This window comes from Rhinatrema bivittatum, chromosome 19 (assembly GCF_901001135.1).
Source record: "Rhinatrema bivittatum chromosome 19, aRhiBiv1.1, whole genome shotgun sequence".
In the NCBI taxonomy this organism is placed as follows: domain Eukaryota; kingdom Metazoa; phylum Chordata; class Amphibia; order Gymnophiona; family Rhinatrematidae; genus Rhinatrema; species Rhinatrema bivittatum.
This window is the reverse complement of record NC_042633.1, coordinates 18,234,618-18,467,668: the sequence shown is the minus strand read 5'-3', so window position 1 is coordinate 18,467,668 and position 233,051 is coordinate 18,234,618. Positions and strand designations below refer to the sequence as shown.

General features: G+C 46.2%; 3 protein-coding genes and 1 long non-coding RNA gene across 10 annotated transcripts; all 4 read right to left on the bottom strand.

Moving 5' to 3' along the window:
- Window positions 1-12,307: 12,307 nt before the first annotated feature.
- LOC115080765 lies at window positions 12,308-145,943 on the bottom strand. Of its 6 annotated transcripts, none has more exons than XM_029585159.1 (24): window positions 145,529-145,943; window positions 142,190-142,320; window positions 131,089-131,315; window positions 126,840-127,926; window positions 117,608-117,700; window positions 116,320-116,540; window positions 104,658-105,747; window positions 90,644-90,861; window positions 77,175-78,261; window positions 65,960-66,186; window positions 63,744-64,830; window positions 57,742-57,810; window positions 57,129-57,349; window positions 55,460-56,552; window positions 53,249-53,466; window positions 51,072-52,158; window positions 50,471-50,563; window positions 38,764-38,993; window positions 36,807-37,899; window positions 25,638-25,721; window positions 23,860-23,952; window positions 23,387-23,482; window positions 16,100-16,347; window positions 12,308-14,096 (listed from the first exon to the last, which is right to left on the bottom strand). In XM_029585159.1, the coding sequence occupies exons 2-24, from the start codon at window positions 142,199-142,201 to the stop codon at window positions 12,764-12,766; spliced, it is 11,307 nt and encodes a 3,768-aa protein (XP_029441019.1). In that variant the 5' UTR covers window positions 142,202-142,320; window positions 145,529-145,943; the 3' UTR covers window positions 12,308-12,763. The 6 variants fall into 6 exon arrangements, with proteins under 6 accessions (XP_029441019.1, XP_029441020.1, XP_029441018.1 ...); XM_029585160.1 differs by having other exon boundaries at window positions 142,190-142,292; XM_029585158.1 differs by lacking the exon at window positions 145,529-145,943 and having other exon boundaries at window positions 142,190-143,197.
- Window positions 18,174-19,000, bottom strand: LOC115080768. The gene is made up of 3 exons (XR_003853649.1): window positions 18,953-19,000; window positions 18,732-18,854; window positions 18,174-18,651 (listed from the first exon to the last, which is right to left on the bottom strand). It is a non-coding gene; the product is annotated as an uncharacterized LOC115080768 (long non-coding RNA).
- Window positions 145,944-170,888: 24,945 nt separating the features above from the next.
- On the bottom strand, window positions 170,889-185,383 carry LOC115080766 (uncharacterized protein ZSWIM9-like). Of its 2 annotated transcripts, none has more exons than XM_029585164.1 (4): window positions 185,233-185,383; window positions 181,477-181,659; window positions 173,705-173,960; window positions 170,889-172,383 (listed from the first exon to the last, which is right to left on the bottom strand). In XM_029585164.1, exons 3-4 carry the CDS (start codon window positions 173,950-173,952, stop codon window positions 171,015-171,017), a joined length of 1,617 nt encoding a protein of 538 aa, XP_029441024.1. In that variant the 5' UTR covers window positions 173,953-173,960; window positions 181,477-181,659; window positions 185,233-185,383; the 3' UTR covers window positions 170,889-171,014. The 2 variants fall into 2 exon arrangements, with proteins under 2 accessions (XP_029441024.1, XP_029441025.1); XM_029585165.1 differs by lacking the exon at window positions 185,233-185,383 and adding an exon at window positions 185,164-185,222.
- A 12,596-nt stretch (window positions 185,384-197,979) lies between these two features.
- On the bottom strand, window positions 197,980-227,779 carry LOC115080281 (extracellular calcium-sensing receptor-like). Its single transcript, XM_029584432.1, has 6 exons — window positions 227,571-227,779; window positions 214,163-214,454; window positions 207,927-208,766; window positions 206,137-206,364; window positions 203,888-204,011; window positions 197,980-198,899 (listed from the first exon to the last, which is right to left on the bottom strand). The coding sequence occupies exons 1-6, from the start codon at window positions 227,777-227,779 to the stop codon at window positions 197,980-197,982; spliced, it is 2,613 nt and encodes an 870-aa protein (XP_029440292.1).
- Window positions 227,780-233,051: the final 5,272 nt, after the last annotated feature.

Sequence of the window (233,051 nt, the reverse complement as noted above, 5' to 3'; positions counted from 1 at the left end):
ATTCTATTTTATAATATGCGCACATATACGTGTGTTATAGAATAGCCACGTCCCTGGGTGCACCCACGACTGATAAAAAAAATTACCATCCCTGTGAGCACGAGTAGTAGGAGAAGCGTGTGCATGTGTGTTTGTCAGAAAAAGAGAAAGTGTGTGTGTGTCTGAGACAGAGATGTATGCCCAAGTATCCGAGAAAGCATGTGTGTCTGTGTGAATGCATCAGTTTCTGACGATGTCTAAAGAAGTGTGTGCGACAGAGAATGCAAATATGTCTGTCATTTTCTGAAAGAGAATGTGTGCGTGTGATCTACTCTTCTTTCCTCACTAATCTTAAGCTCACCAGCTATGCTGTGATGCCACTACACAACAACATGGTTTTAATTACTTTTGACCCAATCTGGATTTTTTTCACAGTAGGATCTATTGACTTTCTTCAGGAAGGAGTTGGCAACACTGTACTTAATATTGAAAATTAATATCATCCAGCCATATTACACTCATTCATTATAACACGTATCAGTGACTGGCAGATCCATGGTGGCACATCTGTACTTCTATATATTTTATTTATTTATTTATTTATTAACTTTTATTTACCGACATTCGTGAAACACATCATGCCGGTTTACATAGAACTCAATTGGGAAATACAGTATAACAATATAACAATATAACAGTATGACATTGAAACAATAGGATGTTACTAAAACGAGAAGCAACAAACAGAAAAACCAAAAGCAAAATACAACAAAATAAATAATGTTAAAGGAAAACGAGGAGTGTAGGTTTGTAAGAAGGGTAGGCCGGGGGGTAGGGCGAGGGGGGGGAGAGGGTAAGGGGTAGAAGGTAGGAAGGGTGGGAAAAGGGGGATAAGTAAGGGAAAAAAAAGGTATAGATTGAGGAAAACGGGGAGAGAAAGTGGGAAAAGGAAAGGAGGGGGAGAAAAGGCTTGTTTGAAGAAGTGAGGGGGGAGAAAGGCAGAAAAGAGGGATACCATGTATAGAAGGCTAATATACATGGACTCGCTTAACTAGGTAGGATTATGGAGAGTTGAAGTAAGTGGTATTCAATGGGGTAAAAGGTTTTCTTCAGAGGAAGGACCTGGGAAAGGGGGGGAGCAAGGGGTATAAGGTAGAGCAAGGGGGCTAAAGGGGATGTTAAATTTGATTTGTGTCGGGGTAGGCCTGTCGGAAAAGCCATGTCTTGACTCCTTTCTTAAATTTGTGAAAGGATGTCTCTTGGCGTAGGAGGGTGGGGAGGGAGTTCCAGAGGGTGGGGCCGGCGACAGAGAAGGCTCTCCCTCTGGTATGAGTTGAGTGTGCTGTTTTGAGGGATGGGATGTGGAGAGTACCTGTATGGGTTGTTCTTGTGGGGCGGTTGGAGGAGCGGTAATGAGGCATTTCATCGAGCCAGGTGTGGTTGTGTTTATGTAGGGTGTTGTGAAGGATGGTGAGGGTTTTGTATTGTGAGCGGAAGGAGATGGGCAACCAATGTAGGTCCTTTAGTATGGGGGTGATGTGGTCTCTTTTGCGCGTACCGGTTATGATTCTGGCCATGGAGTTTTGTAGAATCTGAAGGGGTTTGATGGTGGTGGCGGGGAGTCCTAGTAGCAGGGAGTTGCAATAATCTAATTTTGTGAGCATGGTGGTCTGTATGACTGTGCGGAAGTCATTGGTGTGGAGGAGGGGTTTGAGTTTTTTTAGGATGTTAAGTTTATAGAAACCCCCCTTAAGTAGAGTTTTGATGTGGGGTTTAAAACTTAGGTGCTGATCTATGAAAACGCCCAGGTCTCTTACAGACTGGGTCTGTGATAGGGTTGTGGTAGTATTTTGAGGAGTGTTCTGTTGCATGGGGAGAGTGAAACGTTCAGGTTGGTTGGAGATAAGTAATTCTGTTTTAGAAGTGTTTAAAGCTAGATGGAGTTCAGATAACAAGGCGCTTATGGTGGTGAGGCAGGATTCCCATCGTTGCAAGGATTCGCTTATGGATTCTTGAAACGGTATGAGAATCTGCACATCATCTGCATATAGGAAGAAATTCAGGCCTAGGTCGGAGAGGAGGTGGCATAGGGGTAGGAGGTAAATATTAAAGAGGGTGGAGGATAGGGATGAGCCTTGGGGTACACCTTGCGTGATAGGTATGCGTGAGGATTCGTGCTTGTCGATTTTTACTACGTATTCTCTGTTTGTAAGGTAGGAGGAGAGCCATGATAGAGCTGTACCTGCGATGCCTATTTCTGCTAGGCGGGCCATTAGTATTTGATGGTTGACTGTATCATAGGCAGCTGAGATGTCTAGTAGGGCGAGGAGGTACGAGTTTCCGTGATCCATACCTTTGAGTATGGTGTCTGTCATGGCCAGTAGTAGGGTTTCGGTGCTTCGGGCTTTACGAAAACCGAACTGTTTAGTGTGGAGGACATTGTGGTCTTCTAAAAAGTCCGTCAGTTGTTTGTTAATAACCCTCTCTAGGACTTTGGATAAGAAAGGAATATATATGTCATATATATGTCAATATATGTCATAAATGTATATTAAAATATGTATAACAAACACCTAGTAGCATACATTATAATATATGTGTATAGAGGTCAGTGCTTCACCACAGGTCAACCCAGACAAGCTGATCAAGCTTTTGGTTGTGCCCCTATTGCATGCTGGGACTTGTAGTTCCTGATCATCCCCCTAAAAAGACCAGGCCTGTAAGTTTCAGCATACAATAGGGACAAAAAAACCCCCGGCCTGGATCAGGCTTTTACGCTGACTTGGAAGATGGGGGTGCCATCGCTGGCTTCCAGCCTCGCCCAATGTTTCAGCCTCTGGCCCCCTTAATTTTTGAAGAGCTTCAGCAAAGTGCAAGCAGCCACCTTTGGGGTGAGAGGACTTGACAGCACATTCCTAGCACCCAGTCAGATTGGAAGGCTTCCAGTGCTATGAATTTTGCTTTTGTACAGGATTCAAGCCCATCACAGATCTCCCCTGCTTGCAGTATTGGTGCTGGTGGGGGGTGGTGGGGATCTTTCTCTGATTCCTTCGGTGCTGGTAACCCAAAGATCTTGCTCTCTTTCTCTCTCTCTGATTGCGGCATTTGATATTTTGCTGAAGGTGATGAGAGATACCCTGATCATGAAGACAAAAAAGTGGATGATGGAGAGAAACCAGGACCATCTAAGGACGCACAGACTTCATCAAGAAATTCCTCAAACCGGATTCTGGTGAGCAGCTGGTGGGTGACTGGTGGGGGTGGGGGTGGGGTTGGAGAGGGGATGTGGGAGAGTGAAGGGATGTTTAGTAGTAGGGCAGAGCTTGTGGGAAGGGTCTCGAAAATCCATATAATTGAAAGCTTAAGAGAAAAAGAATGTATGATGTGAAAAGCTGAGTTAAACACATTTTGGGGAATTTTTAAAAGTGATTTTCAATTATTTTTAACTTGCTGTAGTGAAAAAGGTGCTTTTTCTATCGATAAGCAGGGCTGAATTAGACATGATCTGTGGGTGACATCAAGCAGCACTAAATGGAGCTGTCTCTCCAAGCTGGTAGAGCTTTGAGCTCTACTGAGCATGTGCAGGAGTTCCCGCATGGCCGTTGCTTCTAGAATCTCCTCAATCTGTTTTTGTCCGCGTCTCCTCAGTTACAAAAATTATTATTCATTTTCTCCTCACTACTTAGAGTGAGCCCCAAACAGTACTTTTCAGTACTAATAATACAAAACAACAAAACAAAAAAAAACTTGCAGAGATGTCAAGGAGACCAACCAGTAGATTCAAGGCCTGCCCCTGTGGACCCTTCATGTCCAAGACGGACAGCCCCGATCATGACCAACCGAACTATGTGGCTTGAGGCTGCATGTTGCCTCATTCCCAGAGGGCAAGTGCAACGAAGATTGCTTCCCTGCACCCTTCAAAAAGCAGGTTTCGGTCACAAAGTCACAATTCCTCCTCCTCTTCCTGGAGCTCCTCAGGTATAGAGACCCATAGGTCAACGATGCATAAGACGGACAATCCATTGTGACCTCGGTTATTGGACACAAAAAAAAAAAAACACCTTCTAAAGTAAAGATCTAAAGATCCCTCGAAGCACTCAGTGCAAGTGGAGTCGAGGCTGACTAAGAAACAAAAGCACACGATGCAGCACCAAGAAAAAGCCGATAAAGCATCAAAGTCATCCAAACTCACTGACAAAACTGCACTGAAACACCATGCACTTACCGATGCATCCAAGAAGCATGAACCGATGGGCTAAGAAACACGACGCTTTGATGCATCACTCAACACAGGCCCCAGCAATGCTCCTGGCAACACCTGCGTTGACGTGCCCAGAGCCTCGATGCATGCGTTATTGCTCCCGGCCCGACAAAGTTATTTTGAACATTCTGCACTACACCTAAAGAGGCTGAGGCATTGGTGACAGAATGTAAAAATACGGGAACCTGCTGCTGACAGTACCTGAACTCTCTTCCTGGGACTGAGCTATGGCTCCTTTATTCAGTGTTACACAGCGTTTCTAGATCTGACCATTCCTGAGTGCTGGATATCACTTGTGTTTTTTGAAGGACTCTGCACTGTGGGAGGGCAAGCGGAACCATCTTTTTTCTCTTGTCTCCGTCTCCCACCCTCTCCCCAGCGCGGCCATGATGTCTGTTCAGCGAGTTAAGCGTTCTACTGCTCTGTGATATTTTTTGTTTTTGACGGTCCGGATCCTCTCATTTTTTTCCCCTGGTTTAATTTTCCTTTTTTTTTTTGTAATTGTTATTTTTGACGCGAGGCCTAGACTGAATCATGTGTTTTACGGTAACTAAGTGGATCTCAGACTCTAAGCACCCTTGGGCAGGCTATGCAGAACTCCCTTTTTTTCCTCTGATGCTCCAATTTTATAAAAGTGGTTTTATTTTTATTATTGCAGTTTTCTTTTGGTTTTAGCTCTTTAACGCTTCTTTATTTCCTGGTGCTTCGCGGCTCTGTCTTTGCCTTCTTGACTTGCCTATGCTGGGGAGGTCGGGGTAGACGTGGAGGTCCCTATCTTGTGGATAGAAGGGATAGTTCTAGGGTTGGGCTTACATTCCCACCGGGGGATATCCCAAGCTTGGGCAGGGGTATTTGGGGATGTTTGGGTTTTTTTTGGGGGGGAAGGGGATTTTTTACCTTTGCGGTTCGGCAAAGACCTGGTTCTCTCTTTTTTCTTGGTTTCAAGGTCCCCTTAAGTTGGGATAAGGTTTTTTTGGATGGGTTTTGGGGTTCTTTTTTACTGGTTTTTATAGGGATTGTTGCTCCCTTACTTGTTGTTTTGGACAACCTCTTTGTCACATGGATCCAGCTAATCAGTGCTTTGCGTGTACGAGCTCTAAACTGAATTCTGGTTCTCCTCCCTCATGTCTCCTCCATGTGCCCTTTTTTTTTTCTTCCTCCTTACTTGCAGGCCGATTCAAAAAATCCCGCGGGAGGGCCGGATGTAGTACGTTTTCTTCAGGGAGTGAAACATTTGTGGCCTCCGGTTCAGAATCCTTCTCCTTCCTGGATCCTTAATATTGTCCTGAAAGCTATATGTACGTCTCCGTTTGAGCCTTTGAAGCGGGCAACGTTGAAAGATCTTACTTTGAAGGCGATCTTCCTGGTGGTATCTTCTGCCGGATGGGTGTCGGAGCTTCAGGCCTTATCCTGTAGGGAGCCCTTTATGTGAATTACAGACTCGGGAGTGTCCTTGAGAACGGTCCCCTCCTTTCTGCCTAAGGTGATATCGTCTTTTCATTTAAATCAGTTGGTGGAACTGCCATCCTTTCTGGACTTGGTCCCTTCTACTCCTCAGTCCAAAGAGTTGCGGAAGTTGGATGTGAAGAGGGCTCTCGTGTGTCACTTAGAGGTAACGAACGGTTTCCGCTTGTCCGATTACCTTTTTGTTCTGTGGAGTGGCCCTAGACGGGGGCAGAAAGCCTCCAGGTTTCCTATTACGTGGTGGTTGAAGGAGGCCGACCAGTCTTCGGGCGCATTCTTCCCGTTCCCAAGCAGCCTCTTGGGCCAAATGTCAGCAAGTATCTCTGCAAGAAATCTGTAGAGCGGCTACTTGGAAGTCTTTACACACTTTTGCCAGGCATTACAGTTTGGATGTCCAGGTTCCAGAGCCTGGCAGTTTTGGCGAAAGTGTACTCCGAGTGGGACTCTCGTAGTCCCACCCACTGTAGGGAAGCTTTGGTACATCCACGCTGTCTGGACTGATCCGGGTACATACAGGGAAAGGAAAATTGGTTCTTACCTGCTAATTTTCGCTCCTGTAGTACCTTGGATCAGGCCAGAGTCCAGCCCAGTTCGGGAAGGGGGGTATTGGAGAGACCACTCGGTTGCCTGTTTTCTCTGCAGAGCCTGCTTGATCTCTTGTTTTGTTACTCCTATACAGCGTTTGGTGCAGGCAATGTTTGTTTCTTGAAAGATAGTTCAATTGGTTCTTAAAGGTTTTTGTATCTGGCTTGGGTACAGTTCAATACTGGCAGACTGCAGGTGGCACCTTGGGTTAAGTGGCAGAGTCAGTCAAAATGTCTCTTTCTTCATCTGCTGGAGGGGAGGCAAAACCCAGCTGGCTGGAGTGATCCGTGGTACCTCAGGAACGAAAATTAGCAGGTAAGAACCAATTTTCCTTTCTTGTTTGCTGTGGGGGGAGGATAAATTAGAGGGAGGGAGGTTGGGATCAAATATGTAGAGTTAGTGGAGTTTTTTTTTAGTTTTATTTTATTTTCTTACAAGCCGTTAAAGCCCGTAACAATGGGCTACATTAAAAAAAATGTCGGTCCGTTTTCGGACACTGCACCCATCTACACTTCTTTTCCCTCACTCTCCCTTCCCCTCGCTCATTCACTAACCCCCCCTTCCCTCACTCTTCCTCCCACTCCCTCTCCTCCCCCCTCATTCTCCCTCCCACTCCATCCCCCTCCCCTCTCCTCTCTCACCTCCCCCTCCCCTCATTCTCCCTCCCCTCACCTCCCCTTCCCTCAACTCTCACCCCCCTTTCTCCGTCCCCTTCCCTCAGTCACTCCCCCTCTCAATCCCCTCCCTCACTCTCATCCCCTCCCTCTCTCAATCCCCTCCCAGCTCATCCACACCCCCCTTCCCTCTCCCTCTTGTGCTCTTCAGCGTGGCCCCGCTCACGGAGACGGGATGTCTCCGGGGATCCCTCCCTGGCGCGCACCTCAGCTGCTCCTTCCTGCCGCCGCTCCTCCTCCCAGCGCCATCTTAGCTCCGCTCTGACCGACATGCTCTCCCGCCCGTGCACGCGCAGTAGAGCTGCTCTCCACGGCGCATTTGTGGCACGTTGGTCAAGCTTCATTGATCTAGATAGATTTTCATTTTATGATTGTTTTAAATATGTAAATCTTGGATTTGGTTTTGTGTTTAACTTTGCACACTCTGTAAAGCAATTGACAAATGCTGTTAAATAAGTAGTACAGACAAACTAGAACTGGACAGCAAGATGTACAAAAAGTCAGAGGAGGGTCAGACTAGACTCCCTCTCTCCAGCCTTCCCAGCACCTGCTTGCAGCTGAAGTCTCTTCAGGTCCGGTGACTCCATCTCCTGTGCACTGAGTTCCAGCACGGTCAATGCGGAAGGGAGCTGGAAGAAGCGAGTGCTTTCCTAGGCTGAGACTGGCCCACAAAAAGCCAGCAGCATATATGAGCCCCCTTCTCGGGTGCCATCTCAGCACATTGCACAGGATCGGGCCTTCTGCCTTATTCTTGGGTTTATCCAGCAGCAGATTCAGATCATTAGAGCAGAATTCTGGGCTCAGATCCCTGCAGAAGAGAGAAGAACAGCTGGAGAGAGGCCCCTAAGCAGGAGCTGCTGCTGACTCAGAGATGCTACCCCTCCAACAGCAGTGTTTATAGCCAAGGGTCCAAATCCCTCTTTAATTAAAACAATGTTGGATCATTTATTTTAGTAATTTCAATAAGTTGCAGTTTTGGACTGTAATAGCAAGTTTACGGACGTCTCCTCCAGGAACTTATCCAAACCTTTTTTAAACCCAACTGCCATACCCACATCCTCTGGCAATGAATTCCAGAGCTTAACTATGCACTGAGCAAAAAAGAATTTTGTTTGATTTGTTTTAAATCAGTCACTTGCTAACTTCGCGGAGTGCCCCCTGGTCCTATTACCCATTTACATTAACTTGTTCAAGTCCTTTCATATTTTGTAAAGCTCTATCATATTCCCCCCCCCCTCAGTCATCTCTTCTCCAAGCTGAATAGCCCTAACCTCTTCAGCCTTTCCTCATTGGGGAGCTGTTCCATGCCCCTTATCATTTTGGTCGCCCTTCTCTGCACTTTCTCCAGTGCAGCTATATCCTTTTTGAGATGCAATGACCAGAATTGTACACAGTATTCAAGGTGCGGTCTCACCATGGAGCGATACAGAGACATTATGACATCCTCCGTTTTATTTGCCATTCCCTTCTTAATACATTGTTTGCTTTTTTGATCGCTACAGCACACCAGGCCAGCATTTTCAATGTATTATCCGCTATGATGCCTAGATCTCTTTCCTGGGTGGTAGCTCCTAAGATAGAACCTAACATTGTGTAACTACAGCAAGGGTTATTTTTCCCTATATGCAACACCTTGCACTTGTCCACATTAAATTTCATCTGCCATTTGGATGCCCAATCTTCCAGTCTTGCAAAGTCCTCCTGTAATGTAACACAGTCTGCTTGAGATTTAACTATTCTACATAATGTTGTGTCATCTGCAAATTTGATCTCCTTACTCATTGTACCCCTTTCCAGATCATTTATAAATATATTAAAAAGCACAGGTCCAAGTACAGATCCCTGAGGCACTCCATGGTTTACCTTTTTTCACTTTGAAAACTAACCATTTAATCCTAATCTCTGTTTCCTGTCTTTTAACCAGTTTGTAATCCACAAAAGCACATCACCTCCTATCCCATGACTTTTTAGTTTTCTTAGAAACCTCTCATGTGGGACTTTGGATTTTCAAAAGGCATTCGACAAATACACTACATCTACCGGTTCACCTTTGTTCAAATTTGTATTCACCCCTTCATAAAAATGAAGGAAATTTGTGAGGCAAGACTTCTCTTGGGTAAATCCATGCTGGCTGTGTCCCATCAAACCATGTCCATCTAACTGTTTTGTGATTTTATTCTTTATAACGGTTTCCATGATTTTTCCCAGCACTGAAGTCAGGCTCACCCGTCTTTAGATTCCCGGATCACCCCTGGATCCCTTTTTAAATATAGGGGTTACATTGGCCATCTTCCAATCTTCAGGTGCAATGGATGATTTTAATGATAGGTTACAAATTAATTGAAATAGGTCTGAAATTTAATTTTTTAGTTCTTTCAGAACCCTGGGGTATATCCCATCTGGTCCAGGTGATTTTCTACTCTTCAGTTTGTCAATTAGGCCTACCACATCTTCCAAGTTCACCATGATTTGGTTCAGTTGATCTAAATCATCACCCATGAAAACCTTCTCCAGAATGGGTCTCTCTCCAACATCCTCTTCAGTGAACACTGAAGCAAAGAAATTGTTTAATCTTTCTATGATGGCCTTATCTTCTGTGTGTCCCTTTAACCCCTTAATAATCCAACGGTCCAACCGACTCCCTTGCAGGCTTTCTGCTTCAAATATATTTTAAAAAGTTTTTTATTGTGAGTTTTTGCCTCTATGGCCTACTTCTTTTCAAATTCTTTCTTAGCCTGTCTTATCAATGTCTTACATTTAACTTGCCAATGCTTATGCTTTATTCTATTTTCGTCTGATGGATCCTTCTTCCAATTTTTGAATGAAGATCTTTTGGCTAAAATAGCTCCTTTCACTTTGCCTTTTAACAATGCCGGTAATCAGTTTTTGCCTTCCTTCCACTTTTGTTAATGCATGGAATACATCTGGTCTGTGCTTCTAGGATGGGTTTTTTTTTTTTTAACAATGTCCACGCCTATTGCACACTTTTTATCGTTGTAGCTGCACCTTTAAGTTTTTTCTAAATATTTTTCTCATTTTATCAAAGTTTCCCTTTTGAAAGTTTAGCACTAGAACTGGGAATTTACTTAGTGTCCCCCTTCCCATCATTAATTCAAATTTGATCATATTATGATCGCTATTGTCAAGTGGCCCCATTACCCTTACCTCTCTCACCAAGTCCTGTTCTCTACTGAGAAATAGATCTAAAATTGCTCCCTCTTGCAACTGTTCCCGAACCAATTGCTCCATAAAACTTTCATTTATTCCATCCAGGAACTCTCTCTACTATGCCCTGATGTTTCACTTACCCAGTCAATATTGGGGTAATTGAAATCTCTTATTATTACTGCACTACCAATTTGGTTAGCTTCCCTAATTTCTCTTAGCATTTCATTATCAGTCTCATCATCTTGACCAGGTGGATGGTAGTATACCCCTATCACTATAGTCTTCCCCAACACACAAGGGATTTCTACCCATAAAGATTCAATTGTGCATTTAGTCTCATGCAGGATGTTTATCCTGTTGGACTCTATGCCATCCCGGACATAAAGCACCACCCCCACCAAGATGCTCCTGTTTATCATTGCTATATAATTTGTACCCTGATATAGCACTGTCCCATTGGTTATCCTCCTTCCACCATGTCTCTGAGATGCCAATTAAGTCAATGTCATCATTCACTTGTTTAGCATATGCTACTTATTAACTTCATGGAGTGTCCCCTAGTCTTTCTATTTCTGTTCTAGTCCTCCAATGATTTTATAGACCAAGCTGAACAGCTCTAACCTCTTTAGTATTTCCTCATAGGAGAGCCGTTCCATCCCCTTTAATCCATCCCCTTGACATTCTCTGTTTTATTCTCCATTGCTTTCTTAATAATTCCTAACATTGTTTGCTTTTTATGACCGCCACAGACAGGAGGTATTGCTGCCAGCCCACAAACCCCTGCACCTTTAAGGGGGCAAACTCAAATAAGTCACTACACTTTCACTACCACTGCATTGTCTATATCCTCATATAATGCCATATACTCTAAACACTCCAATCTTACTGTTCAGACTTCTGACATTTGTACAGATATTTTTGTATTTGTATTTTAATTTCAATTTGTATTTGCAAGCTTCTTATTAGTAGAAGATACAGGAAGCCTAGAGTCACATACATATAAGCTACCCTTAATCACAACTGCCCTACTGGGATATTCTAACATCTCCGTTTAGCAAGTATCTTTGGAAGGTATAGCCATCCAAACTACGTGCTTCTGAGCAATTATTGGCCTTCCGTCATAGTCTATTTTAAAAGCTGCTCTATCTCCTTTTTAAATGTTAGCACCAACAACTAGGTTCCCCCATGGACTACTCCCACAGAGAGCTCACGTCCCATCCATTCACATACTTGCACACAAAGCCCATGCCCCCATCCAGTCCGTTCCCGACACCCACGCTCTCAAACCTCCCAAACACACGCCCTGCATGCATGCAACCTCAACCCACAACCCATACACACAGACACCTGCCCAGGAGGCAAAGGCATGTATGTCCATCAAATTATACCTCAGCAGTTTTGAAAGGTTTTCCTAAGAGGGAGATATTTGCATACAGTTGAATCAATGCATACAAATCTATCCCAAACCAGTTTGCAGCCCTTGAGGATCAGACTCGCTCTTTGCGCACTATTGCGTTAGAACAACGGTAATGAATCCCTTCTGAGCACATATGGATTATACTCAGGTTCTTCCTCTGCATGCACAGATGGTTTTCACATATTTCACAGATGGGCATGGCTTGGCAGACTCTAGTCATATTGCTGCCCCCCACCGAAAACAGTTTGATTCAGGCCCACAGCTTGATTTAAACAATTTGTTTGCAAAATCTAACACTGTTCCAGTAGAAACACCCCTTTACTGTTATGTCCCCTTCAGCTCCACTCGGGTCCTTTCCCCAGTGCTTCCAATACAATCAACACTATACAGTAAACATATCCCAAATTACTGATGCCCTATTATCCAGCTCAGTGATGCTATCCCTGTTGCTGGCCAGGAAAGTTTAATCTCCAGAGAACCCTCAACTGGTTGGTTAGACCTGTTGGAAGTGGCCATTTTGTGGCAGCCCTAGCAGAGCAAGCTATGTCAGCATGCTCCCATGACTCATGGTAGGAGTAGGGCATATGGCCTCATGGGCTGCTGGTACAACAAACTGGATGATCCCAAGGAAAGTACTAGTCTCCCTTGTCAGGGAAAGGCCAACTCAAGACTCCCACTTGTTTAAGTCCTCTTGTTCAACCATGAGTGAAGGGAGCATAGAGAAAAGGAGAACTAAATAATATTTATACACACCATTTCTAGGTATTATATGCTCTTCATTTTTATCAAAGGCTTCCAAATATGGATGTGCAACAAAGAATCCAGCCACCCTACAACTAGACCTTTTGCTACAAATGGCTACAAGTCTAGCATTTCTTGGTCCTTTTCTATACCATGATCCACGTGTCCTATCAAACCTCCCATACCCTGCCGACTGCAAGGGCCACCCAATGGACAGGGTCCTTTTAACTGCGAACAGAAAGTCCAAGTCACTCTGGCTCAATCATTTCACAACTTACAGCAGACCTTCATCTCTTTGAGAAAATAAAGGTGCTACCTTGCTCTGAGACAAGCCATTTATGGCGGCTCTGCATACCTGATGGGCCTAGCTTCCATTTTGCAAAGCGCTTCTACATGGAGAGTCAAGGCCATGTCCCAACTTTTCTGAAGGTGGAGACAACACAACTGTAAGGAAGGACTCAACTTGCCTCTTAGCTACTGCCCTTGCATAAGTTTGAGGTCAAAGATGGCCTCACCAGCCCAGAGGCGGGTGGCAAAGAGGTGCCGGCAGGGCAGGAGGCTGGAGGTGTAGATGGAACAACTGCATTTGCTTATGGTTCGGTTGATGAAGAAATCTGAGATGCTGTCATTGAGGACAAAGCCTCTCTCCTGTTCTCTGATCTCATAGCTTCCCTGCTTAGTGAGACTGATCTCCTCTTGTACAAGTTTTAGGCTAGCTGATGAGCAGACAGACTGGTAGAGGCTGGAGATTTTTTCCTCTTCCAATGTTGCTGTCAGCATCTTTAGGGTTTGGAGGCGCACTAGTCCACCAACACATGCAGCCAATGTCGTAGATGGGCTGAGGACTGGTGCAAGCTTCTCTTGGTGGGACCTCATGTGGTTGGAGAACCTGGATCTCTCAGGTTGTGGAAGGCCCCAGCATGCTACCCATAGCTCCTTGCGATAATGCCAGTTCTCCAAGAAGTACTGGAGAAAATCCACCAGTGACACAGCTTCCAGCTCCCGCAGATTGCGTTGATAGACATCAGGGGCGCGGGCATAGGCCAGGTTATGGATGATGTTCCTCATAGTCTCCTGGACACTGGGGTCTTCTTGGGCCACTCTACTGTACAAAGTCTCCAGAGCATAGATCTGACTCATTACTACTATTCTTTTTGGGAGAAGGGTTCTGATCAGATTCAACTCCTTGAAGTCTGTGTCGAGTAAGATGCTCTGTATTTGAGGTTTGACGGTATCAGGCACACACTGCATGAGGGACACCACCATAAACCGGACAGGTGTCTGGCTGTCTATCCGGGCTATAAAGTAGGCACACTCCTGGGCCCTGCTATCTTCACCCTCGCAAAGCACTGTATACAGCTTGAAGTCTTCATTCACTGACATGGATCGGTGCAGGTACAGGACAGCAGGGAAGCGCTGGAACAAGCACCTCATTCGTGATGTCATGAGGAATACTCCATCCACTGCCACACTGTCAGGGCAGAAGATCAGCTTCACTTTGGCTCTGGAGTCCATGGCGAATAAAGCTGTCAGCTCCTTTAGGAGGTCTTGCAGGACTGGTTCTTCACCAGAACTGCGCTCCACCAGCTTTTGGAGATCCTGGGCCATCAGGAACTGCTTGGAGACACTGTTGGTCATCTCCGCAAGAAGATGTTGCTTGGACTTCAGCCTGAACTTCGGGAAGCAGCTGGTGAACTCTTTATCACTGAGCTGGTGGTTGTGTTCCAGCTCAGCCTCTGTGATCAATAGACGGTCACCACAAGGTCCAGCTCGAAGGATGATGTTGGCAGGGCAGGGTGGAGTCTCCCTGGAATTGAAGAGGATACTGAAGTTATGTTACTTAAATAAATTGGTCAACACTTGTAAATAAGAGGGGATACTTGGAGGTCCAAACTCAGCCCATGCTTGCCAGATAAAGTAAGATGGATGTTATTGAATATCTGGTCTAAAGTTACCTGTACAAAGCTGTCCAGATTATTTGTGGATATGAAAATTGGTTATCATCTGCTAATTTTTGTTCCTATACTACCGGGTACATACAGGGAAAGCTATTTATCTGGACAGAGTTACCCAGGTAACCGTTTGACCAGCACTTAATATTAGTGCTGGCCAAACAAAGCAAAACCACACCCACACCCCGGGAACACCCCCGTACCCAGGTAAACTGTGTCCTGACATCAATTTGCCTGCTTAAAATGTAACTCCCCCCCCACCCCCCACAAGTCCCTATGTCTTAGAAACCTGATGGCAAAAAAGATCGTATGGTTCATCCAGTCTGCCCATCCATCCAATTAATTTAGCATTATAATTCCCATCACTTAGAGATCCCCTGTATTTATCCCATACTAAACCCCTATCCCTGGTGGTCCTCGAGACCTTCCTCTCCCCGGAAAATCACTCTCTCCAGCAACTCTCCTCCTTGGCCAGGAACGTGCAAGGCCTCCTCTTCAAGAGAAAACCAGTTGGTTCATCTCAGCTTTGGGGGCTGGAGCAGACTGCTGTGCCCTGTCCACGGTGCTCAGTCTCCTTGGACAGGGATATGGGGCCTTGGGGAGTGGAAGGAAAGGGGCCACCCCACATGCTCTCCTCGCTCACTTTCTTCTTTTTCCCTCCTCTCACCCCACACCCAATCCCAATCTTCCCCCCTCCTTCACTCTTTCTCCTCGCCCTCCGATCACTACAGTCACAGGCTGATCCGTCTCACTCACATCTCATAGTCCCTTCGATCCCTCCCTCCCATCCCACAGCGCCTTTGATTCACTCACTTTTTCCTCTCATTCCCTCACACGACCTCCAGCCTCGCCGATCTCTTCACTCCCTCTTTGGCCTCCCACATCCCATCCCATCACTCCATCCCCAGTCTCCTCATTCACTCTCTTGGCCTTTCACCCTCACCAGTGCTGTCACCTGTAGCAGAGGTGGCAGGGCCTGGGGTGACGGCGCGATAAACCGGAAGCCAACACTTCCAGGAGGGGCAGAAACAGTAGGGTTGACAGGCATTCACCCTGTGTCTTATCACCTTAGCTGTTGTCCCTCACAGCCTCCTAAACTGTGCTGGGAATGTGCACAAAAATCAAAGCCCCCTTGTCTCCAACAACTCTCTGTTCTTCTCTGCTTCCTCCAAGGGCTGGGGGGCAAAAATGATCCATGCACCTGGCTCTGGGTCTGGTTCTGTAGGGGAGCCAGACCTGATTTACACTGCTGGCCTCTGCTCCGCTTTCTCAGGTCCCAGAAAAAAGGGCTGTTCTACCAGAAATTAAGCCCTTGGTAAGGGACGCAAAAGTGGGGGGGGTTGAATCAGCACAAGGCTGAAAGTTGAGAGCAGCAGTGCCATTCCATCAAGGCCACAGCTAAAGCTTTGACAATGGCCATTACTGCCCACAACTTTCAAACCTGTACTAATTCAAATCTCGCTTTGTGTCAGTTCTTTGCTCTGCGGAGCTTGCTTCAGTATCGCCCCTTCCCCTGCAAGACAGGAGGAGTGTAAATCGGGGAGGGGAGGAGGTGGATTAGGGAACCCAGTGGAAGTCCTCGTCCCGCCCTCCCCTTCTATCCCCCGCAGGCTGCCCCGTAGGGGAGGGGCTGGAGAAGAACACCCCCCCCCCTGATGCTCTGGCCTCTGCAAAGAGGTGCCAGAACTGCGTTCCCTGCTGCTCCTCTCCCCGCAGCCCACAACTCAATCAGAAGAGCACACCTCCAGGGCTCTTCTGAAGCTCAGCTCCCATAGTCAGCCAAGGGCCTGGCAAGAACAGTTCTCAAGCCACGAAGAGACCGCCAACGGTTCCCCCCTGTCGGCAGCTCAGAACATACCAGGGGGATTTCCTTAGCGAGGTCTGCATGGCAAAGGCATGCTTGCAGACCAGGCGCACAAAGCCGTACTTCAGGGTGGCCACCAGCTCGGCACTGGGGGACCGGGAGATCTTGACCTTGTCCAGGGGGGTGCAGCTCTTCATTTTATAGAGGACCTTGTTCTCCTGGCACCAGAGGTCAAAAAAGTGGCGGAAAGCCATCCAGCTGAAAAACTCCCTCCCCTTTAGGTCCGCAGGCTTGTCTCCCAACTGGGGAAAAGCAGAGGAAGAAATGCGCACACCTTACTTGCAATGTTTCTAACACAAATAAAGCTTCCGCTGGCTGATAATACAGGAGGGTGGCACGCTCAAAAGCTCAGTGAGGAAATCTGGAGACCTAACGGGGTGTCTTTATCGGGTTGATTTCACCCGGATTATTCGGCAGCATTTATCCGGGCAAAAATGCGGCTGAATGCCCCCAGATAAAGTTAAGCTTGCTAAGCAAACGGACCTGGCGAAACTCCAGCCGAAGAGCGCGGAGTGTCTGGCTAAAGGGTAGCCAGGGCTCCAGTTCTTCCTCACTGTGTGTGCTTTTCCCTTACGGCAGAAGCATAACGTTAACCCCAGAGATTTCTCCGGCTAAAGTTACATACAACAGAGAGTCTATATTACAACCCCCACCACGAGTAATAACTCAGAAATCCTTACAGGGGGGGGTAATAGCAATATTACATCAAATTATAAATACATTAATCCATTCAAACATGCATATAATAATTACATTTTATTATATTTATTATTACAAATTAGTATAGTCTTCAAGTATGCATACACATACATAAAATCATCTCCATATATCAGAAAATCACTTTTCATAATAGCTTTTTGTAAATCGATAACCCACATTTACCCATCATTCATACACACTCATTCAATTCAACAAGCCCATATTAAAATCACATAAGTATTCCCCAAAATACACAATACTATATCCCCCATACCTAAATCCCACCAATTATCCAAACCCCCACTGTATGCCAAAACCCCAACAAGGTCCCTCCCTCGTTTCACCCTCAATGGGCTTCCTCAGGGGCTGTCTTAAAAGGCTCTTGCACCAGCACTGATCTAATGGCGTTGACTGAGTAAAGGGATATTGGTATATTAAGTGTTGTTTGTATTTACAGATAAAGGATGTGACGGATGGAGCTCGGTTTGAAGAATGTATTGGCTCGTGTGAAGTGTGTATTATAGGTTGCGCTCACTGGTGTATTGGTAGTGTTTTGGTATTTATGGCTTGTTGATAGGTTGTTTGATGACTTTTTGATGTTTTATTTTTTATGTAATATTTTGCTATAGAATCTCTGAGAAGGATGTTTGAACAACACATAATCTGGAACAAGCAGGCGTTGGTGTGAATGTCAGTCAACGCCATTAGATCAGTGTTGGTGCAAGAGCCTTTTAAGACAGCCCCTGAGGAAGCCCGTGGAGGGTGAAACAAGGGAGGGACCTTGTTGGGGTTTTGGCATACAGTGGGGGTTTGGATGATTGGTGGGATTTAGATATGGGGGATATAGTATTGTGTATTATGGGGAATACTTACGTGATTTTAATATGGGCTTATTGAATGAATGAGTGTGTATGAATGATGGGTAAATGTGGGTTATTGATTTACAAACAGCTATTATGAAAACACTGATTTTATGATATATGGAGATAAACAAATTAAGACTATTCTAATTTGTAATAATAAATATAATAAAATGTAATTATTATATTCATGTTTGAATGGATTAATGTATTTATAATTTGGTGTAAAATGTAATATGTAATATTGCTATTACCCCCATGTAAGGATTTATGAGTCCAGCTAAAATTAGCCAGGCAAATCTTTAATACATGAATATACATTTAAATAAATAAGGAAACAGATGAGAGTGAGAGTGAAAGCACCCCTGCGGCTCCAATTCACAAAGAGCCGTGCCATGCCAGCATTAGCTGTTTTGGGGACCGGTCAAGAGACTGAAGCTCCTCGGCAGACCGGTGGTAGGCGATCTTGATGGGACCGTGGCCAACCCTATTCGGATGCCTGTGCTGAAGACCCTGTCGGTATACAATAACTGAGGGAAAATAATCAAATATTGGTTCCCCAATATACACAATTACCCAAATAAGGAGAACCTTATATCATATAACATGTATCATTTAAAACACACATTTATTTAAGAAAGACACAACTTAATATAAACCCACATATACAGTCATACATTTAAAATATCACAAACGTGAAAGTCATATAGGCAGGAAATATTCATAAACAAGATGTAAACATAAACAATATAACATTCAGATGAATCATCCCATATATTGTATTAAAGTGCTTCTAAGTGCAAGTTCTCGTAGCTTTCAGTTTCACAGCTCTCCTCCGTTAAATTCTCATGGCTTTGAGCTTCACAGTCCTCCTTCATTGATCACTGCCATAATGAAATTCACTCGAATACCACCCATCACTACTCCCGACGAAGATCTCCGTTTCACCTGACAAGCAGGCTTCCTCAGGGGAAACGTCTAATATCACTGCAACAATCAAACAACACCATTTAACTCATCCCACATAAAACAAATAACACCATATCGCTTTAACTATAAATCCTTACCATGCGAGTCCAACCAAGGGACACACAAAAATTGTATATCCAAGTCACGAATTTTTTCAAAAATCTTTAATTCACTTGAACTTCATCAAAACTTCATATCCATTCTTCAATATGGTCACAACACTGCAAACCACAAGCATTATTTTAAATCGTGAAAATTTATCAAAATTTAAAGAAATGAGAGACAGCATACAACCTGAACAAACACTACCACCACATACCTTCAAAAAGTGGAAGTGACATCATCACTTCCTTTCTGCAAGGATCTCCATTCTACACGCCTAGTGATTTGCCTACTCTATATATAGTCCTCTGCCACCTGAACTACCAATTAAAGAACTCTAATTAATTCACTCATCAACCCTAATCCGATACTACCAATACTAGAGGGAACCACACAATCAACCCGACGCAACAAATCTGCATCGGAGCACTCCAAATAGATCACCAATGAACTCCAACGAAAAATAAACTTCCATCCCTTTACTCATTTAATGAAAGCTCCCCATTCAATTGGGCCGTTGAGTCCATGTGGACTCACAGTATCCCAATTAAAAATATAACGTTGTTCAACCCGTCTTAAAATTGCTGATAAATCACCCCCAAACTGAAGTTTGATCTTTTTAATAATGAAGAATTTTAATTCTTCTATTGAGTGACTATTATCACTCCAGTGCTTGACTAATGGAGCATTTTCAACACCTAACCTAATCCTACTTCTATGTTCCCCGATACGTAATTTAATAGCTCTGGTAGTTTGCCCAATATAAATGAGCTGACATGGGCAGATGATTGCATAAATCACACCATTGGAGGTGCAAGTAAACCTTTCAGGGATCACATAGGGTTGACTCAAATTCGAATGATAAAACACTTTCAATGGTAACACATGCTCACAAACAGAACAAGATCCACACGCAAATTGACCCCATTCAGAATCTACTCCACTATCCAAACTCCCACCAAGCTTTAAATTGTCCCATAAGTTTTTCCGTTTTTTCAAAGAGAAAATAGGTTCATCAACAAAAATATTCAATGGAGATAATACATGCCAATATTTCTTAACAATGTCCTTAATTTGAGCAGCCTTAGTAGAATAAGGAATAGTACAAACTAATCGAGAAAGAGGCTCCTTCTGCGAATTAATCAACAAATTGTCCCTGTTGGAAAACAAGGCACGTTTGTATGCCCTTTTTAAAACAGAATTTGAGTAACCACGGTTCTTAAATCTGGTATTCAATTTTTCAGATTGTATTTTAAATTCATCGGTGGAGGTACATAAACGCCTGTATCTAAGGAACTGTCCCACTGGTATATTATTCTTCAATTGCAGCGGATGAAAGCTACGAGAATGCAAAAGTGTGTTTTTATCCGTGGGTTTCCTGTATACAGTGGTCATTATCTGAAAGTCCTGTAAAAATACCTTCATGTCTAAAAAAGAAACAACATTTTTGTCCATAGTTACTGAGAATTTCAAATTCGGATCACCACAATTAATAACATGAAAAAATTTTTTCAGATCCTCAACTTCCCCTCTCCAAACCATAAAAACGTCATCTATATATCTCCCCCACCAAAGAACCTGTGTGTACCAGTTGGAAGAATAAACTACTCGTTGTTCGAATGCTGCCACATAAAGACATGCTAAGGTCGGCGCAATCGGTGAACCCATAGGGATTCCTTTGATTTGCAGAAAAAATCGAGACTTATATGAAAAATAACTATTGAATAAAGTAATCTCTGCTATAGTCAACAAAAATTGTAATTTTTTCTCCGAAAAGTCCATAGACCCAAGTAGGTCTTTAATAATGTCAGGGGCAGCAGGCTGTGGAACGTTAGTATAAAGGGCAGTGATATCTGCTGTAACCAAAAGCCAATCTGATTCAACCTTAGGCAATAACTTTAATTGGTTAAGAAAATGAATGGAATCCTTTATATAAGAAGGAATAAGGAGTGCTAGAGGTTGTAAGATCTTATCTAAATATTTTGACAGTGGCTCAAAAATTGAACCTATGCCAGACACTATAGGCCGACCGGGGGGAGACTCAAGGGACTTATGAATTTTTGGCAAGATAAAAAAATGTGGAATACATGGACAAACTACTGTAAGATAGTTAAACTCTTTGCCAGAAATAATCTTATCCTTAAATGCTGCCTGTAAAATGTTATTAATCCGCATATGAATATCACGAGTAGGGTCAGTATCTAAAGCTGTATAATATTCAGTGTCTTCTAACTGTCTAAGCACCTCAATATCATAATTCACTTCATCTAGCACCACAATTCCTCCTCCCTTATCTGCTGAAACAATTTTAATGGAACTATCATTCTGTAATTCCTTCAAGGCTAACCATTCATTTTTAGACAAGTTGTATTCTGGAATTTCCCTAGTTTTATCCAAATTATCCAAATCAGTCATAACCAAAGTTTCAAAAGCCTGAATCAAAGTACTAGGGGGTGTTGGTGGAGACCATCCTGAAGGTTTAAACAAAACATTTTTATCAGGGGTATAATCACTTGGTCCAAAAAACTCTCTGATATGGAGTCTACGAAAAAATTTTTGAAGTTCAACACGAGTTTGAAAGGGATCATATCTAGAAAACGGTGCGAAAGAAAACCCTTTATCCAATACATTAATCATAGAGGTCGAAAGTTGTTTCGAAGATAAATTCACAACGGCCTCACAACCATAGTTGTGATTCACAACAATATCCCTCGTAACCCCATCTAATTTTAAGCTCAATGGCGGAGATTGTAATTCGTCTGCGTCCTTGTGCTTTTTTGTGTACGAAACGTTTTTGAATTTTTGTTGCCTTGGGACCGAACGCCTAAAAAAGACGAGGAAGAATGTTCATCTCTATTTTCAGAAGCAATGTCCTTAAAATGAACATGCCGAGAATCTAATTTGTTTTTCGCTGTGTTTTGACCACTATCATCCCCTGAATCATCAGAGGATGAAAAATCACCTCGTTTCTTAAAACCCTTCTTTCTATTCACATTCATCCACGGGTAGACATAGCCACCCGTGTAATCCCTTTCATCACGTCTAAATTTATTGATCTTAAATAATTTAATCTCTTTCCTCAAATTGTCTAATTGGACCTGTAAATCCCCCAACTGATTTTCCACTGTATCTTTGGGACAACATTCAAACACTTTGGTCAGTTCATCATCAATTTCAATCTTAAGTAACTCAATTTTAGTTTTGGTGGTTTCCACAAGTAAGAGCATCAAATCATGCGAGCACTTATTTAAAATGGAATTCCATTTTAAAATAAATGCTTCATCTTCATTAAACATAGAAGGTTCCTTATTAAGACGTAACCCACGGGGTATACGTTTTGAAGGTATGTGGTGGTAGTGTTTGTTCAGGTTGTATGCTGTCTCTCATTTCTTTAAATTTTGATAAATTTTCACGATTTAAAATAATGCTTGTGGTTTGCAGTGTTGTGACCATATTGAAGAATGGATATGAAGTTTTGATGAAGTTCAAGTGAATTAAAGATTTTTGAAAAAATTCGTGACTTGGATATACAATTTTTGTGTGTCCCTTGGTTGGACTCGCATGGTAAGGATTTATAGTTAAAGCGATATGGTGTTATTTGTTTTATGTGGGATGAGTTAAATGGTGTTGTTTGATTGTTGCAATGATATTAGACGTTTCCCCTGAGGAAGCCTGCTTGTCAGGTGAAACGGAGATCTTCGTCGGGAGTAGTGATGGGTGGTATTCGAGTGAATTTCATTATGGCAGTGATCAATGAAGGAGGACTGTGAAGCTCAAAGCCATGAGAATTTAACGGAGGAGAGCTGTGAAACTGAAAGCTACGAGAACTTGCACTTAGAAGCACTTTAATACAATATATGGGATGATTCATCTGAATGTTATATTGTTTATGTTTACATCTTGTTTATGAATATTTCCTGCCTATATGACTTTCACGTTTGTGATATTTTAAATGTATGACTGTATATGTGGGTTTATATTAAGTTGTGTCTTTCTTAAATAAATGTGTGTTTTAGAAGACCCTGTCGGGGCAATAGGTCACACCTTGCGCACAGGATACCTGCTCCACATGCCTCTAGTCAAATACGGACACCTCCAGGAGAGAGAGGGTAGCCGCAGTCTGCAGATACATGATGGGGAGTGGGGATTACCACGAGGGCCATGATCATTATTCTCCATCTCCACCGGGGGAAGAATAAGAAGTCGCTAGCTTAAACAGTAAAGGAGACAGAAGTGAGGCGTTGGAAAGCATTTCTAACCACAAGGGAAGGCAAGTGCCACAATGCCAATGGAATCCCCAGCACTGAAGCTTTAAGAGCAAGTTAGGTTCAGCAGACCCTGCCTGAAGGCAGGACATGACCACCTGAGCTCCTTCTGATCCAAATAGCATTGACAATTTCAGACTTTCAAATGAATGCCTCTGGGATGCACTGCCTAACACCATGAACAGATTTCAGAGTATAGCGAAGAGAGAGCCACCTTTTTATTACCCAGTTAGACTTGGGTAGACTCTATCACAGGAAAATATGGACCTGCTCGGCGAGACAGGCCAATTCAGTGACCGGGCTTGTGTGTGGGGATTTCCGGGAGTGCAGTAGGGCAGGCCTGAGGAGCATTGTCAAGCCGCGGTGCTGCTATAGAGGAACTCTACCTGGTCTTTCGTGCATTCTGTCGATTGCCATGAAGAAATGGAGGGAAGGCCCAGTGCCGTGCTCAGCAAGCTTCCCTCGGTGCAGCTGTCCAGTATCTGAAAACGAGCAGGAGAGCAGATGGGTGACGGACAGAGCCAAGACAGGGAAACAAGTCAGTCCGCGAAAGGTGCCGCCAGCCCTCCGCCTCTGTGGCCCGAGCCTGTCTTCAGACAGCTTTCCGAGGTCAGGAGGTCCTTCAGAAACACACCAAGCTTTTTGCTATGGTCACATATCAATTCTGTTGAACATGGAATAAGCAAACCCCATGAATGTGCGCACATTATTACTGCTGTGCTGGGAAGGGACAGAATTCACTAGGGAATGTCTTCCTAATCCAGTGAAGGGCAGCTGCTCCTTGAATTCCTAGGATCCAGGCTGGACGAGAATCCCTACTGTATTGCCTGCGCATACAGAGCCACCAGGAAGAACTTACCTCTGATTTCAGGTCTTTAGAGATGTGGGCATCCACGATGGCCATAGAGGCACTCTCGGCTGCACTTGTAACACTGATGGGCACGCTCGCTGCCTGCAGAACACAGAGTCAAACATAAACACTAGCCAGAGAAGCTAGTAAACAAAACGGGTACTGTATGTCAGGAAGTAAAGACAGTTCTAATGAGGCTAATACACTAGTTCTCTGGGCCAGAACCCACAAGCAGTCATTCTTCAGATGACATGATTCGAGGAATGGGTACAGGCCTACAAACTCTGTCTTCTCTAGGTCTGCAAGCCTCAAGAGACAGTCACATGGATTCAGAGCCTGTCATTGCTAGGACTGGAGGGCTCAGGGGATGGGAGCAGGGATACAGAGCCTGTCACCTCTAGGACTGGAGGGCTCAGGGGATGGGTGAAGGGATACAGAGCCTGTCACCTCTAGGACTGGAGGGATCAGGGGACGGGTGCAAAGATACAGAGCCTGTCACCTCTAGGATTGGAGGGATCAGGGGATGGGTGCAGGGATACAGAGCCTGTCACCTCTAGAACTGGAGGGATCAGGGGATGGGAGCAGGGATACAGAACCTGTCACCTCTAGGACTGGAGGGATCAGGGGATGGGTGCAGGGATACAGAGCCTGTCACCTCTAGGACTGGAGGGATCAGGGGATGGGTGCAGGGATACAGAGCCTGTCATCTCTAGTACTGGAGGGATCAGGGGACGGGCGCAGGGATACAGAGCCTGTCACATCTAGGACTGGAGGGCTCAGGGGATGGGTGAAGGGATACAGAGCCTGTCACCTCTAGGACTGGAGGGATCAGGGGACGGGTGCAAAGATACAGAGCCTGTCACCTCTAGGATTGGAGGGATCAGGGGATGGGTGCAGGGATACAGAGCCTGTCATCTCTAGGACTGGAGGGATCAGGGGATGGGCGCAGGGATACAGAGCCTGTCACCTCTAGGACTGGAGGGGTAAGGGGATGGGCGCAGGGATACAGAGCCTCTCACCTCTAGGACTGGAGGGGTCAGGGGATGGGTGCAGGGATACAGAGCCTGTCATCTCTAGGACTGGAGGGGTCAGGGGATGGGTGCAGGGATACAGAGCCTGTCATCTCTAGGACTGGAGGGATCAGGGGATGGGCGCAGGGATACAGAGCCTGTCACCTCTAGGACTGGAGGGATCAGGGGATGGTGCAGGGATACAGAGCCTGTCACCTCTAGGACTGGAGGGATCAGGGGATGGGCGCAGGGATACAGAGCCTGTCACCTCTAGGACTGGAGGGTCGGGGGACGGGTGCAGGGATACAGAGCCTGTCACCTCTAGGACTGGAGGGATCAGGGGATGGGTGCAGGGATACAGAGCCTGTCACCTCTAGGACTGGAGGGATCAGGGGATGGGCGCAGGGATACAGAGCCTGTCACCTCTAGGACTGGAGGGTCGGGGGACGGATACAGAGCCTGTCACCTCTAGGACTGGAGGGATCAGGGGATGGGTGCAGGGATACAGAGCCTGTCACCTCTAGGACTGGAGGGATCAGGGGATGGGTGCAGGGATACAGAGTTGTTTTCCTGGTTGAGTACACTGACTGTGCTATAGTATCACAGATCCATCAAGTTTATCGGTCAGGGATGAGACATGGGATTGTTGAACCAAGGTGTTCTCGTTATTAGCTGCTGTTCAAATTTTGCAAGTTTGGGAAGGACTGACATGGAGGGCAGTGGGAGGTGAATCTCCGGTACATACACTTGCTGCTGGACAGATGCTAAGCAGTTTACCTCCTGTTTGATCATCAGCAATGGTGTGGCAGCTGGAAAAGCAGGGCACTCGGGGGCAGCAGCTTCAAGAACAGCCTCCATGTGCTAGAGAAAGATAATAGTGAGAAAAACAAGCAGAACTGAATGGGGGGTGGTGAAGGCGGGCGTAAGAGGAGGAACTGGGAGAAAGAGAGAGAAGGGATGGAGAGAGGGAAGTGGGGATGGAGAAGGGCAGGAGCAGGGATTCGGAGCTAAGGGGAGGGAGAGGATGGGCAGGAGACAAAATGGAAGGGAAGCCAAAACAAGGTGGCAGGAGCCGGCGAGAGAGGGACAATGATTAACAGGCCGATTCAGTAAAGTCCGCGGGAGAGCGGACGAACGCCCGCTCTCCCGGCGTGCGCGATTCTGTATTTAAATTAGGTGGTGCGGTAGAAACGGGCAAAAGGAGGCGCCTCCTTTTGACCCGGAGCGGCAGCTGTCAGCGGGTTTGACAGCAGACGCTCAATTTTGCTGGCGTCTGTTCTCAAGCCCGCTGACAGCCTCGGGCTTGGAAACCGGACACCGGCAAAATTGAGCATCCGGTTTTTGGCCCGACAGCCGCCGGCCCATTTAAAATTTTTCTTTTCTTTTCTTTTTTAAATGTTCTTACCCTTCGGGACCTCAGACTTAATATTGCCATGATATTAAGTCGGAGGGTGCACAGAAAAGCAGTTTTTACTGCTTTTCTGTGCACTTTCCCAGTGCCGGCAGAAACTAGCGCCTACCTTTGGGTAGGCGCTAGTTTCTTAAAAGTAAAATGTGCGGCTTGGCTGCACATTTTACTTTCTGTATCACGCGCGCATACCTAATAGGGCCATCAACATGCATTTGAATGTTGAGGGCGCTATTAGGTGCCGCGGGTTGGACGCGCGTTTTCCGCCCCTTACTGAATAAGGGGTAAGGGAAAACGCACGTCCAAGGGCAGGTTAACTGTGCGCTCCATCGGATACATGAGCAAGGGCAATCTCAGGAACAAACCGACCCGATTGCCAAGGCAAGGAAGTGAGGCCAGGAGCTTCCTTTAAACATCCCTTCAATCAGGGTGCGCCGTGGAACTAGGACCTGCCCTCGAACCCATAGCGGGGTGGCTGGCCCGCGCACGCGTAGGGGAGTGGCTAGCTGTTGAGACACCGAGGCCCGGCGTGGGACCTGGCCTGCGAGTGAAGGCCTGGCGACCGCTGCCCCGGGACGCCGGGGCCTAGCCGGGCTTGTGAGGGCCGCAGGACCGGGACCAGATGGGTGACCCAGAAGGTGAGCGATCCCGCGGGCAGGGCGTGTAACAATAGCTTACTTCAACCACTGCGCTATGGTGGATTTTGAAGCTTTATGACCCTTTTTTGCACCACTCCATAGCACAAAAAGATGGTCCGACAACCGAAAGCTATTAGTGACCTTAAGATACCGCAATAATGCCTGCTTTACATCCCAGAGTCGCAAATCCCTCGTGTGAGGTGCTGTAGCATCCAAATTTGGAAAGGCTGGCAGCTCTATCGATTGACTTAATTGGAACGCAACACCACCTTCGGAAGGAAAGACTCACCTACAACGAGACTCCAGAATCCGTAATCCTCATAAAAGGATCCCTACATGACAAAGCCTGAAGCTCCAAAATCCTTCCAGCGGAACAAATTGCCACCAGGAACACAACCTTCAAGTAAGATCTTTCAGAGTTGCCCTTCTAAGAAGTTCAAACGGAGCCGCACACATCCCCTTAAGACCAAGTTAAGGCTCGAGGGGGGACACAACTTCTGCACTGGAGGACGCAAATGCTTTTCTCGGGGGAGGGGGTGGGGCAAACGCACCACATCTAGATGTGCAGCTACAGCCGCTCCCTGCACTTTGCCTCGAAGAAAGCCCAAAGATGCCACCTGAACTCTGAGGGAGTTAAAGGCTAGCCCCTTCACCAACCCTCTTTGCAAGAAAGTCAGAATATGTGCTACGGATGCTCCAAGTAGGTTCAACCCCCTGCTCCGTGCACCAAGCCTCAAAAACTCTCTAGACCCAGAGGTGGAAGTCTTTCTAGCTTGCAACAGAGCGCAAATGACAACCTTGGAATATCCTTTCTCCCTTAAGCGTTTTCTCTCAAAAACCAAGCCGTGAGACAGAAGCCAGCTGCCTGATCTGAAAATATGGGAGCATGGTGAAGAGGCTTTGGTAGATGAGTGAGTCGCAATGGTCCATCCATCGCTAGATTGATCAGATCTGCAAACCATGGCCACCAAGGCCACTCTGACGCCACTAGAATTACCTCTCCTGGATTCATCTCTACTCGCCACATTATTTTGCACAGCAGTAGCCATGGTGGGAACACGTACAGGAGAATTCCCCACGGCCAAGGAAGAACCAAGGCATCGACCCCTTCTGTTCCGCATTCCCTTTTGCTACCGAAGAAGCGCTGTGCCTTCGCATTTCGCTGAGTTGCCGTTAAGTCCATGTGGGGTCTGCCCCATCTGCAACAAATGAGACGCATTGCTTCCTCCGACAACTCCCATTCTCTGGGATCTAGCTGTTGTCGACTGAGAAAATCCACTTGTACATTGTCTATCCCGGCTATGTGAGAAGCAGCTAGTAATGCCAGATGCTGCTCTGCCCAGCAAATTAACCTCTGGACTTCCTGAGCCACTGCTTGACTTTTGGAACCACCCTGTTGGTTGATGTAAACCACCGTCTTTGCATTGTCTGACAAGATCCTTACCGGCTGCCTGCGCAAGAGGGGTGGAAAAGCACACAACGAGAACCGAACCGCTCTAGTCTCTAAGCGATTGATAGACCACAATGCTTCCTGCGCCAACTGAGCTTGGTATACAGCTCCCCATCTGGAGAGATTTGCAACGGTGGTAACAATTATCAACTCTGGAACCACCAAGTCCACCCTGCAACACAAACCACCATGAAAGACTGGACCTGGCTAGCTCCATAAGAGGAAGTGACAGATGAAACTGTTCTGACAACGGGTTCCAACAGGAGAGCAATGTCGACTGCAGAGGCCTCATATGAACAAACGCCCAAGGAACCAGCTCCAAAGTGGAAGCCATGGAACTGCGAACCTGCAAGAAATCCCAAACCCTGGGCACCGCTTTCTCTAAAACTGTGAACTTGCCTCTGAAATTTGCAAATGTGTTCCCTGATGAGAAACACCTTCCCACCTTGGTATTGAAACGTGATCCCAGAAACTCCAACACCTGAGAAGAGGAAAGATGACTCTGATAGATTTACTACCCAACCCAGGGATCTCAACCACTGCAGCACCAACTCCATTGCCTGCCTGCAAAGGCCCTCTGACTTTGCTCAATTAAGCCAATCGTCCTTCTTGAGGGCTGCCGCCGCCACCACAGCCATCACCTTTGGTGAAGTTCCTCTGAGCCATCGCCAATCCGAATGGAAGGGTGCAAAATTGAAAATGTGCCCCTAGGGTCATGAACAGCAGAAATCTCTGATGGTCCGGCTGGATTGCTATGTGCAAGTACGCCTCTGTCAAATCCAGGGAAGCCAAGAACTCTACCTTGTGTTCCGCTGCAATGACTGAGAGCAGAGTCGCCATCCGAAAACGAGGAACTTTGAGAGCCACATTTACTTTAAGTCCAAAATCGGGCCAAAAGTTCCCTCCTTTTTCGGAACCACGAAATAAATAGAATATCTTCCCGTCCCTCGCTCTTCTAGGGGGATGGGAACAATGGCCCCCAGCATCTGTAGGTGGCTGATGGTTTCCTGTACCACTCGCCTTTTGGTTACGGAAGCGAAAGGGGAGACCATGAATATCCTTTAATGGACAAGCAAATTCTAAAGCGTAAACTTGTCTTATCATGCTTAAGACCCACTGGTCCGATGTGATTTTGGCCCATTCCTCGTAAAAAAGTATCAACCAACCCCCTATAACTGGAACTGAGTGGACCGGCTTTGCTTCATTGGGCAGACTCGGCTCCATCAGCACTCTGGCCAGAGCCATCTCTCTGTTTGGTTTTCGACCTCGAAAGGACTGCTGCCTCTCCGAGGTTTGCCTCTGAGCTCCTCCTGAAGCTCTACTCTGCCGAAAACGCCTATTCCATCTGAATAGAGAACGCATAGGAAAAGATCCTACCCCCCCCCCCCCCCCCCCTTTTCGGCGTATCCTCAGGCAATTTATGCCCTTTATTTTCTCCCAGATGTTTTATCAGCTTCTCTAAGTCTTCTCCAAAAAGCAGCTTTCCTTTAAAAGGTAACGCTCCTAACTGAGACAGAACATCCGCGGACCAGTTTCGCAACCAAAGAAGTCGCCTGGCCGAGACTGCAGACATCATTGTTCTAGAAGAAGTCCTAATGGGGTCCTATAACACATTGACTCCATAGGTCACCATAGCCTCTAGCCTCCCCGCCTCTGATGCAGACATCGCTTTATCTGCCTGCAACTGCTGTGCCCATCGCAGTCCAGCCCGAAGCATAAAACTGCTGCACACCGCAGCATGTATGCCTAGGGCAGACACCTCAAAAATCTTCTTGAGATGGACTTCCAGCTTCCTATCCTGCAGATCCTTCAGCGCTGCAGACCCGGCCACCGGAATGGTTGTCTTTTTAGTACCCGCAGACAGAGGCATCTACCTTTGGAACCCTCAACAGTTCAAGCGTGTCTTCTGGCAAAGGATATAATTTATCCATTGCTCTACCAACCTTCAAGCCAGTCTCCGGAGTATCCCACACTCTGACCACTACATTCTTAACTGACTTATGGAAAGGAAAAGCCTTTGCTGGACCTCTTAAGCCATCCATGACCGGATCCTCCTCTTCTTGATCAGATTCCTCTTCCAGAACTTTTCTCCCTAACTTCTTAAGGACATAGGGGAACAGGAGTCCCAACTCTTCCCTGTGGAAAAGAACCACCTTCGGATCATCCCCCTCAGCGGCCAGGGCTTTTCCCAGCCCCTCATCTGGATCCTGTCCCGCTGAAGAAGGATCCACCTCAGAAGGGTCCTCTTCTGAACATAAAATAATAAGAAATTGCCATACTGGGTCAGACCAGTTTGCCCAGTATTTTCAGTCCAAACTGCTAAGCTGCCAGCCATACAAGCTCTACTGCTTGGAGGATCTCTCTCCGCTTGTTAAATATTTTTCATTTTTTTGCTAAGCAGCATAGGCTAAAATCTATTTAAACAAACCTGTCCTCATAGGTCTTTGTCAAAGCCGAAGGAGAGATTTCATACTCGGTGCTCATGCCAACGAGCTGTTCCATGCCCTGAGAGAGAGAGAGAGAGAGAGAGACAGAGGGAAAAGCGCTTATCCCAAACTCTGCCTTAAACAAAGCAAGGTCTCCTGCTCGTCTGAGGTAGATCACCGAAGGAGGAGGGGGCCTCTGCTTATTCACAGACCAGACCCAGCACAGGCAGGGCCCGTGCAAGCTTCCCTCCCTCCCTCCCTCCCTCACACACAGCTCCACCAGAGAGAGGTAACAGCATGGGCAGCGGCAGTGCAGGCTTCCTTCACTCGCTCACACATGCAACCCCAGACCTCTAACCATCAAACAAAATCTGATCTCAGCTGGAAGTTAGATAGAAGCCAGATATGGACAAAGTGCTCTCCTTTTTATACTGGGAACTTATCAAATAGGATCCTTTGCATCCAGGATGGGATAAAATGGAGGCAGGTAAATATGACGACTTGCCAGAGAGATCTGAGAGATGAGGAGCGTGACTGGAAGGAGAGCTGTCAGGTTTTACCTCCTGTTTAATGAAGGCAGAGACAGGCGGGGGAAGGGAGATGTCAGCTGGACTCGTTGCCTCAACCAGCAGCTTCACCTTCTGCAGAGGAAATGAGAGAACAAAAGATAAAGAGATTAAATCGAGAACTGACATGGAGCAGTCCCAGCACGAAACCACTTGGTAGCACAAGCAAGCATTTACGAAGGAAATATGCCATAGGATCCTGGAATTTCTATGAAGCCTGTGACCGAGAAAGCTTGGCATGTTCCCAAAAGCCAGTGATTGGAGCAGTGAGAGTTTGTATAATCTGAAAAAGTCAGTAAACATGCCTTCATCAATCCCATCAGAAATCACTGCCTTATATAAATGAGTTTAATAATTGACAGTAGAGGGGAGCAGTAGCCTACTGTTTAGATCAGTAGGTTGAGAACCAAGGAAGCCAGAATTTCTGTCTCCATCTGCTGGTAGGCGTGCATAACGCACTGGGGTCTGGCCTGGTCTGACTGAATAAAGAGGAATCACCTCCTTTACCTGAATTTAACTTGCCTCGAGCTATCTATGAAGAGGCGTGAGCTTAGTGGAAGTAAATAAACAGAGGTAGCCTTTTCCAATTAAAATTACAAAATACACATTGAAAATCAAAATAAACAAACATCACAAATGTACAATGAAATGAATAAAATTCAACAAATCCAGAACTTGACTGAGGTAAAGGTGGGAGGGCAACTAGAGTCTAATTATGAGGAAGACAAGTTAACTAATCAAATTCAAATAAAACAAGAAAGACAATAATATATTCAGTGAACCAGATAAACCTCATACAACCACCGAATAAAATGTAAGCGTTAAACAGCCAGGTTTTTAGGCCTTTCCTAAAAGTCATAATTAAGCTCCAACCAAAGCTTTCACGGAAGACTAAGCCACAGAATAGGAATTATGGAGAAGGAGCTTGCATGTTTGATCACTTGATGTAGTAAGAACATTAAAGGAAGCTTCCTGGCTGGATCTAGCTGTCCGAGTTGGCTCATACCATACCTTTCATGTACATAGGCCCATTAACCCTCAGGTCTTCGAAGGTTAAATGAGCATCTTAAACTTGACCTTTGTTCTTACTGAAAGTCAATGGAGTTCCCAGAGAACTGGGGGGAGGGCAGCGGCTCTGGAGCAGATGGTATAAGGATCAAGAGGGTGAGTGTGAGGAGACACCTACCTCCTGCTTGATGGCACCCTCAGGCATGAGTGATTGTGTTGGATCAGGTAGAGGGGAGCCCTCGGCCGCACCCTGCTTGACAGCACCCTCGGGCATGAGTAGAGGTGATGTTGGATCAGGTAGCGGGTAGCCCTCGGCCGCACCCTGCTTGACGGCATCCTCGGGCATGAGTGGAGGTGATGTTGGATCAGGTAGCGGGTAGCCCTCGGCCGCACCCTGCTTGACGGCATCCTCGGGCATGAGTGGAGGTGATGTTGGATCAGGTAGAGGAGAGCCCTCGGCCGCACCCATGGGATAGGAGGGCACCTGCAGTCCCTGCAGACCAAACCAAAAAGGGAAGTGAAGATGGGATTAAGGAGGTGCGTCGAGGAGCATGTGAAACCCTCGCATATGGCTGTAGTGCTGGGGGGGGGGGGGGGGGGGGGGAGGGACCCTCACGTTTGGTGGTAATATTGCAGGGAATGCAAGGCCTTCATATATGGGTATAGGACTGGGTAATATTGCAGGACTGGGTATAGGACTGGGTAATATTGCAGGAAATGCAAGGCCTTCACATATGGATAGAGGACTGGGAGAGCAATCAGGCTGCTCACCTCACTATCAGCAGCAGGCTGTGTGTGGCTCATCTTCTCTTGCCCTTCCTCCTCCGCTGTCTCACCCACCACCTTTAGTAGGGCCTGGATGCAGGCTGCCAGCGGGCTGGGAAAGCTCCCCGTTGAGCGCAGCTCTTCCGGCTTCCAGTTGGCGAACTCCAGAAAGTGGCCATTGCGCATGCGGTGGCCCCAGCACTCTGCCCAGTCCTCTTTGCACCTGTGCCAGCTCTCCAGAAAGTGGCGCAGGAAGCGAGGGGGCGCAGCAGTCTCCAGCTCTCTGAAGTAGAAATTGTAGAGGACAGGGGAGCGAGCATGGACCAAGTTGTAAACCAGTCTCTTCATCAAAGCCTGAGCAGATGGGTCTTCCATGGCTAGTATCTTATAAAGTGAATCCAGCGCATGGGTCTGGCTCATTCTCACACAGCAGGATGGGAGGAGCTCACGGATAAGGTCCAGCTCCTTCAGGTCAGCCCGCAGGATGAGTCCATCGGTAAGTGACCTTACCTCCGGTACACTCTGGATGAGGAAGGCCACCAGAAGGCGGACAGGTGCCAAGTTCTCCTTCTGTGTGATGAAATAGGCACACTCCCGGCTCTGGTTGGCTGCATCCTCACAGAGCACCGTATAAAGGTCAAAGCCATCATTCACTGCCAGTGAACGGCCCAGGAAAAGCATAGACGGGTAACATTGGAGCAGGCTCCGGCTGTAGGAGGTAACCAGGAAAAGGCTGTCCACCTCGACCACATCCGGCCGGAAGACCAACCTGACCTGACAGGTGGGGTCCAGCAGCAATAAGGCCTCCAGCTGCTGCAGGAGGTCCACCAGAGCCGGCTCCAGGGTCGCCTGCTGGGCAAGCAGCTGCTGGAGGTCCCAGGGTGTTAGCAAGCGCTGGGAAATGCCATTGGTGAGCTGAGCAGAGGACGACGACTTTTTGGTCAGGCAGAAGTATGAGGAAAGGGCCTGGAATTCCCAAGGGTACAACTCATGGTTGTGGTCCAGAAGGGCCTGGATGATGGAGAGCCGGGTGCGGTCCTGTGTCGCCTGTAGGGTGATGCTGGATGAGCATGGATTGACCAAGTCTCTAGGAGAGACAGAGATAAAGACAAGACACAGGGTTACTAATACCATATCTACCTTTCTATTGTTGTCTAAGAGTTATATTTTGGACTCATCAGCGTCTTTTATCCAAACTGTGTGCTAATTAGCTTTTTGAACCAGTTCTTCAGCAAAGTGCATGTGACAAGTAGTGAGGTCAATGGCCTAGTGCCAGCTGCACATTTCCCACAAAAGGCAACAAGGAAGCAACTTATTATTGCTGCTTGCCAATTAGAGCCGACTAAACTGAGGAACATCGCGAGACTGATTTAGGAACAGAAATTCAAGAAATCCAATAGGGTCTGCAGTATTGCAGCAGAAAGGAAGAACGGCAAGATGGTCCTCCCTACATCGCTTTGTAAGGACCTACCCTGGCAATGGTGCCCTGAGGTGAGGGACATCTGCGGAGGCCTTCTGGCACACCAGCTTAACGAATGCATACTTGAGATCCTCTGTCTGCACTGGGCCACCTGCCTCATCTGCCGGAGTGGCCAGCTCAATTTTATACAGGGCTTTTCTCTCCTCGCACCAGGAATCAAAGAATTTGCAGAACTCGCTCCAGCTCTGGAACTCCCTCCCTTTCAGGTCTTCAGATGAATCGTCTGTCTGGAGGAGACAGAGAAGGAGATAGTGGAAACCGAAGGTTATCTTTAACATGATCCAGCCAATGGAGTAAGGCAGTCGGGCCTACAGTCATGGTGTTCTTAGGACCCACGTACCCTATTACACACACCTAAATCTCTTCAAACAACATTTTGGGGCTCCCAAAACGACACTGTAGATGATGGCAGATAAAGACAAACCAGTTTGCCCAGTATTTTCAGTCCAAACTGCTAAGCTGCCAGCCATACAAGCTCTACTGCTTGGAGGATCTCTCTCCGCTTGTTAAATATTTTTCATTTTTTTGCTAAGCAGCATAGGCTAAAATCTATTTAAAGAAAACGTAAGCCACATGAAATGTCTTATAGTGCCACACAGCATGCACAGCTCAGACTATATATAAGTAAGTATAGGGATATAATGAATGTGTGACAGTAGCTACAGCGAGTACCGGAGGTGCTTCAACCAAAGAGCTTACTGTCCGAGTGGGAAGATTTGGGAAAATATGATTGTTCTTGACCCTCTTTTTCTGTTCTGGCCTGTGCTCCTTACCGGAGTGCGAGAGTCTCCCCGTTTCAGGGGTGTGAGAGTCCCCATTTGTCCCTTGTTTCGCCTCATCCATAGAAAGAATGCTGACTCCTACCTGAAAATAAAAAAACACAAGAAGGAAGCAGCAGTCTCAACCACTATCTTTCATCAAAGAGATTACAAAATACCTGCTGCTTTGAAGCCTCTCCCTGCCTATCATTGCCATACGAAATGTCGCCCACAGAACTGATTTTATGTTATAAACAGGTTGAGCTGCTGCCCTGTTATTGCTACCAGAGGTTTCCTCCTAAACCAAAAGCCCTATGAGAACATAAGAACTGCATGAAAATGCCTTATTTATTTATGTTTAACTATAAGCTGCCCCCCCATTGCACCTATGGATTGGTAATGTCCAATCTCTCCAAATAAATAAAGGAAGGAAGTTATGAGCTCGCAAATGCAATGACAACAGCACAGGACTGATCGGTTTGTACCCGAAGACCTCAACCTCACTCTTGCCCAATGTTAGGCATAAGAGAGGTCTTTGTAACCTCATGGAACAGAACAAGCTGGGCTTAGGAGATTGGGGGTGGGCGAGGCAGGGGCAGGCAGGAGAGGCTGGGCATGGCAGTGGGGATGCTTAGAAACAGACAAACTCAAGTACTAGACAGAAACCAGCATTCGTTTATTGAATCAGATACACTGTCTACAAAGCAAAAATCCCCCAAGGGTGCCTGGACTCGCCTACCAGAAAGGGTGGGAGTAACCAGAACCAGGACAGAATTCAAGCATGCTTGGGACAGAAACAGGTTGTGGTGGTGTTAAGGGAAGGGTCGGGGGTGAGGTGGGGGAAATCACCTGAAATCTAGTAGGATTTATGGTGACACAGTTGACAAAAGCAGACTGTGTTGGCCAAGTAGCTTGTATCTATTGGCAAAGACCATGTTCCCGTATTCAAATCCTATCTGAACATCAGACTGGATTTCTAAATGGAAAAGCTTGACAGATCCTGCAATAACTGATGGAGTAAAGGGTGGGGGCAATTAAGAGAGTTACCATCTTGAAAACTTAACTAAGCGCATCTAACCACAAGTTCACACCCCTACATGGCCCGTGTTCTAGAAATCTACATTTAGCAGCCTAACATTACTCAAGAAGGTTGATTCATTACTTTGGAAATTTATCAAGTGTCTATTGGCCCCCATTGCATATCCAGAGTATAATTTTTGACATTTAACTATGATACCATCCTTAGAGAATTTAGCCTCAATGAAGCTGATATTCAAGGGAGTTAAGGAGCTAGCTCCTCGAGCTGAAATACAGCCACGCAAAAATGGGTGTACTCTGGGGCAAAGTTAGGGTGGGGGATGCAAGTTAGTCGGCTAATGTTTGCAGCCCACGAATGATAAGACAAGCCTGAGCAAGAAGTCACAATACACACACTGTACAGATTTACCTGGTGGGATCCTGTTGGGTCAGTGCCAGTCACTGCACCAGCCTCTCGTGCATCGAATGTCTTTTTGGCCTCCAGTGCCAACCTGCTGTCACTAAGAATGACCTCAAGGCAGTGGTGCAAGGACGATGATGCGCCCATCTGATCTACGAGTGCCAGATGCCTGGCCTTCACACAGACACAGATACTGTTCTCTGCAGCCTGGTTCTTGCTTTGCCCTTTGACCCACAACTTCCTACATGGATGCCAGTTATCATAGTAGTACTGGAAAAAGTCTGCAGGACAGACAGCAATCAAGTCTGTTAGGGAGTGGCTGTAGATCTCAGGGGACAGAGAATGGGCCAGATCATGCAGGAGGTTCTTGATTTGAGTTTGCACTATTGCATCCAGGTAAGAAATTTTGCTGTACAGAAGCTTCAAAACCAATGGCATACAGTATCTCACTGAGGCATAAGGCACTAGAGCTTCTAGGTCTAGGGGATCATCAATCTCTGGGCTCACTGTTAAGTGCTTGACAGAGATGTTGAGCTTGAGGATGCTCTGCAATACAGAGACCATGAGAAACCTCAATGTATCTGATGTGCCTTTCCTTGCGAGGCAGTAGGCACACACCTTCCAGCCCATGCCCTCTTCTTCACAGAAGACAGTGTACAAAGCAAAGCCTGGACTGAAGCCAGCGAGAAGGTCCACATAGAGATGTCCAGCGAATCGATGGGCAAGGTCCTGCATGTGGGAAGTCATGAGGAAAATGTTCTTCACAAGTCCTTTGTCCTCCACAAACACCAACTTCACCTTGACTCCAGGATCAGAAATGAAGAGGGAACCCAGCTCTGTGAGCACCTGGGTCCGGTCCTCAAAGGCATCAGAGTGAAAACGCTGGAGCCTCTTTAAGTCGTTGCATTCCAGGAATTTCCTGGAGATATCATTTGCGATCCTGGTGGGCAGGTCTGTGGGAGCCATCAGTCGACATCGCTTCATCTCAGGAGGGAGGGCGGTCTCTGGCAAGTCATGGTTGTGATGGAGGATGGCCTTAGTGACAATGAGCTTGTCCTTCTGAGGACTAAGTCTCAGTTTAATGAATGCTGGACAGTCCTTCCTAGTCAGGAATGAAGACACTATTAAGTACTTTACATGTACCTCAGTCAATATCATTCTTTATTATTAATCTACAGTCCATATTGAGGGATCATCGCTTCCTTATCACTATAAATATCACTATTTAACTCAATCCATCATTATAAGAGGCTTAAAACAAGCATTAGCACAACTGCTCTAAATCTAATCATCATAGACCACGTCATATCTTCTCTGTATTTATGTCCACCAGGTACTCAACTCTAGTCACCATGAGGTCCATGTTCCAAGCCTAGCTGGCTAGCTAAGTTGGATAAACTTAAATGGCTAACTTGGCCATGCCACTGAATATCGCTGGATAACTTTAAAGTTAACCAGATAAGTATATCTGGCTAACTTTAGACTTGTTTAATAGCAAGTAAGACTGGATAAGTCTTATCTGGCTAACTTACATAACCAGATAAGTCTGAATATCTAACTCAATATATCACTACTTATCTGGCTACGTTAGCTGGGTAAGAGCTTCTCTCTGTTACGCCCCTAACCTGCTCACCATTTAGTCAGCTAACTACTGAGCCAGATACTGTAAATAGTTATCTGGCTAAGTGGCGGCCAATGAACGGGGCGGATAGTCAGAAGTCGCCACTTAGCTGTATAAACGTCGGAACTTATCTGGCTAAGCGGTGTTGAATATCGACCTCCTTAGAATTATCACCATCAATAGCAGCAGTATTTTTTTTACTAGCCACCTTGACTGACCTTACATCACTGCCTGCAGTCGTACCCACCCAACGTATCACCAAAGACTCCGCACCCATGCTGTCTTCTCCACTCTAAAAAGGATAAACTCTCAGTAACCAGTTCCATCACTTCTTTCTCAACATACCTTCTGGTGAAGACACTGCAGCCCAGGCGCACGGTGCTGTACCTCAAGGACTTTGCTGCCTCAGGTCCCCGGGGGTCCTGGCTTACGTCTTCCTCTGTGAGGGTCACCGAATGGCGAATGGCAAACATCAGCTTCCTCTCCTCGCACCAGTCGTCCAGGAAGGAGCAGAAGTCTTCCCAGCTGTGAAACTCGTTCCGCTCCAGCTGTTCCTCCACGGGGGCTTCGCCAACCTGTCCGAAGAGAAATCAGGAAGGGCTCAGAGGGAGGAAACACAGCAATCAAAACCTGACAAACAGCCAGGCTTCTCAAAATATTAACCTTACCTTTTTCTGGACCCTTCTTCTTCCTGTCTGAGTCTTATTTCAGTTCTCAGCTTTTTGGAGTAGAAGTCCTACACCTTTCATTGTGCCAACACACGCAACTCTTCCCGGATACATAAGGTAGGTCATTGCTGGGTCAGACCATCTAGTCCAGCGTCCTGTCTCCAACAGTAACCTATGCCAAAGAGTTCACCCATCTTTTATTGCTCACTGCCAGGGATAAGCGGTGGTTTCCCCAAATTGTTTCTGGGCTTATCTTCCAAGACCTTGTCTAAACTCCTTTCAAGACCTGCTATGCTAGATGCCTTGATCACATCCATCTGCCAACAACTTTCACAGCTTAACTCGAGTGAAAAACAAAATACTTTCTCCAATTTACCTGTTAGTAAACTATCTGAAAGAGTAAATAATCGTTCCTTGTGTTTCTCTTCCAACCTGCCCATTATTTTATAGGCCTCCATCATATCCCCCTTCAGCCCTAACCTCTTTAGACTTTCCTCATAGAGGAGCCGTTCCAATCCCTTTATCATTCTGGTTGCTGTCTTCTGCATCTTTTATAGCTCTGCTATATCTTTTTTGAGATGGGGTGACCAGAATTGAACACAATATTGAAGGGGCAGTCGCACCATAGAATTACACAAAGGCATGATGTTATTCTCAGTTTTATTCTCCATTCCTTTTCAGATCATTCATAACATTTATTTGCGCATGGGTGGCAACTCGCAATACAGAACCCAGCATCGTGTACCTGTAAACTGAGATTATTTTTCCCTGCATGCATCACTTTGCTCTTTTCCATATTAAATTTAATCAGCCAGTCGAATGCCCAGGTCCCCAATCTCAGCTATTGAATAATTCCAGGTCATCTGCAAATCTGATCACCTCACTCATTGCTCCCTTTTCCATATCATTAATGAATAACAAAGCATAGTAACATAGTAATGACGGCAGAAAAAGACCAAATGGTCTATCCAGGCTGCCCAGCAAGTTTCTTGTGGTAATAACTGCTGCTCCATGCAGGTTATCCCCAAGCCTGATGTTAAGGGTAGTAATATTAAAAATCAAAACCAAGGAACCGTCAAACCCATAACAAAATTACTGCTAAGCACCATTTTTGCAGGGTGAGCAGCCTTCCTGAGAATTCATGCCATGCTGCTGCTTGCACGGGCTTTGCTTAGGACTTGGCTGTAGAAGCAGTCCTGCACTTTTTCTGTAATGTCTGCTTATCAATACCTTGGACCGTAAAAATCAAGCCCCAATGTTGGTTGTCATTTGAATCCAAGTCCCCTCTCCCCCCACCCAAACCAGAGAGCAATGCTGCAAGTGTGCCAAAATCTTGTAAGCTAATTGGTTAAGGGTAGGAATCCTCATGCCTTCTGTTAGGGGTAGCAGCTGCCGCTCCATGCTGGTTACCCCCATGCACCCTTTTATTAAATTTCCAAATCTAGCCTTTAGGGATCCACTGTGTTCATCCCATGCCTTTTTACATCAGCAAAGGGCTCTGGTTTTGGAGCCACTAACCCTTTTTGTGGACAATTTATTTTAAGTCCTTTTTTATCTCAAGGGCAGGACTCCTCACATATGTTCAGCCCAAGGTCCACGATATTGGTACAGAAGCCATGCTGGTTACCTTAAGGACCCCGAGGCGCTCTACATGGGGACGGTAACTTTTAAACAGCCACGTGGGCGCACATGTACGGGTGTGTGCTGGCTCGCGCCAAAGGCTGCGGCCATTTTATGACATACATGCGTATATGCGTGCATGGTATAAAATAGGACGTACGTGCGCACATGCCGCCTCTACCGCGTAAGTGTGTGTGTGTGTGTGTGTGTGTGGGGGGGGGGGGGGGGGGGGGTTAAGAGACGTACACCGAAGCAATTACCAGTTTCCCCTGTTTGTTCCCAGTTTGCCCAGGTAAAGGATAGGACTTCTTAACTCTCCTAGTTAAATAGCCTCCCTTTTATATCCTGTTAGCCCCAACCCCTAAAATCTTGCTAACTAGCCTATTTTTTGTGTTTTTATAACTTACATGCCATCCGTAGCAGAAGTAAAGTGATGCGGTAAGGGGGGGGCCCCCCCCCATGCTTGTACACGTAAATACACACACACACTGGTTTCATTCAGAAATCCAGGAACTCTCATGCCCCGCTCAAACCACACCCACACCCCGTTTTTTGGCAACCCAAGGGATCAGTACATTGTAGAAGATGAAATTCTTCTAAGTATGAAACAAGAGCTGGATCTGTGGGCGACTATATCAGATGATTTAAAGTGGCCAAGGTGACAGCAAAAGCCAGATAAATGCTTGGGTGCATAGGGAGAGGAATAGTCAGCAGATAAAACAAGGTGATATTGCCCCTGTATAGGTCCCCACTGAGACCTCATCTGGGATACTGAGTACATTTCTGCAGCCTGCATCCGCAAAAGGATAAAAACCAGACAGAGTTGGTTCAGAAGGTGGCTACTAAAATGGTCAACGTCTTTATAATAAAGACCAAAGTATATGGGGACAGACATATATACCACAGAGGAATCGTGGGATGGGGAGATATGACAAAGACATTTAAATACCCTCAAGGTATCAATATACAGGAGGCAGGCCTCTTTCAACTGAAAGGAGGCTCTGGAATGAGACAGGAGTAATCTAAGGAAATATTTCTTTACTAAAGGGGTGGTGAATGCATGGAACAGGCTGCCAGTGGAGGTGATGGCTACAAGAACAGTATCTGCATTCAAGAAAGCATGGATCAAGCATAGGGGATCTCTGAGGGAGTGGATGAGCAGACGAGACAGAAACATGATAGCAGAAGACAAGCTTACAGCCCAAGTTTCTATGTTATCTAGCATCCATAATTTAACCTCCAACACACAGTGATGGATTTAGGTTTTTGTCACCCTTTGAGGGAGTCTACAAGAAACTTCCTCAGACCACCTTAAAAGACCATGCACAGTTGTCTTCCCCAGTCCTCCTTAAGATCCAGACCCACAGGGGAATCCAGGGTGAAGGGAGGAGTGCCGCTATGGAATATGAAAAATCGATGGTGGCAACTGCCCTAAAGGAGGTTTTTTTTCATGACTTGGGCTACCCAAGGAGATCCTGACGGATTGGGGAACCCAGTTACTCTTCAAGTTAATGAAACAATTTTGCACCTTGCTCAAGGTAAAAACTCTGCGTACCTCTGTGTATTACCTGCAGACCAATGGCCTGGTTGAGCGGGCCAATCAGACGCTCAAACAAATGTTGAGGACATTTGTGGATAAAGGCGACAAGAATTGGGATGAATTACTACCCTATGTGCTGTTCGCAGTCTGCAAAGTACCACAGAGCTCGATGGGAGTTTTTAAATTTACTATATGGCAGGAGTCCAAGAGGAATCTTGGACATCGCTCATGAGACTTGGGAGGATGAAGTAAACCCTGGCAGAACCTTGTTGACTACGTTCTCAGAGTGCAGGATTGCCTAAAAACGGCTGGGGAGGCGGCCAACCTATGTCTAGAAAAGGATCAGAGTTCCCAAGCCTGAGCTTACAATCGTCCCCATTGCCAAGCCAGGGAACATCCTTGTCCTCCTCCCACCTTCGGAAAACAAGCTGTTAGCCCATTAAGCAAGGGCCCTATGAAGTTCTGAAGAAAACAGGGCCAGTGGACTACAAAATAGCCCAGCCAAATAAATGGAAGAAAACACAAATCTACCATATAAAACTTTTGAAGAAGTGGGTGGAAAAGGAGTGCTTAGTGGTGCAAGAAGGAGAGTTTGGCCCAGAGGTCAGACTTGAAGTGGACCAAGCCCAGGTTCCTTTCGGAAAGAAACTATCTACTGCACAGACAGCTGACTTAAGGGAACTGGTAGAACAAAACAAGGAGATTTTCTCAAACCTGCCAGGTCATACACACCAGGTACAGTATTACATCATTATGCCTCCTCGTGTGGTGCTTCGGCAACAACCCTATCAGATTCCCAGGGCCAGGCCCCACGTCACTGAGTCTGACATGAAGGAGATGCTCGAGCTCAGGGTTATAGAGGATTGGTGATTGGTCTTCACCCATACGGGAGGTTCTGCATTGACTTTAAAAAGGTCAAACGAGGTCTCAAAGTTTGAGGCATACCTGATGCCATGAGTGGATGAACTGATTGAGCATCTGGGATCAGCCCAGTTCATCTCTACCCTGGATCTTACAAAAGGCTATTGGCAGGTTCCTCTCATGCCAGCAGTGAAGGAGAAGACTGCATTCTTGATGCCAGGGGGACTTTTCCAATTTACTGTCCTTCCATTTGGACTCCATGGCACCCCTGCAATGTTTCAACGCTTGATTGTCCACCTGTTCTGCCCACATAAAGAGTATGCAGCCTCCTACTTGGATGACATGATGGTGTACAGCCCAGATTGGATGACACATCTAAGCCAACCAGAAAAGGAAATCCCCGAAAAAACCTCTAAACATAAATATGTCTTACAATTGAGTAAGAGAAGCTGCATCAGTAAGCCTTACGGCATGCCCTCAGTGCAACGGGCCGCCCGGACAACTCAATCATTTGCAGCAAAGCAATTAGTTGTAAAAAAATTTTTTTTAGATGCATTAAAATATATAAAGTCCATCAATTTGGTGACCGTGGCTCTACAACGGCCAATGTTTCGCATAAACAGCGCTTCATCAGGAGCCGCATAGTCACTTAAAAAAATCCTTGTATCTCAATTTGGTTTCTAGAAAATCAAAATACAATCCATATCACTTTTCAACAAAACTTCAAAAAATACTTCTCATCGCTGACAATGATCGCTTCATGATCGGACATAACGCCTCATTTATCTTCGCAGAGGAACAGAAGATACTTGCATATCAGCCTTCTTTTTAAACGAACGCTGAGTTGCCCAGATCCAATCACAACCAACTTCTTACATGATGACATCAGTACCCACGACAATACTCATGTCGAGAACAACTCTGTAATCCATATGGTTCATTTATAAGTTGTCACTCACGATCTTCTCAATTCTGTTAAGCATTGACAAAAATAAATGTAGACCATTATCCATCCCAACGTTGATCTCATCCGTCACGAACAGGAAACTTAACATCTATTAAAGACAATAAAGTGAATTAAACAGAATCATAAACACACACTCAGTTCCAAACCTGAATTTAATCCATTTGACTGCATGGTGTTAAGCGGATGTATCCATCTTTGCTCTACTAGTAAAAGTTTTAAATTCAGATTGCCGCCCTGCCAATTTAATCTATTGTAGTACACATACTTCTAAATCATCAAAAAAGTGGGAAAAATCTGCATAGAAACATAGAAATGACGGCAGAAGAAGACCAAACGGCCCATCCAGTCTGCCCAGCAAGCCACGCAGTTCATCCATTTATTTATTTTTTTTTTCCCCACCCTTTTTCTCCCTCCCACCCATTACTATTGGCTTCCAGCACCCTCCGGCCCCAACTCCCTTCCACCCCTCCACCATGCAGAGAGCAGCGCCGTATCCGCATCCCAGCGAACATCCAGCTCAATCAGGGGTAGCAACCGCTGTAACAAGCAGGCCACACCCCTGCCCCATACTCTTACCCACCCCTGCTTTGTTTGTTTGTTTCTTGTTTTTGTTTTTTTTTTTGGAGATGGCAGGCCTCCATCCTTCCGCTCTGTGAAGGTGGAACACCAACCACTGGCATCCTGCTCCGTGAATGCCTCTGTGGCTACTGCCGCTCTGTGCAGTGTTTTGCTGCCTGAAGGTGGAACACCAACCACTGGCCACTGGCATCCCGCTCCGTGAATGCCTCTGTGGCTACTGCCGCTCTGTGCAGTGTTTTGCTGCCTGAAGGTGGAACACCAACTACTGGCCACTGGCATCCCGCTCCGTGAATGCCTCTGTGGCTACTGCCGCTCCGTGCAGTGTTTTGCTGCCTCCTCTTTATTTACGCACAATGTGAAACTAAAGGAGCATTTGCTCGATTGGTGTTAAAATTCGATCTGTGTTCAATAATTCTCATTTTCAAAGATCTCTGTATTTTACCAATGTAAAACTTGTCGCAAGGGCATCTTATCAAATATATTGCCCCAACCGATGAACATATCGTGTGTTGTCATAATTCAATGGTACACTGTGCTGAAGGAACATATACTGAAGATGTATTCATTGAAACATGGCAAACTGAACATGCTCCACATGGTTTATGGGAACCTTTCAACTCTTGAGATGGGACAAAAGATGAATCAGAATGTACCAGCTGGTCTCTCAAGCTGGATCCCCTTGTGAACGTCAAATGTGGTTGATTTGTAAATTCCTTATGCAATTGCAAAATGTGCCAATTGCGAAAAAGAACTCTTAACTACATGTGCAAACGGAGAAAAAGGGAGGACACACATTAATGTATCATCTTCAATATGTGAACGTGGTAAAAATAGCCAATCATGATGCGTGTATTTGGCTCTTAGGTATGCTCTACATATATTTTGTAAACCGTTATGATGGCGTTATTTTTTACGATTCCGAATGACGGTATATAAAACTCGTTAATTAAATAAATAAATAAATAAATAAAATATGCATCAACTAGGGTAACTTCACGCTAAAAATCTATTCTTAAGCTTTGATGCTTGCTGATAATAGTCTGTGAGGGAAGAACATAACCTCCGAATACGAAAAAACTGACTCATGGGTAGATTCTCTTTTAAAGCACGCAGATGTGCACTCAAGAAATGAAGTAATGTATTACTGCATACAGGCTTGTGAGAGAGAGATGTTGAAAAATCATTCACAGCCTTAGAGATTTGTATATCAAGGAACACGATGCAATGCTCCTGCATATTAGATGTAAATCATAGATGTAAACTATGTGAGTTTAACCAAACTAACAGGTCAAAAATCTCCTTAGTCCCCTGCCAAATGATAAAATTGTCATCAATGTATCATTTCCATGTAATAATACATTTCTCAAACTCATGTTTCTTATAAATCCATTGCTCTTCAAAATGGCCCATATACAAATTTGCTAAATTGGGGGCCACTGTGGTCCCCATTGCTGTACCACAAATTTGTTGAAAAAACATCTGTTCGAAGGCAAAACAAATGTTTTGTAAGAGCAATTTCTAGCAGGGACTGTAGGAACCCTGACAGAACTTGATATGGTCTAGGCAGTTGTTCAAAATAACTCATTGCTATATTAAAGGGATTCCACATCAAGCGTGTCAAGCAACAGCTCATTTGTGGTCAGATGATAGTTCTCCAAAAACAACCATTTGCTGCGAATCTTTAATGTATGATGGTAATAATGACACAAATGGGGCCAAAAAAGAATCAATAAATTTGGAAAGTGGTTCCAACAAAGAACCTTTGCTCGAAAAAAATCGGGCATCCAGGGGTATTTGTTAAATTTTTGTGTATCTTAGGCAAAATATAAAATATCGGTATTAAGGCATCTCGAGTCACTTGAAATGCAGCTTCCTTCACTGTTAAAAAACAAACAAACAAAAAAAAAACCCCAGCATGACAGCCTTTTTGGACTAACTGTTCAATCTCTTCAAGCAGATAAGGTGCTGGATCTTTGTCTAATGGAATATAGAACTCACAATTATCTAACTGCCGTTGTACTTCATGGATATATTGCACCCGATCAAGTATAACAATCTTACCCCCCTTATCAGTCGGCTTGATAATCATATCAGAATTGTGTCGTAATTCATTGATTGCTTCAATTTCATCTGATGACAAATTTGAATATCTGTTTTTCTGTAAACAGTTGTCGCATCTCTTGAAAGGTTAGCTGGTAAAAGGTATTGATAATCGGGTCACCTGGTCCTGATGGACACCATACTGAAGGATTTTTGTAAATTGAAGGATCAGTAGTACTAGGTTGGTCTGTAAAGAAGTGCTTAATGTGTAACTACCAAACAAATTTAAATAAAGCCACTTCTAACTTAAACAAATTGGCTTTAGGAGTTGGTATAAAAGATAGACCTCTGCTTAAAACTTGAATTTGAGTTCATGTCAACGAGTGACTCAAAAGATTTAATACTAGAGATTCCGATCGGTTTGGGACCTCGTTTGTCGAGAGGACAACTGTGTTTTGTCTTGCCAAGGATTTTGATGATCTGCGTTGGGATGATTGGAATAGGATTACAATCGCCCCTAAAAAATTATCTTGAAAAGTATTAAGTCTTTTGCCATGTTTCAATGAATACTTTTTCAGTATATGTTCCTTCAGCACAGTGTACCATTGAATTACAACAATATACGACATGCTCATCGGTTGGGGTGATATATTTGATAAGATGTCCTTGCGACAAGTTTTATATTGGTAAAACACAGAGATCTTTGAAAACAAGAATTATTGAACACAGATCGAATCTTAACACCAATCGAACGAATGCTCCTTTAGTTTCACATTGTGCAGATTTTTCCCACACTTTTGATGATTTAGAAGTATGTGTACTACAACAGATTAAATTAAACTGGCGGGGTAGCAATCTGAATTTAAAACTTTTACTAGTGGAGCAAAGATGGATACATGGGCTTAACACCATGCAGTCAAATAGATTAAATTCAGATTTGGAACTGTGTGTTTATGATTCTGTTTAATTCACTTTATTGTCTTCAATAGATGTTAAGTTTCCTGTTCGTGACAGATGAGATCAACGTTGGGATGGATAATGGTCTACATTATTTTTGTCAATGCTTAACAGAATTGAGAAGATCATGACTGACAGCTTGTAAATGAACCATATGGATTACAGAGGTGTTCTTGATGTGAGTGTTGACGTGGGTGTTTGGATCTGGGCAACTCAGCGTTCGTTTAAAAAGAAGGCTGATATGCAAGTATCTTCTGTTCCTCTGCGAAGATAGATGAGACGTTATGTCCGATGGTTAAGGGTATATTTGTCAGCGATGAGGTATCTATTAAGTGATACGGATTGTATTTTGATTTTCTAGAAACCAAATTGAGATACAAGTATTTTTTAAGTGACTATGCGGTTCCTGATGAAGCACTGTTTATGCGAAACATCGGCCGTTGTAGAGCCATGGTCACCAAGTTGATGGACTTTTATATATTTTAATGCATCTAAAAAATATATTGAAAAGTTAATTGCTCTGCCGCATTGAGGGCACACCGTCAGGCTTGCTAACGCGGCTTCGCTTACTCAATTGCAAGACATATTTATGTTTAGAGGTTTTTTCAGGGATTTCCTTTTCTGTTTGGTTATTGTGCCATTGGGAGTTTCTTAGCTCATTTCTTTTTGTTACATCTAAGCCAACACCAGGTCTTGCTAACCAGAACTAACAGCTAACCCAAAGAAGTACTTGCTGGGAGGGCAAGTCAAATATCTTGGCTACATCCTCGCTAGGGCAAGGTCCACCCAGAGACCCAGAAAATCAAGACAATCACCCGGGTGCCAGTCCTGCAAACAAAGGCGAAAGTCAGAGCGTTCCTAGGCCTCACAGGGTACTACCAAAGGTTTATCCCTAATTACTCGAAGAAGGCAGAACCTCTCACAAGGCTGTTGTTGAAGAAAGCACTAGAGAAGGTTCAGGGGGTCAGAGGAAGCAGATAAGGCCTTCCAAGCTTTGAAAGAGGCAATTTGCTCCAAACCGGTCCTGATAAGTCTGGCCTTCACAAAACCCTTCACTGTACAGACTGATGCCTCAGAGGTAGGCTTGAGAGCAGTCTTAGTCCAAGAGAATATCCTGTGGCATACATTAGCCAGAAGCTGTTGCCCCACGAGAAGTACTACTTAACAGTTGAGAAGGAGGCCTTGGTAGACAAGTGGGTCAGCAGTTCACGCTCAAAATGGACCATCAACCGCTCCTATGGATGAATAGGATCAAGGAGTCCAATGCGAGGGTGATGAGAAGGTTCCTGGCCCTACAGCTCTTCAACTATAAAATCCGACATAAGGCAGGAAAGGAAAATGCCAATGCTGATTTCCTGTCCAGAGAGGTATCCCTGGTATGGGCAAGTGCTCATCCCGACAGGGCTGAGCCGAGGGGGAGGGTATGTGAGAGAGTCTACAAGAAACTCCCTCAGACCACCTTAAGGGACTAGGCACAGCCATCTTCCCTGGTCCTCCTTAAGAGCCAGACTCACAAGGAATCCTGGGTGAAGGGAGGAACCATTCACCAGAGCATAACTCGAGGCCTAGAAGGGTTAAGGATGCCCTGGGAAGCACAAAGGAAGCCAGAGTATGCCAAGACCAATGACATTTGATTGGGTTGTTACCAGCACTGCAAGGTGAGCAGTTTTTTTTTTTTCTGTTTTGCTTTATCTCTGTAAATAAATTGTATATAGGGAAACTGCCAGTGTCTGCCTCCTTTATCAAACTGGCTGTTTCCTCAGCCATGGCCAGCCCAAGTTACCGCACACCCCTAGGCACTGCTGGGGCTTTGCACCCTCCCTTTCCCTGCACATGACAGGAGAGAGGCAGGTTACAGAGCGGAGCAGCTTTTCTTTGTTCTGCTGTCTAATCTAGCGTCATCCCCCTGCCCCCCTGTTATCTGCATGCTGCCTGGAAGCGGAGGGGATGGAGCAGGGAGCTCTGCTGCGATTCAGGCAGCTGGGAGGCAATAAATCTTTAGTTAATTTGCCTCCCCCAAATTTCTGCCACCCGAGGCACGGGCGTAGTGTGCCTATTGGCAAATCCATAGAAACAGAGAAATGACAGCAGAAAAGGACAAATGGTCCATCCAGTCTGCCCAGCAAGCTTCCCATAGTAGTATCTGCCACGCTGTGCAGGTTCCCCCCATGTATCAGTCAGTGCTGCTTGACGTGCTTTGCTTATGGACTTGGCCATAGAAGCAGTCCTGTGTTTTTTTTCTTAATATCTGAGCGTCAGTACCCCCAGACTGTATTATAAAAAAAAAAAAAAAAAAGTCATGGTTCGTGTTGGTTGCCCCGAATCCAAATTCCTTTTTCCCTCCACCCCTCACTCCCTCCTTCGAAGTAGAGCGCGATGTTGCAGTTGCATCAAAAGCCATCAAGGCTTATTGGTTAAGGGTAGTAATCCCATGTCTTCTGTTAAGGGCAGTAACTGCTGCTCTGTGCAGTTTCCCCCCATGCTCATCCGTTCCCCAGACCGTAAAAGTCAAGGTCCTCATTGGTTGCTGTCTGAATCCAATTCCCCCTTTCCCCTGCTGTTGAAGCAGAAAGCATTGTTGGGTGTTGCATCCAAAGCATCAAGGCCAGTTACCCCCATGCACACTTTCTTCGTTTCCCTTAGGACTTGGCCATAGAAACAGTCCTGTGCTTTTTCCCTGATGTCTGCCTATCATTATCCCAGACCATGGAAGTCCTCCAGCCCTCCAGCTACTTCCTCTATCTAGTACTTAGCAAGAGACTTTCACAATAAGCTGCACCAGTTCATGGGCCTAGTCCTGCTTTATTTTTAGCTCTTTACCTGTCTCTTGGAGATGCCCAAGTCCTCGCATCTTTCTGCTGAACTCTCTTCGGTTTCCTCTTTATCCAAGGAAGAAGTAAGAACCTCTGCTTTCTGGAAGTGAAAAACTGGATTTAACTGAAGTTATTATTTGAATTCAACTTCACCTGCCACTGAAGTTCAGTGGTTAGTGATGGAGTCTGTGGGCTGCTTTGAAGCAGCCAGAACTCCCAACACCATTCCTGAATGAAGCAGGGATAATTAGGAAAAGAATTATAAACTGAACATGTTTTCGGCTATCCTCGTCAACAGGCATATTCCTCTAACCAAATTCAGGTATTGACTGGACCTCACTTAGAATACCAACAAATAATTTTATATTTATTGCATAATGAGTTTATCAAACATCTTTTCTTAAAGGATGATTGGGTCATGAGTCAGGGCTATTCCTCACATTCTTCTAAATAAGAAAGGATGATTCTAGAAACATGGCAATAAGACTGGTATGCACTGCTCCTCTACCAAATCATTCAAGAGATGCACTGATTCGATTCTTTGACTTGTGCAATCCAACTGACATGACTAGATTCAAGAACACAAAAACAGCATAGGGATATTGTACCTGTTGCATGCCTTCTGAGTTCACAGCTGGCCCAGAAAAACACTCCTGGGAAGAGTCAGTGATGGGCAAAGTTGTTTTGCTGTCATCCAGGACCACCTGAAGGCAGCGGTGCAAGGAAGGCGAGATGCCCATTTGGGCTGCGAGTATCTGATGCTTGGACTTCACATAAGCACAGATGCTGCTCTCTGCATCTGAAGCACTATTGTACTCTTCAGCCCACAGTTTCCAGCGCGGGTGCCACGTCTCATAGTAGTACTGGAAGGTCTCAGCAGGACAGGCAGCCTTCAGCTCATTCAAGGCCTGATTATACACCGTGGGTGAATGAGTATGGGCCAAGACATGCAAAAAATCCTTAATCTGAGCCTCCTCTGCCGAGTTCATGTGAGAGATCTTATCATACAGAAGCTCCAAAACCAGCGGCATGCAGTATCTCAATGAGGCACAAGGGACAAGATCTTCTATATCTAGAGTATCCTGAATTTCTGGGCTCACCGTCACACATTTCACCTGACTATTAAGGACAGGGATGCTTTGAAATACAGAGTCCACAATGAACTTTAAATTATCTGCTGTTCCCTTCCTTGCTATGCAGTAGGCACACGCCTTCCATCCCACATTCTCTTCTTCACAAAGAACGGTGTACAAATCAAAGCCTGGACTGAAACCAGAGAAAAAGTCAACATAGAGATAGCCAGGAAAACACCGAGCAATTTGCTGCATGCTTGATGTCATGAGGAAGATGTCCTTAACCAGTAGCTTGTTCTCCTCAAATACCAGCTTGACCTTGGCTTCAGGATCCGAAAAGAAGAGGGAATCCAGTTCTTTCAGCACTTGGGACCGGTCCTCAAATGCCCCAGATCGAAATCTCTGAAGTGCGTTCAGGTCATGAGGTTCCAAGAACTTCCTGGAGATATTATTGGCAATCTGGACAGGAAGGCCGACCGTGGACGCCAGTTTACTTCTTTTCAATGGTGGCGAGAGGTCAGTTTCTGGCAAGTCGTGGTTGTGTTGGAAGTTGGTGTTGGAGACAACGAGCTTTTCCTTCTGGGGGCACAGTTGCAGCTTAATGAAAGCAGGACAGCTCTTCCTGAATAGGAATGAAAGAAATGTTCAGTTATTACCAAGACAGACAGATGGTGGGCTCGGCAACATCTATCCATTCATGCTGGCAACAAAGGTATGCCCATCTGCCTTGGTCTCATTTTATTATGGCTATCATTACTTCAACCAAGGTCATCTTTTATGCCACTAATGCCACCGCCACACTCATCTGCTTTATCATTACCAGTGCGCCTCTGAATGCAATATCCCTGATCTCAGGGCTTTGAATGCTGTGGGGCTGCAGCAATCCCATCCCATGCCTGGCAAGAGAATCAAAACCAGAGCTTCGGTATGGTAGTGAGCCACCTTGTAGGCCCCCCCCTTGCATCAGTCTCATGGTCAAGAGCCATTGTGCCATCATCTCAGCACTCACACCAGCACACTTCTGTACATGTCAGCCACAGGTTTGTTACCTAAGACCAGGGGCGGATTGGCCTATCGGGGGATCGGGCATCCCCTGGTGGGCCGATCGCTCCAGTCACGTGGTCTGCCGTGCGCGGCTGTGACAGAGCTGCGCTCATCAGACCACGTGACGTATCCTGGGCGGCGAATACCCGGGCCGGTCCGAGATTGTGAGTCCGCCGCTGCCTAGGACAAAAGTGCATAGGGGAGAAGACAGAAAGCAAAGCGTACAACCAACATGTGAACAAATGTGTCTATGAGAGTCTGAAAGCATTGCCTGGAGGTGGCTACTTTCCCTTTTTGCTTGGGTTTGAGGCGGAATATCATGGGAGAGATGCAAATCTTTTCATGTCCCTCCTGCAAGCTCATCAAGGTCCCATTTCTGACCTTCACCGTTCTTAATCTTTTATCAGATCAGTGTAAGTTGTGTGCAAAAGGAAACTTTTAAACCTGCACCTGCTGTGTGACTACACAGAGTTATGGACACCTGTAGCACTTTGCAGAATATTAAAAATATTGATAATACGTGATGCTGCAATGCTTAGGCTTCCCTAAGGGTGTCCTCAGAAACTGCAATCTTCTCTCCATGAATACACGGTAGCAGAGATGAAATATACTAAAACTTAAACCGTAACAGGTGCTACACCTCCCCCACGACTTTTTGGAGATTGTACCTGGTGCAGAAGAGCTGGACCGTGCTGTACTTCAGGCACTGGGCCAGCACAGGCCCCGATGGGCACCGGCTGACTTCATCCTTCGTCAAGGCCACCGACTGGCGTACCGTAAACAGCAGCTTCCGATCCTCACACCAGGAATCCAGGTACAAGCAGAAATCCACCCAGCTGGAGAACTCTGTCTGGTCCAGAGGTTCCTCTTTGGTGGATTCACAGGCCTACAAAGAAAAAACGAATTCTAATTATAAACCCCAAGGTTTGTTTCTGCATCAGATAGCCCATATAGCAGGAAGAGGTGGTTTCCCCTCTGAAAGTTGCCCATGGGTATAAAATCATTTTATTTCATTAATTTAGATTTATACATCTCCGTGTCAATGAAGCCCAAGGGGGACATACATTTGAAATAAACCAAATTTCATCCACCAATAAAAAGACAGTAAGTCCAAACAATTACATTTAGAAGCCACACCCCAAAAACATCCAACTACCCACAGCAATAAAATAACAATACGATAGCTTATTTCCAGCTGACTAAGACATAACATACCACGCCAATCAAGAGGCATAATACCTCAAACCCGTCAAGACAAGTCATTTGTCCACCTCAGGAAACAGCCAAGTTTGTCCATTCTTTTCTAAAAGATCAGTTAGTCCATTTGATGTCAGAGAGCAAAATGGTAGCTGGTTCCAAAGTGACAGGTCCCATTACCAAAACAAATAATCCCTCCCTCCCCCTATACTTTACACCTGCTTCTTCTGCAGCCAAACATTTGCAGGAAAACAACGTGTAGGTTTAAAAACCCAATCTAGATGCATAGTTTTCCCACCCTGCCTTCTCCCTAACTCCTGGGAATGCCTCCCCCCCTCAATCTGGCAGCAAGTACCTGTGGCAATCTTCAGACAGGACAATTTACCGTCGGAAATGGCCTTAAAAGGTTGCCTTCCCCATGACTTCCAGTGAACACGGAAGTTGAGGGAATCAGCTGGATGAGACGATATCTTATGACTACCCTGGCCAACTGCGGCCTGGGTAGGCCAAATGGTCTCTGTCTGCTGACATCTATTACGTTAATGCAAACTACAGAATAGATAGGAATCTAAGAGAATCATATAGACATGTAGAATATGATAGAAGATAATGACCGCTAGGCATATCCACTGTCCATGTCTTATTGTAGTACTGCCGACCCTACTTGATTTCTAGCTTCAGCCCTCCTGTCCCACAACTAAGACTCTTCCTTGCTTTCTTTTCTTTATCTCAGTATTTTATCCATTCCACCATGAAAGGCTCAAAACAGGCTACGGAATAATATTCAGAACAAAAAAGGACAAGAACAGGTCTCCCTGCCAAAATACTGACAGCTGACTTTGGGGCTTACTCCATACTTTCTTGAATTCCGACCCTAATTTCACCTCCAATGGGTGGCTGTTTCATGTATCCCCCACCCTTTCTTACATCACTTCTGAGGCCACCCTGACCGTCAGCCTCAGATCCAGACCCCTTTGCTCTAGACCTTCCTGCCCATGGCATTTTAATGTGCGGTATTGTTTTCAGATATTTTAATAAAACTCTGGATTGTGAAAAGAAAAATTCACCACAAGCAATGCCTCTACACAGACACTAAAAGAGGGCCCCAACACAGAAATGGGATACCAACTATTCCAAAACTCAGAATCTCGGGTGACTAGCCATTTATATCTATAAGCATCCCTGTTCATGACATCATTGACTTTTAACTCTATAGTCAACCTCTCCAGTACGGATTTCCCTGTAGCAATGCCAGTAGAGCACTGCTCTGTAATTCAAACCCTCCAGCCTCCCATGGCCCATATAGAGAGTAACAATGCATGTAGATCTGCTATGTCATAATTAAAATATGGCACATTCAGTACACAAGGCCTCTGAAAAATGCTCATTCTTGCATGGAATCCCTGTAACACCTAATCCTAAATGTGGTTTGAAATCCGAACTACATTGAAACTATGGATCTACCAACTTACAGCCTGTGCCTTCTTCCATGATGCCAACAGTATCACTAAAAATTCATACTATAAACACTATGATAGCATTTCAGTTAGGATGGAGAATCACCAGGACTTAAATCTTGCTTATGTCACGTGACCTAAACTTGCAAAACCATCCCCTGAAAATCATCCCATAATGAAATGATACTTAAGTGGCACTCAGGCCAATGCGAGGGAAAGCCATACCTGCTGGGGAGCAATTGCTGGGGATGGGTCTAATACAGATGGCGACTCCTGAAGGTTGGAAGCGGAGGTTGTGTTCAACACTGTCATGCTGTCGAGTGCCAGGTGAAGGCAGCAGAACAAGGAAGAAGCGGCATCTACACTAGCTCTGAGAGCTTGGTGCTTGGATTTAGTAAAGGCACAGATATTGCTCTCTGCGATCTGACTTCTGCTGTCCTTTTTGATCCACATTTTCCTGTGTGGGTGCCAGGTCTCGTAGTAGTAGTGGAAAAACTCTGCAGGGCAGGCAGCCTTCAACTCATTCAAGTATCGACTATAGACTATGGGCGAACGAGTGTGAGCCAGGATGTGCAAAAGGTTTTTAACCTGGGCCTCTTCTGTTGAATCTATGCAAGAAATTCTCTCATAAAGATTTTCCAGGATGAGTGGCATGCAGTACCTCAGTGAGGCAAAGGGTAACAATGGCTTCAGTTCCAGAGGCTCCCGAATTTCTGGGTTCACTGTTATATATTTAACCTGGTTAGTCAAGTTGTGGATGCTCTGCAAGATGGAAACCATAAGGAACCGTAAATTTCCTGACATGCCCTTTCGTGCAATGCACTTTGCACATACTTTCCACTCCAATTTGTCATCTTCACAATAGACGGTGTACAAATCAACATGGCTGCCATAACATAACAACAGATCCACATAGAGGTATTCAGGAAAGCGCTGGACCATATCCTGCATTTGGGAAGTCATGATGAAAATGTTTCGCACCAGCATCCTGTTCTCCATGAAGACTAGTTTGACCTTGGCCCCAGGATCAGAAATAAAGAGGTGGTCCAATTCATTCAGGATTTGGGTCCGGTCTTCAAATTGAGCAGGGTGGAATCGCTGAAGCTTGCTCAGATCACTGCGTTCTAGGAACTTCCTGGAGATATCATTTGTGATCTTGGTGGGGAGGCATGGAAGACAGGCCAGCCTACTTCGTGTTATTGGAGGTGGGAGATTGGCTCCAATAGTGTCATGATTGTGACGAAGCAAGGCTTTGACAAGAATGAGCTTGTCCTTTTGAGGGCCCAGTTTCAGCTTGATGACAGCTGGACAGGTCTTTCTGGGGAAGAATCAAGATACCATTAGCTTTCTGCCTCGTGTGATATTACTATTCACACGTCAACTGCACCATTATACCATCATCATAATAATCATCATGACTTCTGCAGCTCTCAATCTGAAAATCACAGACAAGTTTACACTACGCTATTTCAATAGCCAGGATTGCAAGTAATGTCATGTTTACCATGTCAACAAACATGTCCTTTCAAAATATAGCCTGAATCTAGGCCTAATCTACCTCACATTATTGTAAAGTGAAGGTTATCAGTCTCATTAGCAGTCTCTATCCAACCAACATCATTATCCTTACATCAAGCACAGAAAATATCACATGTCCCATTTCAAAATCCTTATTGGTTCCACATTTCACATGTGGCGAGCCTAAACTATTAACAGATATGCAACCATTTATTCCTTTATGGGGAACTATAATTTGGAGCCGTATGAGCACTCATTTTCAAACCTGAAATATATCACAACCATGCTGGGTAAAGGGTGAGTATATGGACCCATGTTTAAAGAATACAATGCAATAGTCCTTTAAGAGTCTTGTGACTGGAGCTACTTAATGTACCTAGCACTGCAGCCCATGCTCACACTGCTGTACTTCAGGGATTTGGCTAGTTCAGGCCATTGAGGGTCCAGGCTCAAGTGGTCATTCTTCAGGGGCACTGACTGCCGAATGGTGAACATCATCTTCTTTTTCGAGCACCAAGTATCCAGAAAGGCGTGGAAGTCCTCCCAGCTGTGGAATTCACTCTGCTCCAGTTGTTCCTCTGCAGCTTCTTCGGAGACCTTGCCAAACCCAACACGCCAGTTACTATCATTGTGACAGAGTACATTGGTAAGGGAAGAGAAATTAATAATCAGCCTGAAGATGACAGGAATTGCCTACCAGCTAGATAATTACTGTGGAACCATCATAATTCATTTATTCCCTACCTTGCTAAGTGACAGAGCAATGACTTTATTGCTTCTTTTGCAAAGTGTGAGTAGACTAAAATGCAAAATGGTATGAATCTCCAAGGATGCTCTTCAGCCAACCAGATGTTACTAAAAGCAAGGTCTGGCTATTTCTACAGCACTGCCAAACCGGGTTGGCTCTTGGAGCCAGAGTTTGGCGGCTATGGATCTTCAGGCACTCTTCATGGTAGAAGAGAGCCCTAGGAGGTTCCTCTTTATAGTACCTGGTTTTCAGAAGAGTTGGACTCTCGATCTTTTTCTTCTTCTTCGGCAGAAGTTGTTGCTTCATCTGTCTGGGGGAGGGGTGGGGGGAGGGGGGAAAAAAAGCATAACAGATTTCCTAAGGAGTTCCTTACTTTACAATTTATTAACAAGGAAATGTGAACATTTCATGGTGCTTCATTGCCTTCTTTTGATAGGAAATTTGTAAACGGTTATAACAAGATTCATTATGTGAATTTCCCTGTAATAAGTACATGACTAAACATTAGAGTTGGCTCTTCCCTATATCAAACTAAGCAAGAAATGGATGGAATCAGCTGGTGACCATATACACTAATCAATATGAAGGCAGCTTTAAATACGCTCAATGATATCACAAGATGCTTTGACCCGAGCAGAAATGAAAATGGGGAGAGGGAAGCAAAATGCTATGCCGATGGCATTAAATGGAAGTTCCTTGAACACAAAAAGAGTTCCATCCTTGCTCAGTCATGCGAGCTGCTGCCTAACAAGGTGAAGTTTTGCTATAATAGTAAAGCCACGAAGCAGAGCCCCCAAAGCGGAAGATGTGACTTTCTTTGCAAAAATGCTCGACCATGACTACACTGCAAAGAACTTGAGAGAAATTGTTTTCAAAGGTTGGAAAAAGGTATGGGGGATTAACAAATCACAAACCTAAACAGCAGTGGTATGGTTGCATTGGGTTTCCAAGACGTGGGGTAGCCTGCATGGACAGACCATGGTTAAAACGTGAATATAAATGAGTACGGAGAGGCTGGATGCTTTTTGACAACAACCTCACTAATTTTGGTGAGTATGTGGATTATTACAAAACTTGATGCCCTATCATAACACACCTATATTGCTGGACTGTGTCCTTAGTGTCTGTATGCTGATTTTGTGTACAATGCTGACACCTTCTGGTTGCACAAAAGACCTTCACCCCAACATTCAATGTGTTTTCTTAGCTTAGAAGTTGTAACCTTTGCTGCTCAGGCCAGCTGCTGAGAATTCTGGAAGATTTGCTTCAATTTGTGACATATTATGTCAGTAGCTCTCAGACAGGCTTGCATCATCACTCTCATCTGCTATACGAGGGCAGACAAAGATCTCAACATGTGTACCCTAGAGGAAAGGCAGGGCAGGGGAGATATGATAGAGGCACTTACCTACCCTCCAAGGTTTCCAAGCACAGGAGGCAGGACTTTTGCAAAGGAAAAGAGGCTCTAGAATTAGATGTCATGGGATGAGGGTAACTCAGAAGTATTCTTCTTTACAGAGAACGTGGTGGGTGCATGGAAAGGCCTCCCCATGGAGGTGGTGAGACAAAGACAGTATCTCAAGTATTTCAAGAAGGCATAGGGTAAACCCAGGGGATCTCTGAATTAGTTTGTGTAGAGGGGCAGACTATGTCTGTGTCTCCAGAGTCTAAAGGCTGCATTGCTTTTACCCCCCCCCATTACTAATTCAGCAAATACATGCAAGGAGGACTCAACAACTGCGACTGCTCAGAGACTGTGTGTCAGTGGTTTTCAGTTTCGGTCATTTCTTCAGTTCTTGCTACCCTATTCATAATTGTTTTGGAAGTTAAGAAACTAGCCTGCCTCCATGTACCAAGCTGAATGTACAACAAGGACAGGATACCTGGCAGTAAGACACAGAAGGGGACCTGGGTGTTGGATTAAAAGCTGGTGTTTTGAGATCCAAAGAGGACGATCAGGCCTGAAATGGGCTGTTAGTGGAGATGGCGGAAGCCAGTATATATCGTGGCATATTTTGGACTTGCTTAGGACGGATGTAGAGGGCTATGGTGGGAGGGGGGGTACAGTGTTGGTTTCCAAAGGGGAAGCTGTATGATCTATCCAAAGTAGTAGGAAAACCAAAGAAAGAATCTCAACTGGGCAGAATGGATGGACCAAGTGATCTTTATCTGCTATCATCTACTATGTCACAGTGACATTTCAACTAAACTGAACTGGTCTGTTTGCCAGGAGTAAATAAAAAGAAAAGGAATTCTAAGCATTGAGGGCACATGAAAAGTATAAACCGGGAGTCAACTGACCCTCCATCATCAGTACAGACCTCTGAATGAAAATGTATGAATGGTTCAGAAAGTTACTGAGGGGACAGATACACAGGATGATACAGGGGTTTGATGATGTCTTGTAGGGAGTCATTTCTGGGTAGGTCTTGGGGGGAGGTTAGATTACAGAAGAGTGGTTGGAGAAGCTTTGGTGTTTATTTTAATTGAATTTTACGTATTATTGTCTTGGTGCAGGTGATATTGCCTTTGTAAATAGCTTGATTTTTTTTTTTTTTACTTTTTATTTATAATTTCAAGTTAACATTAATTCAAGATATCCTTGAAACAGAAATAAACAAAGCTTCAAAATACCAGAATTTAAAAAAATAATATATATATATATCATAAGGAACAAGAAAAAAAATACAGGGGTGGCATATAAATAAAGCTAAGATAACATAAAACATAACAAGACCACAATAATGAGGGAATTCAAATTCACAATCCACTAGGAAAAAAAAAAAAAAGGCAATTAGCAAAAAGTGTTCATCTGAGACGAATACTAATACACTGAGAATTATGAATGCTCATTTGATCAAGGCAGCAGTATATAAATTACTTAAAATAAACAGACAAATTATCTTATAAGTCCAATTTCCCTAAATAAAACTGACTGACATCATACTTTTATTTTAGATATAATTAGGGTATAAAGGGTGTACAGTGGAATGTGTTTGGCCTCCATTACAGGGCCAAGGAAAAATTTAGTCTTGCCTATGAATTTCCTTTCCTTGAATCCTGCTAGACCAGTACAGACGTATAGGTTTACATTATCCAGACTGCAGACGGACATGAAGGACTGCATCTTTTCAGGGACTGCACAGTGCAACATGGGCACTTGTTAGTATTCTTATGTCACTGCAAAAGAGTGGCAAACAAAACCCCCCTACAATTCAACAATGACAAACTGAAACAGGAGGAACCCCCTCCAACAGCACAGCCCTTCTTGGAATTCCAACAGAGACTAGAAAGAGGGAGGGAGACGAGAAATAGGAGACGGAGGATCCAAGATGGCGATGGAGCATAGCGCTGGGAGCGTGGTGCTCTTACTTTGTGATTATTCTTGTGAATTTTTCTTGCTGCAATGCCCCATTCGGCTAGAAAACGGCGTGCTCGTGAGAAAGCCTTCCCCGGGGCTCCCCCCCCACGAGACGCCAAGAATCGGCCCGATGGATGCCCACGTTCTCCGAGGAGCAGCAACATCGGGTGAGGAGACGCGGGAGCAGAAGGAGAGGAGTTGAGTTCCCTGCCGGACTCCGAGATCACGCTATCCCCCCCCCGATGCTGAGGGAGGCGCCCAAGGAATCCAGCGACGCTGCGAGACCCGGATGGGGACCCGGAAGCCCTGCAGGCTGAAAGTGCTGGCGGGGAGAGCCGGCCAGGGAGCCTACCGTCGGGAGAAAGTGGCATGGTAAAACAGCCCGGAGGGCATGAAGCGCACCTTGGCAGCCCAGACAGAGGCGAATTGGAGCAGAGTCAACCAGGGAGCACATCCACGCCTCAGCAGTTACGTTTAAAAATGTCTTCGTATTGTCCACAAAGACCAGGACAAATAACTTTAGAATCATTATGGGAAACTATGGTTGAGCTTGGAAACTTGATGATAAAACAGACTGAGCCACTTAAATTTAAAATTGATGATCATGAAGCTCGAATTAAATCTTTAGAAAACATGGTTAAAGTTATTAATAGTCAAGAGACTGAGAAGAAACTATTACTTGATTCTTTGAAATATAAACAAGAACATATGGTCAAAGGTAACTTGGCTTTGTTAAGTAAATATGAAAATATGGAGAACTTATTAAAAAACAAGAATCTTCGAATAATCAACTTTCCTAAAGTTTCTCATATAATAATACCAAGAGAGATGTTTCAGTTTCTTGGGCTGGTAGGATAGGTATTCTGAAAATGTCAATATTACCCCAGCTCCTTTATCTTGTTCAGACTGTGCCATATAACATACCCTAGTCTGTTTTCTCAGAGTTGCTCTAGTTTCATTTCAAACAATAAGATGCCTAGGATTACATTTTCTTTTTTATGGAAAGCGAAAGAATGGGGAGCTAGGAGCCTTCCTAATTTGCAATTGTTTTATTTTATGGCCCGGTTGGTGTGTTTGCAGCATTGGGTAGGAATAGCGCCAGATTTGGCCCATGTACCCTGGTTATGTTTGGAACAAGTGAGAAAGCAAGGATAGAATTTGATCTGCTTTAGTAAATTCTGCTGGAGAGAGTTCGGGGATGTGGAAAATTTTAAGACTGCATCCTATTATTGCGCATACCTTCTCTGTTTGGAATACTTTATATACGTCGCGAGTGTTTTCCCTGGGCAACGTTTTGCTATTTGATCTTTATGACACAATCCGAATCTGTCTCTCTACTTTATCCCCAATGTGTATTCTTGGTGGCGTAATGAATCAGTTTTGGGAGGGACGGACATTCCGATCTTTCTCGGACCTTTGTAAAGACTACAGTTTGCCATCTCATTCCCATTCCCTTTATTTATTATTTTGCCTGTAATCCACCATGAACAGGTACTGATAAGATGGCGGGCTATAAGTCCTGTAATAAAATAAAATAAATACATTTACAATTGAGGAGGACTCTGACAAGGGATCCATTGGGGACTAAACTCACCGAAGCCTTTGTGCTGTCTCCAATATGCATCCGTGTCTAAAGATCCTAAGATGACATTTTCAATTGTTATAGGAACTTGTTGGCATTCTTTGCAGGGGAGGAAACTGCCCCTTCCCTTACTCAAGCATGGAACTCTGACCTGCAGGTCAATGTAGACCAAGATGACTGCTTTAAATTGTAGTCTGCAGCTCATAAACTATTTGTCCTCGTCAAAATTAATTAATGTTGCATATTCTTTACTGTATTCTTCGCTATCTGGTATGGTATTCCAGGTTTAGTAACTCTAGGCATCTTTGCTGGAGGGACTGAGGCCTGGTGGGAACATCTCTTTCACATGTGGTAGCAGTGTCCCGTGGAACATGAGTGCATTGCCGTTATTTGCTGTTACAACATCTATTCGTTTATTGGAAGACTCTGACTTTTTGGATTTTCCTTCGCCTCCACCCCCATCGGGAAACTTATCTAACTTGATTCTTGCTGGCAATTACTCGGTTTTAGATAAAGGACCTTCAAATGGACTTCTGGCAAAGGCAAGTTGTGGAAATAGCTGTGTTGGAAAGAATTACCACTGGCTTAAAGAAAAGCTGGATCGATACGAGACGACTTGGCAACAGTACTCGGTATGGAGAAAGGATTAAGCTATACATTTTTCAGAACCTTGCTAGAAATGTGGGGTGCTGGGTTTTCTTGGGGGATGTTATTTGAACTGCACTTGTAGAGCTGATGTTTACACAAAGTTTACAAAATAAAAAGTAACCTTATATTTTTTTTTTTGCTTTGTATTGCGTTTTATCGTTTGTTTTGATTCTTGATTGTTTGATTGGTTTTAAATGTATGTTTTATGATTTCTTATTGTTTTATTGTAAATCACCTAGAAATGTTGATAGGAGGTCTATAAATTTGTATTAAATGAAATTAAAATTTGTGTTTGTTAACCTTTACTTTTCTGGGATCAAGAACCAATATTTTTTACCTGCAGAATTACCTTAAATGCTGGATAACCACACAAAAAAAAATTGTTTAAATGCAGGCAGCTTGCAGATGGTTGAATTGGACGAAGTAATGACAGGATACTAAGAGACAATGCCCTTCCTGACTCTTTAAGAGACGATTAGAGTAAGCCCATACAAACATCAGAACTGGATTTTCAACAAATATAAATAGATATGCCATCACAACCTAAAAACTATTACCTTAATTTTTAAAACAAGTACGCCTATTAGTGTATCATACATCCAGACTTGGCAGAAATGTATTTGGCTGGGTCTTAATAATAAAGAAGATTTACCTCTTGCATGACTGATGGAGTCATGTGTGGTCCAGAACTAAACTCCTGGGAAGCTTCAGTAATGGTCAACTCTGGTTTGCTGTCAGTGAGAACCACTTGAAGGCAGTGGTGCAAAGAGGTTGAGCTGCCCACTTGGTCCAGGAGAGCCTGGTGCTTGGCATGCACGGAAACTCCTATGCTAGTCTTTGCAGCTTGAGTCCCAGTACCCTTTTTCATCCACAGTTTCCGGCGGGGGTGCCAGGTTTCATAGTAGTACTTGAAGACCTCAGCAGGACAAGCAGCCTTCAGTTCATTTAAATACCGACTGTAGACCTTGGGTGAACGCGTGTGGGTCAGGACGTGCAGAACGTTTTTCACCTGGGCCTCTGCTGTGATGTCCAGCTGAGAGACTTTGCGGTACAAAATCTCCAAAACCAGTAGCATACAGTACCTCATCGAGGCATGGGGTATGAGGGCTTCCAGGTCTAAGGTATCTGGGATCTCAGGATTCACTGTAATCTGTTTGGCCTGAACTTTCACGATGGGGATGCTTTGCAACATGGAGACCATGATGAATCTTAACGTATCTGGCGTGCCTTTCCTTGCAAAGCAGTACGCACACACCTTCCACCCTTCGCCTTTTGCCTCACAAAAGACAGTGTAGAAATCATAGTCTGGAATGAAACAGGAGACGAAGTCCACGTAGAGGTGCTCAGGAAATTTCTGGGCAACATCCTGCATGCTGGAGGTCATGAGGAAGATGCTCTTAATCAGAAGTTTGTCCTCGTAAAACACCAACTTGACTTTGGCATCAGGGTCGGAAACAAAGAGGGTGTCCAACTCCTTCAGGACACACGTTCGCTCCTCAAACACAGTGGAGCGTAAACTTAGGAGCTCTTTTAAATCATTTGGTTCCAGGAACTTGCAAGAGATGTCATTCGCTATGTTTGCTGGGAGGCGGGATGGATGCTTCCCTCGGAATCGCTTAATTTGAGGCGGGGCATCCATGCCTGGCAAATCGTGGTTGTGAAGGAGGCTGGTGCTGGCAACAATCAGCTTGTCCTCCTCAGGACACAATTTCAGCTGGATGAAAGCCGGACAGCTCTCGCTGGAAATAAATGGACAATACAAGATCATAAATCGAAAATGTCCCTTTTCCTGCCATCTTCAAGTTTACATCACCAACTGACTCATTCTAAACACCAAGGTCAATTTAATAGCAAGAACTGATTGGAAGGTGGTAGATGGTTTGATGATGATTCATATACAGATAATGTACGTTTTATAAAACTTGAGCTGGAGTACGTAGTGGGCTGGGATTATGTGGTGGAATATGCCTTCTATTTGATTAGATTTGTGTGTTTGGATGTGGTGGGTGGGAATGTCATGGAGATAGATCTTAGGTTTTATATTGTTTGAGCTATTCACCGCTTAGAAATTGCTTAGGCGGTGTATCAATTATAATAAATCAATCAGAAATCACCAATGAAATCATGAACACCTAAACATCTCTGTCATCACCATAGGTTACCACCAATTCCTCCCCCCCCCCCCTCCCCAACCTTTCATGGCAGTAATGTCCTGAGGCCAGGAGCAATGCACCAAGACTCCTTCCGAAACCCTGGATCATGGGCTTTAAATCTGGCCACCAGATGCTGCCCTTAAAGAAAACAACTCCCCTTCCCCCCCCAGGAGCTGCCTTTGCAATAGTCCCAAGCCAGCTTGGCATATGGAAACCCCTGATCCAGAAATTAAAAGAGAGGACCTCCGCATGGCAGCACACAACACTGCAATTGAGCCATCAGGCTGGACCCTGGGCTTCGATTCTAATCTGGTCTCTGCTGCTGACTCCAGTAAGTCACAATCTCCCTATGCCTCAGATCTAATCCCTAACTCTGCTACTGTTTCCCCTTGGGCATGTCCCTTTAGCTCCTGTACCTGTTTAAGTGATTAGATACTTAGAAGATTATAATTAGTAATAGCTTCTACCTTTTGCTTTTCCTACTGTAATACCATTGATCAAGAGGTGTCTAATACTGCAATAGATATAGAAAAATGGATAAACAGTCTAGGGTCAGGTGGTTTCTCGATGCTGTCGTATTCTATGTAGCGGTGATTAAGAATGTTCCTGCCTTCTTTTGATGGACGAATGTGGCAAGTCATCTTCCTGGTCACTTGCCCCAGTGAGCAGGAAGGTTTCATGGTATTTTCCCCAACACTGGATCTAGTGACCGTACCTAGTGCAGCTGCTGCAGCCCAGGCGCACCCTGCTGTACTTCAAGGCCCAGGCCCGTTCGGCGCCCCCCGGGTACTGACGGATATCCTCCTCCGTCAAGGCCTCGGACTGGCAGGTGGCGAACTTGACCTTCTTCTCCTCGCACCAGGTGTCCAAAAACGTGCAGAGGTCCTCCCAGCTCTGAAACCTGCTCTGCTTCATCCATTCTTCCATTGGGGCTGCGTCAGCCTGCCCATGGAACATCAGAAGGACAGAAGCAAATAAATAAGAAACAGATAACATTGTATTGACATTTTAGGCAGATCCACATAGACCAGTAATATAGTACCCTAGCCACTATACACAGTATCCAACCAAATCCTTGTTATCACTGATTTACATTGATTGGAAGCATACGATTTTGTTCTCATGTCAGCCATATTATTTATCTTTCATGCTTTCCAGCCCTCTACATTTTCCAGGTACCTGTGACAATGCTGTTACTTTCAGCTCCTCCAGTCAAGACATGAATGGCTTTGTCAATGCCCTGGGTCTCCAGGCATAAAAAAAAGGTTTGCACTCAACTTACTACATTGGTCTGTGGCAAAACAGTATCACTACCAACACGGACACTAGAAGCTGTATGCACAGCAATATCATAGTGGTATAAAACTTTCCAGTGATGTGGGCACCCTGCCAACCAGGGAGCTCTGTAAAGTTAGCTCACCCTTCTGAGCAGATTATTTACTTTCCCTGTGGAACATAAAGGCCATTCTGGGTCAGACCAAGGCCCATCCAGCACAGTGTTTCTGACAGCGGCCGATCCAGGTCACAAATACCTGGCAATCCCATCAAGTAGATCTAATTCCTCTTACTCACTCCCAGGAATAGCAATAGTTATCTTTAGTCTACCTGGCTAATAATATGCTATGGACTTTTCCTCCAGGAACTTGGCCAAACCTTTTTTTTTTTTTTAAATCCCACTTTGCTAGTCGCTTTGATCACATCCTCCGGCAACAGATTCTACAGCTTGACTTTCAACAGTCTGTTTTGAAGCTGCTGGTTATTAGTTTCATGGAGTATCCCCCCTTGTTTTAGTATTATTTGAAAGGGTAAATAACCGTCCTTTATATACCCATTTCACTCTGCTCATGATTTTATAAACTTCTATCATGTCCCCTTCTCAGCCATCTCTTTTTCAAACTGAAGAGCCCTAGAGCCTGTGCAACCCCTCTCATCACAGGAGAAAATGTTCCATCCCCTTTACCATTTTTTATCGCCCTCCTCTGTACCTTTTCTAGTTCCGCTCTGTCTTTCTTGAGATTGGGCAACGAGAAGAGCACACAGTACTCTAGGTGCGGTCGCACCATGGCTCGATAGAGAGGCAATGTATTTTCTGTTTTACTCTCCATTCTTTTCTGGATCATTCCTAACATTCTATTTGGTCACTGCTGCCGCACGCTGGGGTACATCTTAAAACACAGCGTGCACGCGAACAAAAGTACGCTGGATTTTCTAAGATAAAATCCGGGGTCGGCGCGCGCAAGGGGGTGCACCATTTGTGCAACTTGCGCGCGCTGCCCGTTCCCTCCGAGGAGGGAACTTTCCTTCCACCCCCCCCCCTGCACCTTCCCCTCCCTAACCCACCCCCCCCCCCCCCGGCCCTATCTAGACCCCCCCCCACCTTTATCTGAAAAGTTACTACTGCCTCTGGGCAGTAGTAACTTATGCTGTGTCGGGGCACTTGGCCACGCCCCCGGACTGCCCACACGCCCCCGATCCAAAACCGCGCCTCCCTGGCCACGCCCCAGACCACCCCTTTTTGCAAGCCCCGGGACTTGCGCGCCGCCAAGCCTATGCATAATAGGCTCGGCGCGTGCGGGGGGGGGGGGGGGGGTTTAAAAGGGTTACGTGCGTACCTTGTGCGCGTAACCCTTTTAAAATCCGGCCCACTGAGCAGAGGGTTTCAGCGTATTATCCACAAGGACTCCAATGTCCTTTTCCTGGGTGGTGACTCCCAATACAGACCCCACGATGGTCTATCTTTTAGGTGGGATTATTTTTCCCTATGTGCATCGCTTGGCATTTCTCCACATTACATTTCATCTACCATTCAGTTACCCAAGTTTTCTAGTCTCACAAGGTCCTTCTGCAGTTCCTTGCAATTTATAGCCAGTTTAACAACTGGGAATAATTTTGCCATCTGTAAGTTTGATCACCACACTTGTTCCCTTTCCCAGATTATTTATGACTATGTTAAATCGCATAGGTCCCAGTATTGCCCCCCCCTGTGGTCCTCCACTAATGATCTTTCCCCATTCGGAAAACTGACCATTTAGTCCTACCCTTTATTTCTGACCTTTTAGCCAGCTACCAGTCCACAATAGAACACCATCTCCTACCCCATGACTTTGTAATTTTCTGAGGAGTCTCTCATGAGGGACTTTATCAAATGCCTTCTGAAAATCCAAGCACACTATATCAATTGACTTATCTTGATCTACATGCTTTACACCTTCAAAAAAAGATGGGCGAGACAAGATGTCCCCTTGCTCAAACCATGTTGACTCTTCCCCATTAAGCCAAGTCTATCCACATGGCCAGTAATTTTGTTTTTAAGAATGGCTGCTACCATTTTGCCCGGCACGGACTTCATGCTCGCCGGTCAAAAATGTTCCTATTTTCACTGGGAAAATAAGAAGATCGCTTTGTTCTTAAATTCCCTATCTGGTCACGTCTATGTAGTTGTTCCCAAAGAGACATGCATGGGCCAAGCATATGGAATCTTCCGATGTGTAATATTTTCAGATGGAAAAATACTCACGCCCTTCTGTATTCCACACGTTTGCGGGCTGACACCACAATGGTATCAAGATGCAAAAGGATGCCAAGTCATGATGTCCATTTTCATTTCATTTCATTTATTAAAACTTAATATCCCGCTTGATAAAACAAGTTACCCAAGCAGCAACACAATAACACTCAAGTTAGACATTCAGAACTTTTTTTTTTTATCTTAGTTTGTAATGGATATACAACAGTGTAATTGAACAATAGTGTATACACTTTTAAGGCCTCATAACGAGGACTTTAAATGATCTCAAACCAAAATTCCAAGAGCGAGTTGATAGTTGAATCACAAATTATGTATTCCCAACCGGTATGTCTGAATTGCAAATAGCAACCGTATAGTTGAATGGTGGTCAGAAAAGAAGAATTCGTATCAGAATAACGAAGGAGAAAAGAAAAGCAGGAAATAAAGATATCGAAAAACAAAAGGGCAAGAGAGAGAGAGAGCGCCATCCCAGAAGCCCAGGCATTTGTCTCACTAATAAATTTGGGTGTGGTGTCCTAGCCAAGCCAAATTTTCAGGATGTTAGGTAGTCTGACAGGATCACTAGAGGGGTATTTTTTGAGGGGGATATCCAAGCATACTTGTGAATGCAAAGGCACTCATGCACAACCTGGAAAGTAGGCTCTGTTAGCTGTGTATGGAACTTCCTGTCCGTAAAAATTTTTTTTTTTTTCAAACAAAGATCTTTGAGAGGTTAATATTCAGCTGGCCAGAGAGCAGATAAATCAGAACTGCTGAATATACCCAGTTATCAGAGGTTAGCCAGATATGTTCCTCCAGCTAACCCTTAGGACTGCTTTCAGGCAGCTCCTAAAAGTTAGCCAGTTAACTGATAGATAACTTAACTCCACCCCCGCAATGCCTCTGGGGCTATGTGGCTAACTATTTAACTGGATAACTTGGAGGTGTTCCGCATGTGGCCATTTTTGAATCCCACCATTTGGCTGGTTAAGACCCGAACTTAGCCAGCGAAGTGCTGCCTAAGTTCGATGTCACTGTAGTGACTGGACTGAAGTTGGGAGGAGATGTAAAATAGAGAAAAATACATCTTTTGGAGTATTTTCAAATGAAGGCTCTTAGCATCAGTTCCCAGCCCCTGGCTCCCATTAGGGATGTAAATATTTTAAAAAGGTTCACCCTTTAAACTATTAAAATTTAAATAGCTGTCCATTTAAATGATAAACTACGGCCTGCAGCTGTGCTGGGGGTAGGGGTACCCCTCCCCAATGTTCTGATGCACTGCCCGGGCTGACCAATAAGAGCCCAGCCCACCCTAAGATGGGTCCCTGACTGACCACCAGCAAACGTTAACATTTAAAAGATTAAATAAGACTTTACTGAGTGTTTAATCATTTAAACAGCTAATTTTTCCACATCTATAGTGCCAACTGAGCTGGACACTCGTCTGAGGAGGAGGAATTCCACCAAAACCAAAAGATATGGAGAAAGAGCTGAAGGAAGAGACCCATCATTAGAGACCACAATGGTTTTAGAGGACCCAGAAGAGAACTGGCATACTAGTTCAGGCCAAAGCACCATCAAAGCTCCCCAGCATCCTGTCTCTGACAGGGGCCAGACCAGATCACAATACCCGGCATGATCCCAAAGAATAGATCCAATCCTTCTTACTCATAATCGGCAATAAGCAGTGGTTTTCCCAAGTCTACCTGGCTAATAAGGATTTATTGACTTTTCCTCCAGGAACTTGTCCAAACCCTTTTTAAACCCAGCTATGCTAACTGCTTTCACTGCATCCTCTGGGAACTAATTTCACCGTTTAATTGCGCGCAGAGTGAAAAAAATATGTTCTGGACCTTGGGGGGGATTATTAACTGTATTGCAGATCCTACCCTTGACCGTCAACCCAGCTCTCAGTGCCGGCCCCTTGGTAAGACTAAAGGGGGGTCATTTTTATGCGAATCACTGCATGTTCTTGATGTGTGAAGGGTTTTGAACCAGAGTAATAGGGATTTCACTCACTGTGCATGCTCTGCTGACTCTAAGTCCCGGATTGATTATTTACTGGTTTCAGATTTTCTTTTTTCCCCCCCAACTGCGAGGTTCAGACATTGAGCCTGTGGTGGTCTTGGATCACTGTCTGGTGTCCTGTAGTTTACACAGACCTGGTGGTGATGGTGATCTTTCCAAATGGCAGATGCCTTCTTGGTTAGTGCATGATAAAGCATTTAGAGAATTTTTACTATCTAAATGGCATGCCTTTGAGATGCATAATGACCGACATCAGTCTGAGCCTTTTCTTTTTTGGGAAATAGCTAAAGTTGTACTTAGGGGTGAAATCATTGGTTACTCCATTCATCGAAAGAAAGAGCTAGATAGAGACATTTTAGATATTACTAACCAACTCAATCAGTATAAACATACTATCAACACTCACTCACCCCCAGAACTTCCGCGTAAATTTATTTTTCTGTGGAAAACTTTGAATTAAAGTTTACTTAAGAGAGCGACATCTTTGTTTCTGTTGAAACATAAATTGTTTCTGTTTGGGAACCGTTCTGGTAAGATGTTGGCCAACTTGATGAAGGGGGAGCATAAGGTGGTCTATGTTTCAAGCCTTCGGGGTGCAGGGAGAGACTTGGTTACTTCCATGACTGAGATAGGTAAAATATTTCAAAATTATTATTGACAACTTTATACTGCTGACACAGAAGATCTTGTTGCTCGCTCTCAGTTCATGGAGAAAATCTCACTACCTACTTTGACTTCTGAACAGTTGGTGAGCCTAAATGCGCCCTTCAGAGTGGAAATGTCAGTCATTAAAGGCCTTAGGAGTTTTAAAGCGCCTGGTCCAGATGGGTTGCCATCCTTTTTTTTTTTTTTTTTTTTTTAAATAAAATGCTGAGTCCTCCAATTTTAGAAACTTTTTATAATTTTGGCTCCTTTTCAGGCTTTAAGTTAAATTTGGATAAGTCTGAAGCCTTGGATATCATGGGACACTTACAAAATTCTTGGCCAGCTTTCCTGCTCCGATGGGTGGACGACTTACTTAAATATCTTGGAGTCTGCATACATAGGGATACCGATATGTGGTATCAGATTAATATTCCCCCACTTTTAGGAGAAATACGGAAATATATATGTCTGAGTGAATGAAGCTCCCTCTATCAATTTTGGGGCGGATAGCCTTATTCAAGATGTCCCTTTTACCTAAGTCACTTTATACTTTACAAATGTTGCCTTTGGTTCTTACTGTAGGGGATCTTAAGAGGTTACAACGCAGTTGTGCTAAGTTTGTTTGGAATAAACATAAAGCAAGGGTCTCCTTCGCTAAATTAATGGTGCCCTCTGGGGAAGGAGGCTGGGGGATTTCCCAATTTAAAATACTGTAATTTGTCCTGTGCTTTAAGGGCTTTGGGAGACTGGCTTTTGAGCAGCCAGTGTTTTGCTGCTGTACCGGAGGAGCAATGTTTTGCTTCTCCTTATGACTTGTGCTTTTTACTTCATGCAAGTGCCAACAATCTCCCTCTTTATCTGTCACAGAACAGCCTGGTGAAATATATGTAGTTTGGTTGGAAATACGTGAGGCAGAGGTTGTCGCTCTCTTGGAAACTTACTCCTTGGTTGCCATTATGTGGTAACCCGTGGTTCCTTCCTGGGAACACTGCAAGTCACGATAACCAACTTGAAACTTATAGCCGATTCTGATCATATTAGTGATTGCCATATTGCCTCTTATAGCATTTCAATAAATTGTTTCGCCATTACTATCCAATCGAAATTCTGTGTAGAGCCAGCATGCCAAATTCTTAACCTAGCTGGAAACTGCAGTGAACATCTTAATTGCTTCTGGGTGAGTATTGGGCGGAGAGGAGAGAATTATTTGCGTTTCATGGAAACCTTATCAGAGCAATCTTGAAACAGCCGCACTTGATTCTCTTGATATTTCAATTCTTTCCGCTTCTGAAACACCTGCATAATAAGCAGTTTGCATGCAAAATTCAAAATCTTTGCTATAGCCACTTGTGGCCTCGCCTCCCCCCGAGCTCGTTCCATAATCATACAGCCCTGCATATCCGTTAGTTCTAATGCCTCCGGCAACCATTTTTTTTTTTTTTTTTTTAGAAAAGCCAATAGATTTTTATCCTCTGTTGGGACAGACAAATAAGTGACTAAAAGCATATCCATTTAGGTAATAAGATCATTCTAAAGAGATGTACTTTCCCCACCAGTGACAAAGGAAATGAAATCCAGGTAGCTAAAGCTCTTTCCATTCGATTAAACAAATTATATATATTTATTTATATATATATATATATATATATATATAACATTTTTTAATTAGACTGTATCCTTTGTAACACCATCGCTCACCCATCTAAGAGGGAAAGGACCATGCCATCCATGTGATAAATTCACCAAGAGGCATGGCTTTGGATTTGTCTAAATCCAACTTCAAGCCGAGGCTCTTACCTCCGAGGGACCATGGAAATCACCTCGGGAAACTCAACTGGGGGAGGGATCCGAGGGTATCACCGCAGGAGTGCAGGGCTCGTCTTCAGGTAGGATTTTTCTTTAAATTTGGTAGAACGCTCAGCGAGCGTGAGATAGCTCCTAACTGCTTTGGAGACGGAAAATACTGAGCTTCTGCACTTCCTGCAGGGGTATATGTACTAGGTGCTGACGTCAGATTGAAATCTGATCCGCCTCCAACTGCTAGCACGAGTACACTATACCCATTGGTCCTGAGTCCATCTGCTACACGCTAGGAAAAGGAAATTCTTGGAGAACCGGGTGCAAAGAGGTTACAGGTTAAGTGACATGGATAAGGTGGTCATCTGCAAAAGTTGCATTTCTAAAAGGGGAAGTTGTAAGAAGCGTAACCATGGACCTCTTCATGATTTTTTATGGTCCTAAGAAGTGGATCTAATGATAAAAAAAATCATGAGTGAAAGGGGGCAGCTTTGTCGAGGGCATCTTTATAAATGCATCTCTTCAGAAAATGCACCATTAATTAAAACAGAGGCCTTAGGGCAGGGAAATAAAGCATGTAGCACTTTAAAAAATTTGCCCTTCAAAACTGTAATGATGCAGAGATTCAAACAACCAACTCACGCTATTAAAGGCCTTCTCTGCATCAAAGCTCACCAAGGGGGTCACATTTACTAAGCATTTTTCCCATAGACACAGAATGGAAGAAAAGCCTCAGTAAATCAGGCTCCAAGATAAATTCCCATTTCCTCATTTTTGAGTATTCAACTGAAGTGATAGCCTTAAGCATATTCAAATACAGCTTTAACAAAATACCACTTGATCTTCCATTATTAAATTTGGCAAAATCTGAGAAATGCTTATCCACCATGATTTTTGCCAGCAACTTAATATCAAAGTTTATTAAGGAGATGGGTCTATAAAGAGTCTGGCCTTAAAGGATCCTGAAAGCACGGCGAGATAACGGTAATAACTGCCTTATTAGTTTCATGTGAGAGATTTCCTTTTTCAATTAGATCTTCAATCACGGAGCCCACTGGAATACAAATTTGGTCAATCAACAATTTATAAAATTTACTGGAAAAACCATCAGGGCCTGGGGTCTTAAAAAGTTTGGCCTGCAATGGGTTAATTTAGAAATTGAATTTGCTGTGCAGACTATTTTGGAAGGCATGTCAAAGAAATATAGTTCTATGCAGCTGATAAATTACAGGAATCTACTCTATAAAAGTTTGTATTAATATTTCTAGAAATGAGATGCAGTGTTTTTATTAGAATTAACCACCCTTCACAAATGATCTTTTATGGCCAAAATATATTTAGAACCTGTCCAGGATTAAGTAATCCTTGCTAACATACTACTGGCCTTGTTATCATACTCCAAAAATCTTTATTCACAGCTTCATTTCCCATGCTGGCAGTTGTTTTGGTCTTCCTTCAACCTTTTTTAATGTGTGAAATACATTTTGCATGAGGCACGGACACTGTTTACATCTACAAAAAAAAGTCTACTCAAGGGAAGAAAAACAATCATATCTTGGAGCAAATTTCAATATTATTTATATCACTTAGACAAATTATTAAATAATGGATATCCATAAACTCAAACGCTACCATATCTTAGTGAATATCTTGCTGCTCATGGTTCATAATTCTAAATCAGAGGTCTCGAATAAGATCATTACATGTGAGGGTTTTTTTTGGTTTATTTGTATTTGCACAACAAAAATTACAGAGAGCACTTAGCTGATGCTGGTATAGATTCCTTAAAAATGGTCTGATACAGAACTGTGTTTCACTTATTACAAAATCAGGGAACTATGGTTCCATGTTGGAGCACTTTTAAGGAATCTGTCATATTCTGTGTTTAAAATATTGCCATGGACATAAAGACACCTACTGTTAACACCTACTGCCTATATCCATAGTGAAAATCAATGGTGAACATCCCCTGTACGGCCATACCTTGCCTGAAACCGCTTGCATTGTTCTCCTGAACTGGGAAGGTTGCAGATGGGTGTGCACTAGATGGGGAATATAGCCTTGTGGTGTGTGTGCTCCAGCTCCCACTGGCCCAGCCCCTTACATCTGTTGCAAACCAGGCTTCACACGAATGGAGCTGCCTCAAGGGGCTTCACATGGAAGCTGGCCAGTCAAGGGTCACAGTGAACCAGCAAAGTTTCCACAATGGCTGTATCGTCCAAGGTAGTGAAGCTACACACTATGTGGCCCCTTCAAAGATGCCAAATGCTTGACGATGAGTGGCCTAGGAAAGCATGCAGACTGAGCCACTAGATGTATAAAGAGGGAGCAAGTGAGTGAGAATGCAAGAAGACTTGGTCTTACATAGCAAATTTCTACTCCCCCAAGGCAAAGGTTGTCCTGCTGATTGTGGTGGTGGTGGGGGGGGGGGGGGAAGGTGTTCCTTAATTTCTCCATCCACCAGGTTTGCTCTAGGATTGGTATGGCCCCGCCTCCTAATGTGCAGGCCTCAAATTATACTGCTAAGTGTGTTCACGGCCAGCAATTCCATGTTATTCCCCAGAGAAACACCTACCAGGAGAAGCTGGGACTGTAAGAACTGGAAGTTCTCGCACCACTCTCCACACCACCCAGATGCAGTACTCTCTCTTCCAGTCTCCCCTGTCCCTTGTTGCTATCTCTCCCTTCCTCCTCCTCCTCCTATCAAACTCTACAAGATATTTCTGTCCCCTTGCCAGTGAGAAAACACACTTGCCCTGGGCAAGTAGGCTAGCGTTATTTTCGAAACCCTGGCTATAACACCTCCTGCTGGGAAAGGATGGAGCAGGAATAAGAAAAACTATGACCTTAACCACATGCTCTTTTCTTTTTTTTAATATATTTTTTTATTAGTATTTAACAATAAACACAAGCAGTACTTATACAATCTCAGTGTATGTTTTCTGAATACACCCATCTTTCTTCATCGCTGAGCAAATACATTTCTGGGAGAAGACTTATCAATTAACAAAAACAAGAATAAGATTCCTATTAGCCAAGGAAAAACTAGGATCAATATGGTATCAAGAGGTCCCCTACACCTGCTGTCAACAATAAGTCCTCCTCTCAAACCCAATCTCCACCCCAATAACCTCTCTCCTTGTGGTTGTAAGTTAAGAATAAACATAATCAAGTCAGTTACCACTCAAGTCCTCAACTATAATGTAGGTACTTATTTAAAGACCTCCTAAAGCTTAACCTCAAACTAAATATTGTCAGTTAAATTCATCTCCAGTGTTCCTCTGACTTCTCTCAGCCAGTCTTCCAATGAAGGACAGCAAGTCTTCCTCCAGTTTCCAAGAACAGTTCTTCTGCTTGCTAGAATAAGTTACGGCATCAACTGCCCATACCCATGGAAGCTCAACTCTTTTCTTTACTAAACCAAAGACAAAATTCCTGGCGTTGATCTACGACCCTAATGTAGAGAGAACCCATGAGCCAACCGTGCTCCGAAAAAATAAAACATGAATTCACAAAATTACAGAACATGTACCAAGTCACCTGACAAACTGCATTCCTTCTAGCACAAATCACTCTGTCCATCTCTACTAGACTAGAGTAGCTAAGGAATTTCAACAAGCATTTCCCAGTAATCAAATTCAGGCATTGGCTGGATCTCTCTCAGAATATCACCAACTCTTTAACTACTACGGTGTATACCTCACAAATCTCTTCTTAAAGCCCGATTGTGGGCATGATTTAGGGCTGCTGGGTGATCTGGATCCATCCATTGGAGACCAGTGCCATTACTACTCTCCCTTTATTTGCTGGAACATAGCGGTAAGACCGGGTGTGCACTCTACAAAACCACTCGATAGATGAACCAACTTGACTCTTTGGCTTGTGCAACTTAACTACTATGATTTTATAAACCAAGGATTTAATGATACAAAACAGCATGTGGAGATTTTACCTGTTGTATGACTGCTGGGCTCGCAGCTGGCCCAGAAGGACAGTCTTGAGAAGAGTCAGTAATGTGCAAAGTTGTTTTGCTGTCATCCAAAACCACCTGAAGGCAGCGGTGCAAGGAAGGCGAGATGCCCATTTGGGCAGCGAGTAACTGATGCTTGGACTTCACATAAGCACAGATGCTGCTCTCTGCATCTGGAGCACTATTGTACTCTTCAGCCCACAGTTTCCAGCGCGGATGCCACGTTTCATAGTAGTACTGGAAGGCCTCAGCAGGACAGGCAGCCTTCAGCTCATTCAAGGCCTGATTATACACCGTGGGTGAATGAGTATGGGCCAAGATATGCAAAAAATCCTTAATCTGAGCCTCCTCTGCAGAGTTCATTTGAGAGATCTTATCATACAGAAGCTCCAAAACCAGCGGCATGCAGTATCTCAATGAGGCACAAGGAACGAGATCTTCTATATCTAGAGTATCCTGAATTTCTGGGCTCACTGTCACACATTTCACCTGACTATTAAGGACGGGGATGCTTTGAAATACAGAGTCCACAATGAACTTTAAATTATCTTCTGTTCCCTTCCTTGCTATGCAGTATGCACACGCCTTCCATCCCACATTCTCTTCTTCACAAAGAACGGTGTACAAATCAAAGCCTGGACTGAAACCAGAGAAAAAGTCAACATAGAGGTAGCCAGGAAAACACCGAGCAATTTGCTGCATGCTTGATGTCATGAGGAAGATGTCCTTCACCTGTAGCTTGTTCTCCTCAAATACTAGCTTGACCTTGGCTTCAGGATCAGAAAGTAAGAGGGAGATCAATTCTTTCAGCACTTGGGACCGGTCCTCAAATGCCCCAGATCGAAATCTCTGAAGTGTGTTCAGGTCATTAGGTTCTAAGAACTTCCTGGAGATATTATTGGCAATCTGGACAGGAAGGCCGATCGTGGACGCCAGTTTACTTCTTTTCAATGGTGGCGAGAGGTCAGTCTCTGGCAAGTCGTGGTTGTGTTGGAAGTTGGTGTTGGAGACAATGAGCTTTTCCTTGTGGGGACACAGTTTCAGGTTAATGAGAGCAGGGCAGCTGTTTCTGGATAGGAAAGAAAACAAATATTCAAATATTGCCAAGATAGATGGATGACAGGCTCAGCAACATCTACGACTATATTAGAAACAACATTACAAATTTCGTTTAATTCATGAGCTCAACCAAAACATAAAAAATCCATGTTGTCATTATCACCAACACCACACCACACCCCACCTCACTGCTGGGGCTTTACCAACAATCTCACCAGAAGCACTATATTCACCGCTAGTTCCATAAGACTCAATCTGATCTGATTTATCCTACATTCCTGTTAAAAGCAATCACCAACAGTCTCACCATTGAGAAAAAGTTTATTCACACACTTAACACATCTACACCCATCAACGTCATCATCCAGGACCATAATGAAGGCAGAACAAGTGAGGCAGCTGCCCTGCATGCAGAGCCTTGGGGAATGGAGGAGTATAGGGGATCACTGCCACCTGCAACAAATGCATATATCAGAAGCAGTGCTTATAATTTATTTATCGAGTTTTATATACCATCGTTCGGTTTCGCCATCACAACGTTTACAAAGTTTCGATGTTTAACATAGTGTTCAAAATTCATACGCTTGTTAACATAGTTATCTTAGTTGTTATAAACATAGTTTGGTTGTTAAATTGTACAGGTTAAATTACATGCTTTGGATTGGTTTTGAATGTTTATATGGGCCGGTAGGGAGGGAAGTTGCAGCATAGAGTCATAGGGGTAGATCTTAAAAAAATACGCGATCGCGTACTTTTGTTCGCACACCAGGCGCGAACAAAAGTATGCTGGATTTTATAAGATACGCGCGTAGCCGCGCGTATCTTATAAAATCCGGGGTCGGCGCACGCAAGGGGGTGCACATTTGTGCAACCTGCACGCGCCGAGCCCAGTGCACGCTGCCTGTTCCCTCCGAGGCCGCTCCGAAATCGGAGCGGCCTCGGAGGGAATTAAAGCTAAAAGAACAGCATTCAAAAAATACAAAAGATCCCAAAGGGAGGAGCACAAAGAAGAATATTTGTTTCAACTGAGGGAGACGAAGAAATTAATCAAGTTGGCAAAAAGTCAAGCGAAAGAGAGGATTGCCAAGGAGATAAAAAATGGTGACAAAACATTTTTCAGATACATCAGCGAAAAGAGAAAGGTCCAAAGTGGTATAGCGAAATTGAAAGGTGGTAATGATCAATGTGTTGAGAGAGATGAAGAAATGGCAGAAATATTAAACGAATACTTCAGCTCTGTGTTCACTAAAGAAGACCCTGGAGAAGGACCATCTCTAGACACAAGAAACTGGAGGGAAGTGGAATAGATGAAATCCTTTTACAGTAGAAAATGTATGGGAAGAGCTAAAGAATCTGAAAGTGGACAAAGCTATGGGGCCTGATGGGATTCATCCAAGGATACTGAGGGAGCTCAGAGATGTTCTGGCGGGTCCGCTGTGTGACCTGTTCAATAGATCCCTAGAAACGGGAGTGGTACCAAGAGATTGGAGAAGAGCGGTGGTGGTCCCGCTTCACAAGAGTGGGAACAGGGAGGAGGCTGGCAACTACAGACCGGTTAGCCCTCACTTCAGTGGTGGGAAAAGTAATGGAGTCACTGCTGAAAGAGAGAATAGTGAACTATCTACAGTCAGGAGAATTAATGGACCAGAGGCAACATGGATTCACCAGGGGAAGATCCTGTCAGAACAAATCTGATTGACTTTTTTGACTGGGTAACCAAGGAATTGGATCAAGGAAGAGCGCTCGATGTCATCTACTTGGATTTCAGCAAAGCTTTGATATGGTTCCGCACAGGAGACTGGTGAATAAAACGAGAAGCTTAGGAGTGAGGGCCGAGGTGGTGACCTGGATTGCAAATTGGTTGACGGACAGAAGACAATGTGTGATGGTAAACGGAACTTTCTCTGAAGAGAGAGCGGTTTTAAGTGGTGTACTGCAAGGATCGGTTTCGGGACCGGTCCTGTTCAATATCTTTGTGAGCGACATTGCGGACGGGATAGAAGGTAAGGTTTGTCTTTTTGCGGATGACACTAAGATCTGCAACAGAGTGGACACGCCGGAAGGAGTGGAGAGAATGAGACGGGATTTAAGGAAACTGGAAGGAGTGGTCGAAGATATGGCAGTGAGATTCAATGCCAAGAAGTGCAAAGTCATGCATATGGGAGTGGAAATCCGAATGAAATGTATTCGATGGGGGGGAAAGGGTGATGTGCACGGAGCAGGAGGAGGGACCTTGGGGTGATAGTGTCTAATGATATGAAGTCTGCGAAACAATGTGACAAGGCGATAGCAAAAGCCAGAAGAATGCTGGGCTGCATAGAGAGAAGGAATATCGAGTAAGAAAAGGAAGTGATTATTCCCTTGTACAGGTCCTTGGTGAGGCCTCACCTGGAGTACTGTGTTCAGTTCTGGAGACCGTATCTACAAAGAGACAAAGACAGATGGAAGCGGTACAGAGACGGGCGACCAAGAAGGTGGAGGATTTCATCGGATGACGTACAAGGAGAGATTGAAGAATCTAAATATGTACACCCTGGGAGGAACGGAGGAGCAGGGGTGATATGATTCAGACTTTCAGATACTTGAAAAACTTTAATGATCCAAAGACAACGACAAACCTTTTCCATCAGAAAAAAATCAGCAGAAACCAGAGGTCACGAGCTGAGGCTCCGGGGAGGAAGACTAAGAACAATGTCAGGAAGTATTTCTTCACGGAAAGGGTGGTGGATGCCTGGAATGCCCTCCGGAGGAAGTGGTGAAGTCTAAAACTGTGAAAGACTTCAAAGGGGCGTGGGATAAACACTGTGGATCCATCAAGTCTAGTGGGCGTAAATATAAGAGGAGGTGGTAAAACACTGCACGGAGCAGCAGTAGCCACAGAGGCATTCACGGAGCGGGATGCCAGTGGCCAGTAGTTGTTCCCACTTCCAGGCAGCAAAATACTGCACGGAGCGGCAGTAGCCACAGAGGCATTCACGGAGCGGGATGCCAGTGGTTTGTGTTCCACCTTCACGGAGCGGAAGGTTGGAGGGCTGCCATCTCCAAAAAAACAAAAACAAAAAACCAAAACAAAAAAACAAAAAACAAACAAACAAACAGAGGTGGGTAGAGTATGGGGCAGGGGTGTGGCCGTTTATTGCGGCAGTTGCTACCCCTGATTGAGCTGGATGTTCATTGGATGCGGATACGGCACTGCTCTCTGCATTGGTGGAGGGGTGGAAGGGAATTGGGGCCCGAGGGTGCTGGAAGCCAATAGTGACGGGGGAGGGGAGAAAAAAGGGGGGGGGGGGGAAGATGAAAAAAAAAAATGGATAAAACTGCGTAGCTTGCTGGGCAGACTGGATGGACCGTTTGGTCTTCTTCTGCCGTCATTTTCTATGTTTCTATGTTTCCTTCGCCCTACCCCCACCTTCCCCTCCCTTCCCCTACCTAACCCACCCCCCCCCCGGCCCTATCTAAACCCCCTCTTACCTTTGTTGGCCAAAGTTACGCCTGCTTTCAGCAGGCGTAACTTTGCGTGCGCCGGCCAGCAGCCCCGCTCGTGTTCCGGTCCCGGGGGCTGGTCCGGAGGCCTTGACCCACGCCCCCGGGCCGGCGGCCATGCCCCGGGCCCGCCACCAAAACCCCCCTCCCCGCCCCTTTTCCAAAGGCCCCGGGACTTAGGCGCGCCGGTGCGTGAGGCCCTGCGCGCGTAAATCCGGAAGGATTTACGGCGCAGGCCTTTTTAAAATCCGCCCCATAGAGTGTTTTGGTAGGCCTTTGGTGAACATCCAGGTTTTTAGTTCTTTTTTGAAGGTTTTTAAATTTTGTTGTGTTCTCAGTTCGGATGGGAGGGAGTTCCATAGTTCAGGGCTTCCTAAGGATATGGCTCTCTTCCGAGTTGAGTTAAGTTTGTGACGAGCAGGTGGAGTTTTTTTTTTTGTTTGAAATCTTTTTTATTGAGGAATGACAAAAGAACAAAACAGTGCACATAGCAACAACACAACAGTATGTCTGAAAATAAGACTAGCACAGAATAAACAATAAGAGAGTATCCGAAATAACAATAACCCTCTTCCGACCCCCCAGTCCCCTGTAGGCCCCCTAGTTACCCCCCCCCCCCCCACCCCACCCCATGACACCAGCATCAAACTAACTGCTACCACATATGGGATTGAAGTCCACCTCCAGTCCAAGTCAGAGGGACAGAAAGCAAGAACAGGCATCAGAAATATGATCATAAGTCTGTAGTATGAGAGGAAACGGTTGGTACATCCGCCTTCCGGGAGGAGGGTAGTGGTTGAGTAAATGGGTCCCATAGAGCTGCAAATCGAAGCTGTTGTGTGCGGGACGTCGTCACTAGTGATTTCTTTTCCAGCAGATACAAAGTAAGCATAGCCTCAGTCCATTCACGGATAGTAGGCGCAGAATCAGATAGCCAATGACGTAGGATGAGGCGTAAGCAGGTGGAGTTTTTAAGAGACCTTTGTTAGCTGAATGGAGATTTCAGTTTGGTGAGTGGAGTTTTATGGATGCACTTAGCCAATTTGTTTGTTTTTCATATATTATTTTGTGTATTATGGATAGTATTTGTAGTCTATCCTGTATTTTATTGGGAGCCAGTGTAGTGAAATGAGAGCTGGAGTAATGTGATCGTATTGTTTCATTCCTGTGAGTATTCTGGCGGGCTGTATTTTGAAGGATTTCGAGAGGTCGGATGGTGGTGAGAGGTAAGTTAAATAGCAGGGAGTTGCAGCAATCCAGGTTGGAGAAGATGAGTAGTTGGAGGACTGTTCTGACGTCGTTGGGGGAAAGGAAAGGTTTTAGGTGTTGTAGGGTTAGGAGTTTGTGATATCCGTCTTTGATTTTTGCGGAGATGTGGTACTTGAAGGATAGCTCCTTGTCAATTATGACTCCTAGGTTGCGGGCATAGGTGACAGGTGAGATTGCTGTCTTTTGATTCATTATGTTGAGTGGTGGTATGTGCGTAGGGTTGTTCTTTCTATCCAGCATGATTATTTCTGTCTTATCAATGCTTAGGATAGTCTTATGTTGGTTAGTAGTTGCTTTATTTTTGTGAGGTAGTTGGCAGTTTTTTGTAGGTGTCTTCCAGAGAGTTGTGTATTTGGATAAGTATTTGGATGACATCAGCATATATGAAGTGAGTCAGTTTTAGTTTTGAGAGGAAGTGGCATATCGGGAGAAGATAGGTTTGAGAAGGCTAAGCCTTCCAAAAATGGGAGAAGGCCATTGTGCAGAGCCAACAACCATCAAGAGAGCAAGAAAGGACCTTCAGCTAAGTAACTGCAACCAGCACCACAATGGCTGGCTCCTTCCTGGCCTTCCCTGTCCTCCGGCCAACCAGATCTTTGCCAGCAAAGTGCTAAAACTACTATTTCTTATAGCGCTACTCGATATACGCAGCGCTGTACAAAACACACACAAGACAGTTCCTTTTCAGTGGAGCTTACAATGTAATCAAGACAAACAAAGCAAGAGAGACTTGGGGAATTTCATTTATTGAGAAAATGGTTAAAATCAATATGGACTGTAAGTGGCATAATCGGGGGGTAAGATTTAAAAGCAGCTTCAAAAAGTGGCATTTTACAGTGGATTTGAATAAGGCAAGAAAGGGAGTGTGACACCAACTTGAGAAGACTATTCCAAGCATTTGGTGCAGCCAGGTGGAAAGCATGGAGCCATGAGTTGGCAACAGAGAGGAGAAGGGCATAAATAGGAGTGACTTGCTTGATGAGCTGACTTCATGAGGAGGGGGTATAGGGAGAGAGAGAAGAGAAGAGAGGTAGTGAAGAGCTGCAGAGTGAAGGCTCTTGTAGGTGAGTAAGAGAAGCTTGAATTTATATGTGCAAATGGATTGGGAGCCGATGTAGTTAGTGACTTGAGAAGAGGAAACCTTGGCTCTAACCCACTAATTTTCGTTTTCTGGAATTTATTTATTTATTTATTTATTTCGGATTTTTATATACCGACATTTCTCAATACAAGTATCGAATCAGGTCGGTTACATAGAACAAAACTGTCGCAATAAGGCGTTACATTAAACAAGCGTTTCTTACATAAGAGTAACATATCGCATAACAAATATTACATAATAGAAATTAAATATTACATAGATAATAATAATAATAACTCGTCAACAGGACGTGGATAAATGTAAGGAATGTTTCAAGCGTGTATAAATATCTTGAATACTAAAGAGGTAGTCTAAGTTTGTGATATGTTGGGTACATTGACCGTGTTGATGTGCAAAAATCCGAGTGATGCATGAGTTAAATAAGACTGATGCATCTGAGAAGGAGTCTTAAACAGGTGTGGAATACCATACATCAGTCCAGACTCCTGGGTTTTGCCTCTCTGCCAGAAGATGGAGACAGAGAAAAAAAAGTTTCACCCACACTGCCATATAACCTAGTCCCCTCAGTATGGACCTTGCCCCCAAGCCAAGATAATAACTAAAATATTAAAACTAAGACCTCAAAATCCACCTCAACAAGCAGGAGGAATGTGAAGCCTCAAAATTGGAACCCCTGTTCCAACAACAACAAAGTAGAACCTTATTGACTCCCTCAACAAACTCTGCATCATATACATATGCCAACCCGAACGGACTCTCTTAATTAGGTGGGGCTCTGGAATGAACTGTGGTATTCCAGGAATGAAAATTAGCAGGTAAGAACCAATTTTCCTTTTCTGTTCATACCCCAGATCAGTCCAGGCTCCTGGGACGTATTCAAGCTTCCCTAAACAGGGTGGAACTGTGAAAGTCCCGCTTGTAGAACACTCTCCCCAAAGCCCATGGAATCCGGAAGCCAGACATTCAACTGATAAATGTGTAATTCAACTGATAATGTGGAACGCAGAAACAACTTTTGGAAGCAAATAGGGTACTGTGCGCAATGAGACCCCAGACTCCGAAATCTGTAGAAAAAGATCTCTACAACACTATAGTTCCAAAATCCTTCTGGCCAAACAAATTGCCACCAAAAAAAAAACCCCACACCTTCAGAGTTAAATCTTTAATATTTATCCAGGGACACTCCCTTATCTGAAGACAACATAAAGCCACATCTGCACCCCAAGAGAATTAAAGGCTAGTCCTTTAAACCAAACCCTTCTGTAGAAAGGTCAAAAATATGGGAAACCGAAGCACAAGTAGGCTGCACTCCCTGTCCGGTACACCAGGACTCAAAAACCCTGCAAATCCTCATGTAAGCCAAGGATGTGGCAATGATGTCCTTGGAATAACCCTTCCATCTCAAACGTTTCCTCTCAAAAGCCAAGCTGCGAGACAGAAGTGAGCCACCTGATCCGAAAATATTTGGACCCTGATGAAGTAGCCTCAAGAAGGTGCACGAAGCTTAATGGCCAATCCACTGCCATGTTGACCAGGTCTGTTAATCACGGTCAACATGGCCACTCTGGAGCCACTAGAATCACCATGCCCAGATATTTCTCTATCTGCTGTGGCATCTTGCCCACAAGTGGCCATGGAGAAAACAAAGAAGAATTCTCGGAGGCCACAGTAGAACCAGAGCATCGATTCCTTCTGCCATATGTTCTCACCTATGACTGTAAAAACGAGATGCAATGCCATTAAGTCCATGTGAGGCATTCCGCATCTGAACTGAATGAGTTCATATTAGGAACTACCACCCAGGAAAAGATCTAGGCATCATAGTGGATAATACTTTGAAATCATCGGTTCAGTGTGCTGCAGCAGTCAAAAAAGCAAACAGAATGTTAGGAATTATTAGGAAGGGAATGGTTTAATAGAACGGAAAAATGTAATAATGCCTCTATATCGCTCCATGGTGAGACCCGCACCTTGAATACTGTGTACAATTCTGGTCGCCGCATCTCAAAAAAGATATAGGTTGCGAGGAGAAGGTACAGAGAAGGGCAACCAAAATGATAAGGGGATGGAACAGCTCCCCTATGAGGAAAGGCTGAAGAGGTTAGGCTGTTCAGCTTGGAGAGAGAGACGGCTGAGGGGGGATATGATAGAGGTCTTAAGATCATGAGAGGTCTTGGAACGGTAGATGTGACTCGGTTATTTACACTTTGAATAATAGAAAGGACTAGGGGCATTCCATGAAGTTAGCAAGTAGCACATTTAAGACTTAATTGAGGAAAAGAAAATTCTTTTTCCACTCAACACACAATAAAGCTCTGGAATTTGTTGCCAGAGGATGTGGTTAGTGCAGTTAGTGTAGCTGGGTTCAAAAAGGTTTGGATAAGTTCTTGGAGGAGAAGTCCATAACGGCTATTATCAAGTTACTTAGGGAATAGCCACTGACTATTAATTGCATCAGTAGAATGGGATCTTTCTTAGTGTTTGGGTAATTGCCAGGTTCTTGTGGCCTGGTTTGGCCTCTGTTGGAAACAGGATGCTGGGCTTGATGGACCCTTGGTCCGACCCAGCATGGCAATTTTCTTATGTTCTTATGCTCCTCTGACAGCTCCCACTCTCCGGGGTCCAGCCTTTTTCGACTTGAGAAAATCCACCTGCATGTTGTCCACCACCAGCTATTGTGAGGACACTACAAGGAGTGGACAGATGTTGTTCCGCCCAAACCAATTCCGTAAGGGCCTCCCAAGGCACCGCTTGACTCTTGGTTCCTCCCTGCTGGTTGATATAAACTACTGTCATTGCATTGTCTGATAGAACATACACCGGCCTGACCACATAACTGTGGCAGAAAGGCAGGCAACACAAAGTGCACTGCTCTCACCTCTAACTGACTGATAGACCATGCTTCCTCCTGCCTTCCTCCTTTTGACCACTGGCTTTGACTGACTGAATTTGACATACCGCTCCCCAAATGGAGAGGCTGGCATCAGTGGTCACTATCATTCAATTCAGGATTTCCAACTCTTCTTCCTGGCTCAGACTGGCTCCGACCCAAGCCACCATGAAAGACTGGACCTGGACTCCCCCTTGAATGGAAGCGGAAGATGAAACTCCTTCAATACTGGATTCCAACATGAGAGGAGCGCTCTCTAAAGGGGCCGCATATGAGCAAATGCCCACGGAACCAGCTCTAATGTCAATGCCATAGAACCCAGGATCTGTAACATAGTCCCAGACTTTGGACACCAAAAGCCCCAGACAACGAATCTGACTCTGCACTTTTAGCACCTACCTGGGTGCTGAAATGAACCCCTAGATATTCCAGGGATTGAGATGGTGTGAGATGGCTCTTTGCTAGATTCACTACCCAGCCCAGAGACCTTAACCTTCTCCAGAACCTACTACACTGACTGCTGACAAGAGGTCTGCCGACTTTGCTAAAATGAGCCAGTCGTTCCAGCTACAGATGCACCAGTCCCCCTTTCCTTCAGAGCACTGCTGCCACCACCACCATTACTTTAGTGAATATACATGCCAACCCAAAAGAAAGAGCGCAAAATTGAAAATGTTCCCCTAGAATCCTTGAACCGTAGGCACCGCTCTTCCCTGATTGCTATATGCAGATACTACTCCGTTTAAATCTAGGATGCTAGAACTCTTCTTTGTGCACTGCTGCTAAGAACCGATCGCAAAGTCTCCATACAAAACAAGGGTACCTTGAAGGCCGCATTTACCTTTTTTAATCCAAAATCGGCCTGAACATTCCCTCCTTTTTTGATATCACAAATAAATGGAATACCTTCGTTTTCCTTGTTCCTCTCGAGGACCTGGCACTATAGCCCCAAAACACTGCAAGCAGTCCACTGTCCCCTGAACTGCCACTCACTTAGCATGGGGAGCACAAGGGAAGATGATTAAGGCTTCTTGTACCAGTTGTGCAAATTCTAACGCATATCTGTCTCTTATCACACTTGGGACCCACTGGTACATTGGCTCTCTTTTACAAGGAGTGGACCAGAATTACAAATGACCCTGGACTGGAATAGAAGAGTGGACTGGCCTTGCCTCATTGTGAATCTACTTTGTACCCTGGTTCCCTGACCAGGGTTGTCCAGAATTTGCTTCCATCCACCCCGAAAGGACTGCTCCCATGACTGTGCTCTGGCCCGAGCCCTGCCTCTGAGCCCCGAAAGGGCCCCCTATAATGCCAAATCTCTTATCCTGAAAGCACAAACTGGTCAGAAAGGACCTCATGCCCCACGTCAGTCTGTCCTTCACCATCTTATGCCCTTTGGACTCTCCCAGATGTTTCACCAGCTGCTCTAAGTCCTCCCTGAACAAGAGCATGTCCTTGAACAGCAGAGCCCCTAACTGAGACTTGGACCACATACCAGCCGACCAGATTCTCAACCAAAGCAATTGCCTGGCTTGACACCACAGGACATCCTAATCCTGGAAGATTTTTTGATCAGGGCATATAAGGCTTCCACTGCCTCCAAATATTCGGCCTGTTTCACTGCAATGTTGAACATAGGCTCCTTCGCCTGCAAGTGCTGGACTCAGTGCAAGTATGCTCTTGCATAAAACTACTGCAACACCTCAGCCCATATGCCCCATGCAGAAACCTCAAAACTCTTCTTGAGGTGGACTGCACAACTTTTGAACGCAGTGGACCCTGCCACTAGAACATGGTCTTCTTGGTTACTGCCGAAACAGAAATGTCCACCTTCGGAAGTGTCAAAGCTCGAGTGTCTCCTCCAGTAAAGGGTATAATTTAGCCATTGCTCTACCAATCTTCAGGCGGTCTCAGAGGTGTCCCATTCCCTGACCACCAATTTCTTCACCAACTTGTGAAAAGGAAACGCCATTGCTGTACCCCTCAATCTATTCATGATGGGGTCCATCCCTTCCTGGTTAGAATCTTCCTGTGGAATCTTGATGCCTAGCTCCTTAAGGACATGGGGAATCAAGAGCCACAGCTCCTCCTTGCGAAAAAGCCACACCACCTTAGGGTCATCCCCTTTGGACACCAGCACCTCTGCCGGTCCATCCTCCAGCTCCAACAAATCCTAAACAGACCCTACCCTCAGAGAATCATCTGCCGAAGCATCGAAATTTTCTGATTCATCAGTTTCCCTCGTAGAGCTATCCGGCTAAGTGACAGTTTGAAAATCCTTTGGGCGTTCGCAGACTCTCTCAGTTACCTTGGGTCTCTTCGCAGGCCACAAACCACCTTGTAGGCCAACCCATGGGCAGAGGTTTCTTCTACCCCTCTGCCTTCCTGGTCAGATATGCCCTGTGCAGCAGCAGCACAAAATCTGAAGAAAACGCGGGAGAATCCTCCTCCTGCAGCTCTCCCTCAGAGGCTCCTTGTACTGCGGGAGATAAAGGAGGTGGGGAATACCCTGCTGCTGCTGAAGCCAAGATGGCCACCGTTCCCGCGTTGATGGGGAAGGCATCAACGGCAGACCCCGAGTTCTCGGCGCTCATTTGTTTGCCATTAAGAACATAAGAACATGCCATACTGGGTCAGACCAAGGGTCCATCAAGCCCAGCATCCTGTTTCCAACAGTGGCCAATCCAGGCCATAAGAACCTGGCAAGTACCCAAAAACTAAGTCTATTCCATGTTACCGTTGCTAGTAATAGCGGTGGTTATTATCTAAGTCAACTTAATTAATAGCAGGTAATGGACTTCTGGTCCAAGAACTTATCCAATCCTTTTTTTAAACACAGCTATACTAACTGCACTAACCTCATCCTCTGGCAACAAATTCCAGAGTTTAATTGTGCGTTGAGTGAAAAAGAACTTTCTCCGATTAGTTTTAAATGTGCCACATGCTAACTTCATGGAGTGCCCCCTAGTCCTTCTATTATCCAAAAGAGTAAATAACCGATTCACATCTACCCGTTCTAGACCTCTCATGATTTTAAAGACCTCTATCATATCCCCCTCAGCAGTCTCTTCTCCAAGCTGAACAGCCCTAACCTCTTTAGTCTTTCCTAGGACGAGTGCTTGAAAGACTATCCAAAATGTATGTTTTTTTACATACTCCAGACTGCAGGTTTTACACTTCTACCATTTGCTGGAGACAGAGAAATACTGAGGGACTGCAGGTGGCCCACGAGGTTACAAGGCAGTGAAACTTTTTTCTTGGCTTCCATCTGCCGGCAGGGAGGTGAAACCCAGGAGTCTGGATTGGGGTATGAACAGGAATGGGGCGAAATGGGTGTAGCGACTTTGGCAAAAGATAAGTCACAGAGCTGAATTTTGGACAGGTCGTAGTGAGGAGAGGATAAGGGTTTTGGTGCTGTATTCAGAAAGGGGAGGATGGCTTTTGGTGACGTTATAGAGAAAAATGACACATTTTAATATGTTTTGGATCTGTGGAGAGAGGAATGCAAAATGACCCCAAGGTTATGGGTTGAGGGGACTAGGAGGGTGATCGTGTTTATCCACAGAAAAAAAAGAACAAGGGAAATTGGTTTTGAGGGGAAAGATAAGGAATTCTGTCTTGCCTACAACACCTCTGCAATTGTACCTGGTGCAGAAGAGCTGGACCGTGCTGTACTTCAGGCACTGGGCCAGCACAGGCCCCGATGGGCACTGGCTGATTTCTTCCTTCGTCAAGGTCACCGACTGGCGAACTGTGAACATCAGCTTCCGTTCCTCGCACCAGGAATCCAAGAATGAGCAGAAATCCTCCCAGCTGGAGAACTCCGTCTGATCCAGCTGTTCCTCCTTGGTGGATTCACAGGCCTACGAAGAGAAAAATAATAAAAAGTTACAGGGAGGTTTAGAATTACTTTGCGACTTTTAGATGTCAAGGAAGTTAAGGATCCACTGGATGAGACACTTATGACTACACTGGTTAACTGCAGACTTGCAAAAGTGTGCACCTATCTGAGAGATAGATTAGACAGATATGGCTTGTGTCAGTCAGTCGTTTAGGTCACATTATCATGTCTTTTCATGTCACCGGGTGGCACCTGGAACGTGCAACTGTGCAAAGACAATATTCTCTGTCTGCAAAACACTGTCAAACACACGCAGGAGCACCCACACACAGGCACCTACTCACATGGGCAAACACATACACAGGCGCCTCCAAACACATACACAGGTACATGGACCTACATACATACTGACCAGATAGCCCAAGCAACACCGGGTAATGTTCGCTAATATGCACAGTCTACCAAGCTTGTCGTCTCTCACATTCCCAGACACAGGGACGGGCAGGCACAGGCGGACACACACACACAGGTGCACAAAAGCTTGCAAAAGCGTGCACATTGCTCCCACATGTGTACAAACTGGCTTGCACATGCACACTCACAAGCACAGCCACCCTCAGACAGGTATTGACAGGCGCGCGCGCACACACAGGCTCCCACAAACACATACACACAGGCATTGGCTCTCCACACACAAACACACACAGGCAAAGCCCCCCCCCCCACCGAGTCTGTTGTAGACCAGATTACATGAGCAACAATGGACACTTTTCTCTAGTGTAACTATAAACCACAGAATGGACACGAATCTAACAGAATCAGATAAGACACCTAGAATGTGGTACTAGATCATGTTCTGAAGGTCCATCCAGTCAGCCTATATTCCCTTGCTACTGAAATACCACAGACCGGCTTCATCTCTGGTTTCCCCCTCACTTCCCCACTACTATGGGCCTTCTGTTCTTATGACACCATCTATCCCTCACCCTTCATCAGGCTTGCGGAAGAGCGTTAGCTTTTGGAATGCCACCTTCTGAACTTATCCCATTGCTCTCTTGAATTCTGAGCCCGTGTCTGCATCCAACATCCCCACCGGGAGGCTCTTTCATGTACCCACCACATCTCGACCACATCTCTCAGCCTCAGATCAGGACGACCTGCTCCCTGAATGCGCCACTTCAAATTTGCATTTTAACCTGCTGTAACTTTTTCAAATATTTTTAACAAAAAAAAAGAAGAAGTAAAGAGTGGAAAGGCGATCTCACCTCACAATGGCCAAAAACAGATACTAAAAGGACGGCCTTGGTTCAATTGATTTGCCCCAATCTCTTTTGGTGATCCCATATCCATTCAGTTCTATGAGCATCCTCCGTTTTTAACCGGAAGGTCAAACTCTCAGGAAGAAGATTCTCCAGCACCCCCCCCCCCCCGAGGGGCCTCACGGAGAGAAATGATGGCACATTAGACTTGCCATGTCATACAAACCGAAAAAAGTGCCATGCTGGATCAGACCAAGATCCGTTGGGCCCAGTATCTGTCGGTAGCCAGTCCGGGTCACGAGTCTAATGTTTAAAATATTTTTATTTACTCATGCCATCCCCACTCATGATTTTATAAAATTTCTATCATGTCCCCCCCCCCCCCCCCCTCAGCTGTCTCTTTTCCAAGGTGAAAAGCCCTAACCTGTGTAGTATCTCACGAACGGATTTGGATCTTTTGGACACTTACGCAGAGGTGTTTAGACTCATGGAGGACGACGCTGTTGAAGAGAGATGGGGGTCACTTGATGTAGTGAATGGAGAGCTAGATGAGCATCTCTCCTGATCCCCACTCAACACCCATCAAGAGACCCTGCAGTTTATTTGAAGTCCAACTCTGCTTAACAGTTTGATGTTACCTGGCAGATTTTGTAGGTGCTCGCAGTTTCTGATTTTTTTTTTTCAGCTGAAGAATGGCCATGAAGACCTCCAAAAAGCAGCATGAGAAGCTGATGCCTGCAAATCCTAAAATGGCTGACGCAGAGGCTCCTGCATCACAGGAGCCAGCATTCAATGAGGCCCTTCTGGAAGGAGCCATGGCAGTAGTAGTGAAGGCCCGCGATCCCAATTTTGAGGTGGTCTATGCTAAACTGGACGAAGTGACCAATGCTGTTGATACCTTGTGCATGTAGGATGACTGACGAAGAGTAGCGCATGTCTGAGGTGCGAGACGAGGCACATGCAGCTGCATCAGAGGTCACATCGCTTAAAGAGAAGATCGAGGACCTTGAAAACAGGTCCCGCTGTAATGATTTACAGTTTGTTGGTATGCTGACGCTCCCACTCAGATTGGGGCACACCTAGGATATGTATTTTGTTAAAAAAAAAAAAAAGAAATGCCGTTCAATATCCAAGATGGTTTCACTTGCGAGAAAGTGCCATAGACCAGTGGTCCCCAACCTTTTTTGCACCAGGGACCGGCTTCAAGCAAGACCATTTTTCCATGGCCCGGCAGGGCATGGTAGGGGTGGGGCGGGGCTATGGAGGGGGTTGGATTTTAGTGCATACTTATTTAATTATAACATTTATAATGTGAATGTGACAACTCACCATAGGTTCTCACATGCATGACACACCGACCCATGATCGTCACGGGGCTAGATGTAAAAGTACAGTTTGCATCCACGGGAAACCCCCTGACTCACAATAATGGATGTAAAGCAGAATTACGACATTCCCCATACAACTCACCCTACAAAAAAGATATTCTGGTTCTGGTGTCATCTCAGTAACAGCAACTCAAACTCCTTCTACTTCCAGGCTCAATAGCCCTACTTATGAAAAGACAGCAGTTTACCACCAATGCATGTCCTCTTGAGAAAACACAACAAATAAGACTAATACAAACGCTTACATGCTAGTAAAATATCTCATCTCGGTAACAGACAAAGAACCGACCTAACATGCTCCCAGGATCTGTAGTAATGCACATAAACTAATCCGCACACAGTTACACCTGTATTATGGAATGCACTCAAACAGGAGCAACCCTATCTATGAAAAGGCAACACTACAAATATTAAATCGGGCCCTAAAAACCAATACACCTCTTATTAGGAAAACAGAACTAGCAAGCAGCTATAGATCCCCACACAGAAATAATTGTAAAACTATACTAATAAGCAGAATAAATGTTACAAAACAACTATGAACAGAATAACATCCAACAATTAAAAACTCAAACTATTAAACATTCTCCAAACACCAATAAAATATTTCAAAAAAGCAGACATCACATAATTAAAATGGTAGTCAATCAAGAAAAATAAACTTAAAAAGCCACCTTTACTTATCCCCTCCAGCAGTTCTCCTACTCCCCTTCCATGCAGGCCGTGGCACACACCAGAAGCAGCAGTAGTGGCTAAGCTCTATACTCATGGTCCTCTTCCTTAGGGCCCATGTCTCTCACACACACACACCATACCAGTCATGCCCCCATGACCAGTTTCTGTCTCTCACACACCAATCATCTCCCAGTCTTTGGCACACACACACCAGTCACCTTCCTGAACAGCTTCTCTCATGCCATACACACAAACACAGGCTTCCCACTCCCGTGTTCTACTTACATATACGGGCTTCTCACTCTCATAATCACTTTCTCTGTCTCACACACACACTCACCAGTCTCTCACTCCCATGCTTGTTCTCTCCACATGCACAAGCTTCTCATTCCCATAATCACTTTCTTTCTCTCTCTCTCTCTCACACACACACACAGGCTTCCCACTCCCATGTTCTCTTTCAGATATACAGGCTTCTCACTCCCATGCTGTGTCTCACACACACCCAGGTTTCTCACTCCCATGCTCGCTCTCCACGTGCACAGGCTTCTCATTCCCTGAATCACATTCTTTCTCTCACATTCACACACACCAGTCTCTTTCTCTCACACACACCGTCACCTTACCAACCAGTCTCTCTCTCTCATGCATGCACACACACACAGGCTTCCCACTCGCATGCTCTCTCACATAATCAGGCTTCTCACTCCCATTCTTTCTTTCACCCCCCCCCCCCCCCCCCCCCCCCCCCCCACAACCCCAGGCTTCTTATGCCCATGCTTTCTCACATACCCAAATTTCTCACTTCCATGCTTTTTCTCTCTCTCACACACACACACACACCAGTCATCTCCCTGAGCAGTCACTCTCATTGTCTCTCACATACACACACACACACACACACACACACATCAGCTCTCTGACCAGTTTCTCTCAATCACACACAGGCAGGCAGGCTGGCTGGCTGCTTCTCTCTCTCTCACTCACTTCCTCTCTCCCCTCCCCCCCCAGCACAAATGGTAGCTGCAGCAGCCTCCTCCTCCAGCCCCCGCAGGCCAAGAAAGTAGAATCCCATCGGCCGCGGGAGGCTCATGCTGCTGTCTCCTTTCCCGATTACCGTCTGCTTTGATTGCTTGGGGGCCGATGCTGCTGCCGCGCTGTTACTTTTCCACGTGGCACAGCCTTTCTCCTTCCTGCGCACCGCTCTGTGTATCACTTCCTGTTCCGGGTCAAGGGGGGGGGAGGGGCCCAGCCGCAGGTGCCACAGCTTCTAGCACCACTGCCGTTCCCACTGGGCTTGAACGTGCTGATAGCCTGGCGGCAACGGCAGCAGGGAAGGAAGAGCAGCGGGAGAGACCGGGAGCATGCGACACACTGACGGTGCTTGGCGGCGCCACAGACCAGCAAAAATCCCCAACGGCCCGGTCCTGGTCCGCGGACTGCATAGACTGACCATTTTTTGATCACCGTTAATCTCTTGTTTAACATCTTAATTTCCCCTCCTGCACTGAGTCCTAATCCTATATATATATATATATATATATTTTTTTTTTTTTACAGAAAAGATTTCAAACTAATTTTTTAATTGAATCTTGGTTACCCAAATTAAATTGTGAATCATGGACAAATGCTCTTGAGGATTGGTGTTCTTGATTACCTTCTTGGTTAGCTGAACTTATCAACAAAACAGGATGTGAGGCGCCATGAAAGAGTTTGGAGGGAGAATTTTTTCCTGAAAACTGAATGGCTTATTGTACAATTATACAGAGAAACCTTAACATAAAAAAAGATTACTTTGGAAATCCTATTAATTCTGCTCAGAATGCCCAAAAGAACTATTTTATGTTGTAAAATCCTTATCTTTTCCTAATGGTGCAATGAGTTTGCCACCATTTTTCATGCTAAAGTCAAAAATGTGACTTCTATTACTTTACCGAAATCCATGAAAGATGATGAAATCATTGTTCTCCAAACTGGGATAATCTTTAACATATTTCTGCGTCTGATACTGTTGATGTTCTTACTGGTTTAAAAATGGAGAAATTACTTACCTGATAATTTCGTTTTCCTTAGTGTAGACAGATGGACTCGGGACCAATGGGTTTACGCTCCCCTGCCAGCAGATGGAGACGGAGTCAGGTTTCAAAGCTAACATCACGCTAGATACATCCCCTGCAGTGACCTCAGCCTTTCAGTATTCTCTTCAAAAGCCATTGTGAGCATACTATCGAAAAAAACTTAATTAAAAACGATTAAAAACAATTAAAAATGGATAACCGTAACTGTACTCAACCAAACACTGAACCCCTGTAAGATTATAGATGCCCTGATCTAGGGACTGGATATGACTTATCCAGCTAAGTTACAAGGGATATTCGGCGGCATGGCTATGCTACATATCCACGGTCAAGGCGCTACTTAGCCAGATAAGTTAAACCCAGCTAAGTTAGATCAGCTCTATGGCAGATCTAACTTATCCGATTAACTTAACCAGATAAAGTTAACCGGATAAGTAGCGCCATCCAGATCCGCCCACAAATTGACCAACTAAAAGATAGCCAGATAAGACCTACTTATCTGGCCTTCCAGTGCTAAATGAGCTTTCGTTATTGGGACCTTCATTTTTAAGTACTTTCAGTCTGTCCCGCTCTTGTCCAATGGGCAGTTCTGATGTGTGACGGGTCTCTTGGAACACAGCAACCATTGGTGCTCCCATTTAAGAGGTACAAGGGGTTGTGTACAGTGGCTAGACGCAAGGTGGCGATTGCCATGATGTAAGAGACACAGTTAAACGATGTTGAACATGGCAAGCGGAAACACTGCTGGGACTGGGGAAACTTCCGGGGCCTCCTGGCGTCTGATTAATAATGGGGTGCTATTTTCTTCTGAAAAAAATACATTTCTGATCTCGACGGGTGTTTTCTTGTGATACAGGGTAAAATGTTTGGGGGGGAAAAAAAAAGTACTGTACGTTGTGATGTCTATGCTCCTAATACTTCTGGACCCACATTTTTTTGGTCATTGATATCTCCGTTTTGAGGATTTGGTGCCTTTCCTTGAATTTTGGGAGGGGACCTGAATATGGTTTTTGACCCCTTTTTTGTGTAAGTCACAAAACAGCACTGGAAATGATAAAATCTCACGTCACAAAGGTGTTCCCCTTTTATCTAATTGCTTGAATTTGGTAGGTGCTTGGAGAATTTTGCAGCCTCAGGAACTTGATTTTACCCAATTTCAAGGACCCATGCCAATAGTCCAGAACTATTTTGGCTGATCTCTCAATTGTGTTTCTTTTGAGGTGAATGCTACACAAACAGGTCCCTATGGAGATTACAACTCACGCTATGATCTGGCTTGACTTAAATTGGGGTAATGCTCGTAGTGATCCTAGATTGTGGCACTTTCCTGCTTATTTGTATGAAGATTCTAATTTTCAAGAGTTCTTGCCTAAAAAAAATGGGAAGCGTTTAATCTTCACAATCAAGAACATGATTTTTCTAGGAGACCGCGAAAGTTGTTCTCCAAGGGGATATTACCGTTTATGTAGCAAAAGTGGGAAAAAAGATTTGGACAAGAGATTGCTAGCTTTGAAGAACAAAACTCCCCACTCTCAAAGGCTATTAGCTATTAGGCGGATTGGGCTAATTTTATCATATCCCAATTGGCTTTGAACACTCTGCTATACCAGAACTTTCGAGTATTTTTTTTATAAACATAAGCTTTACAAAAAATGGGTCTAAGTTTGGTAAGCTGGTCCCTTATTAAGAAAAAAAAAAAAAAAAAAAAAGAGAGGGTCTCTAGTTTATTGCAGCAATGATCAAATCCGGCAAGCTGGTCATCTCCAAAGATCATATTCAAAAGTTATTTTACTATTTCTTTCAAAGTCTTCATTCTCAAGAAGAGGACATGGGTATTTACAAAATTTGGAATTGCCCCAGCTTTCCAAATCTCAGCACCAATTGCAGAGACAGAAATGCAAAGGTCAAAGTTATATAAGACCCCTGGGTCAGATGGTTTTGGCAGGCAGTTTTACAGACTCTTGCAAGACCAAGCGGCTATGCTGCTCAGTGCAACGTACGCTCGGGAAATAACCATAGAAGGATAACCTTATGACACCAATAAGGCATTAATTATGATTCTACCAAAAAAAAAGGTAAAGTTCCTCTGAAACCCGAATTGTACTGCCCAATTTCACTTTAAAATTTTGATCTTGGTCTGCTCATCTGACATTGCTGCCTGGATGTCCCTCTACCACCTTAAACTCAATCTGGTCAGCCCAGTTGGCCTCTTCCTCCTCTCTCGGTTTCTGTGGATAACACAGTCATCCTTCCTGGTCCCATCAGCCCATAACCTAGGAGTCATCTTGGACTCCTCTCTCTCTCCTTCTCTCCACATATCCAAAACTCTGCTAAAATGTGCCATTTCTCTCTCTATAACATTGCCAAAATCCATCCCTTCCTTTCAGAACCCTTATCCACCCTCTCCTCTTATCTCTCTCTACCCCCCTCCTCATGCTCTCTGCAGCACCTCCCTACCTCTCCTCTTATCTCTCTCTCTACCCCCCTCCTCATGCACTCTGCATCCCCTCACTACCTCTCCTCTCTTATCCCTCTCTACCCCCTCCTCATGCACTCTGCAGCCCCCTCACTACCTCGCCTCTCTTATCTCTCTCTACCCCCCTCCTCATGCACTCTGCATCCCCTCACTGCCTCTCCTCTCTTATCCCTCTCTACCCCCTCCTCATGCACTCTGCATCCCCTCACTGCCTCTCCTCTCTTATCTCTCTCTACCCCCTCCTCATGCACTCTGCAGCCCCTCACTGCCTCTCCTCTTATCTCTCTCTCTACCCCCCTCCTCATGCTCTCTCTGCAGCACCTCCCTACCTCTCCTCTCTTATCTCTCTCTACCCCCCTCCTCATGCACTCTGCATCCCCTCACTACCTCTCCTCTCTTATCCCTCTCTACACCCCCTCCTCATGCACTCTGCATCCCCTCACTACCTCTCCTCTCTTCTCCCTCTCTACCCCCTCCTCATGCACTCTGCATCCCCTCACTACCTCTCCTCTCTTATCCCTCTCTACCCCCTCCTCATGCACTCTGCAGCCCCTCACTACCTCTCCTCTCTTATCTCTCTCTACCCCCCTCCTCATGCACTCTGCAGCCCCTCACTCCCTCTCCTCTCTTATCCCTCTCTACACCCCCTCCTCATGCACTCTGCAGCCCCTCACTACCTCGCCTCTTATCCCTCTCTACACCCCTCCTCATGCACTCTGCAGCCCCTCACTACCTCTCCTCTCTTATCCCTCTCTACCCCCCCTCCTCATGCACTCTGCAGCCCCCTCACTACCTCTCCTCTCTTATCCCTCTCTACCCCCCTCCTCATGCACTCTGCAGCCCCTCACTACCTCGCCTCTCTATCCCTCTCTACCCCCCTCCTCATGCACTCTGCAGCCCCTCACTACCTCTCCTCTCTTATCCCTCTCTACCCCCCTCCTCATGCACTCTACAGCCCCTCACTCCCTCTCCTCTCTTATCCCTCTCTACCCCCCTCCTCATGCACTCTGCAGCCCCTCACTCCCTCTCCTCTCTTATCCCTCTCTACCCCCTCCTCATGCTCTCTGCAGCCCCTCACTACCTCTCCTCTCTTATCCCTCTCTACCCCCTCCTCATGCACTCTGCAGCCCCTCACTACCTCGCCTCTTATCCCTCTCTACACCCCCTCCTCATGCACTCTACAGCCCCTCACTCCCTCTCCTCTCTTATCCCTCTCTACACCCCCTCCTCATGCACTCTGCAGCCCCTCACTGCCTCTCCTCTCTTATCCCTCTCTACACCCCCTCCTCATGCACTCTGCAGCCCCTCCCTACCTCTCCTCTCTTGTCTCTCTACCCCCCTCCTCATGCACTCTGCATCCCCTCACTACCTCTCCTCTCTTATCCCTCTCTACCCCCTCCTCATGCACTCTGCAGCCCCTCACTACCTCTCCTCTCTTATCCCTCTCTACACCCCCTCCTCATGCACTCTACAGCCCCTCACTCCCTCTCCTCTCTTATCCCTCTCTACACCCCCTCCTCATGCACTCTGCAGCCCCTCACTACCTCGCCTCTTATCCCTCTCTACACCCCCTCCTCATGCACTCTGCAGCCCCTCACTACCTCTCCTCTCTTATCCCTCTCTACCCCCTCCTCATGCACTCTGCAGCCCCTCACTACCTCTCCTCCTCTTATCCCTCTCTACCCCCTCCTCATGCACTCTGCAGCCCCTCACTGCCTCTCCTCTCATCCCTCTCTACCCCCCTCCTCATGCACTCTGCAGCCCCTCACTACCTCTCCTCTCTTATCCCTCTCTACCCCCTCCTCATGCACTCTGCAGCCCCTCACTGCCTCTCCTCTCTTATCCCTCTCTACCCCTCACTACCTCTCCTCTCTTATCCCTCTCTACCCCCTCCTTATGCACTCTGCATCCCCTCACTACCTCTCCTCTCTTATCCCTCTCTACCCCCTCCTCATGCACTCTGCAGCCCCTCACTACCTCTCCTCACTTATCCCTCTCTACCCCCTCCTCATGCACTCTGCATCCCCTCACTACCTCTCCTCTCTTATCCCTCTCTACACCCCCTCCTCATGCACTCTACAGCCCCTCACTACCTCTCTTCTCTTATCCCTCTCTACCCCCTCCTCATGCACTCTGCAGCCCCTCACTGCCTCTCCTCTCTTATCCCTCTACACCCCCTCCTCATGCACTCTGCAGCCCCTCACTACCTCTCCTCTCTTTTCCCTCTCTACCCCCTCCTCATGCACTCTGCAGCCCCTCACTACCTCTCCTCACTTATCCCTCTCTACCCCCCTCCTCATGCACTCTGCAGCACCTCCCTACCTCTCCTCTCTTGTCTCTCTACCCCCCCTCCTCATGCTCTCTGCATCCCCTCACTACCTCTCCTCTCTTATCCCTCTCTACCGCCTCCTCATGCACTCTGCAGCCCCTCACTGCCTCTCCTCTTATCCCTCTCTACACCCCCTCCTCATGCACTCTACAGCCCCTCACTCCCTCTCCTCTCTTATCCCTCTCTACACCCCCTCCTCATGCACTCTGCAGCCCCTCACTACCTCTCCTCTCTTATCCCTCTCTACCCCCTCCTCATGCACTCTGCAGCCCCTCACTGCCTCTCCTCTCTTATCCCTCTCTACCCCCTCACTGCCTCTCCTCTCTTATCCCTCTCTACCCCCTCCTCATGCACTCTGCATCCCCTCACTACCTCTCCTCTCTTATCCCTCTCTACCCCCCTCCTCATGCACTCTGCAGCCCCTCACTACCTCTCCTCTCTTATCCCTCTCTACCCCCCTCCTCATGCACTCTGCAGCACCTCCCTACCTCTCCTCTCTTGTCTCTCTACCCCCCCTCCTCATGCACTCTGCATCCCCTCACTACCTCGCCTCTTATCCCTCTCTACACCCCCTCCTCATGCACTCTGCAGCCCCTCACTACCTCTCCTCTCTTATCCCTCTCTACCCCCTCCTCATGCACTCTGCAGCCCCTCACTACCTCTCCTCTCTTATCCCTCTCTACCCCCCTCCTCATGCACTCTGCAGCCCCTCACTGCCTCTCCTCTCATCCCTCTCTACCCCCTCCTCATGCACTCTGCAGCCCCTCACTACCTCTCCTCTCTTATCCCTCTCTACACCCCCTCCTCATGCACTCTACAGCCCCTCACTCCCTCTCCTCTCTTATCCCTCTCTACACCCCCTCCTCATGCACTCTGCAGCCCCTCACTACCTCGCCTCTTATCCCTCTCTACACCCCCTCCTCATGCACTCTGCAGCCCCTCACTACCTCTCCTCTCTTATCCCTCTCTACCCCCCTCCTCATGCACTCTGCAGCCCCTCACTACCTCTCCTCTCTTATCCCTCTCTACCCCCTCCTCATGCACTCTGCAGCCCCTCACTGCCTCTCCTCTCTTATCCCTCTCTACTACCCCCTCCTCATGCACTCTGCAGCCCCTCACTACCTCTCCTCTCTTATCTCTCTCTACCCCCCTCCTCATGCACTCTACAGCCCCTCACTCCCTCTCCTCTCTTATCCCTCTCTACCCCCTCCTCATGCACTCTGCAGCCCCTCACTACCTCTCCTCTCTTATCCCTCTCTACCCCCTCCTCATGCACTCTGCAGCCCCTCACTACCTCGCCTCTCTTATCCCTCTCTACCCCCCTCCTCATGCACTCTGCAGCCCCTCACTACCTCGCCTCTTATCCCTCTCTACACCCCCCTCCTCATGCACTCTGCTGCATCATGCTCCCTCTCTCGCCGTATTTAAATCCCATCTAAAGACCCACCTTTTTGAAGCTGCTTTTAAATATTAAGCCTGATTGTCTGCTTTTAGCCTCATTATCTAATTTTTTTCTTTTTTAACCATTGTCTTGCTATATGAAATGCCCCAAGTCTCATGTTCTTTATATTTTTGTCTTATGAGATTGTAAGCTCTATTGTCCAGGGACTGTCTTTTTTGCGTGTTTGTACAGTGCCTTGTATGTTGTGTAGCGCTATAGAAATGTTAAGTAGCAGTTAAGTAGTACATTTTGATCTTACATTGTTTGCAAATCTTCTAGCAGAGAGGTTAGCTTCATTACTCCCCAATTTCATCTTAGAGAATTGAGTGAGTTTTATAAGGCATAGACACTCAGTTGTGAATATCTGGAAAATATTGGCGTCCATTATACCGTACAAACTGGCAAATATCCCCTCGCTCCTAATTAGTTTTGATGCTGAAAAGGTGTTCTACAATGTCAACTGGGAATATCTCTTGCAGGTTTTGGTAAAATGTGCTTATAACCAGGGTTTTCTTGAATTGTATGCACTTGCTTTATTATAATCCAAAGGCGTTGGCACTAATTAACGATGACAGAACTGATGAGTTAGGGCTTTTTCGTGGGACTACACAGGGATGCCCTTTGTCTCAATACACTCCCGAATCCTCTCCTTAAATTACCCGTACAAGGTAACCTAGAATTCACTGCAGGTTTGCATTGCAAGGTTTTTAAAACTTATGGGTCCTAACATCTTAAAAAAAATAATACACATACTGCCTGATGTTGGGACCTATAATTAAAATGGTGAGTTATAAGGCTTACGTTATGGTCTCTATACCCCACAGTAATCATTTTTATAATGATTCAGTACAGCAGATTGTAAGTTTTAGATGTTGAAACAAAACATTTACATGAAGAGATACATGCAAGAGGGAGATATAACACGCTGCTGCTACGGGAGGAACATTTCAAAAAGCACCCACTACTTTCTGAAGAGAACAAAGATATTCACAGAACTAGGAAAGCATGACCCCCCCCCCCCCCTACGATTAATCTTAGACATGGCAGGAATGCAAAACGCTCTGACCTCCACGTTTCATGACCTTACGATCGGGGCCTGGGAATATGGGGATCCTGATTTGGTTTTCGGCTCCTACTTCTCTAGTCACATGCTTTAGGGAAAGGGTGCCGTCTTCTCGTTGCATCCTGGTACGTATCTTGGACGTAAAAGGGAATGAGGGCACGGCCTATAATAACTGTCTGGATCCATTTTCCTAGCTCAAGTTTGCACAGCGTTGGGTAGCATTTCGCTTGGCTGCCATTACTGGGCGAACCCGAGTCTCCCTTTTCAAAGTTACAGGCTACCTCGGTAGTTTTACTTTACCGTCCTCCCTCCAGCGGTTTACGTCAGATTTGACTGCATTACGACCGCTATTGCTTACTGGCATCCCCGCAGTAACCCCTCGCACCAGGGTGTGCGTGCCACTAAAGACTAGATCTACAGTAGCTGCCCCTCTCTGGGACCAACTGCACCATGAAGCAGTCATTTATGGCACGAAGACGTTTAACCTCTCTAGCACGTCCCTGTAGCACCGGGGTAACAGAAATCTCCCATTATTATTGTGTTCCTCATTGTATTTCCCTTCCTAATTTCAGCGAGCATTTCACAGACTTGGCCAGGTGGACATGAACTCATTGTTTTAATCTGAATATTGCACTTACAGAAGGTCTCCAAAAAAGAAGGGTTATTCTTTTAATGAAATCCCTGTAACATCTACTACGAATGGTGGGATATACTGAAGTCCAAGCTACACTTGCACGGAGGATCTGTCTATCATCTTACAGCTCATTCCTATTGTTCCTTCTTTCATAGCATTGGACCTAGTCTTTGGTATGTTAACGGATACTTCTAACCTGGACTGCCCACTGTCAAGAGAGAGGATGCTGGGCTGGATGGACCTTTGGTCTGATCCAGAATGGCATTTCTTTTATCCTGATGTTCATAAAGCTCCACGGACCTCAAAAGTCAGGTCATAATTAGTAATCAGTGAGGGTGAAGAACCTTCATGCCTTATTCTGTGCTTGTGTCATGTGACTGGTTTGCGTTCTCTTTGCCGCTCCACCCTTCTCTCCCCCTCCATGTCTCCCACCATTCCCCAACACTGAAGAGGAAAGGCAATAGGAAGGCCGTACCTGCTGGGCAGCATCTGCCGGGGATGCATCGAGCACAGATGGCAAATCCTGACGGTGGGAAGATGACGTTGCATTCAACAGTGTCATGTTGTCATGGAGAATTACATGAAGGCAGTGGTACAAGGAAGAAGAGGCATACACTATGGCTCGGAGAGCCTGGTGCTCAAACTTAACCAAGGTACAGATGTTGCTCTCTGCGATCTGACTTCGGTTGTCCTTTTTGATCCACATTTTCCTGTGTGGGTGCCAGGTCTCGTAGTAGTACTGGAAAAACTCCGCCGGGCAGGCAGCCTTCAGCTCACTCAGATACCGACCATAGACACTGGGCGAGCAAGTGTGAGCCAGGATGTGCAAGAAGTTCTTAATCTGGGCCTCTGCCGTCGAACCTAGGTGAGAAATTTTCTCGTACAGAATCTCCAAAACGAGTGGCATGCAGTACCTCAATGAGGCAAAGGGTATCAGTGGCTCAAGTTCCAGGGGATTCTGAATCTCTGGGTTCAACGTTATATACTTAACCTGGTTAGTCAAGGTCTGGATGCTCTGTAACATGGAAACCATGAGAAACCGTAAATTTGCTGACCTCTTGCGTGCAATGCACTTTGCACATACCTTCCACTCCGAGCTGTCATCTTCACAATAGACCGTGTACAGATCAATAAGGTTGCCGAAACGGGACAACAGATCCACATACAGATATCCAGGAAAACACTGAATCATATCCTGCATGGGGGAAGTCATAATGAAGATACTCTTCACCAGTAACCTGTTTTCCACAAAAACTAACTTCACCTTCGCCCCAGGATCGGAAATAAGGAGTATGTCCAACTCATTCAAGATTTGGGTCCAATCTTCAGAGGGGGCAGGATGGAACTTCTGCAGTTTGCTCAAATCACTCCGCTCTAGAAACTTCCTGGAGATGTCGTTTGTAATCCTGGTGGGGAGGCATGGAGGAGGTGCCAGCCGACTTCTTGAAACGGGAGGCGGAATGTTGGCCCCAGTGTCGTGGTTGTGACGAAGCATGGCTTTGACGAGAACAAGCTTGTCCTTTAGGGGGCCCAATTTCAGACTGATGCTAGCTGGGCAGCTCTTGCTGGGGAAGAATTGAAAGACCATTAGTTACCTCCCTTTTCATTGGCATTATTCTCACAACAATTGTACCATTACAATATTTACTTAGTTCTCAGTCAAACTCGGGGAACAAGCCTTCTCGAAAAACACAATAGCCTAAATCTACCTCGTGTCATGGTCAAGTGAAGGTCACAGAGTTCAATAGCAGTATTTTTTCAATCATCATAGTCACCCTTACATCAACAGACAATATCACATTTCCTACGTACATCTGTTACATCTTAATGATTTTTGGAATGCCATACAGGCATGCGTACTGTCTCAACTTGATTATCAAACAAAATAGGATCAGCCAGAACACAGTATACAATTTCTCCATGATATAATGAGGGTGTCAGCAAGCCTGGTGTATGTGTAAGACCTCCTTAAGGCAGGGGGGTTAACCCGGACCTCTCAACCATCCACCCCCAGCTGTGAGAGAAGGCCGTGTTGTTAAACGTAATGAAAGCATCTATTTTTTTAAGCACTGTTTTCTTACTGCACGTAAAAACACCTATTGGCAAAGCTTAGAAAAATCTGCATGATATAAGAGAAACAAAACCCAGACGTCAGCTGGCGTTTCGGACCTCCTGCATCAGGGGGAACTGTGGGAGACCGAGCGGAGATTTTCCTTGGCTGGAGACAGAAATCCACACCGACTCCAGCCTTTCTGGTGCAGATAAAACTTTATTAACCAAACAGTACTTAACAATGGACTTCCTACCTTAGCAGTAGTCACTTACATGCACATGGCTGTAGGCCGTCTTGCTTCAGGTCAGTGTACCTTCACTCCCTTCTGGTTTGGGCAAGGGCCTCCTGAACCCAGCTAGGTTTGCACTCTTATCCCAGCCCCTGCAGGCCTCTAGCTTGGTCCTGCGCATACAAACATGGGGTCACTCTGCTTAAGATAAGTCCCCCTGACTCAGGAGGTGCGAAACGCCAGCTGACGTCAGGGTTTTGTTTCTCTAATATCATGCAGATTTTTCTAAGCTTTGCCAATAGGTGTTTTTACTTCCAATAAGAAAACAGTGCTTAAAAAAAAAAAAAAAAAAAAAGAGATGCTTTCATTACGTTTAACAACACGGCCTTCTCTCACAGCCAGGGGTGGATGACTGGGGGGTTTTACACATTCACCTGGCTTGCTGACACCCTCATTATACCATGGAACGATATTTGTTTTGACATTTCGCCTGTGTATACTGTGTTCTGGCTGATCCTATTTTGTTTGATATATTCATAATGTACTTTACCAGACTGTACCTAAAAGTATCCATGCTTTGATATCCTTATACATTCCAGAGAGAACACCGAGATCTCAGGGGATGATAAGTCTTGAAAATTCCCCTGGTTAAAGTTGCCTGTTTGATGGAAACTCGATTATGATCCTTTGCAATAGCTGTCCCTCGACTAAGGAACCAACTCCCAGACAAGCTATGCTTAATTAAATGATTTTTGACGTTCTGATTGAACAGGCCTTCTGTTACTGCTTAAATCTTTTCTTTTTTTTAAATATGTGGTTACTGACTTTACATTTTAAATTAGATGAGTTTGTCTGTGTGTGTAGATGTACACTCCACTGAGAACAAGTCATTTGGATCAGCAGATTGGAGAAATTACTACTTACCTGATAATTTTGTTTTCCTTAGATGGACTAAGGACCAGTGAGCTTATGCTCCCCTGCCAGCAGATGGAGACAGAGCAAGCTGATGTCACAGTATATATGGCCCTGCAGTGACCCCAGCCTGCCAGCATTCTCTTCAAAAGCAACTATGGACAGACTAGCAAAAAAACCTTGATTTAAAAACAAACAAACTAAAAAAGCAAGCAACTATAACTGTACTCAACCAACATGAAACACTGAACTCAAGAAAGAACATAGGTACCCCAATCTAGGGACTGGATGAACAATTAGCAGTAATCCCCTAAAATACTTAGCCCCATAGGACCATGGACACAAAACATTCGGCAGCTGAGGGCGGGAAGCTGAGTCCATCTGTCTACACTAAGGAAAACAAAATTATCAGGTAAGTACTTTCTCCATTTCCTACCATGTAGATAGATGGACTCAGGACCAGTGGGATGTACCAATGCTACTCCTGAGTAGGACGGTAGGCTGCCCATGGTCCAGTCAACACCACATGTGCAAAGGCTGTGCTCTCCTGGGCCTGCACATCCAAACGATAAAACCTGGAAAAAAAGTATACAAGGAGGACCACGTCGCAGCTCGGCAAATGTCGACGGGAGACAACAATCTAACCTGAGTAGACAATGGCTTTTCAATATCCACATAAGTGGCCATGACTACCTCCTTAATCCAGCGAGCTATAGTACCCGCAAAGCTGGTTCGCCCTGCTTCCTTCCATCATGAAGGCCAAACAGGCGATCCATCTTTCGGAAAGGTTCAGAAACCTCCAGATACCGCACGACAAGTCTCTTGACATCCAAGGTACGCAAGAGTCTGTACTCCTCTATGTCCCTGCCCTTATCCAGGGATGGCAAGGAGATGGACTCATTCAAATGAAATTCGAGACCACCTTAAGCAAGAAGGATGGAACAGTACATAGCTGTAATGCCCCTGGAGTCACCCAAAGGAACAGCTCGAAGCAAGACAAGGCCTGCAGCTCGTAAAGTCGACGTGCAGAACATATAGCCACCAGGAACGCTGTCTTCAAGGTCAATAACCATAAGGAAAGGCTACACAGTGGTCAGAACGTAGAGCCTGCCAAAAATTCCAGCACCAAATTAAGAATCCACAAGGGAACAGGTAACCTCAACAGAGGCCGAAGATGCTTCACTCCCTTAAAAAAATGGGCCACATCAGGATGAGACAACAAGGAAACACCATTCACCTGGCCCCTGAAATAGGCAAGAGCCGCAACCCGTACCTTCAAGGAATTCAGGGCCAATCCTTTATTCAACCCTTCCTGCAAAAAGTCCAGAATGAACGGGATCTTAACTGAGCATGGAAGAATACCGCGTCTTCGCACCAGGCCTCAAACACTGCCCAAACCCGCACATAGGCCAAGGAAGTAGAGAACTTTTGAGCGCGAAGTAAGGTGGCAATCACCACAGAATATCCACGCTTCAACTTGTGAGCCCTTTCAAGGGCCAAACCATAAACAGAACCGAGTCGGATCCTCGTGACGAATCAGTCCCTGCTGCAACAGATCCATGTGAGGCAGAAGACGAAGGGGGGTCTCCACCAGGCATCTTCGCAGATCTGCATACTACGGATGCCTGGGTCAGTCCGGAGCCACCAAGAGTACCAGCTCCCTGTGGCCTTCAATCTTGCAAATCATCCTGCCCAATAAGGGCCACAGAGGAAAAGCACAAAGCACTTTCTGGCCAGACCTGAACAAGAGCATCGATGCCTGGGGACCACGGATCTCTTGTGACTGAAGAATTGAGGAACCTTTGCATTGCGAGAAGTCGCCATCAAGTCTAGGAACAGAAGGTCTCAGTGATCTACTATCAGCTGAAACGCCTTGGTTGACAACACCCATTTTCTTGGGTCCAGACTCTTCCTGCTGAGTTAGTATGCTCGTACGTTGTCTTTTCCTGCAATGTGAGAGGCAGAGATCATCTATAGATGTCATTCAACAATGAACATGTTATTCTCTTCATTGTATTTTCCTCCTTTCAGTTCAATGTAAGCCGGTATGATGTGCCTCACGAATGTCAGCAAAGAAAAGTCTATAAATAAATAAATTCCTCCCACTCCATAAGTTGGTCTATTTCCTGCGACACTTGCTGGCTCTTGGCTCCTCCCTGGCGATTTATGTAGGGAGGAGGAATAGCCTAGTGGTTAGAGCACTGGACTATGGACCAGGAGACCAAGGTTCAAGTCCTGCTTTCGCTCCTTGTGACCTTGGGCAAGTCACTTTACCCTACATTGCCTCAGGTACAAAAACTTAGATTGTAAGCCCTCTGGGGATAGAGAAATACCTACAGTACCTGAATGTAAACCGGTGTGATATCTCAATTGAGATGAATGTCGGTATATAAAAAAAATAATAAAAAAAATGTAGGCCAACGTCGTCACGTTTTCTGACATCATGTCAGAAATAACTATTATAATAATCCCAATAACTATTCGGAACTTTTCAACAATCGACCTCAGGCCCGACACAGTCAATTCCGAAAATATATTCTCCTATTTTATATTGTATTTAAATTATACTCTCCTTGCTCCGTTGAAGTTATTTATTGCTTTCATTAAGTTATTTTATTTATTTCCAAGTTCAATCTTCCCTGTTCTCTGTAAGACATTATTCTATATACTGTCAATTTTATTGTTATAATGTAAACCGAATTGATTAGTAACTTTGTTACTAGAACTTCGGTATATAAAACTGTTAAATAAATAAATAAATAAATAAATAAATCAATCATGTGGACCACTCGACCCTGCAGCCTGCTGCTGAACTATAAGCATGCCAATCGGACCACCCGGGCTTCCAGGTGATTGATGTTCCAAAGGGACTCTTTTGGCACACCAACGTCCTTGGGCAGACAGCTCCTGACAGTGAGCTCCCCAACCCTGGAGACTCACACATGTCATGAGTACCAACCAATGCGGGGAGGACAAGGAAACTCCCTTGCTCAAATGAGCCTCCTGCAACCATCACTGGAGACGAGAGCAGATTTCCATCGGCAAGTGGAGCTGAACCGAATAGCCCTGAGACTGTGGGTTCCAACGAGACAGCAGTGAGTGCTGAAGAGGATGCATATGCACCCTTGCCCACAGCACCACTTCCAGGGTTGCTGCAATCAAGCTAAACACCTGCAATAAACACCACACTGACGTGTATAGTGTTCAACTGATGCACCTGAATCCGAATTTCCGGCAAGAAAACCTTGCCCTGCTTCGTGTCGAACCAGATCCCCAGATACTCCAATGACTGGAATGGCTGAAGACTGCTCTTGGCCAGGTTCACCATCCATGGGATGGACTTAGTTTTTGGGTACTTACCAGGTTCTTATGGCCTGGATTGGCCACTGTTGGAAACAGGATGCTGGGCTTGATGGACCCTTGGTCTGACCCAGTATGGCATATGTTCTTATGAGCACCTACAAGGAGATTACCTTATTGGTCACCAGGTGGCTCTCTTCCTGAGACTTGGCTCAAATCAGCCAGTCGTCCAAGTATGGGTGCACCAGGATCTCATCTCTTCACAATGCCTCTGCTACTACCACCATAACCCTTAGAAAACATTATGGAGGTGGTGGCTAGACCAAAGGGCAGCACTCGAAACTGATAATGGCACCCTAACACCGCAAAATGTAGAAAACGCTGGTGTTTCAAATGGATGGGAATATGAAGGTAGATTAGAAATTCCCCTGACTACATGGCCATCATCATAGAGCGTAAGGTATCCATGCGAAAATGAGTCACCCTCAAATGGCAGTTGACATATTTGAGATCCAGGATGGGACGTGAGGAACCCATCTTCTTGAGCACAACAAAATAGATGGAATATTGCACCATACTTTCCTGAGACATAGGCACAGGAACCACAGACCTCAGCCTGAGGACCCTTAGAAGCATAGACTCCACTGCCTACTTCTTCTGTGGGGAGTGGCAAAGAGACAACATGAACACGTCCTGAGGAATACTGCAAAATTCCAGCACATATCCAACTGAAATCATTTCCAGGACTCACTGATATGACGTGATCTCGACCCACCTCTGATAAAAGAGAGAGAGGCATCCCACTATCTCGTTACAGAGGGTGGGTCGGCAAACCTTAATTGGGAAGCTCAGAAAGATCCACCACCCGAGCTTGCTCCTCTCCTGGGCTGTCTGGGACGAAAGGACTGAGATCTACTGAAAGGCAGAGTCCTCTGAAAGGTCGCTCCTCTGTAGGGACGAAACCGCCGGGAGCCCTGGAAATGACCCCTCATAGCAGAGGGGTGCTGCAATTGCTTCTTATCCTCCGGCAACCGGGGATCTGGAGACTCGTCCCACATACTGGCCAGCTTCTCCAACTTGTTCCCAAACAAGAGTGAGCCAGTAAAAGGCATTTTCGTAAGATTAGCTTTGGAGGCTGTCAGCTTACCAATTTCGCAACCATAGTTGACACCTGGCCACTACCACCAAAGCCACTCCTCTGTTCGAGGTACAGACCAAATCACAGCCTGCATCTGCCAAAAAGGCGACAGCGGGTTCCATAACTGCTCTGGAATTCATCCCAGAATCAAACTTCCTGAGAGAGAAGCAGACAAGAAGGGCCGCAAGAGTGCAACAGGAAGCAATCTATAAAGTCATCGCTTCAAAGGCTTGTTTAAGGATAGACTCAATCCGTCTATCATACACATCCTCCAAGGCCGCTCCTCCCTCCAAGGGGATAGTCATCCACTTAGAGATGGCACAGACCAGCACATCCACTTTGGGAAGACACAAATGCTCTCTCACAGCTGGATCCAGGGGGTACAGGCCTTCCAATGTCCAACCCCTTTGAAATCTGCCTCGGGGGGGGGGGGGGGGGTCACATTCAAGATCAATCAATTCCTGAATGGAATCCATACCTAGGAAAAAACAAGAGGCTTTACACAAAGAAACCAAAATGGGATTCTTCTTCAGTTCAGACATGGAATCTGTACCAGGAACACCCAGTTTCTGCAAGATCTGGGAAATCAGAGCTAGCAGTTCATCTCGATGAAAGAACCGTAACATGATCAGATACGGGTTCCCGTCTTTGAGGAATTTCCCCATCCTCCAGGGAATCAGGATCAGCCTCATCAGGATTTCTGTCGGGAATACCTGCAGTGAACTGAGGCCCGCCCCGGCGTTGGATTGGAAGAGGGAGGGGCCACCGGCTGAGGGTTCGACGTGACCGGATTGGGCAAAGCGGAGGACTGTGCCTGAAGAAAAGGATTGCAAACCCTGAAAAAAACTCCACCCAAGAAAATAAACTGCCAGATCCAGGCCAAACCCAGAAGGAAATGGAGCGGGGCCCACTGAACTCCCATCTCCTGCGGAGGAGCCAGTCAAGGGAGTACCAAGGTCTGAGAACCTCTGGACAAAGCCGTAACCCAAACCATCATCAGGATGGGAGGACCCTGGCTTAGCAAAATCAGAGGAAACCAGGAAGAGGACATAATCTTGGGTAAAAAGGACAGTTTTGGACAAAAAGAAACAGACTCTGTGGAGAACATCAGATAATGGTCTCTATGAGATAAGGCCTATAATTCTGAAATGTGCTTGGCTCAACACATGAACCACTAGAAAAACTGGTCTTTAAATAAAAGATCCTTCAAAGAGGTGTGCTTAAGAGGCTTGCAGTGGGGGCCCACCAGAGCACTAAGAACCAGATTAAGACCCCACTAGGGAACTAAGACCTTAAAGGGAAGACAAATGTGTTTACTTCCACGAAGGAAGCGAGACTCCTGGAATTTTATCCCATAACAGGAGATAATTCCTTGAGAGTTCAAGTGGCAGCTAAGAGCTAACCCCTTGTCCAAACCCTCTGGAGGAAGGGCAGAATGATCGGAATATCTGCTCACGAGGGCAAAACGGGCAGATGTTTTGCAACAGACCTTGAAAGGACCCCAGACCTGAACATAAGCCAACAAAATGGATTCTTACGGGCCTTCAGCAAAGTAGAAATGACTGCAAAAGGACACTTCGTCCTACGCAAGCGAGCCCTTTCAAGCATCAGGCTATAAAAGAGAATGGAACTGGACCATGGCAAAACAGGTTGTGAGCGATGGGCAGATGGACAGGGGCTGCATAACCCAGTGCGCCACCTGCAGTCCCTCAGTATTGACCTGCACCCAAGCCAAGATGACAGAAACAACCATAAACTTCTAAGCAAACTCCCTCCCCTCCAATAAGCCGGAGGAAGGTGAAGTTACCAAAAAAGACAATGGAAAACTCGTTTCCCAAATTTAACATAAGCGATCAGCAGTGAAAACCTCCAACAACTCCACACTGTATACAAAGCAATGGTACGAGCGGCAGATTCTCCACCCCCCCCCCTAGTAAATGGGCGGGTCTCTGGACTGATCTGTGGTACTACAGGAACGTAAATCAGCAGGGTAAGAACCAATTTTCCTTTCCCTGAACATACCCAGATCAGTCCAGACTCCTGGGACGTACCAAAGCTCCCCTTAACTCGAGTGGGTCCCGGAGAGTTCCACTCGTAGAACATTCACCAAAGCACATGGAAGCCGGAGCCCTGACATCCAAGTGATAATGCCTAGCAAAAGTGGGCAACGACTTCCCAATAGCCACCCAGCAAATTTCATGCGGAGACACCTGATATGACTCAGCCCAGGAAGTTGCCCGAGAATGCATCAAGTGCGACCCTAAACACCCCCCCCGGCACTTGATTGCTTCCTTCAGCCACCGCACAATTGTAGCCTTGGACACCTTACTTCCCTTCTTTGGACCACTCCACAGTACAAACAGGTGTTCTGATTTACGGAAATCATAAGTGACCTTTAGATACCTCAATAATGCATGCCCACCATCTAAGAGCCTAAGCCCCCTGGCATGAGGTGCAGAGGAATCCAAATCTGGAAAAGCTGGAAGCTCCACTACCTAAGATGGAAAGCCAAGACTACTTCATGCAGAAAAGGCGGCACCATGCATAAAGATACCCCCTGAATACAACATCTGTAGGAAGGGATCTTCACACGACAGTGCCTTGGAATTCTCCTGGCTGAACAAATAGCCACCAAGAAAACCACTTTAAGAGTCAAATCCTTAACCGTAGCTCTCTTAAGTGGTTCAAACGCAGCCTCACACAATCCTCTAAGGACTAGATTCAGATTCCAAGATGGACAAATGTTCTGCACCTGAAGAGGCAAGTTCTTAGTTCCCTGAAGGAACCGTATAACATCGGGATGTGCGGACAGAGGAAAAGCTTGCACCTTACCCTGGAGACAACCCAATGTCGCTATCTGGACACTCAGAGAGTTAAAGGCCAGTCCCTTGACCAGAACCTCTCTGTAGAAAAGCCAAAACATGTGACACCGTAGCCTGAACAGGCTGAGGCTGCACTCTCAACAGCAGACCCGGGGAACTCAAAACAAACCTTCCCTGTCCTCTGTCAGAAGAGGATGCAGCTGGTTCAAGTTCTTACTCCTTCAGAGATCCCCCTTTATACTCCCGGTCTGACAAGACCGTGCGCTATGCCAGCACTTGGAAACGAAAGCATTTAATGGCTTGCTAACCCCCTTCAAGGGTGGAGGTCGGCCTCGGACACTGGAATCTGCACCTGGAAAGCAGAAGTAACTTGGGAGGTATGAGAAGCACGTTTTGCTTTCCTAAAACATCCTAATGACTGAGAAATCTCCATCCTCCAAACCTGCCCAGAGGCTAGCCCTCTCAGTCTCCTTCTCCCATTGCCCGAATGACGAGATAACTCTGGGGGAGCAGCAGGCCCCAGATTTCTCACCAGTCTAGGGCATATAGGTGCGAAAAGATAGAGAAGTGGGGAGGAGAAACTCAGTGAGAAAAAAAAAAAAAAAGATACAACAGACCCCAGAGAGGAAATGACTGCCCGGGAAACCCTCTTCTGATATCCCAAAAACCCTCCAGCTCATCCAAGCCTAGCCAGAACTGGGGAGTTACCTACTAGGACCTGCTCAACTAGAGGAACAACCACAAGAATTGTTGCCTTAGGAGCAGGACCGGTTCTACCAGGAGAATCAATCTGAGGCCTGCTTGCCTGGGTAGCAAACAAAACTATGAAATTAGCTCTACCAGGACAGGCCCGGAGTCCAAAACCTGGGAGCAAAGAATCCCACTGCACCCACCACCATCTGCTGGAGACGGAAAACAGCGACAAGTGTCGGTGCTGCAGTGATGAGGTCACCAAACGATGTGGTCCTCTACCTCCATCTGCTGGCAGGATGTCATAATCCCATTATGCAAAGGACGCCAAATGCCTCGAATCTGAAAACACCCTAAGAATTCTATGTAAACACCAAACCAACATAAAGGCTGCAAATGGTTTTGGTGCTATAAGGTTTGTCCGGTATCTGATTAGAGAGACAAGTGCCACCTATAAGGCTATGTCTTCCCTCAAGATGTATACAGTTTTTTTGTTTTTTTTTAGTGATTTTATTGATGCAATTTAAAAAAGCAGTTTTATAGGGGATGCAAATAAATTCTTACGCATTCTTTCACTTTGTGATGCAACTTAAAAGTCCGATTAGAGTGCAGAAAAGTTCTTAAAACCCCTTCCAAGATCTGTATAACTGCCGGCTAGGGAGCATTAAACAAAGAATTTAGCTTAAAGAGCCCAAACAGCTTGAGATGCTGCAAAAGTTAAGTTGCATCACAAAGTGGAAGAAAAAAAAAAAATCACTAAAAAAAATTAAAACACGCTATACATCTTGAGTGAAGACATAGCCTTATAAGGTGGCACTTGTCTCTCTAATCAGATACTGGACAAACTTTATAGCACCAAAAACATTTGCAGCCTTTTTGTCGGTCTGGTGTTGTCATAATCTCATGCCATCTGGACTGGTCTAGCAGGATGACAAGGAAGTTTAGTAGGCAGAAATAAAATACAAGTCTGGTAACTGGAGCTACTTAATGTACCTAACACTGCAGCCCATGCTCACACTGCTGTACTTCAGGGACTCTGTTAGCTCCCGCCAGTGAAGGTCCAGCTTCAGAGGGTTCACCTTCAGGGGCACCGACTGCCGAATGACGAACAGCACGTTCTTCTTCAGGCACCAGGAATCCAGGAAAGAGCGGAAGTCCGCCCAGCTGTAGAACTCGCTCCGCTTCAGCTGCTCCTCTCTGTCCTCCTCGGAGACCTGTCCAAGCCCAACACGCCAATTATTATCATTGCAGCAGAGTACAGCGATGTGACAGGTTAAAGCGAGAGGGCAGCTGGGGAGAACCAGGAGGCAGAGACGGCAACAGGCGCCCCTTAAAAAGAGTTACAAGCAGCATAAAGGCGGTGAAAAGTACAAGGTGGGAAAAGCCCTGCGGGTGGAGTGGGCCAGGACGCCTCCCATGCCCACGAGACAGAAGCAAACAGGGAGGAGGCTGCAGAAAAACGTGAGACAGAAAGGAAGTGCTGGCTCACGCAGTCGACAGAAGTACCACAAAAGACAGCTCTTACGTGAGTGGGGCGCTCTGGAGGGGACCACTGCACGGAGACTGCATAATGTTGCGGGTGCTCACTGCCTCCGTGTGTGCCACTTAAACACACTAAGTTACAGGAACTTAGCCTGAAACGGGTGGAAGCCAGAGGCTGGGGGAAAGTATCAGCCAGGGATCTGAGCTAGAGGACGGAGAACTTTGAACTCGAGAAAGCAGCTCTCTTTAGCTCTAAGTTTGAGATCCTGCTCAAACGTCCCTGGCTTACAAGTAAGGTTTATGCCTGCTACAGTACTCAGCAGCACACAAATGTATTTGGGAGAAATTTAGTAGCAGCGAGAATCCAATTGAACAGTAGTTTCGTCTCCAAAAGACAAGGTCTGAGCTTCCATCTGCAGGCGGTGAATTCTGCAATATCCTGACTGCAGAAAAAAAAGGAAATGGGGGGGGGGGGGGGGGGGGGGGGGAGACAGAGACCTGGAACAGTCCAAAGGGAAGGCCCATCACAAGCCTTCAGGGAAGAGAAATGAATGACCAGGCCGAAGCACATAGAACTGTCATGGACCCTTGCTCCTTTTTCAGGGCATAGTTGGTAGATGCAGACCACTATGCATCTCCAAGGATGCACTTCAGCCAACCAGATGGCACTGAAAGAGCAATCCCTGGCTATTTTAACAGCACTGCCAAACCGGGTTGGCCCTTAGAGCTGGAGCCTAGGCAGAGATCTTGCAAGAAACTCTGGAGCCCTAAGAGCAGCCCAGTTCCCTCGCTACAGTACCGGATTTTCCGAAGACTGCGAATCGCCAGGTAGTTGAGACAAGCTCTTCTCGTCTTTCTCCTCTTCCTCTGGAGAAGCCACCGTGGCATCTGTCTGAGGGGAAAACACAGCAAAAAAAAGGATTTCCTACAAAGTTCCTTACTTTACAAATCAAGCTTGCTCTTTTACCAAATGTAAATACAGTCAGGGTCTAAGGACGTAGCATGCACGTGGCCTTGCCTCCGTTACTGGGCCAACGTACAACGGCTTGAGTCAAACATCACCAAGACTACTGAAGTAGTGGTCCACCACACTGGCCAGACACCACCTTCAGGTAGCCCAAGCCTTGTTAGTAAGGACACAATGCAGAGCTCTAGTAGCCATACCTTCGATTGACCCCACATAAATTACCCAACACTGATATTGTATCGAACTTCTGAGCCCATGTAGATCCCTTCTTCAGAAGAGACCGATGTGGTCGCAGAAACTCAGGTCCAGCCTTCCCTCTGGATAATTCTTATGGTGGCGTTAGAAAAGACACAGCGGCCTGCAGAGAATCCTAAGAGCGCACAGGGTAAGTCTGTAAAATTATACCTTTTATTCTGATTAGAAAAAGAGGTACTGTCTATGCTTCGCATCCCTTTTCTGGCAAATCATTACCCATTTATTTCGAGTTAAGAGAAAGGGAAGTGGAATTGGGTCTGAGGAGTTCACAGATTAGATTCAACGGTCTTTCTGGCATTGATAAGCAGGAGAATTTGTAGAGTTGAAATGTCAGATTAGTTACCGAACTGTTGGAAAATCACAATTGGTGAACTGTGCAGAGGACTGAATGTGACAAAACGATCATGCAAATTGCCAAGCTCCTTTCTGATGCCTCAAAGCACTGGTTGGCAATTCCATTTCCCCAGGGGGATACAAACCAGGATGTCCACAATAAATATGTACAGTGTACACAGTGGAGGCCGTGCATGCACATACAATGCTGAGATAAAGTTTGTTTACCCCACATACAATAATGAGAATGACAAGATAGATTATGCTGAGGAATATGCAGAGGTTTTCCCCAAGTCCACCTTAAGAATGGTTTATAGACTTCTCCTCCAGGAGCTTGTCCAAACCTTTTTTTTTTTTAAACCCAGCTACGCTAAAAGAAAATTAGTTTCTTACCTGATAATTTTTGTTCCTGTAGTACCACGGATCAGTCCAGACTGCTGGGTTTTGCCTCCCCTCCAGCAGATGGAAACAGAGATGTTTTTAAAACAAAACTCCGCCTTATATAGGAGAGTGCCACCTACAGTCCGGCAGTATTACGTAATGTCAAAGCATGATGGCTCCCATAAGATACCATAACTATATACACTAACTCTCGAACTTAGAAAAAAGAATTACAATCGGGTCACTGAACCCCTCTAAGATCTGAACCAGTAGAACCACTCGAGGATAATCAAATCAAATCTCTGCAGAAAAAAAAACGAGCGGTCTCTCCCCCACTTGCAGGATTCTGTTCGGGCGGGACTCTGGACTGATCCGTGGTACTACAGGAATGAAAATTATCAGGTAAGAAACTAATTTTCCTTTCCCTGTACGTTCCTGGATCAGTCCAGAGTGCTGGGATGTACCATAGCTGTTCTTACCTGGGATGGGATCCAGAGAAGCCCGCTTGCAGCACACCTTCTCCAAATCCTCCCGACTCCGCAGCTTGCACATTCAATCTGTAATGTCATGTGAAAGTATGGAGTGACTTCCACGTAGCCGCCCTACAAATCTCTTGTGGAGAAACCAAGTGACACTCCGCCCAGGATGCCGCTTGCAACCTAGTAGAGTGAGCCCGGAGCCCAACTGGGAGAGATCTACCCTGTAGCAAATAAGCCGAGCTGATAGCCTCTTTCAGCCATTGAGCAATAGTAGCTTTTGAAGCCATGTGACCGTGACGAGGACCATTCCATAGTACAAAAAGATGGCCCGATATCCGAAACTCATTAGTGACCTCCAAATACTGCAGTAACACCCTGCGAACATCCAGCTTCCGCAATTCCCCAGACAAAGGAACTGATCGATCCAAATCCCCGAAGGTTGGAAGCTCCACTGATTGATTGACATGAAAGGAAGACACCACCTTCGGCAGAAAAGAAGGAACCGTCCGTAAAAAAACTCCCGAACCTGAGATCCTTAAAAAGGGTTCCCTGCAGGAAAGAGCTTGGAGTTCCGACACTCTACGAGCCAAAGTAATGGCGACCAGAAAAATCACCTTCAAAGTAAGATCCTTCAGTGTCGCCCTCTTTAAAGGTTCAAAGGGCGCAGCACACAAGGCAGTAAGCAACTGCTTATTTATTTATTTTATTTAAATTCTTTTAATATACCGATGCTCAAGACCAGGTCTTATCGTACTGGTTTACAATGGAACTGGGGGAGAACCAATGAACAACTACATAGAAGATAAAGTTACATTAAACAAGGGAGCATAAACATGGGCGTTGGAAGAAAGGAAAGATTTCAAAACGAATACATTGGAGGGTATAGAAAATAATCAGCGAAAGACAATTAAGTAGCGAGACCTAAAAGAATAACATAAGGTAGCTGAAATTCAGCTGGAGAATTTATCATATGCAATTATTAGCATAACATTTCCTGTGTAAGGAGGAACAAGGGATGTAAACGGGGGGTGGGGGGAAACAAGCTACATCCAGATGCGTTTTACGTGACCGGAGGAGAGTGGAAACTACCGCAGGAGAATAACCCTTGCGACTTAGGCAGCGCCGTTCAAAAGCCATGCCGCTAGACAGAAGCGATCGACTTCTTCCAAACAAACGGGTCCTTGGTGAAGTAGATCCGGAATCCCTGGAAACCGTAGCGGACCTGCCACCGCTAGATTGAGAAGGTCTGCAAACTAAGGGTGCCTCGGCCATTCCGGCGCTACTAAAATTACTCGCGCCGGATGACGCTCTATCCGTCGGAAAACTCTGCCGATCAACGGCCAAGGTGGGAATATGTACAGAAGCATGTTGATGGGCCAGGGTAGAACCAGGGCATCTACCCCTTCCACCCTTGTCTCTCATTGATGAGCGTAGAACCTCGGGGCCTTAGTGTTCTGAAATGTTGCCATGGGATCCATGCTGGGTTTGCCCCAAGCTACGCAAATGCAATCAAAGGCCTCGTCCGCCAACTCCCATTCTCTGGGATCGAGATGATGCACATTGTCCACACCTGCAATGTGAGACACCGTGATGCTGACTAAATGTTGTTCCATCCAGCTGATCAACTGACTCGTTTCCAAGGCCACAGGGTGGCTCCTGGTTCCTCCTTGGGGGTTGATGTATGCCACCGTGGTCGCATTGGCCGACAACACGTGGATTACTCTCCCTTGCAGAAGAGGGCAGAATGCTTGTAACGCTAACCGTACTGCCTGGGTCTCCAACCGATTGATCGACCACAGAGATTCCTCGGGAGACCACAGACCCTGTACCGACCTCCTCTTGCACACTGCTCCCCAGCTGGAGAGACTGGCGTCCGTGGTGACCACTGTCCATTTGGGCACCTCCAGAGGAACCCCCCGGGGTAGATTGTCCGTCACCAGCCACCACGCTAGACTGACCAGCGCCGCTTCCGTTAGTGGCAGAGGTAGAAGGAATAGTTCTGATACAAGGTTCCAACGGGACAGTAACGCGTACTGCAAAGGCCGCATATGAGCAAAGGCCCAGGGCACCAGCTCTAATGTTGAATTCATGAACCCGAGAACCTGTAGATAATCTCAGACCCTGGGAGTACTCTTAAGCAGCAAGCCTCTCACCTGGCCTCGTAACTTGGAGATGCACTCCGTGGTAAGAAAAACTTGCCCCTGCTGAGTGTCGAAAAGGGCTCCCAAATACTCCAAGGACTGAGAGGGTATGAGCCTGCTCTTGGAGAGGTTGACCACCCAGCCCAGCGACTGAAGAAGCTGAAGTACCCTGTGAATCACGTCCCTGGCCAGAGAGACTGAATTCACCCGACTCACCCAGTCGTCCACATAAGGATGGACTAGAAAACCTTCCCGCCGGAGATGAGCCGCTACCACCACCAAAACTTTGGTGAATGTCCTGGGTGTGGTGGCCAGACCAAAGGGTAGAGCCCGAAATTGGAAATGCTGGCCCAACACGCAGAACCGAAGAAATCTTTGGAGGTCTGGACGGATGCCTATGTGAAGGTACACTTCCGTAAGATCCAGCAATGCCAGAAATTCTCCTTTTCTTACCGAAGCAATGACCGACCGTAGAGTCTCCATGCGAAAGCGAGGAACCTTTTGACACTTGTTCATGTTCTTGAGGTCTAGGATGGGATGAAAGGAACCTTCTTTCTTTGACAGCATGAAGTAAATGGAGTAGCGCCCCTTTCTTTGTGCCTCTGGAGGAACTGGGACGATGGCTCGTAACTGCAGAAGCCGCTGCAACGTCTCCCACACCGCTGCCCGCTTTGTGGCATACCCGCAGGGGGAGACGAGAAACCGATCTCGGGGCCTCTGTGCAAAATCTAAAGCGTAGCCTGTTTTATCACTGACAGCACCCACTGATCTGTAGTCACCTTGGCCCACTCCTCGAAAAACAGGGACAGTCTGCCCCCTACCGCCAGCACCGAGGAGTGGACCGGCTCCCCTTCATTGAGAAGACTTGGATCCTGGGGGAGGCTGAGCCGACCCAGGTCTGCCAAATCTTCGGTCCCTAAACGGCTGGGACCAGGCCTGCTGCTTCGCAGGGGTAGAACAACAGGAAGAGGAGGGCGCCTTCGTTGGCCGGTACCGCCGATTCCCTCTAAATCTGGCCAGAGACGAAAAAGAACCTCTCGACCGAGGTCTGTCCTCCGGTAACCGATGCACCTTATTATCTCCCAGGGACTGAATCATATCTTCCAAGACCTTTCCAAACAGCAGCTTACCCTTAAAAGGCAAGGAGCCCAGTTGAGCCTTAGAGGACACGTCTGCCGACCAATTTCGTAACCACAAGAGCCTCCGGGCGCAGACCGCCGATACCATGGACCTGGCTGACGTCCGCAAGAGGTCGTGGAAGGCATCAGCGCAGTGAGCCACTGAGGATTCCAAACAGTTTGCCTGGGCCGCTTCCTCATCCGAGAAGCCCGCGTTGGCTTGCAATTGATGTACCCAGCGGAGCCCCGCTCTCATAGCAAAATTACTGCAAATTGAGGCCCAAACTCCCATGGCGGAGACCTCAAAAATCCTTTTAAGCCGCACCTCCAACTTTCTGTCCTGTAAGTCCTTGAGTGCAGTCGCTCCTGTGACGGGAATCATGGGTCTTCTTGGTGACAGCTGCATCTATCCTTAGGGACCCGCAGCACCTCCAAGGCCTCCTCTGGCAGAGGATACAGCTTATCCATGGCCTTACTGACTTCTAAACCGAGATCCGGAGTATCCCATTCCCGGAACAACAAATCCGTAGCCGAGAAATGGAACGGAAAAGATGTAGCAGGGCCCCTCAGACCCAATAACACAGGATCCATCTTACCGAGTTTGGATTCCTCAGGAGGGACGTCTATACCCAGTTCAGTAAGAATAGCTGGAATAAGGGGAGCCAATTCCTCCTTGCGAAAAAGGCGTACCACCTTAGGGGTTGGGAATCCGGATCCCCGGCATCGGTGTCCAGCCTAGAAGAATCCATATCCTCCGGCTGACCCCTAGTGCGGAGGGGACGCTTAGGTTTTAATTGGCCCCGCACCCTTATGAGCTTTCACGCGCTTGCGAGCCCGGGCCTTAGGCCCTAGGGACTCAAACTTCCCTCCTTCCTGCAGCTTCCCTGCTTTCTTTGCTTTAAACGCCTTATGTAAAAAAAACAAACAAACGATGAAGGAGGACTCGGAGGAGGTTATCAGACGTCCCCTCAGGACTGACCTCCGTGCCAGGAGAAGCCGGCTGTAATGATTCCCTGTCATCAGGGAGCCTCGGCTGAGGAGGAAAAGACCCCTCCTCCATGGCAGCCCGAGTAGCAGCGCGGAACAACTGTAAAATGGCCTCTGTTACCGCGCTGAATTGGAAGGGATCTTGTGCAGGCTGAGCAGCCCCTGCTGCCCCCGAGGAGACTCGCGGTGCTCTGCTTTTTTTGCACTTTTTTTTTTTTTTGGCTTTTCCTGCACCAGAGGATCCTTCGCCCCCCCCCGATAAACACTCTGAGCACAGGCCCTCACGTGAGAGCCTCGCACGGGCCGACCGCAGCATTGGGGGAGCCGGCCAGAAACACAAAACTAAAAATAAAAAAAAAAAAAATCAAATTTTAAGCCCCCCCCCCCCGAGAGCAAACAACGCAGCGAACCCCTCCCCTCCGCGCAATGAGAGAGAGAAGGGGACAGACGGCCTGGTCAAACCGAAAGAAAAACAAACTTTTTTTTTTTTTTTTTTTTTTTTAAATCGAGACTTGCCCGAAGCGGTCCAAGGTGCTGATCTCCCTGGGTGGAGTGAGCCGGACTCCCCGGTATCGCACCCACGCTGCCCAAGATTAGAAATAGGGTCCTCAACCCTCGTTGGCAGCCGCCTCAAACCAGCAGGGGATGGCCCTCTCAGAGCCTGCCGACCCTCTGGGAGGCTGACCACAGGAAAGAAACACCTGTCTCTCTTTTTTAAAGAGACAACCTCCTAACTTCAATCAGAAAAATCAAAAACTATCAACTAATCTGACTAACTATCCCCAAAATTAAGATCCTGACCAGACTGTAGGTTCTGCACTTCCACCATCTGCTTGGAGACAGAGTAATACTTCCGGACTATAGGTGGCTCTCTCCTATATAAGGCGGAGTTTTGTTTTAAAAACATCTCTGTCTCTATCTGCTAGAGGGGGAGGGCAAAACCCAGGCAAAACCCAGGTAAAAAACAGCCTTTACCACTTCCTCTGGCAATGAGTTAACTGTGTGTTGAGTGAAAAACTATTTTCTCCGATTTGTTTTAAATGTGCTATTTAGGAACTTCCAGGAGTATCCCCTAGTCTTTTTATTTCTTGGAAGCGTAAACAACTGATTTGCATTTACCTGTTTTCTAGACCTCTATGAGATCTCCTTTCAGCCAACTCTTCTCCAAGCTGCAGAGGCCTAACCTCTAACTTTTTCTCATAAGGGATCCGTTCCATCCCCTTTATCATTCTAACTGCCCTTCTCTGTGCCTTTTCTAGTTCTGCTATATCTTTACTGAGACGTAGCAATCAGACTTGCACACAGTATTCTGGGTGCAGTCGCAGCATGGAGCGATATAGGGGCATTATGACATTCGCCATTTTATTCTCCATTCCCTTCCTAATAATTTCTAACATTTTGTTTGCTGTTTTGACTTCTACTGCACACTGAGCCAAGGATTTCAACGTATTGTCCACAATGACACAAAAGATCCCTTCCCCTGGGTTGGGGACTTTTTTTTTTTTTATTAACACTTTTATTGCTGAGATAAACATACCAAGCAGAAAATAAACATACCAAGCAGAAAAGGGTTGGGGACTTTTAATATGGAACCTAACATTGGGCAGCTACAGTTTTTTCCCCCCTGTGCGCATCACCTTGCACTTGTCCACATTAAAATTTCATCTGCCATATATTTCTTTGCACCAATAAGTAGCTTTGCTACAGCATTTTGTAATAACTGCTGATGCTTAATAATCACCTTAGAAAGATCCTGATAAAGCGACTTGCAACAATACAAGTTTTGATCGACCTGAGGGTTCAATGCATTAGCCATAAGGAATAAACTGAACGCTGATCGTGGATGGATAAGCTAGAAGGAAACCACAGCTCTCTGAAAAAGAACACTGCTGCCTGCCTAAGATTTGCCATAGAGAATCTGGGTCATCCTCAAGACGTCTGAATAATGCTTTCGGGAAAGATTAATCCAATATTGAACGTCTTGGGCACAATCACAAAAGTAAGGACCTCATCCTGCCTGTCAGGCCTGGTGGTGGAAGTTAACGTGGTATGGGGCTGCTTTTCTACATCGGGACCTGAATGGCTTGCCATCACTGCGGGAATCATGAAGTCTGCTTTACAATCAGAAAATTCGAGACGGAGAAGGTCAGGTCCATAGTCCGAAGCCAAGGCAAAAACAGGCCATGCATCAAGACAACAACCCTGAACTACAGAATGTCTGAAGAAGAGGTTTTCAGGCTAATACAGTACGGTGTGCTCAGCCTTATACTGTAAGGGGTAACAGTGCGTCGAAAATGCACGGCCAACCCCCGAAAACTAATAGCGCTCATCACATGCAAATGCCAAGCCGCACATTTTACTCTCAGAAATTAACGCCTGCCCGGAAAATATTAAGTCAGAGGAAAAAAAAAACAAAAAACTGCCCGCCAGTCAGTGGGTTAGAAAAAACAACGCCGGTAAAAAAGAACGTCGGTTGTCGGGACCCGCTGACAGCCACCTCTACCGCTAACAAGGAGGCGCTAGGGACGCCCTATTGTCAGTTATTAGCGCGACCCCTCATTTGAATAGAGAATCGGCACCCAGGAGAGGTGCCTGGGCGCTCAACACGGAGCGCCGGCTTTCCCGCACTTTTTAACAGTATCTGCCTGTTCGTGTTTTGGATTCGTCAAGCCAAAAAGTCTTGGCCTACACCCTATTGAAATGTTGTGGAGAGACCCGAAGCGAGCTGCTCATACACAGAGGCCCTCAAATGTGCAGCATTGAAACAGTTCTGTTTGGAAGAACGAACCAAAATTATTCCAGGGCAATGTGAAAGACTGATCATCAGTTACAGCAAACATTTAGGTGACGTTATTGCTGCTCAATGAGGGGCCATCAAGTACTATATGAAGGGTTCCCATACTATTTCCAGACAAGGATACTTATTCTTGAATCTTTTTACTGAATAATCAAAATACATCCTTTTCACCAGTTATTTATTCAAATGGAGATATCTTTCTATCTTATCAAAGTTTAGATTAGGATCTAATCCAGCTCAGAGTATAAATGGGGCTAAAATACAGACTATGCTAGGGGGTTCACAAACTTTTTCTCAGTACTCTCTCATGCATATTCATTGTGGATATCCCGAAAAACCAGACACTTTTTTTTTTCTTCAAGGAATGGAATTATTCAGCACTATGTTAGGAACACATCAGAACAAATCCATACATTGGCACCTATCAACTAGATTCTCAACAGTCCGTTTCACCTTCAAGACTAGAAACTTACCCTCCATCATTTTTAAAAACCAGTACTCCTACTGGTGTCCAGACCTGGCAAAAATGTAATCAGCTCTGCATCTTACTGGGTGGGATAAAGGAGATTTTACCTCTAGCACGACTGATGGAATCACTTGTGGTCTGGAAGTAAACTCCTGAGAAGATGTGGTGACGGTCAACACTGGTTTGCTGTCACTGAGAACCACTTGAAGGCAGTGGTGCAGGGAGGGAGAGCTGCCCACCCGGTCCAGGAGGGCCTGGTGCGTGGCACGCGTAGAGACGCCTATGGTGTTCTCGGCAGCTCGCGTGCTGTTCTCTTTATTCAGCCAGAGTTTCCTGCGCGGGTGCCAGGTCTCATGGTAGTACTGGAAGACCTCCGGGGGACACGCAGCCTTCAACTCGTTTAGGTACCAGTCATAGACCTTGGGCGATAGCGTGTGAGCCAGGTTGTGCAGAATGTTCTTCACCTGGACCTCGGCTGTGGGCGCCAGGTGAGAAAGTTTGCGGTACAAAACCTCCAAAACCAGCGGCAGGCAGTATCTCACGGAGGTATAGGGTATGAGGGCTTGCAGATCGAGGGTATCTAGGATTTCAGGATTTACCAATATTTGTTTGACCTGGATTTTCAAGGTGGGGATGCTTTGCAAAATGGAGACCATGATGAACCTCAAAGTATCTGCCGCGTCTTTTTTCACAAAGCAGTAGGCACACACCTTCCATGCCAGGCCCACTTCTTCACAAAAGACCATGTAGAAATCAAACCCTGGGCTGAAAGAAGGGATGAAGTCCACGTAGAGGTGCTCAGGAAATTTCTGGGCAACATCCTGCATGTTGGAGGTCATAAGGAAGATGCTCTTGATCAGAAGTTTGCCCTCCAAAAACACCAACTTGACTTTTACATCAGGATCGGCGTCAAAGAGGGAGTCCAACTCCTCCAGGATCTGGGTCCGCTCCTCAAACACAGCAGAGCGTAATCCTAGGAGCTTTTTCAAGTCACTCGGGTCCAGGAACTTCCACGAGATGTCATTGGCCATTTGTGCAGGGAGGCGAGCGGGATACGTCACTCTGCATCTCTTATTTTGAAGCGGGACGTCCATATCCGGCAAGTCATGGTTGTGATGGAGGCTGGTGCCGGCGACAATCAGCTTGTCCTCCTCAGGAGACAGTTTCAGCTGGACGAAAGCTGGACAGTTTTTGCTGAAAAATAAATGGACAATAGAAAAACAATGAATTGGAATGTCTCTTTGCTGCCCGCTCCAAGTTTCTCATGACCTAGCCTAAGCATGATCAACGCCGCTCCTCTCAATTCTAAACACCAGGGTCAGTTTTGTGGCAAAACTCAAATCATAAGTCATCAATGAACTCACCAACACCGAAAACATCTATGACAATTCCACCAATATCCCTTCATTCCATGGACCACAACTTCATCTCACCCTATAGTCATGAGCATCGCAGTCTCTCATCATTTCAACACTTGTGTTATCAGATTCAAGAAATTACTATAACCATGACCCCTAAGTATCTGAACACGTAGTGTGGCCATCATGGACACTCAAGTTGTCGTCACAGTTATTATGCCCAAAACATCCTCAGACTAACATAAGAACTGCCACACTGGGCCAGGCCAAGGGTCCATCAAGCCCAGCATCTTTTATTTATGGGAAAACTTGATTTTCAAATTTGAACTGCGTGTAAGTTCTATAGTGGCCGACTGCATCCAACGATCCTTGATCTCATTCCTCATGTCAGATTCTGCTCGTTTTACTTCAACAATCTGACAAGCTGATACCTGAGGAATGCTGGTGTATAGTGACTGTATATCACCTGTCACCAGCCATCAATCGTTCTCCATCGTCGGACACTGGATAATTCATTTAATTGTAGAATAAGATGAGCGAATCTCTAACATATGATTTGATATCCGAAACACAAGGCTGTACTATACTAAATATTTGGCAATTGGTTCAAATAATGAACCCCTCCCAGATACAATAGGGCATCCTAGGGGGTTGTCAAAGATTTGTGAATTTTTGGCACAAAGCATAACTGGAACGACAGGGTGTTCCTGATGTAAAAATGAACTTATTTTGTATTCATTTCCTATCTAAAGCATCCGTTAGAACGATGTGAATCTCCTGTTGCATAGTGTGGGTAGGATCCGTGTGTGTAAAAGTGAGGAAAATTCTGTGTCGTATGGTTGTATCGTACGCTTCCTCCAGATAATTATTACGGTTCAACACTACCGTACCTCCGCCCTTATCCGCAGGTTTTATACTGTTTGGGTCTGATCTCTATTCTGAAATGGCAGCCCATTCCCCTCTTCTCAGGTTATGTTTGAGGGGAATTCTACGCTGCTCCAGGGCGGAACGTCTCGTAATACTAAATTCCTCAAAAACCGTTATAATGGTTCCGGAGACATCCATTTAGACTTTTTTTTTTTTTTACAAATCGTGTCGACGACTCGGATGTTGACGAGTTGTCAGAAAAATAATTTTCAATGTCTAAAACAATTGACATAAACCAATACGGGTTGAAAGAGTCATAAAAGCTGCTTGGAACATACGACATACCTTTATTCAACAAGCTAAGAGCACCTTTAGACAAGCATTCAGGCCGATACAGTAAAATCGCGGGAGAGCGGGCGAGTGCACAGGCCACTCTCCTGTGCGCGCGTGCGATTCAGTATTTTAGTTTTTAGATTGTTTTACATATTTTATAGTTAATTTTATGATGTTTTTATGCTGAGCTTTATACTATTTGTCTTAACAGCTAATTTATTCTTATCCTGTGTAGTTTTAGCTGTTACTATTTTATGAATTATTGTATTTCTTATACTATTATAATCCTGTAAACCGGTGTGATGGTTTGTCTGATACATCGGTATATAAACAACAATAAACTAAACTAAAACTAAACTAAACTAAACTAAAAAGAGGCGCTAGGGACACTAGCGCGTCCCTAGCGCCTCTTTTTTTGATGGAAGCGGCGGCAGTCAGTGGGTTTGACAGCTGACGCTCAATTTTGCCAGCGTCGGTTCTCGAGCCCCGCTGACAGCCACGGGTTCGGAAACCGGACGCCGGCAAAATTGAGCGTTTGGTTTTAGACCCGCGAGCCGCGGGCCCATTTAAAATTTTTTATTTTATTTTTTACTTTTTTTTAACTTTCGGGACCTCCGACTTAATATCGCCATGATATTAAGTCGGAGGGTGCACAGAAAAGCAGTTTTTACTGCTTTTCTGTGCACTTTCCCAGCGCCAGCAGAAACTAGTGTCTACCTTTGGGTAGGCGCTAATTTCTGAAAGCAAAATGTGCGGCTTGGCTGCACATTTTGCTTTCTGAATCGCGCGGGAATACCTAATAGGGCCATCAACATGCATTTGCATGTTGCGGGCGCTATTAGGTTCGGGGGGCTTGGACGCATGTTTTGGACGCGCTATTACCCCTTACTGAATAAGGGGTAAGGGGTAAAGCTAGGGGTAAAGCTAGGGCTATTACCCCTTACTGAATAAGGGGTAAAGCTAGCGCGTCCAAAATGCACATCCAAATGCCGGTTAACAGTGCACTGTATCGGCCCGATTGAAAACTGAATTTCCTTCAGGTAAAATTATTTGATTGTACAATTAGATAGGTTCTTCCTGTGTGTGAGTGGGTATGAATGTATACAAGTAACGTTTTTACAGATGTTTATGTATAACTAATACTGCCAACGTGTTCATTAGATGCGATTTCCTTGTAGTTAGATCATTTGAAATTATGGAATATTTTTTAATTGAATGTATTTATCAATTAAAGTGATTTCTAATACGACTAGAATGGTTATGATTCCTTCAAGTTAAAAGAGAGAGTAGAATTCTGGAATCAGTTTGGGCTACCTTTTGTTTGATTGTACACCAGCATTACTGCCATGAACTACATTGTATTCTCGGTCTCCAACACGAATAAGAGCCCCAGTTGTCACTGCTTGATAATATTGCTTTCAAAGGCATGAGGGCTGGCTCCAAAACATTAAGAAGGGAGGGATCTTTGGAAAAGACTCCAACACCCTTGCAATGAGCCACAGGGACGGAGGGGCACCTAGAGCCAGCCCAAGCTGTGCCTCTACCTTGGATTTACTATGACCTTGGGAAGACACTTTCTCTTTCTATATCTTCGCTCTAGTTCCGCAGTAGATGCTACAAGATCCCTTTAGCCCATCTACTGTCATTTTCCATGTGTCTGTTTTCAAACATTCTTCCCTCCCCTTTCGGTCAGCTTCCTGGTCACTTGCCCTAAAATAAAACGAGAGGTTTTCATGGTGCTTTCCCACCTCTCTACACCCCCTCCCCCCCCCCCCCCCAAACAAACTGGGACCAGTACCTAGTGCAGCTGCTGCAGCCCAGGTGTACGCTGTTGTACTTCAAGGCCCAGGCCCGTTCGGCGCCCCCCGGGTACTGACGGATATCCTCCTCGGTCAAGGCCTCGGACTGGCGGATGGTAAACTTCACCTTCTTCTCCTCGCACCAGACATCTAGGAAGACGCAGAGGTCCTCCCAGCTCGGGAACTTGCTCTTCTCCATTCGTTCCTCCATCAGGGCCGTGTATGCCTGCCCACAGACAAGCAATAAACTATAAACACTTTATTGACATTTTAGGGTTTCGTTTTTTTTGTACACACATAATCGGCCCTATGGAAACTAACCTCTGTATCCAACCAAGTCCCTGTAATCGCTTTTTTGCATCACCTAGCTACATATGAATTTGCTCTCGTGTGGGCCACAGAAGTTTTCATGTTCTCCAGGTATCTGTGACAATGCCGTGATTGCTTTTGACCCTTCCATCACTGGTTTGTCAATGGCCTGGTCCGAGCACAAATTACCACTGCGGCCTGTAGCAGTAACGTTACCTCTAGTAACAATGCCACTAAACATCAGCATGCCTGTATGCATTTATCTTTCTTTTTTTTTCTGATTTTTTTAAAGTCACACATTCTCAACAGAGCTCTAGTGGCGTACAACCAATATGAAATACAAATAGCCTTCCCAGTGACGTGGACCCCTGCCAGATACTTCTGATTGGCCATTATTCTCTGGATTCTCTCACAATTTCTGAGCAGGTCATACTTTTTCACCCTAGCTGCTCATTGCTTTTTTAAAAAAATCACCCATCTGAGCACCTCCATGTACTTGTTACTGCACGCGCTGGCAAAGTGCATGGGCCAAGCGTTGGGAATCCTGCAAAATGTGTAATATTTCTAGGGCGGCATAATAGAACCCCATCTGCAAGATCAAGAAACTGCAAAGGACGGCGCCCATAACCCCATCGCCTGATTTGAGGCCTTTATGTTGTAAACAATGTTCAGAAGAGAGTGTTCTTTAAATGGAATTTTCAAGCTACCAAAGGAAAATTGGTTTTTACCTGCTAATTTTCGTTCCTGAAGTACCACGGATCAGTTCAGACAAGAGGGTTCTGCAGCCCTACCAGCAGACGGAGGCAGAGAACTAAAAACTTTGAGGCAGTGCCACCTGCAGTCCCCTCAGTATTGCCCTATACCCAAGCCAACTATAGGTTAACAACTCCTCAACAACCCCCTAAATGAGAGCGAACGCCAAACCCAAAGGTTGGAGCCCCCCCCAAACTGAAAAACCACAAAATCAACCCAAGGGGCTAACCACAACCTGGCAAGTTTCTTTAGGTTCTGTACATATACATTCTGACAATTCTTCCCAGTAAGCATGGCAGAACATGGCGTTAGCTTAACGGTCTTGAGAACATTAAGGGGCTGGGACTCTGAGCTGATCTGTGGTACTTCAGGAACCAAAATTAGTAGGTGAGAACCAAATTTTCCTTTCCTATTCGTACCCCAGATCAGTCCAGACAAGTGGGATGTACCAAAGCACCCCTACACTGGGCAGGCCTGCGAAAGACCCCCCCCCCCCCCCTCTCAACACACTTTCGCCAAAGGTCGGCTCTCCTGGAGACTGAACATCTAAACAGTAATGGCAAGATAGTGTGAAGAGAAGATCACGTCACTGCTCTACAAATTTCCTGCGGCGTCACTAACTGACACTTGGCCCACGACACTGCCTGGGCTCTAGTCGAGTGTGCACGCAACTCCTCTGGAATCCTTCTCCCCTTACAAAAGGTAGGCCCGAAACAATAGCTTCCTTCAGTCAACTCGTTATCAAGGCCTTGCATCCATTTCTGGCACCTCCAAACAATACAAAGGATCTGACTGCCGAAAACTATTCGTGACCTTTGCTTCCGGCAACTCAGCAGACCAATTTGGGAAGGCAGGAGCTCCACAGTCTGATTCGGGTGAAATGAAGATACCACTTTAGATAGGAACGAGGGTACCTTGCGTAAAGACAGCCCCTCGTCCGAAATCTTCAGAAATGGTTTCCTACAGGACAAAAGCCTGCAGCTCAGAGATCCTTCTGAATGAACAAATCGCCCCCAAAAACACCACCTTCAGCGTGAGGTCCTCAATGGCTGAAAACGGAGGCCCACAAAGCACCTGCAAGACCAATTTTAAACTCCCCATCAGACCCAATCTAAGCAGTGGCGGCCACAGATGTTCCACACCCTTCAAAAAACACACAATATCCGGATGTGAGGCCAACGACTTTTTCCCTGGAGTATATTTCAGATTCCCCAAGGCTACCACCTGAACCCGCAAGAAATTGTAAACTAAGCCCTTGAAAATCATGGGCTCAGAGTATCCTTTTTGTCGCAAGGGCTTGCTCTCAAAAGTCAAGTCACGAGGCAAAAATGATCCGCCTGATCCGAAAAAATAGGACCTTGCCTTAACAGCCTCTGCAACTGAGCCAATCTCAGGGACTCATCAATTGCGTGCTGAACCAGATCTGCGAACCACGGACAACGCAGCCTCTCCGCACCACCTGGCCTGGACACCGCTCGATGCGCCTAAACACTCTGCCTATTAACGGTCATGGAGGGAACACATACAGCAGAACCCGAGCGTCTATGCCCTCGGCTGTGACCTATCATCTGCAGCCGAAGAAACTTGCTGCCTTGGCATTGCTCCTTGACGCCATCAGATCCAGACGGGGACTGCCCAACGAGACTGGACAAGGCCAAAGGCCTCCTTCAACAGTTCCCATTCTCCCGGGTCCAACTGTTGCCTGCCGAGATAGTCCACTTGCACATTGTCCACTCCCACAACACGTGAAGCGGCTATCTGCTGCAAATGTCGCTCTGCCCAGGCAAAAAGGTCCTGGGTTCCTTGGGCAAACATATGACTCTTCGTGCTCCCTTGCCGATTGATATAAGCCACCATTGTCACATTGTCCGAAAACACTCTGACCATTTGACCTCGAACTTGTGGAAGGAATTCCACCCATGCCCTGCACATTGCTCGCATTTCCAAGCGATTGATAGACCAGCATGCTTCCACTGGTGACCATAGTCCTTGTATCAGCCGTTCTTGACAGATCGCCCCTCAACCCTTGAGGCTGGCATCCGTGATCCCTATAACCCAGTCCAGAAACTCCAGGTCCATCCCTTTCTCCAAACTGGGCAGACCAAGCCATCACGAGAGACTGGATTTGCAAGTACCCTGAAGCGGTAAAGGCCGATGAAACTCCGACAACTGATTCCAGCGCAATAATGACCCCTGTAGAAGGCACGTGGGCAAAATTCCATGGCACCAAATTCAACAGATGCCATTGAACCCAGACCTGAAGATAATCCCAAGCCCTGGGTACTGGCATCCCCAAAATCCGCACCACCTGGGATTGTAACTTCTGAATCCTCTCCAAGGTGAGAAACACTCTGCGCCAAGCTGAGTATCGATTTTCGTCCCCAAGTGTTCCAGCATCTTGGTAGAAGCTCAGGAGATTCTTCGCCAAATTCACCACCCAGCTCAAGAACCGCAACATATCCATCACCATGCACACAGATTGCCGGCATACCACCTCCTATTTCCCGTGGATAAGCCAGTCGTCCAGATAAGTCGTCCAGATAAGTATAAACCACCACCATCACCTTTGTGAACGGGCGAGGTGCAGTCGCCAAACTAGGGCCCGAAACTGGAAACGTTACCCCAGAACCATACCATGAAGAAACTTTGATGTTCTTCCCGAATGGGAATGTGCAGATAGACTTACGTCAATTCCAGCGAGGCCCCAAAAACTCTGCACGACGAACTGCCGCTATCACCATCCGCAACGTTTCCATATGGAAAAAACAGGGAACTCACAGTATCACATTTCTCCTTTTTCAGATAGAGGAAAAATGTCATAATGCCTGTGTATCACTCCATGGTGAGACCGCACCTTGAATACTGTGTACAATTCTGGTCGCCGCATCTCAAAAAAGATATAGTTGTGATGGAGAAGGTACAGAGAAGGGCGACCAAAATGATAAAAGGGATGGAACAGCTGCCCTATGAGGAAAGGCTGAAGAGGTTAGGGCTGTTCAGCTTGGAGAAGAGACGGCTGAGGGGGGATATGATAGAGGTCTTTAAGATCATGAGAGGTCTTGAACGAGTAAATGTGAATCTGTTATTTACACTTTCGGATAGTAGAAAGACTAGGGGACACTCCATGAAGTTAGCAAGTAGCACATTTAAGACTAATCGGAGAAACTTCTTTTTCACTCAACACACAATTAAGCTCTGGAATTTGTTGCCAGAGGATGTGGTTAGTGCAGTTAGTGTAGCTGGGTTCAAAACCAGCAACTAAAGGCGACAACGTGTCCCGAATCGCCGCTTGCTTGCCTCGGACACTGCAATGAGACACGACGAAAGCTTCCGCGATGGGGTGAAAAAAAATTGTAAAGCATAGCCGTTCCTTATTACCTCTAGGACCCATTGGTCAGAGGTAATCCTGGTCCACTCTTCGTAAAACTGATAAGACTGCCTTCCACCGCCATCATTAGTAAGACACCTTAATCTCAAGTTAAAATTTGGTTATATGGTACACTGTATATATTATATCTGTTACATGCTATATTGTATCTGTTAAGAGGCACTCTAGCCCAGTTCTAAAATTGAATTTTCAATATCCAATCCTTAATGTTTAATGTTATTTTTGTTTAATGTTTACCCATTAAAGTTTAATGTTACAATGTAATAAATAGTAAGACACCCCTGTCATACTATTACAACTGTTATAATGTGAACCGATGTGATGTACTCCAATGAATGTCGGTATATAAAAGTAAATAAATAAATAAATAGATCTCAAGAGAGTGGACCAGCCTGGCTTCATTGTGAAGCCTCCTGGTCAGAGCCCTCTCTGGGAAGTCTATGGGCACCTCAAAAGGACTGCTGCCCACCTGAGCCCCCGGTTCTGCCCCAAAGACAGTGCAGAACCCTTATTGGGACGAAAACCGCAGCACCTCCCGAAACCTAGAGCGAGGCGTAAAAGACTTCCTGATATCTCATCCTCCAGCAGCTTATTCCCTTTAGACTCCCCCCAAAAACTTCATCAATTGTTTCAGGTCCTCCCAAACAATTTTCCATCCTTTAAAGGGAAGATTACAGAGCTGAGACTTGGACCACACAGCAGCTGACCAATTCCACAACCACAGCAGATGTCGCACAGAGACCACCGCGACCATATTCCTGGGTAAAGTCCAGCTCATGTCAAAGCGTGTCTGCCTCATATGCAATCCTGGCCTCCACCTGAGTTGCCTGGCTACTAACAACAGCATCTGCTGAAGACTTCCCCCTGAGACTTCTGGACCCAGCATAAAAACAGGCCCTCTGCGTCAGACTTCCACCGATCGCTGCTCACAGGCTCAGCGCCAAGACTTCAAACATCCTGTCCCGATGAATCTCTAACTTACGATCCTGCGCGTCCTTTAACGCTGCCGAACCCGCAACCAGAATGGTTGTCTTGTTAGAGACCGCCAAGACCGAAGCATCCACCTTCGGCAATACCAGCAGCGGCAGGATATCCTCCGTGAGGGGATACAACTTTGCTACGGCTCTAACCACCTTGAGGCTCGCCTCCGGGAAGTCCCATTTCTGGTTCACCAGCTTCTTGATCCTTTTAGGGCGAGGAAAGTCTGTCCGTGGGCCACGGAGTCCAACCAACACCAGATCCACCTCTTCATTGTCCGACTCCTCCTGGACCACCTTAATACCCAGTTCCCTCTGAACATGGGAAATAAGGGGACTCAACTCCTCCTTACAGAACAGACGAACCACCCGTGAGTCTTCTCCCTCCGTTATTGGGACTTCTTCCAGATCAGCCATGACCTTATCCCTGTCCTGATCGACATCCGCCTTGAGATCTGCTGGGTCATCCTGATCCACCCTCAGACCAACCCCAAGCCCATCTTTCGGGTCAACCAGGTCCACATCATTTGAGCTGCCAGGCCCCTCAGGATGGTTCTGGCCCGGCTGGCAAAGGAGGTCCCCTGACCCCCTGGCCAAGGAGCCCCTCCGCCTCTTTGCAGGATGCGACAGCTGACAGAAAGGCCCTTTTATAGCCAGTGATTTCCCTGGTTAAAAAGGCCTTATGCATAAGCAAGACAAATTCTGAGGAAAACGCCACGTCATCCTCGCCCCCTGTCCGGCCCAGAGCTCGCATATTACACCCCCCCCCCCCCCCCAACAAGATAGTTGGAGACAACAGGGGAGGGGAATCCATCACCTTCCAAGCTGTAGCCCTTCTCCTGCCTGACAGGGTATTTAGGCTCCCAGCATTGATCCTGACAGGACCTTGGGAAAATGTGGCTCTCCTACCAGCCTCGCTCCCCCTGGAGGGCCCCTCCCCTCCAGAAACGAATCACAGCATAGCGCCACTGCATTCAGTTGTCCCCGAACCAGGTTGCCAGCCCGACAAGCCTTCCTGTGCTGGGAAACCGCCGGCGGAATAATCTTGCGCCACGAGGCCGGGCCTGCTGCAGAGGAACAGAAGCCGCGTGATCGTGGCACGCGGGAGGGGGGGAACACAGGCCGACGCAGCCTCCGGCTCCCCGAGCAGCCCGAAGCCACGAAGAGAGGAGCTACACTGCTCACTTCCCCAGCCCGGGCCTGCCCCAGTGATAGAGCGGTTCCTGCTGAAAGAAAAATGTAGCACTTTTTTTTTTGTCTTTAAAGAAACAGCAGCCACAGCAAAGGAAGAAATTCAAGCAAAGAAAAGGAATACGTCCCTGCTGCTGGCAACACCTCTGGGAAGGAGCCTTCAGGAGATAAGAGGGAACCAGGACCCCTGGATCTGCTGTGGGCTAAAGCTGATCAGGGATTACCAACCCCCCCTGCTCGCTCGGCTCAACCTGAGGGATGGCCCACGAAGAAACCTAACACCTCAGGAAGCATTAACTTCTCTTCTTCTGTCCCTTTTCTTTCTTTCTTAACTGCAGGTTTGAACCTCTGCCATCTGCTGGAGACAGAGAAATACTGAGGGACTGCAGGGGGCGCTCTCAGTTATGTAGCAGTGCCTCAAAGTTTTGTTCTCTGCTGCCATCTGCTGGTAGGGATGCAAAACCCACTTGTCTGGACTGATCTGGGGTACTGGACTGGAATGATCAGGGTCCGTACTGATACCCTATCACCTTGCTCATCCCCAACCAAGAATTAGCGGCCAACTCCATATACAATAGCATATTATGAAGATCACCACAATTGATGCAGCCATTTTTTAATCAAGGTAGGACCACAGAGGGATAGTTAGACTTAGAGGCTTTGTGTAGAGTTGCTGGCAAGCTGAGGTAGCTCTCTCCTGCAATGCAGGATGACATAGGTCAGTTACAGGCCTCCCCCCCCCCCCCCCCCCTACTCCCTTTACACTGGCTGGTTTTTGTATCAACGCCTGTGGCAACATCGTACGTCAATAAAACTCTAGCTGTGGCATTTACCGACTTGTCTGTGGAGAAAATCAATGGTGGATATCCCCCCTCTGTATAGGTATACTTTGCCTTGAAATCACTTGCATTCTCTCTGCCACTGGCGAGGTTGCAGATGGGATGCACCGGTTGAGAGAACGTGGCCCTGTGGCCCCTCACACATGGGGCTGGCCGACCAAGCGTCTCAACGAGCCAGTGCCTCTTCAACTATGGCAGCATTATCCGTAGCAGCAAGTCGCAGACCACGTGTTTGGCGATAAGGGACCTGGTGGGAACCTACTGTTCCAGACTTTGGATGTCCCAGGAGGAAGGAACAAGTGGCACGAGGATGCGAGAAGACCAGGCCCGTGCAGAGTGTTCGCCAGGGCAAATGTGTGCCAGGACATGCCGCTCTCCCCCCCCCCGGCACGTACAACTCTACAGCATCCACTCCCGCAGAGACGTCAGACATTCGGGATTCAGAAACCCCAGGAATAAATGGATTCTAGCGGGCTCTTGCAGGATAAGGCCAGTCGCCCTTATATAATCCCCTTTCTGCATGGGATAACGAAGAAGCTCCAGCAGTAGAAAATGACGTGATGTCTGAAAGGGAAGTAGCTAGAGGCACCAGCTTGGGAAAATCATTTGTACGGGGACGCAAGCGGTTAGAATACCTTCCAGGATCCTCAGCCAGTAGAAATACCAACCAGATAGTCAATGCAATTACAGAAGAAAAGTAGCAGCTGGGAACCAATGCCCTTGCTAGAAATGGCATCCGTGAAGCACGGAAAGATTCCCAAATTCTAGGGAAGTAGACATATTCATGGACAGGGAAAGGAAAGGCTCTGCCGTATGGATAACGTCAATTTGTGGCTCAAAAAATTGGTGCAAAGAAAGCGTGCGAGGCTGGCTGAGCAATGCATCTTGTGGGCTGGAGCAGTAGGCCCGCCAACTCCAGCCTTTTTCTCATGCAACCCCACCTTATTAACTTAAAAAGCAAATTATCCACAATAAGTGCTTTACCTTCACAGTACTCTTTACCAACCCCAAACTTCCCAGAGAAGGTCAGGAGCTCTCACTCCTGGAGACACGGGGGGTGGGGAGCCTCTCGATCACAGCTGGGCGCACAAACTGATTCCCCCCTCCAGCTGGTCCCTGCCACAGAGCACTCTCCCTCGATGGGAATTAAGGCGGGTTAGGCACCTAGCCTGGTCCTGCACAGGTTTAAGGGGCAACTCCGTCACAAAGTGGTTTGGGATACATTGGAGGCCAGCAGCGTGTATGGAGGAAGAGAGGATTGTATGCCAAGGATGAGCTACATTTGTCCTTGGCAGGAAAGAGGATGCTAAGCGAGAAATTCAGATCGCACCTAAATCAGGCATTTAAACTAGGGAGCAGAGGTGGCCAGTGAATTTGGCATGTCACCCCCCAAGCAAAAACGGGAAGAGGAAGTAACGAAATCAATCAGTTCAAAAAAGCAGAAAAGGTGACTGGGAAGAGCAGCTGGAAAGCTAGGACCACAAATACTCGTAGTCTGGGTAATAAAATCCCAGACTCTGCTGGACGTAGACTGGAGGATCCCTTCTGCAGAATCTAACAGAAGTAGGGAGATAGTGGATGCCCTGCCAGGGACTCTGTTCAAACAAATGGTAATGGAACCCACGAGGGAGGGAGTTATACTCGACCTAGTGCTCACTAACGGGGATAATGTCTCTAATGTCCGGGTGGGTGCCCACCTCAGCTCCAGGGATCATCAGACGGTATGGTTTGATGTCGCAAATAGGTTACGGAGAAGTCACACGAAGACCCGAGTTTTGAATTTCAAAAATACGGACTTTGTCGAAACGGGAAAATTCCTGGAGGTGGGACTAGAAGACTGGGAGAAAATGGGCGAGGTGGAAGAACAGTGGGCCAAACTGAAAGGAGCAATTACAAAGGCAACAAATCTATATGTTAGGAAAGGAAACAAAAGCATGAGAAATAAGAAACCCATCTGGTTCTCAAAGGAGGTGGCTGAAAACATAAAGGCAAAAAGAACAGCGTTCGAGAAATAAAAAGAATCCCAAAAAGAGGAACACAGGGAAGAATATCTGGTGAAACTGAGGGAGATGAAGAAAGTAATCAAGAAAGCAAAGGGTCAGAAGGAAGAAAGGATGGCCAGAGAGATAAAGCGAGGAGACAAAACAGTTTTCAGATACATCAGAGAAAGGAGAGACATCAGAAATGGTACAGTGACATTGAAAGGTGACAAAGAACAGTGCGAGGAGAGAGACAAAGAAATGGCCGAAATATTAAACAAATACTTCTCCAGGATTTTCTTTTCTGAATACCAAACTGAAGGACTGTTGCTGGTTGAGAAGACCATAAATGGGAATGGGGTAGACACAACTCCGTTTACAGAAGAGAAAGTGTGGGAAGAGTTAGGCAAACTGAAAGTGGACAAGGCCATGGGGGACAGGTGAGGTTCATCCCAGGATACTGAGGGAGCTCAGTTGTGCTGGCGGCTCCGCTGCGTGATCCGTTCAATAGATCCCTGGAAACGGGAGTGGTGCCGAGTGATTAGAGAAGAGCGGTGGTGGTCCCGCTTCACAAGAGTGGGAGCAGAGAGGAGGCTGGAAACTACAGGCCGGTTAGGCTCACCTCAGTGGTGGGTAAAGTGATGGAAACACCGCTGAAGGAAAGGAGCGTGAACGATCTGCAGTCAGGAGGGTTGCTGGACCCAAGGCAGCATGGGTTCACCAGAGGAAGGCTCTATCAGACAAATCTGATTTGAGTTTTTTGATTGGGTGACAAAAGAATTGGAAGAGCACTCAATGTAATTTACTTGGATTTTAGTAAAGCTTTTGATACGGTCCCACACAGAAGACTCAAGAACAAAATGAGAAGCTTGGGAATGAGCGCCAAGGTGTGGCATGGATACTGGTTGATAACAGGAGACAGTGTGTAACGGTAAATGGTGTTAAGTGAGTGCCGCAGGGATCGGTGTTGGGACCGGTCCTGTTCAATATCTTTGTGAACGACATTGCAGAAGGCATAGAAGGAAAAGTTTGCCTATTTGGAGATGATGCTAAGATCTGCAACAGAGTGGACACGCCAGGAGAGAATGAAAAGTGATTTTAAGAAAGTTTGGTCGAAGACTTGGCAGCTGGGATTCAGTGCCAAGAATTGCAGTCATGCATCTGAGGTGCAGGAAGGCTGCTCACCCTGCAAAAATGGTGCTTAGCAGTAACTTTGTTATGGGTTTGACAGTTCCTTGGTTTTGATTTTTAAACATTACTACCCTTATCATCGGGCTTGGGGGTAACCTGCACGAAGCAGCAGTTACTACCATAAGACGCTTGCTGGGCAGGCTGGATGGACCATTTGGTCTTTTCCTGCCGTCATTACTATGTTCAGGGCTGGCATGCCATAATGTTATGGCACCTGCCCCCTCCCGAGGTCTTATTGTACCGTGCACAGGCAAAGCCCGAATCTCAACCCATATAGCTCAAAACCCCTATCTCCTCAAGACCTGAAAATAAAACCAGAGCATAAGAGATCCCCATCTGTGGTGATGTGACAAAAAGCCAAGATACACAGGAGTTCTCGTGGAGGGATCAGCGAGAGAGGAAAACACTCTGTCATTAAGAGAAAAGGATGGCTGTGCCCAGTCATGACTTTTTAACGTGAGAAAGCCACTGACCTGTAAATCCATGGGTGTCCAATGCGCGCGCAGCGCTGCTCCGATCCCAGATGGTTCAGACAGCGTCCCAGGAACCGACCAGTCGTCTCTAAAGTGCTTCTTCCTTTAAAACATCTTTTGCTTTTGTGAAACTTTTTTTATTTATCATGGCAGAAAAAAAAACCCAAAACAAACAATACAGATTTGAAAGGTAGGTACAGTGACCACCATCCCACATATGGCCTGCTTCTCTTTCCTCACCCTTATACCTACTGTATGCCGTCAGATCCAGGGCTTTAAAGAACTACAGTCTGACATGTTTTCCTTTTGTGTCCACTGATCAGCACTTCAAAGCCTCAGCCTCATGCAAATTCAGATGAGGTTCCTCAAGCCTAGCAGTTCACGCATTCTCCCTTTCACCTTTCAAGCACCGCTCGGATGTGCTGCCTATTTACTTCATTGTCTCCCCACCCCCAAGGCCAAAGCTGCCCTGCATTTGGAGCTTAAAACATTAAACAAAGCACGGAGATGCTTTTATGCTTCTGTTCGTTTTAGCTGAGCCATCCAGCCCCACTGCTCAGAAGAAGGCGTCTCACCCAGGCTAAAATGCCAGTTCGGAGGATGCACACACAGTTGTGGGGTGCAGATGTGGCTAGCGAAGGCTTACAAGCTTTCGGGACTGCTGAAGACCCTTGTACGGGCACTGGAGCGAGATTATAAACCGTATCCGAAAGCTGGTCAACCTGCTAACAAACGATCTCTCTTTTCTTACCTCTCTCTCTCTCTCTGGGGTTTTTTGTTTTTTTTCTTGCCTGAATTAATCCTATCTGCTCCCTCCCCCACCCTACTCTCCACCTCTTTGTTCTTGCCCAGCTTTCTTTTTCACTGCTACTTCTCTCCTTCCCTTTCTAGCTCTCTCCTTGGCATCCCCCCATCCCATATTGCTCCAGGTCTTTGACTGATTCGTAGACTCCTTCCCATAGTCTGCACTTCTCCCCCTGCCTCTCCTGTAGGCGGGAGGGGGGGGGAGAGAACCTTTTCCGGTGTGCACACATTGGCTACTCGGCCTTCGCCAATCAGAACGGGATGGGGCGGGGCAAGCAAAGAGCCAGCCAATAAGATCTCACCCTGCAGGTCACGGCTAATTTGAGTACCTTAGCAGGGCTCTTTCAGGAGTCCTCTCTTAAAGGGACAGGCACCACGCACGCAACCACTTGCCTAGATCGCTCAACTTCACTCTGAAAAGTTCTCCCAGCTCCTGCTCCAGGACTTTAAGCCAGCTCAGGATTATAAACGAACATCCTACAGGGTGCTTTGTATATTTGAACCTGCAGTCTTGCCGCTCCCATACCAAGCTGGCAGCCAGCTCACGAGCCACAATCTTTTTTTTTTTTTTTTTCTTTGCTAGGGATTTTGGGAAGGTTCCTGCTGCTTAATGCAGACCCTTAAAAGAAGCAGAAATGTTCCCCAAAATGCCTAGCAAAGTAATCCACCCCAGCCATAATAGATGGAGGCAGCAGAACATAAAAAACTGGAAGGAGGCACTTGCATGGCCAGCAGTCGAGTTGAAGGCTTTGAATCCCTGCTGGGAGAAACTGTTTGGAAATGGGCCAGGGAATTTTAAGTTAAATATTCTGCGCTAAACAAACTTTAAAGGAGAAGGGGGGCTGGTCGAGTGGTCAGAGATATGGTGTTAGGAACCAGGGAGAGCAAGGGTTCAAACCCTCCTTCGTCCAACAGGCACTGCGACCTTGGGCAAGTTTCTGTGGCCTCAGGTACCTATTTCCTGAGGAGGGCCTTTCTCTGTCCTTCCTCCTCCTGGTCTGCAGCAATGTGAGGTGAAGTTTTCGGGGCCATAATGGGCTCTGTCTCTTGGCCTGTGGCAGCAGTCCACTCCTTTTCTCCCCTAGCTGACCTTACTTGCATCCCTTCTGGAGGACACCCCTGGGATGGCATGGCAGACCTCAGGTTGGGAACGCAGAACTATTTTACTTAGACTGATATTTTTACGTTGAAGTTTATGATGTATGTTTCTATTGGGCCTTGCCCCGAATACCTTGCTGGAGGAGCAGGTAATTAATATAGGCAGCCAGGACATCCACCCTTTTCCATAATTAATGATACACAGAAGACATATTGGAATTAACAAGGGCCGCAGCTTTAATCAAATGCATCGAAGATGCCAGAGCCATATGCATGAACATTATGTACCATTAACATTGTGGAACACGCACCAGTCATCGGCCACCTCCCAGCAAGATGATCATCCCTAGCCCCCTGGCTAGCATGTTCCAAAGCCACCTCCCAGCAAGGGGTCCTTGTCCGACAGCTACCCCCAGTTGTCAACAAGGCAGTGTTGCAGCAGGAACGTAACTTAACAATAGTACATAGGAACCAAATTAGCTCGGGCAATCCGCCACATCAGAACCCCCCAAGCTGCGACAGAACATACCCCTAACAAAGACATAATAATAAGGGGGGGGGGGGGGGGAAGCGGCCAAGCAGCTGCGGAGATGCCAGCAAGATAACGCTGCCAGCTTCTCCCAGCTCAACTCCTCCCCCCTGCCCCTTTATGTGGCAAGCCATAGGGCCAATAGCACCCAGCCAGCACCTTGAATTATAATAACGGCTGGCAAGTCAGCCAGCACCTACAAACCTCCCCTGCATCATCTCCCTCCCCTTCCTTCTCCTTAACCCTTGCTTAACCAAATATCTGCTTCACTCACAGTCCTCCCCCCACCTCGGTCATATCTTTACTGCCAAAAGGGGCCTGCTCCCTTTGTGAGCCTGGCACCTTATTATCTTGGCCGACCGGACACACGGTCCAGTCGACCTCCCAAAATACTTTAAATAAGCTATACACACATCCTGCAGACAATAGGGATAAAAGCAGGATTGAATCAACCCATCGACTTCACCGGGGAGAGGGGTGGAATGCGAGATTGGTACCCCGATCACCTTTGTACTTTCTTCAGGAGAAAGCAACAGGGGTACATGATCGTTTGCCGCCACGCCCACTCCCCCCCGGGGCACTACGGGACTTGTAGTTCTGATATTTTTAACCTAAGGAAAGTTGCCTATATGCAACGAGGAGGAGCGGGCAGGAAACCCAAGCAAATAAGTGAGCAGACCAACATCAATTTAAGAAAAAGGTATACATTGATCATGACTTCCCCGGGCCGTGCCAAATAATAACCGCATTTGTTCTAATAAATAAAATAGTTCTGCTGGGATTTTTTGCTGGTTAGTAAGGGGGAAGTATAGATCTGAAGCTGCTAATTAGGTGCGGGACGAATGAAACTTAAAACATTTACAGTAAAAAAAACCAACAAACAAACCAGGAGCAAAGAAACAACTCACCGGCCAGGAAAAGGTTAAAAAAAAGCGAAGCGAGCGTTCACTGCACACGTGCTTGCCTCGCCCACTCTCCATGGGCTAGCCGGTGGGCGATAGGGGGCACTAGGATACTGGAGGAGTCTCACTGACCCCGCCCCCTCCCTGCCTACCTAGATAACTCGGCGGCCAATGGTTATTGGTAAGGCAGGAAGTCCCGCCCCTCTTGCTGGGTTCGTGTCTTCTCCCTACATTCTTCCCGTCTCTTTTTCTGGACAGCGCGCTGGGATGTTGCCAATTTGGCCATTAGATCTGGTGACTTATTGAACCTGGTGGAGATTTTAGAACCGTGAATGTAACAGAGAGCTAATTTAGCCACTTCCTCGCAGTTCTAAAATTTCTATTGGGTTCCCTACTTAAGGAGTATATCAGGAAGCAAAAATGTGCAAGAGTGAGTCCTCCTCTGGCTGGAGTGCCGCGCGAATGTACAAGAGAGTGCGATCTCCTCTGGCTAGAGTGCCCTTGGAAACTGCAAGGGAGTTAGTCCTCCTCTGGCAAGAGTGCCCTAGGAAACTGCAAGGGAGTGAGTCCTCCTCTGGCTAGAGTGCCACAGGAATGAACAAGAAAATGTGACCTCTGGCTAGAGTGCTGCAGGAATGTACAAGAGAGTGCGAGCTCCTCTGGCTAGAGTGCCCTAAGAATATGAGAAAGTGCAACCTCCTCTGGCTAGAGTGTCCTAGGAAACTGCAAGGGAGTGAGTCCTCCTCTGGCTAGAGTGCCCTAAGAATGTACGAGAAAGTGCAACCTCCTCTGGCTAGAGTGCTCTAGGAAACTGCAAGGGAGTGAGACCTCCTTCGGATAGAGTGCCCTAAGAATGTACGAGAAAGTGCAACCTCCTCTGGCTAGAGTGCCCTAGGAAATTGTAAGGGAGTGTGTTTCTGGGATGTACAAAAGAGTGAGTCCTCCTCTGGCTAGAGTGACACAGGCATGGCTAAGAGAATGGGACCTCTCTGGCTAGACTGCCTCAGGCCTGTACAAGACTGAGGTCTCCTCTGGTTAGGGTGGCACAGGAAAGTGCAAGAGTGAGACCTAGAGTGCCCCAGGAATGTACAAGAGCATGAGCCAGAACGAATAGAGGGAGGAGGTGGAAGTGTAAAGGTGGCTGCTGAGGGCTGTCAGCAAGCCCAGCAACTTTACATGCTGCTGCTGGGCTGTACAGTATGCTGTACATACTGAATACATGAACAGCAATGGAAGAGGGGGCTTTCAAAAGTGTGAGAATACGAGTCAGTATGTGAGCATCTCTGAGAAAGTGTGTGTGAGCTACCCCCCACTCTTAGGGCGACCAGGTATGCAACAATACTGTTCTATCTACTTTTTACTTAATCCAGAGACTTTTCACAGTAGCTCTCATCACAGCATTCATCCCTTCCTCAGGCATGTTGAGGAAGCCTTTTCTAGATCTTTTAAGTCTAGGTGGGATACATAATATATACAAACACTATGGCAGGGCAGGCGTGCTCCATGCACGCACGCACGCCCAATGTAATGTGGTGCCAGGCCCTTCCTGTAGCAAGCGCTGTGTCGCGGGGGGGGGGCCTATGTGCGACGCGCTCAGACGCGCGCCCATAGCCAGGGTTCCCATAGGAACCGCGCGCCCCTTTTTTCAATTAGCCCGAATTGCAGACCCCACTGGGCTGCGGCCAGGGTGCGTTGGCAGAGTGGGAGGAACCTGCTCGGAGCCAGAGGTTTCTCTCCTTTCTCTTCAGTCTGCCGTTTTTTGCTCTTCGCTGTTCGCGCGTTCCTCCGTTTATCCATCGGGTTTTGAGCAGAGCCGAGAAATTTCGGAGGCTGTGTGAGTGGGGTCGGTGTAAGAGTTCCCAGAGGGAGGAGTGCTTCCTAGTTAAGCAGTCTACTTAAAAAGAAAAAAAAAAAGTGCAGAACAGGTGAAGTTCAGGTGACAGGCGAAAGATTGCGACTGGACACTTTGGAATTCAGCAGTGTGACCTGTGAGAAGACGGTGAGGAGAGGCCCAGAGTGGGCATTCCTACGGAGACTGGCAAAGCAGTTAGAGCGGCTCTGGTTGAGAGAAAATCGGGATGGAATCCGAGGAGGCAGCAGTGGCGCTGGATGAATCGGGGGAGATATCGAGTCTTCCCGGGACGAATCCATCCGGGCTGCAGCCTGGCAGTCAAGCACCCCGGCTAAGTGTCGCTGCAGCAGAGCAATCAAAAGCGTGGGCAAGGAAGGCTCCTGCCCTTAAGAGTAAAGAATTAAAAAGGGTAAGGTCACAGCGAGGATCAGGGACAGGTACAAGAGCAGGAAACTGAGGCGCAGCGTGGCAATCTCTCTTAAAAGGGGAGTTCAGGGTAATGCAGAACCGCCAGTCGCAGCACCAGCTAGTGATGGGAGATCAGTTACTCTGCCGATTGCACCACAGGAAGCGACTGCGAATGCAAACGCAGGGATACTTGCAGTGGAGGATAACAACAGGCAGACTGCTAGGGTGACCTCTGGGGAAAGGAGTGCTCCTTTACCCCCGCCAATATTTTGGGGTCCTGAGTGGTGGAACTCAGGTCAGCATAGTGCTGATGCACGAGGTAGCGGGGGAGCGAGACACCTGGGAGGTCCTTCCAGTTCTACAGACGGAAGGATGGGACAGGCAGCACAGGGGAGGCCTTGGTGGGAAGGACCTTATCCGTACCAGCACCCGTATAGTGGGGGGGTTGCAGTGCAGTTAGGGATAGTCCAGTTTATCCTGGAAGTCATCCAAGGGCACCAAATTGGGGGTCTTCCTTCTCCCAGATGGCCTTTTGGGCCGGAGTTTGGGGACACGGCAGGGGGTAATTACGGACAATGGGATAGGTATAATAGTCCGGAGTATTTCCAGGCTGGGCCTTTCCTGCCTAGTACATACCCACCCAGGTTTGGAGAGGTGGGAAGCTGGTCTTGGACAGGGCAGGGGATATTGGTACGGTGGCTGCTGTCTCTGGTTTGCCGTTTCAGAGAGTGGCGCAGGAGCTAGGCGATGGTCCAGGTACATCGGGTCAAGAATCGTGGCGTAATTTGCCAGCTGCACCTGCAGAATGTTGTGTCAGTCGGTGCCCGACACCCTCTCTCCGCCCTCCTTACCTCTCTGGCGCCTCCCTCACCGACCGCGGGAAGATTGGCTGCCGCAAGTCTTCGGGCGTTCCCGGACCGGCTTGACGCTGCTATCCGCCATGTTCCTGGAGGCCTAGGGGCGTGCGAGCGATGCGGCCCCGACTGAAGTACCGGCAATGGCGCGAACCTCAGGGGCGTCCCCCGAAGATGACATCACCCGCGACGGATATTTAAAGTCTCAGTATTTGCTAACACATTGAGTTAGCAAGGATCGACAACGGACTCGCTTTGTCTTTCTAAGCAACTCTTCCTCCTTGGACTTACCAGAGGTACCCGCTCCTCGGGGGCCTCGCTCTCTCCTTTTTTTTTTTTTCAGGTGACGGTCTGGAACCAGTACTCGCTCCTCAAGGGCCCTTGTTCCCAGACTTGCTTCATATACTCTTCTGCCTGGAAGTCATCACTACCAATATATCAGCGAGTTACCATCATTCTCTCTGAGCTTTCCCTGGAACCAGGTACTCGCTCCTCGAGGGCCTATACATTCCAGCTCCTGGGCTTCATTGGGACATTGTGTGAGTGTTACCATCTGCATACCCGGCCTACTCACTATATCTCAGTTTCTCTACAGCTCAGCCTCCAGGGATCGCTGTTCCAGTATCTGAGGAACTACAGCCCAGCCGGACTTTCCAGCTCACTACTGCCATCACTGGTAGTTCAATATATTATTTAATAAAAGATCTAGTGTGTGTCTGTCTCCAAACTCTGAGTCTGACTGGTGGTCCCTCTTGGGATCTTTCCCCGGGGGCATGGTCATCTGCCACCGGTCCAAGGATCCACCCACAACTATCCCTAACTATAACAGATTGCTACTCCATGCAGTCTGTTAGCTCCGAATGATAACAGATTGCCAACTCCTAGCTGATTGCTCCTCCCATCAGATAGCGGTTTGATAACACAGAAGTCTCTGTCCCTGGCACAAATCAAAGGGATGGCACCGGACATCAGACTGAGTTACCTACTGGTACACCTGCTCCAAGGGATGGGCTGACAGGGGCGGAAATACCACGTCAGGGGAACAAGGAGAGCAGTCCCCATTTGTAGACAGAAGGAGCTTCTACCAGGGATAAGATGGGAGAGGAGCTTAGAGGTAAGGTCAGAGCAGCACCTACGGAGGCTCAGACTAGCACTGGTGAGGAAGGCGGGATTAGAGCAAAAGTGAGCAGGTCGGGAAAGAAACTGTCAAAATCCAGACATAAGAAGGCTAGTAGTACTAGCTCTATTAGTTCCTCATCATCATCTGAGTCATCAGACTCGAGTTCTAGCTTGTCCAGTGCTTCAGTGCACACTTTAAATAAGGGTCAGCACAGTGACAGGGGTGCCCCAGTATTAGTCACATCCACTGAGCTTTGGGAAGATGTACCAAGGGCATTACGGAAAAAGATCAAGTGGCGCAAATATATAGACATATTTAAGCTGATGGAAGGTAGGCGGGGTGATAGGTGTGAAAAACGAAAAAAAGAGGCATAGTAAACGCTTACGTGGGACCCAGAAGATAGGGTCCTGCAATATACATAATTGGACTCAATCATTCCTCAGATTGGCCAGTGTGGTAGGACATTATGATCCTTCACCATATGGCCCATTGCTAGCATAAGCAGATGCCATTCTGGCAGCCAGTAAAAGTTATGAGGGATGGTCCTGGCTCAATTATGCTGAGCACTTCAGGGATTCCATGGAGGAGAACAAGTTGGTGTCTTGGGGTACGCGTGATGTAGGTCTCTGGTTGACAGAAATGAAAGGCAAGGGGCTGGCGTCCTTGGGAGGGGGGGGAGGTTTCCTGACCCCGAGCAACCAGCCATTTTGAACCAGTCCCGCACCAGGAGATGTGGGAAGGGCGGTGACAAACATCCCTGACGTATATTGGCAATTTAACCAGTCGGGATTTGTTTCGAGACTGCAAATTCAAGCACGTCTGTTCCCATCGCAGTGCCTCTCATCCAGTCACCAAATCCATTAAGCGTGACAGACCTTCAAGTGGTCCCGCTGCCAAAGGTCCGAGTAAATGAATGGGTCATGCAAGCCCTAACGCCAGTCAAGGTTGAGGCACTATGGAAGTGGCTTCAGCGATACCCAGAGTGTGAGGTCAGGTTGTTGTTGTTTAGGGGTTTTCATATTCCTTTCACAGGTGCCAGTTCCCTTTGGGGGGGGGGGGGGTCGGAATTGCCACATATTGTTAAACAGAAATTGATGGGTGAGATATCCTTAGGAAGAATAGCGGGCCCTTATGCCGAGCCTCCTTTCACCAGGTTAATTCTCTCCCCTTTAGCAGTCATCCCAAAAAAGGAAGTAGGGAAATTCAGGTTAATTCATAACCTTTCTTACCCCAAGGGCAAATCTGTCAACGATTTTATTCCAAAAGAGCTTTGTATGGTAAAATATGCTTCATTCGAATCGGCCATTCGGATTGGTTCATGTGCAGGGGAGGGGTGCAATGATGGCTAAAGTGGACATAGAGTCCGGATTTAGATTGTTGCCGATTCATCCGGACTCTTTTTGGTTGTTTGTATTTCGCTTTGACGGGGCTTATTATTTTGACAAGTGTGTATGCCTATGGGTTGTGCCACTGCATGTGCATACTTCAAAGCATTTAGTTCCTTTGTTCACTGGGTTGTTGAACAACGTTTGCAATCCCATGCAATTGTGCATTACTTAGATGACTTTCTTCGAGTTGGGAGACAGGGAACACAGGAATGTGTAGAATTATTGCAATGCTTCCGTGTCATAGCTAAGGATTTTGGTATTCCACTCCCTGAGAATAAGACCGTGGGACTAGTTTCGAATCTGGTTTTCTTGGGAATAGAATTAGAGTCAAACATTATGGTTTCTCGTTTGCCTCAGGACAAGGTTAATGAGTTGAGGCAGTTGGTGAAGGGTTTGTTAGGGTGGGCTAAATTGACACTTAAAGAGTTGCAGAGATTGGTGGGCAGTTTGAATTTCGCCTGTAGGGTCATCCCTATGGGGCGAGCTTTCATTAGACGGTTTTCGTTCGCCATGCGGGGCCATCTCACGGAGTTTACCATATCCAGATCTCAAAAAGCATGAAAGAGGATCTGGTAATGTGGGACCGATTTTTAAAAGACTTTAATGGGCATGCCTTTTGGCAGCAGAATGGTCAGTCCAGTCATGATCTTGAATTGTTCACGGATGCTGCGGGGTCAGTCGGTTTTGGGGCGTATTTCAGAGGATCTTGGTGCACCGCCTCTTGGCCTGCGGAATGGATTGCATGGGGTGTCACGAAGAATATCACCTTTCTAGAGTTATTCCCGATTGTGGCAGCTGTTTGTTTACAGGATCAGCGGCTTGCCAATAAAAAGGTGATATTTTGGTGTGACAATTTAGGGGTGGTGGAAGTTATTAATAAGCATGCGGTCAAGTGTATTCTCATATCTGATTTGTTGCGAGAACTAATTTTGCAATGCATATAACCATATGGGCACAACCCGTACCTGGTGAAGCTAATAATTTGGCGGACTCTCTCTCTTTCTCGTGCTAAATGGGATTTGTTTCACCATCTGACGCCGGAGGCAGACAAGGTTGGAGCAGTCATCCCTTCTTTCCTTTGGAGCTTTGGTTTCCAGAAACAGGGAGATTGCTGCGAGCGTCGCTAGCCCTTTCCACATGGACCAGTTATGTGAATGGTGCCTGTAAGGTGGTCATTCTTATTGTCCATAGGTTGGAGTTGGGGTTCCGTGGTTGATGCACAGCTGCAGCAATTCATCAAAAGAGCCAGGGTGGAGGGGATGTCCAAATCTGCAGTGATCAGACAATTTTATTTCCAATTTTTATTATCTAATCTTATCTCACGAGCACTGTAAACCATTCTGATGGCAAAACCGAATGACGGTATACAAAACACGTTAAATAAAATAAATAAAATAATGGGTTTTTCATTCTTCATGCGAGCTCATGGGTGGGGTTACCCAATTGGGAGGTTTGTGATTCGGCGAGTTCACATGGGTTGGTCTAGAAACGTGGAGCCCAGCCGTGATTGCCGATTGCCTAGCACTCATGATCTTTTGATGCAACTATGGCAGATATTGCCGAGTGTCTGTACATCCCCGTTTGAGAGTTCGCTTTTCAGAGTTGCGTTTGTGTTAGCCTTCTTCGGTGCTTTCCGAGTCAGTGAATTAGTGGCCAGAGCCACCAAAGGGGCTGAAGATTCAGGATTGTTGCAGCAACATGTCACTTTAAGTCCAGACTATGTGATACTGCACATACCTAAATCTAAGACTGACCAAGCAGGGCATGGTAACTCGGTGACGCTCCAGGCTGTTGGAGGTCTGGTCACGTGTCCTGTGCAGAATTCTAAGGTGTAGTTGTGTATTCGGCCACAGGGCGGTTGCCATTTCTTGGTCCACCAAGATTTGCGTCCATTGACCAAATTTCAATTCGCAGCTGTGTCATGAGCCAGTTTAACTGTTCTGGGGTTGGACGCTAAGGCCTTTGGAACTCACTCATTCCGGATTGGGGCGGCTAAGTCTGCGGCCATATCTGGTTTATTTGGGGGAATGATCCGGTCAATTGGTCAATGGAGATCAGAGGCATTCAAGGGTTACATACGCTCGGGAAGTGGCGGTGACCAGGAAGGATATTAATTCTGTCTTTTCAGATGCTGCACACTCGATAACGGAAGTTTGGATTCTGGGGCATTCCTTCATTTCTCGAGCCTTCCGACATGCATGCAGCTGGCCCTATGGGGCTAATCTGGACTTTCCAGGAACTAGGGTGGGGGTATGATGGTTAAGGCGTGGGGGATGATGTGGAATGACCTCATCCCATGTGTCCACTGGAACATTTGAGTCAACCCAAGATATTAATTGTTCATTTGGGGTGCAATGACTGGGGGAAGGTTTCAGGGCAGAAATTTATTAGTATGGTCTGCAAGGATTTTATATTAAATTTCTGCTTTAGCTCCTGGCACAATAATCTGCTGGTCCGAGATGATACCAAGGCCTGCTGAAACGAGTAAACTAATATGGCACAGGAGCAGGGCAAAAGCTAATCGGCAGATTGGCTCGTGGCTCTGTTGGGTTGGGGGTCGCCACATATGACATGAATGGTTGTGGGATTTGGGGGTCGGGCCTGTTCCATCAGGACGGTGTTCATCTGTCTTTCATAGGCATGGACTTATTCATGAACGCACTTCAGGAGGCCTTGGAGGACCTGTTAAAATGAATCGGTGGGGGGTGGTCGCAGGGTGTTCCAAACACTGCACCTTGTGGCGGGTGGCCAGAGCCCAATGGGGGGGGGGGGGGGGGGGCAGCTTCATGCTGACTGATATGGCTTGCCAGGTGCCAAGTTCCAGTTGAATAGGGGTGCAAGCTGTCCCTGCAGGATTCCTTACTGGGCGGTGGCGGGGGCCAAAGGTTCGGCTCCTTGCTGGGTAGTGGCGGGGGTGAAATGCGTTCACGAATGGAATGGCTAGGCAGGTGACCTAGCAAAGACCATCTTGCTGGGGCGAGGCTAATGGTCACTATCAAAGCAATGGGGGGGCTGCAGGAATGTTACACATTTTGGCTCAGGCACGACTGATTGTTAAATAAAGCTGCAGCCTTCTTGATTCCAAATGTTGTCTTGTAGTGTTTTGAGTGGTTATATTGTAAAGGGGGTCTGCGGAAGGAAGAGGTGGTCCTGGCTGCCTACATTACATAATTTCTACCCACCACATCCATAGTTTAGGCTGAAGGATAAAACAACTGCTTCTAAATCAATAGAAATACAACTGTAACCTGCAAATACCCAAAATAGCCCACACTGTGGCAGGTGGAAGCAGGGCAGAACTGATAAGAAAAGTAAGGCAAAGGTAGAAAACAAGTTGTGGAACTCCCTTCCAGAGTCAATACATCAAATAATAGATAGAAACAACTTCAAGCATAAACTAAAATTATGGCTCTTCAGAAGAGCATACGGTTTAACAAAACCTGTATTCCTGTTCAGTCGACCATGAAAATGCACAAATATGAACTAGAATATACAGGAAGCAGTGTAATTTCCTTATGATTCTGAACGAGAACATGTTTACAATGTGATGTCAAACTAGAAGGTGTATGCTAATACTATGGGGCAGATTTTATAACCTGCACGCGCACAAATGTCCGCCCGATTTTATTACATGCGCGCGCAGCCGCGCGCATGTTATAAAATCCGGGGTCGGTGCGCGCGCAAGGGGGTGCACACTTGTGCACCTTGCGCATGCCGAGCCCTGGGGGAGCCCCGATGGCTTTCCCCGTCCCCTCCCCCACCTTCCCCTATTAACCCACCCCCCAGCCCTACCTAAATCCCCCCACCACCTTTATTTCAGGAGTTACGGGCCCGCCCCCTTTTCAAAGCCCCGCGACATACGCGCGGTCCCGGGGCTTGCGCGCATCACCGCGCCTATGCAAAATAGGCTTGGCGCACGCAGCAGCAGGCTTTTGGGGTTGCGCGCGTAACCCTTTGAAAATCTGCCCCTGTATGTGATCATTGACCCTGAATATGGATGTGGATCTTGTAAACCGTTGTGAACTATGTTTGGAACGATGGTATATAAAAACACCCAAATTAAAAAAAAAAAAAAAAAAAGACTTTTCAGTTTAAATATCTTTAACTGGTGTTGACATCCCCATCATGAAGGAAGGGAGGAACCTTGGGCTCACTTTCGACCAAGATGTGTCCTTTACGCCGCACCTCAAGGTTGGTGTTTGGAACGTATTGTTTAAATTAGGCATGCTTCAGAAGCGGGAACCATCGCTGGAGGTGATTTCCGTACAGTGGCGCAAGCTCAGTCCTACCACTATGGATTCCTGTTACCCAACATCATTTCCTTTCCAAGTTTACACGCATTGCAGGCTGTTCAAAATTCTGCAGCCCGCATTTTGACAGGCACTTCTTAGCTCGAGCATCTTATACCCATTGTGGTCACGTCCCTGGTTGCCGGTGGAAGCAAGAATCAAGCTTTCACCGTGATCAGCGAGAGGCACCACCGTGGGCGAGGTTCCTGTTAAAAACGTATAGGCCACGAAGGACTCTGTTCTATGGGGGGGGTGTGGTCTGTTAGAGACTTGATCAAGTTCAGTTTGCAGGTCCGATCTTGAGCAGCATTACAGAGAATGCCATGTGCTAAGGATCTACCTTCATGGAAAGGCAGTCTGTTTCTCTTCAGTTTATTATTTGTTTTTCAGTCTGTTTTATTGGATTTTATGAACGTATAGACGGCAAACTACTTAGGTTTTAGGTAATGCCGCATATAAGTTTTTAAAGCTAAATAACTTGCAAATTAAAGTTTGGGCTATTTCTGTATACTTTTTATTTTAGGTCACAGCATATACAGAACTGACATGCTGTCAACCTACTCTTCTAATCTTGGGCAGGTATTGCTTCCAGAGTGCCAGATTTTTTTTAATTTTTTTTTTTTTTAAACTTTTGCTGTGCTCATATTTTTTTTTTTCCATTTTTATCGCGCACTAAAAATGTTACATTTTAAAATAAGTTTATAAAGCAACGAAACTAAAGAATCGAACGACACCCCCCCCCCCCCCCCTTGAAAACCGTAAGAAAAATGAGATGAAATCTTTTGCCATGCACATTCCTAAGACTCGCTACCATGCGCTTGCTGAAGTCGGCTAGGCCCAGCTTTACATGCATCTCCTGTTATCGCGGAGGATCCTGGGAGCACATGAGGACCTTGCTTCCTGCTGAGGTTTCCTGTCAGATTGCCTTCCTCTTTCTCATGGAAATTTCATGCCCCCCCCCCCCGAATTCCTACTGCAGGAGACTTCTGCCAGCTGCAGAGTTTAGGGATATGAAGAAAATTGTAGGTGGATACAGTAAATGCTTCTGCCCCCTCCCATTTTTCTGTACTATTAACACTCGGGTACAGTCATGGATACCATGCACAGTAGCTATTAAAACGCAAAGTCAATACCTACGGCTATAGCACAAAGTGGTGTTTTGGGCCTGTCTGTAAAAAAAAAAATTATTTTTAAAATATATTTCTAGGTTTTTAACCTGCTCTTCCAAGTAATGTTCATGAGGCATTTTTTAGAATTCAAGTAAAGTAAGTTCCTTACAAAATAACTTGCTATTTGAGATGGGGGACGACGACGATGACGGGACAACTAAGTGACGTGCCCAAGGTCAGTTGGATTTGAACCTTTACGTTCCCTGTACGTACCCGGATCAGTCCAGACTGCTGGGTTTTGCCTCCCTTCCAGCAGCTGGAAACAGAAGAAAAACTTGTAAAGCACCCCCCCTTTTAACCTGGTGTGCCACCTGCAACTCTTCAGTATTTCGCTGTCTCCAGCAGATGAAGGTGGGGCAAAACCTGCAATCTGCACTTTTAGTTAAGGTGCTAGGCTTAAAAAAAAAAAAAAAAAAAAAAAAAAAAAGGAGTAAGAGGAACTCTGCAGATCAACTGCTAACAGACAGGCCGATACAGTACAGTGTGCTCCGACGGAGCGCACTGTTAGCCTGCTCTTGGACGCGCGTTTTCCCTTACCCCTTATTCAGTAAGGGGCGGAAAACGCGCGTCCAACCCGCAGCACCTAATAGCGCCCTCAACATGCAAATGCATGTTGATGGCCCTATTAGGTATTCCTGCGCGATACAGAAAGTAAAATGTGCAGCCAAGCCGCACATTTTACTTTAAGAAAAGGATTTCCGGCGGCCTGCACCCAGTTTCGTGGCCAGAGAAGATTCCAGCAAAACAGGACTCCAGGGGCGATTCAGCGGCAACCCGCTGGCAGGGCCCAGCCTTGGTCTCACTCCTTTCGAGGGCGACGGCCCGGTAGGGACAGTGCCAGTTTCGCTTCCCTTGGGGTCAAGTCAGCACACTGAGATGCAGTCGGCCCATTTCTCAGTTCCCAGAGTGGGAGGACGGCTGTCCGGATTTTACGAGGAACGGATCAAGATTATGACAGACCATTGGGTTCTCGATGTCATAAGGCATGGTTATGCGTTGGAATTTGCTCGGCCCCGCCACAATCTGTTTCTGGTGTCTCCTTGTGGTCCCTGCAAGGCACAGTTCATGCGCCAGACCCTTGACCGTCTCCTAAGTCTGGGGGCCATCGTACCTGTCCCTCGGGCGGAGTGTACGAAAGGGCGTTATTCCATCTACTTCATTGTCCCCAAAAAGAAGGGGCCTTTCCGTCTGATCCTCGACCTCAAAAAAAGGTGAACAAAGCCCTCAAGATTCCGTGTTTCAGGATGGCGTCCCTGCGATCAGTCATAGCGGCAGTTTGCAGCGGCGAGTTCTTGGCGTCCCTGGACTTGACCAAAGCGTATTTGCACATACCCATTCGCACGGATCATCAGAGATTCAAGATTCTCGGCGACCATTTCCAGTTTTGTGCGCTGCTGTTCGGCCTTGTGACAGCCCCTCATACCTCAGCCCCTCATACCACCAAAGTGATGGTGGTAGTCGCAGCAGCCCTTCGAAAGGAGGGTGTGCTAGTTCACCCGTATCTAGATTCGCTCATCCGTGCGAAGTTGAAGGAGCTGTGTGAGGCGGCAGTTGAGAGAGAGTTGTGGGGCTCCTGGAATCGCTAGGATGGGTAGTCAATCAGGCAAAAAGCAACCTTTTCCCATCTCAGGTGCTGGACGTCTTGGAAGCTCGATTTGATACCCGGTTGGGGAAGGTTTTTCTCCAAGAGGACAGGATCGCTAAGTTGATGCAACAGGTCAGATGCCTATTGTCTTTTCCCACCCCCTCGGCTTGGGACTACTTGCAAGTCCTCGGTTCCATGGCATCCACCCTAAAGTTGGTCCCTTGAGACTGTTACAGAGAGCGTTAATCTCTCGATGGGATCCGAAGTTGGAGCAGTTTCAGATCCTATTGCTGCTCACACAATACGCCAGATCCAGTCTTGGCTGGTGGCTGATCCCAGAGCATATGTCTCGCGGAGTGGATCTCGAAGTCCCTCAGTGGATAGTGGTCACCACAGATGCCAGCCTGTCGGGTTGGGGAGTGGTATGCCAATTGCAGGCAGTCCAAGGGACTTTGGTCGATGGAAGAGTCGCAATGGTCCATCAATCGCTGGAGACAAGGGTGGTCTGGCTAGCACTCAAATGTTTCTGCCGACTGTGTGCTAGCGAGCGGTATGGGTGCTATCCGACAATGAGATGACTGTGGCCTACATCGACCAGCAGGGCTTCTCCGCCCAGACCAAGAAGTCGCCCAGTGGCTGCAGAGGTGGCGCAGCTCATGGTCTGGGCGGAGAAGCATCTCACCATCGTACGCCACGTAGAGGTTCATCCAGGGAAGGTGATACTAGTGGCTCCGGAATGGCCTCGGTGCCCGTGGTTCACGGACCTAGTCAATTTGGCAGTCGACGGTCCACTCCGATTGGGTCACCTTACACACTTGTTACGTCAAGGCCCTATATTTTTCAATGAGGCGGATCGCTTTTGTCTAGCAGCCTGGCTTTTGAGCGGAGGCAATTGAGGAAGAAGGGTTATCAGGAGGACGTTATCTCTACCCTTCTACAGGCGCGTAAAACATCTACTTCATTGACGTATGTTCGAGTATGGAAGATATTTCAGTTATGGTGCAAGGTGCACGGGGTACTTCCCAGCCGTTCTTCGGTGCTACAGATTTTGGCTTTTTGCAGAATGGCCTAGGCAAGGGCTTGTCTTAATTCCCTTCGGGTCCAGATGGCAGCATTGGGATGTCTCCTAGGCAAGCTTAATGGCAGTTCTCTCGCATCCCATCCTGATGTCGTCCGTTTTCTTCGGGGGACAAAACAGTTGAATCCTCCAGTCCCTTCAGTCTGTCCGTCTTGGAGCCTGAATATGGTACTTCGAGTTTTGTGTGATGTGCCATTTGAGCCTCTGAAAAGGGCTACTTTAAAGGACCTCACCCAGAAGACGATATTTTTGGTGGCTATTTGCTTGGCTCGTAGGGTGTCTAAACTGCAAGCTCTTTCTTGTAGGGAACCATTTTTGCACTTTATGGGGGTCGGGAATCTCGCTGAGAACTGTTACATACTTTTTGCCAAAGGTGATTTCTTCATTCCATCTGAATCAGTCGGTGGAGCTTCCGGCCTTTTCACATATGGATAGCGATGCTCCGCATTCTAGGGAATTGAAGCGTCTGGATGTACGGAGAGTTCTTATGCGATATTTGGAGGTTACCAATTCCTTCCGTCTTTCAGACCATTTGTTTGTTTTGTGGAGTGGCGCTAAGAAAGGAAGGCAAGCTTCCAAGGAGACTATAGCTAGATGGCTGAAAGAGGTGATCTCGTCAGCTTATATTTGTCGGGGCCAGCCGGTTCTTGACGGCTTGAAAGTGCACTCTCTACGCGCTCATGCCTCTTCTTGGGCTGAATGCCAATCTGTATCGCCGCAGGAGATTTGCAGGGCGGCGACTTGGAAGACGCTTCACACTTTTGCACGTCACTACCATCTGGATGGATGTCCAAGCTCCTGACGATGGAAATTTTGAGAGGTGTTCTTCAAGCGGGACTCTCCACGTCCCATCCCAGCAGTCTGGACTGATCCGGGTACGCACAGGGAAAGGAAAATTAGTTCTTACCTGATAATTTTTGTTCTGTAGTACCACGGATCAGTCCAGACACCCTCCCTTTAATGGGGTTTATCTTGAGAGTCCGCTCTGTTTTTTTATTTCTACTGCAAAAACCAAAAGAAGGCTACACGTTTATCCGATTTTTTGATGAATCAGTTCTAGAATGTTCTAGTTCTTTTTTTTTTTGCTTGATCTGCAGAGTTCTATTTTTTTGGCAGCACTGTTATCCCCCAAGTTATTTCTGCTTTGATACTGTTTATGCTGAGGAGTTGCAGGTAGCACACCAAGTTAAGAGGGGGTGCTTTACAAGTTTTTCTCTGTCTCCATCTGCTGAAGGGAGGCAAAACTCAGCAGTCTGGACTGATCCATGGTACTACAGGAACGAAAATTATCAGGTAAGAACTAATTTTCCTTTTGGTGGTTCTCCACCCATTACTATGACCTTTAGGACAACCTAAGGAGCAGAGGCACATTAAATTGTCAAACAAGCAGTACGCAATAAGAGTTAAAAAAAAAAAAAAAAAGGTAATGCCTACAACTTGTTTGCAGACTCCTTCAGTTTACATATGCAAATACACTAACGCGGCACGCACGCTACTTTTATTTGTAGCTTACATGGAACAGATATGAGCATATTCCTGAGTGGCCAACAGCGGCTGCACTCACTTTTTTGTTCCACTCCTGTCAGACAGTTGAGAGGACTGGGTGCGCCTGCCAAGAATACTATTTCTTAAGACTTTCAAGCAACCGATCTGTTCAAGATTTCTCAATTCATTCTCAAAACAGTACTGGCAGCAAAATGATGCACAAGTAGCCATGTCAAGCGTCTGCTCTCCATTTCCTTCTGGAAGAATGGTGGAGAGCACTAGGGCATCCCATCCCAAGCTTTTTCTCTCTCTACCCTACATCTTGCTCTAGTCATTAAACACAATTTGTGGGCATCTGTACAACTCGTAGTGTTGGTCTTTCAGCACAATCATAGTAATGAAGGCAGAAAGAGACCAAATGCTTCATCCAGTCTGCCCAACAAGTTTTTTCTGGTAGTAACTGCTGCTCCGTGCAGGTTACCCCAAGCCTTATGTTCAAGGTAGCCATCTTTTCAATCCAAACCAAGCAACTGTCAAACCCAGCACAAAATTACTGCTAGCAATGTTTTTACAGGGTGAGCAGCCTTCAGGATAATTCAGACCATGCTGCTTGAAAGGAAAATTGGTTCTTAACTGATAAAATTTTCGTTCCTGTAGTACCACGGATCAGTCCAGACTCCTGGGTTTGGCCCCCCCCCCTCTAGCAGATGGAGACAGAAGTTTACCAAATGAACTCCGCCTCATATAGGCTGGTGCCACCTACACTCTGGCAGTATTACGCAATGTCAAAGCAGAATGGATCAAACAAAACCCAAACTAACTATATACAGTAACCTAAACAACCGCAAACTGGCACAACCACCCCCAAATGGATACAGAACCCGTGCCAAGAAAAAAAGAACAATGTCGATTCAATCTGTCAAGAAATATCAGTAAAGAGAGTGGACTCTTCATTCCCTTCCAAGGAGAAAAATAGGTGGGACTCTGGACTGATCCATGGTACTACAGGAATGAAAATTATCAGGTAAGAATCAATTTTCCTTTCCCTGTACGTACCCGGATCAGTCCAGACTCCTGGGATGTACCAGAGCTTACCTTAATTAGGATAGGATCCAGAGAGGCCCGCTCTAAGCACTCCCTCTCCAAATCCACCGAAACCTGGCGCTCGAACATCCAAGTGATAATGTCTGGCGAAAGTATGCAAGGACTTCCACGTAGCCACCCTGCAAATCTCCTCCGGAGAAATCTGTTGACATTCCGCCCAGGATGTGGCCTGAGAACGAGTGGAATGAGCCTGCAGACCTATGGGCGAAGATCTACTGTCCAACAAATATGCAGAATTGATGGACTCCTTTAGCCACCGAGCAATGGTAGTCTTGGAAGCCATATTGCCCCTTTGGGGCCCACTCCATAGCACAAAAAGGTGATCCGATACTCGAAATACATTGGTGACCTCCAGGTAGCGCAGTAATGCTCTACGAACATCGAGCTTCCGGAGATCCTTAGAGAAGGGGTCCGACCTATCCAAATCCGAAAATGACGGTAGCCCAACCAACTGATTTAAATGGAAGACACCACCTTAGGTAGGAATGAGGGAACCGTACATAGAGAAACCCCAAACTCAGAGATTCACAAAAAGGGCTCTCTACAAGACAAAGCCTGAAGCTCAGACAGCTGACGTGCCGACGCAATAGCCACCAAAAACACCACCTTCAAAGTAAGGTCCTTCAAAGTGGCCCTACTCAATGGGTCAAAAGGTGCCCGACACAAAGCCTTAAGAACCAGATTCAAATTCCAAGAGGGACAGGGCTGTTGCACTGGAGGATGCAAATGCTTCGCCCCCCCCCCGAAGGAAATGAGAGACAGGGTGATTCGCCAAGGACGCTCCCTGGATGTTACCGAGTAAGGAACCGAGCGCCACCACATGGAGCCGAGGACCTGAATGTAATCCCAGACCGTCGGAACATGTTTGGATAACAAGGCTCGTATTTGGCCTTGGAGTTTGAGCATATGATCCTCCGGGAGGGACACTGTCCCTTTGCTTGTGTTGAACAAAGCTCCCCAAAACTCAGTGACAGAGGGTACCAGATGGCTCTTGGCCTCATTGACTACCCAGCCTAGTGATCTCAACAACTGAAGTACCCGGCGAATCGCCTCCTGGCAGAGCACTTTCGACTTCGCGTGAATCAGCTAATCGTCCAGGTACGGACATACTAACAATCCTTCCCTGCGCAGCTGAGCAGCTACCACCACCATAATCTTGGTGAACGACCTGGGAGCAGTGGCTAGTCCGAATGGCAGTGCCTGAAACCGATGATGCTGCCCCAGCACAGAGAACCTTAGGAACCTTTGATGATCTGCCCGTATCCCGATGTGTAAATATGCTTCAGTTAGTTCTAGGGACGCAAGGAACTCCCCTGGTCGGACTGACGCAATTACTGAGCATAACGCCTCCATACGGAACAGAGGGATCTGCAGACATCTGTTAACCCTTTTCAAATCGAGGATGGGTCGTCGGAAGGTTCCCTCTTTCTTGGGCACTATGAAGTGAATGGAGTAACGGCCTCTTCGAAGCTCCGCAGAGGGCACCGGGACAATAGTGCAGAGGTCGAGGAGATGCTGTAAAGTCTCCTTGACCGCCTGGTCGTTTTGTTGCCAGACCGCAGGGTGAAACCAGGAACCGTTGGCGGGGTTGGCGTGCAAAATCTAATATGTAACCGTGTCTTATCACAGCGAGGACCCACTGATCAGACATGATTTTGGCCCATTCCCTGTAAAATAGGGACAGATGGCCTCCCACTACTGGAACAGAGGAATGGACCGGCTGCACATCATTGTGAGGGCTTGCTGCCCAGCGCATTCTGGTTGGAGTCGGGTCTACCGAAACGGCGCCCACAAAAGGACTGAGAGTATGTCTGCTGCCTGCTGGCATTGTGGCGAAATGAAGAAATGGACCCCTGGAGGTCCGAGGCCTCCAACCGCCACGAAATCAAGATCTGGAAGCAAGAGACCCTCTTGACTTCGGTCTATCTTCTGGCAACCGATGCACCTTATTTTCTCTTAAAGACTGAATCAGATCTTCCAGCTCCTTGCCAAAACAGCAGCTTACCCTTAAACGGTAAAGATCCCAGCTGAGATTTTGATGACATATCTGCTGCCCAGTTACGGAGCCACAACAAGCGCTGTGCTGACACAGCCAACACCATGGATCTAGCCGATGTGCGAAGCGAATCATAGAAGGTATCTGCACTGTAGGCAATCATGGCCTCAAGCCTATCCGCCTGACGCGCTTCCTCCTGGGAGAGAATCATTGGCTAGCAGCTGTTGGACCCAGCGAAGACCTACGCGTAAGGAAAAATTACTACACATAGCCGCACGAATTCCCAGGGCAGAAACCTTGAAGATCTTCTTAAGCTGAACCTCCAGCTTATGATCTTGCAGGTCCTTAAGGGCTGTCCCCACGGTAACCGGGATGGTAGTCTTCTTTGTGACCGCTGCCACTGCAGCATCCACCTTGGGCACCCTTAACAGTTCCAAGGCCTCTTCTGGCAGGGGGTAGAGCTTATTCATCGCCTTTGCGACTTTGAGCCCCAAATCCGGAGTATCCCATTCCTTGAATAGCAAGTCCGTTGCCGAAAAATGGAAAGGAAAAGCCGAAGGCGGCCCCCTAAAGCCTAACACCACCAGGTCCATAGCCCCGATATCTAGACTCTTCTTGGGGCAGCTGTATTCCCAATTCCCCTAAGATAGCCGGAATGAGGGGACTCAGCTCATCTCTCCTAAAAAAAGATGGCCGACCTTCGGATCGTCGCCATCCGTCCCATGAGACCCCCCGCAGTCCTCCCTGCTGGGGGTCAGTCTCTCCCTCAACCCCCCCTCGGGGGCAGGGAGGGTATATCTGGGTCATCCGTGTCCAAAGAGGTATCCGGATCTGGCTGAGGAGCCCAGACGCTGGATGGATGCTGAATCCTTGTAGGCCCGGCTCCGAAGCGGCCTTGGCTCGCTTCCGGTCCGAGAGTCCTGACTGTGAGGCCTTTTTCTGCCCGCCTTCCGAGCCTTAAAGGCCTTATGCATTAGCAAAACAAAGTCTGAGGAAAACGAAGAGTAATCATCTCCATCCCCATCAGGGATCTCCGCAGCATTAGATAAATCAGGCCTCGCAAGTCTGTCCCCCTCAGGGACCCTGCGCTGCGGGGAGTCCTCCCCCCCCCCCCCCGAACACTGTTTCCTGCGCCGCGGAGGCCGCCGGAGCGAGTGGAGCCAAAATGGTGCCTGCCGCCTCCGACGCTGACCCCAGCACACTCAAAATGGCGCCCGTCCCCACGCTTTGCGGGAACGGCTCGGGGCCCGACTGCAGTTCCCCAATAGCGCCGGTTATAGTTTGGACCCGGACTAAGACCCTTCCTGGGGTCGTGGTGGCTCCCTCTCTCCCAGAGAGACAAGTGGCACATAAACTATCGTGCAGCGCCGCAGGTCCTACACATGGCATGACTGCAAGCAGACAATAAAATCTATCTCCACCCCTCCAAACCGCAGCAAAATGGAGTGCAACAACCCCCAACGCAATCGTAGTGAAGGGAGAGTCGAGCCCAGTGAAGAGAACAAAAAAATATTTTATTTTTTTTACCTGACTAATCGCCTCCGGGTTCTGGATCCACTGGGGGGAGTGAGCCGGGGTCCCCGGTATCACCCCCAGGTAAATACTCCAGCTGGAAAATGGGTGAACCACCCAATACCTCAGCGGCCTCTGAAACCAGAGGGGGGTGATCCCTTCAGGACCTCCCACCCTCCTGGGAGGCAAAGACTGGGACCTGCAGGCACACACTGCGGTCTCTTACACTCCTGAGCAGAAGCTGCAGAAGATTTAAATTTCTATTTTGTGTTTTTTTTTTTTTAAATACCTCACTATCCTGTCTCTAATTAGACCCTAGCACAGACTGTAGGTTTGGCACCTCCTCCACCTGCTGGAGACAGAAGAATACTGCCAGACTGTACGTGGCACCAACCTATGAGGCGGAGTTTGTTTGGTAAACTTCTGTCTCCATCTGCTAGAGGGGGGACCAAACCCAGGAGTCTGGACTGATCCGGGTATGTACAGGGATTTTACCAAAGCAGAGCACAGCATGTCCACATTCAGACCATGCCTGTCCGCTATAGGAGCCTAAAGATCAACGGCACTCTTTTTTTTTTTTTGACTGTGTACAGGGCGGAATGAGAAATTACTACTTACCTGATAATTTCCTTTTCTTTAGGACAGTCAGCAGTCAGATGAATCCAGAACAAGTGGGTTATGGATTCCTACCAGCAGATGGAGACAGAGTAAACTGACGTCACAGTATATACACCCCCGCAGTTACATAGCATCTGTGGACAGACTAGCAAAAAACAGATAACCCTTGCAATACTCAGCCAACAAGCAACATTGAGCTCAGACAAGAATGTAATAACACTAGTCTAGGGCCTGGAGTAACACTTACCAGTAAGCTCTATAACACGTAGGCACACAGGAGGATCATTATGCAATCATACAGCAGCCAAGGGAGGGAAGCTGGATTCATCTGACTGTCCTAAAGAAAAGGAAATTATCAGGTAAGTAGTTAATTTCTCATTTCTCAGCGTCCAGTCAGATGAATCCAGAACAAGTGGGATATACCCAAGCTACTCCCAAATAGGACGGGAGGCTGCTTGCAGTCCAGTCAAAACCGCATGAGCAAGGGTTGCGTCTTCCCAGGCTTGCACATTCAGATGATAATACCTGGAAAGGTGTGTAAGGAGGACCACGTTGCAGCTCGGCAAAATGTTGACAGGAGACAACAATCTAACTTCTGCCCATGACACTGCCTGAGCATAAATGGGCCTGAACCCCACTAGGTAACGGCTTCCCAGCATCCATGTATGTGGTTGTGACTACCTCCTAAATCTAGCAAGCTATTGTAGCCCGTGAGACTGGCTCTTCCTGTCTAGTACCACCACGGAGGACAAAACAGGCGATCCGACCTATGCAAAGGCCCAGTGACCTCCAGATAACTGACAATATGCCACTTGACATCCAAGGGCTGCAACAGATGAGACTCTTCTACATCTCTCTCCCTGACCGGAGACCACTTTTCGGTAAAAAGAGAAACTGCTCCTGGCAAGACAAGGTCTGCGTCTTGGAAACCCTAAGTACGGAAAACTTTGCCACAAGGAACATTTGTCAAGGTCAGAAACCGTAAGGACAGAATACATAGTGGTCGAAATGCAGGACCTACCAAAAAATCCAAAGCCAAATTGAGACTCCATAGGGGCACAGGAAACGCAAAGGACGAAGATGTTCCACCCCTTTCAGAAAACGACAAGGATCCACCATTGACCGGACCCCTAAAACAGGTGAGAGTAGTTACTTGAACCCTTAAGGAATAAAGGACCAAGCCTTTATTCAAGCCATCCTGCAAAAAATTCCAACATGAACAGTATCTTGACCGAACAAGGAAGAGTACCGCAATCCTCAAACCAGGCCTCAAGCACTCTCCAAATCCGCACATAGGCCAAGAAAGTGGAGAATTTTCCAGCTCTTAGCAAGGCGGAGATCACTGCCGCAGAATATCCACGTTTCAGCAAGAGAGTCTCCTGCTGTCAAGACAAAATCGAGTCGGATCTTCGTGAAGGACAGGCCCCTGCTGCAACAGGTTCCTGTGTGCCAGACGTCAAAGAGGCGAATCCAGCAGGAGCCTCCGCAGATCTGCATGCCACTGTCTCCTGGGCCAATCTGGAGCAACCAAGAGCACCATCCCTCTCTGGCATTTGATCCTTCAAATCAATCTGCCCAACATGGGCCATGGAGAAAAGAAATACAGCAGCCTGCCTTCTGGCCACTCCTGCACTAGGGCATTGATCCCCAATGACCTCAGATCTCTTCTGCGGCTAAAGAATTGCAAAAAACTTATGCAGTGCACAAAGTCACCAACAGGTCCAGGAATGGGAGAATCCAGTGATCCTGAGTCAGATGAGAAGGTACAGTGAAGGGCAACCAAAATGATAAAGGGGATGGAACAGCTCCCCTATGAGGAAAGGCTAAAGAGGTTAGGGCTGTTCAGCTTCGAGAAGAGACAGCTGAGCGGGGATATGATAGAGGTCTTTAAGATCATGAGAAACTTGAACAAGTAGATGTGAATCGGTTATTTACACTTTCGAATAATAGAAAGACTAGGGGGCATTCCATGAAGTTAGCAAGTAGCACATTTAAGACTAATCGGAGAAAATTCTTTTTCACTCAACGCACAATAAAGCTCTAGCATTTGTTGCCAGAGGATGTGGTTAGTGCAGTTAGTGTAGCTGGGTTCAAAAAAGGTTTGGATAAGTTCTTGGAGGAGAAGTCCATTAACAGCTATTAATCAAGTTTACTTAGGGAATAGCCACTGCTATTACTAGCATCAGTAGCATGGGATCTTCTTAGTGTTTGGGTAATTGCCAGGTTCTTGTGGCCTGGTTTGGCTTCTGTTAGAAACATCCTCTGGCAACAAACAAAAGCGAGCCATTAAGGCGCAATTTGGTGAGGCTAATTTGGAGGTTGCATCAGCCGAACAATTTCTCAACTATAACTGATGCCTGGCCACTACTATCGAAGCCAGCCCTCTGGCTGAAGTGTGGACCAAATCACAGCCCACCTCCTCTGCCAAGAAGGCAGCAAGTGGTTCCATAACTGCCCTGGAGTTTACCCCAGAGTCATCAACCTCCTGGGAGAGAAGCAAACAAGAGCGAGCCATCAGGGAACAACAAGAAGTTATCTGCAAGTCATTGCCGCTGCTTCAAATGCTCGCTTAAGGATGGCCTCAATCTTTTTAGCATGAGCATCCTTCAAGGTTGCTTCTCCTTCCCTGGCAATAGAGACTGCACACATAAGTGTATTTCCACCTTGGGAAAAACATAAGCGCTATCTTACCACTGGATCCAGAGGGTACAGGTCTTCCAAAATGGGACACCCCCCCCCTTTGAAAATAGCTTCTGGGACGCCCCACTCAAGATCAATTATTTCTTGAATGGCCTCCATCACAGGGAAAAACAAGAGGCTTTACACGCAAGGAAACCCAAATGGGATTTCGTTTTGGCTCAGACACTGAATCTGCCCCAGGAACTCCAAAGCAATTTTCAAGGTCTGGGAAATCAGAGCCGGCAGTTCATCTCTATGAAAGCACTGCAACATAGTTCCATATGGTTCTAATCCAGGGGATTTTCACCATCCTCAAGAGAGAGGCAGGTTTGGCGTAAGTATCCGGGCTGTCCAGATCTCCATTCAGAAGACCTGCTGCCACTCCAGGAGTACTCCCGCACCCAACAAGACATCCAGGCAAGGTTTTCCCCCTGCGCCTCTGCTCCAGGAGCATAGGACAGGGCAGAGAACTGCGCCTGAAGAAAGGACTGAAATCCCTGGGAAAATTCTACCCTTGAAAAAAAGAAGCAGCATCCAGACCGGGAGGGACCTGAGGAGTACTCACTGAGCTACCTTCCCCTGCTGAGGAACCAGTTAGGGGAATTCCAAGATCAGGTGCCCCACCTGAGTTGTCTTTACCCACTTAACGTTGGGCACACAGTCTACAAGGCCCCACTGTTCCCAAAAACCGGACGCACAGCGAGATGCACACACCGGACCGAGAATCCTGTAGAGGACAGTCTTAGCGCGAAAAGCCGTTGCGGCCTACCATATGGCGCACAGCAAAAAGCCTCAGAGTGGGGCCTAACCTAAGGAGGCTGCTCAGCCCACCAGGCTGTCCATGTACCTCAACCTCCCAAGGAGCCGAATGAACGTCGGACCGCGGCACTGAGCACAGAGACTGGGGGAGGAGGAAACTCTGTACAACAAAAAACCTCCTGCTAAGTATCTTATCTTTTTTTTTTTTTTTTTTTTTTTTTTAAACTTACCTGGCTGAACACAGATAGGGTCTCTCCGGCTACGGGGGGGGGGGAGAGGACATGTGCCGTCACCGCTGCGCTTGGCTTCCTGCACCCACTGCCTTTCAGTAGCAGCCTTTCACGGCTCAAGCAGCTAAGTCCATGCTGGCAAAACCAGCTACTGGACAAAGGCACATGTCTGACGGACCATGGAAGTCACCTCAGCAATTCTCAACTGGGGGAGGGACCATTTGGTATCAGTGCAGGAGAGTGGGGCGAATGTAATATCCTTAATTTTCCTTTAAATTTTAAAATGAAGCAATCCCCAGTGGGGAGATGCACGTCCACCATCTGCTGGAGACGGAGAACAGTGGCAGGCTGATGTCACTGCCGGGGTATATGTACTGTGACATCAATTTACTTCATCTCCATTTGCTGGCAGTAATGCATAACCCACTTGTTCAGGATTGATCTGACTGGACACTAAGAAAGAAGGCATTTCATTTTGTGATTTATTTTTTTTAAAGGCTTCTTGTTTTTCTTTTTCAACACTTCCATCTGCATGTCAAGACATTTTTATAGCTTTCTGATGTGTTTTTGGACCTTAGAAGAGCTGCGAGTAAACACCATGACATTTAAGAGAGACTCTTGCTGGCTAGATAAATACAAAAACGATAGAAACCGACTCCCAGGGTTAGAGGAATAAAGAAGAGTCAAAGGGAATAAGCAGAACGACTGATGTGATCACAATCGAGTCCATATTTAAGAGTACATGCATCCGTGTAAGACCGGTAATGTATTTGACAAGGAGGAACTACTTTGCATTCAAATTCGGGCTTCTCCCTACCCCAAGACCACCTCATCTTATAATCCCTTAGAGCCTCTTAACGTTAAATTTGAGATTTTTAAAGTACTGCAGTGATGTGTGGCTGTATCCAAACTGGAGTGGGTGCTAATAAGCCTATGTACTGGTTATGTAATGTCGCCGATCCAGGCCCTCACGTGCAAATGGCGTGGACCTCTCCCACACAATGCGACACTTCTGTGCAGTCACAACCAACTGCAGTTCAACAGTGTCATGGTAGGCCCAGCAAAGGGAGAGAAACACCCTTACACCGTGAAAGGACCGAGCACCACGAGTGCTACAAGCATCCTGTTTTCCATCCTAATGGAGGCCCCTTAAATACAAACCCAGTAGTCGCCATGAATCGTGAGGCATAAGGGAAAAAAAAAACCGTGACCTATAAAGCACAGGCCCCAAAAGATGAAATCAGATGTGTGGGGAAGCATGTAATTCAAGGTCAAGAAGAACACGTTTTTCTACACAGGCTGTCATGCCTTAAAAAAAAACACAAAACACACTATTGATATTAGGGTCTAACTGCTTGAAAGTTAGTTAGGAACTCACTGGGCTGTCTGAGTTTTTTGAGCAGGATTCAATTTCTATCAAACCAGCATCAAAAAGAGGCTGCCCAGTCCAGAGGCGAGCGGAGAACAGATGCCGGCAAGGCAGTAAGCTGGAAGCGTGGATAGAGCAAGTGCATGAAGTCACATCTCGGTTGACCTCGAAAGAGCAGATGCCACCATCCAGCAGGAAGCCTCCTTCCTTCTCCTTGAGGTCATATATCCCGTGCTTGGCCAGATTCATCTCTTCCTCGATAAGGCTGGCTGCCTCGGGGGAGCAGACTGAATGGTACAGTGTGGATACCTTCTCCTTGTTCCAAAAGGCTAACTCAACCTTCAATGCCTGAAGATCAAGCAGGCCATGCACACATGTAGGCAGGGTCAAGGGCCAAGCCAGGGTGGAATTCAGCTTCTGGATGTGACAATTCATATGATCCAAAAATGGGCAGTCCCTTTTCCTCTCAAATGCCCAGCACTCCACCCAGGTACCCTTGTTCTGATGCCAGGTCTCCAGATAGCACTGGAGGAAGTCCAACGGGCACACATCCTCCAGATCACTCAGGTACTGGCTGTAGATCTTGGGGGAATCTGAGTAGGCCATGTTGTGCAGCAAGTTCTTTATTTTCTCAAGTTTTGGTATCCCGAGCTCTTCTGCTCTCCTGAAGAGGGTCTCTAGAACTTGGGTCCTACAGATCTGCACTCGGCTGCATGGTAGAACCTCCTCCACAGAGTCCACATCAGTGATGCTGGAGCCCACCGTGATGCACTTGACTTTGAATTTGATGGCAGGGACGCTTTGGACCAAGGAAGCCACAATGAAGACAACCAAGTCCGGCGTTCCCTTCCTTGCTATGCAGTAGGCACACTCCCGGCCCCGGCCATTGGCATCTTGGCAGAGCACGGTGTACAGTTCAAATTCCTCAGTGACACAGCACACTTTGTCCATGTACAGCAGCCGGGGGAAGCGCTGGACCAGGTTTCTCATGTGGGACGTGGACAAGAAGATGCTGTTGAGGACTGCCACATCTTCTTGGAACACCAGCTTGACTTTAGCCCCAGGGTCGCTCTTGAAGAGGTCGTCAAACTCCCGTAGCAGCTCACACATGCCCTGGTCCTTGGCCTTGCTGTAGTCTTCGAGGTTCCAGACCACATCAGGCGCCAGGAAGCGCTTGGAGACACTGTTGGTAATGCGAATGGGCAGACCGAGGCTGGCCTCTAGCAGTTGCCTCTTAAAGTAGCGGGAGAACTCTGTCTCCGACAGCTTATGGTTGTGCTCCAAGTTTGCCTCAATGACCACCAGACGGTCTTTCTTGGGACCAAGCCGTAGAGTGATTGAGGCCAGACAGTCAATCTTCTCCCGTCTGAAATAACAAAAAATGAAAATAAAGAAGAGAGAGTTGTTAATGGTTCTCCATCTCTGCTGGGCCCAAGACAAGTAGCAGTAGGTTTAACTCAGGAGTGATGACAAATTAGGTTGAACTTCAACTGTAATTAAACACAGGAACAAGTTATCTAGAGAGGTGGTAAAATCTCCATCCTTGGAGGCTTTTATAAGGAGGTTAGGCAAACATTAACTGAACTGGCTTAGGGAGAGTGGAAGCATGAAAAAATGGACAAATCCAAAATGAGCTCCAAAATGCTTAAATCAAGCAAAGAAAGCACTATTACAGAACGTCATAATAAAATGGCAGATTTCAGTTTTTCACAGTCCCCCCCGTGAAGACAAAGGAAAAATTACTTTAAAAAAACAAAAAACCCCATACAATTCCACCAAAGGTGATCCCAAAAGCTGCCGATACAGAGCAGAGAATGCAATAACTTCTTTAGCATTCAGTTGGTAAACCCAGAATGCAGGAAAATCTCTGACAAAAAAAATAAAAGACAGACTAGACCTGAGGCGCGGTTGGCTGCTGCCAGCCCTGCAAAGAGTCTCCAGTTCAATCCCTGGACTAGGCCTCCCTCATCCTGTGTTGGCGGGGATGCTGCAGGCGTGGGGAGTCGAGATCATTAAGGGCGGCTTACCTGGTGGCCAGATTTACAGCCCATGATCCGGGAAGTCTGGAAGGAGCCCTGGCCTCAGAACGGATGCAACAATGACCAGATTAGGAACAGCAGAGGGCAGGGCGTGTTAAAACCAGGGGGGAAAAAAATCCCTAGCTAGTTGGCGTGGCCTCTGTTGGAAACGGGATATTGAGCGTGATGGCCCTTTGGTCCGAGCCAGTAAGGCAAATCTTGTATTCTAAGGCTCATGGTGCGAGATCCTGGCCCCATTTTCAGTTGAGCTGGAAGAAAAATGGAGCAGTGGCCAAAAGAAAAGAACCGAGGCACAGGGAGCTAGTGACTCGTCCGAGATCACACACACAAGAGTTCGGTGCTAGGAGAGGATTTAAATATATGCTCCAGCACTTATAAGTTTATCTCCACTAATGCAGTGGCACAGAACATTTTTCTCTCATTGAAACAAACTCTGCTGGCACGTTATCCTCATTCAACCTTTAAAAAAAAAAAAAGATGAGAGTCTGCTGCTCGCTAATTTCCTCTCGATAATTTGGTGGAGTCACTGATCTACAAATAGATGCCAGGCCTGGGTTTTAGCGACAACAACAAAACAAATCGCATGGCAAAAGGCCCTTGGGAAGGACTGTGAAGGAGCAGCCCGCGGGGGCGCCCCCGGTGACTTACTGCTGGTTCCTGCGCACCGTGCTCTGCCCCACGTAGGTGCCGCTGTGTTTGCAGATCAGCCGCACGAAGCGGAAGCGCAGGGTCTTGGAGAGGTTGGTGATGTAGTGCACGGGGGTCTGCCGGAAAGAGGTGAGGGGCTTCAGGCTGGCGATGATAAAGAGGGCCTTGTGCTTCTCGCACCAGTTGTCAAAAAAGGTACTGAACTGCCGCCAGGTGTGGAACTCCTGCCCCAGGCCCAGCTCCTCCATGCCTGCCCCTGTGAAGAAAGACAAGAGACCGGTCACCGATGCAGGGGACGGGGGGGGGACGGGACGTCCTGGACACTCTGCAGGAAGAACTGCTTGGGCAACTGGTAACAGAACGGACGTATGGGGGGGGGGGGGGGGGGGGGGCTCGTTCAGAAGTGAGGGCCCTGAACGGCAGAAAAAAAACCAAACTAAAATGGGGAGGAGACATGAAGTGGATGGCATAAGCCAAGGGAACTAAAAGGAGATGTTCTTTTTGTTAGAAAAGGAAATAGAGGGAAGAGAGGCTACTGGGTTTTTTTTTTTAAGTGGTTGAAAACAAAAGGAAATCAAGTGAGTGTTCATGAACTCTAAGATAGGAGAAAGAGGCAGGCAACAATATCCGGAAAAGCAAGAGAGCAGGAGCAAATGGAAGGGAAAAAAAAATAGCTGAGATGATAAAACAGCAGGTGACTTCTTTTAGATATTAGTGAAAGGAGGACATTACAACATGAGAGTTTAAGACTCCAAGCTGAAGAGGGGGGAATATGTAGAGACTGAGGAGGAGAACGTTCTTAATAATATTTCTGTGCACTGGAGTCGGGCTGCGGAAACTTGCCACAAATAAAAGTAAGCCTCAAACAAAAAAAAAAAAAACTATGCTCACGAGGAGCTAGCAAAACTAAAAAAATGCTAAAAGGGAATGGGGCACGTCCGACCGTGTGACGTTCAGGCAGCTCCGCCGTTTGACCTTTTCCCACACGTCTGAGGCAGGAGCAGTTCCCAAGGACTGGAGGGGGTTCCTCTCTCAGGAGGAGTGCGAGAGCCACAGGCCGGTTAGTCTGACCTTCATTAAAAAAAAACGGCATCGCTACCGATAAGGAGGAGAGTGCAGTTTCTGGAATCCACTGGAATATGGGATTTCAGACAGCATGGTCTCACCAGAGGGAGGTCTCGCCAGACAAATCTGAGCCGTTTCTTTTACTGGGTGACCAGAGGAGTGCGCCAGGCATACCATAGTTAGATTTCGGGAAGGCCTTTGACACATTTACACCTAGACCACTTATAAACAAGCTGAGTGCTCTAGGTATGGGCCCCTAAAGCGACCCACTGGGTTATTCATTGATTCAGTGGGAGGTAATGAAGGATGGGGGGGGGGGGGGGGGGGTAAAGTGAATACACTCTGTGGAAAGAGGAATGATCAGTGGTGTGCTACAGGGATCAATCCTCGGTCCAATTCCATTTTACATTTTTGTAAGCAAAAGAGCTATCTGGAAAGGTTTGCCTTTTGGTGGATAATGGAGAAAAGTACTTATCTCATAATGTCATTTTCCTTAGTGTACACAGACGGACTCAGGACCAGTGGGTTTATGCTCCCCTGCCAGCAGATGGCGACAGAGCAAACTGACGTTACAGTATACATAACCCTGCAGTGACCCCAGCCTGCCAGTATTCTCTTCAAAAGCAACTGTGGACAGACTAGCAAAAAACTTGGATTAAAACAGGTGTACTCAACCAACCATAAACACTGAACTCACAGAAGATTCTAGGAGCCCCAAGCTACGGACTGGATGAACACTTACCAGTAATCCCTTGGGACCCAGAGCCCCACAGGAGGTCTATTGACACACTCATGTGGCAGCCGAGGGTGAGAAGCTGAGCCTGTCTACACTAAGGAAAACGAAATTATCAGGTAAATAATTTCTCCATTTCTTAGTGTGTAGACAGATGGACTCAGGACCACTGGGATGTACCAAAGCTACTCCCGAGTAGGATGGGAGGCTGCCTGCGGTCCAGTCAACACCGCACGTGCAAAGGCTGGATCCTCCTGGGCCTGCACATCCAGACGATAAAACCTGGAAAAAGTGGGTAAGGAGGACCACGTCGCAGCTCGGCAGATATTGATGGGAGACAGATTAACTTCTGCCCATGACGCTGCCTGAGCCCTAATCCGAGTAGACAACGGCTTATCAGCATCCACATACGCGGCCATGACTACCTCCTTAATCCAGCAAGCTATGTAGCCCGTGAAGCCGGAGTGCCCTGCTTACTCCCGCCATTGAGAACAAACAGGCGATCAGTGTTTTGAAAAGACCCAGAGACCTCTAGATGCCACACGACAAGTCGCTTGACATCCCAGGAGTGCAAGAGGCGATACTCCTCCGCATTCCTGACCTTATCCAGGGACGGCAAGGAGAGGGACATAAGAACATAAGAAATTGCCATACTGGGTCAGACCAAGGGTCCCATCAAGCCCAGCATCCTGTTTCCAACAGTGGCCAATCCAGGCCATAAGAACCTGGCAAGTCCGAGACCACCTTGGGCAAGAAGGATGGAACAGTACACAGCTGTAACGCCCCCTGGAGTCACCCGAAAGGAACGGCTCCCGGCAAGACAAGGCCTACAGTTCAGAAATCCGACGCACTGAACATATAGCCACCAGGAACACCGTCTTCAAGGGCAACAACTGCAAGGAAAGGCTACGCAGCGGTTGGAACATAGGGCCCGCCAAATAATCCAGCACCAAGACAAGGCTCCACAAGGGAACTGGTAACCTCAAAGGAGGCCCAAAATGCTTCACTCCCTTCAAAAAAAAAAAAGAATCACATCAAGGTGAGACGACAATGAACCACCATTCACCTGGCCCCTGAAACAGGTAAGAGCCGCAACTTGCACCTTCAAGAAATTAAGGGCTTATCCTTGATTCAATCCATCCTGCAAAAATTCCAGAATGAGTGGGATAATAACTGAACGAGGAACCACCACGCTCCTCACACCAGGTGACCCTCTTGAGATCCAGGATGGGACGAAAGGAGCCCTCCTTCTTGGAGCACAACAAAATAAATGGAATAATCGCCCCATACTTCCTTGAGAACCACAGCCCTCAGTATGAGGAGCCTTTGACGTGTTAACTCCATTGCCTGCTTCTTCTTCAGGGAGTGGCAAGGGGACACGAAGACCACGTCCCGAGGAATACTGTGAAAAGTCCAGTGCATACCCTTCGTGCATCACCTCCAGGACCCACCGGTCTGATGTGATCTCGACCCACCTCGGACAAAAGAGAGAGAGATGTCCCCTCTCTCTTGTTCCTGAAGGTGGGTCAGCAAGCCTTCACTGGGAGGTACGGGAGGGACCATAACCTGAGCCTGGTCTATTGCAAACGCCTGGATCCTGCAGCACGAACGCTCATGATGAGGAGGCGCTGCGCTTGACTCTTATCCTCCGGCAAACGAGGAACTGGAGATACGCTCCACTTACTGGCCAGGTTTTCCAACTCGTCAAACAAGAGCGAGCCGTAAAAAGGCATTTTGGTGAGATTAGCCTTGAAGGTCGCATTGGCCGACCAATTTCTCATCCAGAATGTTGGGAATTATTAGAAAAGGAATGATGAATAAAACGGAAAATGTCATAATGCCTCTGTATTGCTCCATGGTGAGACCGCACCTTGAATACTGTGTACAATTCTGGTCGCCGCATCTCAAAAAAGATATAATTGCGATGGAGAAGGTACAGAGAAGGGCTACCAAAATGATAAGGGGAATGGAACAACTCCCCTATGAGGAAAGACTAAAGAGGTTAGGACTTTTCAGCTTGGAGAAGAGACGACTGAGGGGGGGTATGATAGAGGTGTTTAAAATCATGAGAGGTCTAGAACGGGTAGATGTGAATCGGTTATTTACTCTTTCGGATAGTAGAAGGACTAGGGGACACTCCATGAAGTTAGCATGGGGCACATTTAAAACTAATCGGAGAAAGTTCTTTTTTACTCAACGCACAATTAAACTCTGGAATTTGTTGCCAGAGAATGTGGTTCGTGCAGTTGGTATAGCTGTGTTTAAAAAAGGATTGGATAAGTTCTTGGAGGAGAAGTCCATTACCTGCTATTAAGTTCACTTAGAGAATAGCCACTGCCATTAGCAATGGTTACATGGAATAGACTTAGTTTTTGGGTACTTGCCAGGTTCTTATGGCCTGGATTGGCCACTGTTGGAAACAGGATGCTGGGCTTGATGGACCCTTGGTCTGACCCAGTATGGCATTTTCTTATGTTCTTATGTTCATAACTGGCGCCTGGCCACCACAATCAAAGTCATCCCTCTGGACAAGGTGCGGACCAAGGCACAGCCCGCATCAGCCAAAAAGGCAGCAGCTGGTACCATAACAGTGCTAGGATTCACGCCAGAGTCAGCAACCTCCTGGGAGAAAAGCAAACAAGAGTGAGCCACTAAGGAACAACATGATGAAGGGATGCAAGGTCACTGCCACAGCTTCAAACACCTGCTCAAGGATAGTCCCAATCTTGCTAACATGATCCTCCGTCAAGGCCTTTCCTCCTTCCTCGAGAATAGTGGTCCGCTTGGAGACTGCACACCCAAGTGCATCTTCCTTCGGATTAAAGGCAGCGCTCTCTCGCCACTGAATCCAGAGGGTACGGGCCTTCCAAAACCCAGCCTCCTTTGAAATTAGCCTCTGGGGCACCGCATTCAAGCTCAATCAATTCTTGAATGACCTCCAGAGGGGGGGAAAAAAACCAAGAGGCTTTCGCAAGGAAAATAAACTAGGATTTCACCATAGCGGCCAAGAGCAAGTAAGAGGAGGCTTCAAGAAACCGGGCAGCTGATATAACCACAAACCCAAAGGCTCTTTTCAGAGCCACCCAAGTTGCATTCAAAAGGGGCGAATCTGCCCCAGGAGCTCTATACGGCTCCAATCCGGGGGGGGGGGGGGGGGCCATCCCGAGGACCTGATGCCACCCAAGGGGCACTGTGGCGTTGAAAAAAAGGCAGAAGCATCCAGACCGAGAAGCATCTGAGGACTACTTACTGAACCGCCTTCCCTTGCTGAGGAACAGTTAGTGGGAGGGCCAAGGTCAGGCACCCCACCTGAGACGTCTTCAACCAGACCACATCCGGCTGGGAAGAAGCAGGCTTAGCCAAAAGCAGAGGACGACAAGGCTCTCTGAGCCTCCAAGCAGCGGGCACTCCAGGGGAGACACTGAAAAGAACAGGCAGCGTGAAGATAAGACGCTCAGGCTTCTGAGGCACAGACGCTATCATGGCCGACAATGCACTGAGCGGCCGCCAGAGGTGTGAATCTAGTTGCTTTATGCCTTTTTTTTTTTTATATATATACACGTGCTCAACTAGGCGCCCAAAAATTATGCACGCACACCTAGGCACTCACCCAAGTGACCAAAACGAGAGTGCACAAAAAAAAGCTCAAGCGCAGAGTGCCACTTGAGCGCTGCCGGAAGTGCGTGGCCACTAGGCGGCACTTAATGTGGGCGCTCAACATCCAAGGCTGTACAGTGCGCTGAAAAACTGGGCGCACAACTGGATGCACAGCGAGATGCACACACAGCGAGATGAAAAAGCCTTAGAACGGGGCCTAGCCTAACGAGGCTGCTCAACCTGCCAGGCTGCCCACGTCCCTCGACCTCCCACGGAGCGGGACGAACGCTGGAACAGCACGCCGAGCTCGGAGCCCGAGAGGGAAAAGAAGCCCGGCACAGTAAAACCTCTCGGTAAGTCTCTGGGTTTTTTTTGTAACTTACCAGAGCTCAGCCTTACCTGGCTGAGCACAGAGATGGTTGCGGGAGGAGAGGGCATAGGCCGTCACCGCTGTGCTCGGCTTCTGCACCTGATGCCTTTCAGCCGTTTAAGCAGCTAAGTCCACGCCAGCAAAACCAGCTACCAGACAAAGGCACACCTCTGAGGGATGGCGGAAATCACCTCAGGAATTTTCAACTGGGGGAGGGACCTTTAGGTATCACCGCAGGAGATCGGGGCTCTTTTCCTTAATTTAGATTTCAAATTTCTCTTTCCAAAAAGCTCGAAGCAATCCCCATAGGGAGATGCACGTCCACCATCTGCTGGAGACGGAGAATACTGGCAAGCTGGGGTCACTGCAGGGTTATATATACTGTGACGTCAGCTTGCTCTGTCTCCATCTGCTGGCAGGGGAGCATTAACCATGAGTCCTGAGGCCATCTGTCTACATGCTAGGAAATACCAAAGTATGTAAACAAGTCAGAACCTTGGAAGAACTGGAAAACATGAGAAGGGATATAGTAAAGTTTGAATGGTCTAGAGTGTAGCATCTAAGATTTAATGCTTTAAAAAAAAAAAATGCAGGGCCACGCGTTTGGGCTGCAAAAAAACCCCCATGTGACTGGTACAATATTAGGGGTGAAGTTCTGTGCACAAAATAGGATTAAGGGGTGATCATAGCTGAAGATGTTAAGGTGGCCAAACAGGTACTGTGAATAAGCTGATGCAAAAGCCAGAAGGAAGCTTAGGTGCACAGGGAGAGGAATGTTCAGCAGATATTGCCCCTCATTTGGAGTACCGCGTACAGTTCCGGAGACCGCACCTTCAAAAAGGATATAAACTGGACAGAGTCTGTCCAAAGGGCAGCCACTAAAATGTTCAGCAGTCTTCATCAAACGGCATAAGGGGAGAGACCTAAAGATCTAAACATGTATACTCTGGAGGAAAGGGAAGATGTGAGAGAGGTTTACATCTCGGGAATACATGCACAGGAGGCGGACCGAGGAGTAAATCCAAGGAAGTATTTATTTTCAGACAGGGTGGGGTATGTATGGAGCAGCCTTCAGGTGGAGGTGGTGGAAACAAGGACAGTATCAGAATTCAAGAGAGCATGGGGCAAGCACAGGGGATCTCTGAGGGAGAGGAAGGGACCAGGAAGCTGAGCAGGAGATGTTGCTTGGGCAAACTGGATGGTCCGTATGATCTATCTACCCTCATGGTCTCTGCTTCTATGAGAGATTCCCATCCGAGGCTCAGCTGCTTCATCTCTTTGAAAAAAAAAATCCAAAAAATGACACTGCATGAGTTTTCAACACTGCACATGTGTCTATGTGGTCATGCAAGCCGTCATCTATAGCTAATTTTGATGTTGACTGGATACGTTTTATCGTACCTTGCAAAGAATCCAGTTTTCTTCAGGGTCGAGACAGTATAAAAACATGCACTGATCATACAATAAAGAAACTATACAGAGGATAAATCTAGCGGTGGACTTGTAAACACCACATTCCGAGTTGGGCCAGCGAGCATGGATGATTCCCTGGCACTTTTGGATTTCTGAGAGCAATGGTGAGAACTTGGAAGGGTGCTTAGTATGGAAAAACACCAGTAATTACAGTTCCAACACAGTCGGCTCACCAGATAACTGCAAACGAGTTTAAAACTGACTTCAGATATCTCAGAAATACATATTTAAAACATGTCTGGGAAGTGTATTTGTAGGAAAATATAACACAAGAACCGCGCTTAAAAGACAGACAGGGCCACAGGCTGGGCATGAAAATTGTTTTACGTTTTGTTTGTATGCTTGTGGGTTCACTGACTTAAAGGGGAAAAAGAAAAGCCCAGCGTCAGTCCTTTGCAATACCCACGGACGGATGAACAGAAGAAAACATACATGACATATGATCAAAAGGTTCACTCTGATGACCAATTAAACCTATCCAGATAATGTGAAGAGGCACTAATGCATTGCAGATATTGTCAAAGAGAGAGATACCTGTGTGGTCTCAAAAGATCATCTCTGGATAATTCTCACATTGTTCCAATCAAAAGGGATCACAGCTCGCAGTCTTCCTCAGGGAGCAGTCCAGGTGCTAAGACTGGGTGCTACAGGGAGACAGATGCAGGAAAGGACACAGCAAATCTCTTCTCCATGCATCACAGGAGACAGGACACCCGACTACATGAGAGAGAGCACATTGCAAAGATATAAATTCATGCATGTCAGTGGAGCGTTGTGGAGAAAGAAGGGCTAATGAACAAACTGCAGACAGCCTTTTTACTGGCATTACCTCTGTGCATCTATGATTAACTTTGAGAACTCTGCTCCCTTAATCAGGTCTAGTGAAGAGAGCACGGAGAGAGTGGTGGAGGCCTGGAATGCCCTTCTGGAGGAGGTGGTGAAAACAGAAACTGTGAAACATTTCAAAGGGGCATGGGATAAACACTGTGGATCCCTAAAGGCTAGAGGATGGAAACAAGGGAAAGAACGCATGGTGAGTAACTTGCTGGAGTGGTGGTTACTACCTTTAACCAATAAGCCTTCGTAATGTTGAGGCAACTCACTATTGCTCTCTGCTTTAATGGCAGGGGGGGGAAAAGAGGAAAAGGGGAATTAGTTTCAGACAGCAACCAACAAGGACACTGAATTTTAGAGTCTGGGAAAACAAGCATGGGGGGTAACTTGCTGATGCGACTGTTACTACCCTTAATCAATAAGCCTTAAACTTGTGATGTAACTCCAACATTGCTCTCTGCTTCAATGGCAAGAGATAACAGGGAATTGAACTCAGACAGCAACCAACAACAGCCCTGACTTTAAAGTACGGGGGTAACTTGTATGCCATGGCAGATGCCACCCCCTCATGCTAGCATAAGCTTGCTGGGCAGACTCGATGGACCATTTGGTCCTTTTCTGCCATCATTTCTATGTAAATTAGGGATGTAAAATATTAAATAGTAAGTCAAGATGCACTGTTTGGTCTTCATTGAACATTTTCAGCGCTACTGCAAGGAGCTTGGGCATGCTGTGCAAATCGGGTAGATGTGAATCAGTTATTTACTCTTTCGGATAATAGAAAGACTAGGGGGCACTCCATAAAGTTAGCATGGGGCACATTTAAAACTAATCGGAGAAAGTTCTTTTTCACTCAACGCACAATTAAGCTCTGGAATTTGTTACCAGAGGATGTGGTTAGTGCAGTTAATATAGCTGTGTTTAAAAAAGGATTGGATAAGTTCTTGGAGGAGAAGTCCATTACCTGCTATTAATTAAGTTGACTTCGAAAATAGCCATTGCTATTACTAGCAACGGTAACATGGAATAGACTTAGTTTTTGGGTACTTGCCAGGTTCTTATGGCTTGGATTGGCCACTGTTGGAAACAGGATGGTGGGCTTGATGGACCCTTGGTCTGACCCAGTATGGCATGTTCTTATGTGCAACAAACCAAGAAACTCTGCACCTGGATGGTATTTTATAAAAGACACTTATATATCAATATCAATTCTAACTCACATTCGAAGTGTCCAATGTATTATTTCTGGAATGGTATTTTCAATTATTTGGGGGAAAAAACCTCCACTATCAAAAGAACACTACTCATAACAATGAATTTTTAAACAAAAAATTTTTTTAAGGAGGAAATGGAATGTTTCATAACTCTACAATGCATTACTGGCTTGTAATGCTCTGTATCCAGGTTTAATCATGAACTTTCCACCTCCAACCTTATAGATGATTTTTATGTGAATATCAAAGTGCGCTGAAACTTTTTTTTTTTTTAAAATTGTGGACAACAGTGGTAGGTTAAAGTGATGAAGTGTAATGCTTGTTGTACCACCTGATAACAATAACACCGACTTATACTCAAAGAAGGTTTAAAGTCCACCCGACAAGGCCTTGTTTCTGACCATGATAGGTCTTTCTTCAGGGGATGTAAATTAATATACTAAATCGTCGGAATTACTTATCTTAAAGATGTTGCTGTGACCACTCGCTTGTTGCTCGAAACCTCCAAGGCTTTCCGTGCCTGTCCGGAGCTGTGCAATGCTGTGCATCTCTAAAGCTTTCCGTCCTCTCTGGGAACTGTTGAATCAGCGAATGCTTCAGGCGGATAAACATGAAACAATGTTTAAAGTGCTCTAATCTCCACAAAATAATTTCTTTAAGACTATCACGAGCTAGAAAGCTTCGCTTTATTCAGGCTCCACAGGGGCTCAACGAAGATCTGGACTGGAGTGTGTTGATTTAATTTCACGCTATTACGTCAGGTCACGTCTGAAAATCGATAGGCTGATTTTTGAATATAAGGGGAAGGTTTTTTCCCCCATTCAAGCCCGTTACAGCACTGAGCGTTTCTGAGAGCAACAGATATATTACAATGGAATAAAGCGAAGCTTTCTAGCTCGTGATAATCTTAAAGAAATTATTTTGTGGAGATTAGAGCACTTTAAACATCGTTTCATGTTTATCCACCTGAAGCATTCGCTGATTCAACAGTTCCCAGAGAGGACGGAAAGCTTTAGAGATTCACAGCATTGCACAGCTCCGGACAGGCACAGAAAGCCTTGGAGGTTTCGAGCAACAAGCGAGTGGTCACACAGCAACATCTTTAAGATAAGTAATTCCGACGATTTAGTATATTAATTTACATCCCCTGAAGAAAGACCTATCATGGTCAGAAACAAGGCCTTGTCGGGTGGACTTTAAACCTTCTTTGAGTATAAGTCTGTGTTATTGTTATCAGGTGGTACAACAAGCATTACACTTCATCACTTTAACCTACCACTGTTGTCCACAATTTTTAAAAAAAAAAAAGTTTCAGCGCACTTTGATATTCACATAAAAATCATCTATAAGGTTGGAGGTGGAAAGTTCGTGATTAAACCTGGATACAGAGCATTACAAGCCAGTAATGCATTGTAGAGTTATGAAACATTCCATTTCCTCCTTAAAAAATTTTTTTGTTTAAAAATTCATTGTTATGAGTAGTGTTCTTTTGACAGTGGAGGTTTTTTCCCCCAAATAATTGAAAATACCATTCCAGAAATAATACATTGGACACTTCGAATGTGAGTTAGAAATGTTCTTATATGGAGCAGGCTGGGCAACTTACAGACCAGCATAGGGAGCACATGGGCATGTGTGGGCAGGAGAAGCAGATTGGCTTTTCTCTCTTTCCCCAGCTGCAAGCAGCTCAAGTGCAGCTATCATTTCAATGGTTAACCATTTAAATTTGAGTGGTTTTAAAACAGCTATTTAAAATCAAAATACAGAGTTAGCTAGGCATGAGATTGCAAGTTAGCTACAGCTCAGTAAAGGGATGGGGCGTGGGGGTTTGACAGGGATATTAAAACGTCACTGTGCCAATGGGCCTATGCTCCATCCCTGCACCGAGCTATAAACCTGCAGCTTCCTGGCATGAGGCAAAAATATAGACAAGTAAAATACTGGGGAATTCTGGAAATAAAGGCGAGGACAAAAACTGTACAGGAAAAGGAGACAAAACAACTGACAGAGGAACGGTTCCAAAGAGACACCCCCCAAAAGTGTACAAACAGACATGGATCAAAGATAACGTGCGCTGAACAGAAAGATCTATTGCTCCCCCCACCATGCATTCAGCACTAAACATATCCACAGCTCCATTCCCCCGTTAAAGGAAGCCCCTACTCAAACCTACCCCAATCCGTCCAACAGCATACTGCTACACATTTTAGGCAGAGAGAAAGGAAGACAAAGTTACACTCACCTACACCCCCCCAAAAGCTGCAGGGATAACTCAACTTTCTACGCTCTGTCCCCCTCCATGTACAGAGCCTATTGCGCATGCGCAGGCAATCCCACAGTGCTTTGGAACCCGAGAACTGTCACTGAACATGCCCACGAGTTCTAGATCTGCACTGAGCATGCTCAAACGCCAGGCTTTTTTTTTAATTTTTGCTCCCCCCCCCCCGGACGCTCAGATTAACACTGAGCATGCGCACGCTGCCCAGCTCTGCACTGAGCATGCCCAAAAGGGAGCGTGTGCCCCTGACGCCCAGATTAGCGCTGAGCATGCGCACGCTGCCCAGCTCTGCACTGAGCATGCCCAAACGGGAGCTTGGGCCCCTGACGCCCAGATCGACGGTGAGCATGCGCACGCTGCCTAGCTCTGCGCCGAGCATGACCAATCGCTAGGTTGGGGGAGGAGTCGATCAATGGGAGCGTCTGCACTGAGCATGCGCACAAGCGAGGCTACCTCCCAATGCCCGAGTCTGAACCGAGCATGCCGAAAGATAAATGTCGGCCTAAGGGGTGGGCCTGCCCAGGAGGAAGGCTGTCGTGTTTCTCCGCCGGGTTTGTAGAACTTGAATTGGAAACTAAGAAACAAACGAGCTTGACCTCTGGGTCCATGTCATAAAGAATAGGCTCCGGGTCTGGTTTTAAGCTAAGTGTGTTAGTGTAACCTCAGTAAAATGGCACTTTTAAATCAACTGATGTCTTGTGGTCATTGTCGTAAATTCACAATTGTCTGGTTTACCCTGAAAAACAGCAACCGGGAAAGGAAACTGTATAATGGGGCCCCCCCTACCTCTGGGTCGGTCGACGTTATTTTACAAAATGATGCCGACTGGCCTTTGCCCCTTACGAAGGAGGGGGCCTCACCAGACACCAGGGAAGTTTTCTTATCGGGCTGATACAGTAAAAACGCGGGAGAGCGGGCGATTCTGTGTTTAAATGAGGCCCGGCGGTAAAAACGGGCAAAAGGTGGCGCTAGGGACACTAGCGCGTCCCTAGCGCCACCTTTTGGACCGGAGCGGCGGCTGTCAGCGGATTTGACAGCCGACGCTCAATTTTGCCGGCGTCCGGTTTCCGAGCCCGCTGGTAGCCACGGGCTCGGAAACCGGACGCCGGCAAAATTGAACGTCCGGTTTTCGACCCGACAGCCGTCGGCTGACTTCAAATTTTTTTTCTTTTTTTACCCTTCTGGACCTCCGACTTAATATCACCATGATATTAAGTCGGAGGGTGCCCGAAGAAATTAAGGTAGGCGCTAATTTCTGAAAGCAAAATGTGTGGCTTGGCTGCACATTTTGTTTTCTGAATCGCACGGGAATACCTAGTAGGGCCATCAAAATGCATTTGCATGTTGCGGGCGCTATTAGGTTCGGGGGATTGGATGCGTGTTTTCGGCCCCTTGCTGAATAAGGGGTAACGCGCGTTGAAAATGTGCGTCCAATGGCGGGTACTGTATCGGCCCGTATATAAGGTGGGGTGGGGTAGGGTGTGGGAGCCACTAGGAACCAGGGATTTCATCTCTGGAAGTCGGGTGAGGGGCGGTTCGGAACGGGGTGATGTTTATGGCAAGGGGGAGATGTTTGGGAATAGGGCAGGTGTCTCTGCACGACTTTACATTTGTGGTTTTGATTGTTGTGGCTGCTGGGCCGCCGCTAGAGGCAGCAGGGGTCTTCCCAGATCTCCCAGGGAAGGTGATTTTTTTTCACTCTGGGGTGTTTTCAGGCCACGTGGCCTTTTAACAGAATAGTGGCTGTGGGTGAAGAGGGCCGCCATCATGCTTTTTTCCTTTTCGCAGCACTATTTTTTTTTTATCGTGGGTTTGTTTCTGCGATAAAAATAACACTGCAAAGCCACTGTGATATTTTGCTCCTGCAGTGGTAAAATATCACGGCTGATAAAAGACCACCTTGGATTGTAAGTCCTTTGGGGATAGGGAAATACCTTCTTTACCTGAATGTAATCTGCTCTGAAAGGCAGAATATATATCAAATAAATTGAATTTTAAAAAACCTGAAAGTTAAATGCTAGTGCAGAAGTTTTCTTTAATGTACTCCCTCCAATTATTAAGTCAAATGTGATCGCATTATGATCATTGTTGCAAAGTGGCCCCATAGCTGTTACCCATTGCACCAAATTCCTGTATTCTGCTTAGGTGTAAGATAGCACCCCCTGTCGTCGTTCCTGGACCAGTTGCGCCATGAAGCAGTCCTTTATTTCATCTGGAAACTTTACCTCCCTAGTGTGTCCTGATGTGACATTTACCTGTTTCTTATGCATGGCTTATCTCCTTGTTTCAATTCATTTAATTTTCACCAGGAAGCTTCATGCACAATCTTTCTTTGCTCCTTCCCATCCTGCTTTTCATCAGGGAGCCATAATAAGGCCCCCTTACTTCACTGCTTACCATTCCAGGGAGACATCATGCCTGACCTCTCTTTCAGCTGGCTTTCATCAGGGAGAGCTGTTATTACTCAGAGGGCATGTAATATAAAGTTCAAGATGTAGCACTATGTCACTGTGCTCTTAGTCTGACCTTATTCAACAGCCACAGTCTGAGGAACACCCAGCAGCAGAAAGAACACAGCCTGAGCTTTGCATGCTCTTTTCCTGATGCAGCAACCGGGTGAGGCAGAAAGGGATTTTAATTGGCAAACACTGCAGGTGGAAGTCTCACACAGTGGCTTGCCTGACCCCCCACCCCTCTCCATGGCTTCGTTTATTACAGAAGCAGATCTATTGCCAGAGGGGCATTGCAAAGCAGCTGGCTTAGCCTATGGCAATGATGACATACTGCTATTCCCAGTCAACTGTAGAAGCAATGTTTAGAACTGCTCTGAAGGTTTTAATAAAATCCCAGGGGGGGTGCTGTGTGTGTGTGTGTACCAGCTCTGTCGTTAACTTTTAAACAATAACTTACTAACAATGCCCAGTGAGCAGCTATTACCATCAGACCAATTAACAATTACGCCCACTGGTGCTTATGTGGATTGCCATGAGGTAATTGCAGCAGCTTGTGCAATGGTGGCTTGCTGGGAATATGCTATAAATAAGAGATGGGGCGCAGACTCCTCCCCAGAGAGAGGTGCTGGGATCATAAGGGACTTGTATTGAGGGCCTGAAGTGTTTAGGCTGCTGGGCCCCTTGTCGAAGGGAATTCCCCCTTGCAATTGTGCAGAAGGCGTTGGCCCGGGCTTGATGCTATGAGAGAAAATGGCATGTTTACAGGCACACAGACGCACACACTTATCAGCTTGTTTGTCTCTTGGCATTGACACTGAATTATTTGCAATAAAACTATTTTTGCTTTTTTTTAGAGCCCCTTTCATCCAATCTGGGCTCCAGGATGCTTCACAGTTTCATACTTCAAAAGGAGGATGTGCAGCCACCATGGCCTGGCGGCACCAATTCTTTGCTTGCTGGGCCGTGTGAAAGCTTCCAAGGTGAAGGACCGCAAAGCACTGAAGGGCCTCTTTTCGGGCTCGCGAAACAGAATACAACGTTGATCTTCCAATCCTCTCAACAGGACCTATTGGAGCTTCCAGGCCCTACTAAGATTAGGCTTGAATGCACATGACACGTAGCCTTTAGCTACCTTTTTTTTTTTTTTATAAAAGGTGGTATATCAAGTCTAATAATATCATTTTATTTCTTCTCCCCTCAAGAATGTAGACTCTCCTCGCTATGCGACTTTACCCTCTCATTTCCCTTTTTTGCCTCTGCTGGGAGGCTGTTTTTTGCATCCCCCCATCTTTCTGTTGGAGCTGTCACACACCTCCTTGCCCCTCCCCATAAGGTCGGTCAGCAGCAGCTCAGTGTCAAGAGTTCCTGGATAAGAATTTGGCAGCACATCATTGGTCATACTCCCAGCCACCAGATTCCGGGCTACAGCCCTTGCAGCTGGTTCCTTGGGGCATAAGGGGAAGGGGAAGAGACTCAGAGGGGAGACTGAGTCCTTGCCAGGCTCTTTTGTTAGTTTTGTCAACTTACTGAAAACCATAGATTTCCTAGCGTGTAGACAGATGGACTCAGGACCAGTGGGTTATGCTCCCCTGCCAGCAGATGGCGATGGAGCAAGCTGACGTCACAGAATATATAACCCTGCAGTGACCCCAGCCTGCCAGTATTCTCCGTCTCCAGCACATGTGGTCATGCATCTCCCTATGGGGATTGCTTTGAGCTTTTTGAAAGGAGAAATTTGAAATTCTAAATTCATGAAAAGAAATTCCCACACTCCTGCGGTGATACCTAAAGGTCCCTCCCCCAGTTGGGAATTCCTGAGGTGATTTCCGTGGTCCCTCAGAGGTGGGCCTTGGTCCTGGGTTTCCCGGTGTGAACTTAGCTGCTAGTTCAGGCAGCGGGTGCAGGAGGCCGAGCACGGCGGTGACGGAAGATGCCCCCCCCCCCCCGCAGCCGGAGATCGTCTCTCTGTACTCAGCCGGTAAGCACTGAGCCCAGGTAAGATTTAAAAAATTTTTTTTTACCTGAATCAGAAACAGAGGAGTTTAAGGACTTCCTCTGGTCTCCGTGCTTGGTGCACCGTGCTGACATTCGTTCCCGCTCCCGTTGGGGCTGGGAAACTGGGCAGCCTGGCGGGATGGGCTAGGCCCTGCACTTAGGCTTTTTTCTTGCACACCGCGTGGTAGGCCGTGGCAGCCATTTTTGCTTGCTCCTGTGCATGCTCCGCTGCCCTCTATAGGCCGTCGGTGTGCACAGTGTGTCGGCTCTGCGCACACAATGTGCGCTTGGTTTTTGGGCGCGCTTTTTACACTTAACTTGGTGCACAGGTTGTGCGTGCGCCTTGTGCTTTTTTTCTAGGCGCATTTCATTTTTTAGCACAAGTCGTTCCGACGCACGTTTACCGCAGTGATGGCGCTGGTAAGCAAGAAGCCTAAGCGTCTTCCTGTCTGTGTGGCCTGTCATATTAGGGCTTCTCAGCCTGACCTGCCTTCTAACCTGTGTCAGCGCTGCTCAGAGCTCAGGGAGAGTTGTCTTCCTCGGATTTTGCTAAGCCTGGCTCTTCCCATTCTGATGAATGGTGGGTCACGGCCTTGAACAGGGGGGGATGTCAGATCTTGGTTCTCCCTTGACTGGCTCTTCTGCTGGCGAGGGCAGTTCTGTGGGACCTGCTACGGTTCTTTCGGGGCTTGGTCTGGACCCAGCTGGGTGGAATTATTTCAAGGCTTACAAGCCTTTCTCCAGGCGCAGTCCTCCGCTTCCCCCATTTCTGTCTGGTCGGACCCTCAGCTCCTGCCTCTTCCAGTCCTCTGCTTAAGTGCTGGGGCTCGCCTCAGCTCCCTGCGGGTGTTCCCAACAGGAATCCGGATAGCACTGATGATGAGGTTGATCCAGATTCCCTGGAAGATGGGGAAATTCCTCCAGGGCTGGAACCGTATCGGACCATGTTGCGGTTCTTTCATAGAGATGAACTGTCGGCCCCGATTTCCCAGACCTTGAAACAGCTGGGTGTGTCTGGTTTGGATGCTTTGTGTGAGCCGAGGAAGAATCCCATTTTGGTTTCCTTACATAAAGCCTCTTGTTTTTTTCCCTGTGATGGATGCCATCCAGGAATTGATTGATCTGGAATGGGATGCCCCAGAGGCAAAATTTAAAGGGGGTTGAACTTTGGAAGGCCTGTACCCCCTGGATCCAGCAGTGAGAGAGCGTTTGCGTTGCCTTAAGTGGACGACTATACCAGTAGAGGGAGGAGCGGCCTTGAAGGATGTACATGATAAAAGGATTGAGGCTATTCTTAAGCAAACCTTTGAGGCAGTGGCGATGAATTTACATAAGAACATAAGAAATGCCATACTGGGTCAGACCAAGGGTCCATCAAGCCCAGCATCCTGTTTCCAGCAGTGGCCAATCCAAGTCACAAGTACCTGGGCAAGTACCCAAACATTAGATAGATCCCAAGCTACTATTGCTTAATAATTATTGTAATAGCAGTTTAAGGATTTGTCCTCTAGGAACTTATCCAAACCTTTTTTAAATCCAGTTACACTAACTGCTGTAACCACATCCCCTGGCAATGAATTCCAGAGTTTAATTAATAATTTTTTTCGATTTGTTTTCAATGAGCTACTTGCTCATATAAAACAACTTCATGGAGTGTCCCCTAGTCCTTCTATTATCTGAGAGAGTAAATAACTGATTTACATTAACCTGTTCAAGTCCTTTCATGATTTTGTAAACCTCTATCATACCCCCCCCCCTCAGTAATCTCTTCTCCAAACTGAACAGCCCTAACTTCTTCAGCCTTTCCTCATAGGGGAGCTGTTCCATGCCCCTTATCATTTTGGTTGCCCTTCTTTGCACTTTCTCCATCGCAATTATATCTTTTTTGAGATGCGGCGACCAGAATTGTACACAGTATTCAAGGTGCAGTTTCACCATGAAGCGATACAGAGGCATTATGACATCCTCAGTTTTATTTGCCATTCCCTTCCTAATAATTCCTAACATTCTGTTTGCTTTTTTGACTGCCGCAGCACACTGAACCGACGATTTCAATGTATTATCCACTATGACGTCTAGATCTCTTTCCTGAGTGGCAACTCCTAAGATACAACCTAACGTGTAACTACAGAAAGGGTTATTCTTTCCTATATGCATCACTTTGCACTTGTCCACGTTAAATTTAATCTGCCATTTGGAAGCCCAATCTTCCAGTCTCGCAAGGTCCTCCTGCAATTCATCACAACCCGCTTAAGATTTAACTACTCTGCATAATTTTGTCATCCGCAAATTTGATCACCTCACTCATCGTACCACTTTCCAGATCATTTATGAATATATTAGAAAGCACCGGTCCAAGTACAGATCCCTGAGGCACTCCACTGTTTACCTTTTTCCACTGAGAAAATTGACCATTTAATCTTACTCTCTGTTTCCTGTCTTTTAACCACTTGCAGTCCACAAAAGGACATCTCCTCCTATCCCATGACTTTTTAGTTTTCTTAAAAGCCTCTCATGCGGGACTTTGTTGAACGCCTTCTGACAATCCAAATACACCACATCTACCGGTTCATCTTTGTCCAGATGTTTAGCACCCCTTCAAAAAAATGTAGGAGATTTGTGAGGCAAGACTTCCCTTGGGTAAATCCATGTAGGCTGTGTCCCATCAAACCATATCTAAATGTTTTGTGATTTTATTCTTTATAACAGCTTCCACGATTTTTTCTGGCACTGAAGTCAGGTTCACCGGTCTATAGTTTCCCAGATCACCCCTAGATCCCTTTTTCTGGAGGAGGAATAGCCTAGTGGTTAGAGCAGTGGGCTACAAACCAGGAGACTAGGGTTCTAGTCCTGCTGTTGCTCCTTGTGACCTTGGGCAAGTCACTTTACCCTCCATTGCCTCAGGTACAAACTTAGATTGTAAGCCCCCTGGGGATAGGAAAATACCTACAGTACCTGAATGTAAACCAATGTGATATCTCATCTCAGATCAAATGTCAGTATATAAAAAAACAAAAATAAATAAATACATATAGGAGTTACATTGGCCACCTTCCAGTCTTCAGGTACATCAAATGATTTTAGTGATAGGTTACAAATTTTTACTAATAGTTCTGAAATTTCATTTTTTAGTTCTTTCAGAACCCTGGGGTGTATACCATCTGGTCCAAGTGATTTACTTCTTTTCAGTTTGTCAGTCAGGCCTACCACATCTTCCAGGTTCACCGTGATTTGGTTCTGTTGATCTGAAACATCATCCATGAAAACCTTCTCCGGAACTGGTATCTCTCCAACATCCTCTTCAGTAAACACTGAAGCAAAGAAATTGTTTAATCTTTCCACAATGGCCTTATCTTCTCTAATTGCCCCTTTAACCCCTTGATCATCCAACAGTCCAATCGACTCCCTTGTAGGCTTTCTGCTTTGGATATATTTTTAAAAGTTTTTATTGTGAGTTTTTGCCTCTAAGGCCAACATCTTTTCAAATTCTCTCTTAGCCTGGCTTATCAATGTCTTACGTTTAACTTGCCAATGCTTATGCTTTATCTTATTTTCTTCTGATGGACCCTTCTTCCAATTTTTGAATGAAGATCTTTTGGTTAAAATAGCCTCTTTCACCTCACCTTTTAACCATGCCGGTAATCGTTTTACCTTCCTTCCACCTTTCTTAATGCATGGAATACATATGGACTGTGCTTCTAGGATGGCATTTTTAAACAATGTCCATGCCTGTTGCACACTTTTTACCTTTGTAGCTGCTCCTTTCAGTTTTTTTCTAAATATTTTTCTCATTTTATGAAAGTTTCCCTTTTGAAAGTTTAGCGCTAGAGCCGTGGATTTACATATTGTCCCCCTTTCAGTCATTAATTCAAATTTGATCATATTATGATCACTATTGCCAAGTGGCCCCACCACCGTTACCTCTCTCACCAAATCCTGCGCTCCACTGAGAATTAAATCTAAAATTGCTCCCTCTCTCGTCGGTTCCTGAACCAGTTGATCCATAAAACTGTCTATTATTCCATCTAAGAACTTTATGTCTCTAGCATGCCCTGATGTTTCACTTACCCAGTCAATATTGGGGTATTTGAAGTCCTGTTTGAAGGGGACCCCTACCTGCTTTTGGAATTATCCGACAATCTTGACAGTGGAGTTGACATTTTAAATGTCCATCAAATAAAATATTTGGATCCAATAAGTTATTCTGCACTTTTTGTGTTTGGGGTATTTGAAGTCTCCCATAATTACAGCAGTACCAGTTTGGTTAGCTTCCCTAATTTCTCTTAGCATTTCACTGTCTGTCTCACCATTTTGGCCAGGTGGAGTTTTTGGCGGCCCCTACGTTCCAAACCCTGCTTAGCCTTTCCTTACAGTTGTTGTCTTTGAAGACTGTGTTCTGCCTGTTGGATTTCTGAGCTGCAGTCTTGTCTTGCCGGGAGCCGTTCCTTTCGGGTGACTCCTGGGGCGTTACAGCTACGTACTGTTCCATCCTTCTTGCCTAAGGTAGTCTCAGACTTTCATTTGAGTTGGCTGAGGGGGGATATGGTGGAGGTCTTTAAAATCATGAGAGGTCTTGAACGAGTAGATGTAAATCGGTTATTTACACTTTCGTATAATAAAAGGACTAGGGGGCACTCCATGAAGTTAGCAAGAAGCACTTTTAAGACTAATCGGAGAAAATTCTTTTTCACTCCACACACAGTTGAGCTCTGGAATTTGTTGCCAGAGGATGTAGTTGGTGTAGCTGGGTTTAAAAAAGGTTTGGATAAGTTCTTGGAGGAGACGTCCATTAACTACTGTTAAGCAGGTTGACTTAGGGAATGGCCTCTGCTATTGCTGACATTGGTAGCATGGGATCTTCTTGGTGTTTGGGTACTAGCCAGGTTCTTGTAGCCTGGTTTGGCCTCTGTTGGAAATGGGATGCTGGGCTTGATGGACCCTTGGTCTGACCCAGCATGGCAATTTCTTATGTTCCATCTCCTTGCTATCCCTGAATAAGGTCAGGGATGTGGAAGAGTTTCGCTTTTTGCACTCCTTGGATGTTAGGCGGTATCTGGAGGTCTCTGAGACTTTTCGAAAGATGGATTGATGTTTGTTCAATGGCAGGAATAAGCAGGGCATTCCGGCTTTGCGGGCTACCATAGCTCGTTGGATTAAGGAGGTGGTCACGGCTGTTTATGTGGCTGCTGGAAAGCCATTGACTACTGAGGTTAGGGCTCATTCCACTAGGGCTCAGGCAGTGTCATGGGCGGAGGTTAGTCTGTTGTCTCCCATCGATATCTGCCGAGTTGAAATGTGGACCTCCTTACACACTATTTCCAGGTTTTATCCTCTGGATGTGCAGGCCCGGGAGGATGCAGCCTTCGCATGTGCGGTGTTGATTGGACCGCGGGCAGCCTCCCACCCTGTTGGGGAGTAGCTTTGGTACATCCCACTGGTTCCGAGTCCATCTGTCTACACGCTAGGAAATGGAGAAATTATTTATCTGATAATTTCGTTTTCCTTAGTGTTGACAGATGGTCTCAGCTTCCCTCCCTTTGTTCATCCAGTCCCTAGCTTAGGGTACCTAGAATCTTATGTGAGTTCAGTGTTTATGGTTGGTTGAGTTGAGTTCTGGTTATCTGTTTTTAATCAAGTTTTTTGCTAGTCTGTCCACAGTTGCTTTTGAAGAGGATACTGGCAGGCTGGGGTCACTGCAGGGTTATGTGTATTGTGACTTCAGCTTGCTCTGTCTCCATCTGCTGGCAGGGGAGCATAACCCACTGGTCCTGAGTCCATCTGTCTACACTAAGGAAAACAAAATTATCAGGAAAGCAATTTTTCCATTTTCCCCTCATAAGGAAGACTATTTTAGGATAAAAAAAAAATCCTTTTCATTATCTTAATTAGGTTTGTCCATGTCATGGGAGGAGGGGTGCAACACGGTACACTTTTGCATGCGGCACTTGTTACTGATACCACCTTAGCCCTGACAATAATTTTACTTACTCTATATTTGATTTGTCTGAAACCTGCTCATCCAGTAGACCTTGCAGATTCCAAGTGCTTAATATGCCCTTCCAGTGCAGACTCTCTGAGCCTCTGTTCTGTAATTTCCAGCTTGGATCTCCTTGGCTCGTTGGTTAAGTTCCTATTCCTGTGTGCCCTGTGGAATGATATCACAATGCAAAGCACAGGACATGTTCTCTTTTAAGCTAATGTCCCCCTGCCCTTACTACTGCTAAAGAAAACGTAGACAAATTGTCAGGGAGTAGATGAATGCTACAGCCAGCCGATTTTATACGATGAAGAATCTAGAAAAATCCAAGTATGATACTAGACAGACCGGATACACATAATAAACATCCCCAGATAAGAATTTTCAGGACATTTATTTGTTACAATAAACAGTTCCATAAAGTTTATTAATTCATGACAAGTGTCATGCTGGGTCAGACCAATGTTCCATTGACCCAGCATCCTGTTTCAAACTGGCCAATCGGGGTCGATTGGAAGAAATGCCCAGCAGATCCTAATGGAGGAGATCTAGTCCCTGTTCTTCGTGCCCAGCTCCCAGATGTAAGAGGTTGTGTTCCCCAAGCCTACCTGGTTAATAGTTGTTAATGGGCCTGGCCTCCTTTTTTTAAGCCAGGCTATATTACTAGGCTTGACCTCAAATTCTGCAGCTGACTGGAAAAATATGTTGTTAGCTGTGTTTTAAATCTGCTGTCAGTTTCACAGGGTGGGCAGTGTTAGGAGGGGGAAGGTTGATAGTTATTATCGTGGGTGTAGAAGACATGGGATGAGGATTGGTAGCCGGGGTAGGTTGATTTTATTACTATGGGTACAGAGGACATGGGATGAGGGAAGTAGGTTGATGGTTTTTATTCTGGATGTGGAAGACGTGATAAGGAATGCTAGGAGCGGGGCAGCTGACGGTTATTACTGTGGATGTACAGAACATGGGGTGAAGAATGACAGGAAGGGGCAAGTTAAAAAAAAATTGCCTACATAGTTAGGCTTTTCTCCTGATGCATCACTTTGCACTTGTCCACATTCAATTTCCTCTGCCGTTTATGTGTCCAGTTCCCTAGACTGTCAAAGTCCTCCTGCAGCTCCTCACAGTCCATTCCTGTTTGAACTGCTTTGAATAACTGTGTGTCATCTGAAGATCTGATCACCTCATTCCTTGCTCTCTTCCACATCACTGAATACAGTGAACAACAAGGGCCCCATTATTGATCCCCTGGGAGCATGCCACTATTTGCCTCGCTCTCCATTGGGAAAAACTGACCATTTAGTCTTACTACTTGTTTCCTTCCAATCCATGATAGGACATTGCCTCTTATTTCAGGAGCGTTTTAATTTCCTCAGGTGACTTTCATGGAGGACATTATTAAATGACTATTGGATGTTCCCTCCTCAAGGCTTGTTCACCTCGCTGAAACCAGGGAACATGCTTTCTTGACTACTATGGAACTCGCTCAGATTGGAAATAAGGTCTATCACCGATCAAAAATTCTTTAAGAAAGCTCTCAAAACGTATCTCTTTCAAAAGGCCGATGTAATAAGGGGTCGATGTAATAAGACCTGTGCTGAAATCCGGAACTGATTTTTCTGCACAGATTTTTTTGGCGTGTGCGACAAAAAGCCAGTGGCGGCGTGGGATGTAATAACGGCTGCGCATTCTAAGTAGATGCGCGCATAAAATCCGTGCACACCAAACATATACGCCATAATGCATGCAGTAATGTGTGCTAATGGCCCTGTGTAGTAAAACGCGCAGACATCCATGCAGAAACCCAGGCAGACACCCGTCGGCGTGTGAACACTTGCAATTGATTCTTGGGGCAAAAGCCTTTCTCTTTCAAACAAAATTAATAAATTAGTGGTCCAGAAGTTGATGTAAAAGTGGGTAGAGCAATATCTAACCCCTTCATAATCGGATTTTGACCGCTGGCCAGAGGATGTGGTGAAAACTATTAATGTAACTGTGTTTAAAAAACGTTTGGACAAGTTCCTGGAGGAAAAGTCCATAAACCATTATTAAGGTAGATCGCAGAAATACACTGCTTATTCTTGGAATAAGTAGCTTGGAATCTATCTACCCCTTGCGATCCTGCCAAGTACTTGTGATCTGGATTGGCCACTGTTGGAAATAGGATACTGGGCTTGATGGACCTTTGGTCTGACCCAGTATAGCAAGACTTATGTTCTTATGTTCTAAGAAGATCATAATTATAGAAGAAACTTGTCCAGATTTCTTAGGGTAAAAGTGTTTAACTTATTTCAGTTTCTTGGCACCAAATGTTCTATTCAACAGAAATTCCTTAGTGTTCATATCTGGCCTGAGTAAGATAATATAACACTTTGGCAAGAATATGCAGGCCATTAATCCAGCACTTGAAGACAAGATGGCAAAGACCTCGACAGCCACCATGTGTTTGCCATGGGTGCTCAGGTACGCTGGGATGAAGGACAGCCAAACACTAACAAAGACCAGCATGCTGAAAGTGATGAATTTGGCCTCATTGAAGCTGTCAGGGAGCTTCCTGGACAGAAAGGCTACTACCAAACTCACAGTGGCCAGGAACCCCATGTATCCCAACATACACCAGAAGGCTGCGGTCGAACCTTCGTTGCATTCAACAATTATTAAACCTATCTGGAAGTTTATGTTTTTGTGTAAGAAAGGAGGTGATGTAGATAGCCAAATCGCACAGATGACAACTTGAACAGACGTGGAGGTGATAACAATAGAGTTAGCCAGCTGAGGTCCTACCCAGCGCTTCAGGCTACTGTTGGGCTTGGTGGCGTTGAACGCGATGACCACCATGATGGTCTTTGCCAAGATGCAAGAAACACAAAGAGCAAAAATGATGCCGAAAGCCACTTGCCTAACTAAGCATGTCACATCCTTTGGGTGGCCAATGAAGATGAGTGAGCAGAGGCCACAGAGGACTAAGGAGATCAGCAGAAGAAAGCTGAGCTCCCAGTTGTTGGCTCTGATGATGGGGGTGTGCCGGTACTTGATGAAAATCACCAGAATGACAGCTGGGATCACAGCTGTGACCACAGATGTCACTGCCAGTATGGTACCTAAAGGTTCTTTGTAAGAGAGGAACTCTATCAATTTATTGACACATTTCTCCTTTCTTTCATTTGGCCAGTAGTCTTCAGGGCACTTCCAGCACTCAGTGGAGTCTGTGGATAGAGAATTTTAGAGAGTCATTAGTTAATTATAAATGAAAAGAAGCTACAGTTGATATTAAGGAGTACATTTTCATCAATGTGCCCAATTTGCAGAGTTACACATGGAGTTCCAAGCATAATAAATATGAACAAGTTGATGTTGTCGATAAGGTTTCCTTCCTATTGGGTCCACTTTTTAAAAACTGGGTAATCTAACCTTAACAGTTCCTCAGCAGCTAGGTTTTTGGCTGAAAATTCCCTTAGAGGGTTTTTTTCCCTGAATTAGTGGAAATCAAGTCAAAATAAATACATAATCTAGGTGGACAAAATTTGCTTATTTGGATTCAGGCTTGCTCTTCTCCTGCTCAGACTTAACTAGGTGACTTGACCGGCTCTTGCCGAAAATCAGCAGAAACCAGTTAAATCTCATCACCCTGCCTTTGATTTTTAACTGATTAAATCTATGCACCTTGCATGTATAGGAATAATAATACTTATTTTTCTAGCGCTACTGGACATATACAATGCTGTACAATGGTGATAATTATGGAGGTACAATAAATTCCCTGCCCAAAAGGAGTGCCTATTAATGCTATGGAGGGTGAAGTGATTATCCCAATGTCAGAAGGAAACAGAAGCAGAATTTGAACCCTGGCTTCCCCGGGTCTCAGCCAACAGTTCTTATCTCTAGGTCACATCCTCCTCTGCATACTGGGCTGGATAGTTCTGCACGTAAATGATCTGCTGCTTATGGGGTCGATGCAATAAAAGTGCACGGTACAACGGGCGCGTGTGTTGAGCGCCCGTTATACCGCATACCGCATCACTGGCCCTGGGTGCCCAATGCGGTATGCAAATTAGTGGCTGTGAAAAAAGGACACGCTAAGGACAAATTGTGTGTCCCTAGCGCTCAAAAGCACCGGGTTTCCTGGAGACGTGGCTGTGGGCGGGTTAGGGAAACGGATGCTCAATACAAGCATCCGATTTATCCCGCCACAGATAACTCACACGCACAAAATACATGCACACTTGCCCACCTGTGGACTCCTCCCTGGGTGTCTTCCTTCTTCAGCCCTATGTAAGGGCTCTGTGCTCATTCAGTCGTTGCCTTGGCAAGGGGTTAGTCCTCCTAGGACTCCACATCTCCTGCTCCTGCCTGGCATTTCTTGTCATCTTGGGATCCCTTATCGTTATTGTTTCCGCTCTCTGTGAAGTCTTGATGATCTGTTTCAGTCCTGATGTTCCATTCCATTCCTGATGTTCTGTTCCATTCCTGATGTTCTGTTCCATTCCTGATGTTCTGTTCCATTCCTGATGTTCCGTTCCATTCCTGATGTTCCGTTCCAGTCCTGATGTTCCGTTCCAGTCTTGATGTCTTCTTCGTCCAGCGTCTCTAGATGTCCTCTTTGTTCTACATCTTCAGATGTCTCCAGCTCCACGCGTCCCGTCCCTGCATGGTCCGCGACCAGCCCAGCTGGGTTGTGTAGGGCACGCAGTGGTCCAGTGGTCCACGACCATCCTGGCTGGGGTGTGTAGGATGCTCAGTGGGATAGCTTCTCCAAGTTCCTTCTGACCATGACCGTGTTCCTGATATTCTTGACCTCCTCCTAGATGTCTTCTTCTGATTGACAGCGCAAGCCTCTGGGACCTTCTTCTAGCTTCAGGTTCCAGCCTCGGTTCTGATCTGTCTCCGAGTTCTGCACAACGAGCCTTGGAGCCAGGGGTTCTGCTCTGGATTCTGATCCTGTCCGGGCCTTCGGAGTCCTTGCACCTGCTTCAACCCTTGCTTCTGTCCTCACGAATGAACTCTTCTTCTAACCTGTCCGTAGCGTGGTCCGTGTCTGGCCTTAGCTGGCTGTGGAGGGTGCGCTTCGGTGCAGGCCCAGAGTCTTCGTCTCCTGTGTTCCAGTTCCAAGTCCTCGTCTCGTCTGACTTCAGTTCCAAGTCCTCGTCTTGTCAGAGTCTTCATCTCTCCAGTGCCAGATGTCTCCGTTTGCCCTTGACCTCTGTCCGGGCTGCCACTTCATGCTGTTACCCAGCGGCAGGTCCGAAAGGGCTTGGAGTGGTCGGAGGACCACTCAGAGACCACCATTGCATTGGTGACCTCCACAGGGCGTGCAGGTCCGGTGGAGGGTCAGGGCCTCCAGAGCTCTCCGTCAGCCCAGATGGGACTCGTCTCACCGCAAGGGCACACACATCTCGTCCCGCAATGGGGAGCGACCCCTAGCACTCCCTTCCATCACAGCGCAACACCATATACATCCACAAAAAAAGAAAAAGCATATGTGATAAAATACATTACTGTGTAATATAGTGAGGCATGTGTGATTAATTATTGTTTTTCTTCAAAAAAACTTTCTAAAGTCTATTGGTTTCCTGCCTCTCACTTTTTCTTTCTTGTGATTACTATTATGGATTTTAAATGCAAAATGTGGATTCTATCAACCGACTGTGTTTCTATCCAGTTAAGAGCAATTTCCATAGCAGCAAGTGCCTCTGTTATTTTCGGTGGAGGGGGACATTCATCATTTTCATCACCATTGCCATCGCATGACACTATGTCAGCCTGGGACTGTTGGTTTAAGGCATTTGCTGTGATAACCTCGTCAGAGAGGCATTCATATGTTGGGCATTCATCATCAATATGTATCCATTCTTCCAAGTCATGGCTCTTGGAGAGTGCAAGTAACTCCTCATACACAGCATCGGCCCTTTCTATATCTTCTCAGGCAAATCTCTCAAACTCTTCCTTTTCATCATCATTTGAAGAAATGTCTTCTGGAATCTCTTCTTTTGGACGAGACACAAAGGCCCTACGCAATCCTTGCTCCCAGCACTTTTTGACGGTTGAGGACAAGATGGTCCCCCATGCCCTTTCTGCCAGGTCAAACACATTAGCTATGGTAAGCTTCTTGAGGCATTCTGTGATCGGAACCTCTACCTCAATGATTCTCTTGATGAGATTTTTTCTGTTGTGCATCTTGAAGGTTGATATGATGCCCTGGTCCAGTGGTTGGATCTTAGAGGTTGTATTCTTCGGCAGATAGCTGACTTTAATCTTGCCTTCATGGCTTACCAAGTTGTCCGCAGGAGGATGTGCTGGGTAGTTGTCTAATAGCAAAAGTGCTTTTGTGTCTAAATTCTTCTTTTTCAAGTGACACCACATGTATAGTACAAAATGTTTATGGAATCATTCTTCAAAAATCTCTCCAGTCATCCAAGCGTTTTTATTGTGGCGATACCAAAACACCAATGTTTCCATGTTTTTGTGATGGAAACATCTGGGAGACCTTGATTTTCCAATACACAATGGTTTCACTTTGTGCTTGCTAGTTTTATTGACACAAAAAACAATGTCAGTCTATCTTTCATTGCTTTAAATCCTTGTGCTTTTTGATCATCGGACTTACAAGCAAGAGTGTGGTCTGGTAACATTCTGTAGCAAAGTCTTGTCTTGTCACAGTTATATAGTTGTTCTGGTGCATAGCCGCCTATGTTTGATAATAATTTTTAATTTTGGTGGATACTCATCAGCAGCTTCGGCGTTAGTGAGTCGAATTTCATCTGAAACTGCAAACTTGTGAACTCTATGATATTTCTTCCATCTAGTAAGCCAGCCCTTACTTGCTTTGAATTCTTTTTTTTCATCTGTGAAAATTCCACGTTTGTTGTTTGTGTCTCTTTAATTTTTCAGCCTGCCTCCTGATGATTTCTCCAGAGATAGGTGTTCCTTCCGCACATTCTTGGGTAAACCACGTGAACATGGCTTTATCCAGTGGGCTGTCAATTGCGTTTTTTAAACATTTTCGCTTAAGTCCTTCATCTGCATCAAAATCACTGGTTGCTTGTCGCAGCAAAGCTTCTTCTTTTATCCAGCCTCTTAAAGTGGATTCACTCATTCCCATCTGTCGACACAAATCTAACTGCCTTTTTCCAGTTCTGAGTAAGTCAAGGGCAACCAGCTTTTCCTGTATTGACCATGCTTTTCTTTTCATTTTCTGGGAACCTTCCATTAATGTCAGGTGACTGAGCTGGTGCAAGCAGTCTTCAGACAGGAACTAAAGTTTTTGCATGCTTTCACTGACACAGGTTTATATAGAACCTAGATTTCACACAGGAGAAAACGATTGAAAGCTTGGGGCCAGATTTCCAAAAGCATTTACTCGAGCAAAACTGTTTTTTTGCTCGAGTAAATACACTTTACTCAAGTAAGTGGGCTTTTCAAAATTGCTACAATATATGCCATTGAATTGTCCATAGGATTTACTCAAGTTAGTGCACTTTACTCGAGTAAATAGCTTTTGAAAATTGCTACGATAGTATGTCACATTTACATGCATAACTCCTTTGAAAATGATCCCCTAAAGGCGTAAAGGCAGAATGCCAAAATTGGGGTCCAATCAGTTACCGCGTTGTAAGCGATATCGCGTTCTATCGGGTCCCAAGTGTATTTGTTGGATTCTTTTCTAAGAAATGAGTGAGATGGGACCATCCGAGTAGAAGAACAATGCCAGATAAGTATGGTTTCAATATTTCCCCCTGACGAAGGATAGTGCCGAAACATCAGCTGACGTCAGGGTTGTCGCAGTTTTATATTGTTTGATGTTGTTTGCCTTTCAACATGCTGGATTAAATGTGATTACTTGGTTTTTAATGTGCAAAAAAAAATAAATTTCAAAAAAACTGTACAGATTAGATCGATTGTTGGATGAATGATTGAGAAGACCGGGTTGTCTACCTCCTTTCTCAGCTATATGCTTAGGGGAGTGTAAGACTTTAAAACTTTCCTGGCTTGATGACATCCCTTCACATCTAATTGGTGGTGCTTTTGTGTAGATACCTTCTTGCAATGACATAACTCTTGATATTGTTATTTTGTATTATTTGAGATATTTTTGGCTCTTGATCTATTGTTGAAGCAAATATTAAATACAAGCTTGTTTGGGGTCAATGACATGTCATTTTCTACTCTCCTACAGTGTTAAACCCATATGTCTCACCACTTTGGTTGGAAATTTCTCCTTCAGAGCAGAGGATGCACTTAAAGCAGCAAAGAGGTTTTCCTTCTTCTGTTATCTTCCTGTATCCTGGAAGGCACGTTTTGCTACATACAGACTGAGGGATCTAGAAAAATGTACAAAAGATGAAAGGTAGAAAAAATGAGGAAAGAATAAAAGAGAATTTCTAATCTAGCCATCCAATTCACCCATCAGACTAAACAGCGAACAACTCATCACTCAACCTTCCTAGCAACCTCAACATCGAACCATCCAACCACTTAGTCTTCTGAGCAACCCATTCATGCAACACAGTTACCAAGCTATATAGTCAACTATTTCATTCACCACCTTAATCATCTAACCACTCTTTCCATCAAACTAACTGTGAAATTTACCTTCTTAATCATCAACCTATCTTTTCAACAAACCAACCAACCTATCTTTTCAACAAACCAACCAACATCCTATAGACCTGTCCATCCAACTAACCAACCAACCATGTTATCCTCCAGTCTTGCTACTTTCAGGCTGGCCAGGCCCCTCTTGCCTGCACCACACCATACTCCAGCCCTACATATCTCTGTCTGTCCTTTACTTTGATGCTTCTGTATCGAGTATCTCTTGGCTCTCTGCTCTAGCCACCATTGCCTTGCAGCATACCCAGGCCTTTCCTAGTCTTGCTTTGTGGCCTCTGGGCCTTCTGACCTCAGCTGTGTTTTACCATGCCTCATGGCCTCTGGGCCTTCTGACCTCAGCCTTGCTTCTCCTTGCTTCATGGCCTCTGGGCCTTCTGACCTCAGCCTTGCTTCTCCTTGCTTCATGGCCTCTGTGCTTTCTGACTTCAGCCTTGCTTTATCTTGCTTCGTGGAATCCGGGCTTCCTGACCTCAACTTTGCCTAGGACCTTCTTGCTCTCTACCTTGCTCTGTGGTCTTCCTAGGCCTTTCCCTGACCTCCAGCTTATCCAGGCCTTGTGTAGCCCTGTGGCCACCCTAGGCCTCTCCCTCCTTGCACCTCAGGGCCTTCCTGTATTGCTGCCTTTGGGCTCTATGTTCCATGTTCTGTGTTGTCCTTGTCTTGCCCTGTCCTGTCTTAGTCTGTTACTGTTTAAGCCTGAATCCCAGTCTTGCCTGCAAGCTATCCTGAGTTCCAGTCTTGTCTGCACGCTATTCCTGAGTTCAAGTCTTGCCAGCACTCAGTTCCTGAGTTCCAGTTTTGCCTGCATGCTGGTCTTGAGTTCTAGTCTTGCCTGCACACTGTTACTGAGTTCCAGTCCAAGGCTGTTCCAGTCCAAGTCTTAGTTTCAGCCTTACCTGTACTCCATTCCATTCCAAGCCTTGGTTCTAGTCTACCAACATGTCCAAGCCTTGCTTCCGCTGTACCAGACTGTCCAGGTCTTCTTATAGCTATACCAAACTGTCCAAGCCTTGTTCCAGCTATATCAAGCTGTCCAAGCTTTACTCCAGCCTCACTAGACCGCCCAAGCTTCATTCCAGGCTCATCCTGCCATCCCATGCCACTCCGGAGGTGGTGCTCCCCACGTTCCACCCAGACCGAAGCCATAACAGCTACTGATCATCAACCTACTAATATACCCACCTGACCAATCATTAAAGTGACTTAATGAGTTATCTAAACTATCTTGCTCACCAACAAACCCACTCTTCCACCTCCTGAATCATACATTTTGCTTACCTAAACATATAAGCTCAATCATATCCCAACCTGCCGATTCAACTGACTCTCTCATGTAACCAGCCAACAGATTTACCTACCTATGAACTTATCCACCAACTTAACCATCCAAATTCATTTTTAGCTGGAAACATTCATTTTGTGCTGTTTTGACGATAACAATAAGCTCCTATTTCTCACAATGAACTAAAATAACATCATTGTTCTGTTGCCACAAGCATGGAATAATGCTCAGAGTAGCAGATTGGTCCCCCCTCTTCACTGTTAATTTTTAACAGGGTACTTGGGTCTAAAATCTGTTGTCTAGCTAGACCTTGAAGTTCAATAATGGGACTCTTTTCTTCAGTTGAATTTAACTAAAATAGATAGGGTTTCAAATTATACATGAGAGGTTCATTAAATCCAGAGGCTCAATGAAGCCTTTCTCTTCCCTTCTGCGGGTCTGCTGATTCTGCTTTCCACCTCTGCTTCATGCTGCGTTCTAGGACAGCCACCCTCATGCATCAGAAGCTCCTCACATAGGTTTCCAACATACTTCTTGGAGAAATGTCCTACCTGCAGTTGGCCCCCGTTCCAAACGATGGCACTCTGATTTATAATGAGATTGCTTCCTGGGGGGGCTCTGGAGTCATACCCGCCTACCCTTACAAACTTGAAGGTGCCCTTAGGGGTTAGCTGCCAGTTGAGGATGTCATAAATGCCAGGAGGGTTTCCATTGGCGTCAAAAAACACCTCGTCCCCATTTTTATTCTTAAAATGGGCCTTCCGTAGGTAATGCAGGAGCTAGAGGCAAAACACAAGATTATTTCTCATAAATGTGACCACATGACAGTGTGACTGGAAATTTGACCTCTTTCATGGGTGACCCATTGTAGGGGGCCAAAAGGAATAGGCCTTAGGATAGTGCTATATAGCCCCTACCCTGGACATGGATTCATGGGGAGGCTCCTGGCCTTGTGCAGGCCCCATGATCTTCTGGGGCTGTTTTGCACATTGGTCCAGTAAACAAAACAAGCACAAACACCACACACACATTTCCACATTTGTTGTTCAAATCTAAAAGTTTGACTGGCACTGAATGGCAGGTCAAATAAAGTCCAAATAGTGACATACTGATGGCTAGCGCATTCAACCACAAACAAGAGTTCAAAGACCCAAGACAAAACTCTCAGTGCAGTTCCAGCACGTCTTTTCAGACTTAAAAGGCAGAGCAGCAGGGGGTGTTCTGCTCCAGCCCCTCACCTTCAGGCAGCCTGCAGGCTGTTGGCCTGGAGTGGACAGAGCAGAGAACCGCTGTTTTGCTTCCTAAATCAGGCCCTCTCCTCCTATTGGGAATGGAAGAAGGGTGATGCTGAAGCTGAGACTGCAAAGCAAAGAACAAGGACCAAAGAGGTTGAATTAAGCATGAGTTGGAAACTTAGCAGCAGCAGTGCCTGTCATCAAGGATTCAGCCTTGGCCTACGGCTCCCAAGTTTCAGACTCGTGCTAACTCAGCCTCTTTTTGTCTCTGTTACCCAGGGCTTCATTTCTGGCAGAACAACTCAGAATAGCGTTCTGCCACCTTTTTTTTTGGACAGGATCCCTTCTTCCTCCAGCTTCTCCCACTCTGTTGAAATTCTGGCTGACTCTTTCCCCCAAACAGCAGCTCCTTAGGAAGTTTTCCTCCAGAGGGCAGTTCTTTTCTTTTTCCAGATTCCCATCAAGGACCAAATCCCGTCTCTCTAAGCTCTTATCTTCTCCCACCATAGCGGAAGACATTTTAACACATCTGATCTCTAGTAAGTTTTTACTTTGTGGAAGCATTGGGAGCTCATCCCTTGGCTCTAAGTCCTCTTTTTCCTCTTTTTTTTTTTTTTGCTGCAGACTCTCCTCAGTTGTGAGAAGGTCTCAGTCCAGGTATTTTCCCTGTGTAAGGAAAGACTCCATTTAGTACCACTGCGGGGAGGTGGCACCCTCTGGCTACTGAGGGTTTTCTGGCTTCTCCAGACTCCGACTCCACAATCAAAAACTAAAATCTCCTCCTGCATCATATGGGGGTCAAGAATTTTACTAAAACTAAGATCCTTCCTACTGGGGAGTGTCAAACCTGCTAAAACACTCCCACACTCACTGGCCTCACTAATGGGGCACGGGCTGCTGAGATCGCTGATGCACCACTGGCACACCAGTGTTGAGACCACTGTGGCCATAACAATTAAGGACACCTCCACTAGTAAGGGGCTAATTTGGGAGTCCCCTTACAGATATATTACTGACAGTTGTTGTCAACATTGCTTTCTTCCTCGCTTTCAAATGTGCGTTCTGAGCAAATATCGCCTTTCTTCCATACTGACAAACTGTCTTACCTGCCATGGTTTGAAATCTTGGATACTTGCACAGGACCCATTCTTGAAGGGCCCCTGCCCTGGTTGGCAGGAGCTCAAATTAAGCAATGCATGTGCGATGCTGTACATGGCATTATATGCATTATAACTGGTGCTTAAGTCACTCATATCCAGGAATGGAATATTTAATGCCTGCAGGCTCTCATTTCCTGTGCAGAACTTGACTAGGCCTCCGTTTGCCATGTCACTTCCTGTCTGGTTAAGGCCATGAGTGGGCCACTTGCAGTTAAATGTCTTCTCCCAGAAAGTTCTAATAAAAATGTCTGCAGGGGTCTTGGTGGGATGGATCTGAATGAGATGTTCCCTGAACCCCGGCATGTAACCTCGTCGGATAGAAAACCCCAGGACTCCCTCACATGTTTTCAAAACATCCCCAGAAAAGCTAGTGAAGGTGGACCATCCATCACTAGCTATCCAGACACGCCCTGTGATATTTTTCCTGGAGACCTCTAGCATGACAGGAGACAGACTGCTGAAAGTGGAGAAGACTATGATGGCCTTGGCTGTGGACTTCTCAATCATTTCCACTAAATGGTCTGTCTTCTGCTTTGAAGAGAAGGTGGGCAGGGCTGTGAGGAACTCAATGCAGATCCCGGCCTTTTCCAGTTCCTTTTTCAAGATCTGGCTCCCTTGCTGCCCATAGTCGCTGTCCTCGGCCACGATTCCAACCCAGGTCCACCTAAAGTGGGTCACCAGCCTGGCGAGGCCAAAGGCCTGGAAGTCATCACTGGGTGTGGTCCTCAGGAAGGAGGGGAACCGGGTCTTGTCACTCAGAGTGGCTACAGATGAGGCATAACTGATCTGGAAAGATACAGACATGCTTCTTACATTGATATTTGATACTTAAATGGTTCAATGTAGCACTACCAAGCATAGTTGCAAATGTCATGGGCACTTTTAATGCATGTACTTTGGGAAAGCATTCAAAGAGAAACTACACATGTTGCGACATTCACAGGAACAAAAGTTGATAGCCTTGCAATATTGCTGTACATAGAGCATCAAAGCAGATTATTCCAATAAACCTTTACCAGGAGAATGCCTTCATATGCTATTAAGTAAAATGAATATGGTGCTCTCAAGCTTTGGTTGTTGAGAAGGGGTGTGCCACGGCCATAAGTTAAGAGAGCGCGATGTATTGTAAGTTCACTAAGCAGCACGGCTCAGTTGTTGCTTCTCCTTTGTATTATGTTGCATGTTTGCTATTTTCTTAGTTCGTCTGCAGTTCTTACTGATCTTTTTTGGAAGATATTCTTCTGCTCTCACCTTATCTCAGACTGCAGCAAAATGAAAAGTCCATCTGCTAAATAAAGATCCATTTCAGATTTCTTGTTCTAGAGTCTATTATCACAAGCTTATGCTGTACAGCATGGATTCATAAAGGGAGATCCTGTCTAACAGACTTGATTAACCTCATTAATGAGGTGATAAAAGTAGTGGATCGGGGAGGTGCAGTAGATGTTGCCTCTCTGGACCTTAGTAAGGCTTTTGACCCTGTACCGCATAGAATACCGGTAAAACAAACTGATTGGTATGGAAGTAGGATATGGTTGTAAAGTGGGTGCGGAACTGGATGAGCAGCAGGATGCAGAGAATGACTGTTAATGGCACCCACTGTGGAGAAGGCAAAGTGACCAGTGAACTACCCCAGGCTCAGAGATGTGGCCAGTTCTTGTCAATAGCTTTATTAGCAACATTGTCAAGATACTTGAGGGAAAAGTGTGCTTGTTTCAGTTAGCATGCCAGAAGAGCTACCAAAAAAAAAAAAAAGAAAGGGTACAAAAAACTCCCCCCAAAACCCTGAAGGACTGATCAAGGGTTTGGCAAATGGTAAAAAAAAGTGTAAAATTGTGTATTTGGGACATGCAAACAAGTGTGCATGCCCTTCCTGAAATTTCGGCAGCTGACCACTAGAGGGGGCTCCAGAGGTGACATTGGAAGCCAGGGAACAGAAGATGTCACTTAAATCATGAAATCCAATTTTTGTGTATAATCCACTTTTCCTAAAACTCAGCGAAGGGAGCCATAATAACAGAGCAATGAAATCAAACAGAAAACAAAATTGCAAGATAGCAAATGCAAGCAGACGGAACATATAAGGGCCGATGCTATAAAAGACGTGCAGAGAAATTACGTTCATTAGGAACGCACGCGGTTTAAACGTGCGCACAGCGCCGTGGATGCAATATTTAAATGAATCTGAAACAAAAAGCGTGCAAAATAGGCGTGCGTTGTTCGAAACGGAGCGTCCGTAGTGCCGTTGTTCTTATTGCATTGGATGTTCAGTATTGCATCGCGCGCGCAATCAGTCTGCGATCAAGCAATAGCCATGTCAATAATAACATAATCATCAAAAAACAAGGAAAAAAGAAAAACCAAAAAATTTTTTATCACAAAATTGTGCTCAAAAATTTTTTTGTAGAATAAGACTGACCGTATCGGCAAGCCTGACGACACCCCTTAAATGATTTAACAGGGGTTGTCCGGACTTCTCGTCATTTACAGTCAACCTTTTTCAATTAAATTTTTACAATATTTTAAATTATTTTTGTTTTTGAATAATTTTTTATATAAATGTTACTTAGAAAACGTTTTTAAATCCAGGGCAATTGTATCCAATTATCTCAATCCAGAGACACAATTGTTTCCATTTAACTCAGTCCAAAAAATTATTTTCAAAGCCAAAGAATGTAATTTTCAATGAACAAAGGACAAGAATATTTGTTAAATAACCTCGACACCCGGCCGATGTTTCGCTACTGCTTCATCAGGAGCGTGACATTATTTACTTCCAATATCTCCCATCGATATTCTATACAAGGAGCATATGAAAATCTTGCTTGTCCAAGCGTGGTGTCTCCCGTCAGATTTATTTCATCGGGAGCTTACCCAGCCTATATCCGCTCAACATTTTAAAAGCGGTCTCATTTTTCAGGGTTGTCGCTTCTCATTATTGCCCGGAACAATCCTTCATTATGGACGTTTACCGTCTCAACTGGCTTCCGGAAATGCAGGAAACAATTGTGTCTCTGGATTGAGATAATTGGATTGTCTCTGGATTGAGATAATTGGATACAATTGCCCTGGATTTAAAAAACGTTTTCTAAGTAACATTTATATAAAAAATTATTCAAAAACAAAAATAATTTAAAATATTGTAAAAATTTAATTGAAAAAGGTTGACTGTAAATGACGAGAAGTCCGGACAACCCCTGTTAAATCATTTAAGGGGTGTCGTCAGGCTTGCCGATACGGTCAGTCTTATTCTACAAAAATTTTTTTGAGCACAATTTTGTGATAAAAAATTTTTTGGTTTTTCTTTTTTCCTTGTTTTTTGATGATTAATTGAATGGAAAATTATTAGCTCTTTTTTTGCATATTTTTGGCAATAATAACATAACACATACTAACAAGCACAGACTTTAGTTTAATAGTCTTGATTTCACTGCCTTTCAAAACAACACCTCAAAGCGGTGTAGTTAGCACAGCTAAAAAAAAAAAAAATCAAACATCATAGCTTTTTTACTCAACGCACAATTAAACTCTGGAATTTGTTGCCAGAGGATGTGGTTCGTGCAGTTAGTATAGCTGTGTTTAAAAAAGGATTGGATAAGTTCTTGGAGGAGAAGTCCATTACCTGCTATTAAGTTCACTTAGAGAATAGCCACTGCCATTAGCAATGGTTACATGGAATAGACTTAGTTTTTGGGTACTTGCCAGGTTCTTATGGCCTGGATTGGCCACTGTTGGACACAGGATGCTGGGCTTGATGGACCCTTGGTCTGACCCAGCATGGCATGTTCTTATGTTCTTATGTTCTTATGCTATAACGTCTCTGTGAAATATGGGAATCGTCGTCACAGAGACGGAACTCCCTCGATGGGGGGTGGTACTTGAGAGTACCCTCTGCTAGTTTCGCTCACTGTTCAGTGCGCCCAGGAGGGAACATAAGAATGAGATGGTTTGGACTTAGCTCTTTTAAAATATCTTAAAGGCTAAAATAATTATTTTGAATTGTACATGATATTTTGTCAGAAGCCAGTGTAATTAACACTTCTGGCCAGACGAGCCGCTGCCTTCTAAGCCAAGTGCAAACTTTAGTAGACTTCTGCGGCAAAAAAACCCAAAAAAGGGATTTACAATCATGCAGGTGCAACACGATAAAAGCATGGATAACAGTCACCAAAACAGATCTTTCTAGAAACAGATGTAAAGGATGAAGGTGACCGGAACAGGTTTCCTTCCGGGATCTGCCCGTCCTTTGGCACCATTCAGCTTTCCTTTGAGCATCCCCTCAACATAATGCAGACCCCATTACTGGAGGGATGGTGTTAGCCGGACGACGTGCCGGGGCTTGCTTTACGCCACCGATATCGCTTCGCACCGAGACCAGAAAGTTCATCAGACCCAAAAACACCTTCTCCCCCCATGGGCGCAGTGTCCCCTAAGGTGTTTCTTTGGAAACAAATCTGTGATGCGGCATAAGGCTTTTCTTTTGGGGTAGAGATTCACCCAACAGCAGGTCAACGATCCTAGGCACAAAGACATAGTAGGGAATGGAGGGAATGTGCTCAGGGGGCCCAGAGCTGAAGCCAATAGAAAATCGGTGGCAAGGAGACCGCGCGCCGCAAGGTGATCGCCGGCTAACTCGAAAGAGCTTAAGCTCTTTTGCCAAGGAGAATGGGCAGAGACTGCACCGTTCCAGGGTGCCAAGTTGGTAGACAGGGTTTGTCTTGAACGACTCATGGCTGGGATTGCTGCAAAAGGGGTTTCCACCAAGCGTCGAGTCGCAAGGTGTGAAGAGAGCCAGTCGAGGCTTTTTTCCCCCCCCCCCCCCATTTTTAATTATTTTGGGAATATCGCTTCGATTGCTTTTTCCTGTTGAAGGCGTAGCATATGTTGTGTGGGATCGGGGGAAACAGACTCCTACTTTAATGCATTTCGATTTGTATTTTTTTTTTTTGAGGATCTTAATTTGTAGACAAAATGGGACGGTGGAATGGGGGAAGGAGGGAAGTGGAGCAGGGCCAGGTGTGAACTCCCTCTCTCTCTCTCCCAAACACACACCTCACACTATTCCTCTTCCTCCTTATCCCAGTGATTCTCCACCCCCACCGGTCTTCGTGTCATGAGCACTAGAGGGCAAAAAAACGGCTGAGGGCTGAGCACTGTTGGATGGAGGATCACTGGGGGGAGAATGGAGGAGGAGGAGGGTAAAATAATGGGGTTACTCTCCTTCTCCTCCTCTTTTCCCCTGGGGCTCTTGCTCCTCCATTCCCAACCCTCGAATTATTCCCTCAGTGGGTCTTCCCCACTGGTGGTCATGAGGTCCCCAAGTCTCACCCCTCCTCTCCGTCCTTAGCCAGGAAGGCACAAGGCCTTGTCTCTGAGCCAGAATCAGCTGGATTTCGTTTGCCTTGGGGGGGATGAAGGCAGACCAGTATGTACAGCCCACTCTCCTGTCTCCTTGGACTGGGGGGGTGGGGGCTTAGAATTCAAAATTGCGGCCTGCTCTTTGCCTCTTCAGGGAAGGAACAGCACTGCCCGCTCTCCCCACCCCTCATTCACTCTTTCCCAGATCTTCCAATCACCTCACTCACCCCACCCAGTTCTGATCATCTCACTCGCATCTCAAGCCTTCCAGTCCTCTCACTCGCACCCCAGAGTACCTTCCATCCCCTCATTCACGCTGTGCCCCCTCTCCTCCTCCCAACCCACAGCCTCTCCCATCTGCTCACTCACTCTTTTGCACTCCCACTTTCCCTTACTCGCCCTCCCCTCTCATCGATCCTTTCACTCATTCCCTTGCTTATCCTTATATTCCTTCCTTCACTCTCTCCACTCTCATGCTCCTTTCCCTCCCTTTGATCACTAACTCTTCCCTCCCCAACCGAAGCCTTGACATTTGGCACTATTGCGAAGAAGTTTCAAACTTTGGGCTAATTCATGCGCTTTTTGCATCTGCTCTTTGTTCGGCAGTGACTGCTTCAGGATCAAATCCTCCCCTCCAGGAGGGGAGGGGGAACTGGATTAGAGAGCAGAGTGGCAGCTCTCTTCTGTCTGCCCCAGGTTTACCCCCTCTCTTTCTCCTCCCTGCCGCTCTGTTGAGTCTGAAAATTAGTGAGGGGAACTTTAGATGAAGCAAGGGGTTGTAGAGGACATAGGTGGAGGGCATAGGTACTGTGAATGTTTCTCACCTGGGGAAACTGATAAACCCCTAGTAATGTGGCCATAGGGACTGACAGTTTGGACCTGTCTTCTCCTACCACGGTGACCAGTGGAGGACGGGCTCTGCAGCGGTAGTTGGCAATTGGCTCCTTTCCTTGGGTCAGGAGATGAATGGTGTCCTCAATGGCCATTAGCATGGAGCCACATGAGTCACGAATGGAGAACCCTAAGGTAAGGTTCGGCAATAGACTTCCATCCTTGTTGATCTCCTCCGTGGCGAAGATAAAGCTCTGCGCGAGCCGGTAATAGATCACGTTAAATCTGAAGGGAAAAGAGAGTGACAGCAACTCAGCAGCCAGCCGTGCATGTTGGAGACATACTCTGTAACCAGAGACACAAGGATTTGGGAGGTGCAGGTTGGAAAACTGGACTATTACAGAGAAACTCCATGCTCTCAGATTCCCCCACCTCGATCACACCTGCAGAATGTGGACAGATCCTCACCAAACACAGAATTAGGGGAGTGCTGACTGCAGAACCTGCTGGGCAAGAACGCTTACAATCTTTAAAAACCAAACTCTTCAAGGGTTAAACAATTACTGGCTGTGCTTGCTGTGTGTGAGTTTCTTAAGACTGGTATTTGCATGGGTTAAGATTTGTGTATGTTTCAAAACAGGACCTTGGGTTAATTTTGCGAGCTAGTGTGGCCCTCATGCCACGGAAAGGAGTGTGGAGGCTGACCATGTTAGCAGGGGTGCAGGTGAAGGAGAGGTTTCTTTTTGCAAGGAGGCCTGGGTGCTAGAAATCTTTTGATCTCTAAGTAAACATCTGCTGGACGTGCACAGGATGTGCATGGAGGCACCCGGTCACTCTTTGAGGAGCACAGGAACTGAGTCATCTTTGGCTCATCTTTGGGTCAGAGGGTGTGACTTCCTGAGGGGCATTCCCTGAGGGGTTTAATAATTATCAGAGATAATAAAAGGCCTTGACTGTCCTGGGTCAGGGGCTGCTTCAGATTTGCACTGACAGAAACTGGTTGGAGCTGTGATCCTCTCCCAGGATTGACAGAAGGGAGCAGGAAGGAGAGAGGCAAGGATTTTCTACTAAAATCCCTAGGAGGCTAAGAAGGGGAAGCAAGGCTGAAATATCACCCAGGATTCACAAGACTGACCCAGTGTCTGACCAGCACAGGAGCTCTTCTGGACCAGGAAGCCAAACTGGGTCAGTGGGGACTTGTGCTGGGCTTGGAGGACACTGAAGTTACCTCTGAAGGGTTTTTCCTTGAGCTGGAACAGGACATTCGAGTGAGTAACAATCCATCCACAACTAAGGACTGAAGGAAGAGAGGGGGCTGAGGTTACATAGAGGGATAAGAGGGGGGAAAGTAAGAAAGTTACAGGGGAGCCTGTGTGCTACTAAGAGGCCATCGCTAAAGGTGGGAGTTGTGTAAAGAGGAGAAAAGATTTCCTGGACGGCGCCTTCTTTCCTGAGTTACATATCTGTCTGCTTCCATCCGACTGTCATTATGAACTCCCCTGAAGAAACGGAATTAAACTATTATTTTCCTTGTAGCACATTTAGAGACTGGAGAGTGACTTATTTACTTGGAGTATTCTCGGGCCGGCACTGGCCCTGCAGGAAGACCTGGCCCCAGCCCTCGATCCCTGGAGAACTGATCCCCTACCTCAAGGGTGTGAGTACCAAGTGCCCCGAGACCGGGAAGGTGACCCCCACGCAAGGGGAGGGGGTTTACACTAGTATAAGTTACTCTCTGTTTGCCACTACTAAGAATTGTAAGAATTGTGAGATAATAGACTGAGCTAATTTTGTGAGCTTGTATAAGTCAGCATTTCTTTGTAAGTATTAGAACTGTGACTTTGCAATTTACATATGTACATTTGGCAACTTACTCGCGCATATTTACTCCTGCTCAACATCTGGAGTAAGTGATTGTTAAAGTCTTAAAAGTGAAAAAAATACTGGGTGAGGGGTCTGGGTGAAATGAGGAGAACGCAGGCTGAAGAGCTGCAGATGGCATGGGCAAACTGGTAGACTAAATTGGTAAAACTGGTTGTTCATTGCTGTGCGCATGTTAAAAAATCCCCCCACGTACGCATGTAGAAGTCGACTTATGGGAGATAAACGCATCTAAATAAAGCGTGTACAACTACTGCCGTATCCCTTTAAATTTGAAGTAAAAATATGCGGGTATATCATTTGTGCACACTTATCTGTCTAAATTCTGACTTATCCGGCTAAGTAGCACCTTTACACTACATAGACGGACAAATTCGAACATCCAGATAAATAATGGCATCTACCCAGCCAAATTCCAATTTATCCAGCTAAGTAGCAGCAGGCGCTACTTAGACAGGTAAGTCTGAAAAATGCTACTTGTCCATCTTAAGTATTGCTTTTTGGACTTATCTGGCTAGGTAAGATAGCCAGTTAAGTCTAAGAAAAACCCTGCTACTTAGCCAGACAGGTCTTAAAAAGCTACTTATCCCGCTGTGTTAGATAGCTGGATAACTCTAAAAGTGTAAAGAACCTGTGAAGGAGTCAGTTGGACCATTAGATGATCGAGGTTACCCCCATGCAGGAATGTTACACCGTCCCTTTCTTTATGCCTTTAGGGATCCGCAGTGTTTGTCCCATGCCTTTTGAATTCATTAACTGCTCTCCCAGAAGAGGTGGTGAAGACAAGAACAGTTCATGAGTTCAGAACAGCATGAGACAAACATGCAGTTACCTAAAGACATAGAGAAAGGGACTGGTGTAACGTTTCTGCATGGGGTAACCTGCACGGAACGGCAGTTACTACCCTTAAGAATTACTGTGAGGGGGTGAAAGGGGCATTAAAGGTGGACAAGGACATGGTGGAGACATTAAATGGATTTTGTGATGGGTGGCATGGAATTGAGCCCTTGGTGCTGTGGTGTTGATGCTGCCTTGTAGGTGAACCTATAAGGCCTACGCCGACAGCTGGCAAATGTGCCCTGTAGTGGGACAGACTGGAGCTTCACCTATACCAGGCTTAGCTCGAAGTCAAACTAATTGAAGAACAACGACCAGTGGGCTTGCCGGGGATTCAGTCTCTGCACTTGCACCAGGTGTTCCAGGTTTTTGTGATCCGTGCAGATATTTACTGGGTATCTGGCCCCTTTCAACAGATATCACCATTCCTCTAAGGCTAGCTTGACTGCTAGTAGCTCACAACCTCTGATGGTATAATTCTTCTCTGCATGAGAACATTTTTTTGAGAAATAGGAACAGGTCACAAGCGTACCACTGTGAGTTTGCTGCAGGAGGAAAGCACCTAACCCAAGGGTAGAAGCATCTACCTTGGAGGGGTCTGGATGGTACAGACATGGGTCATAGGTGAACTCCTCTTTCTGGCATTTAAATGCCTGAATAGTGTCGGTGGTTCAGTTCTTGGTGTCTGAGTCCTTCTTGGTAAGAACTGTGAGCAGGGTAACCAAACTGGAATAATCATGAATGAATTGCTTGTAGTAATTTGCGAATCCCAGGAAGCGCTACAGCGTCTTGAGCCCCATGGGTTGGGCCATTCCAGGATGGCCTTCAAATTTTCTGGGTCCATGTGTAGGCCTTGATAGGAGATGATATATCCCAAGAATGGGAGTTCCTCTTGTTCAAAGGTACACTTCTCTAGCTTCATGTAGAGATGGTGTTCATGGAGTCTCTGGAGGACTTGTTTCACTTGACTTCGATGCTCCTTTAAGGACTTAGAAAAGACTAGACCATTGTCCACATAAACTACCACATGGGAGTATAACAGGTCCCAATTGATCTCATTAACCATAAACTGAAAGACTGTGGGGGCATTGCATAACCTGAAGGGCATCACTAGGTATTCATAGTTTCTGTCTCAGGTATTAAAGGTGGTCTTCCATTCGTCGTCCTTTCGGATCCTAATCAGGTTGTATGCCCCTTATAGGTCCAGCTTGGTTAATATCTGTGCCCTTTGAAGGCAGTTGAAGAGCTTGGAGATCAAGGGAAGGTGATAATGGTTTTTCTTGGTAATAACATTGAGACCACAATAGTCAATGCAGGGACGTAGTGACCCATCCTTTTTCCCCACAAAAGGATTCCAGCCCCTGTAAGTGACAAGGAAAGGTGGATAAAGCCTCTGTCCAAGTTTTCATTGATATATTTGAACATAACACTGTCTCCAGGGTGGAAAGCAGGTATACCCTACCACTGGGTGGTGCCTTGCCAGGGACCAAGTCAATGGCACCATCTGTAGGAGCGATGAGGTAGCAGGACATCTGCCAGTTATTTATTAAACACATCTATATATTCTGTGTACTGTAGTGGCAGACCCAGTAGCTCTGGTGTAAGTGTCCAAGCAAGGTGCACAATAGGCGAAACTGTGGCAAGGCAAGAGCCCCATTTTGCGATCTGTAGAGTAGCCCAATCGATGCAGAACGGATGCAACATGAACCAACGTAGGCCTAAAATGACTGTGTTGACTGCCTTAGGCAATACATATAGGATCTCCAAGCAGGATGCCTATCTGCATAGTGAGAGGAATGGTAGCCCTTGTGACATGTCCAGGTAAAGGTTTTCTGTGCATGGATGAGATTGTGAGCGCAGTGTCCAAAGCAACCATTGGGATCTTATAGTGATAGATCAAGGACTCATGAATGAAGCTGCCTTCTGTGCCAGTATCAAGGAAAGAGAGTATCAACAAGGGTGTCCCCATAGGAAAAATATACTGGTACTAGAATTTGTGAAGAAGTACAGGGTCAACTTAGGGTGGCCTCTCCCACAAGACCTAGGTCATTGAGTTTCCCAGCTTGGCCAGGCAGTGTTATAATTAGTGAGGTTTGGGTGGACTCTTGGACACTGTGGCAGCTGACCATGCCCACGGGGGGGGGGGGGGGGGGCAGACCTGTGAGGGGCCACAGGTCAGGCTCAGCTTAGGACACACAAACACAGAGATTAATATTTTATTAGACAATGTGATGAAGCCACCAGAGGTGGCAGCAGTGAGCAGTTGAAGAAGCCCAGCTGGGCTAGTATCCCTCAGGCAATGGAACAGAGACTCCTCCAGTAGCAGTGCTGTAGTGGAAAGAACTGAGAATAATGAGTACAGTGGAATAAGCACAAGCCCCAGTATGGAGAACCCCAGGATAGGAAGAGCAGGCCCTCAAGGAGTGAGTACCTGAGAGCTGAGAGGCTTGAAGGTAATGTACTCATACAGCGGTTCCACGTAGGAGATGGCACTAGGGCTGGAACGGAGGCAGGCCCTCGAGGAGCGAGTACCTGGTTCCAGGGAACAGCTCTGAGGTGAAGATGATAGTACTCACTGGTGTTGTAGATAGCAAATCCTTCCAGGCAGAAGAGAAGGTAGGAGCAGGCAGTGAGTCAGGGAACATGGGCCCTCGAGGAGCGAGTACCAGTTCCTGATAGCGACCTGAAAAGCAAGTGAGGCCCCCGAGGAGCGGGTACCCCTTTAGCGTTAAGAGTCCAATGGAATTGGAGGCACAGTAGCCGGGTACGGAGAGCGAATCCCATCCGTAAGGTATCCCTTGCTAACTCAAAGGCTAGCAAACAAAGTAGGCTTTAAATATCCGGGCAGCGTGACGTCATCACAGGGGGATGCCCCTGAGGTTCGCGCCAAGTAGGAAATAAGAGTGAGGGCCGCGCGGCGCGTGCGCCCTAAGGTACAGGCGGAGCATGGCGGGAGGCAGCGCCCAAGCCGGTCCGGGGACGCCGGAGAGGACGGCAGGCAGATGCTGCGGCAGCCAGGTGTCCATCAACAGCAAGAGGAGGTACAAGGAAAGAAAGGTAGGCGGAGTGAAGCCATCGGGCCGTGACGGTTGTAACAGGCAGTGACTTGTGAAGTGCCCGGGGGCAGCACAATAGAGACACAGATCGAGCCGTCGGCACCTCTGCTTCTCTTCTGTGGATAGCCTGAGGTAGTCGATTTGCAGGGCCTCCACTGGTGCTGGTCCCAACTCTGGAGGTGATATGGAAGCCACTGGTAACTGGAAAATAGGGGCAAGGCAAATAGGTCGACGAGCCAAACCCCTCTCTCGAGCCCATTCTTGGAACCTGAGATCCAGGCATATGGCTAGACCGTATTAAGCAGGTCCCAGGCAGCCAACTCATCTTTAATGTGCTCTGAGAGCTATTGCCTAAAGATTGCGATTAGACTATCACTGCTCCACTGGAGTTCAGAGGCCAGGGTGTGGAAATGCACCGCCTACTCCCCGACAGATTGGGAGCCTTGTCTGATTTACAGACATTCATATACCATAGAAGCCATGCGGGGGGAGTGCTGGTTGCCTGGACATCAGCAACGCTGACCGGAGGTTCCCGAGGGTGTTCCTGCCCTCCCTATGTTGTCAAAGGGATGCCAGCATCATAAAAGGCCAGTGATTGTGGTGTCTTTACATAGAAACATAGGCATGATGGCAGAAAAGGACCAAACAGCCCATCCAGTTTGCCCAACAAGCTCTCATACTTATCAGTTTCCCATACTTATCAGTCTCCCAGACTGCCAAGGACAGGGCTCTTGTTGAGTCCTTTTTTTCCCTCCACCCCCTGTCATTGAAGCAGAGAGCAATATTGGAGTTGCATCAGAAGTGAGGTATCAGGCTTATAGGTTAAGGGTAGTAACCAACACATCAAGCAAGTTACCCACATGCTTATTTGTTATCACAGACTGTACAGTTCAATGTCCTTGTTGATTGTTGTCTGAATCCAATTTCTCTTTTCCTCTTTACCCCCTGCCATTGAAGCAGAGAGCAAAGATGGAGTTGCATCATCAGTATGAAGGCTTATTGGTTAAGGGTAGTATCCGCCACACCAGCAAGCTATTCCCATGCCTCTTACTTCATTTACCTCCTCTTGCCTTTAGGGATCCACAGTGTTTATCCCATGCCCTTTTGAAATCTTTCACTGTTTTTGTCTTCACTACCTCCTCTGGAAAGGCATTCCAGACATCCATCACCCTCTCTGTGAAGAAATATTTCCTGACATTGATTCTGAGTTGTCCTCCCTGGAGTTTAATCTTGTGGCCCCTAGTTCTACTGATCTCCTTCCTACGGAAAAGGTTTGTTGTTGATTGTGCATTATTAAAACCTTTCAAGTATCTGAAGGTCTCCTCTGCTCCTCCTCTCCTCCAGGGTATACATATTTAGGTCCTTCAACCTCTCCTCATAAGTCATTTGATGGAGACCTCCCATCATTTTGGTCGTCCTTCCCTGGATTGCCTCCAACCTGTCTCTGTCCCTTTTGAGATACGGTCTCCAGAATTGAACACAGTACTCCAGGTGAGGAATATCTAGTAAGAAAAAGGATGTGATAATCCTCTTCTACAAGTCCTTGTAGAAGAGGATTATCACATCCTTTTTCTTACTAGATATTCCTCTCTGTATGCAGTCCAGCATTCTTCTAGCTTTAGGTATCGCCTTGTCACATTGATTCATCATCTTTAGATCGCTACACACTATCACTCCAAGGCCTCTCTCCAGTTCTGTGGACAGCAGTGCTTCACCTCCCATTGCATAGTACAGTTCCTTCGGATTACTGCATTCCAGATGCATGACTCTACACTTCTTGGCTTTAAATCCCTGTTGCCGTATCTTTGACAAATCTTCAAGCTTCCTTAAATCACATCTCATTCTCTCCACTCATTCTGGCGTATCCACTCTGTTGCAGATCTTAGCATCATCCACAAATAGACAAACTTTACCTTCTATCCCTTCACAAAGACGTTGAACAGAACCGGTCCCAACACCAATCCCTGCAGCACTCCACTTAACACCATTCTCTCTTCAGAGTAGGTTCCATTTACCATCACACGCTGTCTTCTATCCATCAACCAGTTTGTAATCAATGCTACCACCTTGGTGCTCACTCCCATGCATCTCATTTTGTTCATGAGTCTTCTATGTGGGACTGTATCAAAGGCTTTACTAAAATCCAAGTAAATGACATTGAGCACTCTTCCATGGTCCAATTCTCTAGTCACCCAATCACAGAAATCAATCAGATTCGTCTGACAGGCCCTTCCCCTGCTGCTGCCTGCCTGGACATCAGCGGTGCTGACCGAAGGTTCCCGAGGGTGATCCTGCCCTCCCCACATCATCAGAGGACTGCCAGGACCATAAAAGGCTAGCTACTGCATCATGCTGCTGCTGGCATGCCCCTGATCACCTTTTTTTTCAGCCAACAGGTTTTTTCTTGGAAACTAGCTTTGGAATGGGGAAGAGGCGTAAAAGTACTATTCTTGGGTTCCTATCTACATTGGAAGTTCCTAAGCTCTTTAACCCAGACAACGTTGGACTCCTTTATGCAATCCCAGGTAGATCAGGGTCAAGACAGGAAATTGTGTTTACAGTGGCTCTAAATTGATGCGCCTATATTGTGCCAATGTATGCATTAGATGGGAACCATTCCAAACGAAGAATAAAACAGACAACTGAAAAATTCCATTGCCGCCAAGCTTAAAGTTAAACATGAATACTGCCTTAGCTGCACTTACCGTTTAATGCATCTTGTAGCGTTAGTGCCACAAACAGCTCAATCTCCAATGTGCACAAAGAAAGAATACCAGCTTTAAGCTTGGCGGCAATGGCATTTTTCAGTTGTCTGTTTCCTGTCTTTGTATTCTATTTCTTCCGTAAATGATGCTAAGATAGCACTCATATTGAGTAAATATACACATTCTTATGAATATTGTAGCTCCGGAGGTTTCTATTGTTTGCAGTAACATTGATAGTAGTTCCAGCTAGCTTGGTTACCATCAGAGTTGTTGATGCAATTCATTTACATACAGTTAGGTGTTTGAATTTTTTGTCCTTACACTGCGCTTTTATCTACTTTCTTATTCACATTTTTATTTAGAGGTTGCTGTCTGAAATGACCGCTTTGTCCGTTAACTAATCACAATAATAGTGCCTACAGCACAATACTGACAGGCATTATCATTCAAAGGTACCTATTCATTTACTAATTTATTTTTCATTTTACATTATTTTTCATAATTTTAATTTAATGGAGTATTTTCAATCTATCCCACTTTTTTTCTACAATTCATTATTTAAACTAACAATATTCTTTATCATTTTCATCTTCCAGACCATCTGATGTTTCTTTTTTTCTCACACTATAACTGAATAAACAAGAACTCTCATGTGAAGTAGAGGTAAAGTTCATACACATGGTCTTTATTTGTACAGTTGTTTGACATATTGATTTCACATTTCTATGTTACCATTATATATGTCTGTGTTTTGTTATGTATTTATGATTTATTTATAAGTGCTTATGTATCTGTTTTAGCCCCTGACGCAGCCCTGTTGTATGAGGGCGAAACTCGGCCTGAGTCGGGCTTTTTAGAGATATTCAGTTCTACAATAAAGAATCCAAACAATGTGGACATCTTGGAAAAAAAGGCTGGGGCAGGCACCAGATAAGCATGGTCAGGTCCAAGCAGCAGGCAAGTGTGGCCAGCTCCAAAGCAAGAGGTCAGGTCCAGGCAGCAGGCAAGCATGGTCAGGACCAAGGCAAGAGGTCAATCCCAGAAGACTGGGCCAGAGAAGGACAAAGACACATAGAAAATACTGGACAAGACTGGGACAAAAAGACGTGGCTGGACAAGATGAGCTGGGCCAGGTAAGCCTGGACTACGCTTCTATTCACCTCCTGGCTCTGACCCTTGCTCCGCTTCCTCGTACCTTGCCTGTCCACCGCCTGCCCAGACATCAGCTTGCCTTTCATCACTCTTCAGTCTCCTACGGACTTGGCTTTTTAGGCTTTCGCCTTCTATTACCTGGATACCCCCTGTCCTACGCTGTTCCATTGACGTCCAGGTCTTCAGAACCCTGCCTCGTCAGGACCTTCCCTGGTCCTCTGACTCCTCTGCTGGTCCCTGGCGCACCCTTGCTACCACCTACTGGGAGTCGCACACGGAGGCCCGCCTAAGACCAGCCGGTCCCAGCACCCAAGGGCTCAACCTGTGGGGAACGAGGGTTGGTATTGGCGAAGCTCCAGTCGGCCTCTGTCTCCTAGCCTGCTTCGCCTTCCGACGGTGGGGACCTGTAGGGCTTGCCCTGCGGGTAGCGTCAATCCCACCTCAGGCCAAGAGTCCACCACCAGCGCAACACATGGTGAGACCGCACCTTGAATTTCGTATACAATTCTGGTCACCACATCTCAAAGATATAGCAGAATCAGAAAAGGTACAGACCAAATACTTAAGATTCCAGAGAGTGCTTTGCCCGTGGTTGTAAAAGCGTATTATATGCAGCAGAAACAAAATGAGGAGCAAGAGCAATCACTGGATGTAACAAATATATTAGAAATGTCTTCAGAATTCCAAATTACTTCTAGAAGAACAATGCTCGTATCATTTGCATTTCTCTCAGAAAGGAACCATGCGTTTATATTTTCGAAATAGGCAATGTCTCTTTTATGGAAGTTCAGTATGGATATATCCTGACGTGGTAAAACCAACTCAGGTTCGCAGAAAAGAGTTTCTCAGGCTGCGACCAGAGGTTTTGAAATTGGGAGCTCGCTTTGTCCTAAAATACCCTTGTAAAGCTTGTATTAGTTACTTGAATGAAAAATATGTTTTTTATGACGTAGAACAATTAAGATCTTTCTTAGCTGGACGATCCCCAGTTGTAACCCCCACAGACCTGGTGTAAGAAGTATTAAGATGGTACAGATCGGCGAGTCTATCTATTCCTGTACTAGTGATAAATTTCTTGTGAATTATGCTCTATTCTGCCCCTACTTACCACAATTTTTTTTTCTTATAATTTAAATGTCATTTATATGGTAACAATGTATATTCTTATTTTCTAGATAGTTTTGTTTCTGACATTGATTTTCTGTATAGGAATGTTTAAAATTCCTAGTAAAAAACTTTTTGAAATTTTGAAAATAAAGAATTAAAAAAAAAAAAAGAAAAGGTACAGAGAAGGGAGATCAAAGTGATAAAGGGGATGGAATTACTCCTCTATGAGGAACGGCTAAAGAGGTTAGGCCTCTTCAGCTTGGAGAAGAGGCGGCTGAAGGGAGATATGATAGAGGTCTATAAAATAACACGTGGAGTGGAACAGGTAAATGTGAATCGGTTGTTTACTTTTTCAAAAAGTACAAGGACTAGGGGATGCGCAATGCGTAGTACATTTAAGACAAATAGAAGAATTATTTTTTTTCAATGCGTAATTAAACTCTGGAATTCGTTGCCCGAGAATGTGGTAAAAGGTATTAGTGTAGCTGGGTTTAAAAAATGTTTGAACAAGATTCTGGAAGAAAAGTCCATAAACCATTATTAAGGTGGACTTGAGGAAATCCCTGGGATAAGCAGCATTGAATCTGTCGACCTTTTGGGATTCTGCCAGGTACTTGTGACCTGGCTTGGCCACTGTTAGGAACAGGATACTGGGTTTGATGGACAGTGTAGCAAGTCTTATGTTCTTAAATTAGAAGTACAAACATGGAGACAAAAAACTGAGTTGGAAACCCTAGGAAGCTCAACTTTGCACGCAGTACAAAATACAAAGACATCGGATGTGCACATTTCCGAAAGAGTTGACAGATAAAAATGATAAAATGAGCAAAATCCTCGGGGAAAGGAGAAAGAGAGCAGCTGTAGCGGCAGGGCCAGTGCTAGCTTTTTTGGCTCTCCTGTGCGAACAATTACCGTGCTGCTCCCCACCCGCTCCCCATTCGTTCATTCTCTGTTCCAAGCCCACAAAAAAAAAAAATCACAGCTCCCTTCAGCGATACAAACTTTAAAAACCGACACCACCCCGCACTAATGGCTGGTGCAAGGATGAACCCTATAGCCTTGCACAACGCACCCCTCCCGTTCCACACACACTCAATTAAGAGTTATGCATTTACATTTTACATGAAAAATATCAAAGTACAGATCTATCCCCTATTTCATCTGGGGAGTATGGACCTTTCAGCTTTTCTACAAAGTTCTGGCGGAGCTTTTGCGCTTGAATCCTGTCGGGACTGGATATCGAAGTTGGTTTTCCAGCACAGGGATGATCTGTTTAAGAACGTGAAAATAAGAATTTTTCCCAGCGCGGCGAAGGCCACTCAAAAACAAGAGGAGGGCAAGATTTTGTTATTGCACCTGAGAGCGTTGCAAATTGGAGCTGTTTCTTTTGAAGATTCCCCCGCGAATGTGCAATTAGATTTAAGCACGTGAAATAGGTGTTTTTCAAACCCACCCGACTTGCTTTCTTCTGGTGCTGACCCTTTGTCTGGAGATCGAAGGTGGACGTTGCTCCTTGATATTAGGAGAAGTCGCTCCGAGAGCTTGGGCTGCCTGTTTACTTATGGAGTTGTGCTTGATATTATCCCCATTCTTCCTTTTGACTTTTTTTCACTTAATGGAGAACTTTAGTAATGGACAGATAATGTGATTTGTGGTGCAATTTCCTTATTTTTCTTTGTTATGAATTTTGTAATTTCCGTTGCTTCCTTGACAAGATGTATTTCTTGAAACTTAACTTCAAATGCAAATTAAAAAGGAAAAAGAAAAAAACCCAATACAAAAACCAGAAAAAAAATACAAAATAAAATAAAATCAAAAGGTGCAGAAATTTAGCTGGGTAGAAAACCACCAAATTGGAGGTGCTCCTGAGGCAGGGCTTCTAAATGTTGCCACAGTGAGATTTCGGTGCTAGCTGGCTAAACTTTGCCAGGTAACCCTGGTCAAAGAAGTGGCATCCCTAAAATCAACCCTCTCAAATTTGGAGTGGGTAAATTTAGCTGGATAGTCGGCTCCAGCTAAATATCTGTACAAACATAATGGAGCAAATTTACCTGGCTATCTTACCTGCTCGACAGGTTTGTGAAGATCGACCCCTATCTTTTATTCCCTAAATTTAGGTGCCTACTGAAAAAAAAGCACGTCATTTTTTGAAACGCTGTACTAGTCCATTTTCAAAGGGCCAGATTTAGGAATCTCACTCTCAAAACATTGGGGTCAATATTCAAGGACATTTAGCCGGATAACCTTGGGGAAGATTTGACTTTCATTTGGAGTGAGGAAAGTCTAACAACAAACATGGACTTTATAACAGGGAACCATCAAGCTAGGGTGAGAGAACATAGTACAAAATGTCATGTTTGTTAGACTTTCCTCACTCCAAATGATGTCAAATCTTCACCAAGGTGTACTGTGCTGTTCGTGTGTCTCATGCTACATGCGAAACTGGACCCTAAACCACCCCTAACACCTCACCTCGACCTATTAGGCGGCCCTCCTATGTGTAACCGGGCGCCTTTTAAAATCCATTCAACGCATGCTGGCTTGACATATTTGCGTATCTCCCGGTTTTGGCGCACGTCGGGCTTTTAACATTCACCTTTAAGCATGGACAACATATACATTCCCCCTTACCGTTCACTTTCCATGGGTTCTGTTATACTTACAGCTCACAGCCCAGCACGCTTGGGGGTGCCTGAAAGCTGACGATGGGATTAACGCTGCTGTAACGGATTGGAAAAACGCCCCCGATAACAATGTCGCCTGCCTTCTCAAACCCCGCAATATTCAGGGAAGGAGGGCTCACGCAGTCCGAGCCAGTGGTGTTGGAAACCGTAGCCATGAACAGGAGGAAGCATGTGGTGAAGAGAAACATCGTGGAACCAGAAATGACCCCGTCTCCCTGCGGTTTTAAGCATTCATGTGTGTGCAGCCTAGAAAGACAGAATGAGTCGTTACTGATGGCAAATGCAACGTTTCCGTGGGCAATGGTTCTCCAGTGTATCATGGCTCAGTTTTGTGATCCTGTATGAGTGTATCAACACCATCATGGTAACACACATGGGCATTTTGTGAGCACCTAGAGGAAGTTTGCGAATTAATAATTGAGCAAAATTAGATGCATGGCAGGTTCCATTTCTAGAAAAGCATTGGTCGATAGGAGAAGTATTTGTATTATTTTCATATAGGGAGGAAAGCGTAGCTTAATAATTAGAATAATGGCCTGCAAACTGGGGAAACCAGGGTTCAAATCTCTGCTTCTGTCACTGCCATGACCTTGCGCATGTTTATTAATAATTTATAAACCGCCTATCAACATTTCTAGGCAGTTTACATTAAAAAAAAAAAAATTCATCATCAAAGAAATAGAAATCATTTTGTTTTAGGTTTCCAGTTAGATTGCAAGCTTTTTGGGGAATGAACTTCTTATACCTGAAAAAGGTAAACCATCTTGAACAAAAACTGGAAAGGCAGTCTATAAAGGCACATTTTTACTTATTTCTATCTCTGGAGCACCTGGCTTTTCAGGGGATCGCTTCCAGAAAGCACTCACACATCTTGAGCTCTGGATTTTATTTTCTCTCTCTTCAGTAGATGAGTGTGTGAAAATAGGGGATTTTTAGACAAATGAGCAGATGCACAAGTTATGCTCTCCTGAGGTGCTTCTTTTCATGCATGTGACTTTTTCCTCAGAGGGCCGCATTTCTAGAGGGTCAAGGGATCCACTCTGGATCTTTATTTCAGCTTTCCGCTCACTCTGCATCTTCCCTAAGTCTTTAAAACCCGCACACTCTTCATCAGACAACTTCTGATTGATATCGAAGATGCTCATGAAAAGTTGACAGCTTGAACCATAGACCATCAATTCTGATCTGATGGATCACCCCCCATTGAGGGTGTCCTCTTTTAGCACAAGATGTCAGATCTATTCCTATATGAAGAAACACCCTCTAACGTGGCCAAGAATAGGGTATGTCTTTTACTCCAACGCATTTCTGTAAGGTAGGAAAGACCTCTCAATCTCTCCAACCCAACCCTTCCTCCTTTGGGTTTCCCCAATGTTTATGTTGTAGAAGGAAAGAACGGTACTAGGTTTCACCTACAGTGGCTATGAGCCATAAAGAACCGAAAATGTACTCTCAAGAAGAAAGAACGAAGGGATGTGAAATATCTGGCTTCTGTACAGTACAAGAATGTAGCATTTTCCATAGAAGGATCATGACATGAAAGAAAGAGGTAGAAAGAGTTAATGGATGCCTGGAACAGCCAACCGGCAGAGATGGTAGCAACCAAAACAGTGACAGAATTCAAGGCTCACTGAAACAGACACAGAGAGGGTCGAGGATGGTAAGGGCAAGAAAAGGGAAAGTGACCAGAAATCAAATAGAATATGCGGAGACATAGGCAGGGCCGACTTGGTAGAAGTGCTCTTTCATTACCAACAATCTGTATCTTAACTATGTGTTTTTATGCAGTTCCCCCCATACCTTTTTGGATGCTTATCCAGAACATTCTTCCATGTTTAGCACTGAATTGTGTCTGAGAATCAGGCTTAATCTGTTCATATTTGGCGCCAAGGGTTTAGGAGTCCGACTTTAGAGCAAAGCAAGTCCTGAAAGGTCCGACAAGCACCTGAAGACCTGGTGCTCTTGATCTCATTGATGGACCATTGCTCGGTCCGCACCAGTCACAAGTAGATACAAGTTGCTCTTTCAGTATAATCAGCAAAGTGATGGTGGTAATATTACATCTACATTAGGTTTTCAGTTCATATGAAGTGTTAATTTCCTATGTCAGTTCTTCATAAAAGTCTGCCATGCCAGGTTTTCATCTCCATGTGCAGTTACAGTGATGCACCAGATGATCCTACAGCTCACTTTTAAGCATATATACGCAGCCTCCGGTATTTGTCACTTCTCACTAGACTGTTCTCCCCTTGGTGCTTTTAAAGGCAGAATCTCTAGGGATTGTAGGTGGTGTGAAAAAGGAAGGTAAACACCAAGGAAAGTTAACACATTTGCAAATTAAAGCAATAATGGAGTTAACTCTGTAGAACTCGATGGAACAGGGGACAATTGAGGGATAATAGTCCTATAAAAGAAGATGGAGAAGGGAATCAGCACCTCCGGGAACCGATTCACTCTTTGCCACTCAATTCCTGTGTGACCTTGGGCAAGACAATTATAAGAGCAAATTTCAAACTTTGCAGGCACCTCCAAGCTCATTTTTCCAAAGGGATGCTCCCCAAGAAGTGTCCCTTTGAAAATTCAGAGCCAGCAAGGACCGTGGCTGCTTTTATTCCCATGTACTGTGCATTTGCATTACAGCAGACACAGTACATGGGGTAGAGTATGCCTGGGGCTTTCAAACAGAAATCTATGTGTATACTTTACAACACCTCTTTTTGTGGTGGCAAAAAATGTAGGATGCATATTTTATTTTATGTATTTTATAGAACCTTCATCCCGCCTTTCCAAACATGTAAGTCCAAGGCAGATTCACTCTTATGTGATTTTTCCCCCCCTATTATTGCTATTTTATGTTACCGGCTGTGGGGGTGGGAGGGAGGGGATGGGGAATTGGCTTACCAAAATCATTTTAACTACGAGTGTTTGTTCATTGGTAACCAGTGTGACACCAGTTCAGTTCATTTTATCGTGTAATGATAATGTTACCATTATGAACCGAATTTGTTTTTAATGCCAATAAAAAATGTTTAAACACACACACACACACACAAAAAAGAAAACTAAACAATATATACAGTGTAAAATTACAATATGGACTTGACTGGTGGGGACAGATTGATGGAGATTACAGTGACTGTAGAGGACATGCGGTGGGGCCCGGGGAATGATAGGAGGGGGTAGTTCGTGGTTATGGAATGTAGAGGATATGGAGTAAAGAATGATAGGGGAGGAAGGGTGGTGGTTATTACTGTGGATGTAGAAGACGTGAGGTGAGAACTGGTAGGAGGGGGTATTTTGATGGCTTTTTACCGAGGGTGTAGAGAACACATAGGGTGAGAAATGATAGGAGAGTGATGGTTATTAGTGTGGGTGTAGAGGTCATGGGGAATGACAGGCGGAAACAGGGTGTGGAGGTTACGAGGTAAAAATGGCAGGAAGAGCTGGTTGCTGCTTATCGCTGTTGGAGTAGAGGACATGGGGTGAGGAAAGACAGGAGGAAGTAGGTTGATGGTTATGACCAAGGGGGGGGGGGGGGGGGGGTCAAGGACACAGAATAAGGAATGAGAGGAAGGGGATGGTTGACGTTTATTTGACTTACACTAAATGCAACAGTTTCTGCTGCTTTCTGAATAAGCAAACGATTCTTTTCCGTATTTCCAGTGCTTTCATGGCTTAGGCTGCACAAAGTATCAAGAATCTTTCAGACGGATGTAGTTTTTACAGAACTCGAAACCTCCCTGCATCCTCCCCTCCCCGTTGAGAGCCATCGACAAGTCGGGAGAACGTGGATGGCTTTTCCTACTGCACGGAGTCCCCTGGCTTTATGAAACTGACTTTTCGGAATGGTATAATTGTGTTTAATCATAATCTTTAATTGTGATGATTCCTTGTGGGAGGGCTCGGGCTCTTTAAACACCACAGTTCCCTGACATCTCCAAGGAGAAAAAAAGATTTATTCTTGCATCATGCAGCAGAGTGGGAGCAGAGATTCAATTATTTATTAACTCTTTCTTGCTTAGAAATCACTAATTTTGGATTAGTGCAGTGCATAAGAACTGCTTCCTGTTGGCTAGCTCTTCCTACCCATATTAACAAGTTAAATTGTTACATTTTACTGCAACGGTTCTCCCTGCATCTCTTAGCAGCCAGAAACTATTAGGATAGTTTGAAAAAAAAAAAATACAAGAAATATGTTTTAAATTTAACTGAAACCCTAGCTATTCCTGTAAGCGATGGTAAGAAAAAAAAAAAAGTCCCAACATTCCTGTCAGGAAGTTACATTTAAATTCATTTCAAGCAGAAGCGCAAAAAATGGAATTTGCATATTTTACAAGTGTGGAACTCAGACACAGTGGATCGCGACAATTAAAATAATAAAAGCAGTCTTGTAATACGGACAAAATTTAAAAAACTAAAACAAAAACATTACATATATTATAAAATATCGCATAGAGCCCAATGAAATCAAGATCATTAACGTCAAAATGCCAGCACAAACAAAGCACCCTCTCCAAAATAAATTATTAAGCAAAAAATACATCCTAGCTCTTAATCAAACTGTTAACAACAGCAAATCATAAGAACATAAGAACATAAGAAAATGCCATACTGGGTCAGACCAGCATCCTGTTTCCAACAGTGGCCAATCCAGGCTATAAGTACCTGGCAAGTACCCAAAAACTAAGTCTATTCCATGTTACCATTGCTAATGGCAGTGGCTATTCTCTAAGTGAACTTAATAGCAGGTAATGGACTTCTCCTCCAAGAACTTATCCAATCCTTTTTTAAACACAGTTATACTAACTGCACTAACCACATTCTCTGGCAACAAATTCCAGAGTTTAATTGTGCATTGAGTGAGAGAGAACTTTCTCCGATTAGTTTTAAATGTGCCCCATGCTAACTTCATGGAATGCCCCCTAGCCTTTCTATTATCCGAAAGAGTAAATAACCGATTCACATCTACCCGTTCTAGACCTCTCATGATTTTAAACACCTCTATCATATCCCCCCTCAGCCGTCTCTTCTCCAAGCTGAAAAGTCCTAACCTCTTCAGTCTTTCCTCATAGGGGAGCTGTTCCATCCCCTTTATCATTTTGGTTGCCCTTCTCTGTACCTTCTCCATCGCAATTATATCTTTTTTGAGATGCGGCGACCAGAATTGTACACAGTATTCAAGGTGCAGTCTCACCATGGAGCGATACAGAGGCATTATGACATTTTCCGTTTTATTCACCATTCCCTTTCTAATAATTCCCAACATTATGTTTGCTTTTTTGACTGCTGCAGCACACTGTACCGACGATTTCAATGTGTTATCCATTATGACGCCTAGATCTCTTTCTTGAGTTGTTGCACCTAATATGGAACCCAACATTGTGTAATTATAGCAAGGGTTATTTTTCCCGATATGCATCACCTTGCACTTATCCACATTAAATTTCATCTGCCATTTGG

Coding starts and splice junctions, on each gene's coding strand:
- LOC115080765 (XM_029585159.1), bottom strand. Junction 52,159..53,248: donor GTCCAGCTCTTCTGCACCAG/GTACAATCTCCA, acceptor ATTCCTATTCAG/GAAGAGCTGTCCTGCTTTCA. Junction 23,953..25,637: donor TGCTGATGATCAAACAGGAG/GTAAACTGCTTA, acceptor TGTGTTCTGCAG/GCAGCGAGCGTGCCCATCAG.
- LOC115080766 (XM_029585164.1), bottom strand. CDS start 173,952: ATGGAGGAGCTGGGCCTGGGGCAGGAGTTCCACACCTGGCGGCAGTTC. Junction 172,384..173,704: donor ACGGTGCGCAGGAACCAGCA/GTAAGTCACCGG, acceptor TTGTTATTTCAG/ACGGGAGAAGATTGACTGTC.
- LOC115080281 (XM_029584432.1), bottom strand. CDS start 227,779: ATGTTTCTCTTCACCACATGCTTCCTCCTGTTCATGGCTACGGTTTCC. Junction 208,767..214,162: donor GGGTTTATCAGTTTCCCCAG/GTGAGAAACATT, acceptor GTATCTTTCCAG/ATCAGTTATGCCTCATCTGT. Junction 198,900..203,887: donor AGAAATTTCCAACCAAAGTG/GTGAGACATATG, acceptor CTCTATCCACAG/ACTCCACTGAGTGCTGGAAG.